The 223579-nt window shown below is 41.2% G+C and overlaps 3 protein-coding genes across 4 annotated transcripts; 1 reads left to right on the top strand and 2 right to left on the bottom strand.

Annotated features, from left to right (window-relative positions):
• Positions 1-871: 871 nt before the first annotated feature.
• On the bottom strand, positions 872-35312 carry MRPL13 (mitochondrial ribosomal protein L13; the record flags this gene model as incomplete). 2 transcript variants are annotated; one of them, XM_082044382.1, is made up of 7 exons in its annotated part: positions 35196-35312; positions 34425-34548; positions 29077-29170; positions 27460-27520; positions 18904-18990; positions 18484-18605; positions 872-1099 (listed from the first exon to the last, which is right to left on the bottom strand). In XM_082044382.1, the coding sequence occupies exons 1-7, from the start codon at positions 35220-35222 to the stop codon at positions 1075-1077; spliced, it is 540 nt and encodes a 179-aa protein (XP_081900508.1). In that variant the 5' UTR covers positions 35223-35312. The 2 variants fall into 2 exon arrangements, with proteins under 2 accessions (XP_081900508.1, XP_081900509.1); XM_082044383.1 differs by lacking the exon at positions 872-1099 and having other exon boundaries at positions 18480-18605.
• Positions 35313-35321: 9 nt separating this feature from the next.
• On the top strand, positions 35322-66357 carry MTBP (MDM2 binding protein). Its single transcript, XM_082044380.1, has 22 exons — positions 35322-35432; positions 36006-36086; positions 37098-37171; positions 37260-37405; positions 37894-37952; positions 38811-38955; positions 40149-40266; positions 40838-40972; positions 41769-41863; positions 43442-43514; positions 45106-45223; positions 45936-46109; positions 47236-47349; positions 49125-49289; positions 49675-49768; positions 51141-51296; positions 52795-52890; positions 57728-57994; positions 59217-59463; positions 60567-60680; positions 63292-63357; positions 65708-66357. The coding sequence occupies exons 1-22, from the start codon at positions 35378-35380 to the stop codon at positions 65741-65743; spliced, it is 2628 nt and encodes an 875-aa protein (XP_081900506.1). The 5' UTR covers positions 35322-35377; the 3' UTR covers positions 65744-66357.
• A 4166-nt stretch (positions 66358-70523) lies between these two features.
• On the bottom strand, positions 70524-186338 carry SNTB1 (syntrophin beta 1). The gene is made up of 7 exons (XM_082044381.1): positions 185704-186338; positions 126668-126884; positions 112641-112848; positions 84067-84206; positions 77261-77457; positions 74603-74793; positions 70524-73199 (listed from the first exon to the last, which is right to left on the bottom strand). The coding sequence occupies exons 1-7, from the start codon at positions 186224-186226 to the stop codon at positions 73107-73109; spliced, it is 1569 nt and encodes a 522-aa protein (XP_081900507.1). The 5' UTR covers positions 186227-186338; the 3' UTR covers positions 70524-73106.
• Positions 186339-223579: the final 37241 nt, after the last annotated feature.

Here is a 223579-nt window from a genome sequence, read left to right as displayed (position 1 = left end):
TCATAATGAACAGGCTAAACTGTCGGCAAAGCACGTTGTGCAGGAAAATGCTTTCTAGAAGATTGCTGAAGACTGTGAGATAAACTCCCACAAGACACAAAAAAATGACCCTCCCAAATCTCATCACCTCCTCATTCTTCCAAGATGCATCTTTTAATACTGTTATCTTATCTCTAACAGGACTACACTCTGCACGCACGCCCACCTGGTACGTGCAACTGCTTTCTCTGGAGAACTGTGGGTTTTTTAATGTAATTTGGCTCTGGAAGAAGTTTGATTTTACTTACCACCACCACAGCAACTTCAGTGGGTATGTTCACCTAAAAAGACAAGCAAACTGCAGGCACACACAGACGTGGGTTCAGCGAAATCTCACCATTAATCTCACAGGGTATATACTCCCCATGTTCTACAAAAATTTTCACAAGAACCACACAATCAGTTACAGAAACAGAATCACAGAATCATTTCTGTTGGAAAGGACCTTTAAAATCACCGAGTCTAACAGATTACATGGCTTCAGCCACTGCTTTTTTATGTTGTCCAAAGAGAAACCAAGCTCTACATGAACAATTCCCCTTGTCTGAACTAAGATGGGCATTCTCTCGTCCATCCACCTGTGTAAGGATGGATCTCCTGTTTCACCAGAAAAGCGAATCAGATTATTTATCAACAGTGCCCTCTGCGACCATAATTAATCACTGCTCTTACTGCACAGAATTCAAGTTTTGCAACTTTTAGAGTGAGACACATTATTTCAGTAAACAACGTACTGTTTCCATGAGACATAAATATTATCAGAAATGTATCAATTCTTCAAGAATAGTATTAAAAAATATCATTAACAAATACCAGATCATACAACATAGAGTACTGCTGGTATTAATACATAATATTTATTGTTAGCTCTTTCACACACAATGATCTTTATAGTCTTTCCAAATAAAGTTTGCTAACACCTGTCAAAAACATTCTGTATAGAAGGGATGGCCGAGATGCACAGAAGCTTCTATGTTAGGAGAATTTCTTTTCAAGGAGAAGAGACATTCCTGATGGCAGGTTTTCTTCTTTGAACTACCTCCTTCGAAAATCTTTAGGTCTGGGGGAAAAAAAGGCGCTTTGTTAAGGAAATATATGGAACCTCCAGTGGCTTTGTTTTCAGGATGCAATAACAGCCATAACTATTTTAATTTCCTTATTCTGGTGTCTGCGTTTTTGTGCTAATGAATATTTCCTGGATTACATTAAAAAGACAGAACTAACCAAAGAAATTTATTAGGACCTCTAAGAATTCGCAGACATCAGGACTAGTTGAAGGTGTTTCTTACCAGCTATTCTTGTTTTCCTAAACAAAAGGAGTGTCTTTAACTGAATGCAGTGTCACAGGGACTTTAAATGCTACTATTAATTTGTACCCACTTTAAAAAAATAAATAATCCATGCATAACATTGCAAGTTTTAAGTTAACAGCATAGTCCACCTCAATACGACTACAATAATAAAACCCAATGATTTAAAGAAAACCCTACTTTCACACACACACTCACCCTGCTTCTCTCATAGACAAACTGAAACTGTGAACCGTGTCTCACTGGAATTGAACAAGAGATGTAATAACGAAGGTTTTGTAAACATGCAATGGGACACCAGATCAGTGGATCTGTGATGGAGTTGAAGGAAAATAGAGGAGTAGAGGAAAAGCTGCAATCCACATCAGTAAACCAAGTTACATTTACAATGGTGGTAAATCTGATCATTAATTTTGTTCATTGTTCAAAGCAGATAGCAATGGAAGCAGGGAGCTTCCTTTGGAGACAGAGAGTTTAGATGGCTGCAGAGACACCACACAGCAATCTAATATTTAATTAGTCATTAATATCATGTGTTGCAGATGTAGCATTTTTCAACCAACAGCACTGCAAGGTGAAGCCACTTATGCAATTCTTGTTTGAGCCTGTAGGTTCTTATGTGAAAGCAGCTCTGGAGGTCAGTCTGTGCTATTTCAAATGCATCATATAGAATTTGATGATTATATGAATTTTAAAGAACAACTACAAGGCCAGTGTGCATACCATAATGAATCAATCATAAAGCGTCTTTGTTTTCCATTTAAATCACATATTCTGTATTAACATTTGGACTTTTGTGCACGAAAGAACTGCTGCAAGCACCATATACATTTTTACATACTTGCTTAATGCCGGACTGAAACATGCTGAACATTTGCTGGCTGGTGTGCACAGGGAAGTCAAGTCACATTTTCCAGAATCCTGGATTTCAGTACTGAGACATAGTCCACATTTTCTTACTCACATCTCACACTTGCACACCAGAGTATTTCATTATATCACACTGTTCGTAGTGTATTAAGAGAGGGGGATTTTGAAAAATTCCCAGCGGTGACTTAGAAGTTTTCTCGGTGCATCCATCCCCGAGCGGTGAGCCAGTGCCACACGATTCCAGAGATGCAGCATGGTAAAGACATCATTGTCTTGCAGCTTATAGTTATTACTCTTTTTTTAGAAGTCATTGCTCAAAGGATTTTTCATTTTTCTTTGAATGGCACATTTAAAACTTCAATCCAGGGTTACTCTGGAGTGCAGGAGAGCTGAGGGTCTCACAGTACTTTGTTCTGGGGTGAAAATATTCTTTTCTTTTTTCTTGCTTGTAATCCGCATTTCAACCTTAATGCTCATTGTCTTAAAAGTTAAATGCATACAACACTGGACTTTTAGTTTGCAGTCTTACAAAGTTAATGAAGCTTAAAGGCGGGATTTTCTACACTGAAACACTTGTGTGAACAAATACAAAAGTTTTTAAAGCCTTTTCTGTCACCACAGTAGGCTTTTATGCCAACTAGTACTTGGCTTTTGAAGGCCACAGTCTTTGCTTTTAAAGAGTCCTTGGCACCAGGAAAGCTAAGCCTTGAAAAACACTGCTAAGCCTTGAAAAAGTGTTATAAAATATTTTGACAGATGGAGAATATGAACCCACAAAACCCTTGTCTACTCAGAGAGAATGATGAACTACTTGTGAACACCAACGGATAACTGCTCATTGATAAAGCACATAAATCTGTGCAAGAGTGTTCTTCTTCAATGGCTTTTGCCTTCCTGAGCAAAGCCCTGAGGTGATGCATTTGGAACAAAGGAAACATCATCTCCTACCAGAGATGGTTCAGAAATTCTCTGAGAGCAGGCTCCAAGACAAGGGGAACGAGGAGACAGAATGTGGGAACGAGCATCTCTGAAATCTGTGCTAAAAGGCAAAGTATTACAGGTTCACTGAGAATATGCAACATTAGTCTGTGCAGCAGATGTCCGCCACCAAAACATGGACAAAAATATTTGTCCCACTAATATTTTATACTGCACATAAAAAGCATTAAGACACAGTCCAGTGAATTCTAGGCAAAATACTCTGCAAATTAAATTAACATCCAATTATGCCTCTCATTGCTTCTCTCCCTTAACAAATACTTTACCATTGAATAAAGAAAATGAAGAGCTGGTCCTAGCTCTGATTACAAATTTTAAATCTCTTAAATTCTCCCAACTTTTTTGCATACTCACACCTACTGGAAGATGAATACAGTTGACGTAAAATTCTCGCAGTCCACAGTCACTAACCCTTACAAAATAGGTAAACTGCAGATATTTGCAGTTCATAGGATCAGTTTTTGCTATGGAAAACAAAAGGTTCTTGGTGGTCCCCACTGTAACTAGCAGTGTTTTCTTCTTCACAAAACTCTGCAGAATGAATGTATTCCACATTAAACTTGTATTTTGACACGGATGCCAGCTCTACACTCTTCCACAATCAAATGGACCAAGAGAGTTTTCCCATTTACAGGGAAAACTGTAACTTTTTTGCTCTGTACCCCACTTCAAGAAATAAGACTGAGGTCCAACTAAGCCCTAGAACACAGGCTAAGATTTTCTCTAGAGGCACAGTACATCTCATTCAGTCTATTTTATAACCTGATTTCTCTCACACACATAGCTCAGCATAGCTCTTTGTAAAACAACACTCTGCCAAGCTTTTCTACTCAGATATGTAAAATTTCTAAATAGCCCTGAATTTGCCTTCATTTTGAAAAGAACTGCTTTTTTCTCTCTTGATCAGTGACAGCTGTTAATGGTAATAACTTCAGCAAGTGTTAATCCTGTCTACAATACAATCAGTACAATATCAGGAGTGAACGCGCACGCGTTTAAAAAAATATTTCTGAAACTAAGTTCCATTATCTAACAAAATAAGCCAAACGCCTCCTTAATACATCGAAGTCACAGCTATATGCACCTACAGGTTGTGTCTTTTCAGCCTCCATCATAACTCCCACATCAGAGAAGCTCCATCAGTGACAGCAGTAATGCTACCATTGCATATGCTATATTAGAAAACATACAGTTAAAAATACCCCGGTCCTGTGACATCGCCAGTTTATGGTTCTGTAGAAAGCAAACCAAAACTTTGACTGTATTTACTCAGGAAACAAGTTAATCAGAGTGTAAGAGAAAACAGAACTGAAGGTAGATTAACAGGACTGAATTATTAGTATTAATTTCAAAACGTAAAGTGAGGTAATAAAGACAATTCTCACTGAAAAAGACACTAATATATTACATCATTCTCTCAGAAAGATGTCAAGATAAGAAAACAAAAGTTCTCAACTTCATGATCTGCCTCTTTATAACTTATTTAGGATCCTTACAGATTCTGAATAAAATATTAAGAGGAAAATGTTGGGAAGCCAGTTCTGCCTGGCTCACTGCTACAAACTCTTCCCAGCTTGCTGGTTATCAAATACATAGTGATCTCCAAAACAGGGACTCCTGAACTACCTGCGGCCCATGAAGACTGTGTGCAGCCTGCACAATTACATGCTGCACAGAGCAGAGAGAGGAACGGGACGAACGGTTTATAAAATTAAGAGAAGCTCATTTCACATTCTAGAGATCTAAGAGCTGCATGTCCTCAGTATAAGGCTTTGTTAATCTGGATATTCTTTTCATACCTATTATTTGAATGTAATGAAAATCACGGGCTAACTTCTCTGTGTATAAATGATAAAACATCAATTTGTGAACAAACTGTTAAAGGTGGATCTACAACACTCAACAGAATATGTAAAATGTTGGTAGAATTACAGATCAAATGGAAGTTATTTAAACTTTCAGAAATAATGTGCTATATTTAAGGGATTCTGAAGACACCCTATACATCCAGGTTATTGTTAGTGATTAAAAAAAAAGAGCCATTTGTGAAATCTCACTGAAACACAAAACTGACTTATTCTGTCTCAGAATTAGAGCCATTCAGATGTATTAACAAACTCAAAAGATTACTTGGAGAGGCTAATTCAGATATGCAAATGCTTCAGACACCATTCACCTACAAGTATTTCAGAGGTCCTGGTGGACACTAGGTTGACCATGAGGCAGAAATGTGCCCTTGCAGGTGACGCTCCCCTCTGCTCAGCCCTGCTAAGACACAACTGGGTGCTGGGTCCAATGCTGGGGTCCCCAGTACAAGAGAGACACCGACATACTGGAGAGTCCAACAAAGGGCCACAAAGATGATTATGGGACTGGAACACCTTGTATATGAGGAGAGACTGGGAGAGCTGGGACTGTTTGCCATGGAGAAGAGAATGCTCCAGGGGATCTCCTCAAAGTATCTAAACAACCTGAAGGAAAGGTGCGAAGAGGATGGAGCCAGGCTCTTTTTAGGGGTGCCCAGTGACAGGACCGGAAGCAACAGGCACAGATTGAAACACAGGAAGTACCACCTGACCATCAGCAAACACTTTTCTGCTGTGAGGGTGACTGAGCACTGTAGCAGGTTGCCCAGAAAGGTCGTGGAGTCTCCACCCTTGGAGGTACTAACAAACGGTCTGGATGTGGTCCTGGGCAACCAGCTCTAGGTCATCCTGCTTGAGCTGAGGGCTTGGACCAGATGACCTCCAGACGTCCATTCCAACCAGCTGGTCTGTTCTAATACAATGATGCAGTTAGAATTACTTTTCAGACAGAACTATAACTGTGTGAAATCTGCATAGATGCTGAAGACAGAATTCACAAGGGCAAGCTTTAGCCTAAGCACGTCTCTTCAAGTCATCTCTCAAGTCAGTGAAGAAAGGCAGGGCTTCCTCAGTGCACTTTAGAGATCCAGTTTAGTTTTTCCAAATGGAGCTTATACTACCTATGCTAAGGTAATACTGAGGTTTGGTGACTGTACGTGTTAGAAGAACTTGAACAGTTTCCCTAACAACCCCCACCAACTCTAACCTACAACACTTGGTGCAGCTCCATAAAACAAGGTTACCTTTAATCGAGGTTAGTTCCCCAATCCTCTTTATTCCTTTGCTACATAAGCAGAACAGAAAGGCAGAAAAAGTCATGGATGATACATAAAACAGCCTTTCTGCCAGAGGAAACACTCATGAAGCTATGACCTCAGGCTCTGAATATCTCAGATGGCAAACAGACATTAAGAGCACAGAAAGACCTACTTGCACAGTTGCAGCTATGATCAGACCTCCACTCCCCATAATATTCAATATTCTTTTTCTATAATGTGAAATGTACTCTTCCTAGAGTACTTTTCCTGTCAAAGTGGACAGAACAGAGACCCTTTCCAAAAGTTAAATGTATTCAATTTTCAACTCCTGGAGTGATGGAGCGAATATTTATTTCCATCAAGTCTGAACAGAATTGCTGCACAGTCTATCTTTATTAAATTCCTGTCAGCACATTCCAGCAAAGATGTTTCCCTTTGCCTAGCAATGTATTGTGGAGGCAAAACAGCCTCAGAAAAAAGTGGGAGTATTACTCTGCAAAGGCCAAATCTAAGTAATCACCAGTTTGCATTATGCTGCAACTATCCTGACTTTGAAAATATATAGGCCAACTTCACTGCCCTATTTCTAGGTAAGGGAGAGAAAACCTTGCAATACAGTCCTGACAGCAGACAGATGAAAAATACCATTACTTACCTTCAAGAAATAATAAAGTTAAGTCTCTAGAGTAATACATGGCACTGTCTATTTTATATGTAAAGAAGTTATTTTACAGTCCTTTGCAGCATTTTGATTTTCAGACAACTCTTTAAAAATATTTTCTTTTCACTTTTAATAACTCTGAATACTTCTTCAAAAGTACATAATATAGCCCAAATTATTCTGTTTCTTAGAACTTTTGAATGCCTGGGGATTAGCTATAACAACAGAATTTAGAATCGATCTTGCTCCTCCTTCTTCTTCCAAAAGATGTTACACACCTGACTAGCTTTTTCAACAACATTCTGCTTAGAAAATAGCATTTGATTAACGTGACCTTATCTTCTTCCAAGCTCCAAACCAAATGGATAGTCATCTCTGCATAAACAATCTCTACTCAGAACAGGTTTGTTGTTAGGTTGCATCATCCAAGACCTTTCGAAAGAAGTTCTACAAAGTCAAATTTCATGGAGTTTCTACAGTCTATTGTGTGCGGTCTCCACGATTGCTAACTAATGGTTCCAAAGCTGCCTCTGCTAAGGAATGAGATTGTCAATGCTGTAGAAGAAGTGATCTGTCAATACCTGCTCTTGACTCAGCAACGCACACCTGCTTTGGAAGCTTGGAAGATCTCAAATTGCATTTTTCTCTTCACCTGCAGGCAATTATCTCACCAGCAGAGAACGTGACCCAGAGATCCCTGTACTTTCTGCAGTCTCACCAACAATAACAATGAGTGCTCAGAAAGGATTTAACTTCGCATCAGCTCTGTAAAAGGTCAATGCCTTAAGGCTCACTAATGCCGCACACTCATAAACTGACACAGAGATGAAAGCTGTGGTACAACAGGCAAAGTTGAAAAGGACAGGCATAGAATTCTGTTAGGATTTCAGTGTTTCCATGAATGAGAAAAATAGAAAAAACACTCCAGAAGCATTAAAAAACCCATAAAAATTAATAGCCATCCTGTATGAAAGGCACATCCACCCCCTTTCATTCAGTCTCTGCAATACTTTCTATTTACTTGAAAAATTTCATGTCTGTAGGATTCCATTTGCATGGGTTATCCATTAGAAAACACAAGCATTGGTCTTCAGTCTTGCAGTTATCAAAATCCTCATGCCAGAGGATTTTAGGTCTGTGGCTGCTATGATAGTGGGTGTTTATTGGTGGTGGTTGGTTGGTTGTTTTTTGTTTCCTGCAGAATAGCAAACAGTTCCCCAAAGAGCTGAATGAGCTGTTTGGGAAATCAAACCAGTCTTCAGGGTAAGTGTGTAGTTTTACAGAACCTCTGCCTGATTTTCCTACACAGATTTCAATAATTCTAAGTCAAAACAGGGATAAAATCTCTCCAAACTTAGCTGAAAAACTAAAACACACCAAGAAAGGCAGTGTAATTAGTGTTAAAGTACTTCTAAATTACCCCCAAATTTGTTGAGTAGTTAACCAATGATATCCACTGGTTCATAAATGTGTCTTTTAGGAGAGTTAGAAACTGTGTTGTTTATAAACAGAAGACAGTAGACAGGGGAAGACCAATTAGTCAACAGATCTTGTGGATTGATCAGGCCGCTCAGAATCCAGCCCTCAGCCAGTCTGTGATCCCACTCCTCCAAGGCAGCCGGCACACGGGTCTGAATTGCTGCAATGCTCTTCTTCATCACAGGAATGTGGGATTATTGCTAACTGATGACAGCCCACTGCTTACACACAATAATTCTATGGCTCATCTTTCATACCCACTTATTAATGACAATAGGTGTTTTTAGCCTTTTCTTATAACAAAAGGTTCCAAATAACTAGTTTTTGTACAGAACTGTTGCACAATATACATAGCATGAAGTTTGTGGTCTATCTGGCATACTTTTTAAGGTGTATTTATGAATACAACTAGAAAATATTGAGTATCCTAAGATTCAGTTTTATAGACAAACTTAGAAGACAGACTTCAACACAGAGCCAAACTGAGGACAAGAGGAATACATATATTTTTCAGCTACACTTTGCAAGTTGTGCCAAAATCAATAGCTATTAGGTAAGTGCACTACAGCTAAAAGGGATTTCCAAACACATTTCATCTGTTTGACTGATCACACTAGTAAATAAAAACCCAAGGATTAGACACGGCTATAGTTCTCTGTAAAACTAAATTATGCGGTTACATTCAAATATGAACAGACTTTGCAGCTGAGGGGAACTGAATAATTTTTCTACTCAAGACATATCTACAATCTCAGGGTAGCTTATGTTTCTGGTAAAATATCCAGTGAAACTGCTAATGATATTTAAACTCTCATTAAATTTCCAATAAGCCTACACTAAACCGTGAACTTCTTGCTCTGCCTGGAGGCAAAAAAACCTTTTGCATATTGGTGTAGTTCTAGTGCAGACTATCATCTTGGCTAAAAAGCACTTCTACAAGAATAATTTACCTCACTTGGAGTAACAGACGCTGCATTTAGTAACAAAACAGAGCAAGAAAAGGTGGCTTTACTGATCCTGTTGTGCCAGCACAGCTGGAGTGACTAACCCTTTCCTGCACACACAAAGCTTAAGATAAATATTTTGTGGTCCTCAATGGCAAGATTTTTTAAAAAAATTTTAAAATATGTCCATAAATCAAGTTATATAAATCAATGCTAACGTGCATTTAGTGAAATAAAGAAAGGCTTATTACAGTTGAAAATCAACTGGTTACAACCTCAGTTTATCTAAAAACAAATCAAGCAAAACTGGACTAAGCTGCTTAAAAATTAGTCACACTCAGATTTTTACCTGGATTATATGAATTCTGTCTGGAAAATTATTTAAATTAAATCAATGCCATATACATGTAAACTTCCTCTCAGCAAGATGATGCTTTTTGCAAATGAAAGGGTTTTCTTTAAGTGATACATTCTGCTAAAAACTGTAGGACTGTAGAAAGAAGAGCACTGTGCACTTGGCTTTGTCCAATGAATTACGTTATTCTTCAAATAAACAGAAAAGTGGGTAAAGAAATGGTGAAATGCTTTCCAGACTTACTGTCAGCACCAAAAGTGAAAAAAGCAAATCTACACATTCATAAAAGAGCAATTAAAATAATCTAATTATAATTTCATCTGGGCAAGTAGTTCAACGGTATCATATACAACCATTCTCATATTGCTTGTCATTAATTTAGTTTCTATTCTCACATATGAGATCAGCAGATTTCAGGGGAAGGGAAAGCAGCTTTGGAACTTTATTTTTGAGAGCCTCCTCAGAGAGCTGAAGTGCCCAGTTGCCCATTTATTAAATCTCTTACCTTACACTCTAGTTTTAACTACAACATAAGCTGCCCCCAGGTAAAGGATATAAGAGTCGGGGTCAGTGGTGTGTTTTATGCATGCTAGAGAAAAATCCAGTAATTCATTTTATTAGGCTAAATAATCTAAATGTGAATTTGTCATATATTTAAGATGATTAAGCTACTGACCCTTCTCAGTTAGTATCCAGTTGCTGCCTGAGGTTAAAATCTCATGTAGAGGACAGCAATTTTCTTCTCAAGTATCTGTCTGACTTTTTGTCCATGGGAATTTAGATCCAGCCCTGGTAGCCTGAAATGCGAGACTTCAAGACTTCTGTTAAATTTTACACAAAACCATGAGATATTTTTATGCCTTTACTATTAAAAAGAATTACCAATGACAGTTCCCAGATTTTAATAGGGGTTAATGATCTCCAGTTAGTTACTGGAATTCCTACAGAGAACTGAAAAAGCCACAGAAAATGAACTTGTGGAGGGATTCCTTGAAAAGTGCATTGGAACAGAACCAGGCTGTATTGGCAGCATAGCTTTTTCCTGGTTTATACAGTTTCTGGTTTTAGGAAAAAGTAAGACTAGCTCAAGTCTTTCACAGAAGTTTGCATTGGCCACCTCTTCTCTGAACACTGATACATGCCAGCCCTGCTCTGAGAGAGCAAATGGACTCAGGCTGCAGGGGCAGTACTTACCCCTACTACAGAAACACCCCCAGCCCAAAAGAAAAACCAAATACTACAACGGGAAGCATGCTACAAATACAATTCAAACCCCAAGAAGCTGCAGAAACACTCTGCAACTAAGTTGGAACTAAGAAAAAGGTTGGAGTATGTTTATTTCAGTGCAGAATTTTTGAAGGCTCATGAATAAACTCAAGATGGTCCTTATAAAAATGACTCAAGACCTCACCATCTTTGGAGAAAATCTTTATGGTTTTCTTTCTGGGCTTCTCTACATAGCTGGAGTAACCGTCCTCCAATTTTTCATTTATTATTCCTTATATTTTATTGAAGAACAAAAAGCATTTTACAAACTTGGTATTAACTACAAGTTATAATCTTTTTAAGATCCCTTCACTGGAATATTCCAAATACCATTTTTGTATCCAATATTATGCGAGGTGTCCTTTAATGTTGGTTCCCTGTAACGTTAGCTAAGAAAATTAACAGACAAAAAAACTTCGTAAAGTAAAACTGCCAGCGCCTTACATTTATAAAAGTAATGTTTATAACATGATTTCAGCCATATATCCAGTATATTTCCGGCTGCTTCTTCAGCTCTGTTACTGCTACGTCCCAGAAATCATTTGACTAAAACAGGAACATGCACTAGAAACTGTAGAATAGGGCAAGACAAAGTACTGTCACAGTCACCTTGTAAGACAACAAACAGAAAGGGCAAGCGTGGCCGAGAGGATTTCTTAATCCAAAAAGTCTGTTTACCAATGCCTACAAATTTGTTTTCTGGGAACAGCAGCAGTAGGCTTTAAAACATCAGCAGTGGGCTTCAGGTGCCCAAGTGTGGCAAGGCTGGCTTTAAGGAGCACAAAGCTAGGGAGGAACTGGAAGGTACATCATTAGCACAGGATGCATAAGATTACCAGAGCCACCTGTGGTTCCTAGGTGTCCGACATGCTTGTGTTTCATCACCTACAAACCTTTCTTTCTGAGAATATTGCGGTTCTCTCCTTTCAGAGCCACAGAGCGTTGCTGATGAACTACCAAGAAGCTGTGTGCCATGCTGTGGGGATGACACACACTGTCAGGACCGGGCCTGTGCTGTTCAGCTGAAACAAAATTACAGCTTCAGACCAGGTCCTGCAACCCCCTGCCTCAAAACAGGGTGTACAGATGGGGGCCAGAAATCCAGCAAGTTACTCAGAAAAATAAACACTGAAAAGGTGTTGTGTTTTCTTAAACCAAATTTCAGAGTTTACAATACATCAAGTTTCAAAAACGTGGAAAGTGTTCAAGGACTTGTTTCCCCAGAAGGACCAGCGAGGGGCTGTCTGGCCCCGCAGAGCTCCTGGGGGGGCTGGCAGGGGAACAGGCGCTCGGTGTGCGCGGCAGCGCCAGCGCCTGGCAGGCCTGCGGCTCCGCTTTCTGCAGGGGAACCCTCGGGAATGCATCCATCTAACTGGAACAACACAGAGCTGCTGTTCTATATATTGGGTAACATTCTTATTTAAGTACTTCTTCAAGAACAATTTCCTGCCTTTAAAACTGTCTAGAAACATACATCCAGACAGTTAAACAACTTTAAAATGGTATATAATGGGAAAAGTTACACATGATCTGATGTGTCCCTGCTTTTACGGAACAGAATTGTTTGCTTAGTCATATGTGACTGGTGACCTCTGATGATTTCTGTTTAAAACTCATTTAAAAGACACACAATCTGAAACTTCAAACACACTTAAGTAATGGTTTCATTCATAGTAAGAAGCTACAAAATGAAACTCAGCCAGAGGAACTAGTTTTTGATCTTTCTCCCCTCTAAATGCATCTGGAAAAGACATAATTTAACTTTCCTCTATCTACGTGGTTTTCCACCACCCTTATTTGAGACCTTTCCATCAAGGATCTAAGAGAGAGGCTCTGCACAATTTGGGAAGTCAACAGGTTCAGGTTAGGGATAGAAGACCACTCAAAGAAAACCTCCCTCACTGGAAATATGCTGACATTTAATTCTCTGCTTTCAAGGAGCAGGATCCCTTTTGATGTCCGATCACAAACTCTGCTGTTCTGGAAGGAGGGTGACGGGAGGGCTCTCCACACTGAAAAACAAACTGCTGGGTTTCCACACCCGACCTGTATTTTCCTTAAAAACAGCTTTTCTGTTTTAGTGTTCCACTTGGATATTGTATATTTGCCTATGGTGTGTCAGTCTCCAATCACCAGCAAAATAGCCTTAAAAGAAAATCTACAGAAAGATATTTCGATATAACATGTAAAAAGCCAATGAGATCATGAGCAGCACTGAGCACGTTCTCTTCACATTTTGACTGAAAATTATTTACATATTACTTCAGATTAAAGAGAAAAAGGCTCTTTTCCTCTTAATACTAGTAAGTTCTTATATAAATTCAGTAATTGATATTATCTGTCTTATAGCTGTTTTATATACAGTGAGGAATATTTCTTGGGTGTAAGTTTTAATATAAAACCTTAGAGATTAATTTTCTTGCCATAATGGGGTTTACCTGTATTTTATAGCCTTACATACCTTTACTCAAGCTATGCTTTTCATTTGATCTCTTCCATTAAATGATACAGCTACTTTTAAAGGACTAATATAAACTGTCATGTAAGACAAGAAGACTTATCGAAACCATCTGAAGAAAAAAAATAAATGAGTTGATAGTTTGTCTGCATCCTTCATTTTCTGGTTTATTGTAGGGACTACACTTACTGCTTGGAAGCTATCTATAGGTTCTGCAGCAGCTCACTGACCAAAATACACACCAGTAACATATAAGGCTTTTACATGCTAAATGAAGGACACAGAGAACAAAAAAGGGCTACTCATAACAGCACCACTTGCTTTTACCCAGATTTCTAAGACCCTACAACAGAGTAGCAAACAACAGCCCAAGGAAAAGCCAAACAGGACTAACACTACCAGTAACATATGTGCTGGGGTTCTTAAACACAGTTTATGAAAATATTCATCTATTTTACTACCTATATATGAAGAACCATAAAATAATTTGCATCAGAAGGGACCCCAAAAAGCCATCCACTGAAAGTGAGGCTAACTTCAATGTCAGCTCGGGAACTCACGCAGTCAAGTTCTGAGCATCTCCAAGGCTGGAGATCCCACAACCTGCCTGGGCAGCCTTTTGGAGGGACAAGGACAAAATTAGGAGAAACTGAACAGAAAGGCAGCTTTGTATTCTGAGATATAAGTGTTCCTACAACATTCGGATTTCCAAACACCAAATAATGTTCCCTTTACATTTAGAACTCTTCTCAAACAATTTTCAGTTCAGGCAGCTGTTTTTTTCGGTACATCACAATCTGTAAAGAGTATCAGATTTATCCAATCATATTTTAACTAACTTGTCTTTGGTTTGTTGAACAAAGCTGTCTGCAGTATTTTGTCCCTTTTCCACTTATTTTTAAAAGAACCTTTTCACTATACACCTCTAAAAATGGTGACATCTTTAAAGAGTATGTAAATATTTAAAGCTTAGTTGCTTCTATAGTCTTTGAAAGGAATAACACAAACACTACATCTTTCATGGGCTCACAAACACTGGAAAAGTTCATAACAGAGTCTATTACAGCTGGATATTCCTACAGCCTTTCTTTCAGTGCCTCTGGGGCAAAGCTGTCTATTCTCAGATGGTCCAGTTGTCACTTCATCAGAACAGCAACCACTACAATTCACTTTAAGTCCCTTTTTACAGACTTCCATGTTTCACTCATCACATCAGAAAGTTATTTTACCTAATTTCCTCAATTCTGTATCTTTTATTTCACAAGTAAGCCCCCTCCCCCCCCAGCACTCTGAGTGCTAGAGAATCACCAGAATACATTTATTCCCTCAGTCAAGAAGAAAAGCATTATTTTTTCCCATTACTTCAAATTGGAAACTCTGTCCACCATCAAAACTGCCAGAAAGGGTGAGCTGAAGGTTAAATTAAAACTCATCGATTTGACACTAATATCTGACATCCACAAAGGTCTGGCTGCAGGCCAGGACAAGAAGCTGAAATTACAACAGCGACTACAGCGATGAGCCCTACGGCTACTGAAGAGATGGCAGATAACCACCTTCATTCTTGATCCCTCTGCTAGCACCTACCAGTTCCTGGAAGCAGAAAAGACTTAAAGTCCAACACAGTGCAGGTGTGCTAGCAGTGTTAGGTATGTCCTCCTGCCTTTACCAGTGGCTCCAGCTAAGGCAGGTGACTGAAGGGAAACTTCTGGCCCAGTCTCTCCACTCAGACCTTTAAAGTTAAGCAAGCACAACCACAAAGGAGTATCTAGATACCGATATCTAAACAAACAGGGGATTTTGTGTGTGCAGAACACACTTTTTAGATGTTCTCCATATAACATTCACATGATATTTGAAATTTTCCTACCAAAAAACACATTAAATTCTACATACTGAAAATGAGCAGAAAAGCACAAGTTAGTACTGATCATCTGGAAGACTCCAGATCATATTCTACTTGCTTCACTCCCACAGCTCTCTGTTTTTGGCACTTAAGTCCAGCATTAGGAATTTAATAGGAATTCAATTAAGAATTCAATTTCAAATTTTATCTTAAGACAGGTTGTTTAGCAACTGCTCATTTATTTACTATACACAAATAAAATCTGCCCTTCCAGATCACAGCAAAATTCTGTCATCTCAGTGGTACATGTACAAAGTGAAAGAAACAAGATAATACGCAGCAATATTTATAACTTCCTGAGCCATGAGTCACATCTGGAGAGCCATATTTAATAACCACTGATAGCCATACACTTCCCTCTTTTGAATCCACTTAAAACTTTTACTCAGAACCTCCACATTAACTGCAAGACAGGGAAAACACCCAACAAGACAAAAGCAAAATGGTGTGCACCTTTCTAGTCATGTAGTGACAGTCACCCCTCATGACATCACATGCTTCACCAAGCTCAATCACTGAAAGCAGAGGAAAAATCTCCCACAAATGAAAGGTCTGATCCCATCTCTGACACAAAATCAGTGCAACTCTGTACTACTAGTGTGTGTGGATGTGCAAGCACAAATACACATTATACATAAATACAGAGTTCTGCGCAGGGTTTTTCACTTGACTTTAGACTAGATAAATGGCACAGACTAACTTTCTCATGTTATTACAAGGATTTGCAAGCAAAAGCCTACTAACATTATGAAGTTTCACTAAAAAATTATTTTGATTTCTGTTAAACAAATGACAGAACAATGGAACATTACGCAGTATTTCCCCCAAAGGAATACAAATCCTATAAATACAAGCAAAACAGATACAGACATTTGTCCTACATGTAATCCTGGGATTTCTTAATTTTATTGGTCTGGCTTAAGCAGTGAGAGCTGCTGGCCCATAAAAGGAATTATGAGCACAGTCTGCTTTTGAATTGCAAGAAGGTCCTAATCCAGTGTTCATTTATGTTATCTTACTACCAGTTTTCTTCTGGAAAAGCTATGTCTCTTGTACACATATCTCTGCTGCCTTATATCCACTGTCTATTAAGGGTAAATGCCATTAATTGTATGTGCATTATAATACAGAGAGAATACATGCAGTAATTTAAAATGCTTAATTTACTTAAAAAAAACCTCAAACACATACACGCATGCACAAAACCCAACCAAACAAAAAAAACCCAAAACAAAACCAAACCAGAAACTCCCGTAATATTCATTTTAGCACACAAAAAGCATCAGGCCCCTTTTAAAGGTATACAGTTTTGGCCATGCACTAAAAATTATTTGCTTTATCTTTTTACTCACAGACCATTTAAGAATATTCTTCTTACATGTTTGCCCTTCTCTTTGTTAATTCAAATTCAGTTTTGTTCCTCCAGATTAACTCTACCTTGCTACATGAACTGCCTCCTCTCTTTGTATTTAAAGCGTTCCTTTGTTTGAAAGAGCGTTACTGTTTTCACTACTGTACAATGATTTTTTTTCTACTGTACAAGGCTTACTACTATCTAGTCACTATTAGCTACAAATCTAAACCATGTAGTTGCTGCAGATCATTCTCTAAAGGTGGTCTGCAATCAGCTGGACATGATGATCTATGCTGAACCTATTAAATGCTCCTGTAAAAACATGAAGTATTCTGTTCTGGCACTCTGAAGTCCTACTGATTTGAACAAGACTTAGTGAAACACAGCAGGTACCATCCAAACATCAAGAAACACTTTTTTTACTGTGAGGGTGACTTGAGCACTGAAACAGGTTGCCCAAAAAGGCTGTGGAGTCTCCATCCCCAGAGATATTAACAAACGGTCTGGATGTGGTCCTGGGCAACCAGCTCTAGATGGCCCTGATTGAGCAGAGAGGCTGGACCAGGTGACCTCCAGAGGTCTGGTCAAACCTTGACCATTCTGCAATCATTCAGCTATCAAGACACTTATCAAGACACTTAGAGATCTTATCTTAAGTAGACTCATGATAAATAAGCAGCTACTACAATTTCAGCAGCTGACCTCAGTCCACATACAGCTAACATGGGTTCAGTGGAGCTACTCAAGAGGATGACACGCCATTTGAGACTCATACCAGGTCTATTTTCTAGGATTAGTGTAGCAGTAGGTGCACAAGAACATTTTTCTTACAGGACAAAGAGAAACATAACCTTTTAAAGACTACTACAGAAATAGAAGTACCTGTATTCTAACTGGAGATAGACCATCATACTGGTCCAGGTGTTAGCTTATTTACACCTTTCCCCATCTCCTTACTTACTACATTTCTTCTTAAATGTCATTAGAATAATCAGGAAGCGGGCCAGCTTTCAAAATTAATATCTCTCTTGATTACCGTAATGGGATCTGGAGCCTAAATATGAGTCTCAAAATGAACACAAGAAAAATCATACTGGTACTAATTAGAAAATGTCCTGAATGTAACACATCATTTTCACTAGCAGGTTGATTCAATGCTGCATGTGGTGGTATAAAGCAAACCACAAATACTCATTCACATGCCACACATCTACTGTGGAACTGATTTTGTGCATGGAAAAGAGACTATTTATCAAAATAAACACATGGTATGTTCCCTGCCAAAGATCCACTCTCCAAGGTCTAATTAAGCAGAATTCTTTCCCTTCCTCTGAGGAAAATCTGAAGGGTTCCCCCCTGCAATGAATCATCCCCCCACAGAGCTGCGTGGTGTTTCCTTTGGCTGAGGCTAATGGTTACGTATTTTAGAGCACACGCAACTCAAGCACGGTAATGAAGTTATTTTACTCAACTAATTTTGAAGAAGAGTTGAAAACAAGATTTTAAGTAAAGTTCTTCTCATTAAAGGAAAGGTCAGAAACACAAAAAACTAAGCAACTACTCCCTTCTAATACGACTGTTATTTGCTTTAATTACCTGCTCTCTCCAAAAAAAAGATGACATAACGAGAAAAGTCATTACTTTTTTTTTTCTTACTGATGAGAGCCTATATGGTACACAGTCAAAGTGTCCTTTAAAAAAAAATCTAAGATACTTACGGAGTCCAAATCTTCGGAAAGGCAGCAATTTCTTCTGGTGTATACTCATCTAACCTCTTAGGAACTGCACGTGGCTGAGGAATCTCTTGTAGAAGATTCTTCTCTATATCTTCTGGAATAACCTGAGGCAGGTGAGAACAGTCTTAGCTACTGGATTGCTTAAAAACCACCACCATTCCCCCATTTATCCTACATGTTTGACCTAAATACTGAAGACAATCTCACACATCTTGTATCTCACAATTCTGTGAAATAATAAAGAAAAAAGCATCAACATTTCAACTATATTTAAACACATAATAAAAACCAACTTGATTTTTCTTTATTTACTTTCTTAAGACAATAGTTTTGCTATTGCCAACACTCCCTTTTCACCTCCGAATCACACAGGAATGAAAATTTAACTGCATGACTACTCACATCTTCTGGGAAAAGGTGCAGCCTCTGCATCATAGTTCTTCTCTGAAGGTTTTTTGGAAGCATTCTATAAACAGTCAGTTTAACAATCTGAGGAAAGATAACATGGTAACAAATAATCAGAGGGGCTACAAATAACATGAAAAGGTAAGATGTGTTTCCCTCTACCCATTTCACAGTCACTTCCTAGTCAACTTCTACCATGCTGAAGAACTCTGGCACTACATTCAGAACATACACTCCACTTAACTGTTTTGGAAAAAGAAATAGTTACTCCTAGTCATACGAACACTTACTCTAACAGCTCTATAGAAAAATTTAACTTAGGAAGTCAAAATCAGCATGCCAATGAGAAATGAAAATATATCAGATCTCAAAACAATGGACCCAGAGACTTCGCAACGTATTGCTTAACTGTGGGGATTCTTAATCTAAAAATTAATTTTAACTTCAGATTGTGATACAACAGTGTTAATTCCTTAGATTAATAAACTGTACATACACATGGTCCAACATATGAACTATGACTTACACAGAGTTATTTAATGATTTCACTCCAATAAAAAGAGACTTCACAGTACTTTAATGAACACTTAAATATTTTATTTCTTCAAACGATCAATATTTGTGTCCATTTTTTCACCTCCCTCTGCAGATTATGGTACAGAGATCTGTTGAAAGAAACCAGTGAACTACACAAACAGCTGGCCTATTCTGGATGTAGATACTTCTGCCTAGCGAGTCTGATCTGATTTTTTTAGCCACATTACAAAGAGCAAAAAGCTGCCTCTTAAAAAGTCACAAAAAAAAAAAGAACGCTCTAGTTAAACAATGAAGAAATACTTTTTACACTGTGTATGGTCTCCGGAGAACTGACAACCTCAGAAGACAACATATACATGAAAGCGGAACGTGGAGAATGCATATATATAATTACATGTTCAGTAATAGTTTCTATAAGTAAGTATGCTAGGTGCAATAAGCATAATCAAAGGTATGCTCTGGTATGTTTGACAATCTTCATGCTGTCCAAGACCTCATTTGGTTTCCTGTGCCCTCTCACACATGCAAGATCTGCAAGAACAGAAAAACCACCATCACACGAAGCACAAGCTTCAGGAGAAGGGAAGAGGTGATGATGAACTATTATTTGAGATTTGTAAAAAGCTTAATAAGTGCATTACTAAGAAAGCTGGAATGTAAATTTAAAAGGTCCTGCTACTCTATACTTTTATTATTAACTGCATGATAGTTAGTCCAACTACAGAACAGAGGACCATACAGGGAGCAAGGATAGTGAAGACAGTGCTGGAAAACCTCTAGCTGCCTTCGTTGTAACTTCTGTCTCAAAGACTTTTCTATAAGCCAAAGCAAATCCAAACCCAGATGCTGGAAAGACCAAGTTTATGTCCAGCTCCTTGCCCAAAATTCTGCCTACAGTCAGAACGTCACTCAAACTGGTGTGATGACAAGCCAAAGTAGTTCTTTAAGTACAGGCTTAACTGAAGTTGCACAGACGGCTTTTGTGACTTTGGTGAGGTTGTGCAACAGAAAAAGCAGATCCAACCAGCAATATTTACAGGGTGTTAAGTAAGGGCTCTTCTGTTACCTGAACATGCTCAAGTTTTACTAAAAATACACCAAGCCTAAATAAAAAGGCATGGAATTGCAAGCAAATCTGCTACTGAGTCCATGCAAAACTGTGCTGGTTTGACTGAAAATGAGTTAATTTTCTTCATGCAGTTAGAAACCTTTCTTTTTCATAACTAGCATGGTCATTATCTGGACTTAGTTGGAGAACAAGAGATAACACCCAGCACAGAGTCAATGTTTTTAATTGCTCTGGTCTGAGAGCCATGGACATTCTGAGCGCTCAGCCCACAGGTGTGAGGCATCGAGGAATGGGGGCATGGATGGGGCCTGACTGATCAATAAAAGCATTCCGTCCCATTAGTGTCATGCTTCATATTTAAGGAGAGTCAGGAGCTTCCGGTCTCTCTCTCTCTGGGGTGTTCTTGCTCTTGCTCGCTCCCAGGTGCTTTCTCTCTCCAGCCGGGGGAGTTCGATTCGGGACGTTCAGTTCAGCCTTTTGCCATTTTGCAGAGGCCTTTGGGTTTTTCTGCCTTTTTCCTCTTTTTTCTCTCTTTGGGAACAGCTGTTGGCACCAGGGTGCGGCTTCCTGGGACTGGCTGCTCAGTTGTGGACAGAAGTCACGAGGAATTGCCTTGAGTATCTTGTATTTCTATTTTTTATATATATTTACTAGTAGTGTATTAGTATTGTGTTATTTTATTATGCTGTGTTTATCTCAATCCAAGTTTCTCCCTTCCCTTTTGATTTTCTCCCCCACTGGGAGAAAATCTACATGTTTGTAATACACTTCTAATAAAGGACAGTTGTTATTGTTTTTGATGTGATTATGTTTACTTTGGACTATTAAAATAGCAAGATTCTAAAGGTAAAAAACCCAGCTGATTTCTGTGGGACTTCAAAGTGGCAAAGAGGTCCACCTACCCACAGCTCTCACTGAAACCTCAACCTCAGTTTAAAACTAATGAGTACAGTTTAACAGTTTATTGAGTTACTTACGCATTCCTACTGCCTGCTCTCTCCAGTCCTTTATCTCTAATACCAGCAACCTGTAAAATTTTATGTCCTCATAAATTCTCACTCCTAAATGCCATGACACTTTCTTCATCAAGTAAAGACATCCACCACCAGATGTATACAGCCACCAGAGCACTAATATTTGGGGATTTTTAAGGTATTGAAATGCTGATTGCCCCCATTTATTTTGATTTACAAAACTCCTGTTGGCTGTAGGTACAATTGTCATCTTGAATACTGCAATACCCTTTTTTCCAAGTTGGCTAATCTATATACTCACAACATAGACATGCTCTTAATCAGAGTTATGGGACACTACATTTTTCGTTTCCAAGCTAAAGGGCTAATCAAAAGGAAAAGAACCTGAAGGCAACTCTAGCAAAACTCTTGCACTTTGAGTCCCTTAATACATGCTCCAGCATTTTATGAGTACAAATAAATTAAAAATATACTGATTTGAAAGACTGTGTGAGGCTCAAACATCTCCATTTTTGTGACAGGCTTTGGCTCATGTGCAAGTTGCAGACTATGTTTGATGGAGAGCAAGTTCTGAGAAGGATTCATTGCCAGATAAAACATACTTTAAAGAAGGAAATCAACAGAGCAATACTACTCCTGGTCCTGAGAAGCATAAAATAATGGGCCCAAGTTCCAGAAGAAACCCTATGCTAACAGCTGAATTAATTCCAATAATCACCAGGAAGCAACTCTAAAACATGGGATGGACACAGTGGTCCAGAGAAAACAAAGGGATTAATCACAAGGCATACAAAAAAAACCCTCAAATTTCAGGAGATACACCAGCTATCTGGAGGTACAGCTTGATGCTGTGTCTTCCTTCTAGCAGTTCTTGGTTTTCTGTTCTGTATATGATATTGTTCTTTTCACCAAATATGTTACAAAACCATTCAAAAGAACTTGACCCTGCTGCCTCAGAGTTGTACAAATAGCAGAGCAACTGTGAATGTACTTAATGCTGCCATAAGAATAATTTGGTCACAGACAAATTAAATTTCCATTGCACACAATTTTGCTTTCCACTACTGTTCAGCACTTAAGAACTTAGAAGTTTAATGTGTTCTTTAAGTTTATATATCAATTTGCCTTGCAAGTTCAAAGAAATGGATTAACATTTTTTTAAGCAAAGAAGTATTTATTTTTGTCTACTATGAAGTAAAAGGCCAAGCCAGCTCTAAGACTTATCTAGAGGACCTAGAGGTTTCAAGATAACAGGTTCCATAACAATATTTTCCGCCCCATGCCATACTAACTTCTGTGTGCCTGCTAATCCAGACTTTGAAGTTTTGCTCTACTTAATTAAAAAACTTTACTCCATAGTAGTAAAAGAAAATGCTATTATATCTGGCGTTTCAGTAACTGACTCTTAGTGTGTTCATATTATTATATCTACTATCCTTTACTGATGCAAAGAAAAAAGGCTTTGAAACACAGAGAGCAAGATTTAACCATGTTTTCTGTCCGAGCTTTTCTTCAAAAGATCATTATTATGCAGATATAATGGCAAGTCTATACGTGCAAGCAGTTGCTAAAGAGCATTCAAAAGGAGCATAAGAACATTTTAAGCCCCTTCATATCAGTGCCAGCAGCTGAACAAACCAGAACCTCCAACACCCCCTGAGGGTTCCTCCCAGCAAATTTCCATAGAGCTACCCTGCCTTGCTTAATAATCTTCCCTAGCAGGTAACATTCATTCCCAACAATTATTGCCCATTATTTCTTTGTCAGAGGCAATACAGCCTCTGAATACTGCAAAGGTCAACCCTCTCACTGAGCATTTGCTATTAGCCAAACATGATTTTTCTTTTCTTTGGAGGAATTTCTGATGCAGTCAAAAAAAAAAAAAAAAAAGGGAAAAAAAAAAGGTAAGCCAAGTTTTGCTTATTTTTAAAATTAGAATGGAATAAGAATTGTTTGAAAACTTTGTCCTGACAGGATTTCTACCTGGTTCTATGTATTAGATCTGTCAACATATTTTGCAGGCATTTTAATTAAAAGCTGTAAGATTTTTCCAGAAAGTTTTTTTTCCAATCAATCTTTGCTCCCTCTCAAATCCATAGCTCTTAAAAGTTCCTATTTTAATCTCCTTGTATTAAGTATTTTGAAGTCTAATTTTGAAAGTGTTGGTTTCAGGCCTATCAGCACTTTTACAGCTAAAACACAAACAAGAAAATCCCAAAGTTCTTTGCTTTCAAAATACCTGCATCTCACAATAAAAACATTTACCTGTTTCCTTCATATTCAAAAGATTCTTTCTTGGAAAAGAAAACACACCAAACCTTTCAAATAGATTTTTCTTAGCAACCTACGATGGAAGTTAATCTTGTCCCCAAAATATGTATATCTTAAGGGAGTATAAATACCATACAGAATATTAGTATTGTATTGAACAGAAGAACAGAGAGGCTGTTTTGAACTACAGCAACAAGCTGTTATGCTGCACCTTAAGAACATATTTAATACTCTCATTATGGGTGGTCCAAGAATTTACACTAAATGTAAGCCAGAGAAAGAAAAGGCTGAAATGCGAAGCAACAATTGTTTTCTTCAATAAGCACTTCCTAAAGTAGCCTGGCCAAGTCCAATAGATAAGAGCTATTCTCTGCCATTCTCCATGAGAGCAGACAACTGAAAAGATTAGTAATTTTAAACAGATTCACAGACACTCCCCTCCCCAGGTCTCCCAAAGGAACTCAAAGGTGCTAAAGGTAAAAATGTGCCAGACTATTTACTTTTGATACTTTTTGGCCACACACTGTAATTTTTAGCCCTCCATAAAAAAAGTTTTTCCAAATTTGCTGAGAAACCTGGCATAATGAACATGGAACTGTAAGTCCTATATGAAACATCAACTATGCAAACCTCTTCTGGTATTCACTGCCCCATACTAACATCTAAGATACTTAGAAGTGGAAAAAAAAATTAATATTTTGTCAGTCTGGCACAAAATTATACATCTGAGATTAAACACTTATAATAGGCACATTCTTTTCAACTAAGAAGAAAAGTCAAGGATTGGAAATGGTTGCCATTGGAGACTTTCAAGACCAGTCCGTATAAGCTCCCCAGTAGTCTTATCAGACTTAACAGCTGACTCTGCTTTGAGTAGGAGGCTGGAATAAAAACTCCCAACATTCTCTCCAACCTGAATCACCCTATGATCCTATGAAAAAACGCACACGTGCATTCAAAATTCAGCACAAATCCTTCTGCAGCACTAACTATTTAGCTGCAAGGAATATAAAGGTACAAAGTTAGTAAGACAGATAAAATGATGTCAACCACCATGAAGTGAGAGCATGGTATCATCATCATCCCTATAGTGGTACCTTGTGAAGGAACTCGAAACAATCAAGGATGATTAACCAAACATGGCTAAATTCTGACAACTACACTTATGAGCTTCAGCCCCCTACTTAAATATAAACTATACCATTTTTCATCAAACTATTCATTATAACCTTTTTCATTAGTTATTAGCTGTGTTTTTCCTAAAACCAATCTTCCTGTATACTAGAAACTATGTTTAAACAAAACTGTACAGGAAAAATATTTATCTTAGGGCTTTGTATGTTTGAATTTAGACATATGTAAGTAAAGACAGTGCTAAGCAGTACTGGAGTCCTACTATATACACACACGGAATCTTACAAGCTTTAATCTCTTTCTTACATAAACCAAAACCAGTCACATCCATTGCAAACTCTCTATGTAACACCACTCAAGTTTACAAGGTGTTATGTCAACATCCTTTTCCTTGGAAGTAGTCTCTTCCATTAATTTAATGCCTTAATTTCTGTAACAGCATTATTTCCAAAAATAATATTGACTCATCTAATGAAACACTACCAGGATGAGCTAGCAGGAGACAATAGGCCCAAGGGCAGAGAAAAAGCAGTAGCCTCCAGGATGAAAAATACACTTTACATAATGAAGAGTGATTCCACAGAAAGACAGCCTGCTTCCTACAACCTACTTCCACTGACTTCACAGAAACTGAATTTAACATGATCAAAAAAGGTCTCTTCTTAATTCAAAGAAGTGAAATGAAGTGATTCACTAATTCTCAGAAATAACTATATGTCATTTAGATTATATTTTGAACATCCAAATGCTACTTAGATTAGGCGTTGTTCTCTTTACAGTAATCGCTTTTCAGGTTTTAACTGTCAGATCTAAAAATAAAATGTTAATAAAACACCACCATAACTTCCATCCTTGTCATATCCCAGTGCATTTCACACCAAAGCGACTGAATTAGTACATAAATGCTTCTACCCGTAAAATCACTTGCAAGTCACAATCTGCAACACCTACACATACAGAATATACTATGCCAAATTACAATCCACTACTATTAATTACAACAAAAATACATGAGATATCTTTGTGAGAAGGATAACCAAATGCTTCATCTGCAATAGTATGAAAGAGTTAATTGCTAAGGGCTCTGCACAATTCTGGTTTTTTAATTTAAAAAAGTTTCTCTCGCTAAATTAGACCAAGTCTTGAGCCACATCACCATTTGCGGAGCCTCTGTCCAACAGGCTGCAGTTATTGGCAACGCATTTACTCCTCCTCTGTCTGCACAGAAATTCATCTATGAGTCTGGCAAGAAAAGAAGCATTTCAGAATGAATGCCAGAAGGGAATTTATAGAACATCCAGTTCTCAGGCCCTAACAAACAAGCTGTGCTCTGCTGCCTCCCAGTGCACAGCGCCTGCCTGGAGCTCAAATGAAAAAGGTTCAAGAATTCACTTTAGATATGGAACTACCAATAATTGCCAAAGGAATTACAACTATCTTAGAGCCTGTTCTCAGAAGCTTTTAAGTTGTTTTGGAAACTTCTAGGCAGAAAAGAATATTGATTTCATTTCACTTTAAAGAAAGAAAGAAATTGCAAAAGTAAAAATGAAAAACAGGCAAATTCTCATCGCAGCCCACTTTTGTATTGAGTACTTGTACAACATCTTGTATAAAAGACTCTTGGGACAAACCAGAATTTCTAAATTCTAGATTTAAAAAACCCAAATCACTGACAAAACCCAAGAATTTTACAGTAGATAAAACTTCTCTAGGAAAAGAAAGCAGCATTTTTATATTTTATATATAAGGTGATCGAAATCAAAGTATTTCAAAGTCAAAAATAAATACAGATATCTGCTAATCTCTGTGGACCTTATACATTCTGCAACACTAGTACTTAGAGAATTCAGTCCTCCAATGCTGACCATTCAGAACTCTAGGAAAAGTAATTTCATAACTGTGTAAGTCAATATCCCAAAATGTTCATATCTAGCACCCTGTTTTTTTAATCAATAACAAACACATCAACACTGATGTTCAGCAGAATTAACAGAAGTCTAATACAGACATTTAGTAAAGCGGTTTAGGTTCAATGTAATCACCATTTTCAGTTCTTTCACAGACATGAACATACAGCACTGCAAAAAAGATTTAATTAAAAAAAATAATTTAACAAAACCTAGAGATGAATTTTACCAGAATAAAAAGGCAGGTGTACTTTCTAACATTTGTAAGATAAACATTATTCTTTCTGGCTCTTAAAAAAGTAGAAGTGATGTTAAGCTGAAGTACAGCTTAGCTAAGTCTAACTTGAAGCAGTTCAGTTATGAGAAAGGTCAGACCTCTGAAACAAAAAGTGAGTGAATCAGTCAGAAATGAGTGAAGCAAATGAACTTGATTTGCTCATTTGGACAGCATGGAATCATCATGAAAATATATAACCTACAGTCTAACCCTCAAAACATACTGTTTACAAAAACTTCATCACAAGCCAAGTTTCTAAGAGCCCTTAGCAGAACAATATTTAGCTTCTGACAAGAAGGTAACTGATCCTTTTTGTTTAGGGGAACTAATTCAATGAAAACAAATCGGCTTTACAAATGAGCAGGAAGATGGGAAAACACTTACAGCAGTTGGATCCTTCAAGTGGAGCTGAGTTGCTGTCACTTGTTTGAAGCCACCAGGATATCTAGAAAAACAGAACAAACACATAAGCTTAATGCTATATGCTCAAGCACAACATTAGCACAAATATAGCTGCATCTTGAACAACAGTGTAATGGTATTATAAGCCTTCATAAAAAAGGTAGCTGTTCTCACAGTATTAGAAAGATTCTATCCTAAGTTCAATGCCATTTGTACTTTCTTATTTATTCACTTGAGTATTAAAAAGTTTGTGTTTCACAAGCAGATGGATATGTTTTTAAAACCGCTTAGCAAATACACCATCACAACTACAGAATACAAGGGGAGTAAGATATGCAAAATTCGGAAATATTTCAGGATGATCAAGACTCACAGCCAGTCTGTTGCTGACATGCAAGACAGCAATTTTGAACAGTATTTATTATTTTCTTACTATTTTAAGTAAAATTTAACACGATTTTGTGTATCTACAGTAACAAAATTTGACTTTTACTGCAATGCATCCATATTTTTAAATCTGTGTGACTGGGTGAAGTTGCACTAATTCACATTTAAGCATGTATCTTAAATGAATGATACAATAGTGCAATAAATTATGTGGATGTCAGGTAAAGCTGGGTTTTATTTTGATTTAATTATATTACTAGGTTATAAAATAAGTGAACTGAAAACAAAACCAACATCATTAAAATGTGCACTTAGGGAGCCTCACATATTTAAATATTTGTTTTTATTGTACAACTCCTTTCACTTACTCAAAACCAACTTAGCTTCTTACACAAGTGCTTAAACTTACACAGAAGGTTTTAGTAAAAATTTTTAAGAAATCGTAAAGGTAGGAGAGAAAAAAAAGCGTTAATTTCTATCAACTCTGAACAAGAACTTCTCACCAATTCAGCAAAGGAATTTCAGGATTGAAACATTAGTACTAGCAAAATTAGCGCTCTCAGTATGATTTATTCATCTCCTAACTGGACACTTTTTAGCACTTAGAGATTTTTACCTAGTGTTGTCAATGTATAAAATAGGGGCAAGTGTTCTCCTTTGACTGAACTGATCATTACCATACCATCTGTAATTAATTATTGCGCTTCCATCTGTAAATAAATTATGTCTGACAGAACAGTATATTACACACTACTGTATACATCAGTACCTCAAGAACATCTTATTTCTTACTAGTTTTTCCAATTTTTTTTCCCATCCTCTGATTCAATAATATATCAATCTTGATATTTACTATTAGGTAGACAGATACTGTTAGGATTAAGTAATTGAAGCTGGCAACTGTATATATTTGAAGTGTGTGGTGTCAATAGGAATGTCTTCTACTGTTTAGTAAATATAATAGTACAAATCATTTGGTTTATGGGTTCACACAAAACAACCTGGCTCACCAAATCTCTTAACTTACTCAATTGTTCTGACTACATTTGAGTTAGATTATTTTTTTAAACATAACCCATGCAAATGCAAAACAAAACATGTAAGCAGGAATTTTCTTTTGAACCAATATGCTAAGAAAGACAAACTATTAAGAAATTAGGCCATTAAATTTACCACTAGCTTATTTGAATATTATAAAGTTATAAAGCTTACCCAGTATGTGAAGAATATACTTTCTGTTCCCATTTGTTTCCAGAGAAGGCAATATGTCTTGTATTTATTATGACCACATGATCTCCACAGTCATCTACATGGTAGAAATTAGTGGAAAACATTAAGAGAACCATAGGAATCATCAACCAAAATAACAACTATGAAGTGTGTGATATGTACATAGTATCACACAGATACACATTTCATAAATCTTAGATATAACCATCTAGGCTTTTTGAGTCACACCATCCAAATCTGCACTTAAATACTAACCTTAATTACTGTTTTTGTTAGTACTGTCAGGTTAGAAGGCAGGTGAGAAGGTGAAATACCAACAGACTACATAATTAAACCGTTGTAATTATTCAGTTAGCATCTGGAAATCTGGTTTACAGGTAGCTGTATTATTTCATTCAACACATTATGCTTCATTGCACCTATATTTCAAAAAGAACAGTATAAAAAAAGGTTAGTTCTAAACAATGATCCTAAATATTTGTTTGGTTTTAGTTTTCTCATAAAAATAGTACCGAAGTCTAACAGAGAACTGAATATTTTGATAAGTAAAATAATTCTATTAAATATCTACAGCCTAAGGCTAAATAGACATGTAAAAAAAAATGGGGAGAGAGGAAAAAAAAGCCCCACAAAAAACCTCAACCAGCTTTCTTTGGAAAAAACACATTTTCATCTAGCAGAGTGAATGTTACAGCACGTACAGATACACAATGTTATATCAGCAACTTTCGCATCAAAAGTTTTGTAATGCAAAATCTATAATCCATCACCAGTATCTTGCCAGAAAGTTACTTTAATAGATCTTTTTTACTAATGAAGTGCTAACGAAACCCGTGCTATCTAAAAATATGATGAAAATGTGGAAAAAAAAAGATGTAGTTTTTCATTTCAGAAGTAACCACGTTGATCAGCTGTAAAAGTTATAACCACTTATTCAATCAGTTGGGAAATTATTTGTCCAAAGTTCACTCCTGTATACATTACCATATTAGGACATCAAAAAATTTGAAGAAGCTAAGTTTATTAAAACATTTTAAAGTAGGTAACAAAGCAGCTATGCTAAAAAGGACTTAAACTGAGCGTGCATTTTTATAGCAGCATATCATCAATGCAAGTTTCAGACCCTTTTCTACCATTTTAAAATCTTGTGTTCTTTTAAAGCTCTACTTTCAACTACAGCTGAAGTGCAAACACAATTTAAACATCTTCATTGATGCGGCCTTTCACTGCTGACAGATCAGTTCTAAGAACTAACATTGCACTTTGTGCCTTTTTCTTTTTTTATTAGTTATGAAGATGACAGAATAAGATCATCTACAGAAATTTTCACCAATAGTTCTCCACTTGAATAAACACTGAATTACCAATTCCATGCACAAATGGGTCAATTATGAACAATTAAGAGCGAGGAGAAAAAATAACCGGGTACTTAGACGTTACCTGAATAATGACTGCAAGCTGTTCTTTTTAAAGCAGATTTAATTTATGGATAACTAATGTCTCCTTCAAAATCTCAAATTAATACATTATTTTGCACTAGTCTTTACAGAGTGTTGTTCCCATCGTCTCAAGGACAGCTGCACTTAATAGGAAGAAAGCAAAAAAATTCATCATCTCCACAAACACAAACCGCACCTTTCTTTTGAAAAAAAAAAAAAAAAAGAAGACGACAACATTTCCTTTAGGCTATTTTCGTGCTGTAATACTGAACTATTCTATTATGAAGTACACATTTTCCTCCAGAAATAGACAAAAACAAGGCCAGTATACTCTCACATTCTGGTATATGCAATTTGTTACATACAGCATATAAATCACATCTCTTCAGATAAGACTAAGCTGCCACAGTAAATCCATTTTATATCTCTGTACGTTTATAGCTTCATTAATTCCTTTCACACAGTACAAACACATGCTTCAGGTGCATGTATTTTTCCTCCTACATTTGAATTAAGGACTAAAAGTAATTAAAGATAGGCACCATACTGTCAACTGTTAGCTCACAAGACTGACAAACTACTTGCCAAATCTTTCATTAGAAAACAAGTCAAAGCTGCTGCTTCTGGCCATTATAAACTAACATTGCAACCTAGAGTAACACCTGGGCCAGATCAGGTTTGTGGGACATCTCCATCTCACCCGGTCTTCTCCTTTGACGATGCAGAGAACAGCAGTGAATCCTTTGCAAGCAACAGAAGCGGCTCACCTACACCTGCTCACAACTGTGGGGGATGCACTCGACCCACCCCAGCAGCCAAACCAGCAGCAGTTTGGTCCAGGCGCCAAAGGAGGTAAAGGCCTGAGCTACAGCGAGGCCAAGAACTCCTTCCAAGAGACCCACAAGGAAGCAGAAAGGCACATTGAATGCCAGTAGCTTGTGGGCTCTGGGAGTCTTGTACATACTTTTCCTACTGTATTCTACAAGTCAACCACTTTATTCTATAAATATGACAGCCTAGATGAGCTCACTTTGAGCTCTCCCTGCTAAATAAGTGACCTGTATAGCAATGGTTTTACTACTCAGAGTTCAGCGGATGAGCCCAATTTAAGTTTAGTATTAATCATTTGGCTTAAGTAGATGCACGCTAAATTTAATGGATTATTTAGAGACATAAGGCTGGATGATTTTTAATATACTTTATACTCTTTGCTTCATGTTACTGGATTTGCTAAAATTTTAAGCTGTAAAGTTCTGCTCATGTTTACCAAAAGTAACTAAAAACTACACTGAACACTTATAAGATAAGGCCTATTCTGCACTTCCCTGAAAAAAAAAGGATTTATTCAGACAAAACAGTATCTGCAAGGCTACAGACGATAAACAATGTCCACAGCTGAACAAAACAAAGGCTCACGTGGAATCAGCGAAAAAGATCCCATGCAAAGCAAGAAGACCTCAAAGTAAAATACTGCTATTGGACTGAATCATGGTATGAGTGGTCTGTAAACATATAAAAGTTTGTAGTTTCCTATGGTCGGGGGACCTCTGCACAGGTACCCAGCTTAAGCCAGCCCTTCTGCTATTCTACTCAATTAAACTTTTTATTTTCTGAGAATTTTGTCTCCTGAAAGTCTGCTCTGCATATGGTTATCAGGCCTCGCCTGAAAGTTCGCCTTTAGAGCTCTAAATAAAAACTCCAGAGTGAATGGTTATCAGGGAGAGAAGAATCCTGACAGTTTGCACCGTGAGGGGTACAGGCCTCGCCTGAAACTTTGTCTCTGGAACTCCAAGACACAGTCCTCGGAGTGAATGGTTATCAAGGAGGGAAGAATCCTGAAATTTTGCTTTGTGAACAGGTACAGGCACCTGGAGAGAAGGTCAGCAGCATTCAGCTTGGCATATTTCCCCCATGCAGTAAACACTAGAGTGAACCCGCCACCGAACTCTTATAAGTTGTACTTCTCTTTAAGAAATCTAAACATTGTTGTGCAGTAAGCAGAACCTTAAGTTACTCCCCTGTGACAACAACCCAAGAAAAAGAAGCAGATCACTCAGTTTTTTAGAAATCTGGCCCACTGTTTTTAGTTCTGCATTGTGAAGCTGCTCACAGGGATAGGATCCAAGGGGATAGGGGTAGAAAGAAGGGGAGGTGCAGAAGAAACCTAAAAATGTAGATTCCAAATTCCTGAACAATGTTGTATCCCATTATTTAAGGCATATGGTCTGACAGCATCTAAAAATATGAGACTCCAGAGAATAATGAAAGATTATATCTAAAAAAGAAAATAAATATACATGAAATCAAACTTATTTCCATCCCACTGCTTAAATTCGACTCCAGATACACAATAAATAAATAAAACAAATAATAAATAAAGATTTTATGGAAGGGTATCTGGATAGCACATCTAAAACAAAACAAAAAAATCCCCAGAGTGTTATTCTGTCTAAGGAACTGTTATCTTACAGACACTAAAATATTTCTTGTTAGTTCAGAAAAAAAAAGAAGTGCTGAGTACATCAACCACAAATTCATGCATACTTTGGTCTCTTAGTGAGTATCAAATGTCTCAGTAGTAGTAACCCCTATCAATGTCATCTGAGGTGTAATACATTGTGTACTGATTTATAGAACACTTTAGACCAAATAAAGTTATCCTTGAAATTACTTTCTGGGATTTTATAACTTCATGGACATAAAAGTATCAAAGATCTTTCCCACAGGACAATCAAAAACATTTCCTCTCAGTATTTGCTTTATTTTTCAGACAGGCTTAGTATGCAGTGACATCTTGTGGATAACACACAATTTGCAACTGCAGAACTCTGGCATTTAAAACATCTTCAGAACACTACATATACTACCTTCTGTTATTAAAAAACAGATTAAGTATAATTTCAGTATGTACACTTTACATGTATGAGCAAAGCTTAATGTTTCCTTTATGTTTCAGTAATGTCTCTTGAAAAATTTGCATGAGTATTACAGGAAACACTGTACCATCAACACAAGAGATCGTCTTTTTATTACCTATAAAATGCTTACCACTGTGAGACAGGCACTACGGTATTACAAATAATGACCGAGATCACAGATACATCTTTACTGCTACATCTTCCAATTTGCAGAAAAGCCAAAATGATTTTTTTTTTCCATTTAAGAAAATATCATTCAACAGTGATTATGTCTCCCATTTAGGAATCAGACAGGTTCCAGCCTCATCATCACAGAATATCTAAGGTTGAAAGAGACCGCTGGAAGTCATCTTGTCAAAACACTCTGCTCAGTCAGGAGTTGCTTTTAAATATTTCCCAGGATGGAGACTCTATGGCTGCCTGGGCAACCACTTCCAGTCCCCCTTACAGAAAAAAATGCTTCCTGATGTTCAGAAGGAACCTCCCATGTTTCAGTTTGTGCCTATAGCCTCATGAAGACAAGATTTCTCTGCACCTTATCCAGAATAGAAGGACCACTCTATGGAAGACCCTATGGCATTGTATAGCTGCTGAAGGGTAGCATTCAGAAAATCTAATCAAGAATCCCATCAGTATTTCATTACATGAACTGTGAATTAAATCTTTACGTTTAATATCAATGCAACAAAACAGATTTCAAGGTTTTTTTTAAAAAAATGGAAGCACAATGTAAAGTGATTTGGCTACTAAAACTAAATGATGTATTCATAAGAAGCTTTATATGAATTGGTAAAGACAACAAAAAAAGTTGTAGAGGGGTATGAAGGAAAAAGATGAAAAGGAAAATGAAGACATAATTTGCAAACAATTGCAAAATGTATCTTCATGTATCAGGCTTGATTTTAAAACCGAAATCAGAAGAAAAATACAAGTGATGGAAAGCAAATTTACTTTTATCTGTTGCAATACTCACTTAGTGCATGATAAATAGGTTTATGCTTGCCTTCAAGCCTCATGACAGCTGCAGCTGCTATTTTTCCTGGTGGCTGCATCTTTGCATCAAGCAGATACCAGGCTCTGGCAAAGGTAGCCCATTGCTAAGAGAGAGAGAGGTAGTACTTAACATATTAAGAACACAGTACCATACATAAATCTAGCCTCTCTAATTAGATCGACTTCTTTTACACTCCAAAATACTAGAAGAAATGTGAATATTCAACAATATCCCTTCTAAATAATCTTTAAATGGGTGGAGAATGCTGCTACACACTGTGATACAAGCACTGCTGTGTGTGCTTCCAATGTATGTGGTGGTAACAGCACTGAAAGGTTACCAGCTCCGAGCCTTTTGTTTCAAAAATTAATCTCTCTTGCTACAAGCTTCCATTACTGCTAATTGACCTGGAAAACCAGGCCATTTAATGCCCAACATCTCCTTCCCTCTCAGCGAACAGGGCACAACTCCCCCGAACGTAGTTCTGTGAACACGAGCAGCCTGAGCCGCCTGCAGCTGGCACCTTGTTCCTCACAGTCAGTCAGTCAGTCACACCGCCAGCAGGCCCCTCAGGGCGAACACGGCCGCTCCGTGACAAGTCCGCCCGCCGCCCCGGGGCCCTGGTGCTGCTCCGGCCCGGCGCCCGCCCGCTCCCTCACGGCCGCTCTCCTCGCCATGGCGGCCACCGCGCTCCCGCCGCCGCGGCCCCTCGGAGGCAGCAGCTGCTCCGGGGGGAGAGGCCGCGCTCACCTGGGCCGCCTTGGTGTAACTGGCCATGGCCGCCCTCCCGCCGCGGCTGAGGGGAAGGCAAGGGAAGCGGAGCGCCTTGGCCGCCGCACCGGCGGGAAGCGGAAGCGCTGCCCTGGCAGGGGCGGGGCGAAGCCGGCAGCGCGGGCTGTTCGGAGCGGCGGCGGCTTCGTCCCCGCCCGGCCATGGATCGCTACGTGCTGCTGCTGAGCTGGGGGCAGCGCAGGGGCCCGGGGGCAGGTACGGCCGCGGGGGACGGGACGGGACGGGACGGGACGGGACGGGACGGGACGTGGAGGCCGCGCGTGTGAGGCGCCCGGGGCCCGTCCAGCCGCCCTTAGGAAGGATTTTCTTTACGGCCGCTGGTCTGGGACCTGCACCCTTGTGGGCTTTTCTGGGTCCTTACCTCGTTAAACCTCCCCCCTTCTCTGCTTTTCTTTTTTTCTTCTTTTTTTTTTTTTTTTAATTTAATACCTTAAACCTAAACTCGTGGGGGTTGTGTTTTAGTGTGACACTGCTATATAACTCCTTATAGCATTCCTGAGATCGCCACTACTTTAACGAGAATTTTACAAAATTTGTTTCTTTACACGTCTTCGAATTTGTAGCTGACTCTTTTTTTTTTTTTTTTCTTTTTTTAAATACATAGAATCATAGAGAAGTTTGTGTTGGAAGGGATCTTTAAAGGTCATCTAGTCCAAACCACCAGACTGCTAATATTAAAGTAACTTTATAGTGTATTTGCAAGAAAGCAAGACTTAACTTCTGTAATTAGTGGATTGAAGAACACCTTTTTTTTTTCTTTTTCCCCAGCTGGGACTGCTGCAAACATTCATCAGTTTCTGAAAGAAAGCTGTAACTTAGCTCTAAACACAGATGTGAGCACGTTCCCAGGTAAATATAGAAATGTACAGTAAGGTAAAGACAAATATTGCCGAGGAATTGGCCTGGGCACACACATGTTGTGATCTAGGTGAAATGAGTCAGAAAGTTAAGGAAACCTAAATTCTGCGGTGTGGCTAAACCTGTGGGCCGGACTGCTGCTGCTGGTTCTGTGGAAAACTGATGTCACGTCAGCAGCTGAGCTGTTAGGAAATGGTTAAATAGGTTTAGACAAGAATTTTGAAAGACTGACAAATTTCAATGTGTCTTAACAGCAAGTAAGAGCAGAAAAGGGCTTGTTTCTCATGTCAGTGGGCAGCTTGATATTTTCATCACTTCTATGATGTCTTCTAATATTTTTAGTGAAAGCAATATTTGTTGGGTAGCAATTCAGAACCCTATTCTGTTAATATGTATTAAATCATTTTATCATCTTAAAATAGACTTCTGAAGATCTACTTTAGTACCTTTATGTTTTGGGGGGTCATTTGGTAAACAAACTCTTAGATCTTTACATGTTTTGGATATCTAGTGTTAAGCTGTTAAGGTGCACCTCATTTTCTTACCTGTCATCTAACTGTGATTCATGTGAGGGAACCACTCTAAGCTGTTAAAATTAATGAAGATGGGAATGGTAGGCTGTTTTCAAATTTTGGGCTTTTTATTGCATAGAAGTGTTGAGAGAGTATGTCATTTTGTGAACTGCATAAACCTATTTATGAAAGTCGTGAGTTAGTTTCGGTATCATACAACTTCTGCAAATGGAGAACAATGTCGAACAGAATGGAGAGGAGATCAAAAACTTTCTTACTTATTAGCAGATCATTAGTAGTTAGATATTTGCCTGCATGCTTACCTGCACCTTAATGTTTAAACCTGAATTATGATGCTAAAGTAAAGTAGAACTTAAGTCACTGCGGCACATTAAATGACTTGTATAGTATTTCAACAAAGATGTTCATTATAATAAGAACAGAATGTAGTGGATTGATTAATGTAAATAATTGCTTAATCTCTTTTCAGCATGTTCAGTGGCTGGCATTCCAGGTGTAAAGAAATGGTATTTTGCAAGTCATGTTATATGTGGTTATTATCAGGTAAGAGAGAATGCAAGTTCTTCGACTCTCAGCCAGTCTCTAGTGCAAGTTAAAACTGTGATGTTCAAAATTCTTTTTGCTTCATTAGTTCTGCAGTTCCGACTGGGAGGAAATACATTTTGACACACAGGAAAATGAGGACTCTCTCCAAACAAATAGTGAGGAATGCCTGGGAGCCATACAGAACTTTGAGGAAGAAGACAACAACAGTAGAGAGTCACTGTCTATGACTGAGTATGCATGTTATTATTTTCATTGAAAGTATAGTGATCTGATATTTAACACTAATAACCCAAGGGAATTGAGAAAGTTTAACAAGTACAAGTTATTACGAAAGCAACAGTTAACTATGAAGAGTCCCTTACTACTACTTAAAACAATTCTATTTCATTTAACATAGCTTAATTTTTTAGCTATGGATGATCTTTATAGAATAACTGAACAATTTCCTGAGAGCTAACAGTTATATATACAAAAATCAGTTTTTTGCTTGGAGAAAGCTGACTATCTTGAATCCTACTTCCAGTTTTATTGCAGATTGTTTTGAATTCATTTAGCCTGCTTCTGTCTCAGTATACAGGGACATAAATACATCTCATTGCCTAGGTTGTTTGTGTAGAATTTTAAAGATATAATACTTACATCAGGTAGTATTCATTAGTTGTAACTTTTTGTTTCTTAACTACTTTTTTGTTTCCAACCATGTTGCTCTTCATTTTCAGTATCTATGATGAAGCTGCAGAAAGTCTGCATCAGTTAGCTGATAAACTGCCTGCCCCAGGTAACCTCTTGTAAAAGGTCAATCTCTTCTTGAGTTTATCCTGTTAGTTATTACTTTAAAAACTGAGCTGGTAAAATCATAGTCAAATGGAAAAACTCTGAGGATGTCAGTCTGTTAGTTGAATTAACTTGTATGTTTGCAAATAGTTAAAGGAACTTAAGCACGATTGGCCTCGCAGATCAGCTTATGCAGTAGTTTGCTGCTTGTTTTTTGGAGTGCTGTATTTCAGTTGAGATTAAGGTAGGTATTTATATTTTTTCTGCCTGAAATGGCACTGAAGTAGTGATAAACAGTAAGCAATACAAAATTCAACATACAGCCATAATAAGTTTTTATGAAAAAAATGGAAGCAGTTGACATCAGTCTTACATCTGATTTACCAGCTGATTGCTTGTGAGTGGGAGCCAAGAAGCTCTGAAGGAACATAGATCAAACTATTGGATTCAGGTTTTATAAACTGGAGATGCATATCACCTTCTATCTTAGGGTTTCGTAATGTTGCAGTAGTTGAGTTAGGATAGCAAAAGAACTGAATGTGGAAAGAATGAGAAATGACAGTTTAGAGGTGTTAAAAGGAAGAAAATGACATAGCATAGTTGTGCTGGAGACAACTCTCATCTGCCGAATACAACAAGGTATAGAGCTGCTGGAACTGAGCAAATGGCAAAATACTTTATTTGTGTTAAGAGGAGCAGCAAGAGATGAGCTAAAAATGCACGAGAAGTTTTTTAAATCTTGCTGAAGTTACTTGATTTTTTTGTTAGGCCAGTCAGTGATAATGAGTACTTTTGTATCTTTTAATGTCTGAGTCATTTACTGGATAATGGCACTTTGAATCACACCTAACTGTTCTTACAGGCAGAGCAATGGTTGATGTGATAGTGCAGGCTGTTGAAGGAGATGGACCCAAGTTAAAAGACTGCTTACCTGTTATTGGTGCCCTGAAACACCTGAGAGAATGGCACTCCGCACAAATCACTGTCGCAGCAAATGACTCTAAAGGGTATGCCATTTATTTTAGGTCTATAAACAAGGTTACTCTTGTTTTATGTTAGTTTATGTCAGTGTTTTAAAATGAAAACAGGGTCTTGAGTACTTTATGTGTATATTTTGAAAATACATAGGTTTGTTTTCTATTATTGTTTGAGGGGAGGAATTTCTTATGCTGATTTATTGCTAATATGTGCCCTAATCAGAGTGGCAGACAAAAAAGTGAGCCCTCTGAAGTTCCTGTATCTGTGAGAGCAGAAGGTAAATATTTTCTCTTTCCCTTCTGTCACTAGTGGCTTATGTGTATGCTTTGTTCTGAAGATTTACTGTGCTACATAATAACTTGTATTGATTGCAGTTTTCCAGGTTTTTTTAAAATTAATACGTAACTCTGCTGGTTTTACTTGAACTTTATATTACCTGTGGTATTACATTTAAGGGAGCTCTGCTTCATAGAATGTGTGGTTAAGCTTAATCCTAACTTAATAAAACTGTTTAAAATTTAAGAGCTGAATACTTAGTTCTTGTATAGAACAAGCAGTATATCTACCATGTAGTACTTCCTAAAGTATATGGAGGATGATAAAATTACTGCAGTGACTTCTGTGAGCACTTGATCTCAGTGCTCATTGATATCCTCCTGTGTAGCCAGCTTTAGATTGAATACATTTTTCTGCTGTCTTTTCTGTGGAGTGAGGCATTTGGGCATCCCATTTCTCTGATGAAGGTTCTCTCACTTATTCTTCCTGTTCTGTTGATGGTGCTGATTTCTCATAGAGGACAGACTGCCAGTAGGACCCGCAGATACTGGCTGGTGGTGTTGAATGTGGGTAATCTGCAGTCATAGCTCTACTTCCAAGGCAGTACCTTCAAACCATCTTGATGGGTGGTGGTGGTTACTTCACTTTGCTCCAGCTTCTTGCACCCAGCCATACTGCAGTGTGCCTGCAGCTGCCCGTGGCTGCTCTTATGTGATGGCTGACAAAGTTCTTTGTTGTCATGTTCATGGAAGATACGAACAACTTTGTTTACAGAGCCTGTACCAGCAATTCTATAATATCTTGTACTTGGTGAAATATACAGCTATATATGTCTGCCTTAACATACACAAGAGTATTTCAGTGTTAAGAGGTAACAGGTAAATTACACTCCATGTTGATTTGTAATAGTAAATTCAGTAAGATTCATTCTTCCTTATTCTTACAGTAGCTGGCAAAAGATTGCAGACTACCTGTCAGCAGACTTAATGTCTTCAGATAATGTCACAAATATTATTGATTTAAAAGAACTCTGGAGAGGAAAGATTCAGATCTGGGAAAGAAAGGTAAAATAGTTTTTCAGCTATGGTTATTTTTTTAAATCCATCTATGTACATCATTTAAAGTATATATTGTACAGTGCATTTTATGTTTTAAGCCAAATTTGGTTTTGACAATGTAATTCCAAGAATTAATGTGCAACATATCTGAGCGGATGGGGGAACAACTTGGGGTTTAGCATGACGAAAGAAGAAATGAGATCAAGGCATTGAGATTTGAATTTCAGAAATCCAGGTGCTTTTCACTGAAGTATTTGCCTTAGAACTTCTTGTTCAAAATTAGATAGTGATTTATGATAGATACAGAACAACCATGGAACTGCTTAGGTCATTGTGGCAAGCACATGTCTAATGTTTCTGAAAAGACTGATAGCTTTGTAATTGTGAAAGACATTTTCAGTGTTAAAGTTCTGGATATAGTAATCTATACCTAAGTCTAATATTTTTACCTAGTTTTACAGATCTGCTGGAAAGAAATATAACACTAATAGTTTAAAATAATACTACATGTAACTTGCTGAAGAGAAATGATTTTTTTATTGCTTTTGACATGTTTATTGTCTTATTTTTTTTCCAGTTTGGATCAGAAGTTAGGTTTCCAGAATTTTCTATGAAGAGCACTTCAGCAAAGACATTCAGCACTTCACATTTAAGTTCTTGCTTTGCTGTTAATAAAGAGCGACAATCAAGGAATACTGATGCTTTGCCAGAGGCAAGTATTATTCTTGATCTTTCTTTGAGCCACTAGAATTCATGTCTTTTACTTACCAGAGAAAATTTGTAATTGGAAAACCCTTAGAATTGAAAATGAAACCTTAGAAGTAATGATTGCATAAGATTGAGGAATACTTCTTTTGTTCATGTGCATTCTCAAAACAGGTCCTTAAAATTTCATGTTTATTCTTAGGAATGTTCTACCAAGCACAAGTAAAAATTGAGACTTTGTTCAGTCTTAGTACTCAAAATATGTTATTTATGAATTCTAAATTCTGTATTTATATAACCTTTTTTAATTAATTCTAAAAGGTTGTTGTATATTGGTATTTAAATTACTGTTGCTTTTTCGTGATTTCCACTGGAACTAGAGGTTTGATGGGAACTCCAGAATCATATTTGTTGATAAACACAAAAATGGATGTTCATGAAAACTGATATCAGTCAAGAGATTATTATTTTCACTGTTAAGATATGTACAGTTTGATTTCATTTGTCTGTTCTTGGTAGATTTTATTTGTCTTTGAATTTGGATAGGAGTTACAACCCATTTGATGCACATGTTTGACATTATAGAAAGTAAGTTTTATTAAAAAGAATTAAATACTTTCCTTGTTTTTTATGTAATTATGTTTAATATGGAATTATGAAATGTTTTTCTCTTTATAGTCCTCTATACCTCTTTTCAAAAGTACTTGTAAGGCAAGTGCCTCCAGCAAAACACTTGAAAAAGTTGCACTGAGATAACATCGTAAATATTGTTAAAGATTTTTTTTTATTTGGTCTCTTTTCAGGTTTTTCATTACTATGGTACTGCACTAGAATTTTTGCAGATGGTGGTGCTCTCTGATCTACCTTCCTTTTTTATATCAGATCTGGAATTTGAGCTGTATCCTTTTTTAAGGATCCGAATTAATAGACATGGTCTGTAGCAGAAAGCAAGCAATCAGGATCTACCCATGCAAACAATACCTGAGGATTGGCAAGGGCACATTACATTCTAGTCTGCCAAAATTGTCATAGTGATTCTTTACAACTGGATATTATAATGCTGAAATTTAAATTACCCTAACAATAACCAGCTATTTTTCATCATATTGCACATATACGTTGTTGGGGAGTATGCTATTTACAAGGAAAGGATAGAGAAATATTTGCTACTATGTAAGTTTAAAAAATCCCAAGCCCTACTCATTAATGTATTTTAATTAGTGATGTATTTCATCATATAACATTTCCAACTGTACTTTTGCCTGGAAAGGTGATTTTCATGTATTTTGTGGTACTGGAGTATGTAGTAGTAACACTACTCTCAATATATATATTGTTATGCATGTAGTAGTAAATAGTACTGGACTTGATGTCCAAGTGGAGACCAGTGATGAATGGCATTCCTTGGGGGTTGCTACTGGGACCAGCGCTGTTTAACATCTGTCAGCGACACGGACAGTGGGATCAAGGGTGCCCTCAGCAAGTCTGCCAATGACAGCAAGCTGAGTGGTGCAGTTGACACACTGGAGGAAAGGGATGTCGTCCAGAGGGACCTTGAGAGGTGGGTCCATGCAAACCTCATGAAGTTCAACAAGGCCAAGTGCAAGGCCCTACACCTGGATCAGGGCAATTCCAAGCAAATAGGCTGTGCTGAGAATGGATTGGGAGCAGCCCTGAGGAGAAGGACTTGGGTGTGTTGGTTGACAGGAAGCTCAACGTGACCCGGCCGTGTGCTCTTGCATCCCAGAAAGCCAACTGTATCTTGGGTTGCATCAAAAGGAGCATAACCAGCAGGTCGAGGGAGGTGATTCTGCCCCTCTGCTCTGCTCTGGCAAGACCCCACCTGCAGTACTGTATCCAGCTCTGGGGCCCACAACATAAGAAGGACATGTCCTGTTGGAGCAAGTCCAAAGGAGGCCTTGAATATGATCAGAAGGCTGAAGCACCTCTCCTATGAGGACAGGCTGAGAGAGTTGGGGTTGTTCAGCCTGGAGAACAGAAGGCTCTGGGAAGACCTTACAGCAGCCTTCCACTACCTAAAGGGAACCTCCAAGAAAGCTCAAGAGGGACATTTTACAAGGGCATGTAGTGATAGGACAAGGCATAATGGCTTTAAACTGAAAGAGGGGAGATGTAGCTTAGATATGAGGAAGAAATTCTTCACCATGAGGGTGGTGAGGCACTGGAACAGGCTGCACAGAGAAGCTGTGGATGCCCCATCCCTGGGAGTGTTCAAGGTGAGGCTGGATGGGGCTTCGAGCAACCTGGTCTAGTGGAACGTGTCTCTGCCCATGGCAGGGGGGTTGGAACTAGATGATCTTTAAGGTCTCTTTGAACCCTAACTGCTTTTGAGTCTATGAGTATCAAATATTAGGCACTCGCAGTCTTTATTTAAATATGTTGGTAGCATGATCTGTAAAATTTAGATGCATATTTTTTTTTGTGAAGATGAGGTTCCTTAAACTGTTCTGTGCAGATGCCTGTCAAGAAAGAGCATCAAGAAGACATCTACACTGCTTTTGGACCAGATTTCTTCTCTCTCTGGGAAGGTAAACACTTCATTTAGATGTAGCAGAAAAGAAGATTATTTGTATATTGCTCATAAAAGATGCAAGAATAATATTTTTAAATCTAGTTTCTGTGTAAGCTCCTTCAATATTTAGTTCAAATGCAAATTTGGCTTTTAAAGGTGCATGCTATACAGGTCCTGACAATTTGTAAGCCCACTGGCTGGTCTTGGTGTTTTTACCTTAGCTAAGTTTCAATCTCCTAAAACATTTTGTAAATTTTAATCCTATCTTGACAGATAATTTCTGTGCTGTCCTAAGTCAGCAAATTTTAGCATGTGTGTGGCCTACAAAATGTGTCTAGCTAGTCTGAAGTGGTAAGCTTTTTTATTTTGCATGCACATGTTCTGATTTTGGATAAGAGAAGACTTCTTGAAACATTTACAAGCCAACTTCCCCCCCACCCCATCCTTGGAATGATAGTGTGTTTATTCATAGACACCATATTAGTTTGAAGATGTTTTTCCTGAATGTTTAAGGTGATGTATGCTTATATAGGAGAGTTTTTTTTAGTGTTGATAAAATCTATGCCAGTCAAAACAGATCCTGCAATGTGTAAATGCTGATCTAGTTATAATGAATAACTTATGTTCTCTCTTTATTATGGAGATGGTTTTCCATTATTAGGCTGTATGTTTCCTCTTCAATTTGTTATTTAAATTTTTAGTAACTTTTTCCTCCCCTGCCAATCCATTCTCCATTAGGCTTAGCCAGAAAAGAAATGAGTCCTTTTTCTAATACTGTACAAAAAAATATCTTTTGGAGTAGGTTTATATTGGTAAATATCCCAAGTAATTTTCATTTTACATGAGGATACTGACCGTTTGGTCAAAAATCTTTTACAATCAAAGAGCTTGCAGCCCTACTAGTTCTTTTAAAGAAAAAGCCAAAACAGTTAAAACACATTCTCAGGCTACTTTTTAGAGTCTGCACATGTTGAATTGAATATGTTTTCAATATAACGATTTTTATAGTTTTTTTTTTTTTCAGTCTACTACTGGAAATATTGTACAGTTGTAGGCCTTTCTAATAGCTGTAAAAGTGTTGGTTTATTACTTGAGTATTCAAATACTTATTTTTTTCTTTTAGTACTTATTGGCCTGAAACATATGCATAGACATAAACATAGTCCAGTATCTGTTTATTTCAAAAGCATAATATGTAGGGAGGGAAACAAAAATTATATGTTTTTCAAGGGAATGCAGAGTTACTGATGCCAATTATTCCATTTCTGAAAATTATATATTTGAAATCTCTTTTCGTTCTGGATACTACAGAAGTGATCTTAGCCGGATTATTGAAAGACATGCAATAGGTAACAAATACCTTTTTATGTACAGAATAGAAATTCAGCAGTTGATGATCTCTCAACTGGAGCAAAAATTAAGCACTATTTTTACAGCTTCTATGTCAAATGATGTTCTCAGTGGATGTGACTGAAAGAAGTGTTAAATAAAGATATTTTTCTTAAATTTAAGTACATTTGAAATAATGCCAAATCATTATTTCAAGAATGAAATGTAAAATAGGTTTCAGTAATATTTCATGTATTGTATCTGCTCTCATTATTTAGGTGGGAGCATTATTTACATTGCCATGTAATGTAAGCAATGTGGTGATCCCATCGCCTGCCCAACTGAGTACCAAGAAATGGAAGGAATATATGGCTCGAAAACCCAAGGTCATTACTGGTAGGTGAGAGGAAGATAACTCCAGGTATATTTTGTTGTGGTTATGTCTATATGTGTAGATATGTATACATATATATGGTGGGGTTTTGTGTACATTAGGGATGCCGTTTTTTCTCCAATGAAGTTAAGTCAGTAATTGTAATCTTCATTGATGCAAAAGGTTTTGGTGAACGTGAGTTCAGCTACGCAGACTTGTTGTAGAGGAAGACTGATAATAACATCATGGCAAGCTTTAAGGAAACAGCACATCTCCTTTAAACCGTTTCTGTGTTCTGTCTCTCAACTAAGATCCAGCTGCCACACACCTTTTTAAGGTGATTGTACAGTCTGTGCGCAAGGAGAAGAAATACAGTGTTTCACTTAGGTGCTTCCCTTGTTGCTTCAGCATTTCCAGAGGTTCTTCAGTGCACTTTGACTGAACTTCAACCTCTTCCTAGGAAAATACAGGACATCAGGAAATGCTGGATGCCTCCATTCACCCGAGAGCTGTCACACTCATCTTTGCTGCTGTATCTTATTTATTTTGCATGCTCTTCAGTATGTAGCTTTTTAAGGGGCAAATAGCAGCTGTAGTTAGTGTGTGTCCTAAAAAGATGTGAGTAAGATTTCTCACAGAAGGCAGCAAATGACAAAATTTCATTGGTGGATTATAGCTTATTTAAAAGCTGCTTTCCTGAAGGTATTTCATAGTTGTGTCCTGGTGTTTTTTAAGCTCCAGAAATTGAACTGAAAGGAGAATCTTGCCGATATTATTTCCTGCTACAAGGCAATGGCTCTGGAGGATGTAAAGCAACCTTGATTCATTCAGCGAACCAGATCAATGGTACGGCCACTCTTGCTGCAGTAAATGGAAAGCTAAAGGCAAAAGCAGAAGAAACAGAGTCAAGTAAGAGTTATTACGTATTTATTTGAGAGTATCTGAATGCAAGCAAATGCTACTAAAATTTATGGGCCCCTTCTTTCCAGTCCGTGTTAAAAGGGCGATAACAAAAGGGGACATTACATTTTGATGAAGATCTCTATTCTTTTAGCAAAATGTTTTCAAATTGATAAAATAATACATATTTATTTATTCACAGAATTTACTACCACCATATTTTTTAAATCAACTACGTAAAGTTGTCAGTCATTTTTCATAACCCTGATTAATTGTAAGTGTTTTAAGGTACAGGGTCATCCAGGTGATATTAATGGAAATCAGATTTGCAAAAACTTAGATTTTAAAAAGCATATATTGTTGTTATAAAGACTGGCCAGCCCATGCCTAAAATCTAGGTAATTCTTTGTTGATAAGCCTGTTTCACTGAGGATTTAAAATAAAACCCACAAGTCCAACAGGCAAGCTGAATTTCATGGTCATGTCTTCAGATCTCCATATTACTGCAGGGTGATTAGGATATGGGCCAGCAGGTGATCAACTGCTCCTCTAGGTAAGAGCATTCGTGTAGACATGTATCTTAGCCATCCTGTTACAACTACACATACTAGATAACTCTGCTATTGTGTGGGTACTCTCAATAACACTGACAAAGGAAAAGAGCACAGTGACCCGTGTCTTATCCTCTAATTTCCTTATTATCAAAATAAATCCGTGTGCATTACGACTGACTGCTTACCATTTGTCCTAATTAAAATCCCATTAGTATGGTATCAGAAGACTGAAAGTCCTTGACCATACGTTGTAAGAAAACTTTTCTTTCCTGGTATTAAAATTAGGATCATTTTACCTTCTTCAAACATCAGTCACGTTAATTGTGTTGTCGGTATATTGCTTTTGTACAGAAATTCAAGTGTACTGGTCAGACATCTATTCCAAGTTACCTCCTGGTGTCTTAATTCAATTGTAATTTATTTATTTATTTAATAGCCATATTTTGAAAGCCTGGTTATTTCCTTCGAATATGAAATTTGTACATCTACTGTGTTCATGTCTTCTTTTAAGAAGTAATGAGTTGGTGTCTCCAAAGTCATATCAGCAAATCTTAATCATAGATTTCTCCTAATCTGTACAGGCTTTCCTATTGCTGATTTTATCAAGTCTCTGCCACATTTTTGTGGAGAGGAGATTGTACAGCGAGAAAAGAAACTGTCTCGTCTCCAAGTGTTTGCCTTGAAGGAATATCTCAGTAAGTAATGGGGGGAGCACTGGTAGTTCTCAAACCAGTGTTTAAAAGGTCTTTATTTCTGACTGAACGTGACAGCTCACCTTACAGGTGGGTTGGTTACCTTGTGAAGAAAAAAGTGAACCTTTAAAAGGAAACTTTTTGTAATATATCCATGTTTGTATGTCAGATAATCACTTTTAAATATTGAGGAAAAGGGAATGCTGAACTTAAAGTTGGTTGGTGTTTGTTACACTAATACTCTGAAAGTTTGAGCATAATTTTGGAATAATTCTGTGGTAATTAACTTTTTCTCTGTGTTTGTTTTTTTTTTTTTTCTAATCCTTTTTTTCCCCAAAAAAGTCGACTGCTGGAAGTGCCTTCTACAAAACCAAGAATCCTGTTTTATGTTTTGTTTGTTTAGTTATTTTGTTTTATCGCTTCTTGCAAAAGTCTTAAACAGCAGAGAAGAAGTATGCGCTGGAGATTTGTTACATTTATCATGATACATCGTTCATAATAATAACTGAAAGTCATCCTCTGTAAATTTTCATGACTTTGCAGAGGAGTACATTTGACTGTCCTGATTATTTCTGTCTAAGTCCATTGCTCAAAGAGACTCAATTAAAACAACAAACGCTTCTGAGCGATTGTCTAGATTATTGAAAATGGCATACTGCGTAGATAATTTAGGTGTATTATCTTTAATGGAAAACCAGCTTAAAGGAAATAAGATTTCTGCTCATAGTCTTGTCTTCTACTCCCACCCCTGTCAACTTGCTGTCGTTCTCAGATTCCTGTCTGCTTGAACCCTGAGCTTGGGGCTGCCTTAGAGCTCCTGTTTTAGTTTGTTTTGAGTGAGTGTTTGTTTTGAGTTAGGGCAACAAAGATGATTAAGGGTGTGGAGCATCTCCCGTATGAGGAAAGGCTGAGGGAGCTGGGGCTCTTTAGCTTGGAGGAGATTGAAGGGTGACTTTATTAATGTTTACAAATATATAAAGTGTGAGTGTCATGAGGATGGAGCCAGGCTCTTCTTGGTGACAACCAATGACAGGACAAGTGGTAATGGGTTCAAACTGGAACACAAGAGGTTCCACTCTAAATTGGAGAAGAAACTTCTTCTCGGTGAGGGTGACAGACACTGGAACAGGCTGCCCGGGGGGATTGCGGAGTCTCCTACTCTGGAGACATTCAAAACCCGCCTGGACACATTCCTGTGTAACCTCATCTGGGTGTTCCTGCTCTGGCAGGGGGATTGGACTGGATGATCTTTCGAGGTCCCTTCCAATCCCTAACGTTCTGTGATTCTGTGAGTGACCCATTTCTGTTAGGCTGAAGACTGAATAGGAGCAGTTGGGATTTGCTAGTCATCCTAAATCATATCAGAATTACCTGACCCTTGATATTCTGACCAAAGAGACTGGAACAAACCATCGGTATGACAGTAAAAAAAATAGGTGGGGAGGAATCTCTGTAGGCTGGAGCTTCGCTTAGCAAGTCCAGGTGTTCATCTCTGCGGGATTCAAACTCTGATATACTAAAAAATTCACATATATGGGACTCTAAAAAGGTGATTCACATATGATTTCAGCTGTTTCCTCTTCTAGGTTTTTCACTTGTCTGTGAAACAAACCACCCATGCCTTGCTTAAGGTACAATAGCAAGTGTCAAGTTCACTTACTTGTTTTATTGTTTTGGGGTGAGGCTTTTTTTGTTTGTTTGGTTTTTAACAGGGTCCAGTTATTCTTTGTTACTTAGCAGGTGCAGTAGCTTCTCTTTTTTTCTCCTTCCTTTTATAGAGAGAAAGGAATTGACCAAGCAGCCTCCAGTTATTTCTACTGATGAGTTCAAAAATTTGTTAGAACTTACGAGAGAATGTATTTTGGACCAATGGAACAGTAGTTTTTCTAAAGCTGTTCCACAGAAGGATGCCAATGAAACTGCGTCACGCACTGTGACTTCTGGTAAGTATTGTTATTTAGAAATTACACTGCTTATTCTCTTTGATCTATTTTCATGCCTGTTGTCAATTTTTTATTAAAAGAAGGACAATCTTTTACCAAAAGAGGAGAAATTAGAAGGAAAAATAAGAAGTCGCTTTCTAGGCTTTTTTGCAATCTGAAATGACACCCTCATTAGCTATATCCTTTATTTTACTTGACCAAAAAGATGCAGAAAACATTTCTGATCACAGCACAAGGCATATTTTCCTTATATTTATATACTTATATATACATATATATAATGGAATGTATGTACACAACGGAGTATATGTACATATTTATATTTCTTTAAAAAAAAAAGATTCTCTACTTCTGTTAAGGGTTATCCACCATATATTTCTTGCAGAATCTGATTTAATGGAGCCAAATCCATTGGAGTGGCCAGAAAGACATGTTCTTCAGAATTTGGAAAACTTTGAAAAAAGCAAACAAAAAATGAGGTAATGGTCAAATACTGGAGGTTTTCTTTGTAGTGGCCATTGAACATCACTCTCGAGGAACTGTATGTGTTGATAGCTATTTTGCAAACTGTTTTCAAATATATTGATAATCTTTCAGAGGAAACATTGCTTAAGGCTAAATTTAAGTTTCTGTCGGTTTCCAAAGGTGTATTTTTTTTGGCATTTAAAGTAGCATTGTTTTGATTTTCATTGACAAAATGTAGCTGAAAGTTGGCTAAAACAGTTCCAAAACTAATGACCAAGATGGCACTACTGGAAATTAGGAGCCATAGTAGAAGAACATATAAAAGCTTCTTTTTTGTTGCTTTTTGTTGTTGTTGTTGTTTTTTAATCCAAACATGCTCTGGGGCATAAATAATAAAGATAGTACAACAGTTTTTGTCAGCATGTTTCTAGTCTCCTCATATTTCCTATACAGTCAGGACTCATGGTACTCTCGCAGTATCAGGTCTCATGTAATTTTAAAGTGGAAGATCCTATTGGCTTTATGTTTGGAATTTATATTTAGTTTTGTTTTTCCTTCAGTGCTGTTTAAGTGAAACCTGTAGACCTTTGTATCAATACAGCCTTTTGATTTCAGTTTAGCTCACACTTTATATAAAACTTAATGGTCTTTGCTGGGTCTCTAGCATTTTCACTGACAGACCGTCAGAACCAGGTGTCCAACTGCCTTTTTCTTAGTTAGTTTCATCTCATTTTTGTCTTTCAAATACCATGGTTGGCCATGGCCTAGATTGGAGTTCTGCATGTCCGAAATTCTCACATTAGATCTCTGCTTTCTCTTGGGTAGTGGTGGTGCTGTTCAAGAAACAAAAACTAATAATTATAGCAAATAAAGTTCTTCCTTTTAATCAGCTTTTAAAAAGCTTCCTGAGGGGCCTTTGTGTTTCATAGTCAGTTAATGTTTATTTCATAGTATTCTGAACTGGTTATCTTCCACTTATCCTGTATCAGTGTACAGCATGTTGCTTAACAGTAGCAAAGAGAGAACTTTGTTATACTTTTTTTAACAGGGATTAGTTTTTGATCTTACAGGTCCATAAATGGAGAAATGGGATGAATAATGTACTTCCCATGTTGTATTTCAGAACTAAAATATAAAATCTCAAAGAAATTACTTCAGTTGGATGGTAGAGAATTTACATCAAGTATAGTTTATCATATAGTTTATCATATAGTTTATCATATAGTTTATCCTCCCAAGGAGGAACTTTGTTCATTGTACTTTGGAAATACATTTAATTGCTTCAGACTAGCAGTGATTTTTTTATTTTTTTTTTAATACCACAAGATTATTGCATTGAAAAGGAAAAAAAAAAATCTTTGGTCTTTTTTTTTTCCTTTTTTTCAGAGTTTCTATGTTTGCATGTTCATCTGACCAGTTGCTGGGGCACAAAGACAGCCAACGGGAGTCGCTGACATTGCTCGATGCTAAAGAATTACTGAAATATTTCACACCAGAAGGGCTGCCCGTAGGGGATCTTCAGCCACTACAGATTCCCAAACGGTATGTGTGAATCCAGCGTGTTCAAACCGCTGAAGACCACGCTCAGAACTGGTGTGGGGAACTGGGAATAACGACTGAATTAGAGTCTCAAAGTGGCCTAACTGCATGTGAGTTTGTAACTTGCAACATCCTTGCATCACATGCCTGTTCTGTGGCAGAACATTAATTTTATTGGTGTGATTTCTTTCAGTGGAGAGGAGACTAAGTAAGAAGAAAACTAAAGTGTAAAAAGGGCTGACTGAGCCCATTTAACTGTATTTGTCTCATGTCACCCTGGCCCAGCATTCCTCTCACTCGTCTTATGTGGTTTGCCCAGTTTGCTTGGATTTCTGTCAATTATTATGATAAATTATATGTATATAATTATGATGAAACCTTAATATGAGTCTCATAATTCTCAGAGATCTTGAATACCTAAGGGAAGTATAAAGACAAAAACAAGATGCTAATTAATAAAGCTTGGAGGCTACAATGTCTGCCAATGACTTACACTGTATGTATGTATTCCTCTTCATCTGAAGAGAAGCCAGAAAACCTATGAAAATCCATCACTAAATTGTAATTGGCAGCTTTGCACAGTAGATGTTCAAGCACAGTGACTACTGACCCGAAGATTTTCCTGACCAACAGAAGGAAAAAAAAAAAAGAGATTTTATGAGAGACCAGTGAATTAAAGGAGTTTTCACTTGTTTTCCATGTTTGAGCTTAGATAGAGGTTTGATAGATTAGTTTTGACTGACAGTCTTTCTAAATGACCATCTGGCTAGATAGGTGTTTTCCCCAGATAATTTTTCCAATGGTAATGTTGCAGAGACAGTCTGTGAATAAAACTTGAAGCAATGTGTAAGTTTCAGATACTGCTACATCTTGACAGCTTCTCTTCTCTAGAAGTAACAGGGCTGTGACCTTACAGGACATGCTAGGATCTGGCAGCAAGCTCTTGCTGTCTTACTACAGCTTATTCTGTTGAAAATGATTTCAGATACATCCATATGATTCAGTTGCAGAGAGATACTAGCTGGAAATCAAATATCACAGGAGATAAGTGGTTAGTTACAAAGCCTGGGAAAGACGACTGTTAGGAGAGACAAAAACTTGAAGCTAAAGGGAAGGAATTCACTGATTATAGCACTGAGTTGAGAAATGGGAGGTCAATTCCCAGTTCCTCTCAGTTCATTCTACTACTCAGGTGCCCCATTGTGAAGTGGGGTTATAGTTGCCTCATTTTATTGATAAATTTTTTGGAGCAGTGACCTCCAAACTGGTTGAAATATCTAAGGGCTTCTGTAATAATAATAGCTCAGCAGGTATTAGTTGAACTTAAATTCTCACTTCAATAAAGATTTAATTTTCCATTGATGCTGTACCCCAGGGGCTTGGCTACAAGACATGCTGGTTTGGTCTTCCTGTGTCAAGGCAATTGTTTCTGACTTGTGGAAGTGTAATTTATCCTGACTGTAACTAGTTAAAAGAGATCTCTTTTTTTCTTTCCTTTCAGTGAAAACGCATTCTTTTTGACACCAGAGCTTACTCCTCGGAAACTCAGAGGTTTGCCTTTTGAAAAAGCAGCTGGATGCCATTATCATGGACTTGAGTAAGTCTCCTGCCTTCTTTTCCCCAAATTAGATTTTAGCTTCTGGTCAAAGTATAATTAGAAACATTTCAAGAAACATGAACATTAATTATGGAAAACTTTATGTATCCTTTTCCTTTGCACGTGCCACTTCTCCCTTTCATACCTTTATTTTATTCACTGGTTTAAATTGCAACACTCCTGCCGTGATGGTAATGTAAAAGCATTTAGTTTTTTCTTTTTTTCTAAGTTGTACTGCTTTAGTTATTCACAGTGTCTCTGAAAATTTTAATTCAGAAGTAGAAGTGGCAAGGGGAAAAGGGTTTGTTAGTACCTATGAAGTCCCCGGAGCAGCATGTGAGTGAACTACACCCGTAGTTTCTACTTTGATATTAAATTGCAGGGACTTTCAGATTAATAGTCATGAGGTTTATGAGGCCTGCTGTGAAGCTACCTGTATTTTCAGGGAACCTGAGGATAACACCAGCAGGCAAGTGTAAGAATCTTCAAAAGAGTCTATGTGGTTAAGACTGTATTTAGTTCCAGACAGCCAGCATTAGTTATTCATCAAAGCTTCAGATGGGAAAATGTCATATAACATAGCTGTATAAAAATCATTTAGAAAAAGATAAATATTGTCATTGAGGAGAAGAGGAAAAGGACATACACAAATGCTAAAGGAGATAATTTGGCATAACTCTTCTTTGTACACAGACTCTTAATCTTAATGCAGTATATATTAAGAAATTCAGTGGATACCAAGCATAGGCAGTTTGGTGTTCATGCAAATTTCTGCCTCCTCCTAAAATAGCATTTTCAGATTATCAGAATGTGACTAATGATACTACTGGTACTTTTTTCCGAACAACTGGAGAAATAGTTTGGTTAAGCCTATGTTTAATATTTGGTAATTTTATCCATATTCTTGAGGGAAGTGAAGCAGTCATTCCATCTGTTCATTTATCTGTTTCTTCTCTTTTTCTAAGTGGTAACTCATGAGCCTGTTAGTCTTTTTAGATTTGTAACAAAAGGCAGAGACGGGCAACTGAGCAGACAGGAGAAACGCAGATTTGTCCTCCCAGGCGTGGGAAGAAAGTACTTGGCCCTTGTCTGTTGATATGTGGGAGCTCGCTGACCTGCCCGGCCCCAGCAGGGAGCGTGCATGGGGGTTCAAATGGGGCACCGCATGGCTTGTGCTGCCCCTTCTCAGAGCAAAATATGAGAGGGGGGCACCGCAGGGAGGCCTGAGTGTTGCAGAGAGGAGGGAGATGGTGGATGAAAGATTGGACATGAGCTGGCAATGTGCACTCGCAGCCCAGAAAGCAATTCGTATCCTGCGCTGCATCAAAAGGCACGTGGCCAGCAGGGGGAGGGAGGTGATTCTGCCCCTCTGCTCCGCTCTGGTGAGACCCCACCTGGAGTCCTGTGTCCAGCTCTGGAGCCCTCAGCACAGGGCAGACATGGACCTGTTGGAGAGGGGCCAGAGGAGCCACAGAAATGGTCAGAGGGCTGGAACAGCTCTGCTGGGAGGACAGGCTGAGAGAGTTGGGGTTGTTCAGCCTGGAGAAGAGAAGGCTCTGAGGGGGACCATATTGCGGCCTTTCTGTACTTAAAAGGAGTTTATAAGAAGAATAGGGACAGGATTTTTAGAAGGGCACGTTACAACAGGACAAGGGGTAGTGGTTTTAAACTAAAAGATTCAGGCCAGACAAAAGGAAGAATTTTTTTTCAATGAAGGTGGTGAAACACTGGCCCAGGTTGCCCAGAGAGGTGGTAGATGCCCCATCCCTGGAGACATTCAAGGCCAGGCTGGATGGGGCTCTGAGCAACCGGATCTGGTTGAAGGTGTCCCTGCTCATTTCAGGGGGGTTGGACTGGATGAGCTTTGAAGGTCCATTCCAACCCAGACTATTCTATGATTCTTTGAGATCCCAGCATATTAATGTTACAAGGGGAATGTGCTCACAGTGAGGGAGGGAAGCAGTAGAGTGAGATGGTAGAAACTGGTGTGAAAGGGGGGAACCTACAGCTGTATGAGCAGAATATATTGTAGCAAGAGTATCATATGGTCTTTTGGAGCAGATGTGTTTTGTACCATGAAGTTGTGATTGCAGTTTCCATCTGCATAGCTTCTCTATTTATATTTGGAAGTTAAGTCTTGTCAACAAAACCAGGAGTAGCAATTATGATTAAATCAAATTTCTGGTGTAATGAACCTGTGCCAAACACTTGAATCCTGTGTCGCAAAGAGAAAGTAATTGCCGTTAAAGCAGACTGAGTAAAATAGCAAATTAACTTCTAAAGATAAAAACATTTTTATCTTTGTAGGCGATGTGATTACTCAGGGGACTGAGAATATAAATAAGGAAAATTAAATACCTTGAAATTTGTAAGTTAAGAGAATGCACTCTTATCAGATAATGAATTTATTTCTAGTGGAAAGTCTTACTCAGCTGTAGAAATAGATTCACCGGTTTGTTGTTAAAAAGGTGAATTTCTCCCTGAATATGAAAATACTCTGAAGAAAGTGGAAAAATCAGATCTAGCAACTTACCGTGACTCCCTGTTAGAGATAAAAGTGAAAAATATGTCTAGAGTTACTAAGAGTAGGAAACATTGCTAAGTAGTTTGGAGGGTGGGCTGAGAGAGAGCTCCCATTGTTCCGAATGCTTCTTAGCATTCTCAGCAGGACAAGGGCAGTGATCCTTCCCCTGTACTCTGCATTGGTGAGGCCACACCTGGCGTATTGTGTTCAGTTCTGGGCCCCTCAGTTCAGGAAAGACATTGAAGTGCTGGAGCGGGTCCAGAGAAGAGCAACACGACTGGTGAAGGGACTTGAACATAAGACCTATGGGGAGAGGCTGAGGGAGCTGGGGTGGTTCAGTCTGGAGAAGAGGAGGCTTAGAGGTGAGCTCATCACTCTCTAGAACTACCTGAAGGGAAGTTCTAGCCAGGTGGGGATTGTTCTCTTCTCCCAGGCAGTTAGCAATAGGACAAGGGGGCATGGGCTTAAACTCTGCCAGGGGAAATTTAGGCTGGATATTAGAAAGAAATTCTTTACAGAGAGAGTGGTCAGGCGTTGGAATGGCTGCCCAGGGAGGTGGTGGACTCGCCGTCCCTGGAGGTTTTTAAACTGAGATTGGACATGGCACTTAGTGCCATGATCTAGTAAACAGACTGGAGTTGGACCAAGGGTTGGACTCGATGATCTCTGAGGTCTTTTCCAACCCAGTTGATTCTGTGATTCTGTGATTAGAAACAGGTTGGGATAATATTGAATAATGCTGCTGCCTTTCCCTCAGTAGAGGTAATGTAAGTTACTGGGCAATGACACATAGGTCTCTTGCAAGGAATCTTGGAAATCATTTACACAAAAGTTAGTTGAGATGTGTTTTGTATTGTTGTAATCTCATGAGTATGTTTCACTGCGTTTGCACTGTTCATTTGTTCTCTTTCAGCTCCACCGTGTTTAATGCAGTTTCTTCTTTTGGTTTTGTTGATCAAACCACTTATTCTTTGTAATCAATAGGAAGCTGGGAAGCTTGTTCTTGTTCAGTGACACATTTGTGTTTTTAGCATTTGAAAAATGTCAATGTGTCACATAGCAGTGCTTATCTCGGACAAAGCTAAAGGCAGCATTTCCAAAGAGCGCGGTTAGCAGAGAATCTATGCTAAATACCATTTAAAACACTTACCGTACCCTATCTGCCTCGTACTTAACACTCAATACAGTCTCACAGCAGCCTAGTTTTTGGCACAACCTGGCTCTTCCTAAAATTATTACAGTATCGTTCCATTTTGGGGTTGCTGAAGTACTTATAACTTGCAAATCGTGTATGTTGTACCTTGAGATGTTTTTTTCAGGCATTTCCTATGTGGTTCTCTTATGGCACATGCACTGAAGAAATCCTGGGTTGGTTGTTTGGTTTGGTGGCTTTGTTTGACTGGGAAAGTTTTATTCTCCCAGGAAGAAACTGAGGCATGTTGTATGACCATATTATCATATTAGAGTGCATCATTTTATATAGAATAACCTAATAGTTTCCCAGTCTCAAAGTTGTGCTGAATGCCTGCAAAGTCTGAGGTCTGAAAATATTGTATCCGTTGTGGTGTGCTGGGTTCATCATGTATTTGGGTTCAGAGCTGACCTCGTTGCTGTTTTATTAGTATGTCATGCTGGTTAGCATCTTAATGAGGGTAACATAAATAGACAGACTGATGATACAAATGTAACACAGAGCTGACTATAAGGAGCAAAAAATTCTTTGTCAGCATCTTAATCTATCACTTATTGTTCAAGGAAAAAATTGTGCTCATGTCCATGGAAATCTTATTTGTAAGACCAGAGAGAAAAAGACTTAAAAATACCCTGTTTCCCTGAAAATAAGACAGGGTCTTATTAATTTTTGTTTCAAGACTTAGTACTTTTTTACATGTATAGCTGCCTGGTCACTATTTAAATTGCCTTTTTAATGTACTGTAACTAGGGCTTATTTTTGGAGTAGGTCATCTATTTTGAGCATCCTGAAAAATCATGCTAGGGCTTATTTTCAGGGTTGGTCCTTTTTTGGGAGGAAACAGGGTAGTATATGATTCAGCTTCTTCGTTGGCGTTAGACTAAAAATAGCTAAATCCATCGGGCATGTATTAATTTACTGGGATGTTTTAAGGTATATTTCAGAACAATATACAAGTCCAAACAAAGTTTTGGAGATTATATGATAGTCAAAAGTAAATGGTTCTGGTTTTGTTTGTTTATTTGGTTTTGGGTGGGGGTTTTTAGTTTGTTGTTGTTGTTGTTGTTTTCTGATTGTGACAAAGGAGACACTCACGGATTTCTGACCAATTTCAATTTTAGATATTGTCTAGATAACAGAAGAGCCTTAGAGAGAGACGTGGGGTATGCTGAACTTCAAACTCGTCTTATTCGCTATGAAACCCAGACTACTTGCACCAAAGAGTGCTGCCCTGTGCCGGTTGGCTTGAGCCCTCTCCCATCGCCCGCCGTCTTGTCAGAGCCTGGCAGTGTCCCCGATGGAGAGTCTTTACAAAGTGAATTCAAAACAGAGGCATCAAGGCTAAAACGCCGATCAAAAGACTTGGATTGCTTTTATCCCAAGAAAAGGTAATGCACTGAATAAAAGAAATCTCTAGCATGAAAGATTTGAGTAGTTTCTTGTGAAATGATTCTTTTCTTTCATCTTGAAGCTATCTAGACTAATGTTCTAGTTGTTTAATTCCTTTCTGTAAGTTCATTTCTTTTCTCAAGTGTGACCTGTCGTTGGTAGCATTATATTAATCAAAACCATGCAGCATAGACACCTTTTGTTTAAGAGATTTGGGGTTGTATCTTGCAAAGTCTCAAGTGCCTTTGAAAAAGATGACAGCCTCATCTAGACCGAAACTGTCGGTGCTGTTGCAGCACAAATAAAGGTTTAGAAAGCCAAGCACTGTACAAACAGAATACTTGAATTCCTAATCCAAAGAACCGCTGGTATAAGATGACCTACCAAGATTCAAACTTATTGTCAGCCTTGTTTATTAAAATCTTTTCTGGAAGTCTAGTTTGTAACACTTCCCTTTGTACTTTATCCTCACTCTAAAAATGCAAACTCTTTGCATCAATAAAAAATACCTGCTATGTAACACTACTTCTGAATTCACTTTTTACTGTAATACTTCACTTCTTCCTTCTTTCCAGTCTTAACTTGCAATCTAATCAGAGTAAGCCTTCAACAGAAGTATGGGTTTAGGAATAACTGTATCTTTTGAGCTTCCTGAATAGTTAGAAAAAAAGATGCGATTGTACTTAGCACTTCATAAATTGGAGTTGCAAAATTACTAACACTCTTACAGTTGAAGGATCGAGCCTTACAATGTTCCAGTAGAATTGTAACACCCAACTTCCCAAAGTTAAAGGTGAGTTGTGACATTCCTGTAGGGCCAAAAGAAATTAGACAGTTTAAATGAGTTTTATATTATCTTGAGACTGGAGACAAGTGAATTCTGCTCTTCCTGGCTATCTAGAAGGATGCCTATGCAAAAATACCCTTCTTCCTAAGAGTTTATCTTCTTAGTTATCTCACTTTTTCAGTTCAGTTCTAGACTTTGTTAATCAGAGATGCAATGGTACTACGTGTTGGAGACCAAATCGGTCAGTAAAGTGGTGTTCTAATACAAAAAGTTACGTAATAGAATCCTGTCTGTTGTTTTCAGATGCTTTTTGCAGGAATGTGCAGTATTTATTCTTAGCAGTTTCTGCCTCTAAAGCAGAAACAAAGGCACCTAAAGAGTCAGTACCAAATCTAAAAGTTTGTTTTATCTTCTTTTTTTTTTTTTCTTTCTAGGCTGACCAAATCTGGGAGTACAGATTCTCTCCTCTCTCAAGCAAGCGGGAGTAGTGGGAGTCACTATGCTGTTGCTGTGACGAGGAAGCGCTCGGAAAGATCAGTCTCTTTAGCTTCTATGCCATCGAAACAGCCTTGTCAGCCTCAAAAAGTAATCGCTAAGGTTGGCTCAGCAAGTCGTGCAAGTGCAACCGAATCTGATACTTCAAAGCCAGCTAAGGAATCGAGATCTCAAAAACACACAAGGGTAAAGGTTTATGTTGTTTGCTTTGTGAAAAAGAATCTCCTTAATTTCTTTCCATGTGACTTGATTTTTTAAAAAAATTTTTAACTCAAAGGGAACTGTTTTCATCTCTATTTGTTATTATTAAATTTCATTCTGTTCACTTGGGTAAGTGAATCCTAAAGGTATCGAGGAGAGTACTAAAGAAGCAAGGAGAGAAAAAGTATGTGAGGAGTATTGTATCATACTCAGGGAATTAAGGCTGAGAGAGATAACAACTAGGAATAAAAGAGGTGGGAATGGATATAAATGAATAGGAGTTATGAAATGTAGATAATTATTATAAAACTAAGGACACCAAAGAAATATCTGTTCTGGAAGGATCAAAGCCATTGTGGAAGAACAGACTATTCTGGGAATAAAAAGATATTTCAGTAGTTGTACAGGTCCATTACTTGAGATAACATTTAAATACTTTGATGCAGTAATGTTTAATTAATAGCTGTATATATTAGGATTGTCACTTTTAAAATACAGTACACAAAACTGTTTCTGGCTTGATGATACTAATTTTAAATTCATCTCAGAGTACTAGAGAAGACACTGTGTGAATGTTGATGTTGTACTGTCAAAGGCAAGTTGAGATGACCCAAGTAAGCACAGTTTAAACATCTGATATAAAGAATGTCAGAGTAAATTTTCTAATCTGACTGTAGCATCTGATATTTTTTAAATTATTTTTTTATGTGGGTTTTTCAAGAGAATATCAACATAAAGAAAAGGAATATATATCTATGTAATAGTATTTTGAAGAAGAGGAAACCCAAGCCATTATCCATTTTTTTCTGTGTTCCAAGCTCCATGTGAATATTCACTGATTTTTTTTTTACATTGCTTTGACATGTAAGCATTTCCTTAATATTTGAGATGACAGAAATGGAAATAGATTGGTAAATAACTCTGTCCAAATTTGGTCAGTGGGTTGATGGCATTTGACCAATAGAGTAAAGACAGAAGCAAGATCAAAAAAGATAATGGGTTTTAGTTTTATTTTTTCCCTTCCCTTTGATATTTTTTCATGCCTATAGTTGGGATGAGCTTTCGAGTGTGTTTTTATTGTTTCCAAGATGCTGAAGGAGGTGGTTGCTAAGACTCTTCAAAAACATGGAATTGCGGAGGATCACAAGTGCTTTGCACCCTGCAGCCAGCGTCTATTTGAGATATCAAAATTCTACTTAAAGGTAATTAGAAGACACACTCTTGCAGGTGTTCTTAGTTAAGTGAATCCATTTCAGAATAAAACTTGAGATGAATTGTGGGATATTCAGACTTGATTAAGCTAATATTTCTTAGTGGTGTATTAGTCACTTGTAGAGTGTGTAGATAAACCTTTGGACTTGTTATCAAATGCAAAAGCTAGTTTTACAGTATATTTTGGTGTTTTGTTTGTTTTTCTTTTAATCTCATAAAACACTAGTCTTTTGTGTGAGATAACATGTAAAAGCAGTGATCTGTTAGGTAAGGTCATGCTTCTACTATATTGCCTCCTTCGCTGTTGTAGCTACCTGCCAGCCACAGCTGTGACAGCTCAGCTTCTCCCTTGTTCTAAGGCTCTTGGCTTACACAACCGACTCACAAATTCTAGTTCATATGATCACAGAATGGTTTGGGTTTGAAGGGACCTTAAATATCATCTAGTTCCAACCTCCCTCCATGGGCAGGGACACCTTCCACTAGACCAGGTTGCTCAAAGCCCCATCCAGCCTCACCTTGAACACTCCCAGGGATGGGGCATCCACAGCTTCTCTGTGCAGCCTGTTCCAGTGCCTCACCACCCTCATGGTGAAGAATTCATCCTTATATCTAGGCTACATCTCCCCTCTTTCAGTTTAAAGCCATTATGCCTTGTCCTATCACTACATGTCCCTCTTGAGCTTTCTTGGAGGTTCTCTTTAGGTAGTGGAAGGCTGCTGTAAGGTCTTCCCAGAGCCTTCTGTTCTCCAGGCTGAACAACCCCAACTCTCTCAGCCTGTCCTCACAGGAGAGGTGCTCCAGTCTTCTCATCATCCTTGTGGCATCCTCTGGCCCCTCTCCAGCAGGTCCATGTCCTTCTTATGTTGTGGGCCCCAGAGCTGGATACAGCACTGCAGGTGGGATCTCACCAGAGCAGAGCAGAGGGGCAGAATCACCTCCCTTGACCTGCCGGTTATGCTCCTTTTGATGCAACCCAAGATACGGTTGGCTTTCTGGGATGCAAGAGCACACAGCCAGGTCATGTTGAGCTTCCTGTCAACCAACACACCCAAGTCCTTCTCCTCAGGGCTGCTCTCAATCCATTCTCTGCCCAGCCTATTTGCTTGGAATTGACCTGACCCAAGGACCATAGGACCTTGCACTTGGCCTTGTTGAACTTCATGAGGTTCACATGGACCCACCTCTCAAACCTATTCAGGTCCCTTCCCTCCAGTGTGTCAACTGCACCACTCAGCTTGCTGTCATTGGCAAACTTGCTGAGCGTGCCCTTGATCCCACTGTCCATGTCGCTGACAGATGTTAAACAGCACAGATGCCACACATTCCCTGACATGGTCACAAAAGTCCTTGTAAATGCATTGTGAATGTGCACAACTATTTAAGACATACTGACTTAGCAGCACTATGTAGAATTGCATCAACCTCATTATTAAGAGGAGATGAGAATTCTGTGCACAATACCCAGGAGACCTTGTGATTCAGTGCTTGAGCCCACGTTATTTAGTCTGAGCACAAAATCAAGTTATATTACAGTACAGGGTGTTTAAAAGCTATTGCTCACATGCCGAGCCGCTGTTTCTGTTCATTTGCAGGCATTCAGCCTATCAGTGTTTGTGAACTAACTCAGTTTAGTCAACTTCAGTAAAGGTGATTTAAGCTAAATGAAGTTGCAATCGAAGAGGGCTGAATGTTTGCAGAGACAATTAGAACATCTTGCTGATGAGCACCAACTTCTTAAATGATTAGAACACAATCGCACAGTTGTTCTGTAAATGCTCCCAAAATCTTCCTGAAATATGCCCTGAAGGAAGAACTTCTGATGCAAAATCACAAAGATTTTATGTAGGCGTGAGTGAGTAAGGCAAATCAGAGGGGTTCATGGTTCCCTTCCACATTGAAGAGCAAAAGGTGGAGTGCTGCCGTGCTCCTGGCCTTCGGAACACTGATCCAGAGAGAAATGTAGCAGGATTTTGTTCTCCTGAACTGTCTTGCAGCCCCAAGTCTGTAGGAGCCTTTTGAATCCTTTTCTGTGCTGTGTGCTCCAGAATCCTGATACCATAGGTATCATTTTCCTTTGGAGACAAGTAGTAAAAGCATTTTCTTAGTCTTTCTTTTTCTTTAGGCAAGTTATGTGCTAGCCTTTTTTCCAGAGAGTGGATTAGGTTGGGCTAATCAGACTGCAAAAGAGACAAGACATTCTAGGTTTTTACTTTCTTGCACTCATTTCTTTTTCTCATTTCTTGTATTGCAGTCTAAGCACACAGTTGATTTCTGTCCTTATAGAGAAATAAGATTTCAATCAAGACTGTAAGGACTTTGAATAACAAGATTGAAGAAAAGAAAAATCTGGAAGTATGTGGAAGGTTAGGAAAAGCATGGCCCAGTCGCACACTTGAGTGTAGTGGGTTTGGGCTGCTGTAGTGGAAGCTGCAACCCCTTGGAATAGATTTAGATTATTTCTTTTTTTATAGAAAAAGTAAAATCTGTGGTTCTGAACAAGGTGGTAAAAGGTAACACCCCTAATGGTTTTTAGGGCTCTTATAATCCAAATTAGAGTGACCATATGAGTTTGCTAATTTCTGCTAATTTCATATTTAGGATCTTAAAACTTCGAGAGGACTTCTTGATGAAATGAAGAAAACGGCAAATAACAGTGCTAAACAGGTAAGAACATTAGTTGATTTGTTCCTGTAACTACCCAAGGCTAAATGTAGCTGTGGCAGCTTGGCTGTAGAATGGTTTAGTCCACAGCTTTAAGAGATGAAGAGATACATTCCTCTGGCTGTGGATCTCCTTTCATTCTCTGATTTCACAAAAACTTTCAATCAGTAGTCCCATGGCAAAATTTCTGGCTGCATATATTCAGGTTTTAGATGGTATTTTAGTTATAGCTGCCAGTATGATGTGCCACAGTGAGAAATGGAAATGAAGGCAATAAATGTTTCCACATCACTGGAAAAAAAAGGAGAGATGAGACTTTTCTTCATTTGAGAGAAGCCTGGATCATTAGGGAATTCTTTTTTCCTTGTGTTGAAGGAAATAACCTTTTTTTTCAAAGGTTAGGAAGCAATAAAGGTATCTATAAGAGGAAATAAATTTCTTAAAAGAAGCAATGTAAATTAGTAATTTTAACCTTGGGAATAACTGTAAGCACAAGGGATATTAGATAAGCTTATTTGTGTGTAAGGTGGGACTTAGTGAACAGTAACACAGCAAGTGACTGGAGTAAATACTCCTGTCCTCCAGAAATTAGGTAACTGTTTAAAATTCTGAAAAACATGCTGAAGTGACTCCATGATTTTAAATATATAGATGTATCTCGTGCATATTTACAGTACAGTTTTCAAAATCATAAATTAGATGGGAGGATTTGGACTGGGGTAGTTAAGTAAGAAAACCCAAACTCTTAAAAAAAAAATGCTGCATCCCCAGATAATTTATTCTACGAGAGCAGTATTTATTGTGTTCTGTTCTGTGTTCCCTTGTGAATTGCTTCCTACAGATCATAAGGGTTCAAAAACTACATGGGTTGTGATGTTTGATGTTGAACTGGGATATTGTGCCAATACAGTTTCTTACCACCGGTTTTGTCTGCAGAGACAAATTGGTAGTTTTATATATGTTTGCTGTTGGCAAGACAGACATTAAAATAGGGGATCTCCTAAGCTGGCCACCTCTCCTCGTGTTAGAAAATACTTTGAAACTACCTTATAAAATAAAAATATAATCACCCAGGACTAGTCAGTGGTCTGAACAATGACACTGTTTGGGAAACAGCAGTAATAATGGCAGGTAGATACTGCAGTGCACAAATTATCCTTTATTCTTTCTTCTGTGGCTTTAGGAATTGTTTGTGCTGGAAGCGCTGGCTGTTTAGCATGGTGTGTGCACCTTGTTGCCAGTATATGGGGAGAGTGGGGTGAAGTAGCCCAGTTCGGGGGATCTAAAAATGCCTTTTTTTAACAACAAGGCATTCTGTACAGTTAAATACAATTCTTTTTGTGGTGAACGGAATCAAATCAAGTTGGCAGCCGGTCACGAGTGGTGTTCCCCAGGGCTCAGTATTGTTCTGTTTAGTCTCTCTATCAGTGATCTGGACACCCTTAGTGAGTCTGCAGACAACACCAAGTTGGGTGGGAGTGTTGATCTGCTGGAGGGCAGGAAGGCCAGGCAGAGGGATCTGGAAGAGCTGGATCATTGAGCTGAGGCCAGTTGTATGAGGTTCAACAAGGCCAAGTGCCACATCCTGCACTTGGGTCATAACAACCCCAGGCAGCGCTACAGGCTCGGGGAAGGGTGGCTGGAAAGTGCCTGGGGGAAAGGGGTCTGGGGGTGTTGGTGACAGCAGCTGAATATGAGCCAGCAGTGTGCCCAGGTGGCCAAAAAGGCCAGCAGTATCCTGGCTTGTATCAGGAATAGTGTGGCCAGCAGGATGAGGGCAGTGATCGTCCCGCTGCACTCAGCACTGGTGAGACCGCATCTCGAATCCTGTGTTCAGTTTTGGGCCCCTCATTACAAGAAAGACGTTGACATGCTGGAGAGAGTTCAGAGAAGGGCAATGAAGCTGGTGAGGGGCCTGCAGCACAAGTCTGATGAGGAGCAGCTGAGGGAACTGGGGCTGTTCAGCCTGGAGAAAAGGAGGCTGAGGGGAGACCTTATCGCTGTCTACAGCTACCTGAAAGGAGGTTGTAGCATGGAGGGGGTTGGTTTCCTCTCCCAAGTAGCAAGTGATAGGACAAGAGGAAATGGCCTCAAGTTGCACCAGGGGAGATTTAGATTGGTTATTAGGAAAAAATTCATCACAGAAAGGGTTGTCAGGCACTGGAACAGGCTGCCCAGGGAAGTGGTGGAGTCACCATCCCTGGAGGGGTTTAAAAGATGTGTAGATGACGTTCTTAGAGGTGCTACACAGGTGGTGATAAAGAAAGAATTTATGAAGTGTATGAGATGTTTTTAAATTGCTTTCAAGAACTGGAGTTAAATAAATCATTTGTTTTCTCATTTATTTTCCCAGGTGATTGAGTGGGTTTTGGAGAAGACTGGCAAGTAGAGCTACTGCATGGATGATATTCCCAGGTTCCCAGGAACTGCCGAGACAGAGCACTTCTGTTTGTAAGACAAACATTACATGGCCTACATATCTATACACCGGAAGGACTTTGGTCATTGTAATTACATGGACTTAATTCTCAAGCGTCATAGCATGTTTTGAAACTTTTTATACGGAAAGTTTTAATTTTTTTAAAAATTCAAATGAAAAAAAGGTTTTATTTTATATGCATATTTATTATGTTTCATTGTTAAAAGGAGTATGGACGACTTGGTTTGATAAAGCTTTGTATGATTTTTAACCAGTATATTCGTTTTTAACGTGAATAAAAAACCCCATCAGATTTAATTTTAATAACAAAACTACTTTGTTTCACCTTTTTGTGTGAAGACCTCTGTTCTTTTTATTACTTGCTGTTGTGTTAACAGCTATTTACAATGTCGACCGTTGACATTTTATAGAATAATTAAGAACAGTTCCTATTCTGCAGGTAAAAGCAGAGATAATTGTGACTCAAATTCTAATTATGTTTATGTTGTAGTATAAGAAAGGAAAAAAGCGTCTCTTGAAACCTGATGCAAAGTCCCATTAAAGAAAGGATCATTGTTTTACAAGCTGAATTTCCGGTATAATTGCACTTGTACTCTTTGTAACACTCCTTAGAAACAAGTCATAACAGAGTTTGGAGATTTTTTGTCATGGGGAAGGAGAAAATCGAACTGATGGCAGTAGTGGTTGTAAGAGCTGTGAAAGAGCTGCCATATTACGATGAAATGTAATGGAAAGAAGAATTTCTACCTGAGTTGCAAGGATAGTAAAATACTAAATTCAGCCTCAGCTTGCTTAAGTCTCAGGCATGGACGTGGCTTGTACTAGTGTAATTATTCAAGTTAGTATTATGTTGAGATGAGGAGTTCCTACCACAACAAATATATTTCACAGTGTAAGGATTTCCTATTCATCATATAAACTAACATGATTAAAAATGATAGAGATACAGTCTTATTGTTTGCTATAATTCTCCTGAAGGGATAATTAGTTAAGCAATGAAATTCAATATAATGAAAAAGAAATTGAACTAAACCATGTGTAGGTTAGACTTAATACTGTAAAATCTACTCATTCTCTAAAGAGCCTTCCTGATTTTGTGACGTTATTCTTTGAGTAATTCTGTTCTGTGTAAAGCCAAGCCCTAAGGAGGTGGGGTTTTTTTGTCTAACATGATCTCACATTTAGCTCTTCTGCTCATTTGTTCCGATGTGCATTGTTCTCCTGAACTCTACAGGACCTTTTCTAGGTGGGTGTGCGCTTGTTTGAACCGTGAAGCTGGAGCTGCTGTACTGCGACAACGGGCTCTAGTGAGTACAACAGGCCTCTTGCAGCAGGATTACATTTGTCTACCAAATGCCACATTCATGGTGTCCAGGTTAATAGCTTAAAGGGTTTTACTGATTTAGTGAAATAGAAACACTGTGAAGGTAGAGGAGGCTTAGAGGTGAGCTCATCACTCTCTAGAACTACCTGAAGGGAAGTTCTAGCCAGGTGGGGATTGGTCTCTTCTCCCAGGCAGTCAGCAATAGGACAAGGGGGCATGGGCTTCAACTCTGCCAGGGGAAGTTTAGGCTGGATAGAAAGAAATGCTCTACAGAGAGAGTGGTCAGGCATTGGAATGGCTGCCCAGGGAGATGGTGGACTCACCATCCCTGGAGGTTTTTAAACTGAGACTGGATATGGCACTTAGTGCCATGATCTAGTAAATGGACTGGAGTTGGACCAAGGGTTGGACTTGATGATCTCTGAGGTCTTTTCCAACCCAGTTGATTCTGTGATTCTGTAATTAGATAATTATTTAATGCATGCATGCACAAAATTGCTCCAATGTATTTATTACTGTGTACATCTCGCACATCTTTGAATTCAAGGTAGAAATTTTTTCTTCATGTAATTGTGTGAATGCTCTTAGAGCCAAACAATTTAAAATACATGAACACTTCAACTTCTGATGCGTTAAAGATGTTAATCAAGATATTAATCTTCCTTAACATCCAATATTGAATGAAGTCTCTACTTCCAAAGAGAGAGAGAGAAGCCTTAATACTCTTCAACTGGCCTTCTTGATGGAGAACTATCTGCATGCATCTGTAGAAGGGCTTCTATAAAAAGGTGCTTTTTAAAAATACATTTTTTAGTTTCTTATCCCTCTGTTACTGCCCCATGGTGTCCATAATGAGCCCTGGATTTAGATACTGCGTATCTTACTTGATGAGCAAATAGAGCCCAATGGTTATTGTTTTAATTAATTCTGTAGACTCAAAGAACATGGAAATAATGAGCAGCAGAGCAGTTAGGGAAGCATAAGCATTTTGATGTATTGTTTGTTTGCATGAATGCCAGTGCTGAACTAAATACAGTGCTGCCCATGTCTCATTTGCACTTCGTTATTATGTTGGGGTTTTTTAGGATAAGTGATAGCTAGTTTATTATCCTGGCTTAATAACACCATCCCAGTTGAGCTGTGATAATTGTCTTTGTGCAGGATCTTGACCTACAAAAAAGCACGCAAAATGTTTTGACCTAACAGTGCTAAACCAAATTCTTAATCTGCCGTACTTCCAAAACCCCACACTAGGAGCTCCCATAGCTCAGCTAACATGTTGTAACTTATGTGGTATAGATTGTAATGTCACTCTCTGCCTCTGAACCTCAAATTATGTTCTTTTTTGTGGCTGGTGAACCCGAAATCCAGTCTGCCTTCTGCATACTTTCCTTTTGCAAGTCAGGATATTAGTCATATTCACCAATATACATTTGTGGTCTACCCCTAATCCATGTAATGTGCTTATACAAGTTTGGGGTAAGATAACACTGATGTAGTTGCAATCGCTTAGTGATTTGATTACTTTAATATTACAGCAATTGCATGACGAATATCACTGGGCTACCACAGAACTTAACTTGGGTACAAACGCTTTTCCAACTTCCCAGGATCCCCAGTTCTCCCTTGGAAGTTGTTTTCTAATGCCTCTAATTATTTACACAAGCACAGAAATTCTGATGAAGGGAACAAACTGAAAAGCTAATCCTATGTGGAAAAAGCAGCCAATACATACGCAAGAGTTTTTAATCTTAGTTACTTCAATGTTTAATGCTTTTCCCCTCATGGTATTAAATTAAGCTTTTGCCCTGGTTAATCTTGGTGTTCACTTACATCAAGCAGACTGAGAGTTTCTTGAAATTTTGCTAGTATATTATTAATATCTACTCTTTGAAATCTTTAAGTCACCATCAAATTAAAAAGTTTCCATTTTAAATACAATTCCCAATTACTTTATAGTAATAGTATATATAGTAATAGTGTGTATATATATGTATACACTATATGCTACAGTAATACTGTGTGTATATATATAATAAATAGCCCTAGTAAACAGCTAGTTATAAACCTGACAGTTTGACTCATGAAAAATAAGATAAACTTACAAATCAATGATAGCATAACAATCTGGGGTGTGTTGTTTGAGGCTTTGATTCGGGTTCCAGTGAAACCAAAGAAGCTCCAATTAACTTTTAAACAGAAATCTCTTCTCAGACAGAAATCAGATCAACCTCTGCTTGAAACCAGCTGGGCTGCCAAAGGGGAAGAGCTGGACAGAGCGAGCTGCAGGGCCTGTGGGAAGCAGGAATACTTACCTGCCGCAGAAAGAGAAAAAGCTCATTTCATTAACTGGCCAATACCAATTCTAATGATGCTTGTGGTAGTGATTTATTTGGTCATGCATAAAGAGTTCTGATTTTTGAATTATTATACCTTAAGAGAGATGCTACTTTTACTGAAAGAGCAGGACTCTTAGGGAACATCAGTGTGCTGCCCTGAACACAAGCAGTTCACCTTTATACTTTTTTAACAAACACCTTATATCATGCTTCTAGTAACATATATGCCCCAATATGTATTCAAGTCTTTCTAACAGTGAAGCTGCTACACAGACTTTATGATCAGACTGTTCAATGTACAGTCAGGATTTTGTGAAAAGAGCGAAACTCTAGAATAACCCTTTTTAGGATTTTCATGGGATGTAGGATTTCCTGCCATAGCTCAGGTAAGACTGAAAGCAGAGATTTAAAATTCCACAGTTAGCTTTTCTGTTTGGGCTGCTAGGTTAGGAATTAAAGGAGAAGAAAAACATCCTTTTTTCCATAGCTGTTCGTAACAACTAAGCAAAGCACATGTTGGCTTCACTCCTTGAATGTAGAAGCTTGAGCAGAAGTTTCCGTTCTGTTGGTTTTGGTGGTTGGTGGGGTTGATTGGTTGTTGCTTGTTTTTTTTTCGAGGCGGGGGGAACAGGAACGGGAGGGGTGTTTGGTTTTTGTTTTGTTCAATAACTTCTGTTAACTGCCCAGTTAAACAGAAGCAACACAGAAAGCACTGTGTACCTTCAGCAGGTGAGTCTGAACCTGCCCAGAACATCCTTTCAGTAAATGCCAACAGCAAAAGAAACATGCTGTGTGAGTTTGCTTTCAGCCTGTCATCAACAGCACCACTGTCACACGATCACCGAGCTTCCTTGAGAGAAAGCACCAATGCGCCATTGACAGGTCATTCCTATATGTTTTGTTGTTTACAAATTTTTAGAAGTTGTTCTATCAATATGATGAATAGTTCGCTCAGGTAACTGAATTCCTATATAATGAGATTTCAAATGTAGTTTCCCCAGCCCAAACCAACATGTAGCCTTTGAAAGAGCTTGTTTGGGTACAAAGTAAGCTTACCTCACAAAAATCCAATAAATGACTTTATTAAATATATTCTTTTCCTCTAAAATATAAATATTCACTACACTCTTATAAATGTGGAGTAGGTCCATATTTCATTTGTCTATCCCATCCAAATATGAATCAGTCTGAAATCTGAAAATGAAGAAATAGCATCTGTAATTTTTTTTCTATAAATATATATATAATATGAATTTTCTTTGCAAACTGTTATTCACTTATACTTCATGTAGTACTGAGCACCTTAGATTACATATTGTGTCATTTAATTGTTGGCACTGATATAGGAATTTGTAATATTTACAATGCACATACATGTTAAGTATAACATTCCAGTGATTTTTAAGTGTTAAAGGAAGAAGGAAATAGTGCAGTACAGTTTACTTATGTATTTAACCTACCCCACAGTACGCAAGTTTCCACTTTAACCTCTGGAACTTTCGTAGGAGCCTGCATCCAGATTTTTAAGTTACGCTTTGGAACAGCAATAAAAGTGTCCTGAATCGCTTTTTAGAAACCTCACACAAAGTTGTACTTTGTGACGTGATGTGAGTTCATATATAAAAGACCCCGTCCCCCCGTGTACCGACCGCTCTCGCTTCTCAGAAGACGCTCTCCTAGAAGCTTCCAAGCCAAAGGAGACCCAGACAACTGCCAAAGAAAGTTATGTGAATGGCAGTGGTTGCTAAATGAGAAATGTCCATTTGGAAACTGTTGGTAAGTTATGTAACGTGTGAATTTACAAATGGAATTAATTTTTAAGTGCAAGTACCGTAACAGTAAAACCCAAGTTCAGAGCTGGGTGAATCCCCTCCCAGACTTGCTTGTGACTGGTGGGAGATGCTGGATTTGGCTGTTGTTCTTCAATGATTATTTTCAGTTTTTGTGAATTCAGCCCATCATCTTAATTTTTTAATGAGTTTCAATGATTAAGATATCCATGGAAAACACCACAAACTAATTCCTGCACTGCGAATAAACAGCATGACTTATGCATAACACTCAAGATTTAACTTAAAACCAACATGGAAACAAACTGTGTTTTTAATTTTCCTCTTTGCCGGTCAAGTGACATTCAGTTGAAACTTGTGGGCTTTCTCAAGAACAAAAGTGGTACAGTATGTCAAGCAAAGTTCTACAACCTTCGAATTTATTACTTCCTGTAAATTCCTGTCCTTCAAAGTATAAATTTAGGGCAACACTCTAAAAGCAAACAAAAATCAACCCCTATATGAAGAAGTTCTGTTTACAAAATAAGAGCAATGTAGGTGCCATCCCTGTTTTGCTTCGTTCTGTTCCCACCCAACCACACTAAGCCAGTTGAGTTGTTGAGGTGCAAGGTGTGTGTGTGATCTCTGAGGATGAAGGTCACCGGTCCTGCCTGCCGCCCGCTTGGTGCTCAGCTGAACTGAGAACAAGGGTGGCACTCAGAGATTGGCATGTTTTGACTGAAAACAGTAAGTTGTGGTGCAAAACAGGAACTAGTAAGTTATGGGTACAGAGGTGAACGTCTTCAGTTTCACCAGCAAGGAATAAATACAGACTTGCCAAGTTGTGCTCCTAGGAGCTGTTCCCTCCATATTAAGGCTTTTCTGGCAGTGCAGCTCGTGTCCCTGCCCAGTGCGTTTCCTCACCATTGGGGAGCTGCTTGAATAACCTGCTGATCTGATCTAGAAAACTCAAAAAATCAAGTCTTCCTCCTTCCTCACATTTGTTGTTCTATCCAGATCACATAACCAGTCTCAGCAGAGCTGAGGGGATGACACGGTTGGGGTAAGAGGACAGGAGGCTCAGCACGGCTTTCTGTTGGAAAACTCTGTGGAAATGTGCTGGCAGAACCTTAAGTCATGCTTCAACATGGATTCAGGCAACTTGAGGACGTTTCTACCTGTGCCTCACTGGCACCGGGCTCTCAATACATCGCTGTTGCATTAGGTCCATCACTAGGAATGTACACAAGGTGTCATTACCATTTAATTTTAAGGTGCCCCCCAGCAGGGAACCTCCAGCTGTTCACTGACCACCTCTGTATTGCTTTAGAGCATCCTCCTCAAACGTGCACATTTGCCTGCTCTGCTGGGTATTGAAGCAACAGGTTCTGATGGTGGCCCAAAAGAAAAATCTTCTGTAAATGGTGCACAGGTTAGCACAGAAAAATATATTTTACTTTTGGATGGTGGGACAATCTTGTTTGGAGAACTTCTACTCAACCAACCTTGAGCTGGCATCACAATCAACACCCACTCTTGTCTGCTTAGCCCTTTACTTACTCTATATAAACGATTACATTGAAATAGGCACAATTTATGATTCTGAAACATTTACACATACGGTGCTACACGCTTTTACTGTCTGACATGGGATTTTAAAATCCCATTATTTACAAAGAAATCCACTGTTTCCTTGTCATGCCACCTCTTTAGCTGATCAAAATGAAACTTGGGCCTTGGAAGACTGCAGAAATGACCAAGGCTCAGTCCTGAACCCCAAGCTGGTGTGTGCTGCTGGCTGGTACGGGTTGTTGCTGTTGACTGTACTTCAGATTAGCATGGTTGCTCTGTCTTCCTGTGCAGAAACAGATGTATTCCGCTTATGCCACCAAGCCAAGTCTGGTAATCTTTGCCGACAGGAAGGAATGAATGATGAACACAATTGGTTTTGGACAGGAATGAAGGTCCAGTTGCTGGAAGTACAGAAGGAAATCAAGTTGAGGATGATTAGATTAGATTGCAGCTCAAATAAGCAATCATTTCCAGAGTACTTGATTAATGGCTGCCTGGTATTTTCAACAGACTTCTATTAATAACAACCCTTTATTACAACATATTGTTTCTTCTTTGCATACAGCTGCAAATATTTAGCTTACTAAAAGTAAATAATAAGCATCTTGAGACCAGATGAGATCCTGGTGCCTCTGGCCTTGCATCCACCTGGGTGAGCAGCAGCAAACAGAGTCAGATGCTGCAAGCAGCTTCCAACAGGTTCCACCTCTCCATCCTTTCAGGCTCTGTTTCTGCCCAGGGACGGTGGTGGGACAGCTGTGTCCCACACCCGCTGCAGCTGCTGTTGGTCCCAGCTGAAGCCGGGATACTGCACCTGCAGCTGATGCTGATCCTCCCTCTGCCCACACATCCATCAGGGAGACTGAACGGGGACTTTGTTTTCCATAGTTATGGTTCAGATGACCTCACCACATGCTTACGAAGCATGACAGGCTTGTCAGTGCGGACAGCAGCTTCAGTGCTAGGTTCACCTCAAAATAAACCAGATTTTCCCCTTCCACCCGTCATGCATCAGCTTTACTGAGAGCTAGTAACAAATTCACTTCTGAAGCCTGACAATAAGCAGTTCACAGAATACATGTTATCAAAGGTGATGTGAAGAATTAAGCCCCACTGTGCTCAGGCACTGCTGAAAAAATTTGGCAGGAAAGACCATGTTTACATGCATAATTTATGGTATCTAAACTGCTCATAGGAATAAGCACCTTATTTGTAGGCATTGTGACAGCCGTCTTAAAGGCCTAAGCAGACAGTTTGCACTACATCTGTAGTCTTCAACTTATTTCAACAACTAGATGTTCAGAAATGTCTGAAACAGCTTGTCATCATAACATGAAGTCCCTATGTGTATGTTTGAATTAATAATATCTTAAGTTCTTCTACCCACAATCATTTAAAAAGTGAGACGGATATGTATAATAATTCTAAATTCTGGCTATGCAGCGAACAATTTGTTTTTAAATATAAGTTAACCTTTGTCCCTCTGTGTGGTTTTATCATTTTATCTCTCTTTTTAGCTTATCTTATTATAAAGCCAGATAGTCATGCTGTACTAGAAAGCACAGTGTCTAAATACTGGAACCTGGTACCGCCCAGCTGTGAATAGAATAGAATAGAATAGAATAGAATAGAATAGAATAGAATAGAATAGAATAGAATAGAAAAGAAAATGGAATATTTCAGTTGGAAAGGACCTACAATGGTCATCTAATTGAATTTCCCTTAGTCCTTCTCCACTCTCCACAGGATGAAGGACTCCTGAAGAGATGGTAACGTACATCGCCCTGCTAAATGCAGTACTTACAATTTCTCCATCCTTTCCTCCAAAGTCTAGATAAAGCATCCTTATCCCATCGTCTGAGGACATTTTCAGTTTTTCATAAGGATATTGTGCAATTGTCTTAGAGAAGGCACCATCTTGCGGTTCAGTTGTAAGAGAGAATCCATGTTCGTAATGGATGGTCAAACGACACTCCTGGCTTTTATACGTGCAAGCTGAAGAAGAAAAGATAATTTAGTCTGTAACGTTCTTAAAAGCAACAGATTCCATTTGTCTGCAGATATCTGCATTCACATTTTGTTTCAACAGTACCTTGTGGAAACCAACCTATCCTAAAACTGGGCAAATCATGCTCTTAACCGTAAACCTGCAGATTTGGAAAGACAACAGAAGTCACTCTGTTATGCAAGGTCCAGGCAAGGTTTCTTAGTTATGGTGTAAACACACAGACTAAAATTGTGCTTGGCAGTAAGAAAACTGATGTCAGTCCTTTCAGTTATTCACTGCGTTTTTCATGTTGCAGTGTACATCTACGTGCTGACACAAAAACGATCTACTGATGTTTAAGAAGGCTTAGGCCAAACCTTGACCAAATCACAGCTACTCTTCTTACATCTAACAAACATAGCCAAAATCAATAAACACGGCACGCAACGCACACCAAAATGAGAAGCTGTAAAGGGTTTCCCTAAAGTATTTTGACAAAGACAAAGATACTCTTGGGTCCTCATGAATATCACGGTAATTGAAAAAGGGCCCAGATAACTATATATAACAGCTACTGCAGCAGAAAGTCTGCATCTTCCCCTCAGCTCAGAAACATAGGCCATGATCCAAATTTTAAAAACTGAAAGTTTAGGTGTTCACATCCTGAATTCTCTTTTCCACCACTTTCCTGTGAACCATTCTGCCGAGAGGTTAACCCAGAAGCACCGCCATAAAGGAAGGAGCTGATGCCCTCCTTGTTTTGAAAAGCCAGGCATCCACATCCCTGGGCTGAGGAGATAGATAAACATGGTCTCCTGATGGTTCCCACTCAGCCCCCTGGTTGGTTTCCACTTCAGAGGTCTTCACAAGGCAGCCCAGGCTCCCTGTGAGGCCCAGGGCCTGGCAGCCTTCAGGCAGGTGTCCCCATGCTCAGCAGCATGTGGCTGTACCCAACAGCCTCACAAAATTGGAACTGCCCTTTGTCATGGAGGATATTCGTACTTTGGCCCTTGCTCTCACGTTTTTAGGCTAAAAGCAGAGATAATGTTCAGCTTTGACAGCCCTGTCAACTGGTAAGCCAGCAGGGGAAGGACTCCCAGATCCTGGGGGCTCTCAAGAGAGGGGTGCAGCCTCACAGGCCCAGATCCACCCCAGGCTAACAGCTCCCTGGCCGAATTGGGTGTCGCTTCAGAGCATCTGCAGCTGATTACTCTGATTGCAGCTGATTTTGCATGTTGTGCTGGTTTCACTGAAAATGAGACCATTTTCTTCATGCAGTTAGAAACCTTCCTTTTTCATAGCTAGCACAGTCATTATTTGGACTTAGTTTGAGAACAAGAGATAACACCCGGCACAGAGTCAATGTTTTTAATTGCTCTGGTCTGAGAGCCAAGGATGTTTTGGGTGCTCTGCCCACAGGTGTGAGGCATCGAGGAATGGGGGCATGGATGGGGCCTGACTGACACCCAGACTGATCAGTAAGAGTATTCCATCCCATTAGTGTCATGCTTCATATTTAAGGATAATCAGGATCTTCTGGTCTCTCTCACTCTTGAGCACTTTCTCTCTCACACACACACTCTTCTTCGTTTTTGTTGGAACCGAGGGAGTTTGGTTTAGGATTTTCATTATTTCGGCCTTTTGCCATTTTGCAGAGGCCTCTGAGCCTTTTTGCCTTTTTTTTCCTTTTTTTCTCTCTTTGCAATTGGCTGTTTGGGACCAGGTGGCTGCTTCCTGGGACTGGCTGCTTGGTGTGGTCGAGTTATTGAGTTGAGTATCTTTTATTTTGTGTTCTATTTCTATTTTATATATATCTTTACTAGTAGTGTATTAGTATTTGGTTATTTTATTAAACTGTGTTTATCTCAATCCAAGTTTCTCCCTTCCCTTTTGACTCTCTCCCCTATTTGGGGGAGTGAGGAGGGGGGTGAGTGAGTGGCTATCGTGGTTGTATTGCTAGCTTGGGTTAAACCACAACACAAGTATAGAAGTGCTGAAAATGACACCTTGATGTTCAGAGAGGGAAATGACTTGCTGTCAAAATGTAGCTTTGGACTGTTTTGTTTGTTTTGTTTTGTTTTGTTTTCACTCTTCTCAAGCATACAAAGCTGGGTGAATAAATGACCAATTTGCACTTGTGAATGTGCTGATCCTCCTCTGCCTCTTTCCTCTGTAGGAAAAACTCCCTGTGGGTTTCTGGACAAACCTCTGTTGATCACGCCTCCATGACATGCAGCCCTGCATGGCTGACTTGTGTCTGAAACAACACGCCAAAACAAGACCAGAAGGCAAACTAATAGTGACTGTGTAACACACAGGTACCACACCACCTGTGACTGGCTCAGAAACCTAGGGGATGATATTTTAAACACATAGAAGCCTAAATATGCACATTTTTTAAATTAATCACCTCTAGCAGAAGGAGCCCGAGCTACCCATGAGTGTCCCAAAATGTGGAGACACAGCGTTACTCACATGTGGTGATTTCCGTGATGAGCTCCGCAGAATTGTGGCAGCCCTGCACTATGTTCCTCGTCCACAGTGAGAGGTCTCGGCTGGTCTCCGTCCTGAACAGATGGGTTTCGATCCCTTGCCTTGTACCGGTACGGGTTGCGAAAGACAAATCCATCCCAGACTGCGGTGAGCCTTTTCCTGGGCCAGAATGGACCAGCCTGCGGGTGGATTTGAAAATGCATCAGTGGATTGCAATGCTGACACAACGCACTGTGCCAAATCCCTACCTGAGCACAGCTCTGCTCCGTATGTTCCTAAACACACAGAGTTGGGAGCACGCAAACTTGCATCTCTTCTGTATTTGCACCTAAAGTGACTCCTAGTGACACTCAGGAGAGTGAAGGTCCAAGGCAGTGAGTACAGAAGCAGCCATACAGGCCGGTGATGATGGGGACATCCCCAAAACTCCTAATGGATTGTAGAAAACATCCCTGTGCATGAGGAACTGACAGAAATCACTGACTGGTCTGTGATGACTGGATTGGGTCCACAGATACAAGTGCTCGCTCAGACGAGGCAGCTGAATCTGACTCTCACTGTCAGGCTGCAGTTATCATAAAGCTTAAACACCCACAGGCAAACGAAAACAAATGCAGGCAGATAAAGGAAGAAGTTCTGTAAAATACGCAGATGCCAGAGTACTGTTTTGTGCATATTTTTCCCATAAGGAACCTGTAAAATGCAAAATGCTGCACCTATTTGAAATCTGAAATTCTCTCCCTTTTTACTGCAATTATATGTTTGCCTGGCATCAACAGCTGACCTCCCGTGACTGGAAAAGCTCTTTTCATCTGGGCAAACACTAATCACAGGGAATATTTTTGAGTAAGAAAATCAACACCTCATAATATTTAGTTCTTCTTTAAGGCTGTCCTTTTGGTTTTGTTTGCTTTGTTTTTTTTCCTGCAGAAGTGTGGACACTGAATACAGAATTCACTCAGGTACATGGCACTGATTCAGCTGAAAAGAATCATCCAGAGGAGTTCATCAGTTTTTGACACCCAGGGAGGGTCACAAAATGAAACCAGAGAAATTCTTCAGAAAAGCTTATTTCTGTCTTGTGTCTCCTGTTTCCCTTTCTATGGGCAAACCATATACTTCATATGAGACTATAAAGTATGTAGCATGGTAGTAGAATACTTGTGCTGAAGGATAAAACATTCGATTATACTAATAATCTACTGAATGCTAATTCAGCCTCAAATTATTGTGTTGCATCTGGAAGAACAGTTGCCTGTTAGGTGGCACTGTAGAAGTATGCCACCAAACAGAGATGTTTTAATTGGAAAAAAGAAAGAAAGGCAGAAAGGGAAGAAAAAGCCCAACTTTAGCTTTTCAGTTATTGAAATACTAACCATAGGGCAAGGGTGTCAAACTCATTTTCACCAGGGGCCACATCAGCCTTGTGGTTGCCTTCAAAGGGCCGAATGCAATTTTGGGACTATATAAATTTAAATTTCTATATTTCCCAAATCTCCTAGCAGTCCGTGCTGACATTTGGGATGTATATTGTGCCAAATAGACGCACTCCTCTTTCACACCCCTCTAGACGGTTTGCAAGATTCATTCACGCTCAGGTTCCTTTGGATTTGGAGCATCAGCCTTGATTTGATGGTCCCAGGACGCAAGGGGCAGAGTATCCTGGGCAGAGCTGCCCTGCCCTGTGTCTGGGCAGGAAAGGTTTTTCCAGAGAGGCACCACCACCCTCCCTAAAAGCTTTTTGGCCTCCAGAAGGGCTGTGCTAATGCCCTGCTCATCTTTGATACTCGAGGCCTCCTAACTGCACCCTGGGCAGATTTTGCAGCTGAGGAATCAGTGGCAAACAAACAGGCCAAAAACTTTTATTCACTTTCATTTGTGAAATTTGTGAGGGGAAGCTGCATCTTGATCATTAAGGCAGGAGACCAGGAACTGAAATCCCGGTGATTCCTGCTGCTGCCTGTCCCCAGCGGGTCACCCAGGCACAGGCAGGGACATCGCTCTGACGCTGCCTTCTGCTACCAGGGGGCCTGCAGGAAAGCAGCCTGGAAAATCACATCAAGTTTGTAGTTAAAAATAGGACTATCCCATCTTCTCCTTGGGTCATCCCTTCTCTTTTAAACAGTGCTCATCAGCTGTGCTAAAAAACATTTTCTAATACTTGTGATACTGAATACATGACAGACAGATGATTCCAATGTTGTATTTCCCATCAAATCCACATCACTCTACATCTTCACGCTTTCTCAATAGCACCGGCATTTTAGGTTTTTCAGCATATGGACAGGATGAAGATGTATTTTACAAATTAAAGTATGTGGACACATCCAACATGAATATTGTTTCTTGCTTGCCTTATTATTCACATTATACCCTCATCATTGAAAACTGAGTTTCGCTATGTAAAAATCCTACTTAAAAACACAACTCCAGACCATGCTTTGGAAAATCATGCAGCTAAACATAAACTAGACAAATACACAGGGGAGCACTTGACAGTGTTTAAGTACCAGCTGTCAGCACTGATGTATTTGGGTACAAGTCAAAGGATTCCTAAGCTTTAATAAAGTTGCATTCACACAAACTATTTCATTTACATAAAATATGGTTTAACCTAAAGACCACAAAAACACCTTAAAAGGCAAAAGAATAGTCTTAGAAACTTCACAGAAGGCTTCCCCTCACCCCCACCTCCCGTCGCTCTGCCTGCAGCGGAGGGTGTGTGTGTGGTGCATGCTGCACTTCAGAGCCGAAAATGCCCCCTAGACCTCTGGTAATATTCACCCACAGTCCCTGAAGGTTACTGGGCTCTGTGGAGATTTCTGAGATGTCTGGAAGTTCTCAGGAGCCCGAGGATTCTTCCCTGGAGCAGCCAGAGCCGCAAGAGGGCAGGAGGAGGTCGGTCATGATCCAGGCAGTTTGCACAGCGCATGGAGAGCAGGTAGTGGCTGTGAAACACAACTCTTGGCATGCTCCAGGGAGACACTGCTGATCTTCTCTAATTTCTCCCTTGTCTCTTGGTGGTTTGGGGACCTTTTTGGTGTTACTCTTTGCAAACGTGATATCAAGCTGGGTACGGTCCAACGTGAAGTGCTGGTGCCATGTGAGACTCACTGGGACCTGCTTCTTATCTTAACGCTATGAAAAGAGTTTAAATTATTTGCTACAACAGCAAAATCTAACGATCCCTTCAAAAAGGACAGCAAAACCAGCACTGACATTCAAAGCAAATGTCCAGCTGTTCATTTGAGATTTATCTCAGAAGAGGCTGTGATACAAGTGCATCAACAGTCATGTGGCTCTGCCCAGTAGAAAGCCATGATCATCTGACCTTTCTTATGTTGAAGCTGCTCCTTACCCCTGAATTAACATTTGAAACCTGCTCTGGAATGGCTGTACTCTTTGGAACCCACACACAGGCCCTCATTCATCTGAGCTCCACATGGAGGGAGCCAAGACCACCCTTGCTGCCCCAGGAAGACGAGCAGAGAACATGCACATCACCTCATACACCTTTCCTGGGGTGCTCAGGGACCCCTGTGCTACCCACCTGTCCTTCTCTCCATTTGTTCAAATGCCTTCTCCAACTTTCCATGGCATTAACTATCAAACTGCTTTAATACTTTCTGGTTACAGAGCTCAGCGTCGCAAAAAAGCTACTTATCTGATCTTTAATCAGAGCCCAATATAGGCTGCCTTTTTTTTTTTTTTTCCCGCCTCATATCTGGCTACAATAAATAATGCATTTTGATTGCAAACATTAAAGATGTAATTACTTAAGCCCTATTCCCATGCTAGAGGGAGGCGCTATTATTCAGGCATAAGGAAACACTGAAACAGATTATGACAAAAAGGTCCTTGGAGTCAGGGCTACGAGCCAGCTGCCGTGCCTCCCAGTGCAGAGGTTTAAAAGGATAACTTACATCTCCTGATCTCAGTTTTATTTGAGCCATTACTTATATTCGGCACAAAGCTGGGAAAGACCGACTGGAAAATATGTTGAGGTGCTAATAGCATCTATAGGTTAAAGGCAAACTTATCAACAAACAGGGCATGTTGAATTCTGCTGTTAGAATACTATAAGAAGGTTGTAATCCTTCTACCACTTTCCAATTTTCTCTGCTCATTATGTCTTGGGTAGATTAAGCATGAGTCTGTACAGTATCTGGCACTGAGGTTTTCCAGTTTCAGCAGCTTTTCAAATATGCATTAGCTAAGCAAAAATGTTTTCCCAAGGACTCATAAAAATCTGAAAGATGGGAGCAGCCAAGATTACAACATGTGGTCTGCAAACTTTCCAGGTGAAAAGTTCTAAATTGCACTGATCGATGCACAGAGGGGATTAAAAAAAACCATCACGAGGAGGGTAATCACTGACTGAGCATGAACACAGCAGTCAATACCAACAGCAAACCCTGTGTAATTTTTTGGTATAACTGTACTCAGTGTGACAGATGATAAAAGCAGAATCCTGCAGGGTTTTCATCAAAAATAATCCAAAACAGTAGGTGTAATGATTTAGGGAATCTGTCAATTTATGTAATCTGCTCACCTTGGGGATTCATGTGTTTATACGTATTTATCAGATTGTGACTCCGTTCTGAATGTCAGGCTTGGTGTATCTGCTCTCTTTTTACCTGAGTGTTGAATTCACAGTGACACTAGTGAGAAATCACAGAGATGGGTCTGGCACGGTTCTCAGGAGGTCACCTGGCTCATCTCCCTTCCCAGGGCAGGGCTAATTGTGCTGACACACTCCTGAGTGCCACCTGTCCTTCAGAGTCCCCAGAGATGAGGATCAGACACCTTCCCTAGAGAGTCTAATCCAGTACCTCACCCACTCAGCAAGTTTTTCCCAGGACCCTCCCAGAACCTCCTCTGCCACAAATGCAGTCAACTATGTCCTGTTGTATCCAGCAGGGACCTGGAGAACATGCTCTCCTGTCCTCCTCATGTCCGATCTTCATACTTGAAAATTATTAACATGTTTTCCATGGACTTCTCTAGATTAAACAACTAAGGTTTATGGAGTATTCCTCTGCTGATAGTGTTTTCTAGGTCTTACATTTGCATTGCTTTCTTCTAGATCCTCCACAGTTAACTGGCATCTTTTTGGAAGTGCAATGACTCACATGAAGGTTATGTATCACCTGAGGCTTTACTAACACTCTGTAGTTAGGTATGATTACTACATCTGCCCAACATGCAATACTTGGCTCTAACCCAGGATGACTTTCTTTATTTTACCCTCTCAATAACATAACATGTAGATTCAAGCAATTTCACCACATTGCCCAGATGCTTCCTGGCAAGCCAGTCTGCTATCAAATCTAACTCCTGAGAAAAAGTATCAAAGCACCAATGTCCTTCAATATGAGGGCTTAGATTATTTTATCTGGAAAATCGGCGATCACTGATGATGGGGGCTGGTGATGCCCACCAAAGGGCTGTTTTAACACATGATAAGATGTGGGCCAGAAGGGTGGGATGTGCTGCAGGATTTCCAGTCCCTATAAGGTGGAGGACTTAGGTCCATGCACAATGACACCCCAAAGCTATGGGGAGGAGATGCACCAGCTCCTGCTGGGGAGCTCACTATCCACAAACTCTAAGGCTTAGTGACATACCAGGACCCAGCCTCCAGCTTCAACACCTTACCCAGTTTTTGTTGGGAATTTCACTCAGAATTGTGAATCTTCACTGCCACAACATGCAACGGGCTGCAAACTTGGGGCTCTTTCCTCATGTTATGGTAACACAGGGTAAGTCAGATGCCAGCTTCCCAGGAAGTCTGAAAGCTCCATCATGGGTAGGTAGATTGGGACAAAGCAACCACCAGTGTAATTCTCTGAGTGCAATTTTATTTTTTTTTACAATATAGTGATTTAGCAGCAAAATCTCAGTTCATTTGAGGAGACAACTAGGAGACCAAGCACAAAAATTAACTAATGAGAGTGCAGTAAAAGAGTCACTGCTTTTGGCCATGTGCTACCAGCCCTTCTGAATGAGAACTCATTGAAAATGGTATAATAGAGGCCTGTAGCAAGGCCAAAACAATGGAACAGCAGCTCTTTCTCAAGCCCTTTGACCACGCTGGCAGAGAAATGTGATTAAGATTCACATCAAGAAGCACAGAAGGTTCCTACTGTATAAAGACAACCATGGGAAAGCTCTCTCTGAATTAGTGTTGATAGTTACTTTCAAAATAATACAGATGGTTATTTCCAACGTAGATTCAAGAACATGTCTTCCAAGCTCACAATTTTAAGCTAGAAAAGCCAGTAATTTTTTCTGGAGCAGGGACACAAGCTGTGCTGAAATTAAGTATCTCCATGACATGTGCAAGCCCTCAACAGCCCCACACTGGTGGGGCAGAACTGCCACGCTAGCACATCCAACTCAGGGCAACTATTTTGTGTTTTACAGCCTGAAGGAGTGACTGGAAATCTGAGTGCTCCTGCCAAGCCCTCAGGTCTTCACACTGAGATAGAAATGCCAGGACATCAAGAGCTTGGCTTTTTTCAACACTCCTGCCTCTGGATCTGGGCCAAATCACCATGTCCATAACACTTCTGGTGCATTTCTGGCCATCTGCCTCCACCAGAACTTTAAATGGTGGAGAAGCGAGGAGTTGAGCTGAGCACAGCAGCCCATTGAAGAAGAACCTGCTTCTCAAACCACAACATTTCAAGCGTGATATACAGCTGTGCACCAGCTATACCTGTTCCTGTCTGACTCAACTGTTTCCACCGTTCTTTGAAGCGGTCATAATAAAAAAGCACAGGTACCTGGTGGCAAGCAGGGGGTAGGTGTGCAGAGGGCTGAACCAAGCTTCCTTCATCCGTGGCATGCTCTCATATATTAAGAGGTCTTTCTCTGTCAAGACCACTAACACTGGCTTCCAGTGCTTCTCGTTGTCTCCTGGCACCTGAAAAAAAGAGCAAAACCTCAGTGAAATGACAAGAGACAAAGCTACCTTTGTGCAAAGCCTGATGATATAAACACGTCGAGGCCTGGGTAAGATAATGAACAAAAAAGAGCTTTACTTTGTTGTTTTGACATCTTCCACCTGAATTCATACCCAGCAGGAATGGAGTAACATGCAAGGACATCTGCTGCTCTCATTAGCACTGCCATTTCCAGCCTGCCTTGCAGCCTTCCTGTACTACAGGCTACTCTGTAAGTGCCGTAGTGGAAGAACACGGAGACAGGGCTGGCTGTTGTTTAGCTGTGGTATGCATGAAAGCACCATAAACGTATATTTATAATGTGCACCATTCACGTGTACCTCACACATTAACCTGAGTGCTGGACTCTGCTGCTGCTGTTTCTATTTTCGTAAGCGAAAAAAGCTGTGACATCATTGCTATTAAAAAAGAATGTCAGGTAGTAAAAAATAGTAGTTTGGGAGCAGATGCTTTTTTCCTTAGCAGTTCATGGTTTATTGCTTCTGCTTCCTTCATACCATTCTTCCAGTTTTACAAGTGTCAATTTATAAAGAGATCCAACTTAAACATGGGGTTAATCTGAAGTATTAATTCAGTGATGGATCTGCATCTGCATTTCAAACTCAGAGACAAAGAAGACTGGGGCGTCAGAACCCAGATGTGGAATTATACTTTACAGGTTAGACATGTGGTAGTCCACATCACTACACAAATACCATTATAGGGACCAAGTACGGGTCCTGGTTTTTTACTTATTCTACTCTGGCAGCATGGAAGTGTCTTAAAATAGATGGAAATATGAAAGGGTCTTAGTTTCAAGCAAGAATGAAGCTCTTCCCTTTCACAGACAAATCTATTATTTTCCTTTTGGTGCACATAACAAAAAAGAAGCCCTGTTACTCAGTAACCCTCACAGCCATGCTTTTAAATCCAAATGTCTTGGCTGGATACTAAAAGGAATTAAACAAATTCTGATATTCACCAAAGAATCTGATTGTCTACATGATTCCTCCATTAAAACCTCCTCCAGCAAAGAGATGCAGTTGCCTATGCTGTTTTATGGCTGATGCCAGCCTGCTTGCTGTGGGCATGTGTCACTGGACACATCACTGGGTGGGGAAACATATAAAAGGGATCAATCAAAGGCTGGCCAGGGTGGGAGTGGCATGGCCAGGAATAGTGGTTCAGATCTTTACCTATGATGTTCCTCGAGTGATGGATTCAGATAGAGAACCGCACTTGAAACACTTATATTTTATATGAAGAGAGGGTCCCACAAGGATTCACAAGACAGTTGTAAGATAGCTTTGCAATAGAACACCAATGTCCAAAGCAGATCTTAAACCAAGATTTTTGGCTTGCATAATTTTTAAGAGGTATTTTTTTCCTCCTGAATTAAGCTTTTCCAATAATTATATTCCTGTTCACAGCATTACTTGTTCACTGGTTGCTCATATCTCTGTGTTAATCAACTTAAAATCATAAATATTTCATCCTTTCAATTTCTTCAGAAGTGTCAGTACTTATTTACAATTTTCTTGTAGTGACAGGTTCTTGAAATGCAACCTTTCATTTTCAAACAGGGCTGAATAGAGAAGATAATTAACAGATCTATTGATACACTCCAGAAAGAACAAAAATTAGAGAGTTCTCATAGCCCACGTGCCATGAAAATATTCTCATGAGCAAAAAGCATCATCACCTTCTTAATACCACAGTTATTAACTACAGTTAACACCCCAGTTCCTAGCGTGGGAATATAGAAATAAATGTTACAGTTAATATTAACATTTAATTTTTGAGCACCTCCCTGTGTTTTTTATCTAGAAAGATTTCAGTATGTACTTTTGAAGATTTCCAGAAGAGGAAGACAAATATGAAATCTGTCCTAGTATGAAAAAGCAGGATGTTCAGATTCATGATCTGGAGCAATAAGCAGGCAGAGTACTGCACTGTCACTTCTTCGTTTTCAGTTCTATGACCACAAGCAATCCAAAGACTATGTGAAGCTGCTCACAACTTTCCTGCAAAACCGTCCTGCCTGTGGAGCATTTTCAGTCACAAGTTTTGCTATTAGGTGGCTTGTCAGTCACCCGTGACTTCAGAAACTTTGGGAAACACTGTTCCCTGTAAAAGTACCACAAGAAAGGGAATATAACTCATTTTGCCAACGGGTCCCACAACTATTTGCTGGACAGCTGTAAACATCAGGAGTCATAATTTCCAGTGCTAATCTTGCTGCTACACCTGCACAGTGAAGCCCACGGCTTTGCCCCCGTCCTTCCCAGCAGCAGGGTGACTATGGGGAAGGTGTCTCTCAGTCATAAGTTATTGAAGACTTTTTCTCAAGAACAAGTGACCTTATACTATCTTCCTTGTAGGTTTTATCTGTGGGGTGTATCCTGGGGAGAGAGGGCTACAAAGATGATGAGCATCTTATGAGGAAATACTGAGAGAGCTGGGTCTGTTCAGCCTGGAGAAGATAAGGCTGAGAGGGGATCTTATCAATGGCCATAAATATCTCAAGGGTGAGTGTCAAGAGGATGGGACCAGACTCCTTTCAGTGGTGGCCAGCGATAGGATGAGGGACAACAGGGAGTTACAAACTGAAACATAGGAGCTTCCATCTGGATATGAGGAGAAACTTCTTTACCTTGAGGGTGTCAGAGCCCTGGGACAGGCTGCCCAGAGAGGCTGTGGAGTCTCCTTCTCTGGAGACATTCAAACCCGCCTGGACACCTTCCTGTGTGGTCTGCTCTGGTGAACCTGCTTTAGCAGGTGGGTTGGACTGGGTGATCTCAAGAGGTCCCTTCCAACCCCAACCATTCTGAGATTCTGTGATTTTGTGATGTTTGCCTGTGTCCTGTTAGGAAGACCTCCCCTCCCCACTAAGAAGGGCCATGAAACACGCACTTCTAATCACATTTTTTAGACCTTGCTGGGACCATAGCTGTCTCACTGGTAAAGAATTCTGGTGTAAGCAATACTGCTGCTATTTCAGACCTGAAGAAGGATTTGTGTGCCTGAAAGCTTGTCTGTTTGTTTTTTTTTTAACTGTAACAGCTGTTCCAATGAAAGATATTGCTTCTCCTTAAAAACCTTGAATTGCATTACTGTTCCCTGATTTGGTTGGGATTTGGATCAGGCTTTAACAGCCGATGCTGTGCTGTTCAACAGGCAGTTGGCACTTCTGGAAAGTATCAGAGAGAACACGCTGTCCTGTAAATGGTAATAGAAAATATACCATTAGCCTACAGGGCACATTCAGAACAAATCAGCATGGGAAATTAAACCACATCAAGCAAGTGTCATATCAAGCATAACAGCAAATTACAAAACAAAAGCAAAACACATGCTGCTTATGGACAGTTAAATGAAGGGTTTGCTCAAGTTTTAAAGGCTTTAAAATCTAACGCATCATAAAGATGACACAAAATACTTCCATAAGAGTAAATTTAAATAGCATTTGAGACATGTTTTAGAGGCACCATTTTAGATGATGGTTAGGGACAGCTTCTTAGCCAGAATTTCGCAGAATTCAAAGTCCATCTATGTTGTAGACAGATGAAATCACCATCCACGCTAAAACACTTTTCAAACTTAACTGTTTTTCAAAGTAAAAAATGTTAGATCAAATCTAGATGAACTAGAGAAAATAAAAATCAGTACTCCTCAATGTTTCACCACAACAAAATGAACCAGCAAATTTTTTGCTGGTCTTCTGGGCACTGTTCAGGTAACTCTAAGCAACAGGTACCAGTGTTCCCTCTCCATGCTCTGCTCATCTCAGCTGAGGTCACTGCATGTATTCCCTGGTGAAATTCCAATTCAAGTCAATGAAAAGCTGTAAATATTTACACCAGAAGCAAACTTTTTTTATTTCTTTCCTAGACACATTATGCCTCTATATCAAAGTCTTCAAGTACAAACCTGAAAAGGGAGAACATATTCTAACAAATAACAAAAAACCCCAAGTGCAGTGAAGCATCCTTTTTGCTACTCACAAACCTCTTTGCTCTTCATATACTCATCCCATGAAGCATAAACCCTATGTTTTCCCAGATACACCTCTCTGGTTTACCTTGCCAAATTCAGAAAGTATTTCAGGTATGGCAGGGATAAAAATGAATTATTTTGTGTATAACAACAGGATGAATGGGTTTAGGATGACGCCAGAGGAGATCTGTGTTTTCATCTTGCTTGGCCACAGGCTTCCTCTGCAAAGTCAGTCTAAAGGCTCTGTGTTTCCTTATGGACACCGCAGTCTCTGCTGGGGTGGGAAGCGCTGTTGTAACGTAAATGTGAAAGCCAAAAAAAAAAAGTGCACAAGAACAGCTCCTGTATTTCAGCAGCTATATGGAGACTTGTCCGTCAGCCTTTGGCTAACACAAGAGCTAAAGTGCTGCCATGCAGAAAGCAGATGGCTCAGGCAGTGTTAGGACACACCAGACCCCACTGCACTGAGGATGCACCTGAGCTCTGGCTGCAGAGGTGGGACAGCATCGCTCCTGCTTCACTTTAGGGCCAGATCTGTGGTCTGAAGGATTGCCTCTGCAAATAATGACATAGCAAGCTCGGCACCTACTCGTACAACTATTCCTGCTGGTTTACTGGCAACTGCTCATGTGCTTAAGGCCACTGCTTGCCATGTATCTTTAAAAAGTAACTCCTCTGATATGTAGCAAATACTATTTCAAAGAGGAGCCAGCTTGTTTTTCCTGCAGGCGATAGGGACCCCTGTCCCCTTTAATGGGTATCACAGCTTTCAAATCTTCAATAGTTTTCACATATAATTAATTGCCGTAAGGACAATGGGCATCTCAGTGGAGATAAATCCTTTAACAAATGGTTTGGCCATTTGCTCTTTCATCTGACAGGTCTCCTTTTCATAAGGTTTTTCTTTGAATTTCAGTTATTCACCTACTTCAGGCTGCCAGGAATGGATGAAAGAATACTTTTAATCTATGAGGCTTACAGATAATTAAATTAGAGGCCTCTGTCTACTTTGGAAAGCTGTTTCATATTTTCATTAACTCAAAAGGAACATTTCAATTACATTCCCTATTTAGTAAACAAATTATAAATTGCCAGCAGACTCCACTGCAGCAAGTATCCAAAATGTGGCCTGTCAGAGAACTGCTGTGAAGGTAGCAAGTTTACACTTGCAGTAAGTGGTTTAAGCCCCTTTTCCATCACTCCCTCCCAAATCTCTGAGCTGCACTGTCCCCTCACACAGAGCACAGGAGGAGCAACAGAGAAAAGAATTCTCTGAAAACTTTTTCTTGCTCTTTTCCTTTCTCCCTCACTTAAAATCTCTCCATGCTGACAAGAAACAGCTTCCACACAGGCTGGGATACGTGCAATACTGAAATCCTGTGTTCAGTTTTGGTCCCCTCATTACAAGAAAGACGTTGAGGTGCTGGAAAGAGTTCAGAGAAGGACAATGAAGCTGGTGAGGGGCCTGGAGCACAAATCTGATGTGGAGCAGCTGAGGGAACTGGGGCTGTTCAGCCTGGAGAAAAGGAGGCTGAGGGGAGACCTTATCGCTGTCTACAACTACCTGAAAGGAGGTTGTAGCATGGAAGGGGTTGGTCTCTTCTCCCAAGTAACAAGCGATAGGATGAGAGGAAATGGCCTCAAGTTGCACCAGGGAAGGTTTAGATTGGATATTTGGAAAAATTTCTTCACAGAAAGGGTTGTCAGGCATTGGAACAGGCTGCCCAGGGAAGTGGTTGAGTCACCATCCCTGGAGGGGTTTAAAAGATGTGTAGACAATGTTCTTAGGGACACAGTTTATTGCCAGGGTTAATGGTTGGACTTGATGACCTTGAGGGTCTCTTCCAACCAAAATGATTCTATGATTCTATGTTCTGCTATGTATTTCTTGTCATTTCATTGTCTTTTAATGAAGGGCTAAATCCATGTTCAGAATAAATTTGATTCATTTACAGAAATCTACTTGTCAGTTCCTGAAAATAACAGCTGGGACTGAAAAGGATTTTTGCAAGACAAACAGCAGCGATGCAGAAATAAATCACACAAACCCCAGTGTATGCACCATCGCTGGTATTTCTGTGAGCTCCTTTGACGGAAGGCAATTTGCAAGGCAGGAGTGGGTCTAAGTGACAGCTGTAGGCACGGGACATCAACACCTCCCACGCCACACACGGCTCAGATGTGTTTTGCTGCTAAACTCTGTAGTTTTAAACAGGAAATAATGTGCACATCCTTTAAAAAAAAAAAAAAAAAGGCTAATGAAAATGTGTCTGGTATTGTTGTTCTCTCTCCTTGACCTCAGTGGTGGCTCAGAAGTGGCTTGTGCCATTATCAGATCTGGATTACAGTCAGTACACACATAAAACCCCCCCAAAAGGCACAATATTTCCTACATTGAGTAGCGAGTGAGCGATGCGCACATTTGGCCATGGGGCCCCTGCTGTGGGAGCAGCCAGAGCCACACAGGGAAGGTGTGAACCACAGCAGGGACCACGCTGATCTGATCCTTGCGCAAAGCAGAGCCCAGGGATACACCCACAGCTACAGCTACGTCACTGCTGAGTATGGACAGGAGGACACCCCTCCTCAGGATAGGTCTATTCAACTCTCAACTCCTCCTAAATATCCTTTAAAATAACATGACTCAAAACAACTTTGGTCAGAAGTAACACAGTTGACCACGTCAGCACGGCAATACACTCAAGCCAATGTCCTGACTCTCTGGACTAATAGGATTTTCAAACAGCTCTGGCTCATATCCAAATACCTCCAAATGGCAAGAGAAGCAACTCAGTCATCTGTACTCACCCACACAAGTACGGTGTCTGATTTGAGATCTTTCCTACAGCCAAAGAAGAATGCCCGATCCCAGTTTTGTAGTGGAGGTTTGCTCCAGAGCTTAGTGAAGTCAGTCAAAGTTTTTCTAATAACTCTTTAGGTTTTGGACTAGGGCCTTGGGAAACGATGCTGGAGGGCTGCATGTCTCTCATGCTACAGAGAAAATGTAGCCAAACTCTTCTCGGAAGTACACAGTGAGATGATGGGATTCAATATTCACAAGCTGAAACAAGGGAAATTCTGATTTGATATTCAGAGAAACTTTTTCAGTTTGTCATGGTGGTCAAACACTGGAACAGACTGTGAAATGTTCACCCATCAAGATACTCACAACATGACTGGGCAAGGCCCTAAGCAAGCTGGTCTAGTTGGCTCTGCTTAGAGCAGGTGGGTTGAGCAACAAGAACTCCCAACCTATATTATTCCACGAGTTCATAAAACAACAGAAAAAACGATGAAGAAGCCCAGATTTGGATCAGAAAGCCACCATTTAGGTTGCCCCAGAGGTAAAGTTAGTTGTGCAATTATTCCATACACATACCGTTTTTCATGCATATGTGTTGCATGAATGTTGCATCAATATGAGCACAGTAGTTATATAAAATGGTTATCACAGCTTAAGGGTTTGCAGGATGATTTGTAGATACCTTGTACCTTAAATCATTTAGAGCTGTATAAAAAGTGTATGCTTGATCCTTCTGATTTGGTAGAGCTTAACACTCCGGATTTCCTCTGCAGTAGATTGTGCGAAAAAGATAAGGAATGTAAGGGAGTGGAAAATCCATCATAACATAAACTTCATTCACTGTACAACATACCTTAAGTAAAAAGATATGTCACAACCGCATGAGAAAAGTTTAACAACCTCGTGTGTTCTCTTTATTCTTCTGATCCATGGATCCACAGAAATCAGTTAACTAAATACACAGAAATGCAAATCCAGGGGACTCAAAAAGGAAAAAATGGTAATTCATCTATTTTCGAAACCTCTGCCATGAGCCACGGTCGTTTTGCTGTTCATGAAGTTGGTATTTGAAGGTCTGTCACTAAGAGCTCTTTTGCAGTGAAAGAGGAGACTCTTAACTTTCTGATAATGTCAGGAATCTTTCCAGGGAAGAGCAAACCAGCAGAGAGCACAGGAGATGGTAAATGCCCCACACCATTTGTTAAAGATACCAATTGCTTTTCATCCTGGAGAAGGTGAAAGGAACTCTACTGTGTTTTAAGAAGTATTCTGATGCTTTTTGAATAAAACACGTTTTCTTCTATAGCAGCTTCTTCAGACCATGAAAGCACTGTCTGAAATTAAGTACTGGTAATTTATGATACCCAGGCTTTGCATACAGCAAAGGTTCGCTCCTGAAAAGACAATAGTGTTAAGCTAAATGATTTTTGTAGAAAAACATGCACTTTGCTACCTCTCTCTCTCTCTCTCCTTTTTTTTCTTTTTAATTGCTTCTCAGAAATTGCCAAGGGAGAGCAGGGAAGGGAAGAGGACGTTTGATTGCTCAAGGGCTGTGGCAAGGAAGACCTGCCCAACCTGTAAGTCACAAGGACAGAGACAGAAGGCAAGTCAGACAGGGGGAAGGTCAGGACAGCCCAGCTGCCACCGGCCACTGAGGCTGATCAAGAGATAGTGGACAGGCCAGCTCCAGTTCAACTGACCTTCAAAGCCAGTTTGACTGGGAACAAACCTGTGATGGAAGAGGTCACATTTTAAGTATTGCTGATAAAAGAGGCACAAGGGAAGGAGGGAAAAAAAGGAAGGAAAGGCCATTAATGTCAGGCTTTTCTAATCAGTTATGCTGATCGAACAAATGAATGGAAAGCCTGAAGGGCAAAGGTGAGCACAAAGCTGCTATATAAAAGCAAAAACCTGTGCAAAATTGGAGGTAACCCCAGCAATCCCTCTCTTCCAGCACGCTCACAACACACATTCAGGATAAAAGTGAAGATGTTATCAGCAGACATTTTCTTGCCTCTTGCATGTTCATGTATTCTGAGTATGCATGGCTTATCTATGGGATGTCTGGGCTCTTCAGACTGCAAGTGAGGGTGGCTGTAAACTTGCTTTCTGAAACACATCTCATCAACATATCACAGAAAGGTTGGTGATAACAACTGCATGAAGTTTAAAAAATATTTAAATAAAAATCATGGAATTAAAATGTGGGATGAACTGTACTTCCAAGACACTGCTCAGTTCTGGCAGAGACGAGCAGCTGCGCTGTCTCCAAGATAAACACTGGATCTCAAAGCACAATAATCCCTGTACTGTGGGAAAAAACACTGAACTTCCCTTTAAAATGGAGCAGTCCCCTTTCTCCAGCATGCCCAGCTTGCCCTAGGAAACATTAAGAAGGACCACAGCATGGTCTTGTATCTTCATCTTCAGTTCATGAAGCCATTTTGCACATCAGGGTCAGAAGAAAAGGAGTCATACCTGTGAATGGTTTTGAGTTAGAGGCAAGAAAAGACACAGGAAGATTTGGAAGCTTTAACACATCTCCTGTGCAACAGTTCAGGAATGGATGCTGCTACTTAGTAGTGGGAAAAAACAGTTTCCCCCAGGTATGCTCCAGGATAGTAGGAACAATCATTATTCTCTGCTGTGCCCTGCAGGTTGCTACATGCCGGAGTTTTGCTGTGAGCAGAGTTTTCTGTTCAAGCCAAGGTGAAGCATTTTATGAGGGAGTTCATCATCATCAGTGGAGTATAATGCTAATCGTACAGGAGCAGAATCAATGTAAAGACGCCATAGTTTCAACTCACTGTCTCCAAAGAGTCTATAATTTACAATTGAATCTGACTTCAGCTGATGAAGTGGATACCAGATTAGGATAAATGTGTAATAATACCCATTACTTCAAAAGATACATACATTTAATCTTTCAATTCAGTAAAAGTGCATTGATTTCTGATCATCAGCTCAAGAACACTTGTCAACAGCACCCAGTCAAACGTGAATGCTGGAGGTGGAGTTCTGATCTGAAAGCAGCTTGCAGTTTTTAATGATGGCTCAAACATGTAAAATGCCATTTGAAATTATTACGGTGTCTGTTTGGTGAAGGACAGATAATCATTGATGTCTACATTAAAACTATAGTAACTGAAATCTGTCCCAGAAGATGCCCTGTGCCTTTGTCACACTGTCTTTCTGAATATTCAGCCTCAGAAATGATGGCCCATCATGACGGGGACCTTTTCAAGATTGACAGATTTTACTACTTTACTCAAGCGTCATTATAAATCACAAGTGCTGGAAGAAAACATAGTAGGGGAGCAATACCGAGAGAACAAGATGGTACTTTGTCATTGTTATGATGTTGTCTCAAGGACAGTCCAGAATACTGTGTCATTTCAGTCCATTGTGTCATTGATCAATATTCAGTAATACTGATGGACTGCAATGCAACTAATGACCTCAAGCAAATGAGTGAATTCACTACATGCCTGGCACAAAAATACATTATCTTCAAAAAAGACTCTACTGGAATTTTGAACATGCTGAGAAATATTTGGAATCCTTATTGAAAAGTCAAAAATTCAAGTAGCATCCTTAATAATTCTGCTTAATTTTGAAAAAATGCAAAGCAGACACAGGTTTCTGAAAAGTTTGGTGAAAATTTGTCACAATTTGGAATCCAAACCTAATTATTTAGATGCCTAAGTAAATATGTATCACCAAAAAAAATCCTATATTTGTCTTTTTCATTATTTATTTACCTGGTTGGGCCCCTCAGTTCCAGAAGGACAGGGAACTGCTGGAGAGAGTCCAGCGCAGGGCAACAAAGACGATTAAGAGAGTGGAGCATCTCCCTTTTGAGGAAAGGCTGAGGGAGCTGGGGCTCTTTAGCTTGGAGAAGAGGAGACCGAGGGGTGACCTCATTAATGTTTACAGATATATAAAGGGTGAGTGTCACGAGGATGGAGCCAGGCTCTTCTCGGTGACAACCAATGATAGGGCAAGGGGCAATGGGTACAAGAGGTTCCACTTAAATATGAGAAGAAACTTCTTCTCAATGAGGGTGACAGACACTAGAACAGGCTGCCCAGGGGGGTTGTGGAGTCTCCTTCTCTGGAGACATTCAAAACCCACCTAGACACGTTCCAGTGTAGCCTCATCTAGGTGTTCCTGCTCCGGTGGGGGAATTGGACTGGATGATCTTTTGAAGTCCCTTCAAATCCCTAATGTTCTGTGATTCTGTGATTCACAGAGCCACTCAATATTTTGAGACCATACTTTTTTTTTTAAATGGACAGAAACAGAAAGTCTGTATCTCCGCCAGCACAATGACAGACCTCCACGAGCTACCTAAGACCTCAAGGAATATACCTGCTTTCTTGCTGTGGGAACAAAAGGAACTTAAACATGTAATTTTCATTAGAATTTGTTTATCAAATTCAACATTTTCTGATGCGCAGGATAATTTATTTTTTTCCCCAGAAACCCAGCTGAGCTCCAAGAGACCTCTGCCCATGAAACAGATTTCCAGTATGCTACAACTTGGCAACTAGTATGGAAAGCTGGAAGACCATCCAGTAGGTCTTCATGGTAGATCTCAGTATTGGTGGATCCCAGGTTGGCAGTAATGGTAGGAAATGAACAGTTGTTCCATTTGATAGTCAATTCAGTTTCTTCCAGTTCTTAAAAAAGTTGAATTTTAACATCTTTGCCCTTTCGGAGAGCTTTGATTTGGGATTTGTTAGCTTGTTAGGTAAAGAAGACAAACAGGATCTCATCAAGAACTGCCACCTGCCACACTAAAAAGTTGACTTTTGACTTCCAAGAAGGCTTAAGCCAGTCAGTGGTTCAGAAATGTGGATACTTAGATTAATAGAAAGAGGGCTGAAGATGACTGAAAGATAACTCATTCAGCCTCTGTCTGCTCAGGAAAGGACAGACTTTGCTCCCAAGATTTGCCAACCTGTTCTGTAAAACCTTCCCTGACAGAAATCCCCAGTTGCTCTATCATAGCTCTTGGGCAGTTTCACCAATAGGAAATCGTTGCCCATACTGGAGCATGTGCCACTGTGGTCCTGCGAATACTGTGAGGTCAGGTGTCATTACCTGCTTGGGAGACTAATAGAAAACCTGAATTTTGGGTTTTAGCTAAATGTCTTTTTAAGATGGTCATTACTCTAACTCTACCAAAGTAACTTCAGGAGAGTGATGATCACAGAGGAAAAGAGTAAGTGGGAAGATCACAGGAGAGAAAGCTAAGAGCTGGAGGGTAACTGCAGCTTGTCATGGGTCCTGTGGTTGCTGGATAGCTGTCACCACCACCTATCTGGTACATGGAGAAACACACACACCCCTGACATTGCAAAAAAACTGACAAGGCAGCTTTAATAGGAAAGCAGTATTACCATCTTTAGCCAGCGGAAACTCCCTTGAGAATGTCAGTTGGGGCTTGAAAATCAGTCTGAGGTTTGCTTGGCATTTAATATACATTTTTAATTCTTGCTGATCCAACAAGCCTTTTTGCTTTGTTGACATTCCATAGTTTCAAGCTTTTCTCTGTGGCTAGGAACCAACAATAAAAATGAGAGCTCAGCTTTCATAAAACTTCTTTATTTCAGAAGACAGTAGCAGAAGAAACATCCCTAAAGTACAAGTATTCAAGCTATGTGGTTTGGATCTATGATCAGGATGTGAGCTGCCACTTCTTCACAGGAATCACCTTCCCAGACTTGATACTGCTTATTTTACAAGATCTGATGAGATCACAGGCCAGGGGTTTATGGCAACAACTCTTTTAATTAATCCACTACCTATGACAAAAATGTAGCAAATATTGAAGGGCATGTGTTAATAGAAACTATGAATATTCAACAGACCCATATGAGGAAGATAAACATAAAGAACCTTCTACTTGGCAGTTATCTGTGCTGAGCTTTAAATTATCCACACAGGACAAATGGATTTAGTGCTGTGCGATGCTATTTCATCTAGATTACTAAAAGACACACAATTAGGGCCATCAATCTACAGACCCAAATCCTACAAATATCAGCAAATTACATGCTGTAAGCTATTCAATTTTGAAAGCTAATGTTCTTTATCTTGTTCTAGTTCTCATCATTTGGTATTTTTGCAATAGCCACAGCATTTAACTACTCATAGGACAATTCAAATGAGAACTGAACATTGCTGTAGAATAAAAACTTGTGAGGACTGAAGTTAATTTCCAAAACTAGTACAAACAGAATGCATGCTACAGGTTACCTCCCTGGGGCCAGGATGGGAAACTAAGGTTTCAGATTTAAAAATTATCCTTGAAATACATAATTTAATAAAATAAAGAATTGCCTGGTAATGGCACTAGACTTTTATACCTCTTAACAAACACATCACATATCCAAAGATAAATTATTTTTAGCACGAGAGACATACGATCTCATGAACCAACTGATTTCATCAATGGAAGACTCTTTCCTGCTGTGGGCGAATAAATCACCCCACCCAGCAAGCACCAGCCATTTACAGTAAGAACTGGCTAAGGGTAATAAGAACATCACAGAGCTGCTATTACTTCTGCAGCTACAAGCAAGTGAAAACCCCAAGAGGACAAACACGTATGAATGTTATCAAAGTGACTACACCTAATTTTGCTCTTGGTATCAGAAATGTACTTGCACTGAAATAACTGGGAAGTTTTACAAATTATTTCTTTCAGGGTTTTTTCCTACTGTGAAGACAAATATTTGTCTTTTCACTGAGATCTGTTTTGTAGTTTGTACTGGCCTAAGCTTCGTATATATACTGGTATAAAAAAACCTGAAGTTACTCAGTTGAGTAACACCAGTAGAAAACTACAAAAAGAAAATTGGAAACCATGTACTTCAGTAACATTGTCGTATGCAAATATTCATATAACCCATTTTATAAGTATAACAAATGGGATTGGATATCATACTAGAGGTTTCATATCAAAATTTCTGGAAATTTAAATACCATGTCCTCATTGGCTTTTTTATTTCTGTAGCCATATGGAAATCAGTCAGGCACAATTAACTGTTTGTCAGAAAACAATCTATTAATTAACACCATTCTGTGCGAATGGGCTGAAAATCGTGCTCATTGCTTGCCAAAACCCATCCATTTCTGCCTCATGTTTGTGCTCAGAACTAAACATAGCTACATATATGCTGCTTGACATAACTGACCAAGGGAAAAAAGAACAACTGCTGCTGAGGTTTTTCAGAACCAGCAGCCAGCAAGATTTTTCTAAAGATAGGTAGAGGGTCAGCAGGGCTTCACCTCTGCATCTCACAAAATTCCTTACTGACAGATCTTTGATTAAACTGAGCAGATATAGATTAAATCCCAATTAAGACATTCATATCTTTAGTAGGGCTTGAAGGAGAAAAGAAAGTGAGGGGGGAGAGTAAGTCACAGCGTTTTCTAGGCTTAACCTTAAAAATATAGGACCCAACTTTGATTATATTTATAACCATTCAGTTCTACTGACGTCAATGGATTTACTCCTAAATTATGCCGTGTGGGAATCGGGCTAGCTATCACCACATTTCCTTGCAGATAACCAGAACCCCTTTAAAAGCACCATTTAGGCAAAAGCACGTCCTCAGACAACATGCATCCTCAGATAACCCAGCTAAACTCGGAAGAAGGGGCAATCAGTGATGGGGAAGGCCAGGAGAAAACTGCAGAGTTGTAGAAGAGGAAGGGAAAGAGATCTTTTGGTGTCATCCGCATGTGCACAGAACCTTCACTGCTGCTGAATCCTGGCCACTAAACCGATCACTCCCAGGTGACACATGACAACATGGTGGCTGTTTTCTTCCCTAGCAGAAAAGCAGTCTGTGATCTGTGCTGCCTCTGATATCGGTATTCTTGTATTTCATTTTTAGTAGAGCAGCCTGCAATGCTGCTGCTTCCAAAACTTAGAACCCCTTTGCAGTTCCACACAGGGCTGCAGGTGCATAACTGTTATCAGTTAGTGGTTGGCTCCTCCTGACTTTTTCAGAACTGTTCACTCGCTTGGATGCGATCCTGTTACCACAACCCATTCCTTCTGCTTGTGCTTAGCAATGTCCAAGCAGCTGTTTTAAGTTATTCGAAGGGGCTAGAGACTGCAGTTTTACTTGACGTGCCCAGGCTAATGGAAACTGATGATGTACATGACCTTTGAGGAGTGCAAACAGCCCCTCTATCCATTCTGAAGTGAAAGAAGACAGAGAAGCTAAAATTCCTCTCTTGGAGGTCTCCTCGCAGCTGTGAAGAATTAATCTTACAGAGTTATGAAAGGTTCAGAGAAGGCTGGTCTTATTCTTGCCAATACGGGATATTTCAACACCTTCCAGCCCACTCAACCATTTGTACGCCTGTCTGCACCAAACAATTTCAGTGGGCTACTCCTTCCACTGTCACCTTCCCCCAGGCTCTCGTAGCTCAGCTTCATCTCCCAGTCTCTTCCAGTGCTGTCCCACTCTTCTCTTCTCCCAGGCTCTATTCATCTTTCCGTGCTCGTCCATTGGGTTTATGTACCGCATGGACAAAAATCACGGCAGAAGCACAACCTCTGATGCATGGTTCCATGTTTTCTCAATCATCTACCTTTCCTACTCAGATAGGGTTTGCAGCAGAGTCTGCTCTGGCTAGTACTGTTTTGCTGCAATCTTGCACCATGACATTCCATGTCTGCCTAATCCCTAGGCCCTCTCATACTTACATAATTATTAATATTAGGTTATTAACCACAACAATCGCCACCAGAATCAGTGCTGCTCTCTTCCTCCTTTCAAACTGTTGCAACAACAAAGCAAGAACCCAACAGTAAGTCAGCTCATCCTCAATAACCAGCTTTCCCAAAAAAGCCCACAAACGCAGGGGGCCTCACGACAAAAATATCACATAAAAGGTTTTCACATGACCTTGTGCAGCTGTGTGATCTCTCTCCACGCTGCTCCTCTCTGCAATACCTCCGGCTTCTTCCATCTCTTCCAGTTGACTTTGCTTTTTTAAAATCTGCCTGCACTTTTGGGTATGCAGATTTAAACCTCTGTTTTGAAATTTTAAGTGAGAGAACGTTAATGTCTTCTTTAACCCTGTGATTCAGGGATCCAAACAACATAGCAATAATAAGCATTTTTTTAAGTGGAATGAACACACGTGTGTGTTTAAACCTGAAGTTTTAACGTATTCCTCCCCTGAAGGGCCCTGTAGTGAGCCTCATGGGATGAGATGAGGCCAGAGACAACACCATACAACACTTCTTTTCATAGTAACGTACAAGCGTTTCATTCCATAAACAAATAGGTAAGCTTCTATTTCCATAGCAGGCTTCTCCTCCAAGTGAACTTTTTAGAGCCATTTCCATAAACGTCACTGACATTTCCAGTATGAAGCACAAAAAGGCAGCTATATCCATACAACACACAGGCAGCCTACTCTTGCCGACGTCTGCAACTATTTTCAGCACAAGATCAGTGTTTGCACAGCAGTATCTGCTCAGTAGAAATGTATAAATAAAAAAAGGCCCAACAATAATGCAATGGGTTCGCACAGTTTGAGGAATTTTCACAGTGGCGAACAGTCATTAGCATGTAGTGATTAAAACCCAGGTGCTTCCTTCAGCAGGGCTACTGTTACGATATGAGCACCTGAAACTCGGGGAATCCAAATAACACCTGAGAAAACCTTTGTAAAGTCCATTTGTCTTCAACAGCAACATCACTATGTTGGGAGCAGCAGGTCCAAACCCCCACACAGAGTCTCTTTCTGATGTACACCCAAAGAAACGGTCACTTTGGCTCCAGAGCCCCTTTTTGTACCCTGACTATTGAACAGACACACTGTACAAGCTGTTAGCTCTTTCAAAGGAATAGGTGGAAATTCCTGTTCTGGGGTACGTATCTAGATCTCCAAGATGGTCCTCAACAGTCTCGCAGCTGGAGCTGGTAAGAACGGGTGTGCTTTTGCTGAAGTTGTTGGAGTTGCTGACAAGATGGCTTCAAAACACTCTTCATAGCAGCGTGCCACCCAAGTGCTACCATTTTTTAGCATACTTTTCAGACTCTTCTGATCTCTATCTCTAATAAGTTTATCTTCTATTGATTGCATACCTGTGACTCTACTGACACTCTGCCATTTCTGGAAAAAGACTATGCTGTTAGAAGAGAAAAATATTTAACATCACTATTAGACCAGAAAAAAAATGTGACTCCATAAAACATTTCATCAAGAGCAGCTCTAAAATGGACTGTAGAGTTTTCCATGGATCCTGTTGTGTGGTTATTACTAAAGATGTTGTATGACATCTCTGTTGCGACTGCATTATTTCTGTGTGCCATGTTAGTTCAGGAAAAGATCCCATGTCATTCCAATAGGTTCTGTCATGAGGTCAGGTATGATACAACTTTACCCCTATGGTATGTCTGACAGGCTAAGTCCTCAGTGCCTCATGTGAGTGTGAGGCCCCTTCACCTCTTTCACGTCCACCCTCTGCAGGCCTTGGTAATGCTGCAGGTATGGGGAACTCTTCCAGGAATGATGCAAGGATGGGGCAGTTTATCATACATCTAGAGAACTTTGCTCTTGCAGAAGATCCTGTTTTGGGTTCTCCTACTCACTGATTCACTCTTCTTCTCACCCTGTCCCTTTCAAGCAGTTTTTCCTATCTTGTATTCAAAGTCTAATATCAATACCGAAGATTGCACCTCTATGTTCTTTGGGTTTTTCTATTTGATTTCACTAGATATTCTGTTTGAAGCAGCAGCAGTCCTTCAGCCTTACTGATCAGTTTTCATTGCACAAAGAGAAGGACATAAAACTGTGTTTAACCTGTAGAAATAACATTTATTTTGTCTCTATTTCTTTGCCCTCAGCAGCTGGTTGTTCAGGGCTTACATTAAAACTGGAAATGTTGCTCTCTTATGTAGTCATTGTGCAACTCCTCCTTTCTTTCCTAATCCTCCAAGTGAAGAAAACAGCCAGGAAAAGGATATTGTGCATGTTGGAATTTTTGTCCATCTCTCCATGGGGATGATTAGCAAAATGCTGTCTCTCCCTGGAGTTACAATTGTAAAATGAGATCGAAATCTGGCCCTTCAAGGGAAGTGTTACTTTTGGGAGTGATCAGAAACAGCTGCTTTCAAAACCAATGATGCTGGCTGTTTGTGGTAATTCAACAATTGGTCTTCGGAATTTTACTTGTGAGGACAAGAGAACTTTGCTGAAGTATTTTTAAATAAGGTATCTACTAATAAAAAAAACATAGCAATGCTCCCAAATTCCTTGCAATGCCATGATAATCATTGGATGGTAATCTCCGACAAGGTTAAATCTAATGTTATTCAATGGCAGTTCCCCAAAGTAGATTCCCTTTGGTAGTAAAATCGTTATCTTACTGTTTAAACATTCAGGCTTCCCTCTCTATTTCACAGTCCATAAAGCACCTTTATGGTGTTGAGATTTTTTTCTTCCAAACAGACAGAAGACAGTTTGTTTTTCCTGCTTTGATTAAATCCTACATCCCACAAGCAGTGAACCTGTGATACTGCTCCACTGTTTTTAATTGTCTCCTTCTATTAAGATGCCAGCACTGTCTGTCTTTCCTGCAGCCCCAGCGCGATTCTGCTACGTGCCTGGCATTAGCGCTGCCGGGTCTGAGGTTAATGTTACACTGTACAACTCATTAGCTGCGCATTACTCTCAGAGCCAAAAATCAACGTGATTGATCCAACAATATGTTTGGGCTTGGGACCGAAACTCAAATGAGGTCTCACCAAAAGCAAAGGTCAGCAACTTGGCACAAATTCTGCTGTGCATACAGAAAGCTTTTCTTCCAGACTATTTATCAGGGAAGGTACAAATGACAACTAATACAGGCCTCATTAAAAATGAGAAGAGGAAACCCCTTGTAGAGGGCAAGAAGGCTCCCTTGCTATCATTTTTTTTTTTTTCAGTCTTTTCCTAGAGCTTTTATTTACATTACAGTAAATACAATATGGAGCTTAAAGGTAGCTGTGGGGCTTGGGGTTTAGGAGACTCATTAGACTAATTATTGTGATGCACACTATCAATTACTGTCCAGTTAAGCAGAGTGGATAACTCTGCAGCCAGAAATAAATCTTCAGGACTGAAGGATCTGGGGGAGTTAGTTAAAACATCAATGTCAAAACATTTTCTCTCTTAAAATAACTAAAATAAAACAGACACTAGTTTAGGGGTGAGAGAGAGGAGAGGAATGATACAAGAAACCTTTTCAACTGTGGATTTGTTTCAAGTACAGTTCTTACGAGGATTTCACTCATAACTCAAGAACTGAAATCAGTACTTCAAAATATGCCATTTTACATGTGGTATCATCATGTTCTTTCTTCCTCAGTAACCAAGGGTGCTGAAAGTGCTATTTATACAACAATTAGGCTGTACAAAAAATACTTCCTTGCAGTTTGCAGAGTTGCTGTGTTGCAATATAATTGTCTAATGGCACATTTTTGTAAGTGCCGTCATGGTATTATGGGTATAATTTCATTTTTACAGGATACGATAATAAGGTAAAAGGCTGGCATTAATAGCCTCAGGAACATATTACATAAACAGAGGCTGAAGATTAAAATTGGACTGGATTTGTAGACTCTGCATTGAGTAATTGTCTTGCCACACTGAAAATTATAACACATATAACTTTTGCCTCTCCACTATTTTTTTAAACTCTCCTATTCTTCTAAAGGTCAGTCCCTCTTTCCAACAGAGAACACAGCTTCTTCTCAAGGTATTTTTAGAAAATCTGTTTATTTTTCTCTGTTAACAGTTTTTTGGCAAAACAGGATATGAGGCATATATTGCTTCTGCTTGTACTAGCAGTGATACTGTGCTCTTCCGCAATACCCCTCAAACATTAACCAGCTTCATCGGTCCTAAAAACCCTTGTGGACAGAGACAACGCACCTCAGATTGCAAGCTGAGTGGGCAAGCAGGATGGGTCAACACTATGCAAAAAGACAGGAGAGAAACATTTTCTTCCAAATTAGGGCATTTTTACCAGGAATGGCTCTGCTTTTGCCAGGAGTTTTCTCCATAGGGATCAGCTGAGGGTCCTGGGGGAAAAAGCGCTGCAGGGCAGAGAGAATAAGGTTTTTTTATGGCCTATTCTGCTGCTTTCTAATCTATTTATTCATGCCATTAATCAAAAAGCTGAAATGTGAGTATTGTTGTGCTAGAAAAAAAAAACCCTGATGACTGGGGTGAGAGGAATTCATACTGGGCAGAGCCTGAAGGTCAATGCGTCCCTAATGGGCCCCTCCATTCCCCTGAAGGTGATTTTTAACTTTGGGAGACAAACCCAGCAAATGAGAACAAGGTGACGTTGAACAAAGAAAACACAGCTCAACAACAACTTAATGTTTGGAAAATCTGTGGTTTTCTAAGATTGGCAATCTCTTCCCTTTCAAACCTCTCACATGCAGCCAGTAAGCAGAAAAAATGCAGATGAAGGAGCAAACAGACACAGTGCAAAGGCATAGCTGTTGCAAAACACTGTCTCAACACCCATCACATCACAGTGATGTGTACTCAGCTCTGGGCTTGTAAGAATAAATCTGTTTGTCCTGTACAACTGAAGTGGGATCCTGGGGCTGGAGGGTGAGTTGGGTGTCCACAGTGCTGCTCAGCTCGGTGAGGCTGATGGAGGAGATGCTCAGGGCTTTCCTATTGCTTAGTCTGCATTCGCCTTGCTCTTTGTTTTAGCTGAGAGTAAGGCATTGCCTTAATACCAGCCTTCCCATCCTGGATAACACACACATCACTCCAGAGCATCTCTGAATGCCCGGGATGAGCTCCACACCTTCTCCAGCCAACATGCTGGTCTGCTTTCTCCCATCCTTCACTCCACAGCTGGGCAAGCACAGGCCCTCCCCTGTCCATCCCCACCACTGCTGATGTCCCACTTGGACCAGCAGAAGGAGGCAGAAACACAAGGCAGAGAGAGACCAGTTGTATTGGCCTTTCAGTGCTTAAAATAGCTGAGAAGGGCACCCTCTGCTCCCACTGACAGCAGGGCTGGGTATGGGTTCAGGAGAGGTCTCTGCTTCCTCATGCAACATTGTTTTATCAAGGAGAGGGTCTTGTTGCATATAAATTGCATTTGAAAACCAAGGAGCATCACTGTCCACAATTCCTTCACTGTCTTTCTTCCACTATTTACTGTCAGAGACTGAGAGAAAAAAGGAGGCCTTTCACCTGCTTCTGAAGGAAGGGGATCAAAGCCTTCCTTCACATCGTACCTATATCTTTCCTCTATGTGTGCTGGGTTTTTTTGTTGCTTTTTTTTCAACTGAACTTGACTGCAAATATGTTCAAACAAGGGCTTTCAAAAGCCCCAGAGCCCCAAAAGATGAGCTGACTCGGTATGTGTGCAAGGGGAGGTGGACTCTTTTGGACAGATCTAACTGTACCTGCCAAGGTGAAAGATGCAGAAGCCAAACAACGTGAAAATTTAGCAAGATCGAGGAAGAAAATCCCTTATCTACCAAAATTTAGAAAGTTCCTCGTCCAGCAAAATCCAGCCCAGCCAAGCAGCAGTTCAGGCTTGTGTTATGTAGAAGAAAGAGTTAAGCATCCATGACGTGGAAGCCATGCTGTGCAAAGTGGCCAGCACTCAGGACCATGCTGGGATGTGCTCCCACAGCCACCAACCCATCACATTGGAGGAACCGAGAGAAACAGCTCCCACACCCTGGGGAGGCAGAGACACTCCCCCCATTTCCTTTCAGCATCCTCTCCTCCTTCCAGGCTACAGCCCATCATTTCCCTTCTCAAATCCTGCCCTGGGTTTGTTAGCAGGACATCTGCAGAGATGTCCTTGCAGCAGAGCCACGGCCACCACGTGGAACCCACCTGTGGTCCGTGTCCCGCTCTGTCCACACAGGCACAGCTGCCAGAGCAGGAGTCACATCTTCGGGCTCACAATCCCTCCTGATGCAGGAAGGGAGAAGTTAAATAAAACTCCATGATGGGATGACATTAAAAAAGAACTTTCTCATCGTTCCTGGGGTTCATAGGAACAGGGATAGCAATATACTATGTTTTATGGAAAAATTTACGTCAGTTGTTAGGACAGGTAGATAACTGAGGCAGAGGGAGAGCAGACAGGGTGTGATCACTTCTGCTGGGGTCTGGCCAGAACTAACACAGCCTTCTTGTGGGAAGGTTGAGGGGAGCTACAGGGACCCAGTTTACACTTCAGCTCAATTTCTGCAAGCATAGTTTACCACCTGAAGGCTACTGTAGGCACAACGGTGCTCACTCACTATTTAATTGTGCTCCGTAATTATCTGGTAGGGGGGGGTTTCCTTTACTACAACAACCCAGCTGTACTGCAGAAATACAGACTTTCAAGACAAGGTCCTTCATGCATTTACCATCATATTCCTAGAATTTTTCATTATTTATTTACACTAATTCTTCTTTCCAATCCTCTTGCACTGAGCACTTCTGCCTGACTTAGATTCATCATTTGTTCAGCTCTCATTGGCATGGGAACAAACAGCACGTGTGTTATGGATAAAGACTGGCAAAGCCTTTAGAACAATACGGTGAATGAAATGCCTGTTTTCAGCCCAAGTTTTCCTTAATATATCCATTTACTGAAGGCACCTAAAGCAAGAAGAGAACAATGTTACTGCTCATAAAAGTGGCCTGTGGAGGAACTCCGCTGATTCTGGGAGAGGAAATTACTCCTCATGCTATTTCAGGTTTACGTCTTTCCTAAGAACAGGCTGATCGTTATCCCAGATAATGAAGACTGCTAATGTAATTAAACGCTCTGTTGTGGTGTTTTACAAGGCAAACAAATAAGTTCCGGAATTAATAAGCTGCAAGGTCAAGTGACATAGGGCAAAAGCAGGACTCTTCATTTGGATGTAAGCAGTCCACAGAAAGTAATTAGCTGGGATTTAAAAGTACAATTTCTAATTTAGGACACACAGAAGATTTTCTGTTTTGAGGTAAGTATAATCTCCAAAAGGTCAGATCAATTTTAAGATTATAACCAGGTGTATATTATCAATATGAGAAACTGGGTCCTTCTCTAACAAGTCAGAACAAGAGGCCAGGACCAAATTGCCTTGCTCTTCTTCCTCGGAATTATAGATGGGTAGTATTTCCAAACATGCCTAAATAATAAGTAAAGGAAACAGAGACTGAAAAGAGGAAAAAAAAAAAAAACAAAACCAAAACAACCCTGTAGAGACTAGAAATTGCAAAGGACACCACACTATAGGTAGAGACTAGAAATTGCAAAGGACACCACACTATAGGAATGTAATTTAATTGCAAAGAAATCAGGCATTTGACTAATAGTTTTCTTAGCCCATGTTTCTAGCAGGTTATTTATCTAGTTAAAACATACACTGATTTGCACTGGGGGTTAAGACATAGCACAAGCCAAAACTCGCTGCAGTTACAGCCTAAACACACACAGGTACTTTCCAGGGCCAGAACACAAGCCTGGGATTAGTACAACCTGACTTTTCTTCCTGAACATGCCGCTGGTTCAGCCTGTGCAGCCTGACGAGGCCTCACCAGGCCGCCGCGTTTCTCAGCCCCAGCCCCTCTGCACAGGCCATCAGCACTTCTCATGCATTGGGATTTGAATTTGTCATAAAACCTGCAGAAAACTAACGCTACCCCGCTGAAAGTAATGAGTTTTCTATCAGTGTAACTATCTGATCTGGCTCAGGGCCAGACAAGCACTGCCACCACCATGACGGGAGAGCTGGGAGAGCTAAGCGGGACGGACGGTGACAGCCCCAACCATGGACACAGACATACCAGGGTTTTTAAAACACTGCCTAGCAGCGGGTGGTTAAAATCAGATATTCACAATGTTAAATAAAGGCAAACTGTTTTAACTACATGATGGCCTGGTGAATTTTAAGCTCATTTTAAGCTCAATTTTACAACCTGGAAATTATACAAAATATTGAGACTGAAGCTTCTCTACTCTTCTTTGAAAACTTATTTGTGATAAAACTAACAATGTGGCTCTGTTGCTGTCTACTGGTTTTGCTAACGAGTGAACGTACGTCTAAAGGAAAAGGTAAATCAGAAATGTTTTCATTTTATACTGGGGAAAACCAGAAAAAAACCCCAACAAAATCAAACAACCTCAAATACACTGTTATGCCATTTGCCTAAATCTTGTTTGGACAGCTTGCACAGCTCACAATCTTTCTGTTATCACTCCCTCCTCTGAATTAGAGCGAGAGCAGGAAGATAAATACAATACTGCAATATACAGCTCGATACTGAAGAAGATCACTCTGCTGTGACACGCCTCGCACTTCAGCTCTAATACAATGATATGGTTATCTAGGGTTTGAAGAGACTGAACAGCCTGTAATATATTAACACACTTTTCATTTGGAGATAGTGTCAGGAGCTGAGAAACAACTCCAATTCACCGTGCCGCTTTGGTTATTTCCCCTTCAGTGTCGGGTGTTTTCTCCCATCTGATCTCCGCTCCAGATTTGTGCCCCGCACAGGCAGAGCAACGTGAGCAGCAATCAAGCTCTGGGTTGAGATCTAGTTTGAAAAACCCAAAGAGGCACTTCTGCAGCTTCAAATATTAACGTTATAAGAGAAAACTTGCAGCAACTCCTATTTTTAAGTTTCTCAAAGGAGCTTTGAGATCATTTTAAGCAGCCCAGTGCCTGTAAGACATTTGACATCCAGAGAGCAGAACAGTATCTGGCTGCAGAAGCACTTTTTCTTTGCTCCAAGCCTACATTTAAAGTGTCATTGGCACAGTGAGGACAGGGAAAGACACAGAGCTTGGGGTTTCATTTAGCCTGGCGCCTGGCTACAGCTTCAGTTCCCCCCAAACCAGTCATACTTCTGCTTGTGTGGCTGACTGCTGAATTGGCAAAGGCTGCCTTTGCAAAACCACTTTTGCCAGAACACCTTTTTGTGTTTGCATTAAAAAGGCAAAAGTGTAGATAAAGCTTTTGGCAACAGTATCTTGGTTTATTGGAACAGAAGTTACAAACTGATAAAACAAACTACTGTTTCCTCAGCATTTTAGCTCTCTTCAGTGCAAGAGACAAATTTGCTCCTCATGAAGGAACTCAACAGTAGGTGGATGAGTGTAAAGAGAAAAGCAGCAATGCCTGTTTCAGCTCCTCTATAGGCCACAAGATGTGCAGAACTATAAAGAAGCGGGAAAAAGAGAGGTGGAAAACACATTTCTACAAGGGTTGTAAGGATTCCCGGAAAGAAGAGGAGCAAGTAACACACATATGGAAAAGCTCCTCAGTCAGGATGACATTACTAACCTCTTTTTATGTCTTTGGTCACTAAAAGTGTCTTTACAGGGAGCATTAAAAAAAGGAACGACCTGGAAAGATTAAAACCCGCAGGTAGCTGTTCCTGCCAGTTTAGCACGCTTGTTAATCCCACAGGTCTCGGTAAAGTGAAAAGACAAATAAAGGGAAGAAAAGGTGATGGGGAGTGCACACACCTCATTACAAACCAGTACTTGGCTTTTCTTTTAGTTACAGAAAAGTTTTAGGACACTGGTGACTAACACAACTCCCTAATCCTTGGCCAGCTTCAGAAACCCTTGCCATAAGGTCAAGGTCAGGACAAGGTTAGTGCCTTAATAAAAGAGGGATTATGGCATCTCTAATGATTGCTTCTGGCTGTTTTTCTCCTTACCTATAATAATGCCACAGTGAGTGATTGCTTTCTTAAGGTGATGCAGAGCTCTTTGCTTTACATGCTGAAGGCCCCTCACCACCCACCCCAGGGCACAGCCAGGGACCTGATGGATGTTTCGTGCTGAAGACCACAAATTCAGGGCTGTCTTCACAGGGAAGTTCAGTGGAGGTGGAAGAATCCTGTTAGCATGAGATTGCATAGTACCTTAGATAACCTACTATTTATTTTAATGATATCCACCTGAGGGAGGCTCCGCTAATGAATCTATTTTTGTAGTACCATAAAGGTTGAAGTTTAGAGCTAAGTTTAGAGCAGAGACATATAAAAAATGTCAAACCAGGAAATGGCTTAATGAAAGCAGAGAGTAATCACAGCAAATTACATTGACACTTCTATGGGATTACATTTTGCATTCCCCAAACAAGCAGAAGAATTCATCTCACTTAGCCCTGTTCCATTTTACTGAGAATTGACTGTAAGGATAAGCTATGTAAGTAGCATAATGCAATACCATAAAAGCTGTTTCTAAAGTTACAGTCTAAGATGCTTTTCAACACGGAGTTCAGATTTCTTCCCACTGCAGTATACGGAAAAATAGCAACATATGCCACAAAATATCACAGAGAAAAAAAAATAATGATAATATTAGGTAGAATACAAGGCGCATGTTTTATTTTCTGGCTACTAATAACAAGGTCCCTTTCTAAACTCTAATGTTTAGAATCCAACCATCAGTGGATGTGGTAGGGAAGCTCACCCTAGGAGAAGAGAGCTGGTATTCCCAGTATGTTTCCAAAAATTACTGCAGAATTTAATGTCTCCCCAGTGGCAAACCCAGGCTTTGCATGAGGAGCATCTAGAAAATCTGTGGTCAGCACCTCATGCAGGTGCCTTGAACACCTCCTCTGAAACAGTGTATATACACTTTACATATATTATACATGCACACTATATATACCTTCCTCTCCCATGCTTTGGGTTATCTTTCTTTCACCCAGGCTTTACAGCCCACAGTCCAGTAACTAAATAAAAACAATTTCACATCATTTTTTATCATATGTAATGATTTTCTCTGCTTTTCAACAGATTTCCAACATGAGAAGAAGCTGGTAACTTTTGACCTCACTCCATTACTATTGCACTGCTCTGGATGGTTAGTTTAATGAAAAAAACATGTTGACTTTTGGATAACAATGTCACTGCAAATCTCTCAGGGCTAATTCTTGATGACAGCCACTGTAAATACACTGGAACACTCACAGAGCCACAGCCTGGCCCTATTAAAGGCAACACAAGTTTCACCACTAAATTCAGCAGGACCTTGAACCAGCCCATAATGAGTAATGAGAAAAAAGAGCTCAGTCCATAAAGAAAAAAAAAAGAGGAGGAAGAAGTGCATGAACAGGATACTGTGTATTAACCGTAAGGAAAGGAAATTCAGAAAGCAGAGGCATGCCATATGTCTGCTTAAAATGACCTGTGAATTTTTCATATGATATATATAAGGTCTATGTGATCTGCTACAGAGCAGTTACCCTTTCAGAGGGGTATATTTTGCAATAGAAAAAGCCTCTTATAGAAATGAACACAAAAAGGAAAATGGGATTAAAGACCACATGGCTGTACAGTTTAATACTGTTAAAATCTACTTACCAATGCTTTGGTGTTTTAAACCCAAATGATTCCCCACAATTTTTACATTTTCTCCAGCACTAAGCCCCAGAGCTGTGCAGTCCTCCCTGCTCTGCAAGCTTGGAGGGAGGGACAGGGAAACACACAAAATCTGCCTGCAAGGTTTTGCAATCTTTGACTCACCACAAGTGGCGTGGACTGACCCACATTTTGCTAGAAATTAATGGTGTGCCTTCATAAATGACACTAGATTGAAATATGGTGCCTGCAGCTGTGGCTCCCTTATTACCTTATCTGCAAATTTCCAGGTAGAGCTAAAATGTACAGTATTTTTTCAGGCCAATTGCAGTCAGCTTTCCACACCTGTGCTGGATCTACAGGTTGAAAGGGCAGTGTGTACACAGTGGCCATTCTTCCACACACCCCAGGTCGAGAGGCAGACATGCTCTGAATGGCTGCCCAGGCAATAGCTGGATAGGAGGTATTTCTAGGTACAATCCTAACACTGTTACTGTAGAAAATCCACACTTATTAGTTGTTTAAAAGCCTAGAACAATTTCTGAGAGTACTGATTTAAAACCAGACCACCTCATACTGACAGCCTCCCTGTGCATTCATGGGTTGGCTTTCTACAGGTCAACAGATCTCAAATTACTTTCAAACTGAACACCATCTTTCCTTTGTGGCGTAAAATATTTTGAAACTGAAACTGTGCAAGACACCGGGTAAGAGTTGCAATTGCAAGCTTGCCCTTCTGGGAAGATTACCTCAAATGCAAGGTTACAATTAAGGAAGAAGCTCCCAGATGCAGCATGGACACCACCACATGCTCCAGACCATACCCAGCTCCTGCAGCCAGGCACAGCAGAGTGGTGGACCATGGACCAAGAAACTGGTTATTTCCCAGGCTGGGAGTCAGAAGGTGACATCTCCTGTACATGAATGGGAGTTCAAGGCTGGTGTCAGTTTTTGTGACTCATGTCCCATGCCCCAGAACGTGACAGATCACGAGACTCTTGATGGAAAAGTCTTTGTTAATTTGCATACAGAAGTGAAGACTCACGGAACCTTTAGTTTTGTTTGTTTGTTTTAAAAAGCACAAAAAATTGGCACATTAAGAAAAGAAAAATCTTAATGGAAACCTAAATCAAAACTCAGAACCTCATTTAGCTTCTCCACTTCCAGACAAGACTGAATTCAGGAGCAAAGAGCAAGTGAGAAAGAGAGAGCTTAGAAATGAAAATAAGAATGTTTTCGTTACCTTTTCTGCAAGCCAGCCTAGATGCCTAATCTCTCGACTTCCAGCAATCCCTGTTTTACCCAGCTGGTCTCTGACCTCTGCAATCACCCTGGGGATGAGCTCATTGACACTGGAGTGGATGGCATTGAACCAGGCCTGGGCTGTAGCCGAATCTTTACTCCTGAGCACCACGGTGTGCTTGGCATCAGGTGAATGAACTTCAATAAGTCTAGAAAAATGGGGGGGAAAAAGCATTATGTTCACTCAGGTAGCGTTAGGTGGCTAAATGTATTACCTTGCTTAGTGTTAGCAATGAGTTAAAAAGGATACTAATATCAAGACCTATCACTAAAAACTTACCTTTACAACACTTGAATAGAGTAGGGTCATCTTAACTGCAGTCACATCTGTACTGGCATGACAGTAAAATACTTGAGAAGGGGATTTGCTAGTGCTGATGCAACCCCACATCTAGCACGTCAACAGGAGTTCCACATGTAAAGGCAAGAGGAGCATTCACCCATTAACATTCTCCAACACGGCAACTACCCAGAGCTGCATGGGAGATGACTGCAGAGCAGCTGGGGATAAGCTGCTGCCTTCTTTAGTTGGACATAACGGCACGCACGGAGTTTCTCAATGGGCTTATTTTACACATACAGAGCTAAATGAAAACCACCCTCAACCCAAATGGAGGAGTTTTCTTAGGACTGCGTTGTGGTTTCAGTGACACCACTAGGCATCAATCAGAAGCCCAGCATAACTGGCCTTCTCCAAGAGTTACCAATATCCTCAGTGCTCCAGTTAGATCCTGCTAACAGCGGCAGCAAGAAAGTGCCTAACCACAATTGTATGATTGCTGCTGGCAGGCGTCTTTCACCGTTTTCCAAACCTATGTGGATAGAGATATTTTTTTTTTCCCAAAATATGTACTTGCTAGACCATCCTGTGGGCTTCTACCCCACCACTGTGGTTTGAAAAGCATAGATGAACACAGCTTTCAGGAAAATGAATCCTGTCCATCACTGTTATGGGACCTGTGCCAACACCTTTGCTAACAACAACAACAAAAATGCTTTGAGAGGCAGCTGCAGCTATTTCAGCTCTGTTCTCAGTGAAGTTATTAGTGAGGCTTTTTGTGCTCTTTATAGCTTTGTGGGCCATTTTTACTTGAACATTTGTTAAATAACCCACTAAGTAATAGTCCAGTTTATTGTTATCTAGTGATTATAAAACCAAGCTCTGGTCATTGCCCATCACTCAACTCCATATCACATTTGTGCTTTTTCATTATACATGTACAGTGATTGCCCCTGAACATTACCCACACAAATTTGATGTGGGATCTGAGCCTGAGCACGTAGTTCTGTCCTGTGTGTTGCTGCCTGATCTCTGGGACACACAACGACTCCTTTCTGTAGCAGAGAAGTAATTAGTTCAGTGGAATTTATTCGGATTGAGGTTCAAGACATCACTGTATTACAAATATTTGTCATGCAATTAAAAAATCCTGCAATTTGGAGCCTAACTAACAATTAAAATATTTTAATTAATTGGTTAAACCAGAGCAGAATCCAGAACAGAGGGTGACTTGATCTGCACAGCTCTCTGGGGCTGGGAGAGCGAGGACCGCTGGTCTCGTGTTTGTCCACTTTGGGAAGGGGAGGTCTTCATGTAGACGCTGCTCTAAAGATAGAAAAGGTCATAATTTTCCAAACTCAGCAGCTGAACTGTTCAGGGTCCTAAATCACAGTTCGGATAGCTTGAAAAGTGGGTTGATTTTTCAGAAAGCACTGAGCGAACACAATAATGCATGTTTCCTCATTAGAGCTGCTGGGGCTCAGCACTGTCTGAAAATAAAAGCTCTTATTTAGCCACTCCAGGATGCACCAAGGATTCAGTCTCAGGTGCCAAAAACTCCTCATTATTATAGATGATGAAGAACTTGTGAATAAGAAAAGTGGCCTCCCCAACAGTTATAATTTAGCCATTTCTGTCTGGTGATCATTAAAATCATGCATGTCTGTATTCCCACTATATTCAGTGTTGGTGCAGCCTCACCTTGAGCCCTGTGTGCAGTTTTGGGCACCACCATTCAAGAAGGATGTGAAGGTCCTTGAATATGTCCAGAGGAGGGCAACAAAGCTGGAAGGAATGTTATGTGAGGACTTTGGGCTTTTCTAGTTTGGGGAAAAGGAGGCTGAGGGGTCACCTTATTGCTCTTTGTAGCTTTCTGAGGAGGGGACATGGAGAGGGAGGTGCTGAGCCCTTCTCCTTGGTATCCAGTGACAGGACACATGGGAATGATTCAAAGCTGCACTGGGAGAGGTTCAAACTGGACATTAGGAGGCATTTCTTTACCAAGACAGTGGTCAAACCCTAGAACAGGCTTCCTAGAGAGATGATTGATGGCCTATGCCCATCAGTGTTTAAGAGGCATTTGGACAATGCCCTTAATAACAAACTTTAACTTTTGGTCAGCTCTGAATTGGTCAGGCAGTGGGACTAGATGATTGTTGTAGGTCACTTCCAACTGAAATGGTCTATTCTGTTCTAGTTACTACACCCTGGTCTGGCTTTCTATCAGAAACACTGCTCTCCCACTGCCTTATGAACCTGAGTTTGAACTTGTTTTCATAGGCAGCTGTCAATGGAAACAAACTATACAGACTTGGGTTTTCAAAGCAAATTGTAGTAATAGGTGAATCATTGCTTCTTACTTACAGAGCACTTCTTGGCAGGGGACCTCACAGCATTTTACAGAAGAGGTCAGTGACAGCATCCCCACTTTACCACCAAAAAATGGGAAGGTGCATAACCCAGACAAGGCAAGGAACATGCCAGGAGCAGCACTCAGGATTTTTCTGCACTCTACCTCCCATTTTAATACATTTTTAAAGATAAAACTTATTTGTTCAGCACAGCAGTATTGTGCTGGTTTTGAAAAATGTTGATGCACTGTATGGATTGTGTGAAACAATGCTCTTTACAAAGCCTGTGGTTTCTATAACGGAACTTCCACCTCCAAAGCCGCTGCATATCATGCAGTGAAAAAAGTGTTGAACAAGGACTATGAAGATACAGAAGAATGTGCTGCTTTTTCAGTTGCAAAGGAACAGCAGCAAACTTATGCCATTTCTTTTTAAGTTGGAGTTGTAGCAGGCTCTGTTTTAAAAATAAATTATCTAGAACTGAAACAGCTTCCAAATGGCAACTTGCTTCCCTCCAATTCTTAAATGCTTAAATAAATTCTTAAGTAAAGCAAGCAGATGACATACAATTGAGTATTTTGCTACTTGGGCCTTCATTTAATTGTATTTCCCTTGATGGTGGCTATTGAAGTATTTCTATAAGAGTTCTGTCCCCTAAAATAATGAACATTTAGACAGCGCTTTACAATTCTGTGTGAGCGATTCTAAACTACGCCTATTTCAATATATACACATTCTACTGTGATATCAATGTATACATTCTAGTATACACATGCATACACGCATACTGAGCCATGCTTGCAAAAATACTCTCAAAATATCATCCCTTGTTGCCTTCTAATGGGGCTATTTTGGGGACGGCTTGTCAGTCCCCAAAGTTTGATGGTGACACGTTAACAACTGCAGAAATTCTACCTCATTCCCTGAGCTGAGTCACAGGAGGATTGGACAATACATGGTATACTTCTCAAAAGTGAGTTCAAAACAGGAATAAATGCTGCATCTGCAGCCCTGAAACTGAATCCTTTTATCCATGGCACTGGTCCAGCCCATGGAATACATCTGCAAGCACGGTTCCTGTGCAAGCTGCTAGGTAGTGTACCTTTTTTATTCATACCTTAAGGACAAAAGTCTCAATCTATCTTTTAGAAACCGGGCTTAGAGATTTCTGCAGAAGATACATTTCTCCTGTCTCCGCAGTCAGTTGGGATGGAGAAACTAACAGAAACTAAAAATCTTCCCAGAAACCCATGGACTCCAACTGCAACCAGATGCGGGAAGTGCTGCATCCCTATAAAGTCTTCCCTTCTCTGCCATTCAGCCTACACTTTGATTCATCAGTCCTTTCAGATGATACTTCTTGTATAACAGCTGACTGATGGCATTTCCATGGTTTTTTGAAAAGCAAAATATAGCAGTGACCTTAGTAAACTCCAGCACTAAAGCACTTACATGTTTCCAGCAGTCCAGCCATTGTAGCTTTGATTTGTTCCTTGGCTAAACTGACCACCGCTTACTGACTTCTGTTTATCTGCAGTTCAGTGATAAAGTTCCCTTAATTCCCCACTGAACTGAAATATTTAGGGCAATGCCACAGCTGTGTTTATTCTCACACTCCACCACAGTTATGTAAATACTGCATATGGAGCTGTTTCTGATAAAGCCCATACCAACCCAAAGGAATTATATGTTAGCTCTAGATGACTGCCAAGATGCGCGGCATCTCTCCAGCTTGGCAATGCATATGAATGATATCACATTTTCTCAGAGATCATTTGGCAAACCTTATAATAGAAGAGTAATTTTCTCTCTCCTTCTCAAAGAGTCCCACTGAGCTGAGGAGTGTTTCCAGCACCCCCTTCTCCACCCGCAGAACATGGGGCTGACACAAAACCCAGCGCCTCCAAAGGCTGTAACCTTGCACGTAAGAGGCCAAAACTCCCTCCCTCACTGCATCATCCAGAGCTTTTACTTTACAGAAGATTAGAAGAAGCTGAAAGCAAATTTTTGATAGGCCATACTCATTCCACATTTGATAAGGCCTCTTTCTGTAGGAGTGTTTATTATCTAAGTAATACCTTTTATCAAGTCTCTTGAAAGCACTTCTCCCACCAGAATTGGCTCAGGACCAGATCAGGCACTGATTTACACCTTGCGCCTTTTCCTGGGTCAGATTATTTATTCAGTGACTGATTAAAGTGTGGAGTAAATCCCTTGAAGTTAATGATAAGCTGGAGCCAGAGTTATTTGAGTCCATCATGCTACTTTGATTTTGCACTGCCATAGCCAGGAATAAAACACTCTGCCACTGACTCTGCAAACTTAAAAAGAGGGTGACAGCCAAACTGCTCACTCCATCTCTTCCATCACTGCCTGCACATGAAACCACAGTAAGTAATTTTGTTGATTTCTGAATGTGCAAACACAGAAGCCTTAGCAGCATAAGGGAAGCATTTAGGGAAACACAGAGACTATATTTAAATAGTTGCAGGGTTTTTTTATAAAATAAATGAAAACCCTGTCAAGATTCATTTTCAATTCTGCATACAGCATCAGGAGATGAACTAGGAATAAAGTACATTACAATTAAGCAATGGAAACTTTGGGTTTACTCTATAAGGAAAACATTCCATAGAGAGACTGTTAGGCTTGCAATGAATTCCCCAGCATACAATGAAGAAGCGTCTTCATTTGATGCACCTAAATGGATGTGAAAGCAATTTTACCAAGCAAGCGCTATTTGGTAATCAAGTGGAATTTTTCTATGTGAAAGTCTCTTGGTCCCCTCACTGTGACAAGGGTACCCACTGTATCAACAGTTACTTGCTGACCTTCAACTTACAGTGGTAAAAATAATTTAGATACTAATTTCTTGGGAGCTGGACTAGACTGACGTCCAAGCAGAGGGTGTACGTATTACTAACGAGCTGCCACAGTTGATTTCATTTCTATTTGCTGCCAGCTGGGCTTTAATAAAAGGGATATCAGTGGAGTTGTGCTGCATGCACGTAAGGAAAGGATTTGGTTCTGCAACATGCAACAGACTTGCTCACAGCACTGTGTGCCGATGCCGACTAATCTGCACAGCACATGACATACTGCTGTGTCTACCCGGAACAACAAAACCATCATTTAATAGTTTTTAAATGTCTATGGATGTTAAGGAGCAGAAATCTTTCTACCACATTGCCCAAAAGACGTTATCCTTATATTCGTCTTTCTTGAATTTTTCTTTTATATTCTGATTGTAATAGTGCTGAATATTGGTAGTGCAGGAATACAGAGTCCAGCCTTCTTCGCAGTGGATTCAGCACCAAACAATGGCAAAAGTGCTGTTTAAAGGAGCACTGGGGTCAGTTACTTGGAAAAAAAAATTCAGACGCATGGTGGAAATTTGATTTAACCTTTCAAAGATGCTGCCTGAAACTTTAAGACCAGAAGATGTTGTGATTGCTGTAGTCAATACATTGACCACAGTTCCCTGAAGCAACACTTTCACAGCAAGGGGGAAAGTGTATTAATGCTAGGGTAAAAAAAAAAATGGTTTGGCCACAAAAGGTGCATCTCTAGCAAAGCCACAGCCAACCTCAAAACACCTTCTGCAGCAAAGCAAACATTCTGCAGCTGGAGATGCATCTGAGCTAAGCAAAGGGCACCTGACTGTAGCTGATAATAGTCGTAAATGATCTCTTGAAATTGACATGAGGATTGGATGCTGCTGCATAAATAAGAGATGATGAGCTTGGAGAAGAACTAGATGTCTTCAGAGAAGGAAAACCACTGTTGCTGTTTGGCAGTGCTGCAGTAAGACCCAGGGGAAAGAAGGGGACATGATCCACGAGCATGGATGAAAACTAAGAGGGAAATGGGACAAATGAGCAGGGCTGCTGATTGATCGGCTCTGTCTTCTGGATGAATTGTCACAGGAGAAATTCTCCATGGAAGAGACAAATAGCAGTTCCACCTCACCTAGTAGGATATGTCTCAATGTCTCATTATTTTATACACCTACTTTATATCTTCCATAATCAAGACATTCCAGGGATCACAGTTTAGTTGCCAAGTGAAGCAAACCAGAAGCTGGACTGTTCAACAGCCATAACAAAAAAACCACAAATTCCCTCTGTATCAATTATTGGCCTCTAAGCACTGAGGAGAGGGCACCATCTGGGAGCCAGCCTCCGGAGGATGCTGCCAGCCTCTTCAGGGACAGCGGGCATGGCTCACCTCCCAGCACCTTCACTGCTGGCAGTAAATGCATCTTGCCATTGAATAGACTCAGAGATCAATGAAAAAGTTGTATGCAAGTGATGAGAAGTAACAACTTCAGCATAAGTCTCCCTGATATCTACTGCAGGAAAACAGGAATTTCCATCAGTAGAAATGTATATGAAAGCTAAAAGTGACCACAGAGTATTAAAATAGCAATGTCTGCATGTACAACTGAAGCACTAAAGCCCAGCCTCAGCACCTACCAACACTGAGCTGCGGCACCTACGCTGGCAGCCCAACACCCGAGGCTCACGCTGGGGCGGTAATTCACAATTTACTGCCCTACAAGTGACTACACAAGGTGCAGGAGGGAGCAGCTTCAAATACACCAGCTGAAAATCCTGCTGGTTGATTAACAGCAGGTCAAGCCAGATCAGAGCTGTAAGACTGAAATCCAATTTGCAGACCCGCTGATAAGGGAGGGAGAGTCCAGCCCTGAGCACAGGACAACAGCCAGGCAGGAAAAAGGGTCTGGAGGTTGTCACTGGCTCCACACCATAACACAAAGAATGTAGGGACAACGAGCATGGCAGGAAACTGAAACCTTTCCATATCAACTTTCTTTGTTTGGCAGATCTCAGGGGTGCTAGCGTTGCTCTCCAACATTATTTAGCAGCAGCCTGGATGTCAGCACTTGCATTCCTTTACATACAGATACACATAAAACATGATTAACTGTTTGCCCTCCTCTGTCCTGCCCTGCAGCGCTCACACTGCTCCTACTTTCCCTTTAATCTAAGACATTTCCTGGAGCATTCCTCTTTCTCCACCTCTTCAGTGCTTTGATTTTTCTCTTTTTTGCAAAAATGTTCACTAAGTAAAATCTGCTGCAGTTTTCACTCTCTTGGTTCGTCTCTTTGCCTGGTTGGTTGCCTTCTTCCTCCATCCGTTTTTCTTAATTTGTTCTTCCCCCTTCCCTCTGTGCGTGTCTCAAGGAAGTTTCTTCTTGTTCCCCGTCCCCTGATTAATTTCCAGTTATTTTGCTCTTATTTCTATTCCTCAGCTCAATCCTCTACAGTCGAAGCTGGTTGGAAAAAAAATCAAGATTCTCTTTTTCAAAACTCCCCTAACTGCAGCAATAGCTGAAAAAAATACCCAACAAACCCAAACAAAATATGACACAAACCCCCACCATATCTTCTTTTTCTTCCTTAACTCCTTATTTAAATATTTTCACAGAAAATAAAGGCTTTGTTTAAAAGTTTGTTAATCAGAAATCCAACTGAAAGCATTCTGCCAGCCTCCGTTACCACCACCTCCACACCACGCACATCCTTCCTTGCCACCCACGCACTGTGACACATTTTATTCCTGTCAGGTCACATTTGGTCCTGTTCACACATAGATACACACCCATACACAAAGTTTTATTTACACTCACAAAGCTGCATGCATGCACAGAGACTTTTTTTTGAACAACACATGCTTTGCCCATTCCTATTCAATTTGTGCTGGATATGGGAAGGACACAAGGAGCTTGTCTGTCTGGCCCAGGAGGATGGGGAGGGAAGAAAGCCCCATGTCATTACGGCAGGGGAAAGATGTACCTTGTTTTTCAAGAAAATGAGATATGACCAATCCCAGATTCACCAGGACCTGCACAGATTGAAGGTCAGTCACAACATGCCATAACTTTCCAGTTCTACACTGGTATCTCAAACACCCTGCAGGAAAACTCAGGGGTTTCCACTGTGTCCCCAAACCCTGGCACATTCCCCCAGCAACTCACTTCTCACACTGTTGCCCAGAAACTACAGCAGGTCCTTAGGACATTAAAAAAACTATTTTAACATGACTTAGAAGACTAAAAATTAAACCTGAAGTAAATAAACATCCAAAGTTCAACCTAGTTTGTTGATGTGTTTGTGTAAATGAATACCCTTGAGGTCATCCTGCAGAAAATGGCCTACGGGTTGTTTGGTGATTTTTTTTTGTTGTTTTGTTTTGTTTTTCTTCCAAGAAGCTTAGCTGGTGATTTGACTCAAAAGAGACCAAAATGTTCTTCTCTACAGAAGGAACAGTCCTACGGAGGTGTCTGATCTCAGTGGCCTTCCAAGAAGGCTGAGAAGAAACTGAAGAGATAAGTTCATATGACCCAGAGTAAACCCAGTGACCTGTTTGGCTGGCGGGGAGTTTTACAAATGATTGAGAATAACTATACCTAATAATGAAAAAAAGCAAAATAAATTTTTCACCCTTTCTGCCTAGAGGTTTCAGAGCTCCAGCTCCTACAAGGTTGGAAAACTGCCCCTTAGCAAGAGAGATGATTGCAGCTTCCAAAATGCACCAAGTGATTGCAGAGCTGCCTGAAAAGCAGATGATGTAGATAATAGAGGATCATCAGACAGCCCAGCCTGAAACAATTATTAATTCTAGCAATTAATGACTTGCCACAAATTTCCAACATAAGAGAATAAATGCAACCTTACGGGTCTCTCATCTGACAGCCCTGAGTGCATTGACCCCAGCCACCGTGGGGGGTCCCACTGCCATGCAGCTCTTGGAGAGGACATGTTAATGTATGAAGGAGGAGGCCTTCCCCCCTGCCTGGCCCTTCAGCCATCCCACCACTCCACTCATCTCCCCATGCCTACACCCCAACTTCTTCCTTCTCCTACCCTCAGGGTACTGAAGGGGATGATGTAAATGTCTTTTTAGCTAAATCATCTAACTTCTCTCAGTTTGAAAAGAGAGAACATTAGATAAATCTCAAGTATCGCCTACTTGTTCACCCCTTCCAGTAAAGAGCAGATTCAGGGGGCAGATTAGCAGTTACAGTACTATAAACAAACAAGAACATGACAAGAAACATCCCACCTTATTCAAAAGGAGGATTTGGATCCATAACAGTAAAATAGTTGGGAGCTAAGGTTAAAAACTCACATTTGCCTTGATCTTAAATGCACTACATTTTTGGGCAAGGATGTAAAGGGCTTCACAGTGGCAGATCATCCTTCTGTAACAGACCCTGCGGTCTGCACGGCAGGGTGGTTGGAGGGTGAGGGGAGAGTCAACCAGAATTTAACCCTGATTTCCGTCATTTTTGTTCTTTTCTGAATTTGAACTACATCCTTTCAAGTTGCTTTACTTTAATGTCAGATTGTTAATTTTTTTCCCTAGTTTAACAGTAATCTAAACAGACACAGCCCACCAGGAAAAAAAAAAAAAAACAAAAACCAAACCAAACCAAACCAAAAAACAACAGTAACAAAAATTCTTGATATCAGGACTTTGACTCTAGCAGGCTCAATGACTTCTTCAAAGGACTTATTGATATTCAAACAGTAAAACATGTCTGTACCAATAATGATAATTAAGTGCTATATGCCTTTCATCCAAGGATCTCAGGCTGTAGCTACAACAACATGTGAATTAAGTATGGTCTCTCTGTTTCACAGAGATTTTGTCTGTGGAGAGCAGCTCAACAACAGCACAAAGAGCAAGGCACAAATTGCCTGAGGAAGTGTGGAGGGGGATTGTTTTATACTGGTATCTTTATAGCATCTTTACCTTTGCTCTATCCCCCCCCTGCATACATAAGTCCTTTCTCTTTCTTTTGCCCACCTACCACATACGGTAACAGAAAAAAAATAAAAAGACCCAAGTTTCCTAAACCAGAGGCCAGCCCTGCTAAATCTGTAGTGTCCATTAGGAAAGGAAGATTTCTACCTCTCCAGGAATCTCCCCAGAATCGCTGGTGGCCACCTAGGGCCGACCCAGCTCCAGTGGTGCTGGCTGGCAGCCAGCACCATGCTGCTGGGAATCTGTCTTGGCTACACTTACCCAGCTTCAAAACCAAATAAAACCTTTGCCACCAGAGGGCCAAATCCTGCCAATGAGTAACTTGAGCCTTAAGACTGGATCCCTGATGACGTTTCCTGTAAGGATCACATTGCTCTGGACTCCTGCCACTGGAAAAATGAAATCTGTGCACACTAAGTGCTGGTACAATCAGGCCCACATGTCCTGGATTTGGCGGAATGAAGTGCAAGGAGGATTTTAGGGTGATTTCAAAAGCAGACAAGCAAACCTTTTCAGTCTGTGCAGAACAGCCTCGTTCCTCCAGGGAATGTCTCATCTCCTGTGCTGTGTTTTCTAACATGTCCCAAGACTTCAAAAGCAACCATGGAACAAATTTTGCCAGAAAGACCTATTTCCCTTCCTTCACCGCCTCCCCTCCCCCCCACCTCCCCATTCCTTAATATCATCACCAGAAATCAATGAGAAGATTTTTATACTGTAGCAAGATTTACTGCTTCTTGGTATTACTAGCAGCGACCATTCCCACATGTCCCTTCGTTGAGAGGGGATGCTCCTCTTTGACACCTGACATTAACATATAACGCTGCCACTTGTCAGTAAAAACACAGGCAAACAACAGATTTAAGCAATTTTAACCTAGTTTCTTCCAGCCTTAAATATAATTATGGCCCCTGTGTCTAGAGGAGAATGATACAGATGCCACTAAGATGCTCTGCATCTTTTCTCCCGTTACCACATTTCTACTATTAAAATTGTTTTCCTACACATTGAGTTTTGCATTGGTTTGTATTAAGGATCTTCTCTTTGGTATCTTACAGCTTTTTTAATCAGGCAACAGAGAAGACAATTCCCTACCTCCTTCAGAGTGATCCCACAGGCAGGGTATGTAAAGGAGACGTCTGAGAACTGCTGGCTCTAAAAGCATCAAACTTCGCTCCTGCTCTGAAATAACAAACTCACCAAACCATCTGAGAACAGACAGAAAATCAGGAATCTCTTAACCAGGACCAGTCTTCAAGGAGAAGCAGAAAACCCACAGAGGGCTATCAGTTCTAGTGGGAAATTCATGGGTCTTCTGTGCCTGTTAAACCCACATTTTACCCCAGCTTCCTAAGATCTGGAGATGATTCAGTGCCAACAAGCAGGTATTTCTTTCTGGGTCCTTTCAGATAGGTATCTTCTCATACTAAACATCAAACCAGTTCAGCTCAGTCCCACAACCCTGCTATGACATGACCTCCAGCTTGCACTGGAGAAACATCTGTACTGGAAAACTCAGGCTTTGTGTGTCCATGCTTGATCTTAGATGGAAACTAGCTCAGCTATAGTCCAAAGGAGACCTTTTATGGCCAGCATTTGCTCTGGCAGCCTGCCAGCAGTGCTCTTCTAAAACCATCCAGCAAAGTGACACCATCAGTTATAAGATCTATGTATGTCAGGTCCCTGGGTTGTGAAACAGAAGTGTCATAAGCATGTAAGGACATGGTTTGGGTGCTGCTGTGAAAGAAGATCAAATTATTTTTGTGGAATCTGATTATTATCTTGGGATATATTCCAGTGGGAATGGGTCACTGCACTGTAATTGCATTTCTACTGGGAAATATCAGTTCCAGTATTGAGAATTGTTAAAAATCCCTGATATAGGGAAAGGTGCGAATCGATGGGATGCTGATATTACACTGCGGTTAGCACAACGGTGAGGTACTGTGTGCTTGGATGGAAAAATCCAGCTTAGCCTGTACACTGCACTGTTTTGGACTACAGTAAAAATCAGAAGTCACTCTTTCCACAGGAAATGACAGCAACACAACATGAAAACCGTGATAATAAGCAAAATGACTCTCCCACGCGTTACTTCCTAGTAACACCTAAGAACACACACATTTGTAGCACACTTCAAAAAGTCAGCTCTGTCACAGAAGTGTCATGAGCAATGGTGTGTGTCCCCGTGAATCAGGCCTTCCAACAAAACTGAGGACCAGGAGCGTGACAGAAGCTGAGAATCACAATATGGCCAAAAAAAAGGGAAAAATGCCGCAATAATGAAGCCAAGATGTGTAAAGCATATTGTACTAATTCAAACAATGTGACCTGCATGGGTATTTTAAAAATATGCTCCATGGCAGACAGAATGACAAAATCTCAGGCTAGTGATATAGGTATCAAACCTTACATCTTAAACTATACAAATTTACATGAAAAAAATGTGGAGGATATCAATAACCATCTTGATTTGAATTTGAGAAAGACTGCTAGGGTAATTGCTCTTTTACAATTGCACTTCTGTAGTGGTCAGTTATCACTGATTATGGTGGTAACTGCTTGGTGAGATGAAAAGCAGAAGCCAAGGAAAGCAATACTAAACAATGAGGCATAGAGGAAAAGAAAACACATACCAAAAGAACCAAACACAGACAAACAAAAAAACCCCAAACCAAAAACCAAACAAACTTTAAAGAAGGCCAGACAAATATAAAAAGAAAGAACGAAAATTATGCAGATACTGATAAAGTTCCTGAATGGCAGTGCAAGAGACTACAGGGGAACCCATCCTCCCCAAACCCCCTTCTGCTGTCCCCTCTTCTCCTTATCTTTGTCTGCAAATGAAAATGTAACTTTTATTTATGCTTATATGTAAGTGCTGAGAATCAAAGTCATTACAACCAGCTTCTGGGCAAGCCTGCACTCCACAGCAAAACAAAAAGGCCATTATTTGGGTGGAAGAATCAGTCTGTATTACTGACTTGACCGATCCCTTTTTTATTAGCAGCTGTTAGGGAAGGGATCAGAGAGTGTGCTGGTGTGGTGCAGCTGTTCCACATATGTTATAAATAAGGGCTGGTAAAAGCTCATCCTATTTTTAGCGTTATGAAAAAAAAAAACAAGAAGTCACAGAAATTCCCCATTAATGCCTTGTAAGTGGAACTTTTCTCCTATTCTTGACTTCAGTGCCCAGAAATGAATGGACAAAACAGGCCATTCTTAAAATAATATTCACTAAAAAAGGAAATACAATGCAATTTGGTGGAATTATATTAAGCCAGCCCGGAAGATGTAACCAATTAGTGTGTACAGTGTCTTTTCCTTCGAAAGCAGACACTTCATCAGGATAAAAACAAATACCTGCAATTGTGTTTCTAATGAAAACATTGGATCACTGCACTGAAGAATTTCTCCAGCACAACCCAAAAGCTGAGGAGCCTCTACGCCCTCACAGCTGGGCACTAAACCCCAATGCTGAAAAGGCTGATGACCATTCAACACGAAGGCAAAATCCCAGCCCTGGGTAAATCCTTCGCTCACCTGTTTTCGGGGTCTGACACGGTCATGTTGCGTGTCACGTAGCACATCTTGAGGGGTATCGTCTTCTTGTCTCTGTGGATGGAGAGTGAAAGCTGCGACAGCGGGTCAGCAGAGGCACAGCCCAAGCGGGGAGATTCGGGGGGAGGCGTCTCCCACCCAATTTCTGAAACAGGAGAGCCTTTCTTCACATAGGGGGTTGCTTCTCTCATGTATTTCACTAGGGAGAAAGAAAAATAAAAAAAAAAGAAAAAGGAAGTAATAAATAAATGGATATTCAGCAGTTGCATCTGCGTGAGTTCTTTGAACCCTCAGTGTTGTTTGTTATTTCTACTCGTCCAGCATCACAGCATTGGAAGCTGTGCAAGTACAGAAGATGGAGATCTGATTGCAGCCCATCTCAGTGTGGTGCAATGAGTAAAACAATGGAAAAGAACAGAATAGGAGAAATAAGAACATCTGGCTGGTGTAAGGCCAGGAGAGCCATCAGACCTCTACTCAACAGGCTGTGTGTCTTCATGCGGTGACTTCTGTGTACAGAAGCTGTGGGCTGGCTGAGGTATAGAGAAGTTTTTGAGAATGACATTCAACCAAGTGACAGTGAATCTATTCTTCCTCTATCTAAAATGTTCTAGTGATACTCCTAATGCTACAAACTCATGTCTTGCTTCTGGTTCACGCTTGTCAGTGTCCTGTCACTGATCTCAACAGCTATTTCTGCTTGCTGGGAAGCAGTTTTAGCTGATCTACTTATACAGATATATAGAGTAAACAAAAACCAATTCACCTCTCAGCCTTCTCATGGGGAAATAAAATTGAGCTCGAGTTTTTCATAAGAGTAGAGGTGTCGGATTAAATCTCTTCGCAGCCTCTTCCAGTGGTTTTTTCCAGTATTGATAGGAAAAGTGAATGTAGGATTCTCAAATAATCTTCATGTATGCAAAAATCAATATCTCTTTTACACTCATACTTCATATTCTCCTCTTTAAGCAGGCAAATATTGCAACAGTTCTCCCGTTTTTGAATTATTTTGGCACTTCAGTATCACTTTTGCTTTTCATGTGCTTGTCTCCTTCTCCTTCACAAGCCTGATGGAGCTCAACCAACGAAAGACCTCACATTTAAGCAGTCTGGTTAAATGTATATATCCAATGTACACAGCTGTGGCTGCCTAAGTCGCTGTTGCCACTTGATTGCACCCATGACTCAAACAGCGACAAGATGAATTGAAAGGGCAGGAGCACCGTGAACTTATTTAGGGAAGTTATTAAAATGCTGTGAGAGACGATTTCAAGGAAATGGTGCAGATCATCATGTCAGCTCAGCTGAGGAGGCTGGGAATGACTGAGTAACAAACAGATGGGTAAATCGCAAAAGGGCATTGTGGTGAGGGAGGTTAAATTATGGAAAGCAGACTGAAATTTTTAAGTTCAAAGTCAAAGCAAGGGAAGTATTCAGAGGAGAGGAGAAGAACAATGGTGCTTCTGTGAAAACCACAGATAAGGTAGGTGATTTCAGCAGCACTATTTTCAAGACACTTCGTAACAGCTTTCCCAAGAGAGAGAGCTGTGCAAAACTGGAGTCTGGGTCTGTGAGCATCTATTGCCATCTTTCCTCTAAAACACCTTATAGCAAATCTTGACGTTGCTTGTTCTCCTTTTAAAAAATCTGCTAACCTCAATATTAAGGATGTGTTTAGGTATTTTACAGGATATTCCTCTCTGAGAAGGATAATTCATGATTTATCAGAAATGCTGTTCTATTGCTGTTTTGATTTCTTTGCCCCATACTATTTCAAGCAATTTTTGAAATCATTTTCTTCCCTGCTCAGGGAAGAGCTGGCATGGGATTCTACTTGTCTTCCAGAAACTATTTAAGGCAAAGGGCGTTGAGGTTGATTTTTTGATCTTTTTGTAGACACCTACCTGGAGTCCAATGTCTAAAAACTTGTGTCACCTCAGTCTCAAAACGAGTGCTCACCACCTCTGGGCACTCCATAAATTACCTGATTTTCAAAGGTGCTGAAAATGATCAGTTTTAGCCAGTGCCATACAGATACTGGTTTTAGCACTCAGCATCTCAGTTTGGGTTTACTCATAGCCTTCGGGAAACAAAGAGACTGAACACGTACAGATGTGGTGAATCTGTTCCTGTTTAAATTGAACAAATATGATTTTGTCATTCACTTAGATGGGAGGAACAGCTGAAGCTGTAAAAATCTGTTTGACTGCAAAGAAAATTTTGTTCCCTTTAAAATTAGAGATTATCAGTTAATCTGTTGAAAAAAATAATCCAGTCAGCTTTCAAATTCCATTACACTGACATGCCAGCGAATGCAATACTAAATAAAGGTCCAGGTCTCCACAGTGTAGCTATTTCTTCTGTGCTATTTTCATCCTTTTTCAGCTGTAGCTATACGCATTCAACCTGAGCATCTTTTAATTAAGGAAAGGAGAGAGGTACAGGGGGAGGAAGGAAGCTGAAGTGAAAAATTTGGCTCTAAACCTAGGCAGGAACACTAAATGTGAATTTAATTCCCCAGAAACAGGGACAGAAGAAAAGAGCCGTCCCTTCCATGTGCCAAGAGGCCAAGTTTCCATGCGACGCGCCGGTGAATTCACGACAGGCAGCTGCACTCTTTCAGAAACTCCTGCAAAAAGAGGAAGCGTGAGCAGGAGGAGAGAGCAGAAACACGACCCTCTTTCCACAAACTGAGGCTCAAACACAGCCAAAGCCAAGAAAATTACCTTGAGGGAAAACATCCTATGAAAACTCCTGCCAGCTTCTGAACTCCCAGACATCTAGTTTCTACTAACTCTCAACAGGAGATGGTTGCTCAGCCCCATGGACTTACATGAATAAAGAGCTATTAATATACTGGTAAACTGCTGAACACCAGCTTCCCACAAAATTCTACAGGAGAATTAAAAAAATAAAATGAATATAGGTTTTCTCTCTCTTTCCCTCTCTCTCTCTAAAAAAAAAAAAAAGTACTTTTCTACTAATTACTTCTTACTTCCCACTAAATACAAGCACAGCTCTCTAGATTCTTCACTGAATTCTGCTGGGTTTTACAAACCAGACTTTATGGCTCTTGCATATTCAAATGTGTTTCATATTTTAAAAGCCCCCAAATGGATACATATAAATGCACAAATGGAATATGGGAGTGGAACAAGAGGCAGAACTTGATCCATTTATATTATTTTTTGTATTATTTAAATTTCAGAGCCAGTGTTTTCCATTTGCCTCATCAACATCTATAATTACATGTCCATAACCAAAGTCCAGTTTATTAATTTAGCTGAAATAAGGCACATGCTGTTCAGATGATTCATAAGTTTTATCAGCAATTATTTCCTATTTACCTCTAAACATTAGATGCAAATACTGCAGAACACTGCGTTTTATACGAATGCACCAGTAACCCTACTACACACACAGCAATTTATGGTAACCCCACACGTGTTTACATTTTGCAGTCTGTCCATTAACCAGTTCTTAATCCGCCTAGTAGAAAACGAGTTGATACCAGTACGTTTTACAGGCATATTCCTATTCCAAACTGCACTGAGAATCTTGAATGCAGAAATGTTAATATATAACTGAAGTTATACTATTCACTTCCACCATCAAGCTTTAAAACCAGAAAAAATATCATACAGACTATTGGACATTAAAGTAATAATGTGGATAATATTCTGTTCTCAGACCATTACACTCAAGAGCTAGATTTTCCTTTGGATACAGCAGCACAAATCCAGGTACCAACTGAAAAATAAAGTGGTTGTAGAGAACACTGGTTTTATATGTTACCAATGAAACTACCTAATGGACTAAAACTCCAAAACATTTAATAAAATTAAATAAGGCATGCCATTGCATAACAACTCCGAGTTATGGATAACTATTCTACAGGCATGTATATAAATGCCTTCAGAATATATATATACATATAATATATATACAAATACTAAATATCTATTTATATAAAATTGCCACATTCTTTAAGATCACCAGAATGTACTCTGCAAACATAGAAACCAACATGCCAGGACTGATAAGAAATTCTAATGGTTTCATTATTATAAATCAATTTACTGATAGACTGTAATTTCAGTTGAAAGTTGTCTCAACTCATCCATTTGATGCTATAGCTCAACCTCAGAGATCTTTATATTCAGGACTAATTAATCATCCATGCCCTTTTGGTGCACCACTAATTAGATACTGCGGTCAAGCAATTAAAATTCCAATCTCCGGAGCACCCCTCCCCACAAAGAGAAGAGGAAGGGAAGTGGCAATCAGCTGAATTAATCCACTGGTACACATTGAAATACTCTGCATTTATTTTTTGATCTGCAAGACAGGCAATGCAGCTTCCAAAAAAGCACTCCATTTATAGGCACTTCTGCCAAGTCCCAAGTCTCCACAATTAATCCTTTGTTACTATTCACAGATGACTTTGTTTTATGGGGGGGAAAGAAGCAGGCTTTTAATGAGAGAAATACTACAGACCAACTTGGTCAGGTTCTTGGCCAGATGCAGTTCTGAGGAACTGGGACTCTTCTGACACATTCAAACTGTTTCCTAGGAGGGAAAACAAAGACCACTGAAGAGAAGCCAGCTCTCCCGAGCAAAGCTCTTTCTTTACTATAGGAATGAGGACAGGATGTGTAGGTTTACAGTATTGAAAGCAAAAGGAACAACATGCTCGAATTTGCTCGAAAAGAGACGATCAAGAAATTCCCTTTCGCAGGAGAAAAGCACAGTCTCTTCTTTATGCATTTGTTTTCTCCTAAGTAAGTACTCAGAGACAACTACCGAAGGTAAGTAGAAAATATCACCCAGAAACCTCCTGAGTCTACTTTCAAAGGATGTGCTAATGTTACTGATACCTATACCAAGAAAAAGTTCCCACAAATCTGTCTTCATCTGGTCTGGTCTCTGCCAGCGTAAAAGATGCCCCAGAGAACAGGAGCTAGGCAAGTCCTCCGTCATACTTGAGATGTTTTAAGACAGAACGTAGGGATCAACCTCTGGAGTCACTCGAGCCCACAAACTGAACATGATGAGATCAATTATGTTTATCAGCTTATTCAGTGTGAAGGGGCCGTTTGACCCATCTGTGCTGAAGCAAGTACACCAGACCATCTGCAAGGGTATTCCTGGCAGCATGGCACACAAAGCTTTTCTTGAGAAAATTGATTCTTGGTTAGTTTAAGAAGAGCTGGTCATGCAGAACTAGAGGAGGCCCAGCCTGCAGGTATACAGTTCCCACCTAGAAAGGAGGAAATAAATGAAGACAAACACTTCTGAGGTTATAGACAGCACCACTAGAAGTACAAGTCAACAATTCAGAGCCACCTAACAGGTACTGAAATGATATTGTCCCAAGGAAAAAAGTGGGTGGTACCAAAACCTACAAGTAATCACAAGTATGTGGCCTTCAGGAAGGAAGTCAATCACTCAGCACGGTTGTGTCATTTTGCTTGATAAAACATTAAAACACAGAATTTGCAGTCTAGCAGTTTTGGTAAGGCAGAAACCAAAATGTCCCACATGGTTTCAAAGCTAGTTGTAACTGAAAGGAGAAGTCCTGCCATAACATTTATAAACTGTGCCCAAGCAAAGCCAACATAAATGCAGAGTATTTTACACTGCTGTCAATGGAACTGAGATTAACAGAGCTGGAGAAAGGTCTACTGTATTAAAATTAATTCAGTATCATCATACTAGGTTTTATGTTAGAGATAAATTTCCACTGAAGCCAAGTAAACCACACACCCTACAGTGAAGAAACATGTATAAAAATGAGATGAGAATCTGTCCAGCTGCTGGTACCATAATTGAAACTAAGACCCAAATACTTGAAGAAAAGAGTTTATGAATCAGATCATCTATGATGATGTGACGCATGACCCTTTTAACAGCTTTAATGTGGGCATAAACCAAAAACCAGTCAACAACCCTTCTTGTGTGCGTTTCCACTCCATTTCCTACAGGAACATCTGTTACTATGTTCAGACGAGTAACATCCATTAGCATCATCTGCTTTCCTCCATGCTGAAAGGGATTTGAAATAGTAAACCTCTCAATCTGCCAAAGAGCATCAGGTTTCCACCTCTGGGAAATGATACAAATTAGTTAAAATAAACACCTTGTGAGAATACAAATCCCCTTTATGCTTTGGCCGTTTCTCACACTGTAGTTAAGACTAAGTTGTATTTACCATTATCTGCTGGTTTTAAATTAATTCATCTGAATTCAGTGTATGTTGCTTCATCCCTGAAAGAGACGGGCTTGAATCTAAATTGTAGGGGTTTTAAATCCTTTTAAAATACCTTCATTGTATGCACTTATTATACTTTTTATTTCGAAGAGGTAAATGAGTGTTTTGAAAGAGAAACTTCAGGAGACAAACACGCCTTTAAGATAAAGTTTACCTGAAGGGAAGGCATTAGCAATTGGTACCAAAAGGCTGCTGGTAAGCAACCAGGCTTCAAGTGGGCTACAAGCTTTCTGTGAGCTGCAAACAGGCTGGGTGAGAAAGATCAACAGCTGCATTTTAAAAACATCATGAATGCTTCACTGTGCTCCTTTAGCTTAGTAGCTGCTTCTATAAAAAAGGTGGAGCAACATTAAGCAGTGCTGTAAGCGCCATCATATGCTTGCACTCGAAGAAATGAAGGCCATTCCTGTTCAAAGCACCTTGCAATAAGCGATTTTGCATGGTTAAGATAACTTATTTGTCAATGAGGTAAAGAGACTTGCAATACAGACAGCAGATTGAGGGATCGGTGTGGCAGGCCCCATCAAACATGAGAAAATGGGCTGCTCTCAGAAGCCACGCATGGGTGCAGTCTATGAAACCTCATGGCTTTGATAACCTGATAGGGCACCCTGACTGGCCACATTGTGTTATCCATAGCAGGTATCATAAAACGTAATTCTCCACCAAATATGTTTTAGAAGATGAGAAACTGTAGGAGTAAACTCTGCAGCAAGGCTTGGCAGGAGCCACGGACAGCCTTCTCCTTCCACCTGCACCAGAGACCTTCCTTTTCCACTCTGATTTCAGCACTTGTGGAACTGGAGATGACATTCCCAGGCCACCATCCCGTGCTTCTCTGTAACACCAAAAAATCTTCAGAGAGTTACTTTTCCTCTGTTTGTTATCCTGAGACTTTACCTATGATGTGAGCTGATTCAGTCCCTGATTCCCTAGGCTTGATGTTCTCCTTTACTAAACACTTCTTCAACCGTTTCTGAGTTTCCTCAGCATAAGTGTTTCCAGGGAGTGAAGGCATTAAATGTCTGCTCATCTTATGCAGCACATCAATTTTGTCAACTGCAAAACCTAGTGAATATTAATTCATCTTCATTTCTCCACAAAGCCATGGTTTTATACTCCACACAGAGCAAGCAAGTTTAAAACACATGACGTGCCTCTCTCCAGCCTATATTAGCCTGAAAGCTTCACTTGCAGTCAGCATCTCCCACCCCCTTGTCCCCACTGTCACTTGGGGCTGGTCACTGCTTACCACCCCCTTCCAACTCTATTGTGAGTTACATTACCAGGTTCTAATATCATCATTAGTCCATGTTTGAGTCTAACAGCATACAGGCTCAAGGAAGCAGGACTAGTTTCGATGCTGGGGTAAGATCTTTGTGTTTCCGTTCAAAATACTGACAGAAACTAAACAAACATGAACTTCTGTCACATAGAACCACAGTGAAACCTGAGGCTGGATCACTGGTCTGGCTCAGAGCACTAAATATGTGACATGTTTTAGCACTTCAGCTGATGGAGTGACCAAAAGCACTCACAGGTTGCTGGTAATCTGGCACAGAAAATTTCAAACTGACAAATTAATAATAAGCTACAGAGTCTTAGTTGATGTTACTCAATACTTTCCATGAAAATTTCCATTACTCATACCTACTACACTGAATGTGTTACCATTTCCTTCAACTGAATTAGGTTTGGCTTTTTTTTAAGTGCAAAGTTCCTGTTTCAATAAATTGCCTATATTCAGTTCTGATTTCAGATATGTCACTCATGATGAATTCTAATGGCAAGGTCCCATAAGCCATTCATCTGTCTTCCAAAAACATTATGTACTTCCCCAAAATAAACACAGAGATCCCTCTCTCTTCATAATCTGAAAAAAAAGAAAAATTTAGCTTGTAAATATTCTGTAATCCCCAAAAGCACAATGTTTGGTTAAAAGGACATACTTCGGCTTGCTCTAGAAGAGACACTGGCAGTATCTTGAAGAGCTTGTAGTCAAAAGAAACACTACTCAGTGGAGAACAGGGAGCAGCTGCATTGAATGAGTGTCCCTTACCTAATAAACTAAAATCTGAAAAGGACTACTGCCAAAACATGCAAGGAATAACTACCTAACGTACTACATTTTTATGTAAAATGTGACACAGCTCATTTGCTACATTGTTATGTGACATTATGAACTCTACAATTAGAACTATGCAAATCTTTCATAATTGAAGTGGAAAACATCTGAAACAGGCAATTTGGGAGCTGAACATGGAAATTAGCAGTCACATCTTGAGCAAAGCCATTGTGGGACCTGTGAGTCACTCACTGACAATCAAACTGGAGCTTCTGCTTGTCTCCAAGGCAGAATGCTTCACGAATTTAAAATAAAATAAATAAAATAAAATAAAATAAAATAAAATAAAATAAAATAAAATAAAATAAAATAAAATAAAATAAAATAAAATAAAAATAAAATAGTCACATGATATTAGGACTAGGTCATCATACTTGCAGTACTTGGATTCCTAAGGACCATTTCCTGCCCCATACTGACATATTGTACTTTTAAATATTTTATCTAAATCTCTGGAATAGGTTGACTGAGAATTTCTCATGTGCTGCTCAAGCTTGTTGTTTCCCCCTCTCTGTTAGTATTTATAGATCCCTCTCCAATCACCCACATGCTCAGATGGAATTCAAGGTGTCTGGCATCACCAGCGTGATATAATTTTTCTATTTACATGAGTAATCTCAAGTGTCAGAACAAATATTTCAACCACTAGTGATTATGCGAAAAACACATAAGGGCATTACAGTTTTAGAGCATGCTGTTATTTCAGCAGTCACACAAATCATTAAGTAGTACAGGATAGACTGAAAATGGCACTCGCTGAGGGAAATTATTATGCTGTATATGATTGTACCTGTTTTACAGATGGCTAAACTGACACAAGCAAGTTAAAATGCCTTCCTCAAAGTCAGGCAGTAAGTCAGTGGCAGGGTTCTCAGCATTAAACTTAATTTCTATCCCTGTATGACTTTTCATTTTTAAACAACTCAAAAGGATCCCAGTGCCAGTGAAAACTGGATTCACGATGCCTAAAGTCTTGTCCCAAGGGAAGACCTTGAAGACGTTCCAAGATCACCAGGATTTATTTTGAAAAGCAGGGCTTTCAAAATAATCACTTCCAAAATTTCAAAGTTCATAGTTCTCATTCTTCACCGGACAACACGAAGAGCTTTGGAAATGAACAAACTCAGGGCACTCATTCACCCAACAACTTGCCATATCTCCTGTGGCTGAGCTATCCACTGAAAGGCATCAGATCACCAGATAAGTCCGTATTTTGGGGAATCCTTTAATTTACAGCCTTTCCAACAGGAAAGACCAACGGTCATATCCAGAACATTCAAGTGCCAGTGATAATAAATATTGATATCTATATGCACGTATGTATGTAAATAGACAGATGCATAGAAATGTAGATAAATACAATGTGAACACTACTGAAGTTTAGTGACGAGTGCCAATGTGCCTGCCCACTTCTCTCCCCCTTTCTCATTCAAACTTGGAATAACAGGTCCATTTGGGGAAGCATCCAGTCAGTCCTACATTGCCAGCCCACAAGAATCGCTTCTCTCCATCGAACACCACCATCTCCGTGCTGTCATGCCATCACAGTTCAACAGGAGAAGCACAACAGCTTTTCTAATGACACATAAGAAAGTCTGTACAATAGTTTTAAGACTTCTATATAACTAAGGAAAAAAAAAAGGGAAACACAAGTCAAAGGAGTCAAAGGATGTCCCTAAATCTGTCATTGGGATTAATTTTAGATCAGAGGTGGGCATGATGTACAAACTATACTTTTTTTTATGTCAGTGCAGCATAACAATAGCTCAAGACCAACGTTGCCTGGTTCTGAAGTCTAACTACAGCCTCAGACTGCCTCTTCTCCTCCCAAGGACATTTGCAAGATGACCCAGCAGGCAAGTGGCAGACCTGGCATAAGGTTTGGCTCCACACCTTTCTCCTTGCTGGATTACAGGCTAGGATAAAACTACCTGAAGCAGATAGATTACTTGCTGAGACCCTGGAAGGGAGACAAGACCCCACATCACACCACCCCTTGTATTTCAAGAAGAGAAGGAAGCAGGACCATATATCTAGTGAGGGTGATAAAAAGAGGACAATGAAACATCAAGGTACAGGCTTGTGCCTCAGTGCTTGGGCTTCCATTTGAATGTGGCCTTTTCCTCGAGGCACTACAGGTTTTCTCTATGAATAAGCCATCAAAACCCTAACAACAAAGTTCAACAACTAAAGAATAAGCACACTAGTAATTAGCACTGGCTAAAAGGTATTCAGAAAACACTTAGCACTTCAAACACAGGAAATTCTCAGAATTGCAGCACCCAGAGAGACCATGACGGAAACCCAACCATGCTGACATACAACCATGGCATCATGTGTGGCTATTTACAGCTCAAAAGTCCCTTAACAAGATGACAGCTCTTCTGTTCTCATCGCTGAGAAGCTGTAGTTATGGCATCTCAGAAAATTGCCAATGATCCCTGATGGAATATGGTCCTTCTGGAAATCTAGTGCATAGTGCTATTTGGGGTGAAAATATTTACTTTTTTGCAGGTTTATTGTTTTTAAATAGCATAATTCAAAACTATTCTGCAGACAGGATCTCAGAAATGCAGCAGTGAACACGGGGAACAGGGGAAGCAGTCAAAATCCTCCTAAAATCCTAAAAATCACAACACAGAAGCTGTTTGTTTTTTTTTTTCTAGGAAATGGTTTTGTGCTTTGAAAAATCTGTTCTCACTTGAATTCATTTTTTCCTCTGCAAACAAAATAGTACTTCGAATTGACATTTTTATTTAAAATGCCCTTTTAAGATCAAACTCCATTTCTAATAAATATTGCATGGAGCGTCCCCCAGCATCCATTTTATCAGATGGAAAATTCATACAGTTATGATTCCATTAGATTTCTTGCAGTGCACTGGGCATTTAATCAATGAGAGCAAAGAGCATCTAAATAGGGTTAGGCTTCAAATTCCTTTCAGTGAGAAGTTAAATCCCCATTAGCTTTGAGCCATAAGCCCCTGTGGGTTTAGCATGGAGCTTAAAAGATAACTCCGTGAGGGGTCACGGCTCTTTACTGTAGTACAGAAAGCCTGTTTCACAGATGGCCCTGCAATAATAATGTAAATATAATCCTGTTTCAGTGGACACTTTATCCTTCCAGAAAACAAGCAATGATATCTGTTCCAGAAAAAAAAATCTTCAATTTAAGGGCAATCCTCTGCTTCATTCAGGCCCTATTACAGAGAATTCCTGAGACTCGCCTGGTACCCACGGATGCTGGGGCCAGTGTGGTCCCTCCAGCCCCCCCTGCAAGAAGGCAGACACAGGTAGCTCTCAGCAGCCGCTGAACAGCAAGTGCAGTTGACTCTGCACATCAAAACATGTTTCCTCACCGTGCCAAATGCCAGTTTTGACTGTTCCAGGTTAGGTCAAAGCCAGGTTAAAAGAGTACAACCTATTGTTTTTCAGAGTCTGCAAACTGCCCGCCAAGTACTTTTTGGTCAACTTGTACAGGAGGCTGATAACAGAGGTTGGAAAAGGAACTGGCAATTCCCAGCTGAGCTTCAAAGGGCTGTAATGAAATGCAACTCTGTTTCAAATCATCACAAAGAAAACTGTTTGTTTAATCGGTGAGAAGAATGCTAATTTATTTGTATCTGAAATCTATTTGCCATTTGTACTACTGGAGCACTTACCAGGATTAGTGAAGAACCAGCACATGACAGCCTCACATGCTGTGCAAATACAGAACAAAAAGCTGGTCCCCTCCCAAGGAGCTTAAAAATCAAGTATAAGTTAAGAGACAATAGGGGCATGACAAGGAAATAAGCAGGCAGAAGAACCTACGGTAAAAATCGTGTGTATCTCCCAGTGTTGTTACAGTTGCATTGTATTCCTCTGCAACAGAGACAATGGTAGCAGGTGCTGTTTGCAAGAAACACTGGAAAAACATGAGGAAGAAAAAGAAATATGAGTAGAGTGATACAGTTGCTAGGATGCATTTGCAATTAATAGTGGCAAGAATTTTCCCTGTGTTGTTGTCACTGCTGCTTCCAATGCAGGGACTCCAAGACTCAAACCTTCAGCACTATCTCAGGCATAACAGGTTTTTGCATTGGAGTCATTGCTTGAATTCTACTGATGGATAGATAGCTATAGCTAGATATAGATGATATAGATACACATTATATAGATGTATAGACATAAAACTGTTTGTCTAAAGCAAATGTGAGCACCTAGCCAAACAAGGATGTGCACCAGAGCCTGTATGGACAGGGGGACTGGTCTTTAGGCACATGTAATGCAATGAGGAGTCCTCCATATGTGTGCAGATTAACTGCAGCTCCGCTGAACTTCACATTTATTGGCTTGGCCTCACTTGACCAGGCCAGTTCCCACAAAAAGGGGAAAAAAAGGGAAAAGATTGTCTCTGTATGCCTGTCCTGTAAGTCCTGAGAATAATTCTGTTGCAAAAGTAAACAAGCTTGCAAGGCAAAGGCAAGCTGAAAGCAAAGGATGGTGTATGTGCATGCTTGCTATTAACATAACTGGTTTTCTTTATGCTCCAGTGTGGGAGTACCTTTGAAAAGAGGAGCTGAAAGCACAACTTTCCCATCCAGATCACCTATGCTTTTACAGAGCCTTGGGGATACACAACAGGGATAACTACCTGCTTGAGGCTTGTTTGCTTTATTTAGTTCAAGGGCAGGTCTTTCTCGCTGCTTGCACAGAGCACAATCAGATGGTATCAGTTGGTTGTTTGGGTTTTTTTTTTTTTTACCAGCAGCACAGATGGGCACAGAAAAAAAAAATCAAGAACAATTTCTGCCTCAAAGAGCTTCTGATATCAGGATCACTTACAAGTTCTGCCAAAGTCACTGGGTTCATCTTCAGTGGGAATTAGCTCAGGTCCAATGGTCAAAGCTGAAGATGTGAATAGTCTATAAAGACAGAAGGAATGGGAAGCAGGAGAAAAACTAACTGCAGCAGGTGGCTGCGTGAGTAGCTGTTGAAATCCAGCTCACCAAGAGATATCCCAAATGGAACCACTGGGAAAAAGTTTTGACTTCAGCTGCACAGGACCATGCCTCAGTGCAGATCACGAACACCCGCCTGTCTGTTTCCCACTGTCAGGGTGACTCTTCTCTCATCTTGCACACCAAAGGCCATCAGAATATTATCAACATATCTCTGAAGAGATCACTCACGTAAATAAGCCGACCTTTGGGCACAGTAGGTTTGTGCTCCAGTTTTTAAAGGACAACTTTGAAACTCTAGATTTCAGCAAATGTCAGAAACTGATAAACAATTCAATATTTATACTGTGCTCATCTCCAGCCCTTCACAGACCACTTCTGCAGTTGGCTCCCCTTGCAGAGGCTGCAAGAGGCTGAAGTTGGTGGCAGATTGAGAGCTTAAATCAAAACTTCAGAGGAACTCTTAAGAATATTCTGCCTGGTTGATTACTGCATTTAAGAAAAGCAGATGGGGAGCTGGGACAGGCCAGCTGATGGTGGAGGTAAGCCTGTGATATTCACATCTATTCTACCACAGGAAGAGTCAGAAACATTTCCTGGCTGGGTAAATAATGGCCCACTAGTTACTAGAAGTTAGGAGCTGAGAATAGTGGAGGGCTCTATACACTCTTTGTTTAACCAAAGGTTATTCTGTAACCCTTTTATTAAATGCATGACAGATTAGAGAGTGTATAAGCCTATTAACTGCAAAGAAGGCAGACCAGTTCAGTTCGGAAGTATGTGCCAGTAAACAATGTTTCTAGGTCACCTTAGCTTCCTCAAGACCGTTTTTCACACCATTTATATTGCACTGCCTTGTCTCAGCCCACCAAAGGGCCAAATCATCATCACCTTCAGAGAGAGGACTGTAAGACTTGTGGGATTCTTTTGGATTGGTACCACAATCCCTGCACTTAGTTTAACTTACAACCACTAGACCCAGTTCATGCTCTGCAGCTTATAGGGTTGATCAATGACCAGAAAGCCCTCTTCACATAAGTGTTAAGGAGATCATTTAGTAGTACCAGAACAACTATACATCTACATATGCCCATATGGTTAAATATAGACATTTGCAAATATATAAACATATATGCCATGTCCTAGGATGCTGTTACAGGGTGAGAGCTTTCTGGCTCCCCATTCCTCGAGAAGCTGATACCTGATCACAGTTGTTCTACTCCCTCAGCCACCTGGACCAAATCTGGATTTGTTCCTCTGCCAGGAACGGCTCATCAGCAGTCTCTTCTTCATGCCAGCGTCTGCCCCAGTCCTTCCCTGCCTCTGTCCCATGGGCACACCCTGCACATCCAGCTCTCACCACCACAGCGAGTGCCAATCTCTCCCCTCCCTGCCCCAAACACCTCACCTTCCCTTTCACCTTTCCCCTCCACAGCAGCAGCCTCTAAACTCCCCTACAAAGGAGAGAAAGAAGGGAAAAGAGGAGGCACGGAGATAACCTCTGCTGCTGGCCCGGGTTGCCCTGGACCACTATGCCTGTGCTCATGGGCACACATGTGGGCACATGGAGCAGCAGCTGCCACGGGCCCCAGCACCTCTCCCACGCTGGCAGCACCCTGTGCTGGCGCTGGTGCTGCAGGAGACTCCTGGGCTGTGCTCTGTAGCTTGCAGGTCTGTCCCCATGGGGAAGCCCAGCAGCAAGGGCAGAAACAACCCGTGACTGAGCCACGGTGAATGATGCCAAACACGTTCATGCCAGAAATTCTAACTGTCTGTAACTACATGGAAATATTGCCTCCCTGGCAAAATCTTCACAGCATTCAGAGCATTCGCTGTTCATCAGTATTTTCAGATCACTTCACGACAGCTCGACACCCACCACAGTCTGACCAAATTGCAGCAGCAGCTCTGCACCGCCCCATGACCCCTCCATGCAAAAGGAAGCCTCTGATAAAATGGCAATGAGGTGCTCAGGCCAGACTGTGGCACGGCTCACCACCTTCTCTCTGTCATGGATGGGGAGCTAGAACAAAGTGGAAAACAAAATATATTTCATAATATATGGGAAAATTAATTTTTGAGAAAAGGACTGTGGATTTAAAGGAAAATAAAACTTTATCAAATGAAGGACATCGTATCCTAAACAAACAAACAAATAACAACAAAAAAAACAAGCAAACACAGAGCAAACAGAATGGTTACTGTTACTGAGATGTTACCTAACAGGATGAGCAAACTCATTACAGCCTGGCTGCCTCCTTGATGTTCTCTGCTTATAGTCTACAGTACACTTCCAGAGCATTAGCTGCAATGGTGAATTCCAGCTATATTCAATAAAGACAGTAATTAAATGGTTATAAAAATGTGAAGCTGGAATGCTGACAAGCTCTACGAGTGACATTATCAGCAGTGATGGTTGGGGAGTCAATCTGTCGCACTTCTCCAATGGTTTAAATAATGTTTGCCAGGATCCCCCAGTTGACACTTTCTCCCCCCATCTCTTTGCATCATGCTGCAGCAATCACTCAGACGCCTGCTGTGCTCGGAAGATGGAAAGCTTGAGAGGTTCTTCCGGAGAAGAAAAAAAACAACAGAAAATGTCATGTAGTTAAGCCACATTTCAGCTTCCAGCAAGACTAACCCAACGGGCCACCAACAGCTCCCCTCCAGCCATGCATCCCCACACACCCATGGCACCTCTAAGGATCTTGCTGTTTCCTTCTTATGATCGAAATAATAATTTTTTAAAATATACACTCAGAAGTGTGTGTGGCTGACACCTTCCTGCTAAGCTCAACAGCAAGCAGGTAGATTTACCCTGAAATTCATGACCAGGGTCCTCTTGGTGGATGAGATCCTCCTGAACGACAAGGCTGAGGGAAAAATGGGCTGTGCTACTGACTTGGCCCTACACTTCTCACTAAAATCCATTTCCCAAATGTTCTTGTAGCACCAGGGGCTCTTCTTCCCACAAGAGAGAGGTGAGGAAGGCAGGCCCAAAGTAACAGGGACTAGGTGTCCTGCTGTCTCCATCCCCTCTCACCTCTGTGCTGGAGCAAACCTCTCCAGTAATTGCAGCGCCTGAAGTCAAGCATCTGAGTCTGCACTGTGATGAAAAGCAGGCTCCTTTGCATGGACTATCACATTTAGAAGATTCATTGTTTTTCTTTAAATGCAACAGTTGGTCCTCAAGTGGAAGGAAATGGAATTTGTGCAGGTGCTGCTTCCCGGGTCTGCTCAGACCTTCCCGCTCACCACCCTGGGCACGCACTGAGAAAAGCCTCAACTGCTCACACAATAGCAATATATTCATTAATGCTGTATATTCCAGTCATCTATCAGATACAGAAATATTAGATCAGAAATAGAGGCATAAACCTGTTTTTTTTTTTTCCTATTTATTCTCCTATGGTGCACTATTTACTACTCTACAATCCTTCAGCAGCCTCAAACAAGCATTTAAATAAAACATTATTTTCCTACTGTCCCCTGCTTACGTTGCCCTGACTATATTCCTTTTTAAGGACATCCCTTCGTGCCTGTGATCTCCTTCTACCACAGAACCTCCAGGGCTTTTCTAGTTGATAACCACTAAGAGGGGGAAGAGCAGAAATTAGCTCTGTTTTACTGTCTGATTTGTTCCCTATGATCAACCAATCAGGTAGGTCAGGGTTGAGTAATTCCATAAAACTAAGATTGTGTAATTGCTTGCTCATTGTCCTCCACTATTTTTCTCACTTTTCAGACCTATTTTATTTTCATCAACAGCTACAAACACTTGTCACACCTCATTTTTAAATGCTGATCTCTTCAAGCAAGGCGCTGTCTCTTCTACCTTGCTTCTGCACTGCCCAGCATTGCAGGGGTACAATCCCGATGTTTGCTGGGATGAAAAAAAGGCTGCCTTGCTTTTGGGTGGCAAGCACTCCAGGCATCCAAGCAGCCCCGCCTGGAGAGGCAGGAGGAAGGAAAACACACCTCAAAAGCCTTGGACAATATTTTGTACCTCCTTGGAAACAGTGATCAGGAGTCCTGATTCAACAGCAATGCACTGCACAGCAAATGTAGCAGAGCCTACAAATGCGCTCCTCAAACCTTGCTTTTCCTCCGGCATAAGTGCTGTACAGTCACCTGTGGCCAGGCAGTGCCGATATGGTGTGGTCCAGCCTCTAACGCAGGTGATAGAAACACTGTCACTTATTTCTGTCCAGTTTCCTTCATGCTCCACCACAATCATCTCCATGGGATACTGTGTGTATCCCAGATAGCTGAGTAAAATAAAAATAAATGAGAACAAGTAGAAGCTTTAATGGCATGACATTAAATTTCCATTTCTGCATCATCAAGTCAACTGCCACATGGTCCACCACAAAATTCAGACTATTAATTTTAGGCTACCAGGTCTTCCTGTTATAAATATCAGAGGGTAAATTTTACTCTTGGTGAGGGGTCCAATTCCCACCATAGTGAATGAAAACTGCTAAAACAGAATAAAATCCAGCCTAAATCTAATGAAAGCAATTTAGAAGGAGGAGCAGGGGAGGTGAGGGACAGGAGTATGAGACTTCTGTCGGTTTTTCATGTTCTCAGTTTTGACCCAGTGAGGAAAAAACAAATGTCTGAATTCAAATTCTTCACAATACTAACAGTAAAACTTGATTCTCTTAGAAAAGCCCAATAAACATGCAGAGGATGCAAGTATTTGCGAAAGAAAATGTTCAAATGGTTTCTTCTGAGTGTGTTAGAGAAAGATTGCACCACACAATTCTGCCAGCCTCTTCCCAGATGAGTATTTCTACTCATCATCAAAATAAATAAATGAACGTGTCCATAATATTTACAGACATTAGACATAGTTTAAAAGCGTGGAATCTCAGTCTTTGAAAACATGTTCTTCAGCTTTTTTTTGAGAATAAACAGATCAAAAAATGGAAAAATCTATATAAAAATAAGATATTCTTGCACATGTACTCTGTATTAGGAATAAGCTGTTTCAAACTGTACCTTCTTAAAGATGAGAAAGTACAGAATTGCAGCCTCTACATGACAGTGTGTGTGTGGTGGGTCAACCCTGACTGGACACCATGTGCCCACCAAAGCCACTCTCTCACCCCTTCCTCAGCTGGACAGGGGAGAGAAAATATAACGAAAGGCTCATGGGTTGAGATAAGAAGAGGGAGATCACTCAGCAATTACCATCACAGGCAAACCAGACATGGTTTGGGGAAAAATTGATTTAATTTACTGCCAATTACAAATCAGAGTAGGGTAATGAGAAATAAAACCAAATCTTAAAACTCCTTCCCCCCATCCCTCCCTTCTTCTCAGGCTCAGCTTCACTCCTAGTTTTCTCTACCTCCTCCCCTCAGCCATGCAGGGGGATGGGGAATGGGGGTTGTGATCAATTCATCCCCCCTCCTCAGGGGGAGGACTCCTCACACTCTTCCCCTGCTCCAGTGTGGGTCCCCCATGGGGCCACAAGACCTGCCAGAAAACCTTCTCTAGCATGGGGTCCTCTCTCTACAGGTTCACAAGTCCTGCCAGGATCCTCCTCCAGTGAGGGCTCTCCATGGGTCACAGCCTCCTTTGGGCATCCACCTACTCCAGCATGGGATCCTCCCTGGGCTGCAGGTGGATCTGTGCTCCACCATGGACCTCCATGGGCTGCAGGTGGATCTGTGCTCCACCATGGACCTCCCTGGCTGCAGGTGGATCTGTGCTCCACCATGGACCTCCACAGGCTGCAGGTGGACCTGTGCTCCACCATGGACCTCCCTGGGCTGCAGGGTACAGCCGGCCTCACCATGGGCTGCACCATGGGCTGCAGGGGAATCTCTGCTCTGGTGCCTGGAGCACCTCCTGCCCTCCTTCTTCACTGACCTTGGGGTCTGCAGAGTTGCTTCTCTCACATACTCTCACTCTTCTCTTCTGGCTACTGTAATGCCCGTTTCCCTTCTTAAATATGTTATCCCAGAGGTGCTACCACCATTGCTGAGGGGCTTGGTCTTGGCCAGTGGCGGGTCCATCTTGGAGCCGGCTGGCATTGGCTCTGTCGGATATAAGGGAAGTTTCTGGCAGCTTCTCACAGAGGCCACCCCTGTAGCACCCCCCACTACCAAAACCCTGCCACACAAACCCAATACAGTGTGGCTCCAACACCCACTGCTGCAAACCAAACATTAAATTAAGAAAGCTGAAGAACTGGTACACCATGTGATGCTGTGCACAAGACTTTGATTCCTACCTTGTAAGGTGAGACCTTTATCTCCATTTGATAAACTTACTGTCCATTTATAAGCTTAGAAATTAAGCATATTCTCTATGAGAAAACAGACATATGCAACATCTTACTGCTGTGCAAAGCTAGGGATTTACAGGTTTAGGAAACACCTGGAGTCCTTCCCTTCCCGCCTAGCTCCCCACGCTATGTGTTTTGTTCCTCCTACTTACTGGGCATCTCTGTTATCTGCACGAAGTGAAGCAGAAAACTGCTGCCATGCTAAGGGAAGTATTTGAATTCTTCTCACTCTCCATGTGTGTTAAGTACTACATACAGCTCAAAGAAGTACATATGTATTATTAAGACTACTTTGTCAAGGAAACTTAATCTGATACTCAAAACAGTATCGACTCTCTTCTTACAATTCAGAGGGAGGTGTGTATTTTGCATTCTCCATGCAAACACTCAGATTAAACAAAACTGTTAAGTAATTTTTTTAAAAAATAAAATATTTTAAAACAATTTAAAAATACTCCCCTGTCCCCCACTGGTTTAAAATAGAAAACAATCTTGTAACTTGTTTCTACTAAAAATAAAGGCGCACAAATGTATATGGTCACCTAAAGTATGATTCACAGTAAAGGAGAAGTCATGGCACACAGTGCAAAGTCAAGTTACAGCATAATGCAAAGGCTTGTTTTAAGCTCCACTTCAACATCTGTCATTCCTTGCCCCCTCGGACAGAACTTCTACTTCATGACATCAGTGTAAATCCTGTGGGATGGTGGGAATCACAGTATGGAAGTCAAATCCAGCCCACTTCAGCCAACTACTAAGAACAAACTCACATACCTTGTGCAAACAAGCACTAGCTTCTGCTCAGTGATACGGCTGCCACCTGATTTTTAAGAGTCAAAAATAAGACAGTTTGATGTTTTATTTCTGACAGGACAGAAAAAGGGATATTGGAGACAAATCTCACAAGCACTGATGCTACTGAAACACTGCATTATCTGAGGCAACTCAGGCCTTGCTCTAAAATTGTCCCTGAAATTATCATGTCTCAAGTACTCAGCAAGCTGTGAAGTCTTTGGTCTACAACCCAAAATCCAGAAACTTACTGCAAAAAAGAGACAGCCACCAATGTTAAACTCAAACTTTAAAAAGTCCAATAGAGATGCAAGGTGCTGCTAATGAAGATTTCCAAGTCTGGGGAAAGATGGAGTAGCTATAGTACTTTTTATGACATACTCTCTTGGGAGAACACTTGCCAGTGGTAAGATTGAATAAAATTCCTAAAACCGCCTGCTCTTGCAAGAAATGAGTTGCATCTCACAAGCAGAAAGTAGGTGAGATGCCCGAGCAGCAATGACAGAGAAGCTGGAAACCTTTGCATCCTGGCAGAGCACAGCAGGTTCTTCCTTCATCGGCCTCGGAGCAGCCAGACACATGGCTACACAGCCTGATGCTGAAACTGAAAAAGTCCTCTTCTCCCCACTTCTTGATTCTGGACCATATCGTCCAAAACCAGCAAGTCCACTCCTGCAGCAGAGAGCAGTGGTTTGGGCACCACAGGGTGCCCCACTCCTTGTTGACGACAGCAAGCACTGCAGCCCCATGACAAGCAAAAGCTGTTGTTGCATGGCCAGAAATATCTATGGCAGAAATTTGTGGGGTTTTTTAGCTGGTATTGCATGGAAGGAGGGTTTGTGCAGTCACACTACACCAGTCCCTCCTAATAACAGTGTTCACTGATCAATTTTGATCAAAGATGACAAAGACTGGTAAATATATTCTCAAACACAGCAGGTTGGAGAGACTTTATCAGTGGCCTGCTAAGGGAAATAACCTGAGGCAAACCCCCCTTAGACACTAGAAGACCTGCACAGGGGACATGGTATGCAGATTCTTTGGTAAAGAGATATAAAAGCTCAGCAAAACTTTTCCTGTGCTAGCACATTACGAATGTCACTCTCATTCCTGTTTACAAGGCATTAGTTCCCACCACAGTCTTATAATATTGCTGGTTGATTAATTAGATTAAGAAGTCAATCAACCACAAAACAGGATTCACTGGAAACCAGGCTCCATTAATTCTGGGGCTGTCAAACCTCGTTTTTCTTACAAATAACCAGGAAGCCAAATTACAAGAACAGCAAAAATCCAGAACATTGGGTTCCTCAAAGAACTAACATAGAGAGCCCAAGCCCCAAATAATGTTTTGTCTAAGCAGGAACCTGCTCTCTCGCAGTGGAAAGTGCCTGCCTTGGTAGGACATGTGGCTGCTTTCAGCCTGCATCAAGCCCCAGACAGAAGCACCCACAAACAAAGCATCATCCCCACTTAGCAATGCTCCAGACTGGGCCAGATGGAGCCCTTGATGGAAGCTGAGTAGGTAACTGAGGCCTGAAGAGCCATAAAGCCCCTTCAGTTCAGAGGCACGGCAATAGCTGGACATCACCAGCACCCAGTGCAGCAGGTGGCCCTAACACACAACAGGATTCGAGTCACCAATGTCATCAATCCCCATGCTTAACAAAGCATGGTGACATTGGTCTTTTAAGATGAAAAATACACATTAAGTCTTCTTGTAGAGTAGAAACCAGGCACTGGCTGAGCTCCCAAGACTCGAGAAGATGGTTTAATTGTCTCTGCTGCCTTGGCACAGTTAGCTTTTGGTAGACACATGGTGCTGCTATTCCCTTGGTCATCAAGCTAGCAAAATCAAATGACTAAAAATGAGAAGTATGGGGGGAGAAGGAGGCCTTTAATGTGACCTAACACAAAATCTAAAATGAAAAGAACAGCCAACAATGTAGCATAAAGGGAGGAATCGACTGAGTTTAAATTACTACCTTAGAAACTGGCAATCTCTATAGTTCAGAGAAATAAATAGACCTCTCAAGAGGGCAATTCGTGCAGCAGTTATTATAAAGTGGGAAGAAATCAGCTTTCAGAGCTGCCAGGTTTTTTCTTTTTCACTGTTAACAACAGGCAAGAGTCAGTGTCTTGTCCCAGTTAGCTGTCAAGCACGTAGATAAAGTTCAGAGGGATAAACTGCACCCAGAAGACCAAGAGACTCCACTTGACCAACCTGTATTTGATTTTTCATTAAATCCAGTATTTAAAATCCAAGGTTGTATCATCCAATTATAATTTGTATAGCTGAAGTGGTGCTGCAAAGACTTGGGAAACAGGAAAATAAAAGTAAATTAAATGTTCTGGAGTTTCTATAAGGTTGGTTCTTTTTAATTACATTACCATAGCAAAATCACATGCATACACATTATTCTTTTGACCGCAAACCATAACCAGAGATGGCAAGGCAGTTCATTATGTTTCACAGCTCCCAACTAATGCATTGTAAAGAAAGGTACCTCAAACCTATTCATCCCTCTTTTTTCTATCCCTCCCCAAACCTATTGCAAATTAAAGGTGTGGATTACCTTATTTCCAACATGGAGCTTGGATAGGCAGAGGTATGACAGAGACATTCAGGAATTCTTCTGGGTAGGTTTTCTTAATGTCATCTTGCACAGACAGTGAGGGATGGATGATTAAAATAAAGATTTACCCTTACTTTTCTCAGCAGGTGTGAAATTGAATAATCTTTTAAAGTAACTATCTATGGGAGGCAAAACTAAACAGACAGATAAATTTAAAAGACAGGGACCATCAAAACAACCTATGTATTCTCCTGTTTCTATAGATGTACACAATGCCCCATCCCTATCACCAGGCAGTGTACTACACCATTCAACAGGCATCTAGATGGTCCTGGAGCCACCATGTCACATACATTCCCTACAGCAACGCCACCTTCTTTGAAATCTCCCCTGGAAGCCTGAGGGTTTTCAAATGTCCTGATTTTTGTCTTCACAAATCAAAGGTCATGAGACACCAGCACTGTACTATTTACACCTGATAATCCAAGAGCTGAACAGGCAAACCATGACTGCCAAGGCAGTCCCACTGGTCCAGGGGTGGATGTCAGGTCTGACAGCCCTCACTCCACTGCTCCGCTCAGTGACACTTCCCAATAAAAGTGCAAGGAATTTAAACTAAAGGGGAGCTGTCAAAACACAGTGTAGTCAAACACAGTTCTGCAAATTAACTAAGTGAACTTCTATTAGTATTGCTACCAACATTTATTGCAAAGAGCTTTACTGTAGGAAGTGATGAACTCATGCATTTGCACTGAAGAGTGAGGATTCTCTTCAGGGAAGAATTAAACTCAGAATCCAATACTACCAAAAAAGAAAAGAAAAAAAAAGGTTTACAGGAATTAGAGCATGTGTTGTCTGTGTTATGATGTTTTCTTCTGTTTAAAAGAATAAAGAGGTTTTACTTATACAACTAAAACTTGACCTGTACTCCAAACCCTCCTCCATCACTGAATGAGCTACCGCCTTATTCCATTTTTTATGGTAAAATGTCAATAATTAGTCTTAACTGGACAGAAGAAACTGAACCACCTATTCCCTATTCAAAAATGTTCCAGCTATTATGAATTAACTTTCTCTATTGCAAGCACTAGTCTGGAACACAATTATTTCAGAATTTAGTCTGAACTGGTATTCAAGCATAATGGTTTGTACCTTCAAAGAAGTCAACTCACCCCCTGAAGAACTCAAGTGTTCACAGGGTAACCTTGTTCTGAACAGCTACATTAGACAACTGGCACCTAAGCCCAAGGTTTTAATCACCTTAATTCCCCAGGTTCACATTGTTGCATGTTTTCCACTCTGATATGCATGGTTTCAAGGTACAAGTTAAAAGTTAAAGCCATGTGTTGAGGTCTCTAAGGACTTCTTTTCTGCAGGCAGGGCATGTTAATATGGATTGTCAAACAGCAGTTATTTTGGGACTCTTCATTTCCCAATACTAAAAGTCTGTAGAAAGGGAAGGGCACAGAACGTGACTTTTCAAATGTCAGAGCTACAGATGGGTGTACAACAAATTAAAAAAGTGAAGTTGCAGGAAAAACACCCCAGAAATTTACTTAAGGCAGGTAAGGCATAAATCAAACCAAAAGAAAAAAATCAAGATTTTCCAGCCTTATGTGTCAAAATTCACAGACATCTAAGCTGACCAGAGCACGAAGGAAGATACTTTAGTTTGCATAGAAAACCTGTTTTATTTCCTGGCAATAAAAACAAGGCACTGACCTCTCTGCCATAATCTCAGTCAAGGATGGGTGGTAAAAATAAGGGTCAGAAACACAGAGCTCCAAGGAATTTATTTAGTAGCTGCATGGGAGAGACTCAGGGGCTTAAAGTTGTTCCAACAATGAAGCAAATCCGCTCTGCACCCAGCCAGCCCCGCTATTGAGACAGTCTCTTGGTTACAACAGAAACAAGATCACAGTTAATCTCCAACAGAGAGCTGCATGCCTTGGCTAAATGAAAACGTGCGTCCCTTTGCGGTGTGCCCTCCGAAAGCCCTGCTGACAGCAGCAGAGCCAACCAAGCCTTAGCTATGGGGACACAGTAGGGCTGCTGAGGTTGAACCAAAATTACTTCATCCTCTCCTTTTTGGTCAGCCTTTTTGCTCGCAGTTGCAGTGTCATTTTATAGGGATGTGCTTATTTTTGCAGCTCTTAGGAGCTGGTTATGGACAGCTTGAGCTCTGCTCCTGGGTTTCTTTCTACCTTGTTCCACCTCCTATAGCCACTCAGAGTTATGTAGCTAATTAGCATGGTCATTTGAGCTGTCGTTGATAATCGATTTGTCATTTGATGACTCATCAGATGACTGAATTTTTCCCACTCCTCAGTTTAAGGGGTGTAAGAGAGAGTGAAAGGCCAAATTCAGTCCCAGATTTAACAAAGACTTTATCACCTTGTCCAGGTGGAATAAAGAAGGTACTATAAAACAGTATAGGTAACTCTAAAACTTCAATATGGTCTGCTTTTGATTCCTTCCTTAAACATTTCAGATTGAGACAGTCACCGTGAATCTATACAAAGGCAATAACATGCAACTGGGGTACACAGAGGAAAAAAACAAAAAAAAAATACAACCCCAAATGAAACCAACAAATCCCCCACCAAAACAAAACAAAGTAATAAAAAAAACAAACAAGAAAATAAACAAACAAAAAAAAAACACAACAGAAACCAAACCAACCAAACAAAAACAATCACCAAAACACACTAAGCCCAGAGAGGGTCACAAAATAGCCATATGTGCTTGTAATTTGAAGAACCTTGTCAGGAGTAGAAAGGGGAACTCAGATGAGCTGCCACAAATGAGTCTGCAGGGAAATGCTGCTGTTTCATGCAGGAATTCTTGGGCATGCATTTGTAATCTACTTCTTTACAAGATTAAAAACTTTGAATATCCTCTTGATACAGGCTTTGCTAACACGTACAATGGGCAGGTTCCTGCCAGGCATGAGTTTGCTTACTAAAATCAGAGACATAAAGAACCGTCTGGACATAGAGAATCTAATTACAGAAACCCTTCCGATCCCAAAAAAAGACTGAACAAAACCAGCAAATAAAAGTTCCTCTAGGAAGATAATGAGTCTTTTTTCCCTGGCTTTGCACTATTCACAGTAATATTCTGTGGTTATCTGCAAACTACCAAAAGAAAAACTTTGCCTTCTACCAATTTCTGCCTTCTTCATGTTTCCTGCATACTTCTTTGAAAACATCTTCTCTGACTGGTAGTAAGATGCTCAGTTTTTTGTAAAAGTAATGATAAATGAATCCAAAGAATCCAAATTTACCTTCCTTATCCTGGACTCATTTTGCCAGCCTTCAGAAGATTTTAATTAATCACTGAACAAAAACTTAGAATGCTGCAGGTTGGAAGGGATCTCTGGAGGTCACCTGGTCCAGCCCCCACTTCAAAGCCAAGAGCCATCTGCTCAGGACTTTGCCCAGGCAGGTTCTGAATTCCTCTGGGAATGGCGATTACACATTCTCCAGGCAACTTGTCCCAGTGTTTGACCTCACATTCTGCAGATTTTGTGTCTTATATTGAATTGGAATTGCCCTGTTTCAACTTGCAAAATTAAAAAATATCAACTATGGGCAACTGGAAGCCTTAAGAACTGCAAGTGTTGCCAAATCCCAACTCCCCAGCACAGAGACGGGAAAGCAGAAATGGGAAATAAAAGGACTTGGGTGAAGTCTACATCCATCGGTAAGTAGAGGAGACACACACACACGATCATTCCCACTTTTTCCACAGCTGATCTGGGTATTTCAGGCAAGGGAACTTTTGACCATGGTTCCAATCTGGAGCTTGGGTCAGTGCCATGAGGAGCGTCTGCTTTGTTTGCATTTGCATCAAATTCTACCACTAATCCACTCTTTAGGAAATTTTCAAGTTTCACACACTGTGGGTTTTAAAGATTAAAGGCTCAAAACTTGTTGCCTGGATACTATTGGTTAGATAGGATTCCTGAAGAGAAGATTATACAGAGAATTACCAGATGCAATGAAATAGCTCAGGAAATGCTTTTGCATTGCTTGCGCCATTAAATTTTCCCTGATGTTTCTCTTTTCATCTGCAGAACTATTTTTTTTTTAAAGCCAAATTTAAAAGGAAAACAAATAAACTCTGGTCAACAGCAGGGCAGATAGAAAAAAATGTTTGAGTTGGTCTCAACATTTTCAAAAGTTTTGTTGAATTATGCAGGCTGCAAGCCAAGCATTTCCTGGATATCAGAAGGTATCAGATCTACAGCTTGCTGGTAATTTCTAATGTAATATTGACCCAAGTGAAATATCCCAATTTATTTTTATCTTAAGACAATGTCAATTGACAATTCTATTTCTTAAAAAAATCAGAAGATTTTGTTTTCATTTCAATAAGGACAAAAATAAGGAAGACAATGTTAAAAGCTATTTCCCAAAGTAAGAAGGATGTCAGATGTATAAACTGGATATACCAGCTTGTATAAATCAGATGTAGAAAGTCTGTTCCTTTCCTTATTTCCATCAGGAAGTTCTAGTACAAGTCTAGTACAAGTCACTCAGGTTGTATGTGATAGGATTTATTTTTATTTTCAGTTGTTTCTGTTAGATATCAGTCAGACCAGAAAGTCATTTTTAGAATAAACTTTAGATAGATCAGTCAGTTCAGTCATACTATTTTCTTACTGAAGCAAAAGTGACACCTACATTCACCTACCAAACCAAAAATGAAGCCTCAAAAGCCTTCCATCCAGTACTTACTTGATTCAGTCTGATCAGGTCATTCTGGCAGCTCAGTGGTGGCAATAGTCTCCTTTCCATAACACCATAAGAATGTTTCCTCTTCCACAGGAAAGTCACTTGCTGGTTTGTGCAAGTCCTGCCCTCTGTTTTATCAGGGGATTCCAACAATACCAGCACAACAGTACCAAGCTGTCTTGGACCTGCAAAGGTATCACTGCCAAAGTCTAGATTTCTTATTCTGGTTAAGGTGTGTCTGTAAACAAATGTGATTTTAAATGCTGACAAGTCAATGAGTTCATCCTTAAGATGAAACTGAAGTACAGAAGGATGTGCAGAATGAACAGACATACCAAAGACCTTCCTTCAAACTTCTCCAGTCAGGACATTAAAGTCTTCCAGAAAACTTCTTGTTTTTTTTATATAAGGCAAATATGACCAACAAAACACATTCTTCATGTGAAAAACGTGCCAAATGTTGGCTTGTGGCAGTCTAATTCTTGAGATCTCTTGGACTGTTCTTCATTATATCAAACTTCATTACAGTCATCTTGGTGAATCTTCACCTCAAGACAGATGGACAAAGTGGATTACAAGGAGGCCAACTGAATAATTTGAAGTCACAAGACAAGACTGTTAGAGAATAGGAACAATGGCCCAGGACTGGCTGTTCTAATTTTTATGAAAAATTCACCTTGGGATATTAGATTATTGAAGTACTCAAGGTCCAGTCCAAATATGTTATGGTAGAGCTAGAACAAACATTAGGTGGTAATATGACAAAAGTGCTAAACTTTATCAGCATTAAATTTCCAGAACACAAAGTGAATCTATTCAGATAGGGTTCTTCTCTCTGAACCTACATCTCATTATCATGAACAGAAAGGCAAGAAAGAGGGAGAAACAAGTATGCTCAGTAATATAGGCAAAACACAACCTCCAGGTAACACACAACTCATGGGTTTCTTTGTCCCTCCATCACATTAACAACTACATTTCGTCATCCACTAAGACCTACAAATTTGCAGAGCACAGCTGTGATTTTGAACATCTATGGCTGCCACAGATACTTTGACTTCCCAAGTACTGTTCATCATGCTCATCTGGCCTCGTACTACTGACAAAATGATGCCTTTAATGTAGCCTGCAGGAATTAGACCATTTTGACCTTAGGACTACATGTGGAATAGTGATAGAAGACCCCAAAATCCAACACAGTTTAATTTGCAGCCAAGGCATGAGTAGAATCACCTGCTATGTGAGAAAGGAAACCTGAGCATAAGAAATGAATAAAACATTTAATACACAGCAGGTAATCAAATGACTAATGCAGTTTCGAAAGGCTTTATTATTGTTGTTGTTATTATTATTATTATTATTATCATCATTATCATTATTATTATTATTGGCAGGTGGTACTAAAGTAATCTATCCACTCCTAAACTTGTGTGTCTCAGATGGAAACACAACATGCAGTTCTTGTGCCTCAAGGCTGAATTAAACTACATTTTAAATTCTGTGCCCAGGTAAAAAATTTCCTACTAAACCTTATGGGCAAAAGAAAAGATTACTTATCTATTATTCATTTTAATATTTCCAGGTCTGTCTCAAAATAGAAACGCTAAAAAGCCTATGATCTGTCAGCCCATTCTAGATCTAGATCTAAGTGGTTCATGTCTGAGTTATCCAGCACCTGTGATAGGACTGATCTCTGTTTTTTTAATATGAAATCACTGATGAATGCAGCAGAAAGACCTTGGACACTCACCTTTTGTGAGTGCAGAGCATAACGTTTCATACATGAAAAGTCCTGGTAGGAAAACCAGGCAAGCCTGTAATTTTAATTTTTTGGGGTTTTTTAAAAAAAACCACTTGAAAGACCTTAAGTGCTAGAGGGTCTATTTTCAAAACCCTTACATAACCTGTTAGGCTTTGACAACAGGGCTCTTCTGTGCTCTGAATAATCCAGGCAGCAGCCTGGGAGCAGGGAGCTGGTGCAGGCAGCAGACAGGCTGCAAACGGGACTGGAAGAGGAACGGCCCATCTGCCCGACTCCTGGGTTCAAAAAGACAGGAAAAAAGCTACACACCTGAAACTGGCAGGAAAAAGGGCATGAGAATCTAATTGTCGGTGTGATCCTGTCAAAAAAGAAATCTGAAAAAAAAAAAAAAAAGCCCTCTGACTGACACAGCCCAGCGAGCTGCCTCTAAGCCAGCACAGTGTAATTGACCATGAGTTTAATTAAACTCGGCTTGGCGTCAGATTTGGGTTTTGGTACTGTCCCACACCCCTCCTGTGCTCAGCAGGATGATATTTTTGCATTAGCTGTCACATCTTTAATAAACACCTGCTCCTCCCCACTAATTTAACCAGCACTTCAGCAAGCCCTAGCTATGGCTCAGTGCACATAAAGAGGCCATTCCTAAAACAGGAACAAATGAAGTACAAAATAGGTAAAATCAACCAGGGAAGCCAGAAAAAAAACAAAAAACAACCACATACCCCAGCACCCTGAGACAAATCAGAAAATATCATAAACGAGCAGCTCCTGCAATGTAGGTATTTATCCACTGAGAACTACCAGGAAATCAAACAAGCTGTTAATTTGCGAAGGTCACTGAACAACCATCAGATAACAGGATTCAGTCACTTCTGACATGGACTGAATTTCAAACACCAGTCGAAGGCTTTATTTTCGCATTCTTAAATTCATGACCAAAACACCAAATGCTCTTAAGGTTACTGGTGCTCCATGAACTGAACAGGAGATACATTTCGGGTTAGGGGACATGAGGTCTGCAGTACATTAAGGAGAAAATGTAAAGACTGTACCATAATATACCATGTCTTTGGGTAAGAGTTTTCATCTTCTGGGGTTGTCAAATTAGCACTGTTTATGAGCACAGACACTCAGGCACCTTTTAGTCCAAGTCCTCTGCTCTGCCAGGCTTTGCATTCAACCACAAAAGTCTTCTGGGGATGAGGCTCGACAATGCACCATCCTCGTAACATCGGAACGTCTTTTTTTGACAAACCCTCCCAAAGCAGCTGTGGTCACCAACACAGCAGGATTCCTGTGAAGAAAAAACTAATGGCCAGTTTTGAGTAAAGGCAAGATTAGATGGATTAATATAGAGAGAAATGTAAGTGGAATAGAGCTGTTTTACCTTATTCAGTTATTAAGAGTACATCTGAAGAGTATATTTGCCCACTGCAATTGCATAAAGTCTTGGAAGCAGGGATTCGAGTGCTTATTTCCAAGTTTCTCTCATTAGCATTTTTACAAGGAAAAGGGCTGCTTTCAGGAGACACAATTTTCAAACTATTACTTTGTAATTGCTAAAAAGGGAAAAGGGGGGAAGGAAAAAAAAAAACAGAAATCATTCCACCACCAGCATTTGGTGTGTCCAGTAATGAGCCACATGCCTTGAACAGCAAAGGAAGCATCTGGTTCTTCTGCAAAGTCCCAGGCGCTGGAAGCAGCGATGAGCTGCGTGCATTAGCCAGAAGAGGAGGAGGAGGGTGACTCTGCCTCCTGGTTTGCAGGCACTGCACCACCTGTGGCCTTACTTGCTCCCATAAAAGCTGCAGCTGGAGCGCTGGCTGCTACGTGGGCTCCTGCAGTCTGTCACTTCAAGGGCAAAGCCATAAAATGAGCATTAAAAAACTAAAATAAAAGTTGTGGAGCTAACACAGTGCTAGCACATACTGCTTCACTCATGCAGATACTGTGTTCCTTTCCCATCTCTTGTTTATTTAGACTATGGGCACTTTTTCGAAGTGACACTCTTCCTCTCTGTATTTGGATGCTGACACCCCAATCTTCACTGGATGTTAGGCATGTACCATAAGCCAACCAGGACAGGCCACGCTGCCCAAACAGGTTCAGAAGTCAAGCACAGGATAAGCTAGTGAGCCTCTCCAAAGGGCTTACTCGTTTAATAAGAGATGTTGCTGAACAACAAAAACAAAGTAGTACAAGCCAGTGAGCTTGCAAATAGAGAAGGAGTACAGTTTGTTCACAAATTGGAAAGATTATTAGTCGCAACTGGCTGAGAAGATGGGAAAATGTTGGCATGGGTGCCAGTGCAATGAAGGCAGTGGGAAGCCTTGATTTAAATGAACATCACATTTTTATTCTCTTTTGCATTTTTTTCTTTCAAGTTATAACTTTCTTTCTTTCTTAAAGAAAGTTATTGAACAGTGAGCATTGAATTATCAAAACATATTGACATGCAGCTACATACTATGACATCACATTTGGTACGTTTCTACTTGTAGGAAAACAAACATCTATAGTATAAATATTCAAATTAATAAAATCCGTTAGGTGTGTCACTCCTTGCTTGGGTGGAAATCAGGATCCAAGACAAATGGAAAAGCAGGGCTTTATATAGTGCAGCCAACCTAAACATGACATGCTCTCAGCATCTGATTAATGTATGGTTTCTAAGCCAGCAAGTGCCACCACTTCACAGACTGCCATTTATTCGGAATTCTATTTTAATTCTCTGTTTTCAAAAGAAGTTCAATTAAAATAAGAAAAAAATCCTGTTCCAGTTAAACAAAGAGCAACTTCACTCAAGCAGTCTCTGCGCACACCTGGCCTCCACAGAGGCCGCCCTGCTTCTCCCTGTCAACTCCCACCCCTCTATTTCCTTCCCTCCCTCCAGTTAGATTAAAAGATTAATTAAAAAACTTAAGTTACAGGAGACTTGAAGCAAACATCCTTAAAGTCATTGAACTTGGGGTTGTACTAGAAGTCAGGGGGAAGGTTAAAGCAGACAGCGGCCCTCACAGCCTGGCTCTCAAATCAGAGGGTTTCCATGTGTCTGCTGAAAGACTCCACCTCAGCTCAGATCCCTCCAGCTTCATCCTTGTCCTTCGTGAAATTCAGACACAGAGGGTGATACTGATTGTGTCATACAACTCAATGAATTCAAGAGCGGTTTCTTCTCGGTGTAATGTAGATGCTCTAATACAGCTGAAGGACAAATGTGCTGCCACATCACTGGGGAATGGGTCTGTGTCGGGGTTTAAGGATCTGCTCAGAGACAGAAGGGCTGAGCTGGGGAATCACTGATAGAAGTACATCAGGGAGTCACAGGGGACGGCTAAAACCTTGTCATTTGCCTTACACCATGACCACTGCAGTTATTCCAGGGTTAAAGTGAAAAAATGCATTATTTCTTGTGTGTCTATCAAACAGAGTCGGCAGTGGTTCTTCACAGGACAGTCAAATTCATTCATCGACTCTAATCCCCCGTTTTCCCTCCGCCTGAGTCTCTGGTGTTTCAGCTCTTCATGGAGATGCTATCTGTCTCCCAGTTCTATGCTGGACAAAAAGTCTTTCAAGGTTATTTTAAACCAATCTGGATGGTTATCAAGATAGTCCCATAAGGGATTACTGATGAGATTAATATTAGCTATTACAACTCAGTGAAGAAATCTAAATATGATAGTGGAAAAGGCTCAGAGAATATCAGCTCAATGCTCAGGGACTGCAAGAGAGAGAAATACATTGATAGTACGCTCACATCTCCAACACTGCATTCACTCTTGGTCACCCCATCTCAAGAAGGATTTGGAAAAAACAAGAAAAAGCACTGAGAAAGATAAAAAGGATGCCTGTGTGTGCCAGCTTCCAGGCATATCAGGAGACTAAATATACCAGGACATGTTGAAAAAATGTGTTTGATAATAGAAATGACACAGAAAACAATGAGTATTCATCACTTTTTCCTACTAGAGAACTAATGAGCATGCTGTGAAATTATCAGCTACCAGGCTTAAAAGAGAAGTATTTTTCCCATGTAATACATTTGCTTGCTGCAAGATATTGCAGGCCGAGTTTTGGGTATCCCTTGGCTTAAAACAAAAAGATTTCAAACAAATCTATGGGCGTTAGGTCAATGGTAGCTGTGACACGCAGTGGCTGGAATACAACACCTGGCTCTTGAAGTCCCAAGCTGACAACTGCCTGAAGGCAGAAGGGGGTATAAAGGGAAAGATCACCTCACCCTCAGGCAGATTTTTATACTTTTCCCTCAAAACAACAGCTTACTGGCCAATGTAAGGGAGAAGATCTTGGGGTGACAGACATCCAGGCATATCTGTAGAGATGTTTATGTCCACACACAGAGACAAACCCATAACACGTTTTATCTATGGGTGATCTCTACCCAGGAGGAGCTGCAGGAGGACACCTTCACTGCAGCTTTGGAAATTGCCATGCTCATCAGGAGGAGCCCTTTACACTTCCTACACATTGCCAATACAACTCCTTCATGGAGTGTCCAGTGGCTGGAGGTGTGCTCACCACCCCATCCCAGGCCAGCCATGAAGCCCTCACTAACTGATGTTCTCCAGGGACACTAGCCAGCTGCTGTCCCCTCCAAAGCTGTGATGCCAACAGCCAGCAAAGCTGCAGGAAGAAATGTCCCTTCTCCCAAGGACCTACGCTTTGGTAGAGATTTGACCCCACCACCATTTTCTGAATTGACACCAGGCAAAGTCTCCAACCTCCATCCCCACATGGGCAAAGCAGCAAAAGCAGACTGCCACACAGCAGTCAAGTTCTCCTCCTTCCCAGCCAAAGGAAGAAGAAAAAGAGTTAAAGACGGGAGGGCACAGTACGAGGAGGGACTCAGGAAGCCAGGCTGGAAAAAGAGCACAGACTTTGTGTGATAACTTGGGGAAACAGGATGTCGCAAGGAGGCCAAATGCCCACGCTGTTCCCACACCCTGATGCGATGCTGTCCAGGCTCCCGCACCCCCCTGGGGTTTGTCTTTATTTTTAACAAGTGCAAAAAAATCCCCAAGGCAACACTGTACTGACAAATATAAATGACTCAGCTGGAGATAGACTGGCCGGGTAAGCCCCAAGACTAATTTCTTCTCTAGCTCTCTTTCTCTCAGAGGTAATCCCATACCTTCACAATAATGAGATCAAGACAAAATACATCTCTGGTCTGTCTGCTGGACTGGGTCAACAAACCACTTTGCATCTCCCAGCAGCATTGAAAACTATTGCAAGGCAGGACATTTTTCTCTTAGTCCACTTATAGTCCTAAATAAGCCTTTGTCACTTCAAGTAATGAAAAAGTACTGATAAAATCAACCAAACTGGTCCTGCAATTAGTACTCTCCTAGACACCATAAAGATGATTGAATTACCAATACCCTTAGTAGCCCCACATAAAGATGGGCTACTTCCCAAAAAAAACCCTTTTCTTGTGTAAACAGAGGAAGTTTGCAAAAGCTCAGCAGTTCAAAACTAGATTCAATTTAAGAGCTGCATAAGTAAGGAAGAGTCTCACAAGGTCTTTTGATTACAAGTTCAGAGCACGCAACCTGCCAAGGAATTGGGGTGTCACATTCCTAACAGTCCATCAGAGGCTGAAGGGAAAAAAAATGTGCAAAATCCTATTTATGAGTAAATGAACCTACGTGGAGAGTGCATATTCTCACATAAGTAAAATCTTACTTATTTGTCTCCTAACCATCCAAATAAAACCAAAAAAGTTTAAAAACATATATGCATAAATCCAAAGTCCACATATTACTTATGTCTGCATTTTTGTAACAAGAATAGAATTGTCTGAATGATTTTTCCTTCTGAAGACTCATCCAAATAACCCTGAAATCAATGAAAAGTTTCCTTTGTACTTCACCAAATTAAGAAGGTTTTGGATTAGGTTCCACTACGTGATTAAGAGTCCAGATAACACATATACTCTCTTATTTTTAATATCCTACAGTCCTAATGCATTCAAAGTAATCTAATGGATCTCTGCTAAAGATATTACAAAAACATCATTCTTAGATCAAATGAAGTGTGTTAGCACTGACCATATTTAAAGATTCCATTGAACTGAACCATAATATTTATTTCCCTGCAATTTAAGAAAGAATAATTTCACTGTTAAAGACCCAGTGGATAGAAGGCTTTCCCAGAAAAACTTCTGCAGACTTAATTTCTTGCTTCCATTTTCCACCGGAGAACCCCAACATGCTTTACTGCCATGAAATTCAACATCTTTGAAACCAGCTGTGCAGGGGGGTGAATTTCTGTTGCTCAGCTTCTAAGATGTTAAACTGTGCACAGAAATGCACAAACACCTGTATGCACAACTTTGGCCTTCAATTAATACTGCCTCTGTAATATGCTGCTTTGTTGGGAGACATCCCCATTTTTTTTCAGCAACTGAAATGCTAGGAGGAAAAAAAGAGTAGAAAATACCATTGCTCTGAATATGAGGACAGTTTTCTTAGCCAGCTTGTAACAGACCTAATCCTCAAACACAGGCATATATCCCCTAAACTGCAGTTTTTGTAGGTTTGTGAAAGGCAGAGATGACCACATATATAGTCTGAAGAAAATAAAGAACAGAAATAGCAAGAAAATTTGTAACTAAAAGTGCATTGCCATAACAGTAGGTGTTTTAAGCAGTTCAACTTCTGAGCATTTTTTAAAATAAAAAAACCAGCTCCAATGCATTTGTGCAAGCAATTTTCTTAAGCTCCAGAGGCTGCTTGAATCACTACTCATATCTGAGTGTTGAAGAGGCAATGAGGGTGTGCTGTGATGAGGACATTGCACCAGACAACACGAGAGGGAGGCAGAAAAAAAAGACAGTGGTGACCCACAAGACATGAAAGCGGAGAGAAAAGGCAAACAGCGACTTGTTGGGCTCTTGCATATGGATGAAGGCTCACTTTATAGAGTATTCCACAGACACAGACAGGCCAAATGAAGAAAACAGTGTGCTAGCCTGATGGCATGCCCTTCCCGCCCAGCTCTCCAGGCATCAGCCTCATATTTTGCAAAGAACACGCTTTGGCTCCTTTTTGTTTTCTAGACTGTTTCCTGTTCGCTCTCTCTACTGCTTTGGTTTGTGAAGCCAAATCCTCTGATCAAGCACCAGATTAAGAGAACGCACATTAGAAAAGCATTCTTTATTCTTGCATTTGAACAAAGCTGACATTCCACATATATTCATAATACAGATCAGCTAAAAGGGTTTACAGGGCAGATATGCTCCCCACAGGCTATTCCTATCCATAATGGATTCTTTACTAAATCTATAAACCAGGACAGGATGGATTGGAGATATTTAAACAGCAAAACTAATTAACTAAACACAACTACTTCCTTTGAAGTTTTAGTAGATGGTAAGAATTTCCATTTATCTATTTTTATGTGTGAATTGGAAACATTTGTGAAACTCAGTATTCTTCTGTCATGGAAATTAAGAATGGTCTTTTCAAGCATAAATCATCAGAAATCCTGAACTGAAGTACAGGCCTCCAGCTTCTGGCAAGTGCCCTGGATTAGGTGGGAGATGACTCCTCATCTGCAATTTCTATTGGTTTTTGAGAGTTTTTTTTACTTTCTCAGAGATGCTTCTCTGTATAAAGAGAACAGTTACCACCTCTCCACCTGCACCTTCATTTAAGGAGGAGATTTCTAGATTAATCAGCAGGAGCAAACATCAATATTGAAACAGGTTTCAAAATTGGACACATTTATTAGCTTGCTCAACCCAAAATTGAAAGTTTCAAATTGCTATGGCACACGAAATCATACTTTCTGAAGTCCATGTTGTTACTCTAGGAACTTTGCTGGTGTAAAGAGGGCCGGTACTTTTGCCAAAATAACTTAGAACAGACTAATGCCTTAATTCCTTTCCAGATTCAGCTTGCTTAACATCAGGATAAATTAAAAATATTTTGAGTTTTAATTTCACATTTTGTACCTCCTGCTGCCTTCATTGTGGCAAGAAACATGCCAAATCCTCCAACCTTCTCTGTCCTGTGCAAAACTGCTCCGAAGTGTTCAACTCCCAATAGCTTTATCCCCTCTGAGGAGCTGAGGAAGGTGTAGCTGAGACCTGGGTTTGCCCCACCACAACTGATGCACAAAGTTCACAAGCTTTGCCAAATAGTCGCTCCTACTCCAGCAGAGGGAGGATTCCGATCAGCCCAAGTGGCTTTTCAGGGAGGGTGCAACTTTAGGAAAGCAAAGAAACAAAGATTTGTATCAAAAAGTGTTCCCTAGGCACCAAGACCAGGGCTACCTTAAAGAAGGGGGAAAAAAGCGCAAAGTTTAAGGGAGAAGTTGGGATGACAGATAAGTGCTGGTGAGTTCTAGAGAAACTAGGCTGCAGAGCAAGGTGAAAGAGCTTTGAAGAGCAAGAACAACCACAGGAACCTGTGTAGAGATGCAGTGTGGAAGATTTGATTAAAGAAGAAAAGGAGAAGAAAGAGGAAAAGGAAAAAAGAGGAGGGGAGGGGAGGGGAGGGGGGGGGAGGGGAGGGGAGGGGAGGGGAGAGGAGGGGTGAAGAGGGGAAGGCCAGGAAGGGGAGGGGAGAAAGGAGAAGAGAAGGAGAAGGAGGAGGAAAAGGAAAAAAAAAGGAAAAAGGAAAAAGGAAAAAAGGGAGAGGAGATAAGATAAATCATCCTTATGGATGCATCAAGCACAATTACACAGTCTGTTCCTCTACCTTCACCCTGTGCCACGCTCTCCATGCCATTGGCACTGACACCACCCCACAGCATCGCTGAACAACAGGGACACTGAAGCTCACACCAGCTACTGCACATCGTGGAGAGGAGAAGACAAAGAGGGAGAGGGGAGGAGAGGAGAGTTAAGTGTTACGATAAACTGTGATGCAGTGTCACCATTCACCAGCTGTACACCCAAAGCTCCCTGAAGGTTTTCCGACTGCCTCCACCATGTGCTTTCTCGTTTGCACTCAGCCTAACACTCTTTAGGGATATTTAAAGGGTAACCTGAAGCCCAGGAGCTCATGTAGCCATGGTGATCTCCAGGCTTGCTGGCCTCACTATTGGCTGCGCCTTCATGGAAAATGGCTAGTTCCTTGCTGATGCTGTTGCTGAAAAGGGCTGATGCAGTTCAGTCCTCTCTCAAAGGGGAAGCTTTTGTGTGTATTTCTTAAAAAACATGATAAAAGAGCACAGAAAGGGGCATGTGAGGTGTCACAGCCCATTTGCCCACACCACGAGTTTGGCGAGATGCCATCTGGGCTATTGGCAGTGAGGGGTTTCCATGCGCTCCCCGTTCTACTGCCTTTTAGTCATGTCTATTAATTCAAATAACGCTCCCCCCAGAGGAGTTAGTCACTGTTTCAGACACAATGGTTCTTATTTCTTGTACTTTCCCAGAATTTGAAAGTTTCAGATAAACTGATATTATGCTAAAATACATCAGTTAAGGGGAAATTAAGAAAAAAAAAAAACACCGAAACAGAACAATGTTTTAATACATGAAGAAGGCTGCTGCCATGGAAAGCAAGGGGTTCAGTTGCTGCTCACAAATCTTGCTTTCCAGGCTGAAACTGGCTGGCATGTAATTGTGATTTCTCTAGCATGCTTAAGAAGTGCCAAGCCAACTTCTCAGTCCTCTTCATGAATCACTGATCGCCACCTCCTCTGCCATGCTGAGGGCACTATATTGGGGGGGGGAAGCTCTAAAAAGGATCATATGAATTGGTCCAAGTCTAAGTGATGCAGTCAGGTGACATTGAGTAACTCTGACCACAAAGCAAGCATGTCTGGAGCCAGCAAAGGGATCAGAAGAGATGCTCAGGTAGGGAATCTTTTTCACCCTCTTGATGAAACAACATGAAAACAGTCTCCTCATGTTCAGCTGGGTGAAGCAACTCCCCGCCTGAGTCCAAAAGCACCAGTATTTGTGTAAGTGACAGCTCAGGGCTGCATGACCAGTGCGACAGCCCCACTTCATTGCCAATTTAGTTCTCTGAAGCTGATGCTTAGAAACTCAGATAAATGCCTGACCCACACAAAGAAGAGTCAAGAACACATAGCTGGGGGTGCTAGGAGGTCAGCGCCACAGCAGCAACCACTTAGAAAAATTTTAAGTGTAATGCAACCACACTCCAAGTTCTCCAACGTGCATTAACTCACCCCAGATCAGTACATTAAAGTTTTGCTAGGTCATGCCAAATTGCATTTCCATGTTGCAGCACTGAATCTCCTGGAAAAGCCAGAGCAAGGACCTCTAAGAAAGAAGTTGTAAGTCCTCAACAAGAAAACAGGAAGCCATCCTTCAGGCACGAGGCAGTCAGTCTTGCAGCCCAACCTAAGGGTCACTACCCTTTTGCACAATTTGAGAGGTGAGTCAAGTTCTCAGGATGTTTCCAGTGCTATCAGAGTCTGCCAATCCCAAATTTTTCTGGTTTTCTTCTTTCTTCTCATATCTTTGCAACACTTCACAATTTTCTAGTTTAGCTAATGAACATAAACTTCTTGCAATTCTGAATTTTTTCCTTAAATAAAATATTTTTCCCAATAAAGGAAGTCTTCAAGCATTCAAACACCTGCTAATCTGAGAAACATTGCAAGATAAATTACTATGTTGGAAGAACATGCAACAGAGCAAAATACTGGTTGAGGTGCAAAGAAGCAGCACATTTAGGTTGGAGTCACTAAGACTCCAAAGGAAGAATACAATACATAAACAACAAAAGTGATAAGCAACGCATTAAAAAATAAATTGTTTATTAATAGGACGTGGACTGAATACATCAGGGAATAGTATATTTAAAAAAAATCTTACATAAATAAACTAGGGCATTTCGAAAGGTTGCAGGGCTCAAAAAGCAAGTCAAACAGCTATAGCTCTGTGAAATGGGCAGGAAAGTCAATGTAATTAAATGGCCTCGAGGCAAAGTAAATACAGCATGGCTGGGTTTAGCACAGAATAAGTCATCTAGATCTGAGGCCCATGCAAAAAAATAAAATAAAATTAAAAAATCACAGGAGTCCAACATTGTGTGATCAGCTGCATGGTATGGACCAAACTTAGCATGCCGAGATATATATAATGAACTTGAAGTTTTAGGTTATCTATGCATGATTAGTGAAAGCATGAACTAAGGGTTTATCCATACATAAACCTATTCACGAATAAGATGAATTTATTCTTTAAGCAAGGTGTATACACGTAAAGCTGCTGCACTTCAGATTCCCTTCCTGCCTTAATCCAAATCAACTTTTAAACATGTAAAACTCAGTTGAGTCTGTGCTTTGTTCCTGGACACCACAAGACTGGACTGTCCCTCTTCTCACCCATCAGAAGTAGTGGGGGTGTCTAATTTTCTGACTTTTGCTCCTCACTTCAAGTGTAAGATCATCCCTCCTGCTATCAAAGCAACTCAGCCTTTGTTCAGGACAGGTACTTTTAACTTCTGAATTTCCCACTCCCACACACAATCCAGGAGACAGCCTGCATGAAAGATTTATATCAATCCTTTGTGCGGCAACACAAGGTTATATAAAAGCTGGGATATGTACAATAGAAAATAGGTAAGAAGCACACTTTTACTTGTAGGTGACACAATTAATACCGGCAAGTCAAGATTGTCACACAGAAGTCTAGCACTTTCCAAAAAAAGAGGGTGGTTTTTTTTTTTCAACTGTGGCACAATTTGCAACACTAAGAGAGATCCTGGCCCTGTTCCATCACTAACTGATTGAAGTTGGTTTCACCAGGGCCAAATTTCATCCATTGCATGTTGACAAAAACAAGACAAGCCTCAGCACGACGGGTGCTGTTTCACAAAAGCTTTATACAGATCTTAAACATGAGCTGTCCCCCAGAAAGGGACCTCAAATGACTCACATTTCCCCTGACCTTGCTGCCACCCAGGCAGCCGACTTGGGGACCTGGAGTACCCCAATACGCAGCATGGCCACAGAGCTCGGGTGGAGGAGCAGGAATGAGCTGCCGAGGCCAGGAGGAGGGCAGGAAAGTCCCGCTGAGCTCAGGCTGCGGTTTCATAACACGTTGGCTTCAACGATGAAACCACCGTGCTGGGTTCCTCCTCCAGCCTCAGCACTTTTCCTGTCTCGTGCTTCAGTCCATGGCTCCCTTCTGCTGGCATAACCGCTTTTGAGTCTGCTCTGCAGACTCCATCACCAAAAAAAACAGAAAGCATTAGAAATGACATTGTTTCTGGAGCATTACTTTAGCCCATGTAAATAAAAATAATAATAATAATAATAAAAAAATCTGATTCTGGCACAACATCGCACACAGTTAAATCAGTGCAACCACAAAGAGGTGCAGGGATGTGCTTTTCTTATGTAAGTTTCTTGCCAAGGCCAACATACAATGCAATGACATGCTAATATTCTCAAAGAGTATATATGTGGTTTTTATATTGCTTGCAATGAAGCTATGTAGTGCTTTCTGCTCTTGGGATTGTATCCTGCTCCGTTTCATTCAAAGTCCCAGTTGTGGAGAACCATGTAACTGAGTAAGAGCTAGGAGATAAAGAACTGCCCTCAGCTGAGCTAGTATCCCTGTAGTAAGTGAGGAGGGAGAATGGCATCTCCCAAAGAGTACTCAGCCCTTTCCTCTCTCTGCTGCCCATCCTGGGAACAGGGATGCTCAGCCCAGCCTAAATGCTTAATGAAAGAGTAATCCTCTCTAAAGGTCTGAACACCTCTGAGAAAGGAGAAGGCAAAAGCAAAATCTCAAGAACTTCTCCCTCCCTATTACCTACCAGCATTCAGAATTAGGAATTAAGATTTTGGTACACAATCAGTAAAAAAAGCACAGAATAAAACCAGCAAAAGGAAACACTCAAAGATATAAACAAGTCCATTTCACAGATAAATAAATAAATAAATAAATGGAAAAGGGGGAGGGATTTATCCTTTCAACAAAAGTCCAAACCAATTAGATTATGCACCTTTAAGAGCAAAGCCCATATCCCACACGCTACCCCCTCAAAAAGTCAAATGCCTTTTTACAGATTGACAGAGGCCTAGATTACAATTGCACTCCATGTGGCCTCTAGCTCTGCATCCTTGTTAAAACATATTCCCAGTCAGCATATCTCACAATTACTTAAGAATGTTCAAAAATTTAGGAGGCAAACAGCTATTTTGTGTACTCTCTGAGTGCTAAGACAATGACAACCCCTTCATAAGTCTGTAAAAAAAAATTAAAAGCCATTAATATAATAGTTCTTGAGAGCAAATTAAAGTCTGTCTAGAAACCCAGGCTGCAGTGTGGCTGCAGGATGCTCCTGGGGAGTCCAGGAAGGTCTGAAACTACTGAGGAGACAGGTTTGGGATGGTTTCAGACATTTTCCCTCCTGCCCCATGACATATAATAAACATTGGTGAGCAATGATAGCATCCCAGCCACAATCCAATCTAACACTGTACTGGCTTAATGCTTCTCCACCCTGAAGAAATGACCATGCTGGGACCTCACACACCAGGCCATCATAAGTGCATTGCCCCTCTGTTGTTACCTCTATAGCATGAACATCAAAAACCATGACCCAGAAGTGAACATGCCAGCTAACCAGGCCTGAAAAGACATGTTTAGCTTGGCTTATTTGCTGAAGCCCAGCCCACAACTACAGAGAAGCAGAAAGGGATCAATCTCTAACAAGTGAGCTTGAGGAACAAAGAATGGACTTTCTGTCCAGCACAAAGCTTCTCAGCACTCATTTTCTAATCAGTGTTAATAGACATTGACTGCTTCTCCTGGCAGCCAGCTGCTGGACCCACCTCTCACAGCCCATCACCACTGCTGCAAATAAAACGACTCAGAAGATGTGGAGGTGATGTACACATCTCTTGCAGGCTCCAGCTTCATGGCTACTCATGTCCCAAGCTTGGCTTGGTGTCATTAACTGAGGCAGAAGGATCTAGAGCACAACTAGCAAACACAGAAATCAGACCATGCTCCCTTCATGGCAGGTAGGGTGTAAAAAGGCTTGGCCCTGCTGATGGAAACACTCCATGCTTTGCTACAGATAGGTTCGGCTTGATTAACCTCAGCAGCTTACAAATGAGCAGGGAGGACAGGCAGCGGGGATGATAGTTCATGCAGCAGTTAAGCACTGCTCTGGATAAAAACAGCTTTTAAGTGTCTTCTTCCTCCACCTCTGACTGGTAATTGAAATAAAGCCAAAGGAGCCACACCAACATCAGCAAAGCCCAAAACCACAGTCCCGGACATTCCACCCCTCTCCTGTTGAAGGTAAGAGGTGCTACAAGCTACACTACACTCAAGAAAAACTTTGAATAGCTCTTGGGCCATGGGAAGTAACTTCAGTTGAACAGAGTTTACTTAGGACTAGCAAAAATATCAAGCACTTGAATGGCATTAGTATAAGGCAGCATACAAATGAAAGGGCAGAGTTAGACTCTACGTCAACTCCAGCTCTCCTAAATTTCACAAGGGCCCACGTTCCAAAGTAACAAACAATGGTAGAGGTTATTACTGCCTTTTGTCATTGCCAACTCATTCCCACAAGAGGTATTCCCACTAAACACTTGAAAACTTAAGCTACCAAAAAGAGAAACAACCAGCAGTGGCTTCGCTGGGCACTGCTGCGCCTCTGCATCGCTTGGTGCTCCAGGGCAGCGAAGCAGCTCTGAGCTTCTAACCAGAGGAGAAAACCTCTGCAGAGCAACTTGGGCAGTCTTGTGGCACGCCTGAAATACCTTATGGCTCATGTTAAACTTTGTCTTACAAAGATTTGAACTGTTTAACTGCCTGCTCGATGGCTCGCTCTGCAGCAGCATTTCAGTGGGGACACAGAGGAGGCACTTGTCTCTCTCCTTCTGATGGACAAGCCACAAACAGCTGGTTGCTCTGTGTCAGAACCCGTTTTGCCCATTGCCTCCAAAAGAAGAAGGACATTTGTGCTGGGGACACAAAGGCTGATCTGTTCAGAGCTGGCCACAGTCCTCCTGCCTGACTCCCATCGCTGGCCTGACACAGGCTGGCGTCAAAGGGGGAAGGGTAAAAACGCAAGCGCTATCCCATTTCCCCAAAGACTGTTCCTAGCAAATGCCATTATTTCAAAATGTTGCACTTTGAGAATACTTCTGTGAAGTGCTCATGAAAATCTCCACTATGTAAATTGGAGTTTAATTTGTATATTCAACATTGCCACTCCTTAAAAAGAAGTTAAACATGGCTACATTTTTTCCAGTGGAAAAAGATATGATTTGCAAAACAGTTCTTCTCTCCTTGGCAATGCCACCATTTGCTTGTTTGTTTTGGTGCAGTGTAGGTCGGGAGGGAGGAATGATAATAAAAACATGAACACTTATTCTCCTCACCTTGAACAGTGACAGCCACAACAAGCAGCTTTATACAGTGCAATCAGCACTCGTATGCCCATAGGAAAGGAAAAACAAAATCGTGGCTTTGTCTTTCACAGCCTTACCCAAACATAGTTTCAACTAAATATATTAAGACATCTGATGTATGCAGAGGACATCTGGATCTATATAGTTACAGGATTGGGGCACAGAAAGAGGAGCCTACACACACTGAACTTCAGCCCACACACACACTGCAGAGAACTGGATGGAGTGTTCTGCCTGTCCTTGCTCCCTGCCCACCCCACTTCAGCCTACGAAGCAGAATATTTTCACGTATTGTTATTTTCCTACATTGTCATTATACGATATTTATTTAAAGGCTGAAGAGACTGCATGACCTAGTTCCGCTCTGCAAGCACTTTCAGGGAGTACCTGTGCGTGGGAGCCATGGATCCAGCCAGGTGGCCCTGAGGAAGGCTGGCCCGAGGGGCTGCCAGTGCCCCTCGCAGCTCTGTCCCCTCCACCGCCTCCCACACTTGTTCTGGGACACAAGCAAACCTCCCTGCAGAGCAAGCTGAGAATGACAGGGCCTCATCAGCCTCCTTGGCCACTGCAGCTCATACAAATCTTCAGCAGGACTATTCAGAGGGCTCAGGCTGCACCACAGGGGCCTCCAGCCAGAACTGAATCCCCAGAGGAGCTGGTGCCAGGAGGCTGCAGCTGAAGTGCCTGTTGAATCAGACCCCTGTTATTTTTTTTTCCTAGCACTTATCAATGCAATAATGTTCAAAATGAATGGAGTGAACATTGCAGAGCTGTATCTCACTTGACTTTTCTGAATCAGTTATTATACTTTCCCTAGGTACTCTTCAAATAATACCGTAAGAACTTTCTTTCCAACAATCTTCCAAAGCCTTGACTACATTTTTAAAATTAGGGGTTAGTTTCAACTCACTGTATTTTCATAATGATGACTACATTTAAAAGGAGAAAAAAAACCACAAGGTAATTGGGTTCCAACCCACACCTGAAGACCCCTGGGCTCCTGAGCTAACCCAAATTCTCCCAAGACCTTAGACACGAAATACAACACACTTGCAGTTTATGTACTGTCTTGTGATGATACCAATTCTGTCTCTTTTCAATCACTCTTAAATTGCGATTGCAACTTTGCACCTCTTTAGAGATAAAGAAAACCATCAGGTTTGGCTGTTAGCCAGGTGGACATCAGCGGCTGATGGAGCTTGCCCGGACACAGCATTCATACCCAGCAGGGATCTGCCAGCGTTCAGATACACAAAGCAGCCAGGCAGGATAAAGTCAGTCAGCTAACGTTTGGATTCTGCAATTACTTGTTCAGCTACAACTGCAGGTTCTTCTGCATAATCAGGCTGATAAACATCAAACTTGTTCTGATGTTGCCTCGCATCCTAAATGATGCAGTCAGAAGCCAGAAAGGAGGCAAATGATATCCAGAAAAATCAGGGGGAGAAAAAAGTGACATTGTCAGGTCAGGGGGAAGCTGCACAGAGGCTTTGGGCTTGGTGTAATCTGCACATCCAGAATATCTCTGTCACAGTCTGGCATTACACACTGCAATGGCACTAAGGTAGCAACAAACTCTTAATTTCTCCTGGAGAACCATCTACACACATTGACAGTGCTACAGAGAGGGTGGGAGGGCAATTACAAACCTCCCACTCAACAAGAAAGAGGTCAAATTTCTGCTGGCTGTAGCATTTTGGAGAAAAACATAACTCCACAAACCAGCCTTCACCTGAAAATACATTTTTGTTGTCTCCAAAAACAATGACTGCTTCCCGCTCCGGTTAAACATTATTCTTAGTGTGCCTCTGCTGTTGCAGAGGTCAGAGCTTAGCTCTGAACAAGAAAGAAAACCTGAAACATCCTTTGGAAAGCTGTTGATACAGTATCTGTCACCCTGGAATTTAAGAGAAACCGTGCAGGTTTGCAGAAGTAACATTTTGACATGTGTCTAATTTGAGACAAGTACACACAGCTTAGGCACAGACCTGAACTATTCAACCTTCCTGATTAGCACTGAACAGTAGATGAAGAAATAATCAATTGTTTAATCAATGTTTAATGTGTTCATAATGTTTAAGTGTTCATGTTTAATCAACTGTTATTGCACAAAATGACTGAACTCAGAGACTGAACTGCTGCCATGTCTGTTTTACAATGCTTTCGCTCATTGGGCTTTGGTGGAGCAGGAAGGGAGGAAGGACAAGCAGAAAGGGTTGCAGAGGCGGAGTATGGAGTCAGGTTTGCTAAGCACGGTAAAGCAATATTAACACAGATCCTCAACTGAAAAGCTTGCGAGCAGGTCCTTTCAGCCACACAGGAAGCCAGCAAAGTGAGTCAACACCCACAAGGACCAAAGATCTGTCCATATTATTTTAAAGGAGAATTAATGCAGCGGGTCTCAGACAGAGGAATAAACTGCATCAGCATCTCTTTTTTCCCCAATCAGTGATTGATGTCAATATTGCCTGCTAAAAAATAACCAATTCCCACGGAAATCAATGAGAAAATTCATACCAGTTTAAATAGGAGGTGACTTTCGCTCTCCCACCTTCTGCTCCATGTTCACTCCCCTTCCTCAGCACTCTAGCAGATGGCAGGTTGTCTCCATTGTCCCAACCAGCCTGGCCATTGCCCACTTGCTGCTGGAGGCTCAGCCACAGACAGATGGACATGGACAGTGGGGTCTGGGTGGAGAATACAGACCCTGAGGAAAACCAAAAACGCAGGTGCAGCCTCCTGTGAAGCACTCCAGCAGATCAAGCAACCCAGAGACTCCTTCAGTGCAGGTATAATCAAGACTATTTCTTTCCATTTTCATAGAATGATTAATCTACGTAGCACTGACAACAAGCAAATTCTGCCTTAGATACGAGCAAATGTACATACAACACACATGCAAGCTCATGGAGTACACTATGAGTGTATCCACTTGTACCTTGTGCCCATGTAATATTGCTGATAAACATTTATAGCTGTGCCTATACCAGAGCTAGGTCAGCTCGGGAATGAAATAGCTACATTTGAAGGTATTCCTAAACTAACATCAGCCAACACAAAGGTGAGTAGAGAGAAAGCAAAGGAGAAATAAATAAAATAATGTATCACATACTGCCCCATAGAAATAATTTCCCAGCCTTTTTATGGTTTCATGAACACTTCTTGTTTCCCTCGTGTACATACAGTTCCACACAATGTCTTTAATACAGCAGAAGCTAAAAAGGTAGTGGGCCAATTTAATTTACAGGTGCATTGAGGAGATATTAAAATTACAACTAGATGAGCTATTTCAGGCAAGTTTTAGAGACTCGGCAAGTTTCTACCTCGTTTTTCTCTGTATTTAAGGCTTCTGCTGTGAGTTTCATAGAAATAGGGAAGTTTACCCCCCGAACTATGACTAACTGAAAAGCTCAAACGTAAATGTCTTACAGAAATTCATGTAATATATCAATTGTGACTTCTCCACTGGAAGCATATCTGTCTTGGCTCGTACCAAATATACATCCTTATCCACTTTGTACAATGTGTGTATTGATGGAAAAGCAACAGAACAAAGTGATTAAGGAGAACAGCATGTCTAAATTTTCCAAAGAACAAAATAAATACCTGCACTTATAGAAATGAACTACATATTTTAACAAAATGGGAAAAAACTGCTGCGTTGAGTTGGTAAAAACTATTTGGCCACGAAAATCTCCTGTTGATAAACATGATGTGATTGCAAAGATTTTCCAGGAGGAGAAGGTACACTGGGTAATTCTCTGCTCTTCCACATAGAAAATTCTACTTGGAATAGTTTTTAAATGCAAATTCAAATCAGCCTTTTGAAAGCAAATTGCTTTCTTTTTAAATATAAAATGCCATTTCAAATAAAAACACCGGAACTTGTGTGTTTTCAAGTCAACCCTCCTTTCTCCTCCCTCAAAAACCAAAAGGTATTTGTTCCTCAATATTTTTGTTAAGAGAGTAAACCTTGAAACCTTTCTAAGGTCTTAATGCTATTTATGCACATAGAAAGCAAGCTCTGGTAGAACTTGAATGGAAACTCAAGCATTAAATACTAACATTTCAAGGTATGCCTAGCAGAAAAGTTCAATATATATATAAAACAAAATCAACACAGAATGGTCCTAGCATAGCAGTCCTTACAGAGGCAAAGCCCAGAATCAATTTAAGTTTATTTTTATAGGGTGAAATTTATAATATGCCCAGACTCAGTATTTATTTCCTCAAGGCTTCACAGACAAAGTGTTGTTCTTTTGATAGCCTATCCCACATGTTTATTAAAATAGATATAACACAGTGAAAGGAAAACATAAAACTGACAGAGGATCATTTTTAGTTTCAGAGATAGTTTATACTCCATCTCTTAGAACTTCAATTTATGGCTTTCCTTAATGGAGCCTTTCAGGGTTGATTTTAATGTGTTAAGTGGAAATTTCACTAGTTTGTTACTGCAATGTTTTCTTTATGACTTGCCCTCATACATCACTTAGGTCTGACTTATTTATACAGATAAATGTCCACTGAATGGACTGGGAACATCTTAAAACTAGTTTCTTTCACTTGCATTCTTCCTGAATTTTCCTTTATTGCCTTTTTGGCTGGACACTTTTCCAGCGTTCCACAAACATGAAGAAGACTGATGCTACCATGAGCTTTTTAACCTTTTCTTAAGGCAGGAATACAGATTTCCTCCCCAGGGCTTGACAAGAGCCATGTCTACAAGCATTCTTGCATCAGCCGGCAACCCAACCGCTACCGCTGCAAAGAAGAGGGCAGCAAAAGCCATGAGAGCAAGAGTGGCTTCAAGCAGATTAGCTGTGGCATCTCTGGCACCTTGAGGTTTGTTGGCAGGTTTAAGCATTGCATTTGTCTCTCCCCACTGCTGTGCTCAGGACTTCCTCAGCTGTTTGAAGAATTTGAGCTATGTTAACCCTTTGACCAGCCTTTTACCCAAGTGTCTAAAATCTGGATGGGTTTAAGTGTAGGCAAAGCAGTATTAACACCTGGAGCTCTTCACGAAGAGCCTGCTGTTATCATCAAAGTCTTTCCAGCTTGAAGCTGGCTTCCCCTCTCTTGCAGCTTGCACATTTCCTTGACTGGATTCAACAGGGCTCACAGCCAGCTACATCCCCTGCTCTGGAAGAGGCTTTCCAGGGGTGCAATACCTAAAGCCTCTCTGTGCGGTGATGAGCCAGGATAACCCACCACACTGCTCTTGGCATGGAGAAACCCATTGGGAAACAAGGCCATCAATTCAGCCTCTCCAGACCTGGCCCCAGCAGCCTTAAGTTAGTACAACCATGTTGGCCTCAAGCACATTTGAAGGTCAAGCCCCAAATAAGGAAAGTTTGTTGATGGGGCTGTTCATTACACAAGTATGTATATAAATACATCTTACGGTGTGTGTCTCAGTGCCTAGGTATGTCTTTATACAGCAGGTAATCTTACAGGAATCCTGCTGGTTGTCTGGAGATAGCCCTGCATCCCAGCCACGCATCACTGATGGAGGAGGCTGGGTACCAGGAGAGTTTGCCACTGCATGAGACAAGACAAATAAGTCAAAAGGGGCAGATAGTTACCAAGTATAATGTGTTTTTTGGGAAACAATGGTAATTTAGAAGCCTTTTATTCTGTCCACAGCATCCCCTTCCCTCCCCCCCACCTAAAAGAAATAACCCACAAAGACTTCAAGCAGCAAGAACTGAAGGCAAATCCTGCCCACTTCATTCCTGGAAAACACTCCTGAACATCCAATAATTAAATCCTTCCTTTGGCTTCATGTCAACAAGAGAAGGATCCCGCTGGCTTCTGCCTGACAAAAGTAAGACCAACAGGAAGCTGCTTGCTATGAGGGAAATCACGTCTGCCACTGCTGTCCTGCCAGCCCCACTACCAGCTTAATCCTCCCAGGCTGCTTCACAGTGACTAAAGCCCAAACTGCAGGATAAACAGATAAACTCTCACTGTCTGAGTTAAAACTATTAGCTAAAAGCAGCCTGATAAGCTACATGCTGGATATCACTAAACCTCTCTAGCATCTTCATCTTCACAGAGCTGCCTCTTGCTCCCCTTGCAGAACCAGAGCCAATGGCAGTTTAAACACACGTGTTAGTACAGTAAATCATCCTGGAAATGGCTATTATTGAAATAACTCAGATGAGAGTGGAAATATGTTATTTTCATGGTATAGCTTTCAATACTCTCTCATAACTACATGATTATGTTAAAAGCCAAAATAGGTATTGCACCAGCAGAATATGCCTATGGCAAATGGAACATAAAGCTTAACTAATGGCCCTGTTTCCCTGAAAAGGCACATGAGGCTGATAAATAGTCCCATGAGGTCATGTTATCTGTTGGAGCAAATTAGTTAAGTTGTGCCGCCTTTGCCAGAAGAGAATTTATATTCTGATACTGTCTTAAAACAAAAAAAAAGTTTTTAAATTTTATTTTTATGTTATTATATGTCTCTAACATTCAAATACTAGGAAAAGGGATATTGTTTCTCAGATACTTACCACCATATCAGTAATTTACTATTTTTTAGCAAGCCATTAAAGTGAACAGAAGTTATTTACACAGATGTACACACACAAGTTACTGACCTGCGTGCTGCTTGAAGCAGGCTCACTGCTCCAATACATGTCAACTTTAGAGAGAAACAGCCCTGAGTAGTGAGGAGTAAACATGGCCACAGCCTTAGTTTCCATGACTTTTAGAGCCATGCCAACAAGCACAACTTCCAACAGTTCAGCAAAAAGCCGCACAACATTTTTAGGAGTGAGCTGTATGTTAATAATTTCTAATCAGAGACAGTTTCTCCACATCTACTGCTCTGGCTCATTTCCTTACAATTAAGAACTCCATTTTATCCAGTTGCTAAAACACAGATGTGCTGTATTTGGCAGTGACCTACTCTGTCATGCCCTTAGTAAACACACGGTGAAAGCCATAACCAGTTCAGTAGTTCATGTTCTAGACAGAGAAAATTAAAGCCAGACCATAACAGAAGTGTACAGTAGCAGCAGTTGGAAATTCAAGTCTGCCAAAGAGTCATGCAGAAATTACATCTCTTAATTTAATTTGTGTGAAGGAACAAACCTAACCCAAGAGCAAGGCATTATCTAGCAGTGAGGTGAAGCAATCTGAAGAACTATTCACAGCTGATTAAACTTTTTTGTAAGCAAGTTTGTTAACTTATGTTCTGGAGAAAAGTATGTTTTGATAGCTAAGTGGATGATGGAGAAACCAATTTTGTCTTTTCCCAAATTCTCTACAAGCAGAGTTAGGTAAAATCTTTCGTGTCCTAGTTCATTACTCAGTGTTGCTGGACTCTGAGACATTGCAAGATGCTGGATGCCATAATTTCAATGAATCTGCTCTCTTCCAGAAGTACAAGGCCCATATGGTAGGGCCATTAGACATCTTTCAAAGCATGGAGACCAAGCCTCACAGAGCAGCTTTCTTGGTCCTGCAAAACAGAAGCTGACAGACATTTATTTAAAAGTATGAAGGAGACTCATAACACACTTTCCACATGTAGCATGAGTGAAATGTAGCACTCCACACTTTCTACATACCTTACAGTTTCTCACAAACTTCTCTAGCCCAAATCAGCTGTGCCTCACCTTGAACATCTTCTAACTCCCTCCTTGCAGTGACGCTCCTCAAGGCATGTACCAAATGCTGTCCTGATGTTCCTTCCCATCTCTACAATGAGCTTCATGCCCATGCCAAAACAGACTATTTATTCCTGCTATTCAGAGCTCTAGCTCTTTCCCAATCCACCACAACAGTATGATGCTCTCCCTGATTGCTTTAAGTACAGATGTCCTGGCAAAGCCCCTTAGAACAGACGCAGCTAGTGTTGACAGCAGCATTTTTCTCTGCTCGACATAGTTTAAGGTTTGGAGAGGTGACCAGCTGAGCCAAGCAAAGCTCACCTCACACCAACCCCTGCGGTGAGGTGTGGGGTGAGGAGTGGGGCGTCAGGTATGGGTAGGAGAGATGAATCTCACTCACCTCCACCCACCACGTCACGGCCAGCAAAACTGTGTTACACAAGCAACTCACAAACCCTACGTGATGTATAGTTAAAAGATTTTTGCATCATATAGTAACTCATTGATACCATCCCTTCTTCATCAACTACTTTTCTGAGATGCCTGAAGAATTTTTTCAAACTTGGAAAGCCAGAGTCTCCCGTGCACTGCTGGGACAGCTTTGTTCCCATCATATCTTTTTCATTTACATATGTTATTGCTCTCTTGAACTACTGTTTCCTCCAATTTTCCTTTTTCTGAAGTAGCTGTACCAATTTTAACAAGTAGCCATGGCAACATAATCTTGCAGAATAAAGTACAAAATAATCCTATGATCAGAAATCTAAATAATAAAAATGAAATGGAAATAATGTGTTCTTAAAGCCTGGAAGTAAGTGACCAGTGGAACAGATTAAAAATAGCTATGGTAAACTCTCCAACACTTATGAAGTCCGAATGCACAAAAATGGACATTAAAGTCAAACTTACAGATAAATTACTATCAGGAGAAGATCCACACCATGTGTTATGAAAACAGTGAGATTAAGAAAGTTAAAAACCAAAACAAACAACAACAACAAATCCGGTGAACAAACAAACAAAAATCACAAAAAAACCCAAACAAAACCCAAAACATCTATACCTGAAACCATCAGCCTGCTGGGATCGGCACTTGTTATCCCACTGCAAAGCACACTGTGAACTGTCATAGGAGGAGCCTTGATGAGGCTGTCCCAAATCCAAACCCTGGTTTGAATCACGGAGACTCCTCACCATCTCCCTCAGGATGGAAATGCAGAAGCGTTTCAGACCCAGTCCCAGTGGGCAGTGGGGACAGGGATGGGATAGGGACAGGACAGGGATGGGACAGTGCCATTTGTGATCACCTGTGCGATAATGCCGCCTTGGGAGGGTGGTGAAAAGGCACCTGCCACGGCAAAATAAAGAAACAAATACTGTTTTGTTATAGCAAAAGCCTTCAGCTTTCAATTTCACTCTGTCTAATGACTTAAAGATTCTTCAAAGAGTTATACCAAGTTTTCAATTTAATTTTCCACAGAGGAATTACTTCTGGGTTTTTAAAAAATGCTTTTTTTTTTCTAATGATATTTAATATGTAGTCTCTGTATGTGCAATTGAATTCCAGATCCTTAGACATATTTAATCTTCTAATCACCCTTAAGGAGATGACACTAAGTCCTATAGGAGAATAATTTCTGAGGGGCGGGAGGGAAACCTGCACTTGGTCCAGAAAAATCCAGGAATGTGTTGCCCATAACTGCCTTATTTTCTTTACAGTAACTGAGAAAGAAGACTTGCACCAGATTTACTGCAAAGAAGATGTACTGATTCTTATCTGTGAAAGGTGATACAGACTGTCTGGGCTGCTAAATTAGCCTGTAATCTAATCTAATCATTGAAAGACGCATAAAGTGTTCCCACTCAAGCTTCCCCATCAGCCAAAGGCAGCTGAAACAATCAAAACTGAGATTCTCAGGGACTGCCTAGACTTGGTGTTCTTGAGAATAAGATTACCTGCTCCTTTCCCTTTCAATTTCACTTTCAAACTGATGTGTGCCAAGGGCAGTTACACAGGCTATGAAATCTGGTATAGCCTCTGAGTACAAAGCATTTCCTTAACTGCATATTTGCTGGCACAGAAAGAAAAAAAAAGAAAAATGTTAAGTGTTTTCTCCATGCGTTTACTGGAAGTGTAAGGAATAACTATGCATACAATTTGCAATCACTGAGATTTACAGCTCTGCCTGTAATAAGTAGTTATGTCACACAGGCACTTATTAAGTGCCCTGTGCCTCATTATTTCCCTACACTTGCAAGGGACACACTTTCTTGGATAAATAATATATATTGCTGACCCCCAGAATCTCTTATTGTTGGTATTTACTGAAAGAAACACGTCACTTGAAAGAAAACGTAGGTAAGATAGAAAAATACAGCCAACAAGTAGCCCATGCCTATTTTGCAGTATTTCAACATGTAATCCACACAGGCAGAATCACTTTGCTTCATCCAAAGAGGATTTTAAAAAGGTAGGAAGCTAAAAAACTATCCTGCAGCCAACAAGCAAAAAGTACACTAATGTGTTTTGTTGTTATTTTTTTCTCTCCACATCCAAATACAGCACCATGCAGAGGGGTCCTGCCTGACACCAGTGCAGGCTACTTCCATTTTTCATTTTTTCACCAAACACATAGAGAATACGAGTAAAGTACAACCAGCTTGGCTACAGATCACAACTGCTCTCTACTAGGATGCTTCGATAGAAACAAACGCCTTTTGTGTCTTGAGAGTCACTTGAATATAATGTGCTTTGCACAGCACAAGAGGGGCTGCTTGATTTTCTAAAGTGCTTATTTAGGAAGACCCAATTTAACAGAACTGCAGGGAAATTATATGTACAAACAAGAGCTGTCATTATAATTTCAGCTGCCTTCCACACCTGCAGATATGCACTGTACAAGGAAGCTGTCTCGTCTCTCACATAAGGAAATTCTTTGCTCTTCTGAACACTGGGGAGAAGCTCCATCCTGATGTACTGAACACCTGAGAAGCCACCCAGGGCTGAGAAGCCCAACACTAGCGCTTCCCCAGCTCACTGGCTGATTTGTTCCCCTGCACCCATGCTCAACCTGGGACAGAAAACTCACACAAAATTTAAACTCTGCATGCAGGAGAGGTCCATCCCTGCAGATGAGGAGAAATCAGGATTACTTAGGGCTCAAGCCCTTCCTTGCCATCACTTCCTTCTCCTCTTGAGCCTTCTTACAGCTTCTCCTATGGCAGTGTCATCTGTTGCCTTCTTCCCTTTCCATTTGTCAAATTCTACCTGCTTCCAAGGCACGCTGGCCAACCCTGCAGATCAGACCCGTAGGATGGAAAGGATTTATACAACTTTAGCTTAGCAGCTGAACTATAAAAGTGAGGACTGCGACAGAATAACATTCTTCTGGGTGCAAAATGAGGGGAAATAACAACCCAGGATTCCTATTAAATTTGTAGGACTTCTCAGTCCACTGAGCTCTGTAGTTGTGCCACCCCATGCCAGCACAGCTACTGCAGCTTTGCCACCCCTCACCCTTCAGCAAATAATTTCTGCTTCCACCAGCTCAGGAGATGATGACCACTGCAGCAAAAGGAGCAAGTGTTAAAAGGAAGCATTGCCCCATCCCTTCCCCTCTTCACAGACCTTCCTCCTCCCTCCACCCACCCCAGTGCCAGCCCCACTGCCCACACATGGTGCAGAGGGCTGGGGAGAGATTTTCTGCTCCCTTCCTCCCCACATAGGAATGCAGGAGAGACTACAGTTCAGTGCTGAGCTGGTAAATGCCTCATTTCACTGAGCAAGCACTTTCAGGGAGGACACTGTCTAACAGACGGGCTCCAGCACTCTGCTGTTGGGTGTATTGAGCCATACTGACCACATCTTCACTGCTGATAACCTCTGGGAAATACTCAACTGTAAGGCCCATTCCAGGAACGCACAACGTGTTGTGCAATACCCAGAGCCCTGTCGCACTGTTAAATGTGCCCCTCGTGCTTCAAACCTTGCTATGCCTTTGAACTTTGGCTTTCCAGGTCTGCAAGTCACAAGTAAGTCTCAGAATCGCCCTGAAAATGTCAACGTTACATTTTGACCCTGGAAACACGTGCTGGCATTGCTTTGTTAACTGGAGAAAGATCCTAGAAAGGAGCTGCACGTGGGTCTTGACCTGCCCCAGCACAGGCTGCTCTTTGCAATACAGAACTCTCTAAGAAGTCAGGAAATGGCAAATTCCTATTGTCTGGAAGGAAAGGAAAATCAAGGCTCTCCCTCCTATACTTTAAAGGGAAAAAAAACCTTTTGGATTTTCCTTCCTTTAGTAATAAAAAGACCATTTTAGAATGTGCTACTGAAGAAAGTGCTTCAAAGTGGGAAATTGAATTGCAGTGGATTGTTTTAAGCTGCCTGTTTATACAAACCATTCACGTAGAGAGGTTCCCTGCTGAAACCAGTAGTGCCTCCCCGGGCAATGCTGTGGCCAACTCTCATTTTGGTTACTCCGCTGAAATAGGCACAACAAAATACTGAGTTCAGTGTCAGAATATTTTAACTCTACATAGAGGTGACTACTGAAATATGCTTTTGATTTACAAATTACAAATTCAGTTGCAGAAACAACCACTGAAGCACATCCGCCTTAACGGAGCAAAGAAATGCAAGAAAATAGCTGTGACAAAGGAAGGAGTGGAGAGGAGGAACGTGCTAAAAGTTGACACCGAAACAGCTTCATCTTTGCTCCTACTGCCAAGAAACCTGAGATTTTTTTAGACTCATACAGCAGCAGCGTGTTCAAGTGCTGTTACTGCAGGTACTACATAAAGAGAGGGACACTGTTGCAGCACTATATACATTACTCATTAGATCACACCAAAGGTCAGCCGCTGCCTGGCCTGAGCCCCAGGAAGCCCTTAAACTGGATAAAGAAGCCAGTGACAAAATTTAGATGCAACAGCCTCATTTCAGACCTCACAGAGAAGTTCATATTAAGACTTCACAGGTATCTTTGCAAGCAGTTGTTCTGCAGTGAGGGAGGACGAGCCGCACTTTGGTCCCACGAGCAGCGTGGGGCACAGGGAGGGGAGACACAATTGCCTGCAGCTTCTTAAATCCTCACGGGGCACTAACTCCTTCGCAGTTTTCATTATCATGTAGACAACATCAAATAATTTCTAAGGATACACTGCTGCAAATGTTGTTTTCTCACCTTCCTTCCCCTTCAAACTTTTTCTATAACTTTATGCTGTAGTTAGTTGCTCATGGTGGATCCTCAGCTGCACCTCCTAGCTGCCAGCAGCACCTTCTTTGCTCCTCAGAATAAGCACCAAAAAGACAGATGTGAAAAAATGTGCAGTACTGAAAGGGCTACAGGCACAGCAAGGTGGAACAGCCTGTGGTTCGAAGGAAGGCGATGGCACAGGGGAAGACGGTACAGCAACATGCATCAAATGCCACTGACCTCCAGTTAAATGAACTTTTGGGCAAATAAGTAATCACTTTATCAAACACGCACCAAGGGCATTTCTGAAGCTGTTCATGCTTTCAGATGGAGCAAGTAAATTAGCCCTTGTGAGAAGACAAGGATTAAATGCCCATTAATGCCTCTCTCCTCAAGAACTCGCTGTCCTTGGGAATGTGGCTCTGCTTCTGCTCACTCCCTCCCCAACATCCAACCTGTTCTGGGGGGACACCCTGCTTCCATGCCTCCTCCATGCACACCAATGTCTGCTCTTTACTCCGGCCTCAGTTTCTAAGGCCACTTCTTACAAACTGTTTCAGTCACCCTTGAGAAAGGAGACAAAAACCACTGCTTTGCAGGGATGGTTAATGTGTCAGTGAGGCGCTGCCAGTTTCGTTGCAGCCTCTTTTTCCCCTTCTTCCCCAGGTGGGAGTGAAGTGGTGGAAGGGGGCAAGGATTGGCCAGCAGGAGGTTTCACACATTTCGAGCTGGCTCGGGAAAAGCTCCCCAAGTCCTTTGCTTACGATCCGAGGGCTTCTTTACTCCTTTAACCCGTCTTCTCCCGGTGCCCAACTCCCCCCACCTTTCTTGTGCTGAAAAGCCGCGAACGTGCCCAAGCGGCAGATCTTGTAGATCCCTCGCCCCGGCGGGGCTCGACCGTGAGCCCTCAGCCTGGGAGCCGCCGGGACGTGACGGGGCTGCGGGGCCCCGGCGGCCGCGCACGGACGGGGCTGCGGCGGCACCGACATCTGGTAGGAGGGCGGAAAGTTCAAGCCCAGCTCCTCGGCAGCCCGATCGTCCCTTCCCGAGGCGCTCCGTCCTCAACGCATCCCGTCGGGAGTCCCGGCGTGGCTTGTGGCGGGGGGGAAAAAACACTCCCCACTGGTAAGACGCCCTGAGGAGCTGTACGAGAAGCACGGTGGCACCTGTTCAACCCCCCGGCTCGGCTCTGCCGTCTCACTGGAAAGCGAGCTGACCTGCCCCAAAGCCTCCCGCCCCGGGGTTGTGCTGGCGGCCGGGCTGTCCCCGGTCCCCCGCCCCATCCCCCGGCCCCTACCTTCTAGCAGCACCTCCTTGCCGGCCCGCTTGAGCGCCTGCACCGCCTCGTCGTGGGTGGCATCCCGCAGGTCGGTGCCATTGACGGCTAGGATGGCATCGCCCACGTAGAGGGCCTGGGTCTGGTCAGCCGCCAGCCCCTTGAAGATCTTGCTGATGAGGATGGGCATCTTGTTCTCCTTGCCCCCCTTGATGCTGATGCCCAGCCCGCCCATCTCCTGCTTCAGCACCTTCACGCAGCGCTTCTTGTTGGAAACGGCCTCGGGCACCTGCTCGGGGGGGTCGGTGAAGGCGGTGCGCACCGCCGCCGCTCCCCCACCGCCCTCGGCCCCGCGGCATGCCACCCCATCGCCTCCCAGGCCATTATGGGCCGCACCGTCGGGGCGCTCCTCGCCGCTCAGCACCAGCGCCTCGCCGCCCAAGTTGGCCAGCACTTTGTGCCAGCGCTCCCGCACCAAAACTTCCAGCCAGCCGCTGCGCTGCGCCCGGCCGCCCCCGCCGCCGCCCGCCGCCGCTACCGCCATCTTAGGAGCATGCTGGAAGCGCTGAGTGACGGCACCCCCGGCACGGCACTGCGCGGCGGCACCGGACTTCAGCCGGGGGGGCGGGGGAGCGCCCGGCGCGGCGGGGTGGGGCGAGGAGCCGCGGCCGCTCCCTCCGGGGCCGCGCCGGGGCGGGCGCACCTGGCGGCACCGCCCGCTGCCGCCGCGCGTGGGTGTGCGTGTGGCCGGGGCTGTCCCGCCCCTCCCACGGACACACGGCGGGGACACGTCCTCGCTGAGCCCCGGCTCTCTTCGAGCCCTGGGTGTGATGGCACTTTAGCGCTGGAGGGACCCGCTGGGAGCGGCGGTGTCAGCCCTCGGCAGCTGCCGTCTGCGCTGCCGGGGTGTAGCAGGGACGTGAAGGAAACCAGCGGCAGAGAAGCGTCAACGAAAAACGCAACTTTGCTTTTCCCAGAGAGCTTTTTATAAGGTGGTTTAAAACGAATAGGTGGCACAGAGGTAGTTAAATTTCAATTGCATGAAAGCAGAATGCAAGTTGTTTCACGGTTTTGTGACGTGAAGGTGGTGATTGTCACAGATATTTTTGCACATTTTGAAACAGTTTTCTTTGCACTTTGGATTACAAATTTTTAAGGCCCTTGGAGGCCACATTGCCCGTTTTGTGTTTTTTCCCCTGCCCACTTTCCTCCTAGAAAGCAGTTTGGTGCCTGATGAGGGGCTCAGGGCTCCAGCACCAGGGAGTGCAAAGCTTTCACATGGCTGGTTTGGAGATGCCACAAGTGGGTCTGATGATGCTGCCCCGTAGCAATGTGACTCTATGGCCACCAAACACCTCCTGGACTGCCTTTGTTTCTGCTTCTTGCAGAACAGCTCTAGCTCCTTCCTAAGCTGGGCCTAAGTTCAGGACCATTTGGTATACGTGGGAGCAACACTTTGGGAAGGTTCAGGTGGCCAGTATTAGTTCAGTTCATTTCAGCTACATGAGTCACATGGGTGCCTAAATACATAATCTTGCTCCTCTCTGAAGTAATGCCATTCATTTCTGACACCAGGGTTTTGCTCCCAGGCCCACACAAGTGCCTCAGGTTAATGTGGGCTGGACAACTTGGGACTCACCTCCTTAGCATGGGTGGGACCTACATATGGGATCAGCCCTGAACAACCTTTGCTTGGTTTACTAGGGTGCCTCAGATCATGCCGCTCATACAGAACTACACAAAACACAACCTCTTCCCCTCAAAGACGGCAGAAGGAGGCCTTGACCCTCCTCCATCCACAGCCTCACCCAGGCTGCACACGGGTCCCTTCTCCCTGGGAGGAATGCAGCCCTGTGCCTAGGGAGAGCAGGAACCCACAGGTGATGGGTTATTCAAGGATAACGGATGGCCAGAGAAAAAGCAGGCTGAAGAGAGGTCTCATCATTTCTCATGTTAATTAATGCAAGGTGAAAAGCTATAATTAAGTTTTCAGGGCTGTGAATCCAGAGTGAAAAGAAGCATGTCCTGCTAAACCTGAACAAGGCACCTAAGCCCTAGACAGGACAAGGCTGTAACATGCTTTTCTCCAGTATTTCTCACTGAATAATTTAGGTAGCTCATATACAACACCTTGGATGTTCAGGTTTGGCTTTTTTTTTTGTTGTTTTTTAAAACCCATTCCTAGTTGCTAGGCATAGTGAAAGAGTGTGCTTGTTCACTTCCAGCAGCTTCAGTTGGGTGAGAGAAGGGTGGGGAAGAAAGGACAGGCATGCAAAAATCAGATGCTGCAATGCCGGCTGTTGTAGCACTCATAGTGCTCTTGAGCCCAAGTGACCAGGCCAAGTTATAAAACCAGGCATCTCTCTTTCCCAAGGGATCAGTTCTTAGCAACTATTTTTTACTTTTAAGTCATGAATTAGTGAAGAATCGGTGCTGCTGCTGCTAATAGAAATATGTCTCTACATATTTTTTAAAGTCATTTCAGAAAATTTACAAGAAAAAAAGTATTCTGATGTTTTCTGTCCTGTTGTGAAAAGGTAATAGAGGAAGGAAAGGAGATGTTTAACACCTGATACTTCTCCTTTGGCACACTGTGTGCTTGGCTGTGTTTACTGAGTGTGTCTGGTTCTCCAGTGGGGTTCCCATGGAACTGCCTTGTATAGACAATTGCACTGTGTGTATTCAAGAGCCGTGCTTGCTCCAGCTATTTTTCTTTCTTGTTCCAGCAGAGGTAAATAAAAAAAATTCCCAGCATCTGAGATATTAGTCCCTAGTAGGAAAAAGTCCTTATGTCAGCCTTCATTGCCTCCTCCTCCCCACCTTGGAACTGTAAGAAAACAGGTAACATTTTAATCTTGAAAATAAAAGTAAAAAGAAAATAGTGTAAGAAATGCTAAGGCAAAGGCCCAAGGCAAACAGTCTCTCCAGATTGTCTCCCTGCTCGGACACAGTGTGATTGATACCTGATGACTGAGCTGAGTGCTGGCTCATGTATCTGTTTGTGTACCCTGAGTCTTTGTGTACCCGAGGAGTAACTCCTGGCTGCAGAACTAAGGGTGAGAAAGAATAATGGTGAGAAAGAAGGTGCCTTGAGACTTCTCCACTGCTACCCCTGCCAATGCTACCATCCGCAAACCTGCCTCAGGTCTGCTAATCACATCTGCAAGGGTAGTTTCTGCAATACAGGTTCGTGTAGCAGGAGCAGGAACAGCAGATAAAAATGCGCATTTAATTGGATGAACAACTATTGAATGCTCAGGTTTGCAACAGAGGAAACTACTACTCCAAAGTCAGTTGCTGGTCCCTAGTGGTTTCCTGTGGATGGCAGAGTGCAAACTCCTACTTGCAGCTACAAACTTCTCCTGATAGTGATATTTCTGACATAAACTCTAAATACCCACAGTGCAATTGCGGCGTTCAGTGTGACTGTTTGTGAGGAAGCCAGGATGTGCAGTGGGATGGGCAGAGCACTTCCAGGCTCCTGTCTCTAGTCCCTAGAAAAGCTTCCAGTGCAGACAAAGCTTAGCAGAAGTCTCTCTCCATCACTTGCCCTTTTGAAAGGAAAGGATCTGCTGTGAAAAGCAGACCCTTTCAAACAACTCAAACAATCATCTTTTACCCTTTTTATTTTAGCAGCATGTAAAAGCCTGGACTAGATTAGGGCCCCTTTCACTCGTGCTGTATAAACAAATTGTTAGGAGAGATAAAGCTAATAGCTGCTGTTGAATAGGTCTTTGATCTGTAGGGGACTGTGGGCTCGGTTAAAGACAAGTGGCTAAATGGAAAAAGCAATTCAGTGAACTGGAAGAAGTGATGTGATTGGAAAACACAGACACTGCCTCCTGAGACAAGGAGCACCAAAGCAGATCCAGGTCAGAAATGCAGGAGGGATGTGTGAGTTGCCTGGGTGCCCAAGCCAGGGGAAGGGGTTTGTGGTCTGTGTGCACATGTGAGAACAGAAATACAGGAAAAGTCATGCAGGAGGGTTTGTAAGGGTGACACTGAGGAGGTTCTTCAGGCTCAGCTTTACTAGAGGAGCTACTGTAGACATTCAGGACTTCGCCTGTTCTTAGATTTTTTTTTTCTCCTGTTTTCAGGCAAAGGAGTCAGTGTTCAGGTCTTATGTAAATAAACTGGCCTCCTGACAGCAAAAACATTGCAAGGCCACATATGTGAGCTCACCAGTCAGCAGTGCAGGGAACACAGCTCCCACTCTGTTTCCAGGAGGAAAAGGTAAGGACACAAGAGAGCCTTTCTGTAGCTGTGGCTTCTTTATGACTGTCTGTGCTATTCTAAGGCAGAGATACGTGTTTTGAAGGCCTTTTGGGAGACATCTGGACCCTTCTGGTGCTTTTGTTCTTTTTGCATTGTCAGAGTAGCAGTGATAGCTCAAAGCCAGCCCATCCAAAATTCCTTTGAATGGGAAACAGGGCTGTGATCCTTGAACATGTTTCAGATGACGTAGGTTACACAAAATCAGGTCTGGATAATGACGTTCCCATCTTGTTACCCTGACACCGACCAGCTCAGCAGACGGACCTAGACAGGAAGGAAATCCAGCGTCGGAAGCCCAGTGCTGGAAACCCGACAAGTAATGTGAGAGCTGGAAGGGAGTCCAGTTCCTCCAGTGATCTCAAACATTGCAACAGTCAAGTTTAAGTCTGTCTGAGGTACATGCCTCAGCTAACCCTACTCATTCCCCCATGACTGCCCCTCCTATGTCTACATGTGCTGGGATGCAGCAGGGCAGGCTCCAGCCCTGGTGCAGATGCCCCTGTTGCATGGTGGTGGGACCTCTCACTCAACTGATGTCACGCATTGCAAAAAAACATTGCTGGTGGGGGACTGGCAGCCTGCCTAATCCCCTCAAGCAATCCACCCCTTTCTCAGTGCTGAGGAAGCCTGTTGGCTTCAAAGTCAGCATTCAGCATTACTCATTGGCACTGGTGGGGTTATGAAGGTGTCAAGAGCACCCAAAGATTTTTGTAATTTGGAGGTTGCGTTATGGCTTATTTTTAAAACTATGAAAACATTGTTTTTCTTTTCCTAGTTTGAAGCTATCCAGGTTTTTACACACATCATGCCATTTAAAAATAAAATTAATGCATAGCTTTTTGCCAGCAAATGCTTTACGCATTTGGTTTTTCGAAGAAGGAACCTATTTGTCTGTGCATGAAAGAAGTATATGTGTGAAACTTGTGTGTGCAGAGTCACACGTTAGCTAGGCAAACTGAGAAAATGTCCCCACAGCTGGGGAGTTATGGACCAGGCTGCAAATGAACATTTCCCTTCTGCAAAGGCAACTCTGGCACAAGCGAAGGCAGAAGCGGGTGCCAGGAAGCATTCAGGTTTCTTGTGCACACAGATCTTAGGCTAGTTCCTGCTACCATTAAAACAACTTTAAAATAGGCAGGAACAAGCTTAGAACCCTAGAAACTTTTGCCTTGGCTCCAAGCAATTTTATGAGGGAACCGAAACCAATAAACTCTGAAAATAAAGGTTCATACCTACAGTGTTGACACTATAGCAAAGTAGTTTTTCCTGTCTTGGTGTTCTGCACTTGCTCTGCAGATCTCTTTCAGTGCATTGGTTTCTTAACTTTTTCATTCCAAGTTACTTTGATCCTGTCACTTTGCAGTTTCTTGAATAGGATTTTTATCTCCTGCATACTGATCTCCCCTCAGTCTATACACTAAGACCAAGATGTTTAAAATGCCAAGATCGGAGGTTTACACTGCAGTTAATTCATGAACATATAATAAATAATGAGGAAAAAGGTGGTGGATCTCCAGATTTCATCCAACACATTTTAGCCCTGATTTTCCTTTTCATTGGAAACAGGTTAATCTGTTTGGCTGTCAAAACACCCAAAGCATTTTTACCATCTTGTTCTTTCCTGTTATTAATCTTTTTTTTTTTTTTTTTTTTTAATGCTGCAGGGTGTGATAGGTCGTATGTTAGAACCACAAGTTTCTGACCTCATAGCCCCTGTGCTTGACCTGCCAAATCCTGTGGGCTGCTGCAGGACTGACTTGGATATGCCCTGCCTGTCACCCCACTCATACTATGGTGCCGGTGAAGCACACTGTCCATGAGGTCTCCAGGCTTTTCCTGTCCTGGGATCTCCTGTGGTATCTGCTGCTCATCTGTCCCCAGACATCTGTGCCTGCTGCCCCGCAGCAGGAGGGAGGCTGTGCTGCCGTGCAGGAGCCACAAACATTCGCTTCCTTTGTACAAAGCAGTTTGACTAGAAAAGCTAGTTTTCTTCTTCTGTAGCCTTGAGCTCCAGCTGTACCCTGGCACAGGTGAACTAAGGTCATCTTCTCCCTTTCCATTCTACCTCCAGGGCCATAAATCAGCCTTTTAGAATGATGGGAAACAGAGGTGGTCTGCCAGGACTGAAGGGAAATGAAGAGAGGAGGCAATTTCTCCAAGACTGGTCCTGCAAAGTTGATGCTTGGGCTAAGATTTCAGCCCAAGTTTGTCTCCCTAGAACAGCCCCCAGTTCAAGAGAAGGAAGTGGTGTGGTAGTGCTGGTTCCTGGAGAAGAAGACCTCCCCAGGAGTCCTCCAGGACCTTAACAAGACTCTCCTACCTACCCATCCTCATGGAAGCAGCAACTCTATACTCCAAGCAGGATGGGTGTCCTGATTCTCTGTGCTTCAGAAGCACCTTGCCCCATTGTCCCTGTTGCGAGAAGGCAAGGAGGTCAGGCAGCCCCTCTGAGCTCTGCACTGTAGCAATGAACCAGTCACAAACCACTAACTGGGATCTTGCTGCCACCCATCACATGGCAGAACCACATCAGAGGGGAAGTGGTGGATTTCCCAAGAAACACCTTGTACTGCACAAGTGAAATGTGGACAGGAAGAAAGCCTGCTTTACTGAGGAACAGGAGAGTACAAAGCTGTCACTGAAATACTGGCAATAATAGTGTTCATCTTCAGGTCCTCTATAATGTTATTATATTTTCGCATGTGTATGTGGCACTGCCATATTCTTTTTGTTTCATTTTTCGGCTCTGCAGAGGCTCAGTTCCTCCTCTTGTTTCAGATGATATCTGTGCTAGTTTTCTTCTCACAGCGTTGTAAATTGGGTGTAAGCCCAGGGAGGGCAATGGAAGACTGATCTCTGTGAGAAGAAAATCAGCTTCAGTATGTTTTTGTTTATTGGATGTTTCTCATGTGCTCTAGAAATAAGACACAAAGTGCCTACAGTTAATTAAGATGGAAACTATAATGTTCGGGGGAATTATGACAATGCACTTATTTGCCCAGATCAAATTATAAGGCAGGTCTAGGAGGGAAACACTGGAAGTATGTTCTTATTTTAGTGTAATCAGGGTTAGCTTTCCATGTGCAGGAATCACCTGAAGGAAAAGCAGGGCCAGGCCCAAGCAAGCCAGGGAAAGTGTGTGAGGCAGGGTAGGAGTGGATCCTTACAGACAACAGATCCATTCACCACTAGGATTGTAAAAGTGACCTGCAGTTCTTTGTTAAATCAGAGATTTCTACTGGAAGAAAAAACACCGTGTTTACAAATCACAGACAAAGTGACATTGGTTATATGACATTAAAGTATTCTTTGTTAATCCGATGTGATGCGTCCTGGGAGAGATATTTTAGCATCTTTTCCCATCTGCCTGGAAGATTGCTCAAGCAAATTTGCCAAGTGGAGTAGCTGTTGCTGATTTGTTGTTGTCGTTTGGTCACTTTTTTGTGGTTTGGTTCTGGTTTTTTTTCTTCTTTATGTCAGTGCTTTCTTGTGTATGAGCTCTGTCCTGCAGGCTCTGAAAGCCACTGTCCAACTGCATGGCTGTGGTCAAATCCTTCTTTTGTGTCCTAGTTCCCTATCCATTAATGGGCACAATAACACTGATTTTCTTTGTAAGGTACTTTGACTTTCTGTAATGGAAACTATCGTATTAACTAGACAATGTCATTTTACAACATTGAAAGTGGAATTAAATTGAGAAAGTCACAGAGGATGCAGGAACCTCTGGATGTGGCCTGTTGCTCACCACCCAGCACCGTCAAACCACATCCCCATTAGCTTTTCCACACTGTGCATACTTTTGGTTAAGTGTTAAGGGAACAGGATGTCCTACCCTACTCCTATCCTATCCTATCCTATCCTATCCTATCCTATCCTATCCTATCCTATCCTATCCTATCCATCCTATGTACCCCTTGTTGCTGTCACTTCCACTGCTTCTGCCCAAAGGGTCTACCTAGATTTAAAGATTTTAGTGCTAGTACATGACTTCCTAGTACATGACTAATACATGTAACATACTAAACAGATGTATTTTTATATATTTAATCCCACCCCTTCCTCCAGAATTAAAAATCATATTTAGCATGGACCATATCGAATAACTTTGTGGCAGGGTGGAATAGGCTGAATCTTTTTAAAAATTATGGTCATGGTGAAGGTGAAACTTCTGCATATTTGTAAAAGAAGTTAGGTCTTTTGCTAGATTGTGCCGAAACACACAGTTAATGGAAAACATTTTTTCAAAGATTATGTGTGTTCTTTAAGTATTTTGTTTTTATTAGGTATTTCTATAGTATAAATCAAAATTATGTTGTTAAAATGAGGGTAGTATTAGAAACTGCACAATGTGTTTAACAACTGGTGGGATTGTCACCACGATTATTTAGCCAAGTACACTTCCTTTGGGAATCTAGCTCTGTCACATTTAATGAGACAAAACACATGGAGAAGGGGGTGATTTTAGCAGAATATGCTCCTTCGTGCTAATGTAAATACAGAATAACTTTCTTACTAGTTTTGAACTGAGACAAATAAGCGTGAGCCTCTGAAATCCGGCACCAAGAACACACAGAAGGGTAGCTCTGGACTGCTTCCCAGTTGCCTACAGCAGTGTTTCTAATTTTTTTCTGGGTGGCAATCCATTGTTAAAACATAAACACTAAAAGCATGATCTCTGTGCATTTACTATAAGAGTAAAAATGCATTCATGATACCAGTGATAAGCTTGCGTAATTGGAGTGTATGTTTGGCCAGAGAATAATAAATTCCTGAAGATAGGGCTGTTTTGAGCCTGTGGGAATGAGGTTGTTTTTTTTTTTTGATCCAGACTCTTTAATGTTTTTTTAAGGCTGGGGTAGGATAAAAGTAAGGAAGTGTGACTGAGAGCAGTCTGGCAAAACAACTCCAGCCCCATGAAAGGCCCATGTGATGCTTGGTACCACTGATCTGGGGCAGTGGAAGGTGAGTCCTGGAGCAGAGTGTAAGGATCTGAAGAAGGTCATGCGTGGGGACTGTGGCAGATGCGCTCTCTTCCCCCACCAAAAGCAGCAGAAACTTCTAGGTTGATGGACCACTATGGTCACTTATATGGCCCTTGGTCAACAGACAAGGCCTTTGACCAGTGAGATGCCTTTATTGAGAGAAGTTTCTGGAAAATTACCACAAATGACCACAGCACAGATTCAACTAGGGTATAAATAGAGCTGCCAGAAACCCCCTTTGAGTTGGTCTTCCTCAGAGTGGTGGGTGTCTTCTCCATAGACTGGCCATCTAAGAAACATTCCCTGGGGACTGAGACACCTTAATGACCTGGTAAGTGGTCTAGGTCCCCTTGAGAGTCCTCACTTTGGCACAGAGTGGGAAGATGCACATTTTGAACGATCACTCTAAAGTTTTGGGATCTGATCCCCTTGAGTTTGAGTCGGTTGTGTAGTAATTGAACTCCTAACTGATATCCAAACCTGTGTTGTGTAGTGTTATCAGAGTGCTGAAAAAATTTGGTTTGGTTTGTAGTTGGTTTCTGTTAAACAGTTCTGGTTACAATAAAGTCTGTTTGGAGCTTGTTGCCTGCCTGAAGTGACTTTTGGGGTCGTTTGTGACAGGGACATGCACCGGACACTACCGAATAAAGATTGACTTGTTAGACAGAAGCTCAAAGCCTGACTCCTGTTAGTCTTTCACAGCTTTCCCTGCACTATCTGAGGGTAGCAGCTGCAGCTTGCTGTAAAACAGCATTATTTGGTGGCAGGATCTTTTTTTATTTTTTTAACATTTTTTTCATACAGTACTGTATTCAAATTCCTTTCACTGTCAGGAAGCTCTCTGGGCCCACTGCTGGCAGCAGTAGTGAAATCAGTGTGAACATTTATAGATCTGAACAGCTGTAAATGGTCACCAGGTTTTGTAACAACCAGATAGCCCCAGCCCCAAAACACCCAAGACTTACAGATTTTTGTGTGCCCTTCTGCAGACAGTCTAGCAGCTCTGAGGGTTCATGCCCTGCTGACGTCTGCAGGGGTCCCACAATCCCTGGTGCAGTGCTGGACAAGAAGATCTAGATGGAGATAACTAGAGCTCTAAGGCTTCAAGTCTCGCACATCTGCACAACAAATGTGCAACATCTGTTGTCTCATGGAAAGTATTTGTTTCTTTAAGAAAATCCCTAACTTATTGGGGTCTTGGCATAGGGTAATGCTCACATGGGAAATCACATCTCTTGGATGGGATGTTTGGGTCACTACCCACATGGCAAACAGAGTGCCTGTTTTGAGGGTCCCTGCAACAGTGTCTTCTGCTGTATCAGTTAAGACTACCCAAACCACCATCCTGCTCAGTTCCTGTAGTCCAGCTGGGTTGGTTTCCTACATGACTTGCTGTAGATTATCTTAAACTATGAGCAAAAAATTCCCTGTCTTTGCTATGTGCAAAAGGCTGTTCTACATGACCATTTCTGCATCTGCAGGAGCAATTTCTACTGAATATTTAGAAGTAGCTCATCAATGTATAAGTCCATCGGTTCTGCAGCAGGTACTGCCTGGGGGAGTCCCCAGCATGGCCACACTCTCCATTCTAGATGCTAACACATTGACACACCAAACAGGGTCTATAAAATGATCTAAGCATAGCAGGAGCTGCCTGAGAGAATCTCTGGGGCTGCCCAAATTTCCCACATGGATTCCCACCTAATTCCTCCTGCAGGAATTAAGCAAAGGCTTTGCTGTGAGGTTGGCTGGGACCTCAGGCAATGACCTTATCTCAGATCAGTTCCTTGAGTCACCTCTGCAGAGACTAGCGGGGAACTCTGGGACCACTCAGGGAACTAGTGCCTAAATGTGCAGGGTGTGCACCTGGGCCCGGCCTTGACACCAGCTGTACCATAGCTATAACTATAAGACAAACTTGAATGTCTATAACTTAAATTCCATAGCTCTTGCTGCTCAAGTCTTCTGGCTCTGTTGCAGGTGACCTGGAAGTTCTGGCATGGTAGACTATTTCAGAGCCCAAATGAAGCCCTGAGTCGAGAGCCACAGACCCTGGAAGCAAGACACCCCCTCTGCGCTCTCTTTTAGATCAGTTTTAGTGACAAACTCGAGACAAAATTTCCTGTTTACATCATTTTGCTGCAGGAGTTCCTTGAGTGTTGTTTTTAAGACAACCCATTCAGTGTCTTCAAAGGATAAGTTAGGGAATGGAGAGAGGCTATAAATACATCTGTCTTAGCTTCCTTCAGGGGGATGAGTCCTGCTGAGTTGTGCCTAGTAGATGTATTTCCATGTGCTTATCTGCCCTTGCAGGAATACTTGGAGACAAGATAGTACAAGGTCTTTCCTAGTAGGCATCAAGTGTTGCCTGCCAGAGACAGTAGACATTTGTATGTTAGAATGTTCTGAGTTGGAAGAGACCCACAAGGATCATTGAGTGCACCTCCTCTCCCTGCATAGGACAACCCCAAAATTCACACCATGTGTCTGAGGGTGTTGTTCAGTCTCTTCTTGAACAGTGTCAGGCTTGGGGCCGTAACACGTCCCTGGGGAGCCTGTTCCAGTGCTCCAGCACCCTCTGGGTGAAGAACCTTTTCCTAATGTCCAACCTGAACCTTCCCTGGCACATCTTCCTGACATTCCGTCGCGTTCTGTCCTTGCTTACCAGAGAGAAGAGTTAGGCACCTACCCCTCCTCCTTCCCTTGTGAGGAAGCTGTAGGCCATGATGAGGTCTCCCCTCAGTCTCCTCTTCTCCACTTCTTGTAGTGGTCTGAGTTTAGGTTTCAAGGCTGCAAAATTTAATCTGTGTTCTGGTCACTGTACCACTTTTGGATTCTGTTTGAAACCCAGCTTTGGATCTGATGAACTGCCATTGCATTTGGGTTCAGTGCATTGATGTGTTTGGATAAAATGTGTCAGCTTTTGCTGAGACTTACTGACTGAGAAACACAAAGGAGTCAAACTCCTCTTCTGATCCTTAGAGTGATTCTCAGAAGGTTTTCCCCAATAAAAAAAAGCAAATTCAGGGTTCATACTCATTTTCTTGAAATACTACTCTGTCTTCCTAAGAAGCTTTGAAGGGAACATGACTCTTCAACAGATGGGTGTAGCAGAAGGGAATATAAGACCATAAATAAAGCTAATTCCCGTTCTATGCTTTCCTAGCCTGTAAGTCATCATTACTCCCATAAATCTTTGCAGACAGCAGATTTCCCTGTGTTACCCATGATCACTCTATCACTAAAATTGCCCATGTGTTGAGATACAGACTGCATGAGTGGATGACAAGGAGGGTAGAAAATTAGATTGTTAGTGATCCATGGCCTGGAATAACTGTCAGCCAGTTACTAGTGGTGTATCGCAGCAACTGATATTGGGGCCAATACTGTTTAATGCTTTTATTAATGGGATGATATGATAAAGTGTAGTTTCAGTGAGTTCGGGGGTAAGCAGTCAATACCCAGGAGGACAGGGCTGCTATTCCGAGGGACCTGGACAGGCTGGAGAGGGGAACTGACAGGTACACACAAAGTTCATCAAATGCCAATGCAAATTCCTGTAGCTGGACCAGAATAACCTGCTGCAGCAGTACAAGCTGGGGGCCAACTGGCTAGGAAGAAGCTCTGCAGAAAAGATCTGGAGGTCTAGTTGAACAGAGTATCCTTGCAGCAATGGCATACTGGGCTTTATTACCAAAAATTTGGCTAGCAGGAGGGAAGTGATTCTTCCCACTTTGTTTAGCACCTTTAAGACTCCATCTGGAGCATCATGACCAATTTGGGCTCCCTACTGAAAGAAAGACATTAACAAACCAAAGCAAGTGCCATGGAGGGTCAGTGAGATGATCAGGGACATGTTGTAAGAGGACAGGTTGAGACAGCTGGAGTTCTCCAGCCTGGAGAAGAAAAGGCTCAGAGGAGGCCACGTTGTGGCCTTTCAGTACTTAAAAGGAGCCTATAAGAAAGATGAGGACAGACTTTTTATCAGGGCCTGTGACTGTAGGACAAGGGGTAATGTTTTTAAACTAAAGGAGGAGAGATTCAGGCTAGACAGGAAGAGGAAATGTTTTACAATGAGGGTGGTGGAACACTGGCACAGGTTGCACAGAGATGTGCTAGATGCCCCATCCCTGGAACCGTTCAAGGCCAGGCTGGACGGGGCTCTGAGCAACCTGATCTAGTTGAAGATGGGAAATTGATATAAGGATTCCTAAGGGGAGAAAAATCATGCATGGGTGGGTCAAATTTTAAAACAGAAGCCCTGAAAGATTGTAAATCTCCCTCCTTGTAGATACCCTTGCAATATCAGCAGGAGCAACCTCTTGCCCTGAGCAACCTGCGCTAGCCCTAACCCTGCTCTGAGCAGAAGGCTGGACTAGAGACCTCCAGAGCTTCTGCAATTCTGTGACTCTGAGTGAGCTGAAGGGAAGACAGAAAGGATCTGTGCTTTCCTAGCCATATCAGTCAGCTTGTTCTTTGCAGACAGCAGGACAGCAGAGCACACTCCACTGCACATATCAGTTGTTCCTTCCCTATTTTTAGCAAATGCTGGAAAATGAGTGATAGATACAACCATGTTGACTGTCCATCAACACTGTTTAGTGACCAGGATCTAATCCACTTCCCACTGAATCCCATTGTACAATTCCCATCCATATAATGGGATTTGATGCAGGTCCCATGAAATCAGGAGGATTAAAAAAAGCTGCAGGATTAAAGGCAGAAGTTGTAGTAACTAAGTACAGAGTTATCCCTTGCTCTCTCCCAGCTCTCCATCACACACACACACACTTGTCCCCACACACATGCAACCTCTTTTGTGGCATCTGGAGTTCTGTACTGTAAATCCTATAGGGCTAAAATTAATTAAAATGGAGATGCGTGTTTACTGTCAATAAGAAAATGATACTCTGTTCATTACAGGTAAAATTGCTTTAAATCTGCAAGAACGCCATGGGAAAGCAGGGACATTGAGGCTATAAAAGAAATGAAGCTATCAAAGAATATTGGTTTCAGCAACTTATGTTGTTTCATGACACTCATAATTCAGGACACAGCGTAGCTAGTCAAGTGTGATTAATTTCTTCTGGGATCTGACATCTTACTCTCTCTTGTAGCAAGAACCAGAATATACTATGTTCACGGGAGAAAACCGATCAATGGAAGTGTGCCATTACCTGAAAGAATATGTTCTTTTGATTATCCTCTGCTGCCGAAAAAGTGCCTTCTGTTCCTTGAGTAGAAGAGCAATACGAAGAGCTGTGCACAGAATAACATAAAGATGAAATAGGCTTTATATAACGTTCTTGGCAGGAAAACGGCAATTTGGGGAGGGGTTTTGTTAATGCCCAAATCCCTCCTTGAAGCTCAGCAGGGAGGAAAGGAAGAGCAGCAAATACAAACAATCAGATACTTGTTAGGTGAGACACGACCTATGAGCATATCAGACGCTGCACTTTCATTGAGACAGTACAGTAAAATAAACAGAGTGTGACAGCAGAAGATGGATGGGAGGTTAATTCTATTCACATTTACAGTATTTCAATGGCAGTATTTTCTGAACAATGGTCCCTATTGATGCTACAAGTGCTTGCACATAGTGCCTGCTTCTCGCTGAACAGACATTACACTATTTGAGCAGCTGTATTCTCTAATTGGAAAAGAGAAATTTCCAAAACTGATGAAAGGCTATCTCTCATCCATGCTGAAAGTGTTTGGAACCTAACTTCTTTTGGTGGTGCCTGATTTTTTATTTATTTATTTTTTTTCCTTCTCAATTGAGATCTCTGGGAAGATTAGTTCCCTCAAGTGGCAGAGCAAGTAGAGGTCTAGTGCTTCATTATTTTATCACAGGCTAGTGCTTATCAGAATAACAAAATAAACAGTAGTTTTGTCTACATTAGAATGAGTTTGCTGTTATGAGCAGGCCATTTAGATATACATCTCCTTCGCCTTTATAAACTGTGTCTCCAGTAAGAGGATTTGCTTGTCTACATGTTTCAACTTGACTGGCAAACTTCTCCCGGTGTATACAAGGTCCCTGTACACCTTCTTATTCTAAAAAAACCCACTTGCCCATGATAAAAAGACTTGGGAATTAAGGAGGGAGGAAAGGAGGACAAAAGAAATCAAATTTCCAGTGAAATAACTTATTACTCCTGTTATTAAAGGACTTTCTATACACAGATGTACTGTTTAGGGGTATGAATTCTTCACACTCTCAAACAACATAGCTCTGCCAGCAAAAACTTTAACCGTAGAAAAGACAAACCTCTGTCCTGGTCTCTGAGCCAAGTTTAACACCATCTGTTTGGCTTAAGGGCCAATTTTTGCAGCATTTGTCTACAAAAGCAAATTCACACTAATGCGCGGATCCTGCACGTTTGCTTGCTAGCTCTCTGTATACCAAGCTGCCTGATTTTCTCAACATCTTGTGCTAAAACTGACCTGCTCCCTGGCCGCAGGGACAGCAAGCTGCTGTAAGCAGGCCCAGGTGCCAGCTGACGTCTGGAAAAAGTCTAGGCCATTTGTACTTTGGGATCTAAAAGTCACGGATCAGAGCTCCAGCCTCTTCCCTCATCCCTTCCTTTCCACACAGCCCAGCCCTCCCTGATTTTGAAACCGTTGCCTCTGATATCTTGGGTCCCCAGGGGCTTACACAAGCTCCTTGGAATTTGGTCCCATCAGTGGGAGTTGTGCTGGTGGTTTAACCCTTGAGGGACACAACAAGGAAGGGCAGGAAAGCATAGGAAGGATTTTCTTAACTATGGAAACATTGTTCTTGAATTATGTCAAAGCAATATAAAATCCTCTCACTATGCCTCCCACTTGATCACACACATTTCTGTTGTTTGTCTCTTAAAGATCATGATGGTCTTGCTCAGAATAACACCTTGTCTTTTAATTTTATCTCCTTGAGCAGCGTCCACCTGCGTAACTCCTCTGGAAAAGCACTATAGAAATGACAGAATGGGGGCTAAAGCATGTCATATTGCCACAGATGAAAACCTGAAAATTAAGAAGAATAACTGTAATTTTCCACCTTCACTGTGACTTTGTCATCATCTTTAACCAGTAATATATTTTATACTGCTTTAGATTTTCAACACAATGAACAGCAGATTCTCACAACAACCACAGGGATTAGTTACAGAGATATTATTATCTCTGAACTAGATGGAAAGAAATGATCTTGTAGTGAATGGACACCTCTACAAACCAAAAATATATTGTTTTGATTCAGACAGGTCTCAGACTGTGGACTAGTAATTTAATTTCCATGCTTCAGTTTCTCCATCTTATTGAAACAGGAACACTGATATTCATCTGGTGTGGAGGGGCATTCTGATGAGGATGAGCTGGGTAGTGCAGGGCTTTTACAGTGGGAAGGGTGAGCACAAAATCAAATTAAAATTGAAGAGATGAAGAAAGATGGCAGGTGCAGAAAGGCTGAGCAGCTCACTGAAGTCTGCGGAGGCAGGATCAGAATGTAGGAGCTGCCAGCTGCCGCTCCTATGACCAGCAGCTTCTGACTGAAACCACCAGCTTCGCAGAGCCTCCAGGGAATAAAAGTACAGGGTTTTCTTTACCCAAGTTTGTTATTTTCTGATTATTATTACAGATCATGCCTTACCTAGCAGCACAACCATGTGCTGCGTGGCTAGTGACATTTTGCAGCGTGGATGCCATGGTTAGCGAAATGCCTTTTAGTGAAGTGAAAGGAATATCGCTGGTTGACCTTTTGCTTGAGACATCTGTCCCAGACTGCTGCGTATGTTAGTAAAAAGACAGTCACATGCTTCTTTTCCCTTTTTTTCATACTTATACAGGCAAGTAAATCCTGCAACCTCTGAGTGACTGAAAACAATTAAATGCTTTGAAGGGATTGTTACTTGCATTATTAAACCAGAACCAGGAAGGGCTCTAAGTTTCACAGGAGTTGAAAAGAGGGTAAAGACAGACTGAAAGACAGGACAGAGCAGGTTAGGAGCTCTCTCCCACAAGCAGATGTCCTGAGGGATTACAGAGGTGCTGGGCTGGAGTCAGCTGTCCTGCCTCCACAAACTCTCCTCGCAACCCCAACTCTGAGCCTTGGTTTTGCAGCTGGTGCCCTGGGTTTGCTGGTTAGTCTGGTCAAGGCCAACCCTGTGCACTGATCTCAAAGGCAGTGGCGTCTTCCTTTCTTTTTCTTTTTTCCTTTTATTCTCTCATTTCAGACCAATCAGCATCCACTCTTCAGTTCAGCCATGCACCCTTTTCTCTCTCTCTCTCTCTTAAAAAAAAAAAAGGCACTGAGCATATGTATCTTCTACAATTAATTCAGGGGCCTGAAGGATATTGACTCAGCTGGAGTTTTGTATTGTAGTTTGTGCTGCGACAGCCTTGAACTGCTCCAGTGTCTGTGTTGGATATATTTTCATTTTTTGCTCAGAAAGCCAAATCAGCACTGAGATGAACTCATACATATAAAAGGCAGATATTGAAGTGCCATCCTGATCTGAGTTTCCTGTACAGGGATATGAGTTTAATCACTGGTATTTTGGTGATTTCTAAGTAGGCTTTCGAAAGTCCACCTTTGGCTGGGTTTAATCAGGAGGCTCCAGGTGGCTGCTATCGCTTGGGCTGGGAACTTTTCATGGCCATTTCTGAAAAGAAACTTTTGTGTGTGGAGGCGTCCGTGAGAAAGACTGCAGCCTGAGCTCACAGACAGGACATGTTTAATCACGGCTCTAATTCACATTGGTGACAAAATCAAACCTGTTTTGAACAGAAATAATAAGAGTTTGTGAACTTTACATTTTCCAGTCAGGAAAGGAATCAATATCATGTATCTTACGTGACCTAGGGCAGAGCTTGAATACCAGAAATGAATGTTCAGTCTGAAAGCAGCTCACAGGTTTGAATGTGCTCAGACAAATTTTCTTAGGCAAGTTATGTAAATAGCCTTTAGTATACAAGAAATATAAACACTGCTGCCTGTTTGCAGAAATGTGTCTAAATTTCCCTGCTGATTTTTTACTGCGAGATGTTCACCAGGAGATATTCTTCATTAATTTCCAGATAGTTTTCTTTATGGAAAATATGTGCTCTGTGTGGTCACTTCAAACATACATCAGAACACAGATCATTCAAGTGATCTTTTAATGCTTTTAGATGAGGGGTATCAAACTCGTTTTCACCAAGGGCCACATCAGCGTCATGGTTGCCTTCAAAGGGCCGAATGTAATTTTAGGACTGTATAAATGCAGGAGTAGTAGGAGTAGTTACATTTATACAGTTCTAAAATTACATTTGGCCCTTTGAAGGCAACGGTGAGGCTGACGTGCCCCCCCAGTGAAAATGAGTTTGACATTGCTGTTTTTAGATGATATTCTGAAGATATACAGCTAAGGAAGCTCATGTGTTCTGTGAAACACAGGAAATAAATTAATTTTTGTCCCAAAGACCTATACATGGCTGATACTGATTTTTCAAAGGTTTGCTCTGAATTTGTTTGAACTGTTTTTCTTTTCAGACTGAAGAGTAGGAAGACAGTAGTAGGAAAGAAGTGGCACTAATAATGCAGCATCAGTTCTTCTTGTCCTCAATATGCAAAGTGTGATAGTTGCTGAAATATATTCAGTCCTGAAGGACTGGAAAACAACTGGGATGCTGACTGGCTGAATAGAAATATTGACAGTGGCTGTGAATTTTCCGAACTGTTTCACATCTCAGAGTTTTCACTTCCGAAACAAAGATAAATTCTTCACTGCTCCCCAGGTATTTCAATAGATACTTCATTGATAACTGGAGATGCAATTAAGCTCATGCTAAAGCACTCATTAGCCATAACATGTATAGCTCTTTAATAATGGGGATGGAAGACAGCAATCAATTATATGAGATAATCATTGAAAACTGCCTGTCATTAACTCCTCACTGTTTGGGAACTAAATCTTGCAGGGTGAGAATTTACTCAGCTAAAACCTTCAGTGAGGACAATGTGGACTTTGCCAGACGTGGTCAAGTGGAAGTGAACGGGTGTTTTGCCTGAGTTAAGAAATAAATGCCTTTTGTTGTGGTTTGAACTTTTCACTTTCCCTCAATGCTGTATAAAATTTCATCAGTCACACCTTTTCTGCTGTGGGGAATTTTTGCAGCATGGCCATTGAAATTGTCTGAATGAGCACTAGATTATAAGCCTGAAGGGCATAGCAATTTCCATGGGCGATGTCCCTTCTCTCATATGGCCAGCAGCACACTGCCCTGTTTTTTCCTCCTCCCTGGTAAAGATCCCCCATGCCCCAGAGACCTCATTCTGTTCTGCAGGCTGGGGACATTATCTGCTCCCAGCAAAGATGCTTCTGCTGCTTAACTGCTTCTGGGCCCTACAAACAGAACAGCTGCTTGCTGTCCAGATGCTTGATTGATAGATGTGTATGAATTTAGTATAAATTCAAGGTTTTGCTTCTGAAATGGCTAAGCATAGCATTAGTCGGTATTGAAATGGCTTCTCTTTATCACATGCTCCTCACACTTTCTTTTTGCCCGTACAGACCTCCCTGACAACTTTATCAAAATGTGTGCTAGATTTGTGCCATGGGCAAATGTTTACAAAGAACAAGACTGGCAATTGAAATAATTTATTCCATTTACCTAAACTAGTTTTTGAATCTCAAATTGCCAGGAATTAAAAAAAGCTCATGCAATCAAAGAAAACAAAAATCAGGGTAAAATTAGTACATCAGAACAACAATTATTATCCTACAATAGTAAAAAAAGACTATAAAACCCCTCTAAGGTTTGTTTGTTTGTTTGTTTGTTTGCTTTCATTAGCATTACTCACCTCACTCATTACTTTGTTCATTGCTAACATTATTTGAATTTGTATTCTATATTTGTATTCTATATGCTTCTGTGCAGTTTTGTTTCTTTATTGATGCCATCTTAGCAGAACAGAACATTGCTAATAGCAAACTTACAGATAAAACATATCCTGACACAGCCACAGCCTTATAAGAAGTGAAGAGCTTTCTCTGAAAAAGGATAGAAGCCCAAAAAATCCAGTTCCTGAGCTGAGAATCGATGTCTTGTTGGACGTGAGAAAGCTCAACACCATAAGGTGATGACTGACCTGGCTCTGGCCCAGCAAAAGAGTCTAGGACATGTTGGGCTGTCAACACTGGAAGAACTCTGACACTGGTTGGGTTGGTCCTCTGCTGAGGGCTGGGCAGAGCTTGGTCATGTTTTGTGGTGGAGTGGATAAAGGCAAGGAACTGGACATGTTGACTGAGTCACTGCATCATTTGCAGTTTTTACATTTTAGGACTTTATTGTTATGCCTTCTTTCACATAAAATCAGTCCCATCACTGTCCTGAACAGCCTTTTGGCCCATAGCTGGAACATGCCATCCTAGGGGGGCTGAGCCCTTTTCTCCTCCTCTGATAATAGTGGGTGTGTTATTTTGCATGCTGAACCTGCTCTGGAGGTCAGGATAATTCAACCTGCACATGCCAAACCACAGTTTCAGGTTTTAAAATTATTGCCTGACTCAACATGGCTCTGGCTCAAAGCTGTAAGGGCTGCAAGTAAAGCACAAGTGGATATTCAACTTTAGCCTTGTGCTTCCTTCATTGATCCCCACCAGTCATGCTTCAGCTCCATCAAGTAGGCTGTTCGGTTGTTATTTCCACACCAGGAATTCACTACAGCACTAGCAGCCAAAGTGGGGGTTCCCTAAGGTGAAGGCAAAAAAACAAGACATAACTGCAAGGAAGAAGGAGCTGAGGCAGGGCTGAAGCTGGTGCGGAGTGAGAGGGCACGATGAGGGCTGGAGCAGCAGCATGGAGCTGACCTGCAAGGCGATCTGGAGAAGAGGAGAGGACACAGGTGAAAGCAAAGCTAGAGCGGACAGCTGCTTTGGCTTCAAAGAGAGGAGTGAATCCTGAAAGACTCCTTGCTGTGGTCAGGGCTGTGCATTGCAAGCCTGCACCCAGCATGGTTCCTGACCTGTCACTCCTTGGTGACGTGATTGTCAGCAGCTGAGAGGGTGGAAGGTGGTGGAGAGAGCTGATGGGGTTTCTTCCACAGTTCACCCACCATGAAAAGACCACCCAAATTAATAGTTGTTTTTTCATAACTTCAGCAGGACTGGAGTAAGACTATTGTTTTCTAGCTCCTCAGGAGACAGGGAAGCTGCTGAGCAAACATGGCATGGGGACACACGGTAGTATAGCTGCTGGATAAGGATGGTGTGATTATCCATTCCTTTCTCACCAATACAGGACAAGGCCACAATTATCTATTTTAAGGCAAACAGCAGGTGCTGTTATTATCCCATCAGCTGATCATCCAGTTATTATTGTTTGCATTGCAGGAGTGCCCAGAGGCCAAAACTGTGTTGAAACACCTGTTTGCTGTGCATAAGACATACTTTTAGGGAGACTGTTCCTGCCTGTAATAGTTTCTCCTGCACACACAAAACTGATCATACTGCACTGGGGCAAAGAGAAAATGCACAGTTTCGCTGAAGATGTAACCTGGGGAGTCCTTGACAGAGCTGTGAATCACTCTAAGGACACTTGTTCGTCAAGCAAGGTGAAGACACAGCAGATCTGATCAGCTGATGTTTTGGCTTTGAGTCTAGGGAGAAAACACAGTATATGCCCAGTACAATCTGCCTTAAATGGGTTGGTGGAAGTGTCATTTCCACTTGTTAAAAAAGCAGACTGATCATGAGAGGCTTAAGGATTTTTGTACACTTCTTTGCTAATTATCCCTTTAATTACTTCCTGTAAGTCGTCTGGAATGAAAATATCACCATACTCATTTTAAGAAGAAAGGTTTTGTAATGCTGTGTAATATGTATGGATTTAGGGCTCTATGGATTAAATTTGGCAATTTCAAGCATGCAAAGTTACTAATCTGCACTTTGTCTATGAAAAAATAAGAAGAAAACGAGGCGCAGGCTGATGGCCCGAGGACGGCCGGGGAATTCCACACATGCCTGTCCTCTGCAACGCGGTCCAGGGAGCAAACATTAACATCGGTGTTGCAATAGTTACGGGCAGACCAAAGGGACACACTTGCAGCCAAGCATAGGTGGTTTCATCAGATACTTCTCTATGTTTTCACCTCATGATTATATTTTTTGACGTTTCTCTTCTTCCAGTTTCCTGGTGTTTTATAGTACGTATTTGTCACATTTAATTCTATTTTCCTATAGTAGCGTCATCCACAGAGAATTCTCTTGGAGAACAGCCCAGAGATTTTTCTGTTTGTTCTTATGCCTTTATTTTCCCTGCATCAGCTATTACATCATTTATATTGGTTATATCCATATAATTTTAGCTTTTATGTCTTGACTTATAATGTCATAGTCAGGCTGTCAAAATGACTAAGTCCTGAGGATTTTATTAAGCCAGAATTTGCACTGAATTTCTGTGATTGCTTCAAGAAGATGAATATTGTAATATTTCTAGTACGTAGACCGAACTAATACAGGTAAAAGAATAGGGCATCAGTAAAAAATAATTTTAGAGGCCAGTAAAGTGAATGACATTGTGCAGCTTTCACGAGGTCAATGATGAACTGGTACAAATCCAGGAATCTTGATTTTTCATTCTATTTTAAGGCCTTCACAACACTTTTTTGTTCAATAATTATAATGTTCATTGTTCAATTTCATTTAATACTAAATGTGATAATTTCTGTAATTCTTTTCTTGCATCTCAGTGATGATCCTGGAATGTTGTGTCAAATACTTAATGGCTTTAATTTTCCTGTTTGTACTTCAGTTGCATTTCATACATCACTGGACTTCACCTATCTGTAATTTTTCTGTCTTTCTGTCCCCATCCATCCATCCATCCATCCATCCACCCATCCATCCATCCAGGGCTTGGATAGCCCTAAATCTCACCTTGGACTCAGTGCATGAGATCTGGTAAATTTGTGTAGCAAAATACAAGGAAGAGGCAGGAGGATTATCCTAGATTTACAGAACCCTTGTAACTACTGTTGCATATCTGAAGATCGCACCACTGAGTACAAGTTGCTCGAGGGCAAGATCTTGTAGTGCCTATGGGTAACAAGTCACAGTTTCTGAAAACTATGATTCTTTTCTCCACCCTTCTCCTGTCTTTTTCCACCTCCTTCTTCCTCATTCCGAATATCTAAGTGGGAATTCTTTGTTTGACTTAATTCTGCAAATTGAGAACAGATAAAGGACACTCATACCCCTCCACCCCAAAAGTAAATAAGCATAATAAAGTCAATTACAGGTTTGATTTTTCTTGCTCAGTCTCTGCCTATCACCGTTTTTATTTGTGATTAACCTACCAAACGTTTCAATTTCTTTCTCTGCTTCCTCTCCCCAAACTTAACTAGAGTTATTAGTAGCAAAGTGTTAAGTTTGTCAGAGGGCGAGTTACATCAGCATCACTGCCAGATGATTCACATTACCTTTATTCAAAAGTCACACTTCATAAAATGTGTGAGGTGTCATGTTGGGTTGTATCTGCAAACACAGCCACGAGTGGGTTTTATGAGTTACATGGCTGTTATGTAGCATCCTGTTTTTCTGGTGCGTCCTTTGACCACACAGGGGACACCATCTCCTCCGATGTCTGTCTTCTTTTAAAATAGAGTGGTGCTATATGTGTGCAGCGTGAGATATTGCAGAGCAACTCCCAATGGGGCTTTTTAGGCTAAATGTCTGGTTGATGGACCGTGGTGTGAGCAGTCCCTGGGCTGCCCAATACCAGGGGTATCCCTCTCATGTGTAGACTTATGAGGAGGTAATATCTGAGCTGTTGGGATTAGTGCTATGGATCCCATCTTTGAATTTCTCCCCACGTCTCATTCCTGTAGCCTCAGTTACTGAACTTGGTTCTAGTAGGTTCCTGAGAAGATGGATTATTTGTTAAAGCAGTTGCAAATTACAAGATATTAGAAAAGCTTTATGAACTCTGCTGGGCAATTTCCTCACACAAATGGTGTTTGGACTGATGAAGAAGAGAACATAGGCAATCTGGGTTGATTGGTTCTTTTTTAAAGTCCCTTCACAAATCGATGTTGGTGACAACATTAAAAGAGCCTGGCTGAGTCACAGATTTGATGAGACAGCAAATCCTCTAACATTTAGGGTCAAATGCAGCTCAGATTGGCACACCAGGTGATCCCACTCCATGTCAATTATATGAAATAGCTGGATTTCATCCTTAATAAATCTCAGGATTGTTTGCTGCTAGAGGATATGTGCTGTCAAATAACTTCTGGGCAGCATTCACGCTCTCAGAGAGAGGACCTGAGGAGGGCTCCAAATTATAGATTTGCCCACCAGTAATAATGTCTTTAAACAAATATCCCACTGTACGCAGATCTCCTGCTGTGGGGCTTGTGCAGCTCTACTGGCTCCTTAGAGAAAGAAAAGGAACAGGAAAGGAGAACACAAAAAGGCAGAAGGGTACAACTTCTCCTGTCCTTTTTGGAGAGGAATCATGAGATAATAGGTAAGATTCAAAAGGAGAAGAACGCATTTGTCTGCTGTGTCATTGCTCTGGGGACATAGGCATGTGGAGCTGGATACCACTTCCCTGTCGGGCAGGGGACAAGTTGCAGAACAGGACTAAGTGCTGTAAAGAGCTTGTCTGTCTGGCACTGCAATTAGTTGTGTAATTTGTGGCTGTTTGCACAGGCACACTTTATCCACTGGTCTCCGCACACTCATTTGTTAATGGGGATCATTGGGCAGGCTTATTTCCCATTACGTGTCATCTTTGCTGTCTCTCTGGCTCATATTTCTTCTGCTGTGTCTGCATCTACTCTGACACTACAGCATCACGGGTGCTCGCTTCCTTTGGTACAAGAGGAATCCACTCCAGCCAGCAGTCAGGCTGAGTTATCAGTCTGAAGGGCTTCAAATGGATAAAAGTCCAGGAGCCTAATTTGTCAGACAGTTAGACTATTCTGACAGTCATCCAGATGGTCATTTCAGAGGGATATCTCTGATGATATGAGTGAGAAAAAGATTGTTGCATCTGTTTTATACCAGTATATAAAGTTCTCCATCAGCAGGTGAGTTACAGAAGCAGATGATTAAAAATTTGTCATTCATATCTATACACGAAATTGAGACTTTGGTGTTTAATGTTATGACCTTATGATACTTTGCTGATTTGAGGTCTAGGCTTTCGAGATATATAACTTTTCAGAGCGTGAGGCAAAGTGGGGGCCAGGGTACCATAAGTAAGGATAGACCCTGTCAGGTTCTTGGATTCAAATGCCTCTCCATGTTATCACACAAAAAAATCCTGATTCTGTGCTTCTTAAAGATTTATGCTTATGATTCCTTCCACATATACTGGTCATAAACTATAACAAAAATAGCTTTTGAGTTTATATTTAGGTGTTTCCATAAGAATCTGGTAGGTTAAATTTCTCTGTGGCAAGTTACTTTATCTGGCCATGATAGTCCCTGTGAAGGCACATCCCTCAAGTTTTCCCAGCAACTATACTTTCTTAGTTCTTACAGGAAAGGAAAGAGTTAAAATCTCCTCCATATAGAACAGGACATAGAGAGAAGTTATTTGAATATTGGCCTCAGTTTTCCTGTAAAAGAGCAGGAAAGAGTAACAAGTTCTCTTTTAGTTGTAAGAGCTTTATTGCCTTTGCTAATACTTTCAGTCAACAAAACAAACTTAAGGCGCTTTGTAACCATGAACAGAATGTGCCACCAGTGCGTACTTAACTTTTTTGCACAGTTATTAGTCAGGCAAACTGAAGCAGAGCTGAAGGGGGAAAGAAGACCAGCACTCAAGTTTTCTGACTCCTTCCTTGTCCTGTATCACTAAGTCAGCAGTATTATTGTGAAAACTGAATATATTCTCCATTTGAGGCACTTTATGCAAGAAAGGATAAACAATTCTGTAGTTGTAAAGGGTCACGCAGGTGAAAAATGAAAGGACATTTAAAAATGCAGATTGATATTAAGTAATAAAAAAAAAAAAATCCATAGAGATTCTTTCTCATTCTGAAGGTTGTTATCTTTGGGCACATTAGTACTATGTTCATGAAAGCACGTTTGAAATTAGTGGGCACGGTTTCCTTGAAAAAGTCTTCTACTCCCAAAGTTTAGGAGGAAAAATGTCCTGCAGCATCCCTGCTGAGTGTAGCGGCTGCCTGCTGCACAGCTGAGAAGAGATTGGTGCTGACAGTGCAGAACAACAGCACATGGATACCCACCCCAGCTGCTCTTCCTTCAATGTTCAATCCCCCCAAGTCCTATGCACAGTATCATATTCATTGGAGGGGTCCTAAAACAACGTGAACAACTGACATAACCAGCTGGATAAGTGCAATAGAGACACTGGTTCACTTAAACTTGCAATGATTATGTTGGATACTAGTCTTAGGTCCATTTGTTTCAAAAAAGTTGGGCTGCTCTTCCTCCTGTTGAAGTTGGTCATGGAACAACTCATGATGGGCTGGGTAAATTGATGGCAAGGAGCCTTCTCAAGCTGCTTAGGGAAGGATGGCACTCAGGGCTTGGATATGCTGGGCTAATTTTTGATCACTGTAAATCAACGGGATGACACTGCTGTGGCTGTAGAGAAGGAACTTTGGATCCTGATTTTATTTCCTTTGCTGACAAGGCCTATTCTGGCCTCTCAGCAAATGTCTATGATACATCCAACAAGTGCGGCTTCACAGCGAAAGGGTGCTGCTTCCCTGTCTCTGACATCACCAAGTTTCAAATGGCAGATTGACCCCAGTGCTATAGTTTTCATCTGGATTCTTTGTCCCTGCAAGAGGTTTAATTCATTTGAATTAATTTCTTACAGCTGCTGGAATACATCAAAGTACAGAGAGAGGGAGCTGAGCAAACTCAGCCCCCATGGTGCCTATTGGGAGGGAAGCTGCCATCTGTCTCTCTGACAAGCTACATTAATTTTTTTTTGCCTGAAAAATCTGCGTGTTTGGTTTCAGTCTCAGACACTGTTCTTCAAAGATACTCTCTTTAAGCAGCTGACGTCTGATGACAGTGGACGCTGGGATAATCACCGCTGGTAAAAGTACGGTAAGGCTGCAGTTCAGGTTTAAAGCTCACCTCTGCTGTAAGGTGAGAGGAAACCTGCTGGTGGCAGACAGCAGGTGGGATTATGCGGTTGCTTTAAAGGCTTCACGCACACTCTGCTGGTCCAAACCATTTTGGGGTCAGATCTTCACTGAACCTTATGCAGTCATTTTCTTCAGGGCAAAGCAGTACATAACACCGCCTGATGGGAGAAAGACAGTCTCCAACTGGGACACTATGCAAGATACAAGGCAACAGAGAATCTCACTTCCAGTGGTAGCTTTACCCTGTTCTCTCCGCACTTAAGTATTTGTTGCTGATTTTGTCTTTTTTTGATCTAACTAGAAATTAAAGTTGTCCTAGCTCAGCTCAAATCAGTGCAAACATCTGTAATTGCAGAGGTCAGAGCCCTGTGCATGCACTGAGCCCTCAGGTACACGGTGCCTTAGCTCAGGAAAGTTCAAGCCTCTTCCCACGTCATTCAAATGGTGAGGTCAGATGAACGCTTTGGAAACGTGTGGAGGTCCTGCCTCTGAGTTGTGTTCCACTGAGAGACAAGGTGACATTGCTAAGGCACTGCAGGAAAAAGTGTCTTTGCTTCACCTCTGCTGAGGGCTTTGCTTGGAACCAACAGCTTTGAAGGTGGGAAACATGGGTTGTTCAGCACTTTACTGCTGGAGCGGAAGTGACTTCTTGGCCATGCCACAATGAAATATATATATATATATCAGTTTTTACAGCTTCAGAGTTGTTTGCATGGTTGGCCTTTAACTGCTACAACATTGCAGATGGAAAATCCTACAGGCTTTAGACATTCTGTGGGGAGAGGGAAAGAATTGTCATGCATGCATTTGTGTAAAGTTCAGCACATGGAGGCCTGATATAATGGGAACATCTAGATAACGCTGCAATACATATGATAAGTAATAGAAATGCAGTGTCCTAAGATTAATAGTTATGAGGCAGAGGAAAAATGACTACTTCAATGATATTATAATAGCATTTTGTTACATATAGGCATTATAGTTCAACAAACAGGTAGTCAGTTGTGAAACAGTCATCAGGAATCAATGTGCTTGTTCTAGGGTGTTTTTATAGTGGTCTCTGATCGCTACAATGTGCACTGTGCTCCAGCCAGGGGGAAGAAGAGGTCCAGCCCATCCTTAGAATGCAACAGCACCTCTCTGTGTTTCTCCCCTTTCCTTGCTGAGATGCAAGTCCCTTTCTCTGTGTTTTAGGGCATATGGTTAGCACTGAGATAAGAATGAAGCCTATGTGTTTAGTTTTTTCTTTCACACTGGCTTCAAGAGCTTAGGAACTTGGAAGAGTAGAGACCTTGTGTGCTTCTGGGTCCAGAACTCCCCAGCTGCAGGCTCTCTCACCTAGAAGTGATCCCCTCTGAAATGGATCAAGTCCTGTCTTGGGATTTTTATAAATGTCATCCCTTTTTGGGGTTGTTTCGATTCCCACTTCCTTAATGAGCAGAATCCTTCAACTAATTTTCAGCCTAAATTTATTCATGGACAGATAGCTCATAACCCTTTGCTCTTCTGCAAACATATTCTTTTCATTAAATAGCTCTTTCCCTTCACTGGTGATTAACCTACCTCCTGATGTGTTTATACATAACAATCATGCAATCGCTGTCTCTATTTGGCCAAGCTTTTCTAGATCCTGTGGTACTGCTAACTTTCAGTTACCAAATATGTGGAAAAGTTGAAGGTCCTATGGGGGAAGATGTCACCCAGCTCTCTGGGAGCCATGGGGACACCTGATGAGCTGGGACATGGGAGAGAGTATAAAGCTCACATAGCCATCTACTGAGACAGCACGGCTATGCAAAAATATGCCCCAAACTCGGGATAGGGGTTTGGAGACCAAACCCCATGTTTATACAATGCCAGTGAGTGGAAAGAAACTTTCACCCACTGGAGGAACATGGCTTTTGCAAAACCCTCCAGAGAGGGTAGGTTTCCTACTGGATGCTCCCTTCCTGAAATTTTGCTTTCCTCATATCTGCAGGTTTGTATTTGTCCCTGCGGAGCCTGTCTGAAGGAAGATATTCTTGTGCTACATCCTGCCTTCCTGTGTCTGCATTCAATATGCCAAGACTTATTAAATAGGTATTTCTTGGATGGTGGCTTTTTCTGGATTGTGTGGTTGGCTGGTATGCACAGATAAGGTAATCACCGCTGCCATTGCAAGGAAAAACAAAACTGCTGCAAAGCAGGAAGGCTGGAAATCTACTTTCTATTCTTGGCCATTTTTGTTAGTTTAGCAGCTGATTCACTTTCTGCTGGCTGCCTTTGGGAGACAGCTCAGTGCTGGAACTGCTCACTCCAAATCCCTCGGAGCTACCAGGCTGCCCATCTGATTGGCTGAAATGCTGGAGTCAAACTAAACTCTGGGAAAAAAAAAAAAAAAAAAGCAAATATAATACCCCGCTGAGCAGGTTTTGCACAAATAAATCCATCCACTTCTCCTGTTTCATAATCCTTTCTCTACCTGTAATCCATTATTTTTCAGACATGAAACTTGTCATTTGCTTGCTGAGGACAGTGCTTTGTGGAGGAAGGTCAGCTGGGCTGAGAAGGTGGTGCCACATACTGAATTTTGTACTGGTAACTGTGCAGAACATGTCCCACTGTCCTGAAACACAGGCACAAAATTTTCCTGGTGGCATGGTGTCTTTCAGGTTCCCAGTTGCATGGATGGGAAAGTAATGAGCTTTTCAGGACAGTGAAGCAATAAGAAGGTGCCTCTATTCTGAAGTTTTCTCTGTCATTAAGGCTGCAACTTCAAACAAATCAGCATATTTTGTTCTTGTTGTTTGTCTCTGTTGCTCTGCTGAGTCACGTGAACCCTTCAGTGTCTTTCCCAGAGGTTCCCATATATAAGGTCCTTCTGTGCCTCACCCACAAGATGACTTTTTCTGGCTGAGTTGTTGCTTTCCTACATCAAATGCTTTGCAGAGTCAGTTTCAAAAAGAAATATTGAAAACTCTGTAATGCTCAGGAGTTTCCATTTGTAGCTGTCTTTAAACTGTTCCTTTTCTGCCTCATGTTGCATATGAAGCATCTGAAAAATAGTGGGAGCACTGGAGAGTTGTTCAGCAGCATTGGTACCGCTATCCAGCGCTTCTGGCTGTAGTGGAGGAGGCAGATGGTTTGCATGTGATGTTTACAACATTCTTCCAGGATGCATCCTCTGCACACTGCGGAGGATGTGTTTTGGGATGCTCTGTAAGGAAGCAAGGCATGGCGATGAGCACACCAGCTCTGATTGTCCCAGTGCAGCCAGGAGTAACATTTATCATAGGCTCTTCTTTGAGAAAGGGTGGGACCCCTGGGAGAGAAGGTAAAATGACAAATCTTTGCAATGAACACGATATGGCTTTTCTTTTCTTTTGCTTTTGTGAGCCAAATCATCCAAATATCAGAATTTGGTTTGTGTTTTGAGGCTGAACTTCCATGGGAATTCCCCATTTTCTGAAAGGAGCTGAGGTCACAGTATTGTCCTTCTTTTGGTGGGGGTGTTAATGAGGTCTCTACTCTCTCTCTAATTACTTAGTACTTCTACAGAACTTGCCAGAAGCTTAATAACATTGAGGCATTTATCCCTCTAGTAAATTTGGTTGCTGTAAGCTAAAAGATTCAAAACATATTTGGGAGGAGCTGACTGTTCAACAACACAAATTAATGACATAATTCAGCTGGAAACCGGTCCAAAAAACCCAGTGAGGAATGAAGAGGAATTTAGCCAACTTACTAATGAAGTTCCAGACCACAGTTGGTCCCATGTGTGAAAACACAGGTGGGATCTTTTACATGCAAATTGGCCCAACAAGGCAGAAAAGGCTTCAAAACCCTGGGCCTAAGTGTAAAAAGGGTGCTTGCTGTTCAATCACTGCTCCTGGCTCTGCTGCAGAACAAACTTCTTTCCCTCCTTGTGTCAATTTGCTTTTCCCAGCACATGCCTGTTTTTTCTGCTCAGATCAGGTGCTTTCTGGGCAGGAGCAGTCTCTTGCTGTGTGCTTGTACAACACCTCTGATAATGAGAACTCCTCCTTGGTTCAAGCTGCTAAGTATTCCTATAACCCCAGTAATATATACTAATAAATAACAGAAGTAGGAGCAGACAAACTGTCAGGAGAGCTGGAGCTTGTTTAGATGGATAAATGGTGTTTGACTGCACTTCTAATCACATTTTGAAAGCAAACTGAAATATTCATTGCTCACCAAGGTCTGTGCCATGCCCATCACTATCACCTAAAGAAGTGCAGAGCTCTCTTCCACAGCCATGTAGCTCCCTCAGCCACTGTAGCGAAGATATCATCTACTGCGATAGATAGCCTTAGGTCCAACTTCTGATCATGACAGATATACAAAGGAAAAAGGGAGCTGGAATAAGTTAATTTTAAAATGCATTTATTCCTGCTGGGGTTTGCTAGTCTCTGCACGCTGTGTAGGATCAGAGAACTTAGCCTGACTTCTTGCTTGTGAACATGACTTCTCCAATTTTGCTTCACATTTTTTTGACTACCTTTGCTTCATTACCTCAGGTTACGAATTGTCCCTCCACTCCTCTGTGGAAAATATTTTTCCAAGCAATCGTCAGCCTGTCTCTTTTCTTTTTGGTGTGTGTGTGTTTGCTATTGTATTTTTTTTTCCTGACCACAAGCTCTGTAGGCTCCTAAATGGCCCCTGTAGGCCATTAATGGAAGATCTGGAATGCAAGAGGGCTAAGGGCTGTGTGTATGTGTGTGTGTGTGTGTGTGTGGAGGTGTATGGTGTAGTGGAATATATGGCATGGGACAAATTCAGGTTCCTTGGACTGAAATACATAAGTGCACATAGGAAGGGCAGGGAGTGTTTCTGCTACACTGAACTTTATGTCCCTGATCAGAGCAACAGGATCTCAAACTGCTTCACTTCTCAGCTTGTTCGTGCCACAAACTGTTCCCTTATGTGGGCTGTCTCTGGCAAACGGCGGGTTAAACTGTAAGTGCTACAAAGAAGCATTATGAAAAGTATTTGGAAAAAAGCTATTTAATCTAAGGAGGGACCCGCCCTCCAAGGCTGGGGAGCGCTGGGTCAGCAGCTCTCTTGAACCAGGAGCAGCTTGGAGCCTTGAGTAATTATGGCAGAAACTGGGCAGCTTTGAGATGTCATTTTACCTCTCTACAGGTTTTCTGTAGAGGCATTTTATGCATGGCTACTTAAAATAACCGAATGGACTATTTAATAAACAACCTTTAAATATAAAATATAATTAAGTAAAATGTCCTTATTTTTCTTTAGTAGCTTTAAGTATTTTCATGCAGCTATAAAATTGCCTATTTTTAAATAACTGCAGCTTTGCAAAACTTTTTCTCATGCAAAGAGTCAATTTTGTTACACATATTGTAGTGGGATTTTTTTTGGTTGTTTTTTGGTGTTTTTTTGTTTCTGCCCTCCCCCCCCCCTTTGATATCCTTCTGGTCTATTTTTAAAATGTTTCTTAAGCCTGAACACAAAGGCTACTACTTTACAATGCTTTTTCGCTATTCCCAGTGAATGAACATATTCCCAAGCTTCACAAATGGTGCTCAGTGTCATCAGATCCTCACTGAGGTTGACTGTAAGATGTGCAAGTCTGCTGGACCCTCCATTACCTCATACTGGCACCTCCCACCAACAGTTCTGGGGATACAAGCTTCACCCTCACCTTCTCTATCCTGTAGCATTTTGAGCAGGAACAGCTGGAGACATGGCAGGTCCAACTGGGAGGATGAGCATTAGGATGGTGAAGAAGCATTGGTCTGTTGTCATTTAATGTTTCTCCTGTTGAGAGTCACTCTACACTGGGCTGTCCCCAACATGCTGGTTTGTCATCATGACCCCGTGACACTTCATAGAAAGTGGAAATATTAATGCATATAACTTTCATCTGGATATCCAAATATAGATTAGCTCTGTTGTTTAACACCACTGCTTTAATAATGTGATAGTAAATTTTGCTTTTTACATACAGTTCATTCTCTATGCATACAACTATAGCTACATGCTAGTTTATTTTGTGAGGGAGATGATCCCAGAAGACATATACATGTAGTTTACTACAGAATTTTACAGTTTACCTGTTGATGTCAAAACTCCCTTTGCGGCATCCATCTAAACAGTGTGAACCCTTGTGATGAGGAGACTCCTTTCAGCCCCACCAGTGGTTCTCAGAATGGGACACCTCCATCCCTGGGTACGTTGCACAGAAAGAGGGAGTGAATCTTTGTTTTCATGGGAAATGCTCCATTTTCTCTTTTTTGGTTCTGTTTCTCGATACAGTGGGCAACGTGACACTCACTTGTACTTCTCAGCCCTGGCAGGAGACCAGAAAAATATTTGCACAAGTGCTTTTGGGATCTCTGGTTCAAGTGTCCTCTCTATGGGCTGAAGCCTTCAGTGGCTCTGTGAGGGCAGGGTATGGATCAAGTGGGGCTCCAGGAGAACACGAGGGCCCATATGGGCCTCCCTGAGCACCAATGTCCATGCCACAACAGAGCTGCTTTGTCTTCTCTTTGACAGCTGCTATTATGACTTGATTTCACACCTTTCTTTCTCTTTCTCTCTCTCTCTTTAAAATGTTCATCACACAGGCCTGTCTTCAGAAGTGAATTTCACTTAGTACCACGTATTCCAGTGAGTTGTCTGATAATCAGGACAAGAACATTTCTGCTTCAGGTGGGGCAATTAAGAAAATTTGGTGTTGAGAGCAGACATTGTTTTGACAGAGAGGAGTTGCTAAGACTCTGCAAGTCTGGAGGAGAAAAAAAGAGACAGTATTGTTAAATTATGTAACTTCTGAACATGAAAAAGAAGATTTTTGTTTTCCTAATTGTTGCTCTAGTCTTAAAGTCAATAGAGCTGAAGCACAGTAATGAAAAAGATCATGTTGAAAATACCTTGTCTCATTCAATTCTCTTGCCTTGTCTTTCCAATCTGCACTGAATAAAAATGTTCTTCGCTTCTGGACAGATTATCAAATTTAAAGTGTATTAGCAGGCACCAGCTGTGTGCTGTAATTATTTGGCTGAATCTTCTGACGTTAGAAGAGAAAATCTGAGTTAATGGCTCAGATGCTCTCCTGCCTGGTTCCCTAATATCCCGCACCTTGCACCTGGTGCATCTGCACAGAGAGGGGATAAAGCAGCAGGAGGGCAGAAGGGGACGGTCAGGGACATACAGCACAGAGGGACAGATGACTACTCATGTTGCAAGAGCTTTGTAGCAAAATATTAACCATTCTCTGTTAATAGTCCCAAGTGAGGAAGGAAGAACTCAGTTGTATTTCTTTCCAGAGGGCTGTAATGTTGTCGCAGTAGTTAGGCAGGACTGGGTTCAGCAGTCTAAAGAGAGATGTCGAAAGTCTTTGGAGATGCCCAAGAGGAAGGATGAATTTGTATGTCTCAGGTGATTTTCAGGGAAGTGCCATCAGTGCAACTCCTGCAGGGCTGCTGACCCCAGCGCTGGAGGAGATGGGCAATGGAGCAAGCTTGGTTGGCATCAGCATGATTTTGTGGGTTTACTGGTTACCTTCTTTGCCTTCTTTTAGTTAAATGGAGAATGGCAAATGCGCTGCACTTCTACATCAGTAATTCTTATTTCAGAGCAGTGAGAGAGAATCAGTAGATAAAGCAGTGGGTGCTGAGACTTTCTGTCTGCACTTTGTGTGATTCTGGGATTTACCTTGGGACTAGACTCGGTCTTGTTGTCTGGGCTGATTGTCCCTCTGTGTGTGGGAATTGATTCTGTCTGCAGAACCAGTCACACCTCCCACCTCCACAAAGCGCTGGAGTGTTCTGGTGTGCACATGACTTAGTTTCTTCTGAAAGGAGTCTAGTCCATGTGCACCAAAACTACTCTGCAAACATGTAGTAAATAGAGGCAATCAGAAAATTTGCTTTCCAGCTGCATGACAGCCATGAACCAAAAATCCTAAAGTGGGAGACATGGAGTATCTAGAGGAAAATCCTTATCCATGCCCAGTAACTTGAATGCTCTTCAAATTTTAACCAACATTACATGCTAATTAAGATAATTTGTTTATCTCCCTTTAAATATAGGGACACATGTTCATTTCTGAAGAGGACTGCACAGACACCTCTGGACAGTTGATGTTTTGAGGTGCACTATATGATTGACAGGTGCCAAGCAGGCTCTACCAGCATGTATGCACAAACCCAGCCTGGCAGAATCAAGCAATTATTTTATAACAACATATTATGAATTCTGTTTAGTTGCCAATCTGTCCTCATCCTTTGGTGGCACATGTTTTTCCTCTTAAAGCTTTTTTTGTCTAGCCATGGGGGACAGAAACTTACCTTACAAATGAAAGCTGGAGCTTTGGGGAAGATCTCTGTTCTACCAATGGGGCCTTCAGGCAGGAAACTACAGAATAGGATGAGACTGGAGATAGAATTGCAAAAGTTGGCAGCCTTTGCATGTATATATTACAGGGATACCAGAGCAGTGTTTGCTAGTATTGAAAAAGCCAAAGGTTTTGACATAGCAGCTCTTGACCTTCAAATGTAAGCCTCTAGGAGCAGGGTACAGCATGTACACAGGCAGTGCTATTTTAATAATAATTTCCTTTTTTGTACTTGTGTCCACCTTTACCTCACTTCTCTTGGTGTGCAGGGCTTTCAGTAGTAACAATTAGAAAAGCAATAGCTTCTCTGGTGCTCTGAACAGTATCAAAATATTCAAAGCTGTATAGAATACTATGTGGATCAAGTTATTGCATGTGAAATCTTGCGCAAGTGCTACTTGCAGTCAGTTATTCCTGGCAAAAATATTTCTACAGTTAATAATGTAAGCACTGGGCAAAATGGAAATCAGATAGGAAATTTATTTGTTCTGCTACACCATTTGGAAAAGGGCCAGTATGTTAAATTGAAAATGCTGGTATAATTTACCATGATACATCCACTTTGACTACGTGTTGTAAATACCCACTGGTTGATTAAAAGAATGGAGTACTTGGCAGATCACCTGGAGCTTTCTGTCACAAAAGAGAGGGAATCTGGAAATTCCAAGGTAAATTGCAGATGGAAGGAGATTTTATAAATGATTCATGGATGTCAAATGAAGAAGAGTCCAATAAAAATACACAGTCTGAGCTACTTCTTGTTCCACATGCTCTGCATCGTTACCAAAAATTGTACAGGTTACAAAATATCCTTGTCCAGCAAATACAGAATTCTTGTTATAAGCTTTTTACATCTAACACATGTAGGATTACATGTCTGAGTAAGTCTTATGAGACGGGTTAATCAGAACCCTTCTTGCACTGAGATGAGAATCAGAGCTGCTAGTGCATATCAACATTCACTAGTTCTCAGGGAGTCTCATATTTTGTTGCAGAATTTACAGGTTAGGTATGTATCCACCCTTGCTTTGTTTGGGAAAAAAAACAGCTCATACCCTCTCTCAGCCAGAAAGCATCTTTGTTGGCAGTATTAACCATATGCCAGAATAGCACTGTAGGTAAACTTTGGTCAACCCAATTTAAAAAATGTCAGTTAGGTACTAGGAAAGTGATTGGGAACTTATTTCATTAAGACTATCTTGTGTACGTGGAATTAAGATTATTATTTTTTTTTTTCTGCACAGTTATAATGAGCCACAGTCAAAATGAAAATCCAGAAGGGTTCATAGGAAAATGTCTTGTAAGACAGGGACACACTTAAATGCTTTCCAGTTTTCTTCAGTCTTGCAGTGTAATAAATTGGGAAAGAAAATGCAACCTAATGTCTAATGCAAGGTGCTGAATGGTAGGATGTCTGTATTTATTCCTGGCTCTGGCACTGACTCTTGTGCTCTTGAATGAGTCATTGCTTCACCTGTGAACGAGACAGCAATGATAAAAATTGATTTTATATATATCCAAAAGATATAGTGATTTCACAAAGTGTAATTCTGCTTTGAAATACTCTGCTAAAATATTGCAATGAGATATTGCTGTGTTTCAAAAAAAAGCCCTACAAGAGTCATAGTTTAAAAACTATACTTAATCCACAAAGCAATTCAGCCCTTGTGAAAAATCAACATTTCAGCTGCTAATCACTGGTCTGTTTCTAAGAGTCTTTTAAATATAACTTATTATAGAATAGTATGTAAATTTTATGGTGTTTTGAAATTACCTTTGAGATACCAGAGAAATGAAGGTGACACCAAGGTTTTTTTAAAAAGTCTAAGGTAAACTGCTGAGGTTACAGAGCACTAAATCTGATCTCCACTTACAAATTGCTTGAGGTATAACACGAACAACTCGAATTACTAGACTTACATAAAAGTTATAGACTGAAGAAGAGCCCAATTGAACTTTTATAAAGGAAAATTGTATTGCATTTCTTTGAAGAATTCCCCATGTATGAGATTGGTACTGTTGAACTGCTTTTCCAAAAAGCCTTTGACCTAGTCTTTTACTAAAGACTGTAAGAGAAACTAAATCATCTTGGGGTGAGATGAAACATCCTTTCATGGATTATTAATATCTGGTTAAATTGTAGTGTGGGAATTACTGAGAACTCTTATGATGTGGAGGATT

Source organism: Streptopelia decaocto (genome assembly GCF_964273445.1).
Source record: "Streptopelia decaocto genome assembly, chromosome: 2".
Taxonomy (NCBI): Eukaryota; Metazoa; Chordata; class Aves; order Columbiformes; family Columbidae; genus Streptopelia; species Streptopelia decaocto.
The sequence above is the reverse complement of the archived record's forward strand: the minus strand, read 5'-3'. Positions and strand labels throughout refer to the sequence as shown.

What these genes read in the sequence shown, in the direction of transcription:
- MTBP (XM_082044380.1), top strand. Translation starts at nt 35,378, where the DNA reads ATGGATCGCTACGTGCTGCTGCTGAGCTGGGGGCAGCGCAGGGGCCCG. An exon ending in AAAAGCAAACAAAAAATGAG is followed by an intron (nt 49,769 to 51,140) that starts GTAATGGTCAAA and finishes CCTTTTTTTCAG; the next exon opens with AGTTTCTATGTTTGCATGTT. An exon ending in TGCTTTTATCCCAAGAAAAG is followed by an intron (nt 57,995 to 59,216) that starts GTAATGCACTGA and finishes TTTTCTTTCTAG; the next exon opens with GCTGACCAAATCTGGGAGTA.
- SNTB1 (XM_082044381.1), bottom strand. Translation starts at nt 186,226, where the DNA reads ATGGCGGTAGCGGCGGCGGGCGGCGGCGGGGGCGGCCGGGCGCAGCGC. An exon ending in GTGTCAGACCCCGAAAACAG is followed by an intron (nt 112,849 to 126,667) that starts GTGAGCGAAGGA and finishes CCATTTTTCTAG; the next exon opens with ACTTATTGAAGTTCATTCAC. An exon ending in TAGGCTGGCTTGCAGAAAAG is followed by an intron (nt 84,207 to 112,640) that starts GTAACGAAAACA and finishes TCTTTTTTTCAG; the next exon opens with GTGCCAGGAGACAACGAGAA.